General features: G+C 42.0%; 2 protein-coding genes across 2 annotated transcripts; one reads left to right on the top strand and one right to left on the bottom strand.

The window, feature by feature from the left end:
* Positions 1 to 67,091: 67,091 nt before the first annotated feature.
* Positions 67,092 to 215,799, top strand: LOC130483410 (protein eyes shut homolog). Its single transcript, XM_056856172.1, has 14 exons — positions 67,092 to 67,164; positions 67,940 to 68,101; positions 74,086 to 74,136; positions 79,360 to 79,513; positions 114,055 to 114,163; positions 115,606 to 115,826; positions 187,284 to 187,456; positions 188,673 to 188,855; positions 194,298 to 194,464; positions 195,704 to 195,848; positions 197,787 to 197,961; positions 202,621 to 202,793; positions 210,314 to 210,475; positions 214,606 to 215,799. The coding sequence occupies exons 1-14, from the start codon at positions 67,092 to 67,094 to the stop codon at positions 215,796 to 215,798; spliced, it is 3,141 nt and encodes a 1,046-aa protein (XP_056712150.1). The 3' UTR covers position 215,799.
* Positions 215,800 to 230,226: 14,427 nt separating this feature from the next.
* On the bottom strand, positions 230,227 to 284,973 carry PHF3 (PHD finger protein 3). Its single transcript, XM_056856278.1, has 16 exons — positions 284,922 to 284,973; positions 274,912 to 275,180; positions 265,179 to 265,334; positions 259,341 to 261,114; positions 249,743 to 250,058; positions 247,830 to 248,016; positions 247,015 to 247,168; positions 246,751 to 246,907; positions 244,863 to 244,979; positions 243,407 to 243,538; positions 240,671 to 240,806; positions 238,331 to 238,529; positions 235,993 to 236,140; positions 234,524 to 234,613; positions 233,021 to 233,216; positions 230,227 to 232,535 (listed from the first exon to the last, which is right to left on the bottom strand). Exons 2-16 carry the CDS (start codon positions 275,153 to 275,155, stop codon positions 230,347 to 230,349), a joined length of 6,195 nt encoding a protein of 2,064 aa, XP_056712256.1. The 5' UTR covers positions 275,156 to 275,180; positions 284,922 to 284,973; the 3' UTR covers positions 230,227 to 230,346.
* Positions 284,974 to 288,358: the final 3,385 nt, after the last annotated feature.

Below are 288,358 nucleotides of genomic sequence, written 5' to 3'. Positions count from 1 at the left end.
TGGAGGAAGGATGGGATAAAAATGTGGTGGAGAGATGGATGTATCTCATACTCATAGTTATTCATTTTAGATGCTGTAAACTCTGAACTCATTGGATCAGCTGTTGGTTTCTTATAATAAATCTTGCTAACATTTACAAACATGCTTCACTGAAAAAAATTCTTATTGCTTAACATGGCAAGAATTGCATTTGGTTTAGGGGTAAATCTAAAGTGGCAAAAATACTCTCTCGGTGTATATGTACATGTGTGTGTGTGTTTATGAATAAGAAAGGACAAGAAGACCTCTAAGCAATATGTAGGTAGTAACCAGGAAAAGCAGAAGATGAAATGTTACTTTTGGTATAGAACAGAAAACATACTCAGTAAAACGCAATACCATGGACAAATGGTAGGGGAAAGATTCACATTTATTCAGCAGAGTTGTAGTGGAATGCTATGCAGAATTCCTCAACTCTAAACTGACTGGAGTAACTCTGCATAGAATCACACACATCCTATTGTCAAACTATAAATTACTTTTTGAATCCAAAACATGAGCAAAGAAAAGAGCAAACAGAGCAAAAGAGAGCCAGTGTGGTGTAGTTGTTAAGAGCAGTGGACTTGAATCTGGAGAACTGGGTTTGATTCCTCACTCCTCCACATGTGCAGTGGACTCTAATCTGGTGAACCAGGTTGATTTCACCACTCCGCCACATGAAGCCTGCTGAGTGATCTTGGGCTAGTCACAGTTCTTTCCAAACTCTCTCAGCCCTACCTACCTAACAAGTTGTCTGTTGTGGGGAGGGGAAGGGAAGGCGATTGTACACCGCTTTGAGATTCCTTTTTGGCAGAGTTTCTCTCCCTTTGATTTGTGTATAGGGCTTAGAATGCTAAGAGGCAACATGAAGAGTTGCCTCAGAGGTTTAGGCCTAGTTGTAAACCTATGGATATAGATGTAGATGTTACATGGCAAAGATGGCTCTTGGAAAAAAACCTCCAATTTTTGAACTGATTGCCCACAAAATCCGGCAACACCAACAGTTAATATTGCATAAATGTTGGACATAGATTACATAGTAATTAAATTTTTGCCCAAGCATAAATTGTATATTATATTAATGCATGTGTAAGGTTTCTTAAATATTTATCTTAGAAAAATCTATTGTTAGAAAATATTTCAGGTTTTATTTATTACTGTAATTAAAATATTTATACCCCTCCTTTTTCTTAAGCTTGAGGTATATTAGAATTCCAAGATTTAAAACATACAAAACACAACAGGTCTATTAATGCCTCTCCCTAAGATGTCTGCAGCTCAAACCCCTGTAAAATCAATCACAAATAAAACTGCTGTACAGCATCTCCTAAAAACCTCTGATGACAGTGCCCTTCTCATTTCAGGAAGCCTGTTCCACAAAATGGTAGGCAGTGGAGTGAAATAATGGGCCCTAGTAGATACCACATGGGCCATCTTAAGCTAGGATTGTCAGGTCCCTCTTTGCCATTGGCAGGAGGTTTTTGGGGCAGAGCCTGAGGAGGGTGGGGTTTGGGGAGGGGAGGGACTTCAATGCTATAGAGTCCAATTGCCAAAGCAGCCATTTTCTCCAGGAGAACAAATCTCTATTGGCTGGAGATCAGTTGTAATAGCAGGAGATCTCCAGTTGTAATAGCAGGTGAGATGTGTTCCTATTGGTTGTCTTCAAGGGCAGCTCAATGTAAATCATACTGCATTAGTCCAATTACAAGGTTACAAAAGTGTAGAATAGTATGGCCAGGTCAGTTCTAAGATAAGAGAGAGTTGGCGGAAGAAACAAAACTAACAGAAGGAACTCCTGGCCATTGAATCAACCCACTTTTTAAGCAGAAGGGTTGGCTCCATGGGCATCCCCAAGCTCTGAACTTGCTCTGCAAATGCCAGCTCCATGTCATCTAACACAAGTGGATCCAATCCCTCCAAAGCATCACCTTCCCAACCTGCATTACCTCAACCTTCCGATTGTTCTATTTTATTACTCTGAGAATCTAAAGGAAAATCTCTGTTCCCCAGGTTCTGTATAAAATCAAAACTAATGCACAATATTAGTTTTATTTCTTCTCTGTGATACTTTCATATTCCACACTTTTTATAAACAATGTTTAAACATGTTGTTCCACATTAATATGGAACACTAATATTTTTCCTGCTGTCTGCTAAGGAATAAGGTTAAATAAGGGAACACTCTACCGAGTTTTATAAAAAGAACAACATTCATCCTAAAGTTCCAGATGAATCTGTGTATCATTGCGACAAGATTCTGTTTAGCAATTGTGAAAGAAATATTGTATTGGCAAAGTACCAATGGGAGCCAAATATATGCAGATTTTTTTCCTGAAGAAACTATTAAAGAAAAATGGTGGTCGATGTTAATGCCACTGAGATTTGAAGGCTACCATTTGATGCCTTGCCAATTACAAAAGCATGTAAATAAAGTAAAGTTGTTTTGTTATGCATTCATAAATAATTAAGAACTTCACAGCAGGCTTCCAAAATTTCCATGTTATCTTCTGGGAATGGCTCATAATGGAGATGTAGCTGCCATTGTTACTCAACCAGATTGCATTGCTGTAAAGCTCAACACATTAAAGAAAATGGATAAGAAAGCTAAACACACTGAAAGGAGAAATTTGTCTTCTGAGACTTTAATTCAGCGTACTTTTTTCCTGTTTGAACATAAGTATGCTTTTTTTTGCACACACAAAAAATACAAATGTATAAGTTGTCTTCATATGGTGCAAACACAAATCTTTTTTCAAAAGTCTGAAATCTAAATTTTCTAGTTACTGCATATTAAATCTCATTGTGTACAGAGCTCATGTATGCCACATTACACATTGAAATGCAGTTATATTGGCATGGGACTTGAAGGTAATCTCGTTTGACAAAATATTTTCAACATTGCTTTATGTCTAATTGTCCAGGTTGTGATTGAATACCATACTGATTATCTCAGTTTAGAAAGTCCATTTTATGCCAAACTATTTCAAACTACAATTTTTACATGGATTACTTAAACCAGCCTGCTTAGAAAATTACACTTCCTCATTCAGACTGGACAGGGAAGTGTCTTTAAATAATTAGTTTAAAAACCTTTCTCCCTAATCAGAAAAGCTAGATCATCTTGATGTGGTCAGTTGCAGGGGTCCCCAAACTTGTTTAACCTATGGGAACTTCAGAAATTTTAAGAGAGAATGGGTACCACAACAAAATATCTGCCCTGGAGGGTAGGGCTTGTGAGTGCTCCTGCAGGCACAAAGATTCCTCCTGGGCTTTTCTGAAGCACCTCCTACTCCAGGGAAATGGAGAAAAAGCAGAATTGGCTGTTTGCTTTACAAGAGAGATGCTTTGAGAAAGAAGCAAGTGGTTGCCAGAAAACACATTGGTGGGCACTATAGCACCCGTGTACACTATTTTGGGGGCTGCTGGTCACTTGGATTATAAACAATTTTACTTTCTGTGCTTGCCATGCTAATTTGTGTTTCACTTCCAGTAGATAAGGGATAGAACTTTCATACAAACCTTTCACAATGACTTGTTTCAAATGACTCTAAATAAAAAAGTGATATTATACGAGTAATACAGATTTTAGAGAGAGATGCAGGGTTCCTGTTTAGAAACAATTTATCATGCACATGATCAATTAAGATATTTTTTAAAAAATAAAGCACTTTCCAACCTGAAATACCTGTTCAAAGCTTAAAGGCTGAGGATTTGTAGTGATTTGCTTGTGTATTTGTTTTTTGTTTTGTTTTTTGGTAATCAGAGAAGAGCATCCATTCCATTCTCTTGCTCTAGAATGTTTTGATAATTCATCACTTTTTTATTATCAGTGGAGGGTTTATTTGTTCATTATTTATTTTAAGAATGTTTACCCCACCCTCAACCAAAGTGCAAATAAGCATTTTTTAAAAAATAAAAAGGTATAACTGAGAGAGTCTCAAAATGCTAGTTGGAATCCCAGCCTCTGCTGCGGAGCCAGCTGCAGCTCCCCGCCCCAATCACCACATATATATGCAGATTTTTCTGCAGACCAGGCGGTAGTTTTGAGAATTAAAAAGGTAAAGGGTAAAGGTCCCCTGTGCAAGCACCAGGTCATACCTGACCCATGGGGTGATGTCATATCCCGGCGTTTACTAGGCAGACTTTGTTTACGGGGTGGTTTGCCAGTGCCTTCCCCAGTCATCTTCCCTTTACCCCCAGCAAGCTGGGTACTCATTTTACCGACCTCGGAAAGATGGAAGGCTGAGTCAACCTTGAGCAGGCTACCTGAAACCAACTTCCATTGGGATCGAACTCAGGTCGTGAACAGAATTTTGGACTGCAGTACTGTAGCTTACCACTCTGTGCCATATCTAATTTGAGAATTAGATATGTAAATATTTGTGGAATTACACTGCCCATGTGCCCTAGTAGAATCTAATCTAATCTATCAATCATGTTTTACTTCTGTACCTATCACAGATTATCATATTGTCACTGCAATCTGAATCATCTGTTACTGGATTAAGCTTGGAAGTCATTTCCATGTGGCTGTGTACTGTAGTGTTTCAGTACCATCTGCTGAAGGCAAATGACACCATGCCTTCTCACACTAGCTCCTATTAAGAGGAGTTATACTGTGGGGAAGACAGAAGTTTACTTGACCAACATAGTATCCATTTTCAAATATGGAACATCTCAGTAGGCCTGTTGATTCGGTTGATCCCGAACTAGAAATCAGCCGAATCCAGTTTGATTCGTGTCTTCCAAGTTCGGGATGAACCGAAGGCAAAAACAGCTAGAGATTCCCGAAGCCGAACTAAGCAGCTTTGGGGAGACGCTGATTAAACTCTGCGAGTTTGGGGGAATCCCCCACACCTTCCTGCTTTCTTTGACACCAGGGAGTTAAATTATTTCTGCTGGCTAGGTCAGAAGTTCAAATTGTAAATTGCCCTGGAGGGGAGCTTTCTTTGTTTCAGTTTGAAATAAAGAAAGCTCCCCTCCAGGGCAATTTATGATTTGAACTTCTGTGGGCTGGGCTGGGCAGTGGGCACTGGTCTCTGAAGAAGACTTCTGGCTTTCTAATCCTGCTGTGGCCTGGAGTTTGCATAGGCCAGAGTTAGACCTGGCCTGTGGTCTCTTCTCATGATTTAAAAGTTGCAGTGTGTTCAAACTGCGGGGAGATCTGTTTGCCTCGCCTTTCTTCTGCTAGTTGGAAGGCAGTTTCTCAATAGCTAGTTGCAGAGGGTAAGCTGGAGACATATACAAATGCAAAATAGGGAATCTCTTTGTGATTCATATGCAGATTGAGCCAGCTTCAAGCACACAGGAAAATGTCCTTTTAAAATCCAAGCCTCTTGCATGGGATGAAACCAGCTTCTATTCATTCCAATGGGCAGATGGGGGACCCCTTCCAGACCCCATAACTCTAGAACCCTTGACTCAATATTCACCAAACCTGGGGGTTCTTGCAAGGAGGGTCCCTCCAAGCTACCCTGAAAATATGGGACCTCTAGCTCAAAAGATGCCTCCCCAGAGCCGTGGAAAGCCGCAAATGGGTTTAAATGGCTTCCAATGGCCGAATTTTTCAGGAATCCTGAATTTAAACCTGAATTCCTACCTACACCGATATAGGGGAATTCAGGGTTCAGGGTTCCATGAAAAAAAGGCCATTTAACCCCGAATCTGAATTAAAATGATTTTTTTTAATTCAACAGCCCTACATCTCAGAATCAAGCTACACAGCAGCAGTTCCCATAGTCTTCCAGCATTGTATGTATCAGAGGGTTTAACTTTATTACTGGTATATTATTGATGAATGTTGCTGATTCTGTTCAATTCTGGCTGAATCCTGGCTGAAACAGGGAATAAAGGAGGCTAAAGCGACCATGCATTTTGGCCCTATGCCAAAAAGTAGCATCACTACTACATCTTTTAAGGATTCCCCCCTTACTTTCACATTAGTCTAATTTACAGGCACAAGATTGGATCCATTGAGAGAGTTTAGGGATGTTTTTGGTGGAGTAGATTTTTTCTAACCTTCTTCCTCCTCAGGCTGCCTGCTGTTTGTCCTGAAACTCTTCTCTGAGAATCGGGAAAGCCTTATAAGTAAAATATTCTTCAGGGCAGGGAGGGAGGGGGGTGCGGCACCTTTCTCCCCCTCACGTCTGCTAATGCATGGTGTAAGCAGAAGAGGGGGAAAGAGGCATTTCCCCATCATTGCTGCAGCCACTGTTCCCATCCTGAGGCATGTTTTGCTTCTGAAACTACTGGCTCTCAGAGAGGAATTTCAGGACAAAGGGCAGGCTGCTTGAGCTAGAGGAATATCTGCTCCACAGGCACCTTCAGTGAACTCTTCCCCTGATCCAGTCCATGGTACAGGATATTCATTCCACACTCCACCAGAAAGGAAAAAGAAAGGAAGTTAGAGAAAGAAGAAGCAGTTATGGTCTACTCAGAGCTGACACTCAGTTATACCACCTGACCTGAATGGTAAAGATTTAAATGCTTGGGCAAATTATAAATAGAAAGAATTGAGGTTTATAGATAGAAATACTAACAAAGGTTGGACATGGGGGATTTGTGAAACACTGTATATGACATGATGTCCAGCAATCATGTTACAGAAACGTCACAATTTTCTTGACACACATAAAAGGCTTTTGGAAGTTGTGCAACCCAAGCCTACACATGACACAATAAAGGAAGCCACAGCCCTCAATTTGCAAGACCTGAGCAATGCTGTCAAAAATAGGACATTTTGAATGACATTGATTCATAGGGTCGCCATGAGTCAGAAGTGACTTGACGGCACTTAACACACACGCACACAACTTGAGAAAGATCAAGATTAAAGTAGGGCTTTACCATCACTAACAGCCAATAAGGTACCTTCCTGGGACCTCTCCATGCAACAGAGCCCCTGTGATGTTCAGATGATATGGTACATGACACCATATCCATGCAAAATGTCTTAGAAGCCTTTATTGGACTGCTGGTATGTATAAAGCTGCACTGAGCAGGATCCTGTAGGAAAACAGCTGGCAAAATACGTGTAGGCTATAGAAAAAGGTTGTTTGTTTGCTGGTATTGAGATGCTGTGCTTTAAGGGTAGAATGACCTTTGTGAGACCTTGATTGTAAAAGTTAAGAAAACAGTTCTGCTCCATATGCTAGAATAATAAAGCAAGCAGACAGACATATTTATCTTTTAAAAAAAAACGTATGGGGGGGCTTTGCATATAAATATTTTGCAAATTTTTCAAAGTTTAAATTGATTATATGCTTTTCCTTTATCTATAACCCTCAGTACTCCTTGGCAAATCATGCTTATGACACAACTGCAATGTAACTACACAGTGTACCAGTGCCCCCTGCAGCTTCAATATGTTAACTTAATGATTTGTGGATAACAAATGCTCTCTCTCTCTCTCTCTCTCTCTCTCTCTCTCTCTCTTATACACTTACCCAGATATATTTAGCTAAAATACTTTTGAATGTATACGTCTGATTTTCTACCAAATGATGCAAGTTCTAGTAACGGTTGAGAACTCTGTTTAAAAGTCAGAAGCGCAACAATAAAGTGGATTATTGCAAAAAGGGCAAAGTTCTCTTTGAGATAACAAATGTTTTGCAGCATGAGGTTTTGTTGTTGTTTGCTGGCAATATTTTATTTCACCAGCAACTAAGACGATGGTAGATAAATATAGAGAGAGGGGTTTTAGCTCAGTGGCAGAACTTTATATGGAGGACATCCCAGGTTTGATCCCTGGCATTTCCATTCAAAAGTATCTCAGGCAGGAGAACTGGGAAAGACATCAAAGACCTACTGCCTATCAGAGTAGATTGTAGAGGGCTAGGTGGTGGACCAGTGGTCTGACTTACTTACAGGCAGCTTCATAAATTCATATAAATGGCTGGAGAAAAGGGGGAGGGGCTAAAATTCTACATACTGCTAAGCTACTTAACAGTGTGATCCTACATAGAGTTACACCGTTCTAAGCTCATTCAATGGATTTAAGAAGGTGTAACTCAATTCAAGATTGCATTGCAAATCTTGGCAACTTCAGTAGGATTTAAGCCGCCTAAGTAAGGGCAGATCTGTACATTACCACAGTGGTGTGGGATCCATTTCCATGGCATGTTCTCCTGCTCTGTTTCAGTAGCATGTGGGTTGCTGAAAAAGAACAAGATTGATAAGACTTAGTTCCTTTCTACTCAAACATTGTGGTGTCCCAGGATAACTACAGAAATTAAATCCATTATTCTTCCATTGATATGACTCCTGTGCCCCTTCAGGAACATATGAATAATCCCTTAACAAAATGAGAAGATAATGTAGCACACCTTCCTTATCCAAGCACTAAGCATATACATTGGTATACAGGCAAATGAGAGTCTTTTTAAAACTAGATGATCTAATGCTTATGTACTTGGTTATTTGATCGAAATGTGGCACCATTAACAGAAATGGGAAGTGAGGATATTACCATCCTTCAGAGAATACAGTCACTTCTGTGAATTACAGACTGAGGTGAAGATATATGAATAAATTGCCTCCCTGAATAACTGTGCATGTGTTACATTACAATAGTAATGTAAAAGAATATAAAAGAAAAACAAAGACAATGCAATAATGAATACATTGTTATCTATAGGATACAGCAGTCTATAGGAGCATTCTGTGTCTAGCCAAAAGGATGAAAGATCCTTGTAAGAATGGATGCAAGATGATATCATATAGCAATGGTTCATGTATCTTTAACTTCAAAAACTTCCTTGCTTTTATTAATAAAAAATGACAAGCATCCCTGCAGGCAAATATAGCTCACCTTGGGTGGCAGTCCATGGAATGAGGATAGAGGCCAAGTGACATTAAATGCACTTCCAATTGATCAGTTGGCAGATTTCCTAAAACTCAACTATCTGAAGTGAGTTGCTGGAATTAACCAATTTAAAATAATTGTCTCTCTAAATAGATCATTCAGTTTCGATGCATTATTAACACTGAAGTTATTCCATTATCATTTATTCTGCTGTACAAATTTATGCCTGCCTCTCTGAATGTGTTTTTCAATGCAGAAAATGTAAAATGGCTTGAGTTGGAGTGCTGAGAAAGTTGCAGTGATGGCGAAAAGCATTTCCAATCCCCCCTTTATATATTGATATATTTAGAATTGGCCAAAATGTGAAATTAAGTGTTATGCAGCCCAGTTGGGAAAAGGCAAATAGATTGTTATCTGTTGACTGATTTCCTTTCATATGTGATTGGGTCCACTTTATTAGTCTGCTATGAATATGCCAGTTCAATTACTGAATTTCCAATTACTGCAGCAATTTGTGAGTGACAGAGGATATATATACCCTACTATCTATCTTGTTGGAAGTGCTGCTTAATGTCTTGAAACTGAAAAACAGTACCCTCTGATCTAAATGCCTTTCTCTATAATTTTCATGGTTTTTATTCGTTGTGGTTGCCCTTTGATGAAAGAAATGCACCTTGCAACACTGTTCAGAGGCACCTTTATTAGCCTTTCATATTTATTACACCAGAGCAGAAATTTACTCTTAAAGCTTCTATACCCAAATGCAAAACACTGTCAGCAACATGCATATTTCCATATTGCTGACTTGCTTTGTTGTCCTGTTGCAAAACATTGTAGGCACTCTCTAGAAGTGAAGTATATTTTTGTTTCCATCTTTGCTTGTGAAATATTATTGTTAGGGTTGTCAGGCACAGCCAAGCAACCAGTGGGAGACTGGGGGGACAGGGACATGGGGGTGGCCATCGGTGACAGCAAGATGTCACTTCATTTAACATTAAGCCATGGTGAGCTTAAATCTAGCCTATCACTAGAGTCATATTTGTTCCTCCCTCCTTCCCTTATCTTCTCACAGGTAGAATCCCTGTTACCAGCTACCCTCAATTACTCTTGACTTACAATGGAGGCATACTCTTGACTTACTATGGAGGCTAATGGTTTCATTAGAGTTAGTTTTCTTCTCCCAGTGTGTGGTGCTGGTGGAAACAAGCTCCAGTTAATCTGTGCATTTGCATTATAGCACCAAAGGTAATTAGAGTTAATTTCTAATGGACTCTCCTTGTGAGAAGGGCTGGGGGATGAGGGGTGTGCATGAGTTGGGCAGCAGGCTGGATTCACACACATTGAGTGAATTCCTAACCAGAATTATACCCTTGTAATTCTATTGAAGTTAAAGGGCTTACAGGAGTGTCACTTTGTTTGGGGTGGCGGGGGCTGAGTGAGACTTAATACCAGTAAAAAGTGATGCTTGCATGCAGCACGAATGTTCATAGTGTATCTGGTGATATTTGCCCTGATCCTCATCTATGTCTGCCTTCTCTGGTTGTTCATTGTTGGTTGAGATTCATTTTGTGGTAAGGGAGCGATATGTAAATGGGCAGTAGCAAGAGCACACATGGCAGTAGTTAGGAGTTTTTGGATTGTAAAGCATGACTACAGTAGATGGATCTTGAATATTTCTTGTCCTAGACAGACAGGGGCGGGGGAAAGGAATTACAATTAGAGCTATACTTGCCCTGTGGTTGCCACTTCTATATGGCTCATTAGGTGAACAAAGGATTCTGACAGTTATTACTCTCCATGGACATGCAGAGTTATCAGACGCAAATGGCTACAAAAAAGAGGTTTTCCTCCACAATAAGCTGTAATTACGATGGTGTAGAAACTTTCAGTGTGAATCAGAAATTGAAAATGTGGAATGTGCAGCTCAGGCCTATGCACACTTACTAGGAAGCAAGTGCCTCTGAAATCAACAGGGCTTACTTCCTGCTTAATGTACATGGGATTTGCAGTCTAAGTCAGGTTTTTAAAAGGTTTGGAAGTTGCAAAACTTAAAAATGCATAATGATGTGTAACCATTTAGGACCAGTGGCAAAGAAATTCTAATATTGTTCCAGTATTAAATGCAGATGGGGGTGTAACTGTTTAATGTTTAAGAGCTATATCAAAATAGCTGGTACAAGATTATTCCTGCATTTATAAACATTAATGGTGCTGATTAAAACTGATGAAGTTTATGTGAGTACTATCAACGTTATTGCAATACTCCTTTGGGCCCTTGTGTTTTGGGCCACTGTTGTATTTTTAATGTAGGAATAAGATTATATTGAGTTTTAACAGGTTAGAATCTATGAAGAAAACCATGGGATGAAGGATTTCTGGAGGAGACTGAGAAAGCCACAAAAATGTACAAAGGGTATTATGCCCTATCACTCCTCTAACGCTGCCTCTTGAATATTAGCTTGTTACGCAGTGTCGCCATAAAATTATAGCCTTTAATTTTCTAAAAGCTTTGTATTTCTAGTGTGCATGAACAGATCCATTGCCACCAAGACATACTTTATGTCTGCAAAGACCACTGAAATGGCAAATCCAGTGATGTTATCCATTATGAATCCCCATTGATGCTTTGTGAATTTACAAAAACATACATAACATGTAGGACAAATATAATTCTTCCCATTCTGCCACTATTATCTGTATCAGACAAATCAGAGCTTACTTCCAAATTGTAGCTCAAAGTTGGCTTAACACCTGTGTGATATTCTGTGCTTTTTACAATTCAGAAATTATTACACAATTCTGGGGTATTTCAGCATCTTCTCTTTCATGTCTTTTGCTGGTCATTTATTTGTAGCATTGATATGGGGAGGGGACTTTTTAAAATTAAATTCATTTTTAAACGTAGCCACTAATGTAGGATGCCAAGTGGTGGCCTGGCATCCCCTGGAGTTTTGTGCGAGTCAAGGGGCAGAAATGTTAGGCTATACACTGATGTCACATCTGGTCAAAAACTCAGCTGTGATATCAGCATGTCTGCCCCCCCCCCAGAGCCCTGCAAAGATCTCTCATTGAATGCAATTGGAGAAAAACAGCAACCGAGCACACCCCCATTCAAGTCAATGATGAGAACTTTAGTTCCCATGGATGCTTGAGTGTGACATTGGCCATTGAAGTCTGGGGATTTTTTGAAGGGCTCTCCCCCCCCCCCCCCCGTTTTTCAAGGAAGAGGCACCAAATTTTCAGCATTGCTGCAGGTGACCCTCCTTAGAAGAACCCCCAAGTTTGGTGATGTTTGGTTCAGGGGGTCCAATTTTATAGCCCCCCCCCAAACAGGGTGCCCCCATCTTCCATTGGAAACAATTGAAAAAGCCAATGAAAGATGGGGACACCATAAAATTGGACCCCCGAACCAAACTTCACCAAACTTGGAGATTCTTCTAAGAAGAGTCACCTGCAGCTATGCTGCAAATGTGGTGCCTCTACCTTGAAAAACAGTTCCCCCCCCCCCCCCCGAGCCTCAGAAAAAAATCCATAGACTATAACGGACCCGAAATTTTTCAGGAAAACCAAAAAAGCTGAAAACCCATTTACCAGTATGAGTATTTGGCTTTCTTTAGCTTACCTGAAAAATTTCAGGTCCAATAAACCCGAATCTAAAAAATACCAGAAAAAATTCTACACACCCTTAATCTCCATTCAGGCCTCATGCAGGATGTGGAGCACACCAATGAACACACATCAGAGACATAACACTACTTCCTTACCAGACAACTTCCTAATTTGTTTTATTTTCATACTTCAGACTGTTCTGTGTTTCTTAGTTTTGAACAAGAGAATTTCACAAGATTTGTTCCAGATCTTTCACATATGTACTTCGCGGGGGGGGGGGGGCGGCATTTGCCTGTTCAAAGGACTTAAAAGACATCTGCCTTCAATTTTCACCATGGAATTACATGCAGGAATTACACTGACTTGTCAGTGAGTTGTTAAACCTGAAAGTGTGAGGACACTGTAGTATACCAGACTGATCAGTTACATCAGTAGATTGGATATGATTGAACCTGCTGTGTTACAGCTATCTGAACAAAAAAAAAACCCTCTACAGTATGCATTTATTTCCTTCTCAATAGCTGTAGAACTAAGTGCCATATTTTCTTACATAAATTTTATGCTGGTTACACAAGCCAAATTTCCATCAGCTACAAACACAGATTACAAGCATCTGTTTGTGTGATTACAGATTTGATATAAAGGGTTTTTCCTCATTCTGTAAGCCATTCCTAGAGAAGATCTGTGGAATGCCAAAAACTCTGCTTTCCTCTCTGGTACAGCTGTTGCATGTCACTTATTTCAAGATATAAGGAGATGTTAGCATTAGTGGAAACAGTCATCAGCTGTTTTATCATTTTAAATTTTAGGTTTTGAATTATTAGATGCTACTTTGTTTCAAGCTAGACAAGTTGCCCATAAAAATAATAATCAAAGTTTAATTAAAATACTAGTAACATGCATATGTGTAATTATTAAACAATGGGTGTTGTTATCACTTCAAAATGTTCATAATGAATCTGTTTAAATATTCGAACATATTTGATATGTTTAATGCAAACAAGGAAAACTCCCTTCTGTGATACAGATAAAGACTTGCTTTTCAAACTTGTTCATCTCCGGAAAGAATTTTTATGACTCTCACATTCTGATGCCAATACCCCTACCCATCCTCACTCTTAGCCAATGGGTATAAAGAGTTACCCCTCTGTCCCAAATTTTGTAGCCGGTTTGGATTCATCCCAACTTCACAGTTGGCCCCTTCCCTGTTCACTTCATGGATCTGCTCTGCTAAACCTTCTTCCCCTGCTAGGTCAGCTTCAAGCTCTCAAAGCTCCTCCATCATCGCCGAGGAACCCCTACTCTCACTGCTGAAGAACCCATACTCCTTCTTTCCAACATCAGGCTTGTACATCTTGTTTTTCCCCCTTGTAGTCTTTTCTCCAGTTAAGTAGTCTACTAGCAAAAGATTTTTGGGTTGTATATGTATTTTATTACTATATCTCAATTTGCTCTACATTCTTGCTCAACTTAATTTGATTTTCTTTTCTGTTAATAAAAAATATATATTTCCATTTAAGAAGCATAGTCTCCCTCGCTCTTTCAAGTGTTGGCCTAAATCTGGACCTTGGTGTACACAGGGTTAATATCCCAAATATATTTTAACATACCAAACATACACACTTGTTCTGTGCTAACAAGAGGATGCCTTTGCTCATTACAGGACCTTCACCATAGAGTTTTTTTTGCAAATCCTAGAACATCCCATGACATCACTTTCCTGTTTTTGGCCAGAAGTGATGTTACACCCCTCTCCCCCAAATTTGCTGCCATTTTCTCCTTCCATGCTTTCAGATGCTGGCAGGCAACATCAAAGTTTGCCAGAAGGTCTCCTATTATAGCAGCAGTCCTGCCAAGCCTATTCAGGACAGTTTCAGCAGAAAGCTAACAGTGGTGCCTGAGTATTCGACGTAGCATTTTTTAAATTGATGGTTATCTGTGTTGAGTTCTGCAAACTTTAGGCAACCTGTTAGACATTACAAGGCCTTTCCTTGTGGCACAGAAAGGTCAGAAGGACAGTTAAAGGTAAAGGTCCCCTGTGCAAGCACCGGGTCATTCCTGACCCATGGGGTGATGCCACATCACAACGTTTCCAAGGCAGACTTTGTTTGCAGGGTGGTTTGCCAGTGCCTTCCCCAGTCATCTTCCCTTTACCCCCAGCAAGCTGGGTACTCATTTCACCGACCTCGGAAGAATGGAAGACTGAGTCAACCTTGAGCCAGCTACCTGAAACCGACTTCCGTCGGGTTCGAACTCAGGTCGTGAGCAGAGCTTTTGACTGCAGTACTGCAGCTTAACACTCTGTGCCACGGGGCAGTTAGGCAACTGATAATAGAGGATCAAATTAGTATGGGGTTCTTTGCATGTAGCTTCAGCCACTGGGAATGTCTATATCCAGATTTTCAGTGGCCTAGATTCCCTCACTTCCTTCTTTGACATCTTTTTAGGGGATTAGGCTGTAAATAGAACTTAGTAGGAGTGTTGCTTTACCTTGATTGAAGTAGCCTGGGAGGCAATCCCATAGTATGGAGTTCATGTCTTTTGTCCATACGGTTTTGAATACAAATGTATTCAATAAGGCTCAGCCTTGTTACATTTATGCTAGTTATATCGCCGATCTTACAGCATCTCCTCTCCAAATTAAAACTTCATCTGCAATAAGCTATAGGTTGCTTTCAGCCCAGCCTTATGCATGTTTACTCAGAAACAAGGTCCCACCAAGTTCAACATGACTTATTCCAATGTAAGTATGCATAGGATTCTGGTTTACTGTTTAGTCTCTGGTTTCTATTTCAGCATTGCAGAAGTATATAAACAACAGAGGAGCAAAGTAAAGGGAATAGGGAGAATGCTCACTGTTGCTCTCTGTATTTTCTAACCTTGCTAAAATTCAAAGCAAGCTTTGTGTTTTTACTATGAATTCTTGAAGCTTTCAACACCTCATTTACTAAATGACATTTAAACATCTCCCAGATCTTTATTCAAATAAACACTTCGAGTAAACTGTTTTTGAATCAGGACTATTAACTTATTCATAGCAATTGGAATGAATTCTGAATGCAGCTGCAGATGTGTGTTTCCCCCCATTAATGAGCTCATGAAAGCATTGTCTCCATGATTAAGCACTAAAGAAAAGGAAGTGTAGAAAGAATGTTGGATTGTGACACATGCGCAGTTGGGCACAATTCCTCAGAAAGACGTTCACAGCAGCGGACCCTTAGCTGGGAAGTCAGAAGTGAATCAATGCAATTAATCAAGACCAGAATTTTGCTCTCTCAAACTATTCTCTCACTTCTTTTTTTGTTGGTGGTGGAATGGAGAATTTTTTTTATTGATGCAGATAAAGATAAGATGATCAGTTTCATAGTCTAGAGATCCTCCTGAAACTAGACTTGTTCCTGAATTCCCAGGTGTTAGCCATGATCAGGAGTCCCTATTTTCAAATTATGTATCTGGGAAGCTGATTATGCCTTCCTGGAAAGAACAGGCTTCCTTTTAGTCATGAAGATTGACTACTGTGATTCCCTTGACAATATTGGGAGGCTTCAGTTGGTACATCTCACGGGCACTTAGAGGAGTCATGTGATTCTTGCCCATTTACACTGGTTGTCAATTTGCTTCTGGATACTAGTTAAGTTGTTAGTGTTAACCTATAAAATCCTTATTGTCCAAGCTTCCCAGAGAGGAGCCTAGTACACATTATTTCATTCAATAAGTGAGTCCAGTAGCAACATGGGTCAGAGAGTTTCAGGAAATCCCCAATTGTGCAAAGTCCCACCTACAGAGGTAATTTGCCTGGCATCATCTATGATTTCATATTGACAGTAAGAACTTGCCTATGATAGCACTTAATTTTAGCTGAATAGACATTTGAGATGGCTGTTCTTTCTTATTGTATTAGTATATTATGTGGCCCGGGGAGCCACATAATATACTTTAAAAATAAATACTAATACAATAAGAAAGAACAGCCATCTCAAATGTCTATTCAGCTAAAATTAAGTGCTATCATAATATGACTTCTGGAATGTAAGGCAGTCTGAGTGTTTGTCAGAAAAGAAGAGTACAAAGTTATAAAACAAATATGACCATCTTGTATATATCTTTAAATAAGAGTTGTGTAACACATTTCTTTAATCTTCCTAATAAAGGCTCAAGATGTGTGAACCAACCTCTGACTCTTTAGTAAAACCTCCAAAGAGTAACAAAACCTCCCATCACAAAATGGAAGTAATACCCCCTGTCTGTAATGAAAATGTATGATGAAGCTGCTTTTTTTATTATTATTATTGTGCAGCATTATTCAGGGTCTGAATCTCCTGAAGACATCTGGCTTTATACAACAGTTCCATGTGTTTTGCTTCGATAAGGCCAGCTCAGAGCTGTTGTATTTTGTGTGAGCTATCCTGTATGGCATTTGTTATAATATCCTCAATCAACCATATATTATTTTTCATGCATAAAAATGCACACACTATGAATCTGGCAGATACAGTAGAGCTGTATTTACAATTTATTTATTTATTTCATATTTGGTGGAAATCCTGATGCAGCTAGTAAAGAAAAACCTGATGGTCCTCAGGAAATTAACGGAAAAGCTGAAAATTTATTGAACATCAAATAATTTAAAATAAAATTGTAGGTGATCATCACCCACTCTCATCACCACAAAATATAGCATGATAGAACGAAGGAAACTTAAAATATGCAAATATCAATTAATGAATTGCATCTAACTGGTCAGGGAAATAAGGTGGCACGGTATATCCTAATCTTGTCAGATCTCAGAAACTAAGCAGGGTTAGTACTTGGATGGGAAACCACCAAGGCAGATTCCACAGAGGAAGGCAGTGGCAAACCACCTCTGTTTAATCACTTGCCTTGAAAGGCCCTTGCTGGGGTCACCAAAAGTGTGTTGTGACTTGATGGCACTTACATACGTACGTATCAACCAGTCACATGGATGTGACCTTTTAAAGTTGCTTCAGCTGGTACATTGGCAGCTCAAATTAAAACATTGTTCAGTGTTCTGTTTAGCTATTGAAGAGACCTCACAATGGGGAACCCTCTCCAGCATGGTGTAGTGGTTAAAAGCAGGGGTTAGGAGTGGTGGACTCTAATCTGGAGAACCGGGTTTGATTCCCCATTCCTCCACATGAGCAGCGGATGCTAATCTGGGGAACCGGGTTGGTTTCCCCACTCCTACACCTCAAGCCAGCTGGGTGACCTTGGGCTAGTCACAGTTCTATTAAGAGCTCTCTCAGCCCCACCTACCTCACAGGGTGTTTGTCATGGGGAGGGGAAAGGAAGGTGATTGTAAGCTGGTTTGATTCTTTCTTAAGTGGTAGAGAAAGTCAGCACATAAAAACCAACTCTTCTTCTTCCTGAGGTGGTAGAGAGAAAATAACCAAAATCCACACAGAGCGCTCAGAAATGCCTTGCTGCATAGTAACAGCTGCCTCATGGAGCACTTTATGGTTTTCATTGTACTGGTCCCTAATCTGGTTTTCTGACAGGAGACCTTTCACACTCTGCTAGCAATTTAATAGAGAAATGAACTTCTTTGTAGTAATTGAATCAATTCCGATTGCATTCCTTTTGATTACCATAATGGTTTGATAATCTACCTTCTTTAATTTACAGTTGATCAATCTTCCTTCTTTTTATTAGAAGATACAAATCCATAGTTTTGAAGCTTGCCCAAATGATAGAGATATGGAATGGAACACTCTAGTTGCATCTATCAGTGATTTTCAAACTGTACTCCAGGGATGCCTGTGATTCCTTAGAAACCTATTAGGTTGCTCAGTGAGATCAATAATGGAGTACATTTATTTATTTTTACCCCACCTTTTGCCTCGCCTCCATTTTACACTCACAACAGCTGCGTGAGGTACGTTAAACTGAGAGTGCGTGACTGGCCCCAGGTTACTCAGCAAACTTCCATGGCAGAGTGGGGATTTGAACCTAAATCTCCCACGTTCTATTCCAACACTCTAACCACGATACTATACCAGTACTTGGAAAAACTGTATCTCTCACCATTTTCAAACATACACTAAAATGCATGACTAGAGATGACACTGATTATTTCCTAGGTCACATTCTCAGTTCAAGCAGGAAAACAGTAAGATTTCTCTAAATCTGGCCAGAGCATCACATGAAGAGTGAGTACCCCCAACATGCCATAGAACCTTGCCTTATCTGGGTTCCATGCCAGGCTGGCTTGTGTTCCCAGGTAAGCAGAATAATGTGAAAATGGTTCACCTAGTCCTTTCATTTGTGCTTGGAGAAAATGGACAGTTCTTTTTTTTTTTGCTGCTATTCTTATTGATTTATGATGTTAGTCTCCATTTTATATATTTTATAAGTAGAAATTGTTTTCAGTGAAACATGATATATAGGTGAGAAAAGATGGGGTTCAGATGTGTTAAATATTTTGTATCCTGCAGATTTCCGGTATTTGAAGAAACATCAACAGTCATCTTTGGCAGAGTTTCTGGTGTGTCTGATGTACTTCAGTCAGCTTTACCCTCACCCACTCATCCTGCATTATTGTCAGTCTGCCAGGAGAATTTGTGCCATAATGGAGGGTCTTGCCATCAGATTGATCTTCCTGATGGTGCTGCTTCGTTTCAGTGTGACTGCCCTCTACATTTCACTGGGCGTTTCTGTGAAAAAGGTAAAGGTGTTTCACTTTTCCCAACTCTATAAAATTATCTTATTCTTCCTTGTTTGATTCTTCCTTAAGTGGTGGAGAAAGTCGGCATGTAAAAGCCAACTCGTCATTGTCGTTGTCTTCTTCTTTCTCTTCTTCTTCTTGCCTTTTGAATGAAGATATGATGAAGATCATACATACTTATGTGGGGTGCCTTAATACTTGTATCCTGCCTTAATATTTGTATTCTGCAAAAGAGGCTCAAGGAGATTTATGAGGTGTACATGCACCAAACAAATGCCAGGTACAGCTCAAAATACAGTAAGAACTCAATTATAACATAGCCACTAATAACAGATAGGTTGGCTATTCCGTGGGGCATTGGCATTGGCAATAATTCCTGTGACTGGACTGAGGCAGATCTTAGGTGGGGGAACCTAAAAGAAGAACTGCATTATTAGACTAGATAAATGGAGCTTTCCTAAATCTCATTGAGTTCAACAGGATTTGGTTTGCTTTTGCTTTTTCAAGCATATTGAATTGTAACCATCAGAGTTTTCTGTGCACTATTGGTTGCTGAAAGAAAATATAATTTAGTTACCATGCAGTTTGAAGTAAATACAGTATTTTTAAAATAATATGTAAATGTTGTAAGACAAGTCAGTCAATAGCTCTTGTGTGTTGTATTTTCAGTCAAAACTCTTATTTGATTACTTCCCAGAAACTTCATTTCCTTGATATGTTTGGTATTTGGCTGCAAACGACTGTTAGCTTCTAAAGTGCATTCTCCTTTTGTTGACACTGGATTATTTCCATTAGAGTTATTGGGAATTAGAAGTGTGTAACAAAATGAAAGAGTGCCCATATTATAATTAAAGCTCTAATATCTTCCTGATAGACTTTCTATTGTATGAAATAAGTACAGGGCAACCTGAGCCAAAAATGCACTTGCCAGATTGTCAATATATCTGAAAGTAATGGAAACTGAGCCCGTAACACTGACTGAAAGTAGATCATTAAATGCGGTATGTGAATCCTGTAAATGGATCTGGGGTAGAAACGATAAGTCCTAGTTAATGATGCCTCAGATTTCAGAAGTATTCATTTTTTAAAACTCCTTTCCCTATGTTTGCAGTAAATTAAACAGGGCTCTCATTTTAAATAGCCAGTGGTAAAGAACGGAATGCGTGGTACACTTTTATATAGCGTTGTTCTTAAAGAATACACTCGAGTTAGGTAAATGCTGTGCACAATTCAATTGCAAATTCAAAGAGGATTTTATATATATATAAAATCATGTCCCATGATATATATTCTGTCTTGTTTAGGACTGGTCAACAACAAGCCTTCCTTGGGGGCCACTTTGTAAAAGGAGCAACAGGTAGAGCACCAGTTCATCAAACCTCACCCCACCCCAAAAATGTCCTTCTTGCCACATCCATTGCAACAGATTCCTCATTCCATTCCATGTGCTTATTACGTCCCATTTCATGTGCTTATTACTTCAGCAATTCAGCCATGGACAAAACATAAGTCCCAGTGTGGGGTGAGATTGTATGCTTTTAACATATGGCAACAACAAAAGGGAAATACATGCAGTTCTGTCCAGATACTGTGGTAGAGGGATGGGAGAGGTGCATTGGTTGAACTCCTGCCTCTTGTGCAGTTATTAAAATCACAAGAACCTTGAAAGAGCAGGCAACAGTTCTTACAGCTTCTGTGGATTAGTTGCTTGTTCTCATCTATCAGCCATAACTGCCCTGAATATTATGTAGACATTCCTCCATTATGTAGTTGAGAGAATGGTGGAAGAGAAAATAAAGGCCATTCATTTTGTTCTGACTTTGTTTTGAAAGTAGAACTTTATTACATTTTGAATTTGTTTTTTAAAATCGAGTGTAAAATGGATTTCATAGATTTCATTTAATTTCTCTTTTCACCTTCCATGTTTACCATGATTTCAGGCACTTAATACAATGTTTCTGTTTCTTACCTTCCATTAAATGTTATTACTAAAAAATAAATATATACTCAGATGAAAGCTGCTTGTATAGCAGAGGCTGGTGAGTGTAATTTTACAAATTCTCTTACATGCTGTAACAGCTTGTCCAGACCCTTAAGAGAAGAGATTTTTGGTCTAAAGTGATTGTACTGATACATCTATTTGCATACAAACCATTTTTCCTTTTGTGATCCATTTTTGAGAAGCCTTAGGGAATGGCAGATGGTGTGGGGTGGAACTGAGAATGAGACTTGTGTATTTATTGCAAGCAATAAAGAAAGGTCCGAAAACATCAAACCGGTTCTAATACCTTTGTATTTTTATATCCAAGGGAGAAAATATTCTTTCAAAGCCTCACCCATGTGCACATTATCATGATGGCATTTAAATTGTCAGCTTTCCCATCAAGTTACATCTTTGCCAAGGTTGTGGCTCAATGAGCGGAAATACAGCCACCTGCGGCCACTTTCTTTTCATCCAAACAAGTCTGCATTAAGTTTTGTTTTAGTATATATGTGAGAGACAGCCAGCTAGGATTTTTATCTAAACAATTTTGCCTTGAAAACCAAGACAGCATCTACCAATGTCTTAGTTGCTATTAGTAGAAAAGAGCAAGAGTCCAGTAGCACCTTAAAGACTAACAAAAATATTTTCTGGCAGGGTATGAGCTTTCGTGAGCCACAGCTCACTTCTTCAGATACAGCTAGAATGCCACTGTGAATTAGTTTCTATTGTAAGTCAGCTTTCCTAAAATGAACAGAAATCCTCCCGCATGTAATGTTTGAACAGAAATACATAATCAGAGCACTAATAGACTGTCCCTTGGGCTAGTCACAGCTCTATTAGAGCTCTCTCAGCCCCACCTACTTCACAGGGTGTCTGTTGTGGGGAGGGGAAGGGAAGGTGATTGTAAGCCGGCTTGATTCTTCCTTAAGTGGTAGAGAAAGATGGTATATAAAAACCAACTCTTCTTCTTTGAGTGGGCCATACCAGCTATTGCAGTTACATGTCCTACAGTGCAATCCTATGCAGTGTTACTCAGTCTAAGCCCAATAAAATGAAAGGGCTTAAAGTGGAATAACACTCCTTAGGACTGGGCAGTTAATGCTTGGTAGGGGGGGCAGGTTGTCCACCACACTACCTCCAAGCTCCCTCTGCTACTCAGTGGGGCACTGAACACAAAATGGAGGGGAACTGGCACAATGTGATGCTATGACATTGCTAACAGTTGCATACCTGGAACTGATAACACAGTGTTCTTATAACAGTATAGGAATTCCTCAAATTTCTATGGTAAAAAACATAGGGTTGTGTAACAATGGTTTCTGAAGATCCCCTACATAACCCCCCTTTTTGCCTATCAAATAGTTTGTGTTATATGTGTGTGGGGGAGTTATTCTCTCTCTCTCTCTCTCTCTCTCTCTCTCTCTCTCTCTCTCTCTCTCTCTCTCTCTCTCTCTCTCTCTCTCTCTCTCTCTCTCTCTCTCTCTCTCTCTCTCTCTCTCTCTCTCACACACACACACACACACACACACACACACACACACACACACACACACTGGTTTTCAACCCATCAGAGCAACAAGTATCCAAACTGCCCCAAATGGCTGCTCTGCCCCATGTAATTGGATTTCTTAGCCAAGTGTCACTCCACATATCCCCTTGAAGCCTCCTCCTAAGGCCTTCCAGAGCTGCAGTAAAGGGAATGCCATCACTTTCCCTCATGCACAAGTGCACAAAACTACTGGGAAAATATCCAGGTGTCCTCAACCAGGGCCAGAGCCTTTTGGCCTCTGTCCCCAGTCTGATGTAATGCTATGCCTAGTGAGGTTTGGGCCCTGTGGGATCTAAAACAGTTCCATGGGGCCTGTAAAACTGAGCTGTTCCACCAGGCATGTGGTTGAGGCCAGTGACGGTCTTCCATCTGGCTGGCCCTCCTTCTCCCCTTTCCCCTCCTTCTCCATCTCTGCTATTTCCCACAAATAGTACAATTTTTTAGGGCTGCTGTATTATAATGTTATAGATATATCTCCTGCTGTGTCAGTAAGGGCACTGTTCTTATTGTTGTACATTATGTAATTATTTACTGTTTTTAGACTGTTATAAAGTATTGTGAGCTGCTCTGAGCCTGGCTTGGCCAAGAAAGGTCAGCCTAAAAATCAATCAATCAATCAATCAAACAAACAAACAAACAAACAGAGTGCATTGGGGGAATCTGTGGTCAGTCCACCTCCCAGGCAATGTTTTATTAGGCTGACCCAGGGAAGGCCAAAGTGAAAGAGCCATACCACCCCAAAGATACCAAGGGAGAGGAACCTGACAGGATCAAGAGAGGCAGCTGTGTTGAGGGGAAAAAAACCCTTCCTTGTCATAAAACTGAGGCTCTGCTTGGGCATGGCATGGGAAAGGGGAAACTCTGGAGGGTGCTATAGTCGCAGACTCCATTCCACAGCAGAGACTGACAGTTACACTAACTATTAAGAAAGCCAGACCTTAGTGATACATGGAAGGTGTTAAGGGCAGGGAGAAGCTTGGCACTATCAACAGCTGGCTGAAGGCAAGAGCAGTTTCATTTTTCAGCTGCTCTTGCCAGGCAATTCTGTAGGCAGGGTGGGCGCAGAGCACCAGAGGGAAAGCAAACCATGATTAAACTAGGATACCAGGTTTTTATGTAATGTGAAACCATTGTTAAGACTAACTGTGGTTAATAAACAAGCCTCATATCTTGGCTTCAGACCGTGGTTTGAGGTGTTTCTCTATTGGGGGAAGAGCCACTTAAGATGGAGGAAGGCTCCTTGGAAGATGTTTGGATTCACCCCCTTTCACCACCATATTTAGCATGGTGGTTTTAGTTCAAAGGATGTATCAACTATGGTTAATTTATCTAAACTACAATTGCACATAACATCTGACCTGAGCATATTTTCCAGTGAAATTTGTGGGGCTTTCTGTTCAGTAACCATGGCAACAGGGGTCTGTAAAAATACTTTGTGGTGCCCAGTATGCTTAGTGTGTTGCTTTTTGTTAGGAACTTTGACTAGTATAATCTAAGGGTTGGTAAACTGGTTCCTTGAATAGTCAGATATTGCCAGTTGATTGCCTACTACTTGAGCAAATATGGTCAAATATTCTAGGAAGCCAAAAAATTTGTCGTGGAAGTTGCAATATATATTTGTGAGCCAGGCAGTGGCTCCATGGGCCTTGTGCAGTGGCTATAGGTGCTCCAACTGGGCCAGCAGGATGCAAAAATGGCTGGGTGGGAAGTGACAGAATTCCATCAATGGGTGGGTGAGATTCAGCTCTGTACATAGGGAGATGGGCTGGTGAGAAGGGAGGAAATGGGCCTGAATGGAGAAGGTTCAAGGCCTCCAGAAGAGAGGGAGGCTTGGTTGGCACCCAGGAAAGAGGAAGAAAAGCCAACAGATGGGTTGAGGAGCCCCTCAGATAATCTCACAACACTTAACTGGTGGTGAGGCATTAGGCTGGAGGAAGACACACTGGTGTGAAGAAGGAGGGCTGGTAGAGGATCAGGATTCTAAACACAGGGCTGCCCTTGAAATTGCTCTGGCAATTGCAACTGGTCCAGAACGCAGCATCACGGGTCCTTACAGGGACCCCATGAAGAGCACATGTACAACCAGCTCTGCCAGTTGCACTGGCTCTAGATTGAACACCAGATCAAGTTCATGGTTTTGGTATTGACCTTGAAAGCCCTAAACGATCTGGGTCCCTCATATCTATGTGAGTGCCTCTCCCAATACACTCCCCAGAGACATTACACTCCTCTGATAACAACTCTCTGGTGATCCCTGGCCCTAGAAGTATCCGGGTGTCCACAACCAGGGCCAGAGCATTTTTAGCTCTGGCCCCAGCCTGGTGGACCTGTCTGTCTATTGAGACCCATGTGCAGCAGGACTTGGTTCAGTTCCGCAGGGCTTGTAAGACTGAGATGTTCCATCAGACCTATGGTTGAGGACAGTGCTGTGTAGTAGCTGGCCTCCCTCCTTTTCCCCTTCTCCCTCTCCCCTCCCCTCCCTTTCCCTTCCTGCTCCTCTCTCCCTTTCCCCCCTTTCTCTGTCTCCATCCTCTGGCCCAATTAAATCTTGTGTTTGTCTGGTCTCCCCTGTCCACCATCACCATATTGTTGACATTCTCCTTGTGGAATAGGATAAAGTTTAGGGTGCCATTCTGCATTCCACTGTATGTGATTAGGATAGGATATCCTTTTAACTGTATGTTTTTAAATTTATATGATATATCCATTTATTGATTGCCTTATTTATTGTAAGCCTCTCTGAGCCCAGCTTTGCTGGGAAAAGGTGGGGTATAAATCAAATCAAATAAATAATAAAAGAAATAGCAGCAGCATGAGTAAGGGCCAAGCAAGCAAGCAAGCAAGGGGAAAATCCAAAGATCCATCAAAGGGGTCCAGAGCCCTCAGTCTGAGGTCCTGACTGTCCTAAGAATGACAACCTTTTGTTTCTTATAAGTTTTTAATGAGGCCAGGGGTAAGGGTCACTTGCCCCCAGCAGGTAATGAAATTGATGTAATAACATAGCAAAGCTTTTCCTATTGGCCACCTGCTACAACTGCAAACATCTCCAAACAAGATGAGTTGATCCATTGCCTACTTAGCATAACTTCTTTTAATATTGCTGCCCCCTTTTCCTGTTTTCATTATTTTTTTTAAAAAAAGTAAATGTAACTATAGTTTAACCCTAGTGTTCCAGGATAAAAGCCAGAAAAAAGAACTGTTTGGCGAATCATTTGTTTTTATTTAACTCTTATCTGATATTGTCAAAAATTATAATAATCTTTATTCTTTCAAAATGATAATTATTATACTTTTGTAAGTCAGATAAACTCTTTTAGATTTAATGAAGTTAATGCTTTCAAAATGCATGATCATTGTTGGAAAATATTGGAATGGTCAATTGACACACACACCCTCTCAAATTTTGACCAGTAAAATGACAAAACTATTTTACCACAGTTCTTTGCCTTTGTCTGATGATACTGGATATTATGGAGGGATCCATGGATGGAAGAGGCAGGAAAGGTGTGTAGGTGTCGCTAACAATTTAAAAGAAGGAAGGCTCATAGACTTGTCATGGAGGAAGAATAAGTAGTTTCAAACAAGGATGAATAATTATATACTTTGTTCAATAAAATTGTTTTAGCATTTGAAGCAACTGACAGTGTCGGAGCATTTCTTTACGAGCAAGGGAATTGCGTATATACAGAAAGCAAATGTGTCCAATTTTTCAAATAATACCAGGGCTGTTAGTATATTACAAAATATTGAACAAGCATGAGTAGAATTAAGAGAGGAAAAAAGTCACCTTGGGAGTATGTCTTCTGTTCCTATACATTTAATCATCTGTTGATTTATACAAAACTTAATGATGTCCCTTGCTTTTTTGTTTAGAGTTTTGGAAAGTAATAAGGCCAAATGACAGAATGACTTTTTACCGGCTATTGAACTGTCTGATCTCTTTGGAGAATGACTTTAAAAGATATTCTATATTAATGACAAATTAGGGCATAACTATAAAATATATGTCTGGATGTTCACATTTTGGCTATTATTATTTTAGTCTGCTGTTGTAGCAGTTTTAGAATTGGTACTCTGGGAACACTTAAGTATTCCATCCAAACTTATTTAATACTGTGTGACTCAAGAGAGAAACAGCTATTTATGGATAAAAGTTTTCTATACAGTTTTAAGGTTCTTGACTACAGTTTCGTGGCTTTCGTCCTGTGTTTTAAGGTTGCACTTAATGAATTTGCTAGATTTAAAAAACCTGATGTGTGTAGCAGGAGAAAAATAATCACAAGATAGTGGTATATATAGTGGACATAGGTTCCTTGTTACAGGTTTTTGATTCGAACATGAACTTTCACCAGTTTTTCAAAATATGCCTAATTCTGAGTTGGACTGTGGCCCTAACATAATATGATGTAAATGACAAATTTAGTGGTACAAGAGAGGAACCAGCAAGAACTTGTAGACAGCATCTCATTTTCCTCTGTATCCCTTTCCCTCACCATTTCCTCTTTCTCTTCCCTGGCAGCCCTAATCACCGCTCCCTGGTTTTGCATCTTTATCTTCTTCCCATCCACCAGCCATCCTACCTATATCTGATCCACTCCCTTCACCTTTCACTACTTCCCTTCCCTTGCCAGCCTCTCCCCACAAAAAGTCTGGCCTATTTGCTCAGTGGCCATTGCTGGGCCAGGCTCCTTCTGAAGACACCTTAAATTTATTCATGTATCTAAAAGCAGTGCTTTAATAATTATTGTGAAGTAAGTTGCGGGGGGAAAGCTTTCTAAAGTTGAGCTGAGCCCAGGTATGATGGACATTGTCAGGGCTAGGCTCAGTTGCATCGTCATTTTGTGGATCTGTGGGTCCATACTCTATGGCCCAATTCAGATTTAGATATATGCTTCTTGAACCTTTTTCTTTCCTTTCAGAAATACTCTGCAGAAAAATTCTACTCCAACTGCACATTTTTGGTAGAATTCATAAATGGCTCTACAACTTTCTAATTTTAGGACATTAACTATATATTAGTAAAGAATGAGTACAGAGGAGGAGGAAACTGCCTTTGCTGCCCCCTCACACTTCTTTCTCCTGCCTTAACCCATTTTCTCAATCTCCCTTCTCTGTGTTTTCCCTTTTCCCTCACAGCCTGTTTGTTCTGTCTTTCTCCCTCTCATGCTTGCAATCTCCCATTGCAGACTTCACACTCTGTTCCCTACTTGCCCCCATGCCTCTTCTTCGGAACAATCTAAATGGGGCATGAATGCCTCAACAATGTTCCAAGGCTGCCTAGTAACCTCAAAATAATGGCCAAGCTCTCATGACATAGTGTTGCAAGATCTTATTCAACATTTCACTGTGGTCATGATGTCTACAGTTTTTTTCAACCCACATATTTTGCAGATTCTTCTGCAAACCTTGGGGGTTCTCCAGAAATATCTCCCTATCTGTAGCTGGAGCCACCTTGGGAATTAGGTACATGATGCCCCCAAAATTCAGCTAATTGCAGTTTTATTTTATTTTATTTTTTAAAAAAACAGAAACCATTTGGGGAATTAACTCCAAAACTCTATTAATATTTTTATTTTGCTTTTCTTACCCCACCCACTATAAAATGGTGACATTAAAAAAAGTCTGATGAGTTTCTGCAAAGGAAAATTGACCGTGGAAAGTACTGAAGTGAAGTGTGTTGTCAGTGCATTGGTGCAGACAATGGTCTTTCACTGGAGAACATTTACCTACCAACAGGCAATTATGTGCTAGGGGCAGAAAAATAACCCCCAACTACTTTTATAATATTTTAAATTAGAAAACCAACATATTTGGTTCAAGGTTTATAAAGCACTCACAGGCTGCCACAAACATGGATTTTCTAGCAACTTAGAGCTGGGCTTGGGAATCGTGAATACAATTTTTTCTATGTTTCAACAGTAGTCACTGTAGATGAACATTTGGTTTAACCATCCAGAAGATATATTCCATTTTTTAACAGTGACAGTGGTTCACAAATTTAAAAGCCAAGACAAGAACTTTTCTGGGCATATTTTTTGTTTTGTTTTTATGTAGCCAAGAAGAATCAAAATATATCTGGAAATGTTTCTAATACTATAGCTAGTTATCTGATCTAGCCTTCATGTTACCACTGACTGTACACTCATTGGGAACATCTGCCAAACTTGTACTTGCATGTGCTTACACAAATGATCCTGGCATGTTGTCCACAATTGTTGGCCTAGGAACTTGGCATTCATGAGAACTCCTTTGCTGCCAAAGCTTAAATGTAATCCACCACTCATTCCAATTCCTTGCCTGGAAGAACTTCCTTAATTAGGGCTGTTGAAAAAAAAATTCGGTATAGTTCTGATTCAGCCGAATTCAGCCTGTCTGGATTCGGGATATGCCGAAGTCCGAACTCCCCCGCTTTGGGTCCGTGCAATTTGGTGCGAATTCAAAGTTCGGGAAAAAAATTCAGCCGAATAAAGCCATTAAAAACACAACCGCGCCTTTCCACGGCTCCGGGGGGGATTTTTGGGGGTAGAGGTCCCAAACTTTCAGCGGAGCTTCAAAGGACCCTTCTTCCAAGACCCCCCAAGTTTTGTAAAGATTGGGTCAGGGGGGCTGAGATATGGGCCCCGAAAAAGGTCCCCCCACCCTTAATGTGCATCTCTGAGCAGAGCTTGCCACCCACGCTCAAAGCTCCCAGCCCTGACAAACAGCTGAGCTGCAGGGAGCAAGGGCGGGGCAGGTGCGAAGAAGTTTGCAAAGCAACACAACTTCAAAGCAACACAACCATGCAAAGCAACACGTTTGCAACCATGCAAAGCAACACCTGACACCTGGGAGTTTGCAAACCATGGAAAGGGACAGAGGCAGCTAGCTATGCATAATGAGCAGGAGGGGTGGAATTTCCCCTTTTGCATCGGACTCGGGACCAGGCAAATGCATTCTTTAAGTCACCTTTTGAAAACCAGTTTTGAGCAAGCATCAAAACAGACCTAACCGTTCTTATGAATGAGGGAAAACCTGAGGACACACAACTGAAGCCCCCCCTCAAACCAGGGAGAGAGAGTCTCTAGGGGGCACACACACCCCAGGCAGAATGAGTGAAAGCCCCTTTGGCTTCCCCCCCCCCACCCACAGAAACTGCTCCCTCCCCACACACACACAGACTCTGCTTCCCCACATACACACACACACACAGGAGAAAAATTATAGATTAAAGCCCCCAAAGGGGTCTTACTGTGGCTGTCTTCTATTCCATCAGGAGGGGCTGGGAGGACTGGGTAATCCAATATGATTCTATTTAAGCACGGGAGGTTTTGCCTTGGATTTGCTGCTCTGGAGATGCATATAGGATCGGGTGATCCATTCATCCCAGTAGGAAAAAAGGGAAAGCCCATATCTCGGGACCCCCTGACCCAATATTTACAAAACTTGGGGGGTCTCTTAAGAAGGCTTGTCTGAAGCTATGCTGAATGTTTGGGGGCTGCACCCCCCAAAATGCGCCCCCTGCAGCCACGGAAAGAGAAAAGGGGGAGCCCATATTTCTGCCCCCACTGAACCCATCTTTACAAACCTTGGGGGTCTCTTAAGAAGGCTCATCTGAAGCTATGCTGAAAGTTTGGGGGCTGCACCCCCAAAAAAGCACCCCCTGCAGCCACGGAAATGGAAAAGGGGAAAGGGGTGGAGTCCATATCTTGGGACCCCCTGATCCAATTTTACAAAACTTGGGGGGTCTCTTAAGAAGGCTCGTCTGAAGCTCCGCTGAAAGTTTGGGGTCTCTACCCCCAAAAATGCGCCCCCTGCAGCCACGGAAAGGAGCGAATGTGCACATGCACCCCCCCACAGGGATTTCTCTCTCTTTCTCTCCCCGGCCGGGCCGCGCAGCAGCTGATTCCTCTAGTACTCAATCCTGACTGATTGGCCAGAAGAAGACCCAGCTTGGCCACCGATTGGCCAGGGGAGAATGCTGCTTACTGACGGTTATGCAGCTGCGCCCCGAATTTGCCGAATTTATTCGTGAACTCCCAAATTCGCTGAATTCGGCTTCCCCGTTTTCCCACCATTTTTGAGTTTGGTTCGTCCCGAACTAAAAACCGCCGAATCAGGGGAAATTCGGCTGTTTTTCGGTTCAGGCCGAACCGAATCGACAGCCCTATCCTTAATCACTTCGGTGGATTGGACAGCTCCATGTGAACAAAGGAGAAGGCATGTGGAGTGGACCTGTGTCTTCCATGAAGCCTGTGTGCATTAGACTTCAAATAAAGCTTGGGATTAGGTTCTTTGTGTTTTTACAGTCACTTTGCATGATAAGATATACCATAACATGTGATGAAATGCATTTCTTCCATAGTTTGCTTGCTGCAGTTCTGCAAAGGTAGAAGGAAAAATAAATAATTCTGTATCAGGAGCTATAAATAAATGAATGAAAACCATAGAAGTGACACAGTGAATACCATATCTGAAACAGAATACACAGCTGAGAAGGAACTTGAACCAGTTGTACATATTTGAGTTTACATTATTCCATGATGTGTATATATAAATGTTATATTATTGTATTTTTCTTATTAATAGGGTAATCCATGCATATTATCTCATTCATTCCAACAACTTTGCAAAGGATGTCAACATTACTAAACCCATAGTACTTGGGAAGGAAGTGTAAGGCTTGTGACAAAAAATAGCGGACCTTTAATGAGTTTCTTGTTAACTTGATTTGAACCAGAGACATAGCTAGCATGGTTAGGTACTACACTGTACCACGCCAAGTATTTTAAAAACAAATCCATGCATGATTTATTATTGGAAGACCAGTCCAAGGACACTTTGAATTTATCCATGTATCTAAAAGCAATGCTTTAATAATTAATGTGGGGTAAGGTGAAACAAAATACAGAGCTTTCTCTGGTGCCTTAATTTCTTTTCCAACTTTTCTGTTTCAGCCATTAACTGCTTATTTTCTGAATATCTTTGAAAAGTTGATTTTAATGGTAAGGGGCTTCAAGAACTTTTTTAAAAAATTAAATCCCAAAAAATGGACTCTTCCAGCTACATATTTTGTTTTAAAAGTTTAATCAGACTATTTTGACTGCCTGTGGTTGTCACCTTCGCTCTGACTCTGTGCAAGAAACTCTGTGAAATGAATGCTGCTCAGGGATTCACTCTTAAATGTGGGAAATCAAAACAGGAAAGGAATGACTGGCTGGCTGGGTGGGTAGATGGATGGGTGGGTGCGTGGTTGGAGCCACAGCTAAAGCAGAAAAATGGTATGGCAGCATTTTTCTTTCCAGTGCAACTGTGACTCCATTCTTGAATTATGCAATAAACACTCTGCTTCTGTTTGGACCACAGTTCTCTTTGTATATTAACTAGCTTTAGTATTCTTGTTTGTTGTTCTGGTTTCAGAAAGCAGTGGCTCAAAACTATAGAGAGAGGCAGGAGGATGTTGTACTGCCCAATAATGTTGTACTGCCCAGCCAGAGAAAAACATCCATTTCCCTGCAGGCTGAGTCAGAAGTAGGAGTAAATGGTGTCATTCATTCCATATCATACCAGCATTGGTCCACACAAGCTATTTAGACAGTACTTCAACGTTTGCCAAAGTTGCCACTCTTTTTTTTATTATTTTCTAATTGCACTATTATGATGATAAACTTTTTTTTAAAGAAAGAGCAATGACTTTGGCTGGCTGTATAGAAAAAGGATGTCCTTAATCGCCCCTCCTTCAATCCTCAGAAAAAAAGAAATGAAAAGCGGATAGGCTTTGATTTCTGAGTGCTAGAAGCAAGCAGGAAGCCCAAAGAGATTAGGAAGCAGTTAATTACCCTGAAAACAAAGGTACAAAAAGGAAATTGCAGGGAGAGTTGGAAGGGGTTTATGTCTGTGCAGCCATATCATAGCTCTTGGAGGGTGGATTTTTATGGAGTATATAGCAGTCTGTTTTGTGTTGTTTGGAATTCCTGTTTCGATTTTGTTTGGATCTGAATGTGGAAAAGGGATGACCAAGCCACACAAAAATGTGTGGAAGCACCCTATAAATAATTACAAACTGGTGTTGTGATAATTCCAATGGTTATGGGCAGTAATGCCATATTAATCTTTTGTTACTTTACTCAGTTTCATGCAAAGGACTATGAGGCACACAATTGGCTCAGCTCCTGCAGATCTGGTTACACTGACAATTTGTATATTAGGGCTTTGTTTGCAGGCTCCACACACCCAAGTACACTTCCATATGTTTCTCATAATGATGCTTTTCAATTTCCTATTGAAATATTGGAGGTGGCTCATTCTGTGATAAATTTCTAAGGCCCTATATTCCCATCAGGTAGGAATGAGTTGATAATTCTATTTATATTCCTGTAATGTCAGAAATCATTCTACAGAGCCATATTGATTCAAGTTGTAAGTAGGAGATAGACTAGCAATACAGTCTTAAGCAAAATTACACCCTTCTATGTCCCTTGAAATCATAATGCTTTGTGAAATTGGCCATGCTTAAAGAACAAGTCCCATTTACCATAGTGGGACTTATTGGAGGACATGAAAATACTGAATATTTGTCCCACACCTTAAAAGAAGTGTCCAAGATTGGTTTGCTCTTTATCTGCTTTAGCCTCTTTTGATGTACCATCTAGAGTGTATAGAGATCCTAGTTATGGAATATCTGGGGAGAGAATATTCATTTACTGATTTCTTATGTGATGTGTGAATTAGGTAAATGAAGCTGTTCCTAATTAGTTTTCAACAATTTTAATAAGCCTACCAATATTTCTCCTTTTTTATCAAGTGAAAAAATGAGAGGTTCTTGAGTTTTGCTGCCAGAAACATATTGGTAATCATATTCAGCCAGCTTTATTACTTTTAAAGGAGTGGAAACAAACACATTCGTTTAGGAAATCATTCATTTTTAAACTTGCAGTTCTTTCTATCCAATTTTGCCACTGATTTAAATCCAATATTGAGAGTTCAATCACCAACATTTTGACTGGACCTCTTTTCTTTTCTTTTTAATTGTAAAATCAGAATGTTCTCTATTCAGCATGATCTGTGCTTCAGATATATTACAAATAAAAAATAACTGCTTCTGAAATCTATATATCTAATTCTCACATATGGCTCCTATCTGCAGATACCTAAATCCATAGATGGGGACACACCCCAAACAGATATTTCTGCAGACTTGGGGGACCCCTAGGTCTGCAGAAAAATCTGACATTTTTTTAAAAAATGGGGGGTTGAATTAACCCTAAAATAAAACTCCCATCTCTGGCTGGCAACAGCAGCACAGCCTCAGAGCTGAGCAGGGCCTGGAGGCAGTGGAGGCCCCCAGCAGGGGCCTCGGCATGCCCACCAGAGCAGTTTGGGTGAGCCACCAAGAGAGAGAGGTAGGGCTGGGGGAGCCTTGGCATGCCTTTGACAGGGACGGAGGGAGGGAGCCTTGGCCTGCTGCTGAAGGGGAGGGAGAGTGGGTGCAGCTTCAGAGCACTGCTGGGAGGGAGGGAATTTCTGCCCACCTGTCTCCACAATAAAAGCCATGCTGTGGCTGGAGAAAGGGCAAAGAGTGGGGGGATGAGGCATGGCTTCACTCCCAGCAGGCAGGGAAGGAATGGGAATTGCTCCCCCACCCCAAGTTGCAGAAGCAGGAACAGCAGGAGCCAGTGGCTGGGGGGGGGGGAGAAAGAGGGAAGGTAACAAGTGAGTGTGCGAGAGATAGGAAGGACAGGAGAGAAAAAACAGTGTGTGTGTGTGTGTGTGTGAGTGTGTGTGTGTGTGTGTGTGTGTGAGAGAGAGAGAGAGAGAGAGAGAGAGAGATTCCAGAGGGATTGAGAAAAAAAGAAATTGATGACAGTTTTTGTGTGTGTGCATGTGTGCACATTTGTGGGGGGGGAGGAATGGAGAAATTAAGGATAAAGTGTGTGTGTGTGTGTTTGTGTGTGTGTGATACAAGAGGGACACAGAAAGAAAGATAAATTAACAACAGAGTATGTACCTGTGTGTTTTATGGTGTGCACTGGGGGATGAGAGAGTGAGTGTCTGTGTTTCAGGAGGCATTGGGGATGCAGAAAGTAAGAATGGCAGCAGAGGTTAAGGGGACAGATAACAAGAAAAAGGCAGGCAATGAGGGAGGGAGAACCACAGAGACCACAGGGGACAAAACATTGAGAAAAGGGGTAGGGGAGAGGGGAGGAAGCAAAAGTGGAGCAAATGTGATGGCCACCCCCACAATTTCCTTGAAGATTCCTACTTGTTGTCTTCTAATTCAGATTTACCTATAATTTTAAATAAAATCAAGATCGGCAAATACTTTTCGCGCATCTGAAAATCAAAACAAAGAGATCATTCTTGCATTATGCCTTTTATTATTATATTAGTCAAACACCTCACATTATTGAGAAGTTTCCTTAGTAAACACAGATGTGGACTGATGACTTTATTTATCTAGCTGATTTGCCAGTATAGAAGCAAATCAGTAACTTCCAATCAGTACTCTACCATGTCACTTGCCTATAAGAGTCTGCATCTTTAATGTCCTTTCCCATAAGTATAGTTTGATATTAACTTAGCTGCATTCCAGGTCTCTGGAATGCACTTTAGTCTTGGATTCTGTGTAAAGCTCCAAAAAAATATAGCAAATCAATTGGACCTGGCAATTGATAAAATTCTGCTACAAAATCATTTGGACCTAATGATCTACTAGTAAGGTTATATTTGACCTCTGAAATACCTGATTGATATATATTCAGATATCTGTGTGCAGGGCGATTATTTCTGGAATGGTTATGTTTAAAAATTGGAAATGTGTTGAGTGGGAGTAGTCAAAGAGTATATGTTTTCATAAAATTTGGTAAATTCCCATAGTATATCTTCTCTCCCATGATGCATATAATTTCTGTGTCTATTATTTAATTTTAGCTAAGCTAATTGTAAATTGCTTCTTTGCTAATTTCCATACCAATAGTTTATCAGCTCTGTTATCTAATTCAAAATGGCAATGCTTAATCAAAATCTATTTTCACTGTATCTTGGGTACATCAAAATATGCAATTTCTATTTTTATTATATTCACTTCTGTCTGAACATAATTGCATATTTCTCCAACTGCAACTTTTCATAAATTATTCTTTTGTTTTTGTTCTTTCTTTAAAACGTGTCATCTTACAATAGCTTTCTATATAATATCTGTTCTCATCTTAACTGATCTTTACAAATATTCATTTTGAAAAGATAATTTATTCAACTTTCACATAAATATATTACTTTCCCCCCTGAGGTATTCTTAAATTGTTTGAGTCTCTGTTATATACAGTAATAATCACTTATGCACTTACTATATTTATACACTTGATATCATATTAAGTATTGCTTAAGCTTCAGCACTGTGCATCACAACCAGTCTCTACTTTAGACACAAGTTTTAATGGAGGGGACGATTGTCTTTTTTCAATTCATTCTGAACTATAAATGCTTGAGCTTCCTTTTAGTTAAGTAATTTTGAGTTCTGTTTAACATGCCCATTAAGCATATAGGTTCTACAATCATAGGCTACATTGGAAAGGCTCTCTCATATAATAGGGCCATTTAAATTGTACACTCTTCAAGTCATTACTTCTAATGGTTTAAATATGGTTATGACAATCCCACGAGGATATATTATACACTGGCAACATCACTTTTGTGCAAGCAAAAATCTCAGAGCTATATATATAATCATTTATCTGTTACATTTATAGTTTCTTAGTTTCTCTTAGTAATGTGCTGCAAGTTCACTTAGCTTTTATTGCTTGCATTAAATGTTTCTTGCTCTCAGTACAGAATAATGTTAATCTTGCAGTCCAACAAATACTTACTCATTGGGCTGTCCATGTCACTTTTGATTTCTTATCTAGCTTGTGTGTGTGTGTGTGTGTGTGTGTGTGTGTGTGTGTGTGTGTGTGTCCATGGGCAGAAGAAAAAAGAGGGGAATAGAACCCAACCTGGGAAACAGAAGTTGGGTACCCAAGGTTGGGTGGGATGAAATATATATATATACATAAATAATAAAACTATATAATAATTAAAAGTATTTTTAAAACGTTAAAATAGCACAATGGCATTTCTTAAGGTTGATGTCTGTCACCACAAGCCAAACGTGTTTCGGCCTGTATGGCCTTCCTCAGTGGTCTTTTTAAATCATATAAAAACATGCACACACATTACAAATATATATACATGTACAGGCAATATACAACAGACCAGACATGTAATAGGTTGTATATATTACCAATTACACCAACATCTGGTGGTATTGTCTTAGGTTTTTATGCTGGGCTGTATATGTTTCCCTCATAAGTTCCCTCAACCTATTCAAACACTGTTCATGGACATCAGGACCTCTCCTGGAAATATTGTTCTTCAAATGGGGCCAGTCAGATCACTTTTCACAAAATTTCAGATCATTAGGAATAATGAAAGTAGCTATATTTGAAATCCATGAGCCCCCAGGCTTATTACACACTCCATTCCAACCAGTGAAATGCACAGTGAACTCAACTGATGGAGCACAATTGCTCTGGATTGCCCTTTCCTCTACAATGGATCACAAAAGGCCCCTTGATTTACTTAGGTGCTGGGGGCAATGAAAATGTACAGAAATTGTACACACTCACTGTAACCATTTTGGGATAGATTTTGTGAATGTGTCTGGGGACAGTACTGGACCCTCAGCTGCTCCCACTGATAGGGCTGCCAGGTTCCTCTTTGCCACTGGCATGAGGCTTTTGGAGTGGAGCCTGAGGAGGATGGGGTTTGGGGAGGGGAGGGACTTCAATGCCATCGAGTCTAATTGCCAAAGCGGCCATTTTCTCCAGGAGAACTAAGCTCTGTTGGCTGGAGATCAGTTGTAATATCAGGAGATCTCCAGTTAGTACCTGGTTGGCAACCCTACCCACTGGTGAGGATCTCCACAAACTGGGTGAGCGGGCAACAATATGGCAAAAGAAATTCAGTGTAGATAAGCATAAGGGGATGCACCCTGGAACAAAAAAATCCCAATTTAAATTATGTGCTATTTGGGTGTGAAGTTGCTGAAACCGAGAGAGTAAGAGTCCTTGGAATTATAAGCGAGGGTTATGGGACTTACCCAGAGCCCCGTTTTTGCTGTCCTGGGTGGGGAAGGAGGCAGGAGGAACATGGAGGAAGCATAGGGTGGCCGTTTGGAGGAGGCGGGGAGCAGCTCCCTCCTTGCCACCTGGTTCCCGGCTCGGCAGGCTTGCCAGCCAATCAGGTTCCTCCCTCCAAGCTCAAACAAGCCTGTGAGCTGCCTGCAGGGTGGGAGGGGAGGAAGGACAGGAGGATGTCAGAGTGAGAGTTTTCACTCCGGTCCGTCCTCTCAGGATAAAAATAGGCACTACCGCGGCTTGCCCAGCACTTTGCCTTAGAGCTTTGTCCCACCCTTCCCCCCATTTGTTCTTTGTTAAAATAATTGGTTTTTTTACTGTTGTTTATTACTATGTAGGCGGTAAGCATGGGACTGGTTTCAGTTTGGGGGGAAAGCAGCCTGCATGCCCCCTTTCCCCAAGCTTCAGGGATCCCAATAAGAGATTTTGGTGGAGGCTCAGGTTATGTCACACCCAGATCGGGGGCTTTGCTGGGACCCTCCTCTCAAGTGGTGGGGGATCACCCAGTGGCTCATGCCCAGGTAATTATCCCAATACTGCCATCCTGTCTACTCTCAGCAGGCTTGCTGGAGTAGGTTGCTAACATCGGCCGCATTGTGGTTAGCTGATGTTTCTGGATCCTTTTCTCATGCTGCGCCATTGCAGCATTCAATTTAAGCCAATATCTGGCCATTCACATCCAAAAATTGTTGTTGTTGAATAATGTTGTTGTTATTAGTTATAAGAAAATTTTGGGGTGTGGTTGGATGACTCGGCCTCTATTACCAATTTGCCCTAGGGCAGCAATAGGTAGCCTTATGGAAGTGTCAACACAATATGCCTCAGCAGTGTAAAAGGCAAATTATGTGCTAGAGATTATTAGGAAAGGAGTTGAAAATAAGATAACCAATACTATAATGCCCCTGAATAGATCTATGGTGTGACCTCATTTTGAACACTGTGTGCAATTCTAGTCACCAAATCTCAAAAAGAACTGGAAAAAGTACGGAAGAAAGCGACCAAGATGATTAAGGGGTTAGATCACCTTCCCTTTGAGGAAAGTCTGAAGGGTCTGGGACTTTTCAGTTTAGAAAAGGGGGACATGATAGATGCTTATTAAATTATGCACCTGTTAAAGAACATGGACAGAAATAACCTTTTCTTCCTCTCTCAAAATGCTAGAACTCGAGGACATCCAGTGAAGCCAATGAGCAGTACATTCAAGACGGAAATACTTCTTTACTCACTGAGTGCCAGAGGATGTAATAATGGCCACAGGCATTAAAAGGGGATTAGGTAAAGGTCCCCTGTGCAAGCACCGGGTCATTTCTGACCCATGGGGTGACATCCCATCCTGACGTTTTTCTTTGTTTACTGGGTGGTTTGCCAGCACCTTCCCCAGTCATCTTCCCTTTACCCCCAACAAGTAGGTACTCATTTTACCGACCTCAGAAGGATGGAAGGCTGAGTCGACCTTGAGCTGGGCTTTTAGTTAGTCTTTGGGGTCAGCTTAGATAAGAAAGCTTGTTTCAGTGACACAATAAGTATCCTTCTTAAGGGCACTACATTCCTAACTTATGCATGCAGGTGCTTTGCACAAGAACTCTGTGTGGTAAAAGAGCAGCCTTGAAGCTGCAGAGGTAAATGTCGAGAGAAAGGGGAATCAAATCTCCCTTCAGGGTTTATTTATATTAACTGAAGGTCAGTTACAAAGTGCTTATTGTCACTGAGGAAAGCTTGTAACCTATGGGGTGAAGTTGAGAAGCAGTTCACTTTATAATACTGAAACATTTCCACACCCTGTTAAGTGTGGGTTCCGGGTGCTTGCCTGGAGCCCAGTTTGCCACTTCGGGCAGGGGGAGGATGGCGGGGGAAGCCACAGGGAAGCCGCAGAGCCGGCTGGCTCCCATGCAGCGGCAGGGGGAAGAGCAGCAGCTCACCGCTCAGCCTCCCTGGCTTTTCAGGCTCGGCCTGGCCAGGACAGCCGGTGAATCAGCTCAAATTGAGCCTATCCAGAGGAGGCAGGGCTGGGGCTGGGCTGATAAGTCAGACAACGGAGGGAAGGTTTTCCCTCTGGTCCACCCAGGAAGGTTATAAGGAGCCATGCTGCTGCCTCCTCAGTTTGCCTCTGCTTTTGCCTGTCCCTACCTCCCTACGTTTAAGGCTTTAACAGTATTGTTAATCATCACAACTTGGATGGTGTTTAGCATGGGGCTGGAATCAGTTTCCAGGGAAAGCAGCCTGCGCACCCGTTTTCCCCCACTGGAGGATCCCATTAAGGGATTTGGGAGGAGGCTTAGGGTAGGACATGCTTAGCTCATGGGCTGTACAAACAGCCTCCTCCCAAGTGGCAGGGGAATCACCAAGTGGCTCATGTCCAGGAGAAACCCTTGTTCCATCATCCCTATGCTACTCCAGCTTGCTCTCCATCTGTCCAGTCAAATATCTATGAAAAAGCAATTTCTACTTAAAGGTAAAGGTAGTCCCCTGTACAAGCACAGGGTCATTACAGACTATGGACTGACCACATCACAACTTTTACCAGGCAGACTATGTTCACTGGGTGGTTTGCCATTGCCTTCCCCAGTAGTCTACACTATACCACCAGCATTTTACTGACTTTGGAAAGATGGAAGGCTGAGTCAACCTTGAGCCAGCTACTTGAAACCGACTTATGTCGGGATCGAACTGAGGTTGTGAGCAGAGCTTTGACTGCAGTACTGCAGCTTACCACTGTGTGCCACAGGGCTCTACAATTTCTGCTTACCTCATAAATAATTAGTTTTGATGTAGCAGTTTTGCAAATAAGTTACCTTTAGGGAGTTCATAGCCAACCATTTAATCAAAACTTGGGTCCTCCTTTTTATTTGATTGTGGGTAGTTACAGTTTAAAGAATCTACAGGAGAGGGCAAAGTTGGGGATTGGACATTCTTCCGTCCAGAGGGAAGTTGCCTCAGAGACTACTTATTGAAATATATATGAATAGTACAAATCCGATGTGTTTTCAGTATGTGAAATAATAACCCTAGAAGAACAAGTTTAAAGAGTGTAACTGTGTTGAACTGGGACTGATGGGAAGGTGTAAGATGTCCTTTTATTGCCTTTTCCCCTTTATAGAATTTCACCTGGTTTCTTCCCATGCCCTATAATGTCCAGTAACTTCAAAGACCTGGATATTAATGGTCATACTTAATTCATGAACTTTATGTATCCTGAGAGATGAAATTTTATTATTCTGTTTCAAAATAATATTCTAGCTCCTTAACAATTAAGGCAGAATTGCAAATGCTGCAGGAAAGCACTTAGTTTGTCTTCTGCAGTTCTCAGGAGGCAAAGGGTGGTAAGTGATCGTGAGCATCCCAAATTCGGCAGGACAATGACCTACTGTTCCACTGCTCATTATAGCCCTGTTCACATGTCACAGTCACATGTGTAGATCTGTTTGTAAGAAAGCCAACATGCTTTCACTTTCTGAATGAAACCAGTACCTGGATAATGTGGGTTTGCATCACATGTTCAGATGAACATGTATTGACTGTAATATGTGAATTACTCCATACACATACAAAAAACGAATCAAGTAGATGCTGTACACTGACTGTACCTGCATTCACTTCAACTTGTGAACAGAGCTTTAGAGTTAACATTTGCAGTGGAAGGCTTGGACAACAGGGAGCACAGAAGACTAATAAAGATTGTAAAAGTTGTTGTCTATTGTTAGATAAAGGACTTTTGGGGGGCCATCAAATCACATCTGACTTATGGTGACCCCTGGTGGGGCTTTCAAGGCAAGAGACTAATAGAGGTTGTTTGCTATTGTCTGACTCCGCTTCAGGACCCTGGTATTCTTTGGAGGTCTCCCATCCAAACACTAGCAAGGGTCAACCCTGCTTAACTTCTGAGATCTGACAAGATCAAGCTAGCCTGGGTTATCCAGGTCAGGGCAATTAGGAGACATCCTTCTCCCTAATGTTTGCTTTAATCTTGGTTCTGTTTGTTTATTTTGGTTGCAAGAACAGTTATAGGTAAAAGTTCAAGACATAACTAAGCCCCTTTATACAAATTCGGTTGGATCCTACAGAGAATGAGGAGCAGCAGGGGGGAAGCATTTTGGGGCTGCAGTGGGGGGGAGGGGGAATAAGTGAAAATTCTGCACAGGATCCAACCTGTTAAAGGAAGACTCCTTGAAGGATGGTTGGATCTATGATCATATATTTAAGTTCTAGCTACATGACAATGACAAATACGTTGTGTATCCAAGTGAATATATAAGTTATAAGAATGTTCATTAATTAAAACATTTAACAAATATCTTGCGAGTTGAAGCATTAGTAGAGAAAATGTGTTCTTTTCTCAAAAAAGCTAACTATTTTCCATGAGAATAGAGTAAATATGGACAATATTATGAGTTATAGTTTATTTGCTAGAATTGTTTTCCTTCTTAGAATAGGTTGTTCTTTTCTAAGAAAGAAATGTTTTGAAACATAATTAATAGCTATTGGTTGTAATGTAATTTAAAACATTTTTTGAATAAAATTCAAATGGAATCCAACTGTGATTAAGAAGCATGTGGCCATGTGAACTTGCTCCCCAGCATATATATTTTTTAGCCAGCCATATACCTATTTGTATTCTGAGAAGCATTTTCCAGCAGGTTAAACAAAGCTGTGAATTTTCTCACAGGACTCTAGCTAACAGTACATCAGTACATAATCAATCCCTGTGATCAGCATAAAATGGTGGTGCTGATCTATAATATCGTAAAACAGCTGCTAGAATTTTAGATCTGCCTGTTCCTGAGTTTTCCACAAAGTGGTTTAGTATGGTTTCTAAAAAAAATCATTGAAGAGAAATGATCCAATTATGATTATGAGAGATGAACCTGCATACAGTATGTTTTAATGGAATGATTAATATATAGATTTACACTGGCATTATAAGCTGCAAAGTAAGTCAGTACTCTGGTTACACCATTTCTTTGTGAGAGTGCAAATGTTTTAAGGATACCAGTCATGTATAAAGAAAACTAAGTGTACACTGTATGTGGATTCTATGGGCTTTCATTGTCACATGTAAACAGGGCTATAAATAAGGAGAACAATCCAGGAAAATTGCCCATAGTAATGAACAACTTTGTTTTTGTGAAGTGCTGTTGAAGCTGGAGGGTAACAATGGATTATCGCTAGAGACATGTATGCATGTCCTTCCTTCTTTATGGTCTGCACTGAGAACTCAGGGGAAAGGCAGGATAAAAATATAATAGATATCTATCAAATAAGATATATAAATAATGTTGGTGGTGTGGTTTTAATCTGTGTGGTGGATATGCTGCCATTCTAACAGCGCATTCCTGATATCTAAGAGCGAAAGCCCTTAGGAGGTCAGGAAGGCACTGCAATGGCATCTGAGGCCCCCACTCTGGTGTCTGGCCCAAACCCTGGTGGGAAAGCCCGGGGATCGATTGCGGGGTGCTGCTGTGGTAGCATTGGCCTGGAATGCTGACGGGGCCTTCTGCCGGTGTCTGAACACCATCAAAGGCCACGCCAGTGTCCCGGGAGGTGTTCCGGGGGGGGGGGGGGTTATGGCGTCCTGGGAGGCGTTCCCAGGGCATTCTGGCTCCAGGCTGGGGGCGCAGCTGCCTTTAGTTGGCCTCCAAAGCCCTTTTAGCCCAGGAATGCCCCTTTTTATTTTTGGTGAGATATGCCACCTTTTAGGTGGCTTATCTCCCATGCAGCCCTATGAGGGTTGCATGGATTTTTTATGCCGGGAGGAGGCAGGCAGCCGCATTGCCTCCAAAGCCCGGCGCAGGCATCCCTCTCAAGAATGCACTGTAAATCCTACTTTCAAATTCAAAATCTGTGGAAGAACAGGATTGCTGTGTGGTCTGCATATGTTTGGAGGTGCTTTTTTTTGTTACTGCTTAAGAAATCTGTGCCATTAATGCTCTGATTGATATTAAGGTAGTCAGTTACCGCTGAACCTCAGTGTTTCCTAGCAGCTGGAAAATGAAACCATTATCCTAAATGTATTTTTTGTATGTTTGTAATTTGACTTGCATCATTGCTTTTTCACATAGTTCCTGTAGTCTAACTGTTGCAGATCTGAGTTTGTATTGGATTGACCTCAACCATTATCCACAACACCATGTCTCCAGTGTACACCCATAGCCCCAACCATTTATATACAGAAGTGCTGTTTTTTTCATCTGTGAAACATTGAAGGATGTGAAATTAGGTTGGAGAGCCTGCTGCTCTAGGCTCTCACTTCTGCTCTATGGAGCAGCAGGAGCTAAATAAAGAAAAAAGTGGCAACACTCTAACAACTTCACAGATCTCTGTGGTTTTTACCAAAGAAATTCTTAGAGTGTTGCCACAACACAGTGACATCACTTCTGTGTATGTAACTATAAGTGATATTGCAGTGTTGCATGCCATGCCATGCCCCTGATCTGTACCCAAAAGCTCCCAGGGGTTGCCAGCTAGAGTATTCATCCTCCAGGTAGGGCCTGGAGATCTCCCAGAATAACAACTGATCTCCAGATTACAGAGATCAATTCCCCTGGAGAAAATAGATGCTTTGGAAGGTGGACTCTATGACATTATACCTTGCTGAGGTCCCTACTGCCAGCAGCTGACTGGCAACCCTACTTGAAATGACAGCATCTACTCCTATATAATGCTGATGCAGTCAAAGAGTCATAACTAGGGCTGTGCACGTTGGGTTTACCGACCCGAAAATAAACCTGAAAAAAGGCATTTCAGCCTTTTCTGGGTTTATTTGGGGCCGAATATTGAAATAGAGAATAAAGCCTAAGCTGGATAGCCAATTGCCAAATCAGCCGAAAAGGTATTCGGCTGATTTGGCCTTCTGCTTTCCCAAGGCTTTTCTCTATGGGAATTTTTTAGGAGCTCTGGGGGCCAATTTTAGAGCTAGAGTTACCAAATTTTCAGAGTAGTTGAAAGGGACTCTCCTTGCATGAGGTCCAAAGTTTGGGACAGGGGTCCGATTTTATGAGCCCTGAAGGGGTCACCCCCCCCCCCATTTAGAAAAGATTTGTGAAGTTCACAATTTTTTTCTATGGAAAAGGGGGTGACCTCTTCAGGGGCCCATAAAATCGGACCCCCTGTCCCAAACTTCACTTAACTTTCGAGTCCATGCAAGGAATGTTCCTTGTAACTACCCTGAAAATTTGGTGATTCTACTTCTAAAAATACCCCCCCCCCAAGCTCCGGAAAAATTCTCATATATTCTCTGATGCTAATATGGCCACTATAATCTATAGTGAACTTCACAATGCTTTTCTATAGAGAATGGGGCAACCCCTTCAGGGGCCCATAAAATCAGACCCCCTGACCCAAACTTTGGGGTTCATGCAAGGAGAGTTCCTTGCAGCTACACTAAAGATTTGGAAACTCTGCCTCTAAAAATGTCCCCACAGGAGCTTAAAAAAATCCCATAGGCTAAAATGGAGCCAGATTTTGGGGGGAAACCTGAAAAAGCCAGAATACCCATTTACCAGTATGGGTATTTGGCTTATTTTAGGTTTCCTGAAATAAATCTGGTCCATTAAATGTAAACCCAAAATTTACCAATTTTTATTTGTTTGTTACAACTTTGGTTAGCCAATTATTTCCCTGAGACAGATTCCTCCTTCCCACTCAGAAATGTCCTAGGAAGATTGGGAGCACTGGAGGGTAAGGGACTGCTGGGGAAGTTCGTTAAGGATTGCAGTGCACATATTCCAATATTTCTGATAAAATCCTTAGAGTTGGTGGCACAGTTATTTTGCAAACAGAAGCAGAGGAAGTCACTGAGAATAAATACAGTTTGGGGAAATATCTATTGAAAGCGTATAGATTGCTTTTCAAGTTCTCACATGAACATGAGTGCCTAGCAGAATTTCTGCTCTAACAAAATGGAACTTTGATTAGTTTATGGCACCAGGAATAAAATGTAGGGCTATGAAAAATGAGGAAAGAAAAAAAATAGGAAAGCAGCTGAATCACGAGATAACATAGAATATTATGAAAGAGCTGTTTGAAGACAAGCAATTTACTACTGCTGCAGAATATTTTTTTTAAAGGCTGCCCTCCAAGTTCTGTTTTGGAGATCAGCTAAAATAAGAATGTCAGGAAGGGGACAGCAAAATTCTGAGTAATCAAAGAGTGTTAGATTGCCTAATCAAATTGCAACAACAAATATTGCTTTAAGTAGGAATTAATTGCAAAGTCAAAATTTGACAATTTGGGATTCATGCAGGCCAACACTTGTTTTGTTTTGCTTTCACCCTTTAAGTGAGCATGCTATTTTTTTAATGTTTTTTTTTTTGCAAAAGCAGTGACCTACTCAACTACTAATTTTCTAACTCTTTGGGCAATTTGTCATTTAAAGCATACTGGGACCCGTAACCTTTGCATCAGAATTGACAAATAAATTCCAGGGTGAGATTTTTTTGGTTTGTTTTTAATATCCATTGTTTTCAGAATATTGAGAAGAAGGGGAGAGAAAGCTCTTTTAGACTGTTTAATAGATTGCACTTTTCTGTAGGTGCTAATTTGACAATAATGAAGTTGTCTCCAGAAATGGTAAATATGTCCACTGGCTGTGAGACAGTATATCCACTGTTTCTGAGCTTTGCTCATTTGCATGCCTCTATAGAAAATACCACATAAAAAGCAAGTCAAGTAATAAATAATATCTTTGAGCTTTGTTATATAGAAGAAGAAGAGTTGGTTTTTATATGTCGACTTTCTCTACCACTTAAGGCAGAATCAAACCGGCTTACAATCACCTTCCCTTCCCCTCCCCACAATAGACACCCTGTGAGGTGGGTGAGGCTGAGAGAGCATGACTTGCCCAAGGTCACCCATCTGGCTTTGTGTGTAGGAGTGGAGAAACAAATCTAGTTCACCAGATTAGCCTCTGCCGCTCATGTGGAGGAGTGGGGAATCAAACCCGGTTCTCCAGATCAGACTCCACCACTCCAAACCACCGCTCTTAACCACTATACCACGCTGGCTCTACACCACGCTAGTCTGCAACATCAACCAACCAAAAGTCCTGATTCTCTTTTTCAGCAGGAGCCATTTTGGGGGCAGAAGCCATTGTTTTTGCCCCACTATCAAAATATCGATATGCTTTACATTTTTATCTCACTGCCTGGAATGAGATACAAAGTTGTGGTTACTATGATATATTTTTAGGGGCATTAGCTGGGGTTGCCAGCAGAATCTTGATTATAAGATTGTTCCATGCATCCACTGTCCTGTTTTTCACATGTCACATTCAATCTTCAACAATGAGACAGCAATAGTAGTATTAGTAGGAGTTTTGCAGAGGAATGGTGAGATGGTGTAGGATGGTGAAATGTCAGGACCGAGGAGGAGCAGATCTTAAGAAAGCGTTGCCCAAGCACTGTGCACTGCTTAGACTAAACTCTTGAATGGTCTGCATCTTTCGAGTGTAAACCACCTACAAACTTGTTCTGGTGCTGATGGTGATTTAATCTGATTGCCCTGTCATAGTGTAGCTCTTTAATGTCAGTATCAGAATTTGACTTGGCTGCAAAAGATGGGTAGGAGGAGGGAACACAGGTGAAGAAGAAGAAAATTATGGAATCCACAGAACTTGATATTTAACAATGATCCAAGTTAAGAAAGATGTCTTTTTGGGTAGCCTTGTGGAATCAGATTTGCGTTGGGAACTGAATGTGAGTGTTGTGCAATCTTATATGATACACGGCACATCCCAACACGTCCAATTTTAAGAAGCAAATAACAAAGTTGGCATGCAGTAGAGGAAGGTAAAGAAGGACTTTGGCAGTTCTTCTTGAGTGCTAAGTGCATTTTGTTTTGGGGGAAATGAAATTAGGTTGCTGACGTATCTTGAGCTCTATGACTCTTTTCTCACCATACAATAATTTAGAAGAGAACTGAGATACAATGGGGACAAGTAGCCAGCAAACCATATACACAAATAAGCAGCAGATTTTTCCCGTTGTGTTTCTTTGACTCAGCCTCAAACCCATCCACTACTGCTACTTTTTTGTAATAGGCTCTAACAGTGTCACAGTGTGCTAAAGTTGTTCAGGCTTTGTCTAGTAAAGGACACTCAGGGTGCCGGCTAAGAGTCACAGGGGAAAAAAATATATTCTGAGCTACGGCAGAGAAAATCTATCAACATCGGAATAGGGGAAATAGGAGCCTGTCTGTGACAGTATTATATTTTTTCACCCACTGTTATGTCACTCTCTTTGGACTGATTTCTTACAGCGCAAACCTGGGGGGGGGGTTACAATGGCGGCCAGGAGTGGCACAGCCATGCCGCAGCCACAGAGGATTCCCAGCCACAAAAAAAGGGGGGAATGAGAAATAGCATAAAATCCTCCATAGACTTTAGCAGGGCTATGCCACCCAAAAAGGGGGTGTAGCAGTGCTGCAGCAGGTAGGGGTATTCCTGGCTCCAAAGGGGTTTGGAAGTTGACTAACATCAGCTCTGCCCTTTAGAATGCCCCAGGAATATGCCCCACACTAGTGCGGGCTCCTACATCCGGGATTTCCTTGGCAGCGTGGCTGCACTGGAGGCAGAGGCTGGCACAGCTCAATGGCTTCCTGGCACTGGTGTGGATGCCACCCATGATGGCTTAAGTGCCCCTTATCCTGGTTTAAATGGGCACTTACGCCGCCGTGGGGACACACTAGCTCCTATGGAGTTTCAGCCTCCCTCAGGATTGTAGCCTTAATTGCTTAATAAGAAGATTCCCCTTTGTTCTATGTTCCTGCCTCTTTTCTTTTTTTGTTATGAAAATAGCTTTACTTTTGCTTTGCTGCACTGTTTATGAATCCCCCTCTTTTTAACTGTATATTTATACCCTAAAATATGCCACTTCCCTTCATTGCCCTATATGAACCTTCTACATTGTGGTTGGTATTTTTTATGTCTATCTGGCAATATATTTTTAGGCATCTATGTATTCATATTTAGAAAAAAATGCATGAGATTTGTTCCACAAGTTATTCCCCCCTACCCCGCAAATATCTCTATGTTGGTCTTTATTAGTGTCTGGTTATTGATGAACTTAAATTCAGTACTAGTCCCCTCCTCACTTCTTCAGTTTAGATGATACCACCTTTTAGACCAATACGTTAGCATCACTTAATTAGTTTTTACATACAATTGTTTTTTCACTGAGTTTATTTTATTAATTGTTCCTCTTCTACAATATAGGCGGTTTGTCAACACTTTTTTGTCATACTCATATATTTACTTAAGATTTAAGATTCTGCAATTTCTTTTCTAACTGATAATTCCTATCACTTTCTCTGCAGTGTCTGTGGTTTTCCTGCTGAAGGTAACTTACAGGGCAGACCATCCTAAGAACACTTTTCTGGGAGTAAGCCTCACTGAATAAAATAGCTCTTGCCACTGAATAAAGCTCCTTAGCATAGCACCATTATTTTCTTTTTTGTAGTTGTATAATGTTTTCATCTTCATTCCTTTTATTACACTGTTCTTTCTACCATTTTTTGTGTTTACATTATTTTTCATTTTTCCCAGTGGTCCATTGCCTGTAATATCAGTCTGTTATATTTCGCCCCTTAATCTATGAAATTGTTCTGCGGTTTGCTCTGAAATCTTTTCTTTCTTTCATAAACTCCATGGACAGTTAGCTGCAATTTTTACACACCAACCATATGGAACCATTTGTTCACTTTCCCCTTAGATTCATACACACACATGCTGTTGTGTAGAATGTTCATTGCCCCAATACCCCAAATAAGGACATGAGACCATAGCTTGAGTTTAACCAGTTTATTAAAATTAGCTGTTCTATGTCATCATTTATTAAATATGCTAATATTTGATAGGGTGGGCTGCTCTTGGCAGCCTAGCCATGGCTGCCTTTGTTTTGGCAAATCCATCCTGGCTCCAAACTTGGCCAGTGGCTTCAGCTGACCTTGTTTGTCCTCACCTGCACATATTGTGCTAAGAAATGCCAAAACTACCCCCCTTCCCTGCTGCACCATAAATCCATTATCTGGTTTGGAAAGATGTTGCTCAGCACCAAAGGCACTCCTTCCCAAGCACCATCCTGCCATATAGCCAGTGATGGTCTGTTCAGGACATGCCCACCATGTTGCCTGATGGCTCAGGGTGCTTGCTGCTCATCCCTACCTATCATGAGCAACCCGTCCTATACCTGCCAACTGAAGGGGGTTAGCCTAGGTTAACACCCCTTGCCCTACCTGCTGACTACAGTGTCCTGAAGGCCTTGATATAGATCAGCTAAATAGGCATCACATCCTTCATGAGAGTGATGGACGCCATCATCCCTGTACAGGTGAAGCATATCATACCTAGTGGCCTGGTAGAAGATATATGCTCCCCCACCAGCCAGAACGTCCTTGCATACGGCCTTGTTGACTTTATGCCATGCTCTTTTAATTTTGGTGGGTTTAACTGCCCCCCTCCAAACTCTTCTTTGCAACAGTTCCATCCATACCTCTAAAGCCCCTGGACACAATTCCTTAACCTTTACATCAAATAAGGGGGGAACCAACCAAAAAATTGAAATAGGAACCACAAAGGTTGAGCACAAACATCATAAAAATGATACGAATGAAAGCCTTTATTGGCATTGGAGTAAAACATACAAAAAACCCCAACAACCATAAGGAACAATTACAGTAAAACCATAATATACAGGTACATCTAACCCCCATCGGTTTTGCAATAAAATCGATTTAAAAGGCTAAGTGGATTACTTGATTTCATGGCCCTAAGCTGGCCTTCTAGGCGTTCTTGTTCTTTGATTGCAGGCTGTAAGAACCTTGCCACCAGTTCAATTTTTATTGGGTCCTGTATGTTCATAAGACAGGACACCTTGATTTTGGTGGGTAACCATTCCCTGTTCACAAAAAACGGGTGTATGAATTGGGATCGACCCCTAGCATACAGCGAACAGTTAAGTAGGACATGGAGGACTGATTCTATTATGCCCTCCCCGCAGGGACAAACCCTGTCCGAATATGGGACGTTAATAAATCTTCTGTGGAACAGGACTGATGGAAGGACATTAAATCTAGCGAGCATATAAGAGCATATAAGAGCATATATAAGCTCTTCTCAGTTGGGGATCGGTTAACCAATAAGGTAATGTGCCACAGCCTGATTATATGGCCAGGGTTCCCAACATAGATGTTAAAAACAAGGCATACCATTCAGTGGTGACAGGGTGTATAAAAAACAATAAACTCTTACACAGCTAGGGTTGCCAGCTCCAGGTGGAGAAATACCTGGAGGTTTTGGAGGTGGAACCTGAGGGTGGGGTTTGGAGTGGGGAAGGACTTCAATGGGATATACTGCTATAGAGTTCACCTTTCAAAGCGGCCAGGAGATCTCCAGTCACCACCTGTATAGATTGTTTTGTTGCACAACTTGAATTATTTGTTGGAAATCATGTTTTTGAAACTACGTAAACCATTATATTCAGTCTATCAGTGGTACTTTATGTACATTTGTGTTCCAGGTACCACTCCCCTTCTGGTATTGTATACCACCTGGAGATTGGCAACCCTATACACAGTGTAGTTGGTTCTTGAGGCATAAAATTTCAAGAGTTTAATACGAGTGTCTTTCTGACAGCAAGGAGAGGGGAAGGGGAAGAAAGGGACTAAACTATTCTTCTCATGGAATGAGCGAATGACCCCTTCCTCACTGAGACTCTTAGCTGCAGAGCATGATCTAATTAAGTCTGCCGATGAACATGTCCTTGAGGTGGATGGTTATGAGAAAGGGCACTGTGAACCCGTGATAGGCTAAAAAAAATCCTTCAAGATGGATACACTCTTGACAAATCTCTATAGTCTTGGTTTCCCCAGCCTTATCTCTTATTTCTTGTGCTCTTCCTGCTCCACCCCCTATACCACCTGCAGATCTCCCAACATTTCAATTGACTGTGTCCTTTCACCATTGCTGTCCCATTTGCCTGGAACTACCTTCCAAGAATGCCTGTATCATCCCCGCTCAAAATCCATTGGCACAACCCCTTTCCATACAGAAACCAAGCCTAGAAATGTGGAACTGGAATTGATTTGTATTCTTTCTATGCTAATCTGCTCTTCCAGCTGCCGCACCTTTCTTTGTCGTTTGCTTTATATCATGCTTTAGATAGTAATTTCTTTGGGATCAGGACCTGTTGCCTTTTATTCTGTAAAGCATTGTTCACATTGACGAGGTGTAGAAATAAATATAGTAATAACTGTAGTAGTTTCCTGATATGCTTAGAAAGTGAAATTACGTATCTGGTAATATTCACTTATCGAACGCTTGACAACTCTTTCCCTTTGAAGCCAAATACCATTCAAGGTATAACGAGGAAGGTATTAATCACTGTGTCTCAATGAGATTCTAAATGGGATAGAAAAGTTCTGTTTTGATAGTATTGATCATGTTCTCCTTAAGTGCTACATTAGCTGCCACTAATGCACATTTTGTAAGCACTTTAGGGATCTGGGATTGATTGTTTAGTTTTAAAATTGGCTTGTTAGTTTCCAAAAGCCAATAGGGTATTGGAACATAGGATATTTGTCATTTTCCTTATATACCTATTATTGCTTTTTCCACATATTTTTTAAAATTGTGGTGGTAGAACATATTGATTGAGCTTTGAAAGCTGAGTGTGTGATTTACATGCTGTGTTTGGTTAAAATAGGGTTGCCAGCTGGCAGGAGTCTGAGAGGGGAGCAGGGACAAGGGGGGATTCTGTCAGGCTACCACATGTGTCATTTCCAAGGAAAATCTGGAACTGGCAGCATGCCTTTCTTTACCACAGAGCAGAAGTGTCAAAGATATAGCCCATAGGTCAGATCCTGCCCTTTGAACACTGTGATCCGGCCCACCAAGCCAGCCCCCCTCCCCCCCACTGGACTTGGGAGCCGATCTGAATGCAGATTGACACCATATGGCTTGCACGCTGGCAAGCCTGCAAACAGGATCTGAATGTTTCCTTGACAGCCTGACCTGTGAGCCAAGAGCCAAGCGGTGGCAGATGAGGGCAAAGAGGCAGCTCACACAACTTGGAATGCCCATGGGCACTGAGGAAGGGCCATGGCATTGTGCGATGCAAGCAGCTGTGGAGGGGGTGCCAGGAGGCAGAGCCAAGAACCCCTCCCCATTGCGTACGAGCGGAGGAGGGCTGCGGAAAGCGCCTGTGCACGTTGGCCACGCAGGGCGGGGGTGCATCCTTCCTCCTCCACCCACCCCACTTGATGCCACATCTACTTCAGCTCCCCTCCCCGGGCAGGGATTGCAGCCCCTGGCTCCATAGCACCCCTGCAGAGTCGGCCGAATCTGCTCAGATATGTAGCTATGAGCCACTATTGCAGCCTCTTGATCTGCCTCTTGCCTCCCTATTTTGAGTGGCACACATTGCACAGTGGGTGTGGGCATTTGGAATATTTGCAAATTCAGGGTGGATATTCCAGCATTTGGTTCAATTGTTGTATAACTGATATTATTGTGACTGCATGAATGTATTAATTAATCCCCTCAACAACTCTCTTTCACCATATTCTCAGTGCTCCTTCCAATTCTTTCACTCGAAACTTCATCACTTTGCCAGGAGATCCTTTTACAGTGACTTGTGTGAGTCATGGCTGAGTGCAAAACCTGAGTCAGCATCTCCAAGGAGTGAGAGGCACAGCAGGGAGGTTTTCTTCTTTATGCTGAAGTTACCATAGCATGAAGCTGGGACCAAATTGAAAAGTTGGCCAAATTTACGCAGACATGTGCCTAGGGGTACAGGAGTCTTCCCAGCCAGAGAAGTCACAGGACAGGATCCAGTCCTATGAAAGAAAAGATTTACCCCACCAATGTGATCTGATCAGAAGCCTGGCAGCTGAATTCTGATTAAGCTCAAAGCTGACAACTGATTTGGCAGAAAGTCGAGGGGAGACACCATAATGAATGGGTTGGCATCTCCAGGCCATCTCAGAAGGCAGCAGGGTGATGTTTTCTAAAGAACACCGCTCTGCAGTAGATTATTCAGTGACAAGAACGTGTTTGAGAGTTATAATTATTCACTAATGCCTGATGTATACAATTGACACAATATTACACTTAATTCACCCGTTCTTAAAACTTTCTGAACGTGGGTTGGCTTTCTAAATTTACCTATTTTCTGGGGATCAGCAGCCCAACACCAACCACCTATTCCACAGGAAAGTGTGCAGCTTGTTAGTATTTTAAGTAAAAAATAATATATATAATTAATTTACTTTGTGTTTTCTATAAAGTTCTTATCTCTGGTACCTGGCATTACATTTTATTTGTTTGTTTGGTTGGTTTGGTTCACAGGGCCTGGCCCAACCAAGTGACATTTATGTCATCTCTGGCCTTTCTAACAAATGAGTTTGGCACTCCTGCCATAGAGTTTCTGGTTTTCTCCAGAGCTGACGGTTTTCCCTGGAAGTGATGTCGCACTGTTGCTAAATGGTGATCCCCTCCCTCTCACCACCCACATGAGCAGCAGCAGGAAACAGAAGCCAGGACAGTCCCCGCCCCCATAAGGAACCTCGTACAGGGAACACAGACTTAATTATTTGGCAGAAACTGTGCTAATCTCTAAAAACCTTGTTTCCTGGGAGGACAGAAAACCTCCATTCAAAGGGTTACTAAGAATATAAACTCTGGTCCGGAAGAAAAATAAATGTCTTTGTATAACAGAATCATGAAGGTTTTTGATAAATGGGTGCCTTGCACATACATTACCAGCTGCTTTGTACTTAGAGTGTTGACCATCAGTGATTTTTGTTATGCTCATAATTTATGAAGAATCAAGTGACACAGGAGGTTGAAGCATCTAGGTTGGTGTTCTGATGTCACTGTTGGTGTTCTGACAGTACATTGACACCCATGTATTTTAAAAAGAAACTGATACACTCTTTTCGTACACTCCTGAGACTCTTCGTAGGCATATGGGTGCCATACCGTGCAATCCAAACAGAGTTAACTTTTATAAGCCTCTTAAAAAAAAAAAATCCATAGCACATTTTGATGGCGTTCATTAGTTTTTGTTAGCCACCCAGTCCAAGTGAATACGGCAGACTCAAGCACAGTTTAAATTAGTGCTATTTATTATACAGTGAATCAAAGTTCTTCGCCAGTCTCTTTCTCCATATGCCCCACGCCTTTGTACAGGTATCATACAGTTATATACAATACTGACCCAGTCCATCAGCCAATCCACTGATAGCTGCCCAGCTCCCAGGTAAAAACCTGTTCTGTCCAGTTTTACTGCAGAGTCATGATGAGCTGGCATTAGTCATCACTTTGTCATGTGATCTTAGCTGTCAACTAGCTGTCTCCTAGATCACCACAATCTGCTTACTTTCTAGTCTAAAATGCCAACACATTTCTGTATCTTTATCAGTTGGTGTTATAAAATAAAAAGCAGCTTGATAATTTAGTATGGCAGGGTTTTTTTTTCCTAAGTCAAAATAAAACTATGAGTGAAGATTCATGATGCCCACATTCTTTTTAAGTTGCCCAAAAGTAAAGAAAAAAATTGTTTAAGTGATGCCATTTTCTGAATGCGAGCTGACTTAGCTGTGCGGCTGCACTCCAGGGGTGTGCATCTGCAAAACCAGGTTTAAAGAGAAACTTGTTTTCTTATTTTTGTCAGACGATATAATTGGATAGGAGTGTGTATTGGCTGAGCTAGTAGATCAAGTGTTTTTTTTTTCTTCCTGTGTCCAATGAGATCACATTTTAGAGAGCAGAGGGACTTTCTCAAGATTCTGTAACTCACATTGAAAGCAACATAATTCACTAGTTTTAGAAAACATATATTAAGCAAGGAACTTCAATTTAAATGCTCTCTACTGAAATTCTGACAATGTTCTATAGGTATTTAAGTTTCACATTTAAGATAATGCCAATTAAAGATATTCTGTGGAGCACGGTCAATAGTATGTTCAGTCTTTTTCAGGCCAAACATCAGGGCCACATTCATACTTTGTTGGATATTTCACTGTTCTGGTGCTAGAGTGGTCATTTACCTTTGGATTGCTTTGTCTACACAGGAAAATACAGTTGCATATTACTGCTATAGTGCAATGATAGCACAATATGCAGTGATGTGCGGATGCAGCCCAGATCATTCCCTACCTACCATATGAAGATGCCATTGTTTTTATGTGAAAATGTGTTCCATCTCTATATCATCCAACCATTACATAACTTAAGGAAGGATTATGATCTCTCATCTTTCATTCCAAACGCTGACTATTCAGCGCATCTCCATTCTTAGGGTTTGAGCTGCACAAATACAGAAGAATTTTATAATACCGTTTATAATATAGCATGTGCGGGAATGTCTCTAAAATATTTTTCTCACTCTAGTTTTTTTACCCACTCTCAATTTTCAGTTGGTAATGTATGCAAATAGTATTTAAATATAAATTTGTGAGCATTAATTGTGTTTGGTATTCTGAGCCTTCATTAGAGAATACTATCAATTTGAAGTTGCTTAGATCTACTGTAATGCCTAAGAAGATTGTTTCTTTTATTTTGAAATAATCAAAATGGGCAGATTTTGGAGGCATAACAATGAAGCCATTGTGGAGAAAATGCTTCTGATGCACATTGAGCTACCAAGTTATACTCTGCTATGTCACCTGCATATTAAAATTCAAAACATATTGTTTTTCTGCCATTTCAACAGAATATCAGGACAATGAAATTCTATTTGGTTTGGGACTTCTACTTGTAAGGAAAAATTGAAGTCCATTGAACAAAGATGATATTATTTTCTTTTTAAATGTGCCAATGAAGGATTGTTGAAAGCTAGGAAATGGACTGATATCTTCTGTGGATAAATACTTTTTATTTCAGGGTTTGGGCTTGACAGAACCCCCACATTCAGTTTTAAAAGGTTATTCTGTCTCTGGGCAGAAGACAGGCAGGAAGAGGGAAATCAATTGCTTTCAAGTAACACTCAAGTACCAACCATCCAATCTTTGGAAATGCTAATATCCAACCTGGCCAGTGACAATGAAACAGTCAGCTCACACCTTGGTTGGAATCGGACACCTAGAAGGGACATAGAAACTTGGGAGTGTCTTCCTGGAGATTTTTGGGAAAGGATTGTTTGATCTACAAGGGGATGGGAAAACAGAGGAGATAAAATCCTTTGTCATGGAGGGAGTTGGGTCCATTTTCGCAGGTCCATCTTATCTAATTACATCTGGAGGAAGGAGCTCTCACACTTTAGCTTCATTGTGATGGGTGCCATTGCCACATTGAGCAGAAAATGGGCTGCCTCCCTTGACAAAGATTCCAAGGTAATGGGAATCTTTTTAGAAAACTAACTTCTAAGGTAAAGAACCTGCGTTAGAATAAGACCAGCTAGGGCATGTACAGAATGAGGGATAGGGGAATTGCATGTTTACACTTTTACTTTGTATTTTTTGCTCAATCCATTGCTTTGCAAAAAGTATGTGAATGGACTTTTGATTTGTAATAAATACTTTACTATTTTTAATGTTGATAGTTATCTTCCATAACACATAGACCTCCACCATTCGAACATGCTATTTGAGCTGGGCACTGGGGAAGGGAGGTAGTAAAATGTTAAATCTCTATTTCTCTGGGAGTGCAAAAGTGTGATCTGCTGTTCGCATTGGAACCAGTTGCTGGATAGCAGGCAAGGCAGCCACTAGGCAAAGCCTGAGAATAGCAACACAAGAAGGAAAGCTTGAAGCACTACTCCTCTAGGTGGGTAATTCCTAAAGCAGCCAGTTGGTGGCAGTGTAACAAAGAAGAAGTGAGAGAGGGAAACTGCTCCAAGGTTGAGTGAACTGGGAGAGTGGCACCTTGCCAGGCAGGTACTTGGAACAGTCACAGGGCACCTAGATAACTCGGAGGGCTGAACAGAGCAGCATTCATGGGTCAGCAAGGCCATTGTGCTACATCTTCCTTTTTTCATTTTTAAAATAGAAGTTTTGCAGGAGAATATAAACTTCTCCTTATCTGGGCTCTTTGTCTCTGTGGCCCTTATATAGCATCTGGTACTGCAGACTAAGATGTGTGGGCTGGGTGGGTATGGCAGGAATCAAGACACAAAGAGTTATTATACATGAATTCTTTTGTCTTTCCCTATTTAGCTTTGGTTGTTAGTTAAGCTTTCTTTTATGTATTGTTAACAACATAAAAAATTAAGAAAAGCCCTGCTGGATCAGACCAGTGGACCGTCCAGTCCAGCATCTGGTCTCACACAGTGGGCATCCAGTTCCTCTGAAGGGCCAACAACAGGTTATAGAGGATAAAGTCTTCACCTGATGTTGCTTTCTGGCACTGGGATTCAGAGGTTGACTGCCTCTGAACCTGAAGGTTCAGGTCTAGCAGTCACTGATAGACCTGTTCTCCATGAGCTTATCTAATCCCCTTTTAAAGCAGTCTATGCATGTGGCCATCAGTACATGCTTTGGGAGCAAATTCCACATTTTATCACTCTCTGCTTGAAGAAGTATTTCCTTTGTCCATCCTGAATCTACTGCTCTACAACTTCATTGGATTCCCTCAAGTTTAGTATTTTGGGAGAGGGAGAAAAAGTTCTACTTATCAACTGTCTCCCCTCCATGCATAATTTTATAAACCTCTATCATAATCCCCCCTTAGCTGTTGTTTCCAAATGAGGCTGCAGCATAGGGGCATTAGAATGTTGGTTGTTTTATTTTCAGTCCCTTTCCTAATAATCCCTAACAGAGTTTGCCTTTTTCACTGCTGCAGCACACTCTATTGACTTTTGAAATTCCAATTATATAATGTCCATCGGGTCACCATACGACTGCTCTGTTTCACTCCAAATAAATTCCCTTAAATGAATGACATAGAAAGGGATCTTTATTCTGGGTTAATATTAAACATGTTAATATTAAACAGCTAAACACATCTAGAATGCTTGACTTTTTATAGTGGTTAGAGACTGCAGTCAGGGTTAGCAGAAGCTGTAAAATATATGCTTAAGAACTGTGTTATATTCACAGAATTAGATACGTCACCCACATTCCAGAAGACTTACCATTTTACTCAGCCGTATTAGGATATAAGGCCTTTTATGTAGGAATGTTTCCCCACAGTCCCCCCCACCCCCGCCGACTGCTTCAGTGCTTCCTTTTGATTATGCATGCCTCTTCCACCCATCAGAGGTCGCCTTGGTCTCCCCACACGTTTTGCCCGTGTTTTCCAGATGCTGTTTTAGCCAAAATGTGGAAAATGTGGAAAAAACGTGGGGAGAGCGAGGTGACCTCTGATGGGCGGATAATGCATGCATAATCAAAAGGATGCCCTGAAGCAGTCGGCAGGGGTGATCACGGGGAAATGTCCCTGCATAAAAGGCCTAATTTGTATATATGAGGGATGGGACAACATCAGGCTTGTGTCCCTACCAAGCCATGATCGGTGAGTGTTGAGGCATATTGTCAGTTATATAGTTGAAAATATTATATGTAAAGTTAAGTACAGAACTGATTATACTTCAGCACACATACACACAAACTAGGTTTGCCAACTCTGGCTTTGGAAATGCCTGGAGATTTGAAGGCAGTGCATGGAGAGAATGCAATTTGGAGAGGGCTAGAAGCTCCATGGAGATGTGATGCCATGTAGTCCACCCTCCAAAGCTGCCATTTCCTCCAGGGGAACTGAAGTCTGAAGATCAACTGTAACTTTCAGAGAACTCCAGGCCCCACCTTGAGGTTGGTATCCCTAACACACACAAGCATTTACAGTGTTGGACATTAAATGAGATATTTAGGGCTGGACTATAACTCAAAGATTTAGAGTCTTTAAGTATTCTGCCACGGCTGTTTACAAAGTCATTTTATACACAGACATAAAATATAAAATATTTTGTATGCTGAACTTTATTTCCCATTGTTTTCTTCCTAAAACAACATGAAGCCCCTTTAGAAACAGATGGTGCCCATGAACTGAACAGTAGACTGTAATAAGGATTTTAGTACAGGTTGTTTGTTTGATATTTTGAAAAGAGGAGACATTAACAACATTCTAGTAATGTGGTTCTATTAAGGAGGAAAAACAACATTTTTACAAGCTGAGTGTTTGCAATGGCAATGCCAGCTGTCTATACTTGTATTCTAGCAGTCATTATAATACTCATCTTGCTGGCTTGCAAATCAAATTCATTACTTCACAATTAAATCCCATATCTAACATCAAGAAGCAGTGTAAAGATACAGGAAAAACCAAATAGCTATTTCCATATATAGGGACTATAATTAATTTAAATCAGCCTAAACAAGACTATCCTTTTCATTTCTGGATCTGTTAGACGTTGAGGGGCATGAAAGACAGATCTAACCCTTGTTTGTTTTGTCTTCCAAATTAGAAGAGAACCATTTTGTAATAGCCATGTGTGGGATTTTTCCCTCATTGTTAAGTTTTTTTCCACTAAAACCATATCAAGCAAAACGTTGCATATTGTATTGCAGCTTTAAGGGTTTACTATATACTTCTACCCAAAACTGTATCACACACACACACTCACACACACACACCCCTTGTGCTGCTACTTGCCTTGAAAAGAAGAAACATAAGCACCCCATCTTTTCTTTTTACAAAGTCGATAGCAGAATTTAGCTGGCAGTTTCAATACATGAAACAGTGCATAGGTAGAAGGACAAAACCTCCTTCTGAAGGTCTACCTCTCTGGTTTGAGTCCCTGCAGCAGCAGCTTTTCTTAGCACAATGATACCTTTAGATCATTCTGATCCTAGCAAGGGTACATTCCACCATTTGCTATGCAGTAGCATTCTGGAGAAAATTATATCTACAGTTTCTTGCAATTTCAGAAGGCTTCTAAAACAAAACTTTATATGTACATTTGGCTTCCCAAGATAACTACTTTGTATTTTCAAACCTTTTTTGAAACTACTTTGTATTTTCAAGTAGCCTTGAATTTTCAAACTTTTTTGTGATGGAGGTTTTAATTATGTTTTTAGAATTAGTTCATTTTGCACTGCTGTTATTGTTGTTTCCTGATATATATATATCCTTTGGCTTTTCTTATTATTCTATGTGCACAGCACACGGGCAATTGTATATTGTATATTTCATATACTGTTGTGTATTGTGTCTTATGGATTGGTTGTATTGATATATAAAGTTATTGTTTAACAATTCAGTACTATTGAGCAGTTAATATCCAAAAATGACTCACACATATTAGGAAAAATATATAAACTGCTCTTGAAATACGACACAGAAGAAGAACAAGTGAAAACAAACATGATAAAGTGGATGCAAAACTTTGGAGAAATGATTAATATGGATTTATGGGAGAAACTTTGCTCCTCCGAATTGAAATACACTGTTTCCCAAGAAGTAAAAGAAAATTGGTATAAGACCTTCTACAGATGGTACCTGACTCCCAATATGCTTTCTCAAATGACAACTCCAGGGAAAAAAGGCGCATGTTGGAAATGTCAAGAATCAGACGGTTCTTATTTTCATGTTTGGTGGACATGTCCAAAGCTACAACCATACTGGAAAAGAGTTCATCGTGAATTACAACTGATGTTAGATGTGAAGTTTACATTTGATCTAAAATTTTATTTACTCAGTATATTACCGTCAAATTTACCTCAAAAATCGCATGACGTTTTTAAATATGCCACAACAGCTGCCAGAACAACCCTAGCAAGAACATGGAAACAAACCCATACACCCGAAATTGACGATTGGAAAGGAAAACTTTTGGAATATGCAGTAATGGCTAAAATGACTGATGAACTAAATCCTAAATCCGGTGAATCTACTGAGCAATTTCAGGAAAAGTGGGCATCTTTTTATACATATATGAAATGTAATCAATATAATTAATCCATGTTAAAATATTAAAATACCTTGTAGAATACTTTTTACCTTAAATAACTGTCTAACAAGAATAAGAAATTAGAAAATTCAAGAGATATTATGAAGCAATAACCTTAAACCAAAGTTACTTCCTAACTTTACTGTATTCTGAAATCATTATATAATACTGTATTGTTTTTATAATGTTAATAGCTATCCCTTTCCTTTTTTCCTTTTCTGTACCCCTCAAAGATATAAAGAAAAAAAAAACAATTCAGTACTATTTCCTGCATGTAATTAGTTGATGTCTATTTAGTAGATACTGCTTAGCCATAGTTGCTGCTTTTTTGCTAAGTATCTGGAGGTTGGAAACCCTATGGACACCTGAAGACATTTTCTTCATTGACATGGATATTTTTACCCCAGGACTAAGTTTGCATCTTGGTCTATGATAACAGTCATTATTCTAGTGCACCCACCAAAAGTTAGATTTTCACAGAGAAAATGGTGTTTATCAGCCATGACAAATGCTATTAGCAATGCAAGGAGTTATATTCAGAAGGTCTGACACCCTTTTTCTTCTTCTACATAAGGGAAGTTAAGATCTTTTGACCTTGAGTGTTTACCAGCTCATCTATAAGAACCTCCATTTAATATGTCCTGGGTTAGGCATTGGCATGTTCTTGTAATGTTTTTGAAAGCTTTAAAAATCTATTATCTTCTAAGCAAAGACTGAAGAAATTGATTAGCCTTTTCAACTTTCTTCCAGAACATAACAAATTTGACACAAACTTAACGGTCATGTTAAAGCTCAATAGAAATGTGGATCATAATGAATTTTAACGCTGTGCTCACTTCGAAATCTGTTTGAAGCTTTCCCGCTAGTGTTCTGTAAAGCATTGTATATCTTTCTAAAGATACATATTTATATTCTGATCCAAATATAGCAACATTTAAAGAAGGGATAAGAACATATTTTTTTGAGGAAGAGAATGCAGTTTTCAAGTGATAATGAGGAATTCTCAGTGATTAAATAGTTCATCACATAGCATATTGACACTGAATTATAGTATTCTATTTTTATATTAGCTATGCTTACACACATTTGCTTTATACACTTTCAATTTTATTTATTGTACATTGTTTATCACCTAATGTTGTCATTTTTATTAGCAACCAACTAAACTAGTAGATTTCTTAGCTAAACGAGATTTGTCCATTATGGCCAGAAAAGCATGAGTGCAATGCAGTTCAATTAAAACTCAATGTACATTTTCATCTCATTGGTTTCAGTAGGGTGAGCCATCAGTTTTGTACAGTAAAAGACTATCAAAGTGTCATTTGAAAGAACTATTTGGCCTAATGGGGCAAGAGAGAATCCTAGGCATGCCATTGTGGTGGAATAATAGCATTGTTTACCCTGAGCAGAAGTCTTTGTATTCCCAGTGATACTTGTGGAGGATGAGGGAGAGAAAGAAGAGGTAAGAATTATACATGGCTTTCTAGTGATGACTGAAGCAGAATGTTTGCACCATCTTGAGTACAAGGAGGCTAGCATCTTAAAGCTACACATTTTCACTAATTAAAACCAAATTCCAAAAACTGATAATGTGTTATTTATTCAGACATATCTATATCACTACTGATGTGTCTCATCTAGATCCTTTCTGATGTACTGGGAAGCTGTTCTGACAGGGGAGCAACTGTGGACATTAAAAGGGCTATAGTTCAGTGACACATATTTTGTTTGTGGAGGGTTTCAGTTTCAGCCCCTGAACTTTTAATTGAAAGGATTTCAGATAGCAGAGCTAGAAAAGTCATCTCACTTTAGAGATCCTTTGCCAGTGAGAACTGTCGATATTGAACCTGATGAAGTCGGGATCCATAAAAGACAGGCTACCAGGGCATAGGCCAACAATTTGATAAGTTGGCAGCACTAGCTGTCACCTATGTTTGACCTCCTGAAGAAGGATGACAGCTCCTGAAAGATCTCTCTCCCTTGTCTGAATTTATCTGGGCTAAGGTGTAGCAAAGGTTTATTCATTCATTATTTCAAAAAACAACAACACCATTTTAAGCTGCCTTTCTACCTGATCAGAGTCCTCAGTGTGGCACACGTAAAGACATTAAAACATTATAAAATAATTCATTAAAATACATAAACAAAGAACACCAGAAAGGAGGGTCAGTAACCACTGGGAAGTATGCTAAACGAAACAGAAAAGTCATTTCAAGTTTTTCTCCCCATGCCTGCTCTTGCTTCTCCCTCCCATGTGTCTGTTCCCCTCATCCTACCCCCTCTCCTCAAAGTCCTTATCAAGTGTACTAAGGAGAGAATAATGCTGGAATACCATGAGGCTGCTTATTTGGTCACTTTCACAGCAAGTGTTGGTCAGTTTCAATTCTCTGCAGGATAGAACAGAGCTGGGCTGATTTGCCACCCTTCTGTTATATGCATCCTCTTATAGGCATGAAATCCTTTTTTTGTTTGTTTGCGCAAATGAAAGAATCCCACTGTGGGGCTGGTGGGGGCTGGAGATATATTTAAAAAAAAATACACCACAGCCAATTACAAAGCAGTGTTTTCAGGAGGGAAAGATTCATGCATGGTTCAGAAGCTCCATATTTCACTAGGGATGCATAATTGACCACAAGGTATCCCTGGAATTTCTTTTGGGCAAGAAGCCCCCGTGCATAGTGTTTTGAGAATTCGACTGCAAATACTGAGCAGTTAGGGAGCAGCAGAATCAGACCATGCATAAAAGGACTAAAAATCTTACCTGACAGTTTGAAAATAAATGCTAAAGTTGTCCCATGAAGGGAGCTTGGATGATAGGACTAGTGATAGAATTATAAAAGGAAGTTGAAATTCTTACATTTTGAAGTTGAAATTCGTACAACATGTGTTCTGGTCTTCTGAGGAAGTTTTATTTGCATGATGCAACCAGGTGACTTTTTTTGGGGAAAATGCTTGCTTCAAAGAAGTTCTGGTTCTGAGCATAATATGTTTACTCAGTACTCTGCAGACTTTTGAATGGAACTGTCAACCATGTCTCTAAACTTTCTGTTTAATTTATTAAGGTATATGATACAGTTAATCATGTTGCTTGGCGATACATAGCAACTAAGTCTATATGTTTTATATTTTATTATTCCAATATTTATACCTCTATGGAATAACAGTGCTGTATCTCTGAGTCTGCTTTTGGATAATGGCTTTCTCTTTACTTATAGCAGTTATACAGTTTTTGACTACCTCATCCCACCATCACAATGTATGCAGCTAATATGCTAATTTATCTTTATGGCAGCTCTCAAGGGTCATTACCAAAGCATAGTGAAATATACTGAGGGCATTAATAACGACTGTAATAAAACTGGCTTTCAAAAGCATTAAGAACAACATAATGATGCTTGCAAAGCTGCAAATATCTTGGTGAAAAGATGAATGTGCATTAAATGGAGTTTCATTTTGGTAACATTCATTTTTTTTTTATTTAGATGAGTGTATAAAACAAGTTAATTTACCATTTGCAAATAACTAGTTAAAGATTTAATCATGAAAAGTGCGTTTACTTTGAATGTGTTATTACTCCCACACTTGCACCTTAGCAAATTGAATTGGTTTTTGCTGGAAGGTTCTTGGAAATACAGAATGGATAAAATACCGACCCTGCTGTTATGAGAGCTGATTATTAGGATTAAGGGGGGGGGGGAACTGTTTGTAAATTAAATTGAACTTTAAAAAAGTAAATAAATTAAAATAATTAAAAATCTTTTTAAAAAGGCCGGGATGAACTAAGCATCTTTAGGAAAGTGTCTTTAGGTTTGCACAATTAATATGTTCAATCAGCTACATGCATTTTGTCAAAGTCACTGGAGAATGGACTTACTAGACATGAGGACATTTGAGTTATGTGGTCCCAGATACCTGCTAAATTTTAATATTTGTTTAAAAATATTATCTTGCGTTTTAGCCATAGTCACTAACAAAATGGATACATGATTAAAACCATTCCAATCAATAAAACGCCAGTTAAAAATAGTTACCAATATGACCATGGACTCAGCGGTATAAAGATAACCCAGGCTTATTCATGAGCAGAATAAGAAAATAAAAAAGATCGATTATGCAGAGCACCTCCTGTTAACCACACCCTTTTCTATTTCTCTTTATTTTTAATATCTGAATGAATGTTCAGCCCATGCATTTTGCCTTCAGAAATGCTAGTGAAGATAACTATAATTAGCATTTTTATCCAATTGCATCAAATCTCTCTCTGTATAGATGAGTTTAATTTTTTTTAAATCCTCAAATACCTGTTGTTGTTGTTGTTAAAAGAAGGTTTCTATATGCTGACTTTCTCTACCACTTAAGGAAGAATCAATTCGGCTTACAATTACCTTCCCTTCCCCTCCCCACAACATCATACTGCATTGGAACTTTATGCAAAAGCCAATAAAACGTTATATGTGTATACAAATTAAAAATCTGTACCATATAGTCTAATAGTGAAAGTGTTGTCCCATCTGTAGATATCTAAATCTGTGGATTGGGACCATACTGTAAGCAATCAGATACTTCTGCAAATTTGGGGGACAGTTTGCAAAATAATAATAATAATAATCTGAAAATGTTAAAAAATATACATTAGGGGTTGAATTGTCCTGTAAACTAATAGTTTTGTCTGCAGTGTGCAGCTCTTCTACTCCTCCACCCACCATGCAGAGTGTGGGAGGAGCTGCCACTGATGTTAAGATGGCGAAGCGACCAGGCAAGTAGCTGGGTGAGCCACCAAGGCAGCAAAGAGGCTGGGGGAGCTGGGGGATGGGCTGTTGTCACCAATGCACATATAAAGCTACGTTATGGTGAACCAGACTACTGGTCCATCAAGGTCAGTATTGCCTACTCAGACTGGCAGTGGCTCTCCAGGGTCTCAGATAGAGGTCTTTCAAATTACCTACTGCCTGGTCCTTTTAACTGGAAATGTCAGGATTTGAACCTGGGACTTCCTGCATGCCAAGCAGAGGGTCTTCCAAAGCTGCCAGGGGACTGAGCAAGCCACTGCTGCACTGGGCAGGCAAGAGGCCACCACCTCAGCAGTGAAGCAGAAAGGCCAGCTGCTGATGTGGCCAGGAGGCAGGGCAAGCAACCAGCAGAGCCGCTGAGGCAGCAAAGCTGGTGGAGGAGCAGGCAAGCTGCCACCATTGTGGCAGCAAACAAGCCAGATGAGTAGCCAGGTGAGCCACCCAGGTGGTGAAGAGGCCCATCCAAGCAGCCAGCAGAGCTGCTGAGGTGGCAAAGGCAGGAGAGCTGCCCAGGTTGTGGAGACACTAGACAAGCAGTGGGCAGAGCTGCTAAGCTGGCACGAGGACAGGCAAGCAACATTCACTACAAAAGTGAAGAGACTGGGTGGCCAGGTGAGCAGTCAGGTGAGCCATGCAGGCAGCAAAACTGCAGGCTCAGCAAGCCACTAATTCCACAGAGATGCCACCATCACCACAGCAGCCAGGCAAGCCACTAATAAAGAACTGGAGAGTGATTGGGTGGGTAGATGAAAAGAGAGAGTGATGGGGTGGGGAAGGCAGAAAGAGATCTGGGTGGGGGGCAGAATGAGAGAGAGAGAGATGGAGTGAGGGAGATAGAAAGAGAGAAAAACAGAGTGGTTAGGTGTGAAGAGGCAGAAAGAGAGGAGTGACAGTAGACATGGGGAAGAGACAAAAAGTAAGAGGGGGTGGGGGAAGAAAGAGAGAGACAATGAGAAAAGTGGAGGGATAGGGGAGGAATAAAAGGCAGGGGGAATAGGATGGCCAAAGGATCTAAGACTGCCAATCCACCCCCCTCCCACGGACAGGAATATCCTCTATTCAAGGCGGATACGAGTTTGTTTCCTGAGAAAAGGAACTTTCTTTCCCCCTTGCAGAAGAGTCATTAGCTATGGAGCTGCTAGGACCGCCCAAGAAACTGTGTTAACCCTTTCTCACCCGGGTTGTGGAGAAACGTATTTCTTCTGTACTACAAGAGGGCTGGGGGCAGAAGTGGCGACAATGGAGGGGTTAATGGGGGCAGGGCAAGAATGTGCGGCTCACGAATGATGTTATAAATATCTAAATGGCCCTTGGCAAAAAAAAGGTTCCCCACCCCTGCCCTAGTGAATTGGGAAGCTCATTGTTATAGGAGCTCCATGTGGACCTCTGAAAGCATGAACTATGCTAACATGTTGGTGAGATTTTGTGATGAAGCTTCGCTAACTTTTATATATGACTTTCCTTTGTTTTTTGTTTCAGACACAACACTTTTTTTCCCGTCATTCAGTGAGAATTCATATTTAGAACTTCCTTCTGTAACGTCTCTGACTGGAATTAGTTTTGCAACAGGGCAAGAAATGAACACAATGATGATCTACTTGACAGTGAAGACATCAGCTTCAAAGGGCACTCTTCTTTATAGTAAGGATGGATAATTGATTAATTACTTGTATAATGTTCTTCTGGTATAGAAACTGCATACATTTTTGGTTTATAAACCACTCTGAACAAAAATTAATTTAGGATTTTTTAACACAACATTGAAGGATATACTATGGGACAATTCCTGTGATTGGAGTTATACATATGGAGTTCTGTGCAGCTATTTGATCATTCTAGGAATAACAAAATTCCAGAATCTTTATTGTTTATGAGTTTTTCAGCAAGTTATTCATATTTTCCAATTTCTATTCAGTTGTAAGAATGCTTTCTGGTATCAATTTGTGACTGAAAAAGCATACCATGTTGAAGAGTCCTTGGATGCTAATAGCCTCATCCACTGCAGGTTTACTTGGAAATAAGTCTCACTTATTTTAATATTTTTCATTCTTTTTTGTTTGGTTTTTACAAATCACTAACATATTACAGTTCATTTATTTTAATAAAATATGCTGACAACTACTAATAGTTCCAGATGTTTGTGAAATAAAATAGTGATAAAATATCAGATCTCCAGCCACCACCTGGAGGTTGAATAAAAAATAACCAGCACTAATGCTTAACTAAATAATCTGCTTATTTAATCAAATTGTTCACTAGTTATTTCAAGATTGTTCTTACTATGAATGAAGATAGATGCAACATATAATAACATATACTGTATTGTTATTAAATTCTATAAGCATAAACAATTAAACATAACATTGTAACTGGCAAGATACCTTGAACATACAAATCTTAAAGTTTATAACAATATACAAGTACAACGTTTAAATACAAGGGTTATACCACAAAATGCCACAAGTGATCCTAACCATATGAATCCCAGTATCAGAACTACCCCAAGGCTGAAAGACTCGTGCCTAATACAAACAAGGCTGTAAAAACAGAGCTGTAAAACTGAGTAGCTGTAATAAATCAACCGGCAAGTCAAGTAAGAGTTGAAAGAGACTCAACTAGCCTGGTTAGTAAATAGCCGAGGTCAGAAATTAGAAAAGCCGACTGGCTGGTCAAAGGGGGCCGGGAGAAGATTTGATAAGCCAAGAAGTTTTCAGTTGATTCCAGGACAAACTGGGGGGACTGCAGACTGTGAAGAATGAAGCTGGAAAGCCGGGTGGCCAACAGCCAAGAGTTGTGCATCAAATTGGGAGGCACCAACAAGCCGGGAAGACTCAACGAGCCTGCATAATTAACAGCCAAGTCTGGGAGACGCTCATTGAGTCTGCCCCCATGACTCTCAGTTTTGATTGCATACGCTCATAGAGCCTCCCGCCTCCCCCCCAGACACACACGTGAGCTCGCACAGCCTGGCATGGCAGGGCTGAAGACCTCCCGCCTCCCCCAAACGCCTCCCCCTTCATCCCACCCCAGACACACACGTGCTCTCGCACAGTCTGGCATGGCTGGGCTAAAGACCTCCTGCCTCCTCCAAAGGCCTCCTGCTTCCCCCCATCCCACACACACATGAGCGCACACACAGCCCAGCGCAGCCGGGCTCAAGTCCTCCCCCCCCCTGACACACACACACGCACAGACTGGCATGGCCGAGCTAAAGACCTCCCGCCTACCCCCACCCCAGACACACACATGTGCGCACACACCCCATAGCACAGCCAGGCTCAAGACCTCCCACCTCCCCCCCAGACACACACTCGCGCGTGTGCACAGCCCGGCACAGGCTGAAGGCCTCCCGCTTCCCCCCCCCCGACATACCCATGTGCCCGGCTGAAGGCCTCCCACCTTCCCACACACTCTCGTGGCCCAGCATGGCCTGGCTGAAGTCCTCCCGCCTCCAGCGGTGGCAATGGCAGTGGCTTCAGCGGGAGAGTCTGCAGGCCGCAGGAAATTATGTCGCGGGCCATTTCGGCCCATGTGCCGGAGGTTCCCCACCCCTGCTCTAGGAACTTTCTTCCTGGATCCCTTTCTACCATTTTAAAATCTCCAAATCTCTGATCCCTGCTTTGAAAAAAGGGGAGGAGCTTGGCCCACTGCTTTGTCTCCCGATACCTTCAACTGCATTTCTAAGAAGGTGGCTGACTTGGGGCCAGGAAGCACTTGCCATGGCTTCTGCCTTCCTCCTGCTCAAGAAAGGAAAAAAATGGTTTAAAAGGTTCCCTCTAGACCTTAAGGGAAAAGAAGCCTGTTTCTTCACAGAGGCCAACACAGTAATAACGTTAACATGAAAAACAGTAGAGCACTAAAAAAACAAAAACAAATAAGCTAGCATAAAATAGAATACAATTGCAATTGTGTTTAAATAAATATGAAAAACATGCATATCTTCCATATCCTGTACTTTCTATCAAAATGCCCAAGGTGGCACACAAGATTACACAATAAATATACAAAAAAACCCCACCCACCCCTTAATAATCATAGCCCTGACCTGAATGGCCCAGGCTAGCCTGATCGGGTCAGATCGTGGAAGCTAAGCAGGGTCAGCCCTGGTTAGTATTTCAACGAGAGACCACCAAGGAATTCCAGGGTCACTATGCAGAGGAAGTCAGTGGCAAAACAGATCTGTTAGTCTCTTGCCTTGAAAACCCTACAGGGTTTCCATAAGTCAGCTGTGACTTGACGGCACATCACACAACCACAACAATCATAACAGTGTGCCTCCAGTTATCTATTTTATAGTGTTGTGCTATAGACAGTCACTCCACTAACATTCTTGCCCTTCAAGGCTTCCTAGAAGATCACTAATAGGACACAAAACTGGAATTTCTGGTCAGCATTTTCTGGTCAGAAAAAGGAAATGAAATTCTATGGTGTTAATTGGCGTAACTGTCTTACCACGCATTCCCGATAATTGGCGTATGGGAACGGCAGGGAGAAGGCGCAGGCAAGCCATCTCCTAATGCCGTTCCCTGTATGCCGATTAAAAAAAAAAAGCTGGTTTTGCAGCTTTTTTGTTTTTTAATGGGGCCTTTCACCCCGTTGAAAACAGCAAGGCTGTGCCTGCTAAAAAGCAGGTGTGGCAACGCTGTTCCCAGCGCCAGCATAATGGGCCGAACGGGGATAGGAAGCCTCAGGTGCCGGCGGAACTGCCCTCACTGCCAGTATAAGTGCGTCTTGTTGCGTGATTAGATGCACTTACGCTGGCGGCAAGGTCACGCAGTCTCCTAAGAGGACTCGCCCCCTCCTCAGGAATGCACGGTTATATATTCTAGTGGTGGAACTTATCTAGCTGTGGTAGTACAGAATAGTCCCTCACTTGGGAGACTAAAACAGTGAGCTTCCATGGGCAAAAGCAGAAATCATCACTTTGACTGCACTAAAATCACGAAGGAAAAAGCTGAGGCCAGAAAAGGAATTGGGTAGCCCAAAGGCAATGATGCTAAAAGTAGGGAACGGAATGAGAAAGAAGACTGTAAATCATGAAAGATGACGTGAGGAAAAGGTTACAGGAGACAGAAAATTGAGGTTAATAAAAGAAGGAATCCTAAAAAAAACTGTAGATCACTTGAGGTCAGGAAAGGGTATATGCTAAGGAAGGAAACATCTGTGGTAGGGACAGGGTAGCTAAAAATAATGGTCTCTAATTCTAGAGGTTAGATTATTCCAGCAAAATTCCACCAGTTATTATATGGTCATCACAGTGTTGTGACCTTGCAATATTAAGGAGAAAAAAAGGGCCATGAAATAGTGGAAGGGTGCACATATTTATTTGAACTAAGTAGCCAATTTATGGTGAGCAAGCTCCCAGTTTGTATGTCTAATACATTACTCAAGCAAAATCTATCATCTTTTATATGGTGTACAGTAGGTCATTTCCAACCCAAATCAGAATCACATTCTTACTTCAAAGACCATGTGCAATCTATTTGTCTGTCTATCTAATAGTTAATTGATGTGGAGAAGAAAAAAATAGAATGAGGCAGATAAAACAGAAAGTTTGAATGCAGCCACTTCTGGTGCTAGAATAATGCATCTTGTTAGAGTCTACACTTTGAAAAAGACTTCATGAGAACAGGGCTGAAGTTACAAGCACCAGTTAAGATGAAAAAATGGAGTTTTTCATACTTGCCACTGAACAAACCTTTTGATTTCTGGGTCCCATATAAAGAAACCCCTAATAAGGCAGAGGGGAAAGAATATGAGATAGAATATGTCATGAGTTGCATTTGTTGAAATCTTAAATACTCTTCCTTGACGTGACACCAGTCTGCAGGTTTTTGCTGTGGGATGCAGAACCACTGAACCAACATTTGCTTTGTGCTTTCCCTTTGAAAAATAAGAATCTGTTGAAAAGCACATTAGGAAGGTGTAGAGTAGGGTGTACATTTGGCTAAAGCTGAACCAGAAAAAACCCCCTCAAAAAATGCCTTTCGGTATTTTTCAGGGGAGAGGGGTTACTGGTTTTAAAAGTGTAGCAATTAAAGGGAGCCAAAAAAGCAAATCCCGAATAAGGCCAATTTCTTTCAGCATTATTTGGGGCCATTTTGCCGCTACCGCCATTTTTTCTTTCCCTCCATCCCCCTTACTTACCTGCTGGCTGCATTCTGATCACTGCAGCCTAGGGCCCTGGACCTCCACGTGGAGTTCTGAGGCCACCGGCAGCAGAGATCTGAAGGCTGGGACTCTGCGCCACATATTTTTTGGGTTCGGGTTTAATAAATCCAAAACTTTTGGAAAATCTGGGAAACCCGATATTAATATTAAGCTTTTCCAGCATTTTTGAAAATTTTCAGGTCTATTAAACCCTAAAAATACTGGGGAGAAATGGTGCACACTCCTAATGTACAGTAGACATTTGACCACATCCCAGGTGGCAAATTTATTGGTTCCTTTAAGAAACCATCATTCAGAAGATGGCCCATTCTTTGCCATTGTAAATGCTGACATTTAAAATGAAATGTATATACGAGTTTGGTAGCTAGACTTCAAATTCAGTTACTTTTAGTAGCAAAGCTTACATTACTGCTTTGGTTCTCCTTCTTATGGAAATGAGATGCAGATGTGACCTAGCTGGAAAAGAAATTTAGAACAACAATGAGATCTTTACAAATTCGCAAGCTCCATTCCCCAGATTTATACTCAGAAATGCAAAGGGCATGCAAATGCCTATTTATATATTCACGTATATATAATAGCAAGTGCACTGTAAAAATGTTAACAGAAATATTAGGAACAGTGTTACTCAGATCCCAGCTCTCAGATTTATGGCTCACCTCTTCTCTTTTCCTGGTAAATGTTGAGCAATGTGTTAGTGTTTTTTTCTTTTGCTGATTATTCATTCACTTCTAATTCGTTGGAAATACTATGTGTCTATGCCATATCCTTTGGGGAGAGAAGGTGGCATGGTGTAGCCCGATCTTGTCAGATCTCATAAGCTAAGCAGGGTCAGTACTTGGAAGGGAGACCACCGAAGAAGACTCTTCAGAGGAAGGCACTGGCAAACCACCTCTGCTTCTCACTTGTCTTGAAAGCCCCTTGCTGGGGTTGCCATAAGTAGGCTTTGGCTTGATGGCACTTTACATACACACACATGCAATATCCTTTACTCTTCTTATGTCCTATTGAGCAACAAACCAAACTGATCTCTTGTCCTTCCTTAGCTTAGAGTGCCTTTTAAGAATGTTTTCAATAACATGAAGCCTTCCTGCAGTCAATGGACTGTCTTTGCAGGCAGCGGATGCAGAAAAATGTTTACCAACCTTTGGGTCCCAAAGCCTGTGAAAGTGGATCTCAGGCTTTTACAATTTCATTGATTAGTGCTCACTCTGGTTGTTGTTGCTTTTAGTGGGTCTCCATACCAAGTAAATTTAGACTTGTGGGTCACCATACAAAAAGGTTGGGAACCACTGGTGTAGAAGATACTGTCCCACAGCAATACTGTGACAGTCCCGTGGAAACTCTGAAGCCCAGATATACTGGTAAGGGATCATGAGCCAGGAAGATATATGGTAGCTGCAGATCTCTCCCCTTTCCCTCTGTTATGTCTAATTGAACTTAATATTTTACAGATTTTTCCCAGCTCTTGGGAGTTATTCATCATAATGGCAGTAGACCACAAAGTAAGCACTTGGGCCTTTTATGAAGGGACATTTCCCCATGGTCACACTCACTGACTGCTTTGGGGCTTCCTTTTGATTATGCATGCCTTTTATGCCCATCGGAGGTGGAATAGTTAGAAGGAAACTGAAAGGGAAAATCAAGAGAGACAAATCACTAGAGGATGCTTGGAAGCTATTTCAAATCATGCTAACTAATGCATTCTAACTAAGCCCAATAGAATGCATTCTCCAAGTGAGGAAAGGTACTGCCAAGTCTAAAAGGATACTTGTGTGGTTAATGAATGACTCAAGTCAAGGAAGCCATAAAAGGCAAAAAGCCTTCTTTTTAAAAGTGGACAACGAAAAAAGGGGGCAAGAACTCAACCAGAAAAATACAGGGAACCAAAGGGTTGAGCTGGAAACTAAAAATTCTTATAAAGTAATATAATTATTAGTTGTACACAATAAAGTGGATTAAAACACTGGGCCTGGAATACAAGCTATACATAAAATCACCAGTATAAACAGTTACAAAAATAATCAGCACCACTGATGATATACAAAATATAAATGATCAATAGACCATATGTGTTTTGGCTTCTTGGGCCTTCCTCAGTGGTCAAATTATACAAAACATAATTATTAAAAACACATCCAGAAATGCCCTTTACAAGGTATTATATTAGAAATTGTCAGCTCCCATTTATTGACAAAAATGTTTTGCTGGTAAACCCCTTCCCTCCACCCCAAAAAATACCAAAAAGCTTATTTTGGGTTGTTGTTGTTTTTTTAAAAAAAATTGGCATATTGATATACATGCCCCTACATTGGATGGCAACTTTTGACTTATAGCCAACCTGGCCTCATGTGTTATTCAAATTGGACTGGGGCAAATCAATCCCTGGCTTACCAGTCAGGAATGCCTCTTTTTGATGTATATTTGGCTTGGCAATATCTGAATGCAAGTCCCTGCTCAGCTGTACAAGAGAAACTGTTGATGATGAAAAGGACAGTTCTATTCTTTCTTAACATCCAGTCCACCTAAACTGATGCCCTGTGCCATTACTCTGAGTGTATTCCCTCCTGGTTCAGCAACAGTCAATTATATTAAGTCAGAGAATAAAATTCACAGTGCAACAATATAATAATATCAAATTAAGTTGTACTAGGTACTGTAGAGAAGAAAGTCAGTGGAGTACATGCTGTTGTTTTTTATGAAAGGCCATGATTTTTTATAAATTTTAGTTTTGCTTTAAGGAGCCGACACATATTTGAAAGTATTTAGCACTTGCTACAATATACCTTGTATATGTAGACTTTCATTCATAAGTTTACTCCAACATACAGTTTCCATGAGGCTTACCTTGGGAATTAGTGAGTACAAGTGGGGGCCCGCAAAACTTGTAGGGGCGGGAAAACCCATCTCCTCCTCATGGGGGGAATCTCATCTCCCCCATCACAGTTCCAGATCTTCTCATCCCCCCTCTTCTCCCGCCTCCCCCCACCAGCCCTGCTCACTCGCCACCACATCCAGACCCAAATTAGCTCCTGGCATCTGCTGCAACCCCAGAGTGGGGTTTTGGGGGAGGGGAGGCCTCCTTCACATGCTCACCTGCTCACCTGCTTGCCTGCCTGGAGCAGCTTTGGTTGAGCCAGCATGGGGGGAGGGGTGGCCTTCCTTGCTTGCTCATCTGCAGCGGCTTTGGGCAAGATGGCAAGAGTGGAGGATGGCCTCCCTCCTTCGCTCACTCACCTGCTTACCTGCCTGGAGCTGGGCTCTGTGTGTTCATGTGGGGAGGCTTCACCCACTGGTGTGGATCGCTGTGGCAGCCACCGCTGCACTTAAACAGGTAAGACTTTGTTGGTGTATGTGCAGACAATGCTGGGTTTTTTTTTTAAATCTAGGGGTATTTAAACCCCCTGGACTTTTTTTTTTTTATTTTCAGATTTTTTTGCAGGCCTGGGGGTCCCCCAAGTCCGCAGAAACACCTGTTGGGGTGACTGTGCCCTCTATCTGTGGATTTAAGTATCCAAAGGCAGGGGACACACTTCAGAATTAGACATATAGATATTACAGACTTTGCTCTCAGTAAAAGAGCTGGAGTAGGAGGGCAATCACAGCAAGTTCCATAAAAATTTCTTTAGAAATTCTAGTTTTTAATATCAAATGCCCAGACATTGATTATGAAGGAATATTTTTAAGACTAGATGAACAATGTATTCTCCAACTCCCTAAAATTTGTAGTGTTTGGTAAGTGTATGATGACTTCGTAAAAAAATTTGGCTTGTAAAGGTGTTGTCCCCCAGATGTTTCTCAGCAAAGTGCAACTTGAAGTAAAGGTCTGAACTTGCTACATAAACAGGCTAACTAGTCCTCATTTATGTTTTGTAAGCCTGTGTCTAAAACCTTAACTTTTACTTCAGAGCAGTTGATGGTTACCTGAACCTTTTTACAATAAGTACTAACTTGTCTTGATTTGTTCAACACTCATGGGCCATTTATGCATGGCTGTTTCTGCGCGGAAGGTACCACCAGGGTCATCTAGTCCAACCCCCTGCACAATGCAGGAATATCTGAACTACCTCCCCCCACCCACCCAGTGACCCATACTATATGCCCAGAAGATGGCCAAGGTGCCCTCCCTCTCATGATCTGCCTAAGGTCATAGAATCAGCATTACTGACAGATAGCCATCTAGCCTCTGCTTAAAAACCTCCAGGGAAGGAGAGCTTACCACCTCCCGAGGAAGCCTGCTCCACTGACGAACTACTCTAACTGTTAGAAAATCCTTCCTAATGTCTAGACAGAAGCTCTTTTGATTTAATTTCAACCCGTTGGTTCTGGTCCAACCTTCTAGAGCAACAGAAAACAACTCGGCACCCTCCTCTATATGACACCCCTTCAAGTACTTGAAGATGATTATCATATCCCCTCTCAGTCTTCTCTTCAGGCTAAACATACCCAGCTCCTTCCTTTCCTCATAAGACTTTGTCTCCAGACCCCTCACCATCTTTGTTGCCCTCCTCTGGACCCGTTCCAGCTTGTCAACATCTTTCTTAAATTGCGGTGCCTAAAACTAAACACAATACTCTAGGTGAGGTCTAACCAGAGCAGAGTAAAGTGATACGTTTCTGTGCATTTTTCCCACCTTTTCTGGATTTGTGTTTATCCAGCATCCAAAAAAACTGGGCAAAACGCAGAGAAAAGTGTGATGGTAGGAAAATGCATGCATAATCAAGGCAAAGCCCCCAAGTATTTGGTGAGGTGACCGCGAGGAAACAGCCATACATAATAACTAGAGTAGTTTAACGGGAATGAACCAGTTGGCCAGGCTATTTTCACCATCACTGTCTTCATTCTTCTCAAAGTACAAGCTCAGCAGGCAAAGAACACATTGCGCAGAGGTGACTGATTGGATTAGCACTTTAATTTTTCAGCTGTTGGTGTAAAATTTAACAAATATATATATATATATATATATATATATATATATATATAAAAACTTTAAAAACACATGTCACTTTTGAAAAGAAAGTTATTGACTGTGGGGCAGATTTCTCTCAACCATAAACTTAACTCTTCTACTCTACTCAGTGGCTCCAAATGTTGCTGAGAAGAGTTTATTAATATGGGCCTTGCTGCCAAGTATAGAGGGCTATTTAATGTGTGTGTGTGTGTGTGTGTGTGTGTGTGTGTGTGTGTGTGTGTGTGTGTGTGTGTGAGAGAGAGAGAGAGAGAGAGAGAGAGAGAGAGAGAGAGAGAGAGAGATATGAAGAGAGAGAATAGGAGATACATAATTCATAGAAAATTACTATGTAGCCTAAAGGAACAAGAAGCTAATTTGAAAAAGAATGCTTAGCACATGGACTCTAATAGATTATTAGTTATTTCCTGAAATGCAAGGACAAAAGTATCTTTCTTTGGTCATTTCTTAATTACTCTTCCTCCTGCCTTTCAATAGACATTTAATGGAAGAACAGAAATTGCTAATCTCTGATCCATATACAGGGACACTGTTTTTGTATGTGGAATATGATAATTTCATTGTTGTTGTTTTTGTGGGGTATGTGTGTTATATTTAAATATGCTGCCAAATGATTTCTGAGTCAAGTGTGGCACTTTTTATCAAATGGTCCCCAAGTTGAGCTTGGGTATACATACACAGTACTCCCTACCTTTTTATTGGTCTGTATCAGAACTACGTAGAAATTAAACCTTTTTTAAAAAAGGCCTCTGAAATAAAGGTCAAAGAGAATTGCATATGAAATTGTGAAGGAATGTTCAATTGTCCAATACTAACCTCTCAGCAGTTAGGCAACCCCAATCCCTGTCCCATGGTGCTAAGCAAATTTATATATGCTTGTGGGTCTGGAAGCACTAGGATTCTTCCAACCATGCAAGGTATCCTGACCTATTCACAATGAAGTTGCCACTGATCCCTTAAGGTTAAGCAATGATAGTAACAGAAACACCTAGCCAAGGCCAACTGGCAGTCTTCCATAGCCCAGAATTCAACAATTCCATTTCTTATTGTAGATCCATGTCAGGTGACTGTCAGGATTTGGAACTGTTATCCCTAATTTCTTTATAGGCTCCACTAACACAACCTGTGATTTGCCGGCAGCATTATTCCCAGTGTTGATTTGTAACCGCTTGATCTTATTACTTGAATAAAATTCTTATGGCACATCTTTGAAGGCTGGCTTCGTTCTTCAGCTCCAAATGTTGGTCTACTTAACAGACAAGGTGACAGCATGTCCTTGTGTTTAGTGCCCAAAGTACACAGCTGGCTTGCTACCAACAAGAATAGAGTCTTTTTGCATAACTTTAGATTTTTAGAGATTCTGAAGTGCCATTGGAATGTCTGCAGGCCTTCTTCAGGGACAAAAGAAATTCACAGGAAGCATGAACTGTATCCTCAGTACTTCTCATATAGCTACAGAGGTGTCAGTTCTGTGGCAATCATGCTGAGACAAACACTAACCTTGGTGGATAAGGCTTTATGTGCGAAAACCATTTGTCTGTTTGTGTACTTATTTATAACCATTGTGTCTAAAAGCATACAAACCATGTGTTGACCATCCTGCAAACCTCTGTGGTGGGTAATACCGTTTGTACACTGGGGGTAATCTGAGCTTTTTAAAAATTAATTTTATGCTGTTTGGCTTTTTTTATCAACTAATCTTACAGATATTTATACTTCTCTTTGTAAATGTGTAACAACTATTTTATTATCTTTAAAGTGAGTGATGAGGATGCTGGAGATCACTTTCTTCACCTATACCTTGTGGATGGAAGACCTACAGCACAATTTGGCTGTGGTCCTTCGCAAGACATCCTGATGGTGACTGCCAATTCCTCCATTAGCAAAAATGCCCTTGCACCTGTCACAATAAGGTATGAATTCCCCATGCTTCTCTGCAGAGAGACTTGTATATGCTTGCTAAAAATGTAGAGATAGAAAAGTGAAATATAATTCTATCTGAAAAGATGTTCCAACTGGAAGGGGTGGGGTGACCTTACTCTGTCTTGTCAGGATTAAGTTTCAGCTTGTTCATCCTCATCCTGCCAATTACTAACCCCAAGCACCATTTCAGAACATCAACAGCATCCTTGGAATTAGGTGGGAAAGAAAGCTAAAGCTGGGTTTCATCCATAACCCAGCCCAAACCTCCTGATGACCTCTCCCAGTGGCTTCATGTAGATATTAAATAGCATAGGGAAATTGAACCCTGCAGAACCCCACAGGTCAATGACCACGGGCCAGAGCAGGAATCCCCCAGTACCAACCCTGCCAGATAGGACTCAAACCACTGTAACATGATGCCCCCTAGTCCCGGTGCCAAGAGGCAGCTCAGTAGGATATTATGGTCGATGCTATCAAAAGTTGCTGAGAGATCCAGCAGAACTAGCCAGGATCACATTCCCCCAGTCTAGTTCTCAGTAGAAGCCGTCAGCTGAAGTGACCAATGCAGTCTCTGCTCCAAACCCTGACCAGATGCCAGACTGAAATGGGTCCAGACAATCAGTCTCTTCCAAGAGCCCCTGTTGCTGAGAAATAACCATCTGCTCAAGCACCTTGCCAAAGAGTGGACGTTTGGAGACTGGCCAGAAGTTTTCCAGCATTGTAGGGTTTAGGGAAGGTGTTTCCCCCCCAAAAAAACATCATCATAATATAATATAATTCCTTATCTTATACACATTTTTAATTTATTTTATTGATGCTCGTTTACACTGTACACAAAAAAAGAAAAAGGGGTTACCTCTGCTTCGGCACTTCAGGCAGGTGATGTTTTCCTGCAGGGAAAGTTTAATGATCAGTACATGTCAGCAAAGGGGCAGGAGAGAAAATCCTTACATATCTTCAAAGACCTTTTGCGAAATGTTGATCAACTAATCATCTGCACCTTATTAGCTGAAGCAGCAGTGTCTTTGATTCAAAAGGCTGAAATATTAAATGGTTTACTGGTTTGAAAAGCTAATGATAGGCTAACTATACATTTAGGGAACTGTACTTGAAGAGAGTGGTTTTAGTTGGCAAGCGTCACGATGAGAAGCTAATTCCCCAGTTTCCTACTCGTATATTTACATCAAGTACACAAATTTGTGGATCCTCTCCACAACATACTGGAAACAAATGTCTTATTTGGGGTGCTACTATTTTTTGAGAGAAACTCTGTATGTGCAATTCTGTATTCTGACCGGGATTTATACTCATCTGACTTTATAAACTGATTATCCTTTTTGTGATTTCCTTCTACTTGATGAAAAGGGAAGCAGTATATCGTTTGTGTGTGTGTAAAGTGCCTTCAAGTAGCAGCCGACTTACGGCGACCCCTTTTGGGGTTTTCATGGCAAGAGACTAACAGAGGTGGTTTGCCAGTGCCTTCCTCTGCACAGCAACCCTGGTCTTCCTTGGTGGTCTCCCATCCAAATACTAACCAGGGCTGACCCTGCTTTGCTTCTGAGATCTGACGAGATCAGGCTAGCCTGGGCCATCCAGGTCAGGGCAGTATATCCTTTACCAAGCAACAAATAAATATGTAATCCTTTTTGCAGCCATCCTTAATTCCACGGCCAAAGGAACAAGCAAACAATGACATTACCTTTGTGAGCTTTCTCGTCACCGGGTACCATAAGCTGTAAAATATGCATGCATGAGATAACTGTTGATTTTGCTTCCTCAACTAGCACTCGAATATACATACTTCTCTTTTCTGCATGTTTTGTCTGTACAGCAAACTGTCAAGCTGGGGCCAATCAATGATAAAACGTGAGGTATTGTTCCTGATCCCAGCCAATCTAAAATGGGTGGGCAAGAAAAATATTTCTTACATTGTTTGTTCTAATCACCATTTGTCTCTCACCTCCATTTTATTAATTAAAATCAAGTAGGCCTAAAAAAAGACATTTCTCTTCAACGAGAAATACCCAGGCCAAAACACACAAGAGTTCTTCATTCGGTCTTCTCATTTATATTTCATTTTGTCTTCGTTTCTTAGTTTAAAAACATTACTTAATATTCCTGGACACAACTCTTTCCTGGTACTTTGCTTTTTTAGCCTCCTGCATGAATTACACATAACAATAATCCTCACCTCTTGTAAAATGATCGACATCAAAGATAAAGCAATTTCTGGAACCATTCAAGCTCATTAAGCACATTCTTGAAGAGCAGATGTCTATGTTACCATACCCTTCATGCTATGGAAAAGCTTGGACTTCTTAACCTTGTATAGGTGAGCCTCGCTACCCTTTTAATGAACTCTTAGCTAGTTTTTTTTCCCCCCCAGAAAAAATCGACTGTTATTTTGGTCCTATTCTACACTGTCCATTGCTTTACTCTTTTTCTTCACTGAGTTTACTTAGTTGACTCTTCAGCATTGTTATGTTAGAGGTAGAACCAGAGACAGCTACAACAAAATCAAAAGGGTGGTATATATATATTCATATATTCTCCTTTCTTCTCCCTCTCTATACAGAGAAACTATAGCCAGAGAGAGATAGAATTAATGTATATATCACTGAAATTTTGGTGTGCTGTAGTAGTAGCTCACAATCCTTTGCCTGAAGCAGGCTGCCTCCTCCTCCTCCTCGTTATAAATGAGTAGGACAAAATTAATTAGATTTGTGAGAAATAGCTATATGAGAAATGGCAAAGGTAATATAAATTAAGCATCTTTAAAGATTACTCTTTAAACCCTGTTTATTTGATTGATAATTTAACTGCTGCTGCCAAAATCTGCATTACACTCACTGCAAACAATCAAGGTAAATATTTTTGTTAATATTTCAGTTTTTGTTAATATCTAATTTCATTATAACCAATTTCAGTAATAAGAAGCATTGACTGGACTAATTCTATTTTTAATCACATTTATATTAACACAGATAAACAACAAAAAAGAAACCAGAGCATTGTATGCAATAATTAAAATGTGTATTTAATTAACCTGAATAGACAAAAAATGCTAGATTTAAATGGAGAGAACAAATTATTTTAATGTGAGATTTTTTATATTTAAAACTTATATAATGTAACCGAGTTTTTGACGGGTAAGTGATCCAGTTTCTTTTGTGTTGCGTTCCCATGTATTCTAAGATGCACCTGAGACATTTTGACTTCAAAGAGAAGCTAAGTTCATCTTGCTAACAGTGTTCCTGCCATGCATGTTAAAGACATCTTAAGGACAATGACAATCCAAAAACAGTGTTTATCTTTCTGAAATAATTATTCCAAGATGAGGATTACGCAAAATCTTGATGGCTCATATTCCTTTTGACTAATGTATCTAAAAGCATATATAAATTGCCCAGTGTGATCATAACAATGATTTTTCAGGGAAGAGGCCAAGCAATGTCTCTGTCACTGTAAATGAAACATATTAATTAGATAATTTGTTGTTAGTTTAAAAAATACAAATACATGCTCTTCAAGGCTTCACGCACTGGCCTGGTTTCTTCCCTCCCCCCTTCGCTCCTTCCCCCGTGGTAGGATTGCCAATCTCCAGGTACTAGCTGGAGATCTCCTGCTATTACAACTGATCTTCAGCTGATAGAGATCCATTCACCTGGAGAAAATAGCCACTTTGGCAATTGGACTCTATGGCATTGAAGTCCCTTCCACCCCAAACCCCTGCCCTCCTCAGGCTCCACCCCAAAAAACCTCCTGCCGGTGACGAGGAGGGACCTGACAACCCTACCCTGCAGCTTGCATAGGAGACTTTCTCTTTGCATAAATCCACTTCCTTGAAGGCCTTTGCAGATTCCTCCATTTTGAACAAACACATAATCTCTTATTCTGATCTCATCTGGCTGCGTCTGCAGGGGTTGACCTGGACAGCTGACCTAGCTTTCAGCCAGGTCTACTCAAAAGTAATCCCCAATGGGGTGCCAAGCCTCCCCTCCCCTTCACTGGACTGTGATCCAGTTGAGGGCACGATTGTTGTCCTTTGAGTTTCTGGGGATCAGGCAGCCACCTGCTGTGCCCTTTTTGCAGGGCCTCGCCACCTGCCAAGATATTCTCCAGACGTTCAAGGGTCCATCGAGGTGGGGAGGGGGTGGCTGACTTGCATGTAGGATCCACAGGCCTGGGTTCTTGGGGTGGGGGTGGAATCTTATTTTTAAGCGCAACTCAGCTGCTTCAATTGCACAGCATGTCAAGAAACTTGTTGCAACCTCGATGCAGAACTGAGCTCAATCAGGCACTGAAGTCCACTGGTATGTCAGTTGGCTTATTCTCAAGTAGGTGCATCTAGGGCTGCAGACTTCCATCCCTCCAGTCTTCAGCCTAGGATGTGGGCCTCTTTCCAAGCCGGTTTGTGGGTTAAGAAGATGGCAGTGAGGAAGAGATGACTGAGGAAGGATCTATAATGACCAGATGCGCAGAGGGTGAACACTTGCGTGGGCTTTTATTATTTCATCGTTCCATCGCTAATCTTGCACTGGCTATTAAAAAAAACACATACACACCAGTCATGGGTCACCATTTTCCCCCTGCCACCACAGCCTTTGGAATAAGACTTGCAGCTGGACTTGCCCTTGCTAGGTTGCTTGCCCAGCTGCTTGAGGGCACTAGAGGCCACACGGCTTCCCAATTCCTTATCCAACCCAAAGTGACTTCTGAAGGCTGGAAAAATCATGCACAATTCCAACAAAGCCCTAAAGTAGTCCGGTGGTGATCTCAAAGCTAACTATCCATGCATAAATTACCTCAGGCTGAAAGCTGAAGGACAACAGCCCTTTGGCTCATTCCTCTTGTCACACCCAAGTCTTAAGTACCTGTAAGCTGAGAAAAACAAATTCAGTGGGGCTAGCAGGATATTCCTCAGTTTTTCCACTGCCATTGTAAAATTACAACTGGATATTAGAGTAAAGCATCTTCTTAAGGGCCTATTTAGAACCAAACAGCAACGTATCAGAGAGTCTGGATCATTAAATTGGATTTGAAATGCATATTCCTTGGGGTTCTGTTCTTTCACTGCTGCTCCTCAATATTTATATTAAGCTACTGCAGGAGATTATCTTTATCTTTGACATCAGGTGCCATCAATGTGCTGATTATTCCCAGCTATAACTATCATTCACAAAGCCTCAAGAAGCAGCTGTTTCAATCTTGGGTCAATGCCTGAATGTTGTATTCAGGTGAATGAAGCTGAAGAAGCTGAAGATTAATCTGTACAAAATAGAGGTTATGTTAGTTGTGCAAGTTGAATATCTGTGTGGGGTTGACTCATCTCTAAAAGAGGTTCTTTGGCTGATCAACTGAAGAGATTGGTATAGTTCCTGGGGAGGGGCTGTGGCTCAGTGGTAGAGCATCTGCTTGGTGTGCAGAAGGTCCCAGGTTCAATCCCCGACATCTCCAGTTAAAGGGACTAGTCAGGTAGGTGATGTGGAATACCTCTGCCTGAGACCCTGGAGAGCCGCGGCTGGTCTGAGTAGACAATACTGATTTTGATGGACCAAGGGTCTGATTCAGTATAAGGCAGCTTCATGGGTCCAGTCTTGTCACCTTGATGATGGAAAAATAGGTTGAAGCTGTTTCCAGGAGTACTTTCTTACATCTTTTTCTTATCTATAGGGTATCCTCCCTTTTAGACAGCTCACATGACCACACCGGTTCATATTTCTGTAACCTCTAAACTAGCTTTCTGTAATATGCTCTATGTGGGGCTGCCGTTGAAAACTACTTGGAAGCTCTAATTAGTACAGAATGCACTAACTTGTCATTTGACTGGAACTAGCCATTATATTCACATTATGCTAATATTAAAATAGGTGCATTGGCTTCCAGGAATGAATTGTGTCTGCCAGCATGTTTAGGGTCGCCAACCTCCAGGTACTATCTGGAGATCTCCTGCTATTACAACTGATCTCCAGCCAATAGAGATCAGTTCACCTGAAGAAAATGGCACCTTTGGCAAATGGACTCTATGGCATTGAATTCCCTTCCCAAACTGCGCCCTCCTCAGGCTCCACTCCAAAAACCTCCCACCAGTGTCGAAGAGGGACCTGGCAACTGGTGGGACCTAAGCATGTGGCACTGGTGATTTTTGGATATAACTCATTGGTAGGGAAAGCCAGGCTGTGGAACCAGTAAGCAGCCCAATACACTATTGACAAGAACTAAAGAGCATTGGAACCAAACTCAGGAATATATGAGGACATGAGCCTGGAAATAAGTCCAAAGGTAAAAACGAAGGAACTGGGAAGACAGGAATACCAGTGAGAAAAGGGAAGACAGGAATACCAGTGAGAAAAGAACAGAGGGGAAAAGACCGTTTACTCAGGTATAGGCCAAAGATGACCTAGAAGTATTTATGGCCAAGCCAAGTTGCAAAGAACAAATAGGGCTCTCAGAAAAGGATAGAGGAATGCTTAAGTCTAAATGAACATTGCTTTATTCTTCTTGAGTGACTCATCATATTGGGCATTAGTATGCAGGTCCAAAGTCTCCTAAGTCAAACCATTGGAAATCCCAGCACTCAAAGACACACCTTCTTCTTTTGTTCAATGCAAATAATTTGTAGAAACCCCATGTCAAAGTATCACTGCTAGGAAGTCTTACTTGTATTATTGTCAGAACAAAATGAATGTTCATGTCTTGTATACTGGAGGATTCTACTGAGAGAAAATAGCAAAGTAGGCTCATCCTTAATCCACTGTCACTTTCCATATTAAACTCTTATTTTGAAGATTTGCCTTGCCCAATATACTGTAAAGATGATTGAGTAACTAGCTGATGATGGAAGAAGCATTGTAAGTATTTCAGCACTCATATGTCACTTTTACCTTTCCTTTTTTAAAGTAATGGAACTAATTAAGAATATTTATAGACCTTGTCATATAAATATATATATTTAAACAACAAGAGAAAATGAGAAATGACCATTATACATCCTTATACGTAATCAATATTACATCATTAATCTTAAATACTTATAAAGAGAGGTAATTATGCCTAGGAAGATCTTACCAATTTTTCAGGAAGCCACGGCTTTCCCGAAGCATTTATTTTAAAGGAGCGTTTAGCTCTGCCAGCAATTGAGAACAAATATCATTTGAAGGCATAATGGATGTAAACTGTACTGTAAGAATTATTTGCATAGTAAACAGCCACCAATAAATTATTTTTTGGAAGAAAGCTTGTACGATCATACATCAACAGGAAACCGGGTGCAGAACTGATGCTCTTGTTTTGTTTTTTAAATCTATATTAACGTGAATCTCTTTAAGATATTCTGCCTCAGCTTCTTATGAAGGAATCAGGATTACTCAGCCCTTTCATGTTAAAAAGACAAGAGGATATAAATCATCTGAAGAAAAGTTCTAAATGTTTTCTTTTCCTCTCAGTGTGAATATATAGCAACTTGATAATTCTGGATAGGTAGGGTTGCCAAATCCGGTTTCAGAAATACCTGGAGATTTCAGGGTGGAACCTGGGAGAGTGGGGTTTAGAGAGGGGAGGGACCTCGGTAGGTTGTAATGCCATGCAGTCCACCTTCCAAAGCAGCCATTTTCTCCAGGAGAAGTGGAGAATGTTTTAAATAAATAAGAGATTTATGTAGTCTGGAGATCAGTTGTAATTCCTGGAGATCTCCAGCCCCCACCTGGAAGTTAGCAATTTTATAGGTAGGGGTGGCCAAGTTGCAGCCATTAGATCTCACCTGTTGCCAAAGCAATTTTATTTGGCTTCTAATAATCAAGCTAAACCAAGTAGTTTTCTCATTTGTAATAACTCCATAGCACCCAGAACCAAAAACAGAGCAGAACTTTATTAGAACATAAGCAATAATAACTATACCTCAGGACCTTTTATCTTTGCTATTGGAACCTTATCAGCAGTACCAGCATGGTCACTTCCCCCTTATATTTATTTACTTACTTACTGGCTGCCCAATCCTAAGGTGGGGGTAGTTGTGCGGCTGCCTGGGATGGAGCAGCAACAGCACAGCTGAGCCACCTCCTAAGCATTTGGCTGCATGGCAGCAAGCTCCAGTATGACAGCGTTAAAAAAATTAAAACATTGGGAGCTAGATGCCAGCACTGCCACACTGGGGTGGAAAGAGTGGCGCCGGAGACCCAGTGGTCAGGGTGGTGTGCAGCCACTAGGTAGGGGAAGGAGGGGTGAAACTAGGGAAAGGAGAACAGAGGCTGGCCCTGCCCCCACCCATCCCAGAAACATGAAGGGTGTGAGATGTCTAGGGATACAAAGACCTGTGAGTGTTGGGGTACTGTTGTTCCAGCGTGGAGTAGTGGTTAAGAGAGGTGGTTTGGAGCGGTGCACTCTGATCTGGAGAACTGGGTTTGGTTCCCCACTCCTCCACATGAGCGGTGAAGGCTAATCTGGTGAACTGGATTTGTTTCCCCACTCCTACACACGAAGCCAGCTGGGTGACCTTGGGCTAGTCACCGCTCTTAGAGCTCTCTCAGCCCCACCTACCTGACAGGGTGTCTGTTGTGGGGAGGGGAAGGGAAGGTGATTATAAGCCAGTTTGAGTCTTCCTTAAGTGGTAGAGAAAGTTGGCATATAAAAACCAACTCTTCTTCTTCCTCCTCCAACGGCTTCGCTCCATGACCATTGGAAGCAGTGCACTGCTGCAGGGGTTTGGAAACAGTTGCTCATCCATCTCATCCTCCCCTTCTGTCATCACCCAAGAGCATCGCACCCCCTTGTTGACGGAGACAGGAGGCAAAGGCAGCATGTGAGCTCCAGAACTCTTGCTGCTGCCTGGCACTGATAAGCACAAGAGCTGACTGGCCCGTGAGGGCTTCCAACCCTGGCAGAGGGAAAGGGGGGCAAAAAGGTGGTTTAGGGGTGCATCGCCCAGCTTACCTGTAGTGGCATGGGCGCCCCATCAGGTAATGTTTGTGCATCTGTCGAAAATAAAATGGTACTTGAGTGGGAGAGCTCAGCCACAGTGTGTGGGGACTTTGCTCTCCTGGGTGGGTTTGTGTGTGTGTGTGTGTGTTTGTGCAAAGTACCAACACTGTTCTGCAAAGTGCTCTCCCTGTGCTATTGATACCACCATGACTGCTGTGTCTCTTACTTCAAGTCCTCATGGTAGGGAGCTGATGGACAGCATCCCTAGCCATGTGTACCTTTCCTGCCAGAAGGTGTATGCGGGAAGACCGGTGCATAGGAGGGGGTTGCTGCCCTGCAATTGAGTGCTAACATATGGGCTTAGCCCTTGCCCCAGCCCATTGATCAGCCACTTGGGCAGCTTCCTAAGCGGTCATGGGCCCTAAGCGGTCATGGGCAGCTTCCTAAGCGGTCATGGCTACACCGAGGAGGGTGGAAATTGCGGAAATACCTATACTGGTGCTGAATGGGCTGTGCCACAATTTCAGCAGGCGTAAATTTACGCCAGAAAAAGTTGGCATTCCCATGCTGAAAGCTCTGAGGAATCCAACTACCTTTCCCCCCCCCATCCCTGGGAATGCCCCCTTTCCCACCAGCATGGGTCCCTGTGCCAGAGTTGCACTGCTGCGGAAGTCGCAGTGCCATGGGGGTTTCACCACCGCCCCTGCCTCGTCCTTCTGCGCTGCTCCACAGAGCCAGCGTATTTGCCCCACTGCCAGCGTCCATGCCAGTTTAGATGGCACAAGTGACACACCGGCGCAAGCCTACAGCCGTCTCTTGAAGCACTCCAGCCCCCCCTTCAAGATTACATGATTACTTACTTACTTATATTTATACCCTACTTTTCTCCCCAGTGGGGATTCAAAGCAATTTAGAACATCAGTCTCCCCACCTCTGTTCTATCCTACCTGTGAAGTAGGTTAGGCACAAGACCACGACGGGCCCAAGGTCACCCAGGAAGCTTCATGGCAGAGTGGGGATTTGAACCTGGATTTTGCAGGTTCTTGTGCAATATTCTCACCACTACACCTCTCTGGCTTTCTGGTGCCTGATGATGTATACTCTATTAGTTCTTTTCAGCTGTTTTCTAGTCATCTCAGCATGATTATCCTTGATATGTTGGGTTGAGCAAAATGGTAGTGCAACAGGAAGCAGCAGCAACGAGAGTATCTAAACTTTACTGTCTAGACTATGTTATGATGACGTGGCCTTGCTTTGTGATTAAAGCAAACACAGAGTTTATTTATTTATTTGAAATATTGATAGCCTGATAGATAAGAAACATGTGAACAAGTCTGGCCTTTTTCTTTTAAATGAAGGAACATACAAACATGGTAGTCTTGAACCAAGTTTGATTCCCCACTTCTCCACAGGAATGGCAGAGGCTAATCTGGTGAACTGGATTTGTTTCCCCACTCCTACACACTAAGCCAGCTGGGTGACCTTGGGCCAGTCACACTCTCTCAGCCTCACCCACCTCACAGGGTGTCTGCTGTGGGGAGGGGAAAGGAAGGTGATTATAAACCGGTTTGAGTCTCCCTTAAGTGGTAGAGAAAGTCGGCGTATAAAAACCAACTCTTCTTCTTCTTGACTTGAAGTGTGAAGTATTAAAATCCTGACACGGGTTTATCTCCTCATCCTCTATTTGAGAAAATTAAGGCTGAGTTTAAATGGCTGAAATGCTAATCTTTTTTTTTTCCTGTTCCACTTCAGTGGAGGCGCTGAAACGATTCGGCCTCACTTTCTCTAGAGAGAGGAACTTTTCAAGAGACTAACAGAAGTGATAACAGAAAATGACAGTGGTATTGGACAGAGACTGAATGTTGTTCATGAAATGGAGACACAGACCAATGGCTTGGAGAAAAAGTTAGTCAATAGTACTCTGAAGGGCAAGAGCTTATTATAGGGGAGATAAGTGCACCAAAAATAAACAAGTTGTGTTGAATAAACTAGAACGTACAGTTCTGGATAGTCATTTATTAACCACAGTGATACCTATCAATCTTTCCTGGCACAGCTGCTTTGTGAAGAATATTTGGAGTGCCATCCTTATCACAGTTACATCCATCAAGCCTATTGACTTCAGTGAACCGGGGACCAAACTACAGATTACAATTTTTAGTATGTTGTGTCTGGGTTCCTCCCAACCTTGCTTTGACTCAGGCAGTCGCATATCAGCGATGAGGGAAATTTGTCTCCTAAGTGCATAATGCTCTGATTTGGATCAGGACCACGACACAAGGGTAAAAGGATCTTCAGCCTCCTCCCTTTATTTGCCCTGTTGGGAGGCTGCAAGTGTATTGATAGGTTGGGCAAAAAAAAAAAAAAAGGGAGAAGCTGAAGCCCCTTCTCCTCCTACACCATGCTTCTGACCTTAGTTGGGGCCAGCTGTACTTGGGGAACAAGTTCCCTTGCAGCTGACATGCGACTATCTGAGACAAAGTCAGATCAGGGGGACCCAGACATGATGCATTAAAAATTGTAGCATGACCCTTAGAAAGGTGCAAATCTGTTTAGGATGGCATTGCTAGACTGGAAAGAAATAGTGAGCAAAAGTGTGCTTTCATTATGCTGAGCTGAAAAAGAGAAATGACAACCTCCCTCTGTATCCTTTGATGCCACTTGCTTTCTGCTTTCATCTTGTTTGGTATTTGTAAACCCTGGAAGTGCTGCCCAAACCTTAGGAGAAGGCAGGCTCCTGGAGGAGGAGGAAGAGTTACCACAAAGGAAATGTTAAAAGGCATTCAGAATGCAAAGAATTGTCATTTTGGATCTTTTGTTGTAAATGTAAAGATTGTTGTGATTTTTCCCCCCAATTCATTTTCCCTACCCTGTTTTGGTAGCCCCTTGCCTTTTCTTCCAGTGCGAGACCTTGTCAGTAACTGATAATTCCCATGCATGCATCACAAGAAGATTGAGCCAGCTGATTATTTTAATCAGCAGGCTGCTTCAGCTGGCTCTGATTCTCTCCTTTATCAAATACTTCTGTCTGTGAATCTGCAAACTATTTAGTATTTTATTGAAAGTTGTTAAACTGGCTTCCTTTGAAGGTTAATACAGGCCACTGTGCCAGTAGCTGCACATTTAGCCTGTTTAAAGCAAACAGTAAAGAAAGCCAGACCCAGTAATGGCTTGAAATTGGACTGACGTGTATAGCCACTCGCAACCCCCCTCCCAAAAAAAAACAAAAAACCAGTAATCCCTGTGGCAGAACACTGTGAATCCTTAACTGACTAAACAGACTTTTTTCTTAATCACATGCATAAAAATTATTCAATACAGAATTTACTTCACTATTGGACTCCAAATTTAACAGAAGTGATGCAGAAGCTTCTTGGGAAATGTACAAGTATATCTTTGTTGCAGTTTTCAGGTTATATATACCTGGGGGGGGGGGAGATTGCTGGGACTTTCTGCATCCGTTCCATCCTGAATGTCAACTTCTCCTCATTATCTTTGCTCTTTAGCTAAGTCACGTACTTGTGTGGCATTGTGCCAAGCTATAAACTCTGCCTTTAGGACTAGTTTCTCTGATTTTTCACCTTTATCTGTCAATTGTCTTTTTGCTCTCCACAGAGTCATGCTGGTCCGTAGCCTTTACTCTCAGGGATTGCTAGCACTATTGGTCCCAGAGTGAGGGTAGGGCAGCCTCAGGAAAATACCAACTTTGATTCCTGCTTCATCTATGTTTAATGATAACATGATGGCACACAGCATGACCGGAAGATATGAGAGTCAGAGCAGTGATATGACATTGGTTCTTGTAGGTTATCCGGGCTGTGTAACCGTGGTCTTGGAATTTTCTTTCCTGACGTTTCGCCAGCAACTGTGGCAGGCATCTTCAGAGTAGTAACACTGAAGGACAGTGCCTGCCACAGTTGCTGGCGAAACGTCAGGAAAGAAAATTCCAAGACCACGGTTACACAGCCCGGATAACCTACAAGAACCAATGAACTCTGACCGTGAAAGCCTTCGACAATATAGTGATATGACAGTACACCACTTAAGCCAAATGAAAAACACAACTCAAATGAAAGGGTTGCTCTGTTTGAGTGAGCCGTGTGTTGTGGGAACTGTATACTCATACAAGATGGTGGCTCCATGAAAAGAAAAAATATTGCAAGATGTGAATTTTCTTTTCAATAAAGAAAGGCCATGATTTTGCATGAATTATAATTCATGAATTATCATTCTACGTATATGAGAAAACCTCTCATGTGAACAAGGGTTTTTTTGTTTTTTTGTTTTTTGGACCTCATCTGTGGAAGCATTGCCAGCATCCAAAGAGCCATGCAACTAGTTCAGTATGCTCAAAGGGCTATGCCACATCTCTTTTGATATAGAAGGGATTTTTCAAAGCAGTATGTGATATGGCATGAAGGCCTGTTTTTCAAAGGAAGGGGGAAATTACAAAAAAAACCCTCACTAGGCTGTTGACAGGGCAATCCTAAACAGAGTTACGTCCTTCTAAGTCCATTGAATTCAATGGGCTTAGAATGGTGGTGAAGTCAATGGGCTGAGAAGGGTGGAACTCTACTTAGAATTGCACTGTGGGTATGTCTGAGGAAGCTTTTTGTTTCCCAGCCACAATATTGGTTGAAGTTTAGTTTTATTTTGTACTATCTTCTTTTTATTTGATGAAATGAACTCAAAAAACCAATAAAGGCAGACAGAGATATAACAAGTTACCCCTTTCCTCTCTCCTTCCCCCTCCTTAGAGTGTAGTAGAAAGAATCCTCAGTCATCTGAAGGGTGAGTTGTGAATGCAGAAGACCAAAGGGCCAGAACACCTTTAGAGCTACATTAAGTAGCAAATGGAGCTGCACAGAATGGCTCAGTTTAAATTCAAGCTGAGTTGTGCAAAGCCAGTGCACCTCATCTCACCTTACGCACGTTCTTCAGCTACAATTTTGAACTAAGGTTTTATCATCGGGAGGTTTCACAGTGCTCTGCCACTGCATTCAGCCTCTTATTAATTTGCCTTAGTAGGCATGGGCAAACGTTGAGAAACGCATTCTGAAGCGCCTTCAGGTAACTAGGTAATATAACCTGCATGTTACCTGGTCAGAGTGTAGATGTATATTTGGTAATGCTCAAAGACAGCTATGATGGTGGATGCTAGGAAAGAGATAAGGACAATCCCCCGGGGGAAAAAAATCTGGGACATCTTATAACCGTTTTGCTGTGAAATCTGTGCTCCCTGTACTATGCAGATTGGCCAGCCAGTCTGTGCTTGTTTGTGTTTTGTTCTGCCTTCAGCCTATGAAGAAGGAGCCAGGAACTTTGTTAGGTACATGTCTCAGGTTTACAGCTGCTGGTCTTCAGTTTACAAACACCACATCTCTGCTACTTTCTTTGTGTACTTTCCGAACAAGAATACGGACATTTTAACACCAAAGACCTTCAGTTATTTTTTATCTATATGACTGAATAGTTCCCATTTGCCAAAATTGTATATAAAACACATAAGAGAACCAACTAGGGAACAGAAAAACTCACTAAAAGGAAGTGGGAACAGAGAGGAAAGGTTACATTAGGCTACAAAGAGAAATAATAGGATTTTGGAATGAAGTTACTCTTGAGCTGTGAAATGTAGAAGGAATTTGGCAAAACCATTACTGTCCAGAATAATCTTCAGATCAGTGTTCAATGTGGAAAAGAAAGCCAATTATGGAGGGATATGTGGTTTGGGTCCTAGCTGGGACTACAGGTGATAGGGAGAAAAGATAAAGGGTATCCATTGTCTAGGTGGGACCAGGGAAGAATGGACGGTTAGATGCGTGTGTTGGACTTGAGACCAGATGCCCTTGTGTCCAACAGTTTTAGGTACCATCTCTCACCAAGATATTCTGATAGCTCCATCTCCTTCCTTCCTTTCCCCACTGTAAACCATCCACAGCACTATCACAATGAGTTAAGGTAGCAGTTGTATGTATATTTACTAGTCTGTAAATCCCATTTGATAATATTGAGTTTTACTTCTGGTATTGAGGTCCTGAAATAGCCAGGCTTCTCTATTATGCACTGTGCTTTCACATATTAAGATGGGCATACATTGACACAGTCTGTTTTGTGGTGACAAATCACTACAGTCTGTGCGGATATATTTAAGATCTTTTGTTTCCCGACAACAGTTGTGATTATACAGCTATAGCTTTGTAAAAAGAACTGCACCACTTAGTCTGCTTCACACCTATTTAATTTTATACAAAAAGTGGGATTTGAGATATAAATTGTTCACTTTAAAGGTAAATAAGATCAAGCCAAGTACAATTTAGCTTTGCTGTGAAAAACAAATCCAGCTAATTCACAGTAGCAAGCAGGGAGTTGATGATTCCAAATTATTAAATAGAAGCAGAAAACTTAAATTGACTCTGATTAAACTTCTGCTTCTAGTCCAACCATGGCTGCAAATCAGAAAGATGTAGTTTAATCTGAGATGAATTTTTGTCACTGAGAAATATTTATTCAGATAAATTGAAACTTTACTCTGAGTACTGCATTGTACTTAAGGTATCTACATGATTAATGTCCTCTGTGCATCCTTGGGAAATGAAATATAACATCTCAACCATGTCCCTTTAGTGAAATATTCTTCAATAAATCCAGCTTTCAACATCCAGGGTACAACAGTCATAATGTTACAGAGCAAAGTGAAATTAATTGCATAAAAAGCCACTGAAATATTAAAACCAATAGCTAGGGATTTTAGTTTGGTGTGGGTCCAGTTTATGACTTACTTGGTAAATGCATACCAATAAGCAAACATCTTGATGTTGGTTTTACTTTCTTCACAGTGTTTAATGAATTACAGGCCTTTTATGCACGGGTTCCCGTCACGGTCACCCCGACTACTTCAGGGCTTCGTTTTGATTACGCATGTATTTTCCGACCTTCAGAAGTCACCTTGCTCTCCCCTTGCCTTTTACCCATATTTTCAGAATGCTATTTTACCCCAAATTTACTTACTTTAATGATACTGTTCATATGGCCAATTTGACCCTGAACAATGTCACACTGAGATAAAAAATTAAGTACCCTAAGTTTAAAGTCTGTCTCTATCCCAAATCGAAAGCCAGTCCTGTGCATACTTGTCAGTTCAGGTTTTTCTACCCGTGCCCATTCTCCCTCCCATGTGCCTGTCCCCCTCATCCAACCCCTCCCCTAGAAGCCATTTGTAAATGCACTAGCGAGAGATACCATGAGGCTGCTTAGTCAGTTTCACAGTGAGTGTGGGTCAGTTTCAGATCAAACAGTTGAGAGAATGACCTAGGCCAGGGGTCGGCAAACCCATTAGTCAAAAGAGCCAAATATCAACAGTACAATGATTGAGATTTCTTTTGAGAGCCAAATTTCTTAAACTTAAACTATATAGGTAGGTACACTGTTTATTAACTTAATAAACTTTAATTAAAGTTTTAAGTCTTAATTAAACTATAGGTACACTGAATAAAACTTGATATCATACTTAATAGTGATCTTATTTATTGATAAAAATTAAATTGTAAGTCCCTGCCATTTCCCCCTCCCCGTCCGGAGTCCTCGTCTGGAGGCCTGGTCTACCGCCATAAAAGCCTATTGGTAGACCTAGCCTCCGGCTGAGTCCCATTGGGAGGCCAGGTCTACCCATTGGCTTTCTTGGCAGTAGACCTGGCCTCCGGAGGCCCTTAGACGCCAGTTGGTAGACCTGGACTCTGAAGGGGGACTTTTTTCCCTTCTTCGGAATCCAGGTCTACCGCCAAGAAAGCCAGTGGGTAGACATGGCCTCCCAATGGGACTCAGCCGGAGGCCAGGTCTACCAAAGGAAGCCCGCCCCGCCCAACAGCGGATAGGCGGGGGGGCCAGGAACCACTGAGCTGCCCGCCCAGCAATCGCGCTGCTAGAGGGGAGGGGAGGCTTTAGCCTCCCAACCATTGAGGGCAAGGGGGACCCGGCCATTCTTCATGCCGGGGGGGGGGAGAGACAGCACGCCCGCTCACCCGCTCTCTCTCTCTTTCTCAGGCGCGCTGGCTCCGCAGCCCGGCTGCCGGCGCGAGTGGGCGCAAGAGCAGGGGCTCCGAACCAAGTTCGGAGAGCCACACTCAATGGGCCAAAGAGCCGCATGCAGCTCTGGAGCCGCAGTTTTGAGACCCCTGACCTAGGCAGCTGCTTTTGATCAGTTTCACAGTGAGTGTGTGTCAGGGTTCTCAGCAGGATAGAATAGATTGATTTGCCACCCTCCCCATGAGGCTGCTTATTTAGTCAGTTTCACAGCGAGTGTGGGTCAGCGTTCTTTTTGTTTGTTGGTTTGCCAATGCAAGACTACCGAAACAAATTGGTTGGGGGGGGGGGTTGTCCAGACCATTCTCTGCTTTGGCTGTAAAATGGCCACTCAGTTCACATCAAATGAAAGAATCCAGATGTGGGGCTGGTGATATATTTTTTTTAAAAACCACGACAGCCAATTTCAAAGCAGCATTTTCACGGGGGAGGGATTCGAGTGTGTTTCAGAAGCTCCACATTTTCACTGGGGATGCATAAGTGATCACAATTTCTTTGGGAGGAAAAGCACTGTGCATAGTGTTTTGAGAATTCTACTGCAAATATATGCAGTTAGAGAGTAGAAGATCCAGAAGAACAGGCCATACAGAAAAAGCCCCAGTCTTAAGATGCTAACTACTGAATTTTCAGTATGGAATTCTATTTAGTTCTAAATTAGATGAAACAAGTGGTAACCCGCAAGGACTTGCAGGAAGCATCTCATTTCCCCCTCCCCCACTATTTCCTCTTTCCCTTTCCTGAAAACTCCCATAGCATCTCTCCTTTTCCTGCTTCCTGCTTTCTGTCTAGGGTTGCCAACCACCAGACAGGGCCGGGAGATCTCCTGGAATCACAGAAGGTCTCCAAACTACAGAGATCCGTTCCCCCTTAGCATTTCAAGCTCCAGGTTGAGAAACTCCTGGAGATTTGGGGGTGGAGCCTTAGGAGGTGACGTTTGGGGTGGGGAGCAACCCTAGCAGGGTTTAATGCCATAGAGACCCCACCTTGATGTTGGCAAACAGAGATCCATGGAGCAAATGGCTACTTTGGAGGGTCGAGGCTATGGCATCATACCACACTAAGTTCCCTCCCCTCCTCCAACCCCACTCTCCCAAGGCTCCACCCTCCAAATCTGCAGGCATTTCCTAACCTGGAGTTGGCACCCCTATCTCCTTTTCATCCAACAGCCAACCTGCCTTTATCTGCCCCTCAGACTTAACCTTTCCCTCACCCCCCCTCCATGGTAGTCAGGGCCACTTAAAAGGTAGGGAACATGCAAGGACTTGGGAGGTGGCACCATATCCCCCTCCCTACACTGGCTAGGCTGGAAGTACTTGACTGGTCCAAAATCATCCAGAGAGCTTCCACAACAAGATGGAATTCAAACATAGGTCTCCCAGACCCTACTCTGAAGCTCTTAACTGCTGCACCACACTGGCATTCATAGGGTGGCTTCCATTGAACAGTAGCAAGCAGCCAGGCCTAGTTGAGACATACAAGTGGTGTGGCATCATGTCACCCAGTGGTTGCTTCCAAGCCTAGGGATCTCCCAGAATTACAACCATAAAATCTTCACCATAAAATCTTCAGGAATTGCACAACCTGGAGCTCCCAACCCTAGCCAGGCCTTGCCTCAATGAGTAGGGTGGCCAACCTCCAGGTACTAGCTGGAGATCTCCTGCTATTACAACTGATCTCCAGCCGATAGAGATCAGTTCACCTGGACAAAATGGCCGCTTTGGCCATTGGACTCTATGGCATTGAAGTCTCTCCCCTCCCCAAACCCTGTCCTCCTCAGGTTTCACCCCCAAAACCTCCCACCGGTGACGAAGAGGGAGCTGGCATCCCTTTCAATGAGTCCTCCCTCAAAGGCAAATTAAGGCCTGGAAAGGAGCCTGCTCCCCTGCCTTTTTACTCCCAGAAACCCAGCCTGGAATACTGTGGTTGCCTAGCAACAGGCACTCAGGGAGTCCATTGCTCAAAGGTATGAGTGCTTCTTTTATCATTTTTGGGTTTTTAAACCCCCAATGTATTTTTTTAAAAAAGATTTCACAGGTTTCTGCAATCCTGAAGCCCTTTTCAGGTTTGAGGAAAGATATGTCTTGTCGGTTCACAACTGCAGTCATTGGATTCAAGTTGTCTCAGTTTTGGCTGCCTTCACTATTAATATATAAATGAAACACTGATGCCTTTTTCTTTCCTTTAGTACTAAAATCTGGGTTTCAGTAGATATAAAAGGTGTAATGTTCAGGCCATGGCAAATTAAATGGTGTATATGCCTGAATATTTTTTTAAATGTCTGCATTAGATACCTAAAATAACTGATCTAGTAAAGAAATTTATCAAGTGGGAAATGCTGAATGTCTCATGGAATGGTCCTTCAGCCTCCCAGTGAGTGTAGTGGTACATATCCACAACCGTCACATGTATTCCCTATCCTTCTAATTAAAAAATCATTTGTCCTCAAACCCAATGCAGAACATCTGGTGTTCAGGGGAGCTCAAGCCAACTGACTCAAATGCTAGATGGCAATTATTTCATTAGTGTAAGTGGAGTATAATGATGAGCACTAATTTAGCTACATGGGTCTACACAGGCATTAACAATTAATGCTTACAAAGTTACAACACTGAGTTTATCACTATTCTCTGCCCCCTCCTCCACCTTGCATCTGCTCATTTTTTCTCATGGCCAACTGAGTCAATAAATAACACTTTAGTCCCACTTGATCCACAACAGTCCTTTAGAAGTGGGAGAGCTTGTGAAAGGTGGAGCGAAGAACAGCATCTATATACTAATAGTAAAGTTGGCCCACTCTGAAGATACTTAAATCCAATGACTGAAGCTGTGAATGAGCAAGAAAAATCTTTCTACAAACCCATAAAGGGCCTCAGGTTTGCAGAAAAATGTGAAATCTTAAAACACACACATATCTTAAAATCTTAAAACACATATATCAGGGGGTTTAAAAACCTGAAAATGATAAAAGGAGTGCCTGTAGCTTTAAATAACAGACTCCCTGAGTGCTTGTTGCTAGGCAACCACAGCATTCCAGGCTTGGGTCTCTAAGTAAAAGGCAAGAGAAGGGGGGAGGGCCCTTTTCAGGCCTATTTTTGCCTTTGAGAGAGGACTCATTGGGGCCTAGCTAGGGTTGCTCCAGGTTGGGAAATACCTGAAAAGTTTGTGGTAGAGTCTGAGGAGGACAGTGTTTGGGGAGGGGAGAGGCCTCAACCAAATATAATGCCACAGAGTTCACCCTCTGAAGCAGTTATTTTTTTACAGTGAGACAGATCTTTGTTGTCTGAAATTCAGTTTAATTCTGGGAGATATTGGCAGGTTAGCAACCCTAGGCCTGGAAACAACCTCTGGGTGTCTTGACACCATCCAACTTGCATGACTCAATTAGGCCTGGCAAATTGCTACTGTTTAACAGCAGCCACCATATGAAAGCCAGTGTTGTGCAGCAGTTAGAGCTTCAGAGTAGGGTCTGGAAGACTCAGGTTTGAGTCCTCATCTTTCCATGGAAGCTCAATAGGTTCCCCTTTTCCACTCGTTATGCCGCTATTAAAGGGCCAGGACATTTCCCCCCAAGGTTGTTGGCAAATCTAAAGGATTACCAGCAATTTTATATAGCATCCATCAAATTATACATTGCCTTTAGCTATGTTGGCATATTAAGCCCTGAATGCTCTGCTTTCCATTGTGATTGGAATGTGTGAATAATGAAAACAACAAACATTGCAGAAAAGAAGATTCAAAGAAATAATATAATGATCTATTCCTCAGGCCAATTTTGAATGGTTATTAGCTAATTAACTGCATTTCAGACAAAAGAGCAAAAGAATGTCATGGGAAAATGGGAGCAGAATAACTTAACAGATGTAGGTGAGGTAATATGTTAAATGAGTAATACAGGTGTACTACAGGAGGAAATATGCCCTGAAATGAAATCACTGGCTTTTAACTTGTGAATGTCACTGCCATAGGGTGTAACATGATAAATACTCCTTTTAAAAATTCTAATGAACATTCATAACTGTCTAGCTGGTTAATTCAAATAGAATTTGAATTGAATTTGCACTTCTATATTGTCTGGAGTGAAGCATTTTTGTATGAATGCCTTAGTGCCCTTATGGAAGCTGTAGGAGCTTGACATTCTTCATGCACCTTTGCATATGTCAGCCTTGCTGAATATTTATATTTTAAAAAAATTCAATTTCTTATACACCACCTTTCCACCATAACTTTAACCCTGAAAGCACAAATTTGTGAACAATGTAGTTTTACATTGTAGTTAAAACAGGTAGTTTTAACATTAACCCAGGAAACCTGCATCAAACCAGAATACATAAAGCTTATTATAAGAGTTGATAGTAACTACCCCCCCTCGATTGGCAGCTGCTCCAGACCTCTGCCCACCATGGCTGGTGCCCTAGATGGGGAGTGGCTTCAGGGACATGGTTGCCAACCTCCTCAAGCCCCAGGTCAAGTGGCAGCATGGGGCTGAACCATGATGCCTGAGCCCTTTAGCTTTAATTGTGCCTTACCCTTGATCAGGCAGATGAAAGCTGCCTTCATGAACACATGAAGCTGCCTTATACTGAATCTTACCCTTGGTCCATCAAAGTCAGTATTGTTTATTCAGACCAACAGTGGCTTTCCAGGGTCTCAGGTAGAGGTCTTTCATATCACCTACTTGCCTAGTCCCTTTAACTGGAGATGCCAGGGATTGAACCTGGGACCTTCTGCATGCCAAGCAAATGCTCTACAAACTGAGCCACAGCCCCTCCCCTAAAAACTAAAGCAGCCCAGGAGGGGTCTGGCTGTGTTACCCTAATTAGATTGTCTCCCCTTTTGTTTAGGGAATTAGCTGGGGAGACTATATTTTGTAAGAGGCAGGGGTAACCAGGATCTTTTCCCTTTGTTTACAGAGATCTGGAGGGGGAAGAGATTTGTTTTAAGATTAAATCATTTTTATTGTAAAAGTAACTTCAAACACGCACATAGCAAAACATGAAACCCACTACATTCAAGAAATAGGAAATAATAGACAATAGGAGGTGGACATGAGGATATGAGGTTCCAGGGGGAAGTATATTTACCAATCAGAGGGGCAATGTCTGAGAGATGGCAGCTGCATGGAGAGAGGAACGACCAGCATTTCTTTTGTTATTTCTGGTCAGGATGGTAAGTTCTTAGGCTGTTCCAGAGTAATGTCCACTGGACCACTGGAGGCATATAATGCCAAAAAGTACTGTTCCCATGCCGCTGGAGGAATACAGAAAGTGATTAATTTACCAGTAAACTTGGAGGAAGAAATTAATGTCCAAAATTGTTTGGAATTACTGTTCCTTGAGGCATTTATTAAAATGCTCCATCTATTATAAATTACCTCACATATTTTCCTAAGGATCATAACTTTATATTTTTCTTTTGACTGGAGAATATCCGAAAGTAATAAGGAATTACAGCATTTCCTAAATCTTTGATGTTTAATTTGTATAAGTTTTTTAAAAGTTCTGCATTCCTTATAGAACCATGGGATGTAGAATTTCCAGGTTCTTGATGATTTACAGGTAAAGGCTGGCATTAATAATTCAAATAATTTAACCAGAGTTACAGAAGCGTTTTCCATATTCTGCCTTTTTTCCAACTCGTTGACAAAAATCTGGGCTTCAGAAGTTTCAAAAAGAGCAGCAACTCTAGCTTCCACGTGGGTACACCAATGGGGTGGCTTCAGTAAATTTCCCTCTTGATAAAGAAGGAACTTGAGGGCCATTGGTTAGACCCCAAAGTCTCCTTCAATTGCAAGTGAAAGAGGTAGATGGTCACTTCCATGATAAGTTTCAACTTGCAATTTCTTATTGCATGGAATTAAATTAGGAGAGACTAAAAAATAATCTATCAGGCTCACACCTCTGTTCGAAAAGAAAGTATACTCTCCTGTTTCATTGATGCCTGCCCAGCCATTTAAAACTATCATGTGTTTGCAGTTCCTTCTGAACCACGTTATTGCATACCAGCCAGGATTAACAATTCTTTATTCTTCACTAGTTGGCTGGGGAAAGTGAACCATAGGGGTCCAGTCTCTGAAGTCAACATATGTGGATGATGAGCTGAGTAGGGTTGCCAGCCTCCAGGTACTAGCTGGAGATCTCCTGCTATTACATATGATCTCCTGCTATTACATCTGATCTCCAGCCGGTAGAGATCAGTTCACCTGGAGAAAATGGCCTCTTTAGCAATTGGACTCTATGGCATTGAAGTCCCTCCCCTCCCGAAACCCCACCTCCCACAGGCTCCACCCCACAAATCTCCCGCTGGTTGCAAAGAGGGACCTGGCAACCCTAGAGCTGAGGGAGTTCCAACCTCTTGCATCTCTGCTGTTCAACTGTATGGGGTGCTGTGGCTTCTAAAAGTGCCACAAAATACTTAGCCCAGAATGGTCAAATCATTTCACTAGTGTAAGTACAACTAGAGGAAGAGATGGAAAAACCCCATGTCCTACAAAACCTCTCAAATCCACTCCTGAGGTAGGAAGATTTCCCTCAGGCCACTCTTTCGGCTTGGGAATTCCTTGCTGCTGTTCTTCATTAGCTGATTATGAGATCACAAAGAAGATTCACACACATTAACATTTCCTTAGTCACAGTAATAACTTGTTGGAGTATGGGGATTGAACTTCTGCATCCTGATCCAAGGAAACAGCCAACCAGTGTGGTATATTAGATATTTATTTATTTAAAACATTTGTACGCTCCCTTTCCACCTAACTTAGAATCCCCTAGGCAGCAAAAAGTCAAAACATTAAAACATCATTTAAAATACAGAAAAATACATAAAATATTTAAAACAATTAATTAAAACATATAAAACACAGAAACACAGACACACAAAAACAGGGAAGAGGGCCAGAGAGAATTGTGAATGAATGCTAAACAAAACAAAAAATTATTCTCCCACTGTCAGAAGACAGATGGTGGGAGACATATAAGTCTCCCTGGGAAGGGAGTTACAGAGTTTTAGCACCATAACTAAGAAGGCCCTTTCTTATGTTGCCACCCATCTAGCATCAGATGGTGGGGACTCTGAAGATTACTGAAGTGGTCAGGTAGGTTCATATGGGAGTAGGCAAGATATACTGGCCTCGAGCTGTATACAGTTTTAAAGGTCAATACTAACATCTTGGATTCAGCCAAAAAACAAATTGGGAGCCAGAATAGATGGAACAAGACTGGAGTGATACAGTCCATACTGCCCATTCCAGTTAGTATTCTAGCTTCAGCATTCTGTGCCAAATATAGCTTCCAGACACTCTTTAAGGGCAGCCCTATGTAGCGCACATTGCAGCAGTCTAATCTAGATGTTACCAGGGATGCACCATAGTGGCAAGATCTTTTTTGCCCATGGTGTCAAAGCTAGCTTACCAGCCAAAGCTGGTAAAAGGTACCCTTGGGCCACTGTTGCCATCAATTTATCCAACAGAAAGTCCTGTCCAGGAGCACACCAAACTATAAACCTGCTCCTTTAGGGGGAGTGCAACCCCATCCAGAACAGAAGACATCTCAGTTCCTGTCATGACTAATTTTCAGCTTGTTAGCCCTCATCCATCCCAAAACTGCCTTCAGTCATCATGGTTTCCACAGCCTCCCTGGTATCTGCTGGAAGTGTGAGATATGACTGTCATTTCCATATTTGTGGCTGCTCAGCCCAATCTCCAGACAACGTCTTTCAGCAGCTTCATGTAAATGCATGGGGGACAAGATGAAATCTCATGAGACCCCACAGGCAGCAGGCCACAGGGCCAGGTAGGAGTCCTCCAGCACCACACTCTGAAACCTAACTTTGATTTAGGACCAAAACCATTGAAAAAATGGTTCATACCAGTCCTACCCTTGTAAGGTTGTCCAGAAGGATACCATGATCAATGGCTTTGAAAGCCTTCAAGAGGTCCAGAAGAATCGACAAGGTTGAACTCCCCCTGTCTACCTCATGCTGTAAGTCATCCAACAGGGCAACCAAGGCCATTTCAGTCCCATAAGCAGACCTGAAGCTATATTGGAATGCATCAATTAACTTCGTTCAGGAATCCTTGAAGTTGCTTGTGTGTGTGTTAAGTGCCATCAAGTTGCTTCCGACTCATGGCGACCCTATGAATGAAAGTCCTCCAAAATGTCCTATCTTTGACAGCCTTGCTCAGATCTTGCAAATTGAGGGCTGTGGCTTCCTTTATTGAGTCAGTCCATCTCTTGTTGGGTCTTCCTCTTTTCCTGCTGCCCTCAACTTTTCCTAGCATGACAGTCTTTTCCAGTGACTCTTGTCGTCTCATGATGTGGCCAAAATACGATAGCTTATCCAGTTTTTATTTAGTCACCTTTCTCAAGAGTGGTTAGTCACCTTAGATTGCTTGGTGTCTGTAACAAATGTCTAGTAAAGGTTCTGTGAATTTGAATGGTCAGTCATCCTGCTCAAGAGTGATACATTTGAGACTGGGCAATAGTTATTCAATTCTCCAGGGCAAGAGTCAACACCCCTGTCCACTACCAAGCAGGGGCTACAACAACCTCTCTCAAAGAGACGTTTACTGTCTCCCAACACCCCCTGCCCATCAGATTTAAGCAGCCAGGAGGGGAAAGAATCATACAAGCAGGTGGTAGGCCTCAGACCTCCAAGAGTTCTGTCCACACCCTCAGGCTAAATAAACTGAAAGGTACATCATACAACTGAACAAATCAGCACCCTGGGACCATCCAATCCTATCATTACTAAAGTAGAATCCAAGTTAGAACAGATGTGAGAGATTTTATCTACAAAATGTTGAACGAAATATATGGAAAATAAAATGCTGTCAGAAAGCATTTAAAACCATATATCACCCCCCCCCATTAAAAATCTGCTGAATTTGTGAAAATATTATGCCCCTGTTGAGACTGCTACATTCAGTGAGTTTGCATTTTTATTAGGAGGGAGAAAAACCAAAATGGAATTACTCATGGCCGTAGAGATTTTAGAGGAAAAGCTAAGAGGTTGTTACATCTGAAATACATTCCATAGATCCATATATTTCTGATCAGGACGTGTGCACTCAATAGTAAAATCACTGTTCTTGAAAAATCTCGTATATTACTTGACAGCTGGTTAGACATACCCTTGACAACTGCTCTGGTTAATCAAGGGTGTAAATGAAGCTACCGCTTCAGTGTTCCATGGCAGTCATTTCAAATCCTCTTCTTACTACATAAATATCAGCCCTTTACAGGTAAAAGCATCTTGACTTTGTGCCCCCAAGTGATATGTTAAGCAGATATAGATTGTTTGTCACGCCAGAGTGGAAAATTAGTGTGTAGGTCTATATTTAAAAGCTTGAGCTTGCTGATATAAATTGCCAAGATACTTGCAATCGGTGTGTGATTATTTGTCAGAAGGCCGGATGCCTTCGTTTTCCTATGGTTTAGCTGATTATCAATGTGAAATCCCTGTTGATAGGCACAGTATCCCACTGTATTCGTTCTGTCTATACAAGGTCAGAGCTTCCAACTGCTATGTGTGTGCTTGACTTTTTATGCTAGCTGATTTGACATTTTAATTTTGTTGGATCTGCATGGCAATCCCCAGGAAATATGGCTGTGGCGATAACACTGTATAAAAATGTAATTGATGTAAACAAAATTTTCCTAAGTATGTTTGCACGAGCTTGAATGCACTGGTTTTTACATGATTACATTAGGTAATTATAATGCATGAGTGCAGTTAGGAAAATCATATGTCTCAGGACCTATCCTCATCCATATTGTCAAAAGTGTAATCAGTTTAAAATACTTTGCCACGTTTCCCTTGATATAAGCAGGAAGCTGAAGCAATCATGCTGTCAATTAGGGCTTAAGTTAGATTTTTCAATGACTAGAGAGATTTGGCAAGGGTGGTGGGGAGATGTAAAGAATGCATTTTGCATTTCTTCCCCCCCCCCCCCCACATTTGCCATGTATCTTTACTGCCACCTTGTGATTTGAGCAGGCAGAAATGCACTTTCCATTTCTTGCACAGAGCTGTTCTTTCCAGTTTTGGGAGTGTGAGCTAAAACATTTCCTTGGCCATTGTTTTATTTGAGTTGAAAAATGCCTTGATATTGGTTGGCTTAAGAAGATTTCTTTTAATAGCAGCTGTAAGCCTAAAATAATCTTATATATGTTAATAAACATCTACTGTTCGTGACAACTGAAAATGGGTGAGGGAGGGGCAGTTGTACTACATAAATATTAAAAGTAGTAATTATTTGTTAGGAGCTCAGTGTTAAAAGGCTATGTGTTTAATCAGAATGTGTGCAGAAATGAAATTAATCAGAAAGTGAATTTTGGTTTATCTTTCATCTGTTTGAGAAGTTCATGTATTTTCTGAAGGCATAAAGCTGCCAGGATATAATTCTTGTTGGTCTAACCCCACAGCTGTACTCACAGCATGTCTCTCAATGTGACCTGACAGATAATACGAAGCCATTGGATCTTGAAGCCATTGAATTGAGTTCAAGTCCCATTTCTGCTGGAAAATCTCTGGGTAATCATAGGTATCACCATCTTTCAGTCTTAATTCCTCAACTGTAAAATGAATATACCTACAAGCTACCTCAGTGTTACTGAAGGAGTAGACACCAATGAAGGCTAACAAATGATAAAAACCTATATAAATTATAAGCAACTGCTATACTACAGGATGAAGATACATTAATGTTTTGAACTGTGCTCACAATCCCTCTAAGACAATTGGAATGCAAAACCACTGGATCATTCCATCACCAGTTATATTATCGCAGAAAATGGATGCTGTGGAAAATCTGTTACCACTGATGTTATTGCAAACACCTGCACTTGTAACCATACTGCATTATGGAGCTTGTAGTCTTGAAACTAAAAAAAAAGGCATTATTACATGAATGCATGTAGTTCAAGATCACACTGCATTGCAGTGTTTCTAGCATTCATTTATTAAGTTTGTTGCTGTGTATTGAATTAGTTTATATTGCCTGCCTGTAGAAACTGCTTGAAGTAATATGAAAAAGCAGCCTGTAAACGTTTTAAATAGACAACTTTTTTTCCTGGCTTGCGTGTGTTAAGTGCCATCAAGATGCTTCCGACTTATGAATTAATGATCCTATGAATTAATGACCACCGAAATGTCCTATCACTAGCAGCCTTACTGAGGGCCTTGGTTTCCTTTATTGAGTGAATCCATCTCATGTTAGGTCTTCCTCTTTTCCTGCTGCCTTCAGTGTTTCCTAGCATTATTATGTTTTCCAGTGACCAAAATACGATAGCCTCAGTTTAGTGATTTTAGCTTCTAGGGACAGTTCAGGCTTAATTTGATTTAGAATCCACTTATTTGACTTTTTGGCAATCCATGGTATCTGTAAAACTCTCCTCTGACACCACCTTTCAAATGAGTCAACTTTCTTCCTGTCAGCTTCATTGTATAATTTTCACACTCATACATAGTAATGGGGAATACTATGGCATGCATTATTTTGATCTTGGTCACCAGTGACACAGCCTTACACTTAGGAATATCTTCGAGTTCCTTATGGTTTTCCTTCCCAGTTTCAATCTCCTTCTGATTTCTTGGTCTCAGTCTCCCTTTTGGTTGATGATGGAGCCAAGGAATAGGTTCAAGGTTCAGTTTATTGCATATGGCCAAAGGCTGTTACAAGAGTTAAACATTTTAAAAAATATAAATCATTGATAAAAGTTACATTTTAGTAACAAATTAAAACTTGATGAACTTATCAGAAGTTATCAGAACCGGAACTTATTAGAAAACTGAACAAAGAACATTATTAAAAGTTTGACATTCAAGGTAATCTGGAATTTAAATAACATAAAATAACCACTCAGAACATTGCCAGATGAAAGAGAGGCAATGAGGCCTCTTACCTCAGAAACTGAGACTGCAGGCCATTGTGGCATATCAGAGAAGCTGAATGAAAAAGTAAATTGGACAAATGTGCTAGCTTTAGGTTGGGAGACTCCAGACCTGACTGAAGTGGAAATGCCAGTGTTTTACTGTTAGCTGGGCATCTAGCAGTGGAGATGTTTTACCCATGGCTAAAGAAACCAGGTTACAAAACTTTGTCTCATTTCTTTCACAAACTACAAGGCCTCATTCTTCCCACAGAGATCTAGCGTGAGCCATCATCTTCTTTTGTTTCAACAGCTCTTTATAGGCTGACTGTGATTATTTTGTCAGACTTTGCATTATAGCCCCTGATTGCTTGTGCTACATCTCGCCTCACTATTAGAGAGCAAATTCATTTCTTTTGTGTTTCTCATTTTCCAGGTGAAACACTTCGTGATTTTGTGACTAAAAATGTCCTAACCCAGTCCACTTTGGTTCAGTTACTCCCAGGATTGCCAGGTTTATATGTTCCATTTCTCATTTTACGATTTTGAGTTTACTTTGATTCATACTTCTCATGTTCCATGTTCCTATTATATTAGTTGTACAGCTTTAGACTTTCCTTTTGCTTCCATCCATGTCAACAACTGAACCTCCTTTCAGCTCTAATCCAGTTATATCATTAAGAGTAGTATTCCTTGTGCTTGTCCTCGGCTCTTCTTCAGTAGGCGATTGAGTGCCATCCGACCTGGAGTCCTGTCTTCCAGCACTATAACATCTTCCATTTTGCATAGTTTCATCATAGGGTTTTCGAGGTTAGAGAAGATCAGAAGTGGTTTACCATTGCTGTCTTCTGTGCAGTACTAACCATGGTGAGCTGGCTTAAAAAGGTAAAGGTCCCCTGTGCAAGCACCGGGTCATTCTTGACCCATGGGGTGATGTCACATCCCGACATTTTCTAGGCCAGTGGTCGGCAAACCGCGGCTCGTGAGCCGCATGCGGCTCTTTGGCCCGTTGAGTGCGGCTCTCCAAACTTGGTTCAAAGCCCCTGCTCTCATGCCTGCTCGCGCTGGCAGCCGGGCTGCGGAGCCGGCACGCCTGAGAGAGCGAGCGAGCGAGTGCGAGAGAGCAGGCGAGGGGGCGTGCTGTCTCTCCCACCCACCCCTGTTGTGGAGAATGGCCGGGTCCCCCTTTCCCTTGCCCTCAATGGTTGGGAGGCTAAAGCCTCCACTCTAGCTGTGTGATTGCTGGGCGGGCGGCTCGGCAGTTCCTGGCCCGCCCCGCCCGCCTATCAGCTGTTGGGCGGGGCGGGCTTCCTTTGGCAGTGCGTCCCCGGCAGTGGCGCTGGGCCACGGTGCCCCATCTTCTGTGGCGCCGACACTGTTCCCCCGTCGTCTTCTGGGCCTGCAGGTCCCTGTAGGGAAGAGGCACACTTTGGAGCCAGCAGGGGAGGTAAGTGGAGGGTGGCGGGAAAGCCCCGGGGCGTGGGGTGGGGCCCCCGACCCAGGACACACGTCATGGTACAACTCGGGGTCGTCTGCTGAAGCTGGAGGGTGGGAGATTCAAAACTGATAAAAGGAAGTATTTCTTCACACAACATGTGGTTAAATGGTGGGACTCCCTGCCCCAGGAAGTGGTGATGGCTGCCACCTTGAAGGGCTTTAAGAGGGGAGTGGACCTGTTCATGGAGGAGAGGGCTATCCATGGCTACTAATCAAAATGGATACTAGTCATGATGCATGCCTATTCTCTCCAGGATCAGAGGATAGGCCTATTATATCAGGTGCTATGGAACGCAGGCAGGACAATGATGCTTCAGTGGTCTTATTTGTGGGCTTCCAGGAGGCACCTGGTTGGCCACTGTGTGAACAGACTGCTGGACTTGAAGGGCCTTGGTCTGATCCAGAACGACCTTTCTTACGTTCTCATGGGTTTACTGCGTCTGTGACTCTAGAGAAAAGTTTGCTCACATTGTCAACATTAAGTGTTTGTCAGTCATTGTCATGATTTAATTTTATGGATACCTTACTTACTTTTTTCCCTCCTCAGAGGCCATGTCTACCCACTGGCTTTCTTGGCGGTAGACTTGGACTCCGAGGAGGGGAAAAAGTCCCCCTTCAGAGGCCAGGTCTACCAATTGGCTTCTATGGCCTCTGGAGGCCAGGTCTACTGCCAAGAAAGCCAATGGGTAGACCTGGCCTCCCAATGGGACTCAGCCGGAGGCCAGGTCTACCAATAGGCTTTTATGGCGGTAGACCAGGCCCCCAGACGAGGACTCCGGATGGGGAGGGGGAAATGGCAGGGACTTACAATTTAATTTTTATCAATAAATAAGATCACTATTAAGTATGATATCAAGTTTTATTCAGTGTACCTATAGTTTAATTAAGACTTAAAACTTTAATTAAAGTTTATTAAGTTAATAAACAGTGTACCTACCTATATAGTTTAAGTTTAAGAAATTTGGCTCTCAAAAGAAATCTCAATCGTTGTACTGTTGATATTTGGCTCTTTTGACTAATGAGTTTGCCGACCCCTGTTCTAGGCAGACTTTGTTTACAGGTGGTTTGTCAGTGCCTTCCCCAGTCATCTTCCCTTTACCCCCAGCAAGCTGGGTACTCATTTTACCGACCTCGGAAGTATGGAAGACTGAGTCAACCTTGAGCTGGCTACCTGAAACCAACTTCCGTCGGGATCGAACTCAGGTCGTGAGCAGAGCTTTGGACTGCAATACTGCAGCTTACCACTCTGTGCCACGGGGCTCCTAAACTGGCTTAGAATGGAACAGAAGTGAACTGGAGGAATAAATATTCACAATTTTAAATGTGTCTTCCCTGTTTGAAAAAGTGATGCCACGGGATGAAATGATGCACACAAAAAAAGAAGTTAAAAATTAATCATGTTAGGATACCAAGCGTTTTGCTCTGACAGCAGGGGGGGGGAACCTGAAACACTTCCTTGGAGAACATTTACAAGATCAATGAAATTTTGTGAATTCAGAACAATATTGTGATTTGACAGGATTACATATTCCAACTCCTGCACTATAATTTTAATTTATTATTTTCCATGAGTTATATGAAATAGATTATGTAATTGACACATAAATCCCATCTTCCTTAGAAATTTGTGATTGTCTCTGGAAGAAAATATATGCTCGCTTTTAAATGGGACTGAAATTTGTCGCAGAAATATCTGCCAGATGCACAAAAATGCCTTCAGCATCAAAACAAACCGATAGCACAAAATATGCAACTGTTAAGTTTTGCCTTGGGTAACTACAGAAGTAAATGATTAGTCACTGCAATGATTGCAGTTTTTAGCATAAGGCCATGTCAATTTCATATGGTGTAAGGTTAATTATGAAAAAATACTACTTAAAAATGCCTTCTGGCTGTACCAGAAAATCAATCATTTTTCTTTCAGATGTGATCTGCTAAATGTTTGGTTTCAAAACAATTGGCGTGTGACTGTATTTGCTAATTTCAGTAATCCTGCCCAATTTTTAGGTTATAAATAAAATATTTCCATAGAAATTTCTGATGTCATAGGTATAAATAATTATACAATTATGCAATATATGGTTTCTCCTGTATTGAAGTGGGGAACCCTATACAGAAGTGCAATGGGCCATTTTTTATGTTGATTTTCTGTAATGACTGGGGCTGTTGTGCTTTAAAGCCTTTTAGCAGCTTGATCCTAAAACCGGCTGTAACAGCCCACTAATATCACTATAAAACAACAACAACAACCTAGTATAATGTGCTCTGATACAGTGATCTGTTCCAGGTGGGGAGGGACTGTGACTCAGTGGTAGAGCATTTTGCTTGGCATGCAGAAGGTCCCAGGTTTAATCCCCAGCATCTCCAGTTAAAGGGACTAGGCAAGTAGGTGATGTGAAAGACCCCTGCCTGAGACGCTGGAGAGCAGCTGCCGGTCTTAGTAGACAATACTGACATTGATGGACCAAGGGTCTGATTCAGTATAAGGCAGCTTTATATGTTCATATGTTCAGGTGCACAAAGTTCATCAAGCTTATGGTTTGCCATGTTTCAATGAAGGTATAAATGGAGACCCCTATTTGCAAGAAATTCATATGTGCCCCTGGATATTAATGGGTCTCTTGACCATGTGCAACAGGTCTACAGCCATAAATGTTAAATGAAAATTCCAAATGAAGCATGGTAAAAAAAAGAGTGCTTTTACTGAATCAAGCACTTATTTTAATTAAGCTGTTTCCCACTGTGGGCTCAAATTTGACAACACTGAAATAAGAATTAGAACACACTTTTTCCCTGACAAAATGATAATTTAAAAATGATTGTGTAAAAGGTATCCTTTAGGGATGGTCTTTTATTGTTGATAATGTACATAGTATTCCCCAAACCCGATTTTATCACATTTTAAAGCCCCAAAGAACTCTCAATAGCTTATTGAACATTCCTTGTATTTATTTTACAAAGTCTCTTAACATTGTATTCTTCTTATCTCTGAAGCTCAGTACCAGAGTATACATTAATAGCATCCTTCATGAGTTGTGATAACTATATCACAATGTAATCTTGATGCTCAGAGGTGCAGCCCTTCATTTTGCATTCCGTTTCTATTTCCCCTGTCGAACAGAAAAAGGGAAGTTTCTACCTAGAGAGTTTGCTATCATTCAACATTGATATTACTTCTGAACAATCACCTACACTAGGGAAAGCATATGTCAACACAGTACTTTCAATTTATCTGTATCCACTTACACATGTAAAGATCTCTCTCTTGCCCTCCGTCTCTCGTTTGGTATACATTTCAACTTCTCAAATAAAGATCGTTAGACAAATAATTAAAAGGGAAGGGTTTTAAGGAGTCTGTTTCTGAAAGTACATGTGTCTAGAATGTTTTCTTCAAAGATTTTGGTACAGTTTGGTGTCCCAGTCCTAAGCCCATGCTTGCCTGTGCAAGTGTGTGGAGCTACAAGGGAGCTCATGACCCATAGGAATAATGTAGTTGATGTGAGTGTATGAACCAGCACCTTCCTTTGGGTGCCACCTTTCATGAGCTGGTGATCACTGTATGTATTGGTCCTAAAGGAGGCAGAACGTAACCATAGTATATGCAATGTCATGACTTAAAAATAAATCTATTTTATTTCTGAAATACATAAGTTGACCATATCATGAAAATGAGTTTTCAGTCTGGGCTTGACACCACAGGATCCCTACAGCTCTAGTAAAGTGCACTGATTTCCCTAGCCCATTAATGGGGCTGGAGCGGAAGCATCAGTTCACACAAACTTCCTCTACTCTGATCAGTAAGCCTGCTGATGGCCCTCCATGATCAACTGTGGACTGCTGAATATAGATGAGCCAGACTTGCTCAGGTGTTTAATGCCACAAGCCTGCAACAGTTCTCTCATGACTTGGGACATGAAGGTGGTTCCCAAATCAGTTACCATCTCCTCCGGAAAACCTAGCCTTGCCTAGTTGGACAGTAACGCATTGGTCACAGTCTTTGCCTCGATGTCCCTCAGTGGTACTGCCTCAGGGTACTTGGATCATGCTGATGGCCCTCCATGATCAAGTGTGCACTGCTGAATATAGATGAGCCAGACTTGCCTTCCAAAATAAAACTCTCACAACCATAACGTTTTCCAACAGCAATAACCCCTACTTCTGTTTCTTTCCAGCTATAGGTTGCCTTTCGGCAGTGCTGATGGTTGCTGCATGATTGAAATTACCACAAATGAAAATTCACCAGTGCGTCAGGAAGTCTTTCTGATGCATCAACTGACTGAGGTAAACCTATCAAACAGAATCCAAAGGCTAACTGGGACATGTTTATTTTAATTTATCTCATAAAATATTGGTGATTTTAATTAATTCCATATTAGTTGCCTCAAACTTAAATATGTTTCATGAGATATGTTTTTATGAACGTCTGTAGTGGATTCTGCTACTCTCCCCACTGAAATTAATGATAATGCTCCTGTGCAACTTCCATTCATTTCAGTCAGATTTGCATAGGAGAAATTCCTAGTGGTTTGTCTGGGGAAACTGTTTTCAGCAATAGCTTTTTGCCAAGTGTAATGTGTGGTTTGGCCCATGCACCCCCTGTGTTCCTCCCATGAAGTTATAAATCTGTGAGGATCCGTCCTGTGGGCCCGGCCTCTTCACCCCCGCGGCCTGGCCTGTTTGACTCGGGCGCTTCCCTGGCCTCAGGTTGGGTCGGATGAGAACTTTTTTCCCTTTCTCTCTGTCTCCTTCACACCCACGGCCAGTCCCTGCTCCACTGAGCCCGAAGCTCCACAGCGGACTGCCCCCTCTTCCTCCTCGGCTTCCGCGTTCCTCCCCAGGTCATCTAGGCCAGGCCCCTCCCAGCTCCGCCCCTTCCTGAACCTCCGCACCTGCCATGTTGAGGCTCCACCAATCGTCCCCTGCCCGCATCTCCGATCCACCTTTGCTCTCAGTGGGGCCACAGCTCTGGCTCCGCTGTTCGGTGGCTCCTGCCCCGCCTCTCTCGCTCGCGTCCGCCTGTCTCCCCGTCCCTTCCACGCCCGGCTCTTTCTCTACCGGGGAAGGCTGCCGCGGGGCAGGGGGCCCAGGCGCGGCTCGCGGATGCAGCACCTCTGGGGACCTCCCGCTGCGGGGCCACTGCGCTGGGTCACCTGGCTCTATCCCTCCCCGCCAGGCCGTTTGTCCCTCCGAGGGCTTCGCGGGCGGCGGAACAGCTGGCTCCACCCCCCCCGACCATAGCCGGCTGGTCTTCCCGCCCGGTAAGTGCGCCGCCGGGTGGTCCTGCTGCTGGGGCTTGCCCGGGCGCGGGACAAAATCCAAGACAATACACCTGTGGCTAGGGATGCCAGCCTCCAGGTGGGACCTGGAATTATAGCTCATCTCCAGTCTACAGAGATCAGTTTCCCTGGAGAAAATGGATGCTTTGGAGGCTGGACTTTATGGCATTGTACCCCACTGAAGTTCCTGTACTCCCCAGGATACATCTCCAAATCTCCATGAGTTTCCTAACCTGGATCTGGCAACCGTACCCCTCCATCCCACACCGGTGGTCAGTGGAGACCTGGCAACCCTGGAGTGGGAAGGGATGTGCTAAAGTCAGGACCATGTGTTAGACAAAATGACAGGGCAGAACCACTTAAGTAGTTTCTTCATTCCTTTCTTTCAATTTGTCTCTTTAATGCAACTTGCAAACAGTTGCAATGATTGTTAATGGCTTTTTGCAGGTTGCCTTTGGAGCCATATTCCTTGGAAATGTCCCTGATCCCATTAAGATTCATCCAAGTGCTGGGCAGATTTATGGCTTCAGAGGCTGCATTCGGGAGTTCCAAGTGAACAACAAAGAATTGTTTGTCATAGATGAGGCCATGGGAGGAAAGAACATTGAGAACTGCAATGTCCCTGTCTGTGACTATCATCCATGCCGCAATGGAGGCACTTGCACAAGGTAGGCACCAGGATTTTATTGTTGTTATTGTTGTTAATTCTTCATTTTTATATTCCATCATTGTGTGTGAATACATAATGAAATTACTATAGATTTTTATCGCTCTTTGATTTGTTACAGCCTTTGATTGAAGCTACTCTTCCATTTTAGAACAAATAACTACTCATATAAGAGATTATATTCAGAGTTTTGCAATCTAAGGTCTTTGAAGCATTAAATACAAGGAACTGTCTCTGGTTTCACCATTCCCAGTGGAGCTGAAATCAGGAGGTTTAGTAAGATGCTTCTGCCTTTGCTGAACAGAAACTGTTGTTTCATAAATACAGTGATAAAGTCACTTCATATGAGATTAGGGTTAATCCCACTCCAGAGATGCCATCTGTGTACATCTTGCTGAGTACAGCAACCACAACAATATTAGTCAATGAATCTGAATGCAATCTATTTTGTCCCAGGCCAAGTAGGATTTGTAAAAGTTACCAATAAATAGGCATTTAAAATAGAAGCGACTTGACTCACCAAGTCGCAGGTTGTGGTCCTTCTCAGGCTTACTCTGAGGGAAGGGAGGTCACCGTGAGGAGGAGGGAGACATTGCCGCTCTCGCCATTGCACGAGAGATTCGGCTTGCTTCCTGTGGCTTCCCAGCCTACTGCTGGGCCGGTGCCAGGGAGTGATGTCAGGGCAATGGCTCTGGCTACCTCACCCCTCCCCACACCTACTTAAGGGCATTAGGGCTGTCAATTCGGTCCGTCCCAAACCGAAAACATCCGAATTTCCCCCGATTCAGCGGTTTTCAGTTCGGATGGAACCGAATTCAAAAAAAGGTGGGAAAACAATGAGCCGAATTTGGCAAGTTCGGGGCAATCACCAAATAAATTCGGCAAATTTGGGGGCTCTGAATCAGCAGCATAACCATCAGTTAGTAAGCAACTAGCAGCATTCTCCTGCGGCCAGTGGTGGCCAAGCCGGGTCTTCTTCTGGCCAATCAGTCGTGGTTGAATGCATGAGCCCAGCTGCTGTGTGGCCCAGGGAGAGAGAGAGAGAATGTCTGTGTGTGAGAGATATCCCTGTGGGGGGGTGCGTGTGTACATTCGTTCCTTTCCGTGGCTCTGGGGGGGCATTTTTGGAGGTAGAGGTCCCAAACTTTCAGTGTAGCTTGAGGGGACCCTTCTTGCAAGAACTTCAAAGTTTTGTGAAGATTGGGTCAGGGAGTCCCGAATTATGGGGCCCGGAAGGGGTCATCCCCACAATTGGAATACAGCCTTTAAAAGCACATTCGCGTTGGGCCATACCATTACCCGGGCCCGGTGGTCTGGTTGCCTCAGCAGTTGGGCCGTACCATTACCCCAGCCCGGGGGTCTGACTAAAAGGCAATTAATCCCGAGTTATGGGGTCCCTCCCATCCACCCATTAGAATGAATGGGAGCAGACAATCCTTAATGTGCATCTAGAGAGCGGCAAATCCAAGGCAAAACCTCCCATGCATAAATGGCCAGAGAGCTGTGTGTGTGAGTCTGCTAGAATCGTACTGGATTACTCCCGAGTCCTTACTCCCAGTCCCTGCTCCTGATGGAAGAGAAGAAGACATCCACAGTAAGACCCATTTGGGGGCTTTTCTCTATAATTCTCTATAATTTTTTCCTGTGTGTGTGTATGTGTGGGGGGAGATTTTGTGTGTGTGTGTGTGAGGGGGGAAGCCAAAGGGGGGTGGGTTTACCTGTTCTGCTGGGGGGTGGGCTTGATTGCCTCAGTGTGGGACTGTGCTTTCTACTGTTTTCACCGGTTGCCAACTTCGTGTGGAGTTAACTGTGGGTCAGTGAGTCTCTCTCTGGCTGGTTCCTATAGTTTCCAATGGGCTGTGCAGCCGCTCCTGTTGTTTCGAATGGGCTAGCCTGTCATTCGTTTTCGTACATCCCCTGTAATGTATTTCAGTGGAGTCAATGCAAGTCAACCGACATTCCCCTCTCCCATTATCTTCAATGGGCTGGGCAGCCTCTCCCATTGCTTCCAATGGGCTGACTTGTCATTCGTTTTAGTACATCCCTTTTAATGGCTTTATTCCAATGGGCAGATGGGGGGGACCCCTTCTGGGCCCCATAACTCGGGGCCCCCTGACCCAATCTTCACAAAAATTGGGGGTTCTTGCAAGAAGGGTCCCCTCAAGCTACACTGAAAGTGTGGGACCTCTACCTCCAAAAATGCCCCCCCGGAGCTGTGGAAAGCCACGAATGTGTTTGTAATGGCTTTATTGCAATGGGCAGATTGGGGGGACCCCTTCCGGGCCCCATATCTCGAGACCCCTGACCCAATTGTCACAAAAATTGGGGGTTCTTGCAAGAAGGGTCCCCTCAAGCTACACTGAAAGTTTGGGACCTCTACCTCCAAAAATGCCCCCCTAAGGGCCGTGGAAAGGCGCGAATGTGTTTTTAATGGCTTTATTTGGCCGAATTTTTTCCCAAACTCCGAACTTAGTGCTGAATTCCACGGATCTGAATCGGGGGAGTTCAGACTTCAGCATTTCCCAAATCAAAACCGGCTGAATTTTGCCGAATCTGAATTTTACCGAATTTTTTTTTCAACATCCCCAAAGGGCATGCCACCAGCTTGCAGGCCTGTTTGACTGCCAGGTGGCGACGAGTCTGACCCACCCTTCCCTTTATGTTATGTTTTTTTTTATTCTCTTTCATCACAGCTGTGGGTGGTTTTTGGCATGGGGACTGATCCAGCTGGGAAGAGATGCCTTTCCTTCCCATTTTGGGGATCCCCATAAGGGGTCTTGGGATGGAGTACATCATCGTTGCCCAGCTCAGGGGCTTGTTTGGGATTCTCCACTCCCAGGTGATGTTGGCTTCACACAGAGATTTGTGTCCTGGTGGGGCCACCAAAGCGCCACTCCGGTGCTGTCCCAACATGGGTTTGGGTCATTTATCGATGCTTTCGATACATCGGATGACAGAGTGGTCATTCAATCTCTGGATTTGCCCCCATGCTCTGCCAATGCTCCATCTGTTGTAATCAATAAAGCTGTGGCCATTTGTTTCCCAAAGTAACAATTTGTCTGTGTGTTTATTTGGTTTGCCCTTCCCCAAGGAGCCATTTGCCCATGGGACCAAAATGGTTGAGGGGTTCTAAAGATTTTAGCCAGTAGACACCATTAAGCAAGTTGGGTTATTGGTTTGTTACCATGAAAAACCATTAAGAGCCTGGTTTAACATCATTTTCTGCAACGTGGTAATAATTAAATAGCAATTTTGATTATACTTACCAAACCAAAATAGTTCAGGCAGCCTATTTCTGAAATATTGATATATCGATATATCATTGTAATGATAGGTTTATCTGAATTCCCAGATTTCATTTTTTAAAACATGTAAGACTCGATTCCCTTCCCTTGTGAAAATATCTCTTTTTCCTTGTGTCTTCACAAGGGAGAGGTGATACCATCCAAATGTGGAATACACTAAGGGAAGGGGCTAGACACTATTTTTTTACACGAAAGCTGGAAATTCAGAGAACCTGATAAACATATATTACAATGGTACAGCAATATATTGATATTTTAGTGCCATTAAGCAACGCAGCCATGATATCAATATGTTGATATCAGCATGCACAAAAAATAAAGAGGGGAGTTGCTGTGATGCCACCAATGACAACAACATCCTCCCTTGAAAATCCTGAATATTTAAAGCACATGCGGGGGGAGGGGATTGACTCCACAACTATGAAAATGAAGTGGAATGGCAAATATACAGAAGAACCATGCCCAAACCAATTCCAGCGCTTGTGGATCGACTGCAAACAAAATCAGGAGTAAGTTGAGTGTGCAGAAAAGCCTTTTTTGGGCTTTGCTGCAGGCTGAGGGCATTGACTTCTGAACCTCTTCACACCAATATAGTGGTTCTGAAAGACCGAAAATTGAAGTTTCAGCCAGCTTTCCAAGCACAGAACAGCACAAATATTCTATTCAAGAGTTCACATGCTCAAGAACTCTGCTCCTGTCAGTGTAGATTACCAATGAGGATAAATTTTACTATGAGGTAGAAGAAAAAGAAGAGTTAGTTCTTATACCTTGCATTTCTCTACTGAAAGGAATCTCAAAGCAGCTTACAATCACCTTCCCCCACCCCCACAACAGGCACCTTGGGAGGTACGTGGGGCTGAGAGAGTTCTGAGAGAACTGTGACTAGTCCAAGGTCACCCAGCAGGCTTCATCTGGAGGAATGTGTAATCAAACCTGATTCTTCAGATTAGAGTCCACCACTCTTAACCATTACACCACTCCGGTAGATTAAAGAAATGAGATCATACAGTGATTCACCAATTTACTTCTTCTTAGCCAGTTTGTCCCACACCAAGAACCATTTTTGACTTGAATAAACTTAAGGGCCACATTCATTATTTTCACTGGAACTCTTGCAGGGTTGAGCGCATAGCAGATGTGGTAAATATAGTGGTAAATATAGTGCCTGAGCTTTTTGTTTGTTGTTTCTGTCTCATAAGTATAGTTTTCAAGCATATCACTCAGTGGATAAGGAAGGAATACAGCAACAAAAGTGCAATCCTAATCATACTTTCCTGAGATCAAGTCCTATTAAACAGACCTGAGTAGAATTCCGAGTAGACCTTCTTAGGATTCTTCTCAAAGAGTATGTTCATATGGCACTTTGAATAACTTGTAATATGCTTATCATGAGAACTGGGCCCTCAAGTGAAGCAGCCTTCTGATTATTTTACCAGGAGCATATGTAGAAAACCAATGATACTTCAGCATTCCTGAAAGTGGGTGGGTTAAACTGCTTTCATCACCCATTTAATGAAGATCTTTCAGTGGTTGTGTTGAAGCTTTTAGATGGCCACTTATCCCTAGATTCAGAATTCACCATGAGGGTGACAAGCCAATTCATAACCTGACCCAATGCTGGTGGCACACTTGGCAGTGATATATCTGTATAATATATTTTCCACATTGCTTTATCTTCATGCTATGAATAGCAGCACATTTGAAACTTCTGCCTCTTAAAGGCATAAAAGCCCTTGTAGAATTAAAGTTGTCAACTTTAACTGGTATAATGGCACTATTTACTGTTGCTGAAGGCTACCACCCATTAATGCCAAAGGTATATCTTCCATTCATTGTGACTCTTACACCCTATATGAGTTATATCTCAATGCGCCAAGTTTATATGGCTGTGCATATTGGACTGTAGTTCAATTTGCAAATTACATATTTGGAAGTAACCTTCATTTAATTCATTGGGCACTTAAAGTATACACTCATAGGATTGGTCTATAACTTATAACTTATTTGAGCAGTCAGCAGCTTCACTTGTATCCATCTTGTGCTGCTTCCCCATGGTTAACGATGTTAAATTTTAATGTCATGGGGGGAGGAGGAATCTCCTAGAAAAAAGCATGGAAATGTTGGAGAAATTTGAAATAAATGTTGGGGAAATTTGAAATAAATGTTGGGGAAATTTGAAATAAATGTGATACTTACTTTCATATCAAACCTCATAACAACATAGAATGCATCATTTATAATTCAGTGTATAAACTGTACTATTTGACATGTTTATGGAATTTAAAGTACACATTCCTTAGTTTTCTACAGGCAAAATTGCAAAGATGATAAGAAGAGCCCTGCTGGATCAGATCAGTGATCCATCTAGTCCAGCATGCTATCTAAGACAGTGGCCTCTGAAGGGCCAACAGCAGGGTGTAGAAACTGAGGGCTTCCACTGATGTGGCCTCCTGGCACTGGTATTCAGAGGTTTACTGCCACTGAATATGGAGGTTCCATTTAGTCACCATGGCTAGTAGCCACTAGTACATGAGTGAGAATTGCAAACTGCTGGACCCCAAGCTACCTGTGTCTTAGTTTTTGCCATCTGAGAGGTAGGAAAAACTACAAGTTAAATTAGAAAACAAATTTTGTGGTAAAGAAAAGAAAGTATATTATTTGAACAACAATTTGTACAGTCACAAACTATCTCATGGGATTGTTGAGTGAATAAAATTGTTTCAGCTATCAGGAAGAGTTGGAAACAAATGTACTGAATGAATGATTGCTTTTCTGGGGATCCAAAAAAAGATAAGAGAGCCATCAGGACCCAAGAGAATGCTATTCTCCTGAATATTGATTGATTGTCGGGATGGGTGCAAATAGGGTAAGTAATGGTCTGGTCGGAGCACTGATTAAATCACTTTAGGGTGACACAATGGGATTAGTTAGCCCCATTGTCCAACCAGGCCTACCTTAGGCCCAGGGGAACAGTTCAGTGGCCAACCGCCTTCCTGCCCACGCTTGACACACAAGATGGATCCCAAAACCCTCTGAGAGTAGGGTTGCCAACTGCCAGGTAGTTACTATATAAACAACAACACGAGGCTCTTGAAGAAACAAATTTACTTAACTAGATAATCTCACAGTATATAAAGCAAATAATAAGCTATATACATATTGTTAGAAAATAAACATAAAATGCCCCTTAGGGTTATAACATCACCCAAGTCCGGATAGTGCGTCTTGCAGCGGGTTAAGTCACACTTCACTTCCTTGTGGGTTGCTGCACCCTTAGCGTCCTTGTGGGTTTCTTCACCCTTCTGGCAAATCCAATTATAATCCAAATGAAAGTGGCAAGCAATCCAAATAATAGGTTCCCTTGTTTATTAGAGGTAGGCAGCCGCCGTCCAGTTCAAGGGAAACAAAATGGCGAACGGAACAAAAAATATATATACAGTAAATTTATAATATTTGATAATTACAATACAATATTAACATCATGCCAAAAATAGTAAACTTACCACATTAGAAAGGAACATGACCCCTATGGGTTCTCTATGCCTCTGGGAGGTTAATTAATGGTCAAGACAGTTCCTAATTTATTGCCAGCATGAGCAGGTACCAGGTGTAATGAATTGTCTAGTGTTAAAGTTACAGGTAGCATGAAAGATCCAGCTCATTATTTAGTCCTAATGGCGCCAAAGTTTTGAATAAAAAGATCAGTTTTGTTTCCTGTCTGTGAAGTATTTTTGTAATGTCCTGAATTTTATGGGGTTGCGGTTTGAATTTCCATAAGGCAAAGAATCTTATATCATCGGCTGAATGGCCCTTTTCGAGAAAGTGCCCAGTGAGGGGAGCCTCCAGGACCTTCACGCGGACGCGTGCCCTGTGCTCCCTTATTCTTAATTTTAATTGTCTCGTTGGGGACCCTATGTAAATTAGAGAGCACGGGCAGGTAATTCCGTACACAATATTTTCAGATGAGCAGTTACTAAAAAAATCCAGCTGGTATTTAAAATTAAAAAGTGTAGAACTAATTTCCTTAACTGGAAGACTTAGGGCGCAGACCGAGCATGTTCCGCATTTGTAATGTCCCCGGGGTTTATTGCTAAGTTTTTTACTGGGCACTTTCTCGAAAAGGGCCATTCAGCCGATGATATAAGATTCTTTGTCTTATGGAAATTCAAACCGCAACCCCATAAAATTTAGGACATTACAAAAATACTTCACAGACAGGAAACGAAACTGATCTTTTTATTCAAAACTTTGGCGCCATTAGGACTAAATAATGAGCTGGATCTTTCATGCTACCTGTAACTTTAAGACTAGACAATTCATTACACCTGGTACCTGCTCATGCTGGCAATAAATTAGGAACTGTCTTGACCATTAATTAACCTCCCAGAGGCATAGAGAACCCATAGGGGTCATGTTCCTTTCTAATGTGGTAAGTTTACTATTTTTGGCATGATGTTAATATTGTATTGTAATTATCAAATATTATAAATTTACTGTATATATATTTTTTGTTCCATTCGCCATTTTATTTCCCTTGAACTGGACGGCAGCTGCCTACCTCTAATAAACAAGGGAACCTATTATTTGGATTGCTTGCCACTTTCATTTGGATTATAATTGGATTTGCCAGAAGGGTGAAGAAACCCACAAGGACGCTAAGGGTGCAGCAACCCACAAGGAAGTGAAGGGTGACTTAACCCGCTGCAAGACGCACTATCCGGACTTGGGTGATGTTATAGCCCTAAGGGGCATTTTATGTTTATTTTCTAACAATATGTATATAGCTTATTATTTGCTTTATATACTGTGAGATTATCTAGTTAAGTAAATTTGTTTCTTCAAGAGCCTCATGCTGTTGTTTATATAGTAACCATACTTATTCAGCATAGGTAATTAGTCTTATTAGAACTGCCAGGTAGTAGCAGGAGATCTCCTGCTAATTCAACTGTTCTCCATCTGATAGAGATCAGATCACCTGGAGAAAAATGGCCGCTTTGGCAATTGGACCCTATGGCATTGAAGTCCCTCCCCTCCCCAAACTCCGCCTTCCTCAGGCTCCACCCCAAAAATTTCCCACCGGTGGCGAAGAGGGACCTGGCAACCCTATCTCATCAGTTTTGTGGAGAGCCGTTTCTTTCTCTTATGCCAGTCTTTGGCCCCTGTGCCTTTGTGGCACCCCTTAGCAGGAGAAGGGAGTCCGTGTCCACTCCGATCCAGAAGGAGTGAACCCCATAGGCCCCCAGCACCACCAGGTCAGCCTGCATGATGCTAGCAAACTGGGGTTTTGCTGTGTGTGTGTGTGTAAAGTTCCGTCAAGTCGCAGCCGACTTATGGCTACCCCTTTTGGGGGGTTTTCATGGCAAGAGACTACAGAGGTGGTTTGCCAGTGCTTTCCTCTGCACAGCAACCCTGGTATTCCTTGGTGGTCTCCCATCCAAATACTAACCAGAGCTGACCCTGCTTGACTTCTGCGATCTGACGAGATCAGGCTAGCCTGGGCCATCCAGGTCAACCAGGGGTTTTGCTACAACAGAGTAATAGAGCTACGCTTCTGAAACTTTCACAATCTCCCAAGCTGTTTTTAAAGGAAATTTAATAGAGTGATTTTTGGCTCTGAGATGCCATTCATCCCTTCTGTTTATTCTGAGAGTTCTTTGGACCCTGAGAGTGTAGAGATTTTTTTTAATGAATAAAGAAGGATATCAAATGATGCAATGTAACAAACAACACTTTCCACCTGTTGTAGAAATAGAACCCCTGTTTCTTTCTTGGTAGTTCTGGGTTTGATCAGTAAACTCACCAATAATAACAAAAAAAGCTTTGTAAAATAAGCAAAAAGAGTTAAAAACACAAGGTCTACAGCTTTATGCAATAAGGAAATAACAAATGTTGTCTAGTTAACTACTTACTTAAAGATGTTACATAGTAAAGCTGGTTCTTAATGCATGCAGTCTGATAAGCAAAGCATGGTTCAAAGCGACATAGTAACACACAGCAAAGATAGTTGAAGAAGGAATGACTTAACTTCTGGATACTGAAACTTATGGGAAAAGCAGGCCATGAACAGGTGACACTTAGCTCCTAATCACAGGGGTTCTTGGCTGGAACCTTCTAGGTGTCTTGGACTGGTTCAAACCAGAATTGGATTCACAAGGGAAGATGAGCAAATTTCCCCCCTTCCCATAACATTTCTCCCCTTCCCATCACATTAGATGTTTCTCATGAACTAATTAACAGTGGTGTAAGAACGAAACTTGAATCCGTCCTCTGCTGATAATGGACACCTGGGGTTGTGAGAAGGCTAAGTCTGAGAAAGGAATGTTACAGGCTGCTTTAGCCAAGGAGAACAAAATGATTTTAAGATGGTTTCTCTGCCTTGACGCCTGTCTTAAACTTTGTAAGGGGGGGGGTTGGAAGTAATTAAACTGTGTAATTAAACATCAGTGCTTGTGGAAACAGCACATAAAAATTACTATACAGGCCATAGTTGTCAGAAGCACAGTGGTAGTGGTTGATGAGCATAATTACTTCAGGCTGCTTAAGGGGGTCATCAAAGTGTAAACATACATGAGCTTAGTTTTCATAGTGCTGAGTATAAACAGATAGTTAATTATGCCCATACATCCATGTGTTTCCAGTGTCTTAAGCTATTCTCACATCAATTATTCTTACTGTTGTTGTTTAACATCTTGTGGAACAGCAGATGGTTCCATTAATGTTAATCAATTAATTAAGACTGGAAAATCAAACTCAACAATAAATTTCAATACAGAGTAACGTATCTTCTGATTTCAGACCTTAAGAATGACATAGTTATCAAAATCCTCAAGAAGACGGGTTTCCCAAGGATGATCTAGTGACATTTCAAGTACAGCCTTCCTACAAAACTATTGTTTAGCTAAGAAAGAAAGCAATAAAATATCCATCCATTAGAGTCCAATTCAATTCTGTTTGCTGGTAGCCTACTCAGGGTTTCAAATGCTGTTATAGTGAGAGCCTTTCTAGAGGATCAGTTTATAGCACAACAAATGAATGTTGCCCATTTATTGTAGAGAAGCCTCTGTTTTGTCACAGAGTTAGAAGATTATTTTCTTCTTCTCTTTCTAACGCTAATAACGAGAGATATTTCCTTAAATAATGGAAAGAAAATATTTCTTTAGTGGCTTGTGAGGCCGATTCGCTATAAAACATTGTAGTTGCTTGGGTGAGGCTGGAGAGAAACAATTTGGAAGATGAAGCAACCTGCAAAAAAGTAGGTGTACATGGGAGGGAGTGTCACAGGCTTTGACATATTGGAGCACATGAACATGGTATTAATATTGCACATATGCTGAATTATTCATTATAAAACCCAGGTACACACATACAAACAGCAAAAGATATATAGCAGAAGTTTAATTTCCTTTTAAAAGAAGGGAAAATAGTCTTTGCCATAGAGGCTTCTGCTCATAATACACTGTCAAAGGTTACAATGACATTGCAGATTTACCATAAGAATATTCTGCTTATTTCCAAAGACCTTTCTCAGCAGTGTTGATAATGAGAAACCGTTTCTTAAAATAATGAGAAACGGTTTGCAACTTCTTGTATAACCACTGAAATGCAGAGCTGAGTGCTTAATTCTAATTTCACAATGACTTCAAGTATACATATGCTGACTATGCTACAATGATGTAATGTAAACAATATATTGTATTTTATGATTTAAACATGTAAACTTGATGCCAGAAATTAATGAATGGGTTCAATCTAAGCGTATTTTTCTGAGGATGAGAATGATACTAAATTGAATATATAGTGATAATAAAGCTCAAAACTGATTGTTTATAGTTTAGCAAAATAGCCTGGTAAGGAAGGAAGTCCTTATTTGGTAATGCAAAAAGAAGCCACTGACAATGTGCAGTAAAAATGTTGACTGCTTGAGAATTAGTTTCTCAATTAGTTGAGAATCAAAGGTGCCTGAAACAGTATAAATACAGGCACAGAAAGGCTAGAACTTGAGACCTCTCTCAGAGGGTCTCAGAAGAGTCTGTTGGTATGTATGGCTTTACAAATATATTTTTCTAGATATTGTGAATTAGATACTTAGAACTAAATCAGACTTATTTGACTGTTATATTTTAAGTGTTGGATTTTAAAACTGAATAGTATGTAGAACTTGTTTGCTTTACTGTATACATTGTTACTGAATATTAAGACTTTGTAATACTTGTATGTATGTATGTATGTGTGTATGTATATATATATATATATATATATATATATATATATATATATATATAGATATATATAGATATATATAGATATAGATATATATATACACACACACACATACAATTACATTAGAGTACATCAATAAAAAGACTTACTTTTTAAGTGAGTAAAGTAGTTGAGTCCTGCTTAGTAGGTGACTCTGAATAAGATAACATACCACTTCTCTGGAAGGGGTCATTTCTAAGAGTATAGTCACTTCAAAGGCACTGACCCGCTTCAGGAGATCTGAGCATCAGTGTGGTATAATAGCTCAGGTGCTACACATGGATTAAGAGGTTCATGTTCAAATCTTCAATTGGCCATGAAACCTATTTGGTGACCCTGGGCCAGTCACTGTCTCTATCCTAACCTACCTTACGGGGTTGTTATGAGAACTATGTATGCCACCCTGGACTTTTTCATGGGAGGAGTGATAAAAATGTGATAGAAAGATATAATAGGACGGAAAATATATGCTCTTTGCATCTGAGGAAATTGATTTTGTTTTAGAGACTGTCTTCTAGTTGGACAGTTGCTTGCCTTCTCTGCCATGCGGAGGTATTCAGGAATAAAAGATATTTTTAAAAGGCCATTAGGCTCCACTACGCTCTTCTTCCAAAGAAACCGACTGTGTAGTAGTTACTCTTGGAACTTCTTTCTGCACAGAGAAATGGGGAGTGGGAAACCATAAGTGGGAAAATATGTTTTTCCGGCACTCAAATTGCAATTAGTGGTCAGCATCTTATCCTTCAGTTTATAATATACAGCTGCTGCTGTGGTGGAGCCCTGGAGGGTGGCAGTGGCAGTGTTCATGGGGAGTCTCTTTGGTGCTGTCAAGTCACTTCGACTTATGGCGACCATATAAATTAATGACCTGCAAAACGTTATTGATAACAACCTTGCTCAGGGTCTTGCAAACTGCAGTCCATGGCTTCCTTGTCTGAATCATTCCATCTCATGTTGGATTTTCCTCTTTTCTTGCTGCCTTCAACTTTTCCTAGCATTATTGTCTTTTCCAGTGACTCTTTCACCTTTCACCAATTTTCACTCCAGTTTCATCTAACTCTAATCCAGCTTTCTTTATTATATGTTCTGCATACAGAGTGAACAGATAGGAAGATAAAATACATCCTTGTCTGACACTTTTGGCATTTGGAAATCATTGTTTCTCCACATCCTGCCCTAACTATAGTCTCTTACAGGTTGCACATCAAAATAATCAGATGTTATGACACACCTATTTCTTTTAAAACCAATCATAGCTTTTCATGATCCACAGTCGAAAGCTTTTCTTTAACCTAGGAAACACAAGCTGATTTTCTTCTGAAATTCTCTCATTTTCTCCAGTAACCAACATAAATTTGCAGTATGATTTCAAGTCTCTCTTCCTTTTCTGAATCCTGCTTCAACATTTGGCATTTATTGTTCCATATATAATAATAGTCTTTGTTGTAAAATTTTGAGCATCACTTTACTCATGTGAGAAATTAATGCAATGGTCCAATAGTTTATGTAGTCTTTGATGTCTTCTTTTCTCAGAATTGGAGTGTAAATTGAACTTTTCCAGTCTGTCCCACTGTAATGAATGAGAGGCAGCAGGCAAGAGATGCTGTGACTGTTACGGGGAAGGAAAGGGACCCTGGCATCTCTGCATCTCTTTGGCTGGGAAGAAGGGAGGAAAGCACTCGTCACTGGATAGAGAGCATCCCCCCCAACTGAGAGGGAAACACACTGACCCTTTGATATATTAACACCTCTAGATTGAAAGGTCCAGATCTGGTGGGCTTGAGCCCCAAGACATGGCACCCCGATTGGCTGAAGTCCTTGGAACATATGTGGGGTAAGGTCTGAAAAGGGGAAGTATTTCTTTGTTTGGGAGTGCATTTTGAGTAGGTTGGGATTGGGTTTTGGCATTCATCAGGTGAGCTGTCTCACCTGTGTGTTTGCCAAGAAGGATGACAGAGGGGAATGATGACCTGTTTTGGCTCGTTGGCCTTCTGTAGTGATCCACCCCAGTGGAGTTGGCCTCAGGCCAACTCATGAGAGAGGGGGGGCGCTAAATTTTAACTGAGGTGATGGCAGCAACAGTGGCTAGTCATGCCCCACAAGGTGACAGAGATCACGACACCCATTTTACATGTGAGTGGGGCAGTAAAAGTAAAGGTAGTCCCCTGTGCAAGCACTGGGTCATTCCTGACCCATGGGGTGATGTCACATCCTGACATTTACTAGGCAGACTTTGTTTACGGGGTGGTTTGCCAGTGCTTTCCCCAGTCATCTTCCCTTTACCCCCAGCAAGACCTGCATTTAAATGTTTGGGTAGTACCCTAAAAATGAATCTGGAGTTTTTAAACTATGAATCTCTAACACTGATCTACCCACAGAAATCTATTTATAAGCATCTCTGTTTCATTTGGTTTTCAGTCCTCATTGAAATTTCACAGTGTAATACACAAAGACTTCAAATTAAGTAGGCAAAGTACCCAAATAGTGTATATTGTTATGCCTGAGAGATTGCTTTCATGAAAATGTGGATCACTTTTGGAGCAGAACATATTTTCATGGGGGATAAATAGCTGGAATATTCTCTAAAGGCAAAGCATTATCCATTATTATTTGCCCAATTATCAACACTCATATTGTTTTCCATGTTTTTCCCACATTTGAAAGTTCACTTTGGGAGTCAAACTCTTTTAGAATTCTCATTCTACAACTGAGAGGATGACTAGTACCGCAAGCCTTTAAGCTCTTCAGGCTGCAAATCGGATATTTGGAAAAGCATAATTCTTCCCAATGTGTATGTCAATGGGGCCTTGGTGTAGTCAAAGAGCCGTTTACACTGTTTTTCTAACAGATTTTATTACCAACACTCTTGCCAGTTGGCACATGTGAGTGATTAATTTGGAATGTGAAAATCCTTTGAACTTCTGGGAGCTTCTTAACACAAATGAGATTTCTGCTTTAGTGAATCATGGGAAAGTCATCCGACTTTCATGTGATCACAGGACCAACTGGGGGGGAAACAAATTGTAATATTTCACATTTTGGTCCAAGGAGTAGATTATGAAATCATCTGAGAAGTGTAAAAGAATTTAAAGTACTAATAGACATTCACACTTTCTTTGCAGTGCATCTATGCAGAAGGTCAGGCAAGTTAGGGGAAGAAAGTCCCTTTTCAATCTATCTGTTGTTGCTTGGTACAGGAGACTTTTCAAGTTTACATTCTATCTTTCTGCCAGGCTCCTTAGAGGAGAAAGTTAAGATTGTACTAGTGTAGAAACTGATATAGAAAGGAGGACTTTGATTTTGTCTAGTGCCTCCAACCCAAATTGCAACTAAAAGAACTTTGCTTGTGTTTCTCTGAAATCTTCTGTTATGAATGAGAAGCTGTTTGCCTTAAGAAAATACAGACACCTGTGTGAACCCTGCCATAAATGCCTACAGTTACACTCAGGCAGGAAAGTAGTGACACATATGGAGATTTCTGTGTGAGAACAGAGGAAGCTTGAATTGTACGGCTAGCTCGTGGGGGGGGGGGACAAGATAGATAGGATTTAATATCTCCAGTTTGAAACCCAAAATACTTTGGGATTAGATCATGCGGTCTGGTGGGAAATGGGAAGCCAGCCTTACAGAATAAAGATTAGGCCCTCTGAGCTCCTCTCATCTAGGAGGCAAAGAGCTAAAACAGTCTGCTTTTTTAGAGAAAGCACTCCAACTTTCCACACAGGGATTTAGCTGTAAGAGTGATTATAGCCCTCTGTTTATCAAGTACAACTTCTGGGATGTGAGGGTGATCTGGCTGTGACATCTGTCACCCCATTGATTGCCAGGGTTGATTCGGCTGATTTGGCTGGCTAGGCGAGTGTCCCCTCCCTCCCTCACCACTCCATGTGCATCCCTCCTGAAGCTGCGCGCTTAGTGGAAGAGGACGACCATCCCAGATAGAAGAAGTGTACCGTTCTTCGGTCAAGGATACAACTTCTGCACATACTTGGGTATAGGGGGTTTGATTTGGCCTCAGGACATTCGGACTGGGTCTCAGACTCACATGCTCACCCTTCATCATTAGATAGGTTGAGGTTAGGCTTGCCAGGCCCCGTAGCTCCACCGGAGGGACCTTTGTGGGGTTGCGGCCAAGGTGCGCGATGCACGTGCGCCTGTTGCAGCACACTCGCGCATCCTGTGTGACGTGCCTGCGTCACTTCCGGGTTTTTCCTGGAAGCGACGCGGACACTCTAGCGATCTCGGCTGAAACTCTATGGTTTAGCCAAGGTTTCCAGAGCGTCCAGGTCGCTTCTGGGTAAACTCGAAAGTGGCCCGCGCGCATGCACACTGTACCCCCCAGCCCTCAGCTGGTTGGCAAGCAGCCCGGTGGATTGGCGGGATTTTACCCGCCACCACTGGGCACTTGGCAACCCTAGAAGTAAATGTACAGTATTTCTCTGTTCCATCATTAACTTCTGTATGCAGTGGGGGGAATGTGAGAGGAAGTGCACGCGCATAAGACCTGCTCTACATTTTACCACGAGTACAATCTGTACCAAGATGCTTCCTCATGGCTTTATTGCATACCACTCTGGTAATATTAGAATATCCAGATTCCAAGGAAAGAGCTGACAACATAGGCGCTTCCTGTCCTATCAAAGTATTCTCAGGAATCTATACCAGTCATCAAGACTATGTAGCTGTGGGGGACAGGGCTCGCAAGCACTCGTTTCTACCCAGTGCAGGAGTGAGAAAGTTGTTCAGTTGACTGAGTCTCCAGTCACGCTAGACTCCCCCTTTTCTCCACCCTGTTCTTGCTGCATCTCTGGGTCACTGCCACCATCAAACCTGTTTTTAGAGGTTCACTCTGCTTGAGAGTTTGAGCTTAAGCCCCTTCTGCAGCTTGCCGCTGAAAGGTTTATAGTTCCGTGTTTATATCTTCCTCTCTTTTTACACTTGCTACTGAGGGGACCAATACACTTAGTTAATTATGATTTAACCACTGCCCATTCCCTTTCTGATCCTGGTGCATGTAGACTGAACACAGGCTTAATGTAGGTCACAGAGACCAGACTAAACTCATTGAAAATGAAAAGTAGCTTAATAAGAACATAAAATGTCCATAGTGCATCTGCAAACAATAGATTGAGCAAGAATGAAAAGAAGTGTGAGTAAAATGCAAATGTTCTAATTCCCAACTTTTACATATGCCTACAGATAGTACTATGAGAGGGGCTGTACAATTCCTGGAGTTTCAAGCAATTAGAAATTGTCCATTAACCTTGGTTTCAATGTCTAGAATTCATCTGCTAGTGATTTCAGGATCATGTGCTCATAGTTACTTCTTGGAGTCATGATGGATTCCTGTTCTATGGTTTGTAAAATAGCTAAGAGAGCATTCTCGACATATGTAGGGGTTTTATTATCTGTCTTAGACCACTTTTTCCTCTCTGCAGGAATGTCCTATTTGCATTTTGGCCTCTTGAAGTTCTATATCTTAGGTGTGACTGGATGCCCATTGTCCTACTCTGTCCAGGGCCATCTTCATTTATGTGGCACTAAATGGCTCTGCCCTAGATAAGTAATTCCTACTCACTTGCCTATTTTCTCCTTTACTCCTGCTGACCAGCAAAGAGCTCCTTATAGCCTCTGTGCCTTCACAGAGTACAACCGCCAGAATCATCCTTTGGGGCTGCAAACTTTGGCACTAAGCCTGGGATGGAACACATTTCACCACAGTAGTCCCACACCTTCATTTATTTTTCACTCTGCAGATGGCTTCTAGTTGTGATGCTAGAAGGTTGGGATGTTTACTTTTAAGTGGAACACTCCTGAGCTCCTTGGAGACCTGTGCTTTTAAAAAGTTAACAAGCCCAGTACAGTTTCATGCATTCACTGAATATGCAGGGAGAGTAGGGTTGCCAGATCCCTCATCGCCACTGGTGGGAGGTTTTTTGGGGGGAGCCTAGGGATGGTGGGATTTGGGGAGGGGAAGGATTCAGTGTCACAGAGTCCAATTGCCAAAGCAGCCATTTTCTCCGGGAAACTGGTCTCTATTGGCTGGAGATCAGTTGTAATAGCAGGAGATCTCCAGCTAGTACCTGGAGGTTGGCAACCCTAAGGGAGGGAGACCATGTGAAAGCATGCCGACCCCTGCCAGCCTCTGTACTATCACCTGGTTATTAGCAGGGTACAACTGTGCAGAAGAAGGGGCTGACTTTCCCTCCTTGTGATCAGCAACATTGGGAAAGCAGTGTTGCCGATAATGGGAAGGGGTGTACACACAGCCGCAGTGATGACCAAGTGATTGCAAGGAGGTCAGTGCGCTCATGCCTGCCTTCCCTCCTGTTCAGTCAGTGAATGTGTGGGCCTGTCATCTGCCCCAGGCAACAATAATAAACAAATAATAAATAAAGCATGAAGCATAATTATCTTTATGTAAGCTACAAAAGTAGTTTTATATTAGCTGTCATCTGCATATTGGTAGCAACTCAGCCCAAACCTCCAGATGACCTCTCCCAGTGGCTTTACATGGATGTTGAAAAGCATGGGAGGCAAGAAGGAACCTTGGGGTACCTTGTAAGCCAGAGGTCAAGGGGCATTGCAGCAGTCCCCCGGCATCACACTCTGAAAACTAACTCTGAGGTAGGACTGGAACCACCCCAGAACAGTCCGAGTCCTGAAAGGCAATCTGGAAGGATACCTTGATTGATGGTATCAGAAGCCACTGAAAGGTCCAGAAGAATTAACAGGGTCACACACACCCTTTCCCTCTCCTAGTGCATGTCATCCACCAGGGCAACCAAGGCCTTTTCAGTCCCGTGTGTGTGTGTAAAGTGCCTTCAAGTCGCAGCCGACTTATGGCGACCCCTTTTTGGGGTTTTCATGGCAAGAGACTAACAGAGGTGGTTTGCCAGTGCCTTCCTCTGCACAGCAACCCTGGTATTCCTTGGTGGTCTCCCATCCAAATACTAACCAGGGCTGACCCTGCTTAGCTTCTGAGATCTGACGAGATCAGGCTAGCCTGGGCCATCCAGGTAACCAGACCTAAAACCAGATCAGAATGGATTCAAACAATCCACTTCATCCAGTAATCCCTGAAGTTGGCCAGCCACCACTCATTGAATTGCCTTACTCAAGAGTGGTACATATGAGACTGGATGGTAGTTATTCAACTTTCCTGGGTCCACCTCCTCTCTCAGGGCAGCATTTACTGTCCGCCAGACCCAACCCCCAGCCCACCCAGTAGATTTAAGCAGCCAGGAGGGGCAAGCGTTGTACAAGCAGGTGGTAGGTCTCAAACTTCTAAGAACCCTATCCACATCCTCAGACTGCACAAGGGGCTGTACAATTCCTGGAGTTTCAAGCAATTAGAAATTGCACAAGTTGAAAGGTATCCCACACAACCAAACAATTCGCTACCTGGGACCATCTGATCCCTTTCCTGCTAATGTAGAATCCAAGTTGGAATGGATGCGAGAGATTGTATCTGCAAAGTGCTTAGCAAAGTGATCACCGTGGGATGCAGAGCATTCCACCTACTCCTGTTAGCCAGAACTCAATGGGCCCCTGTCTACCCGGAAGAGTTCTGAAGTTCCCATGTAAGAAATGAAATTAATCCTCTTAAGAATCTCAGCCAGTTCTTCAATGCGGGAATATAAAAAGCAAAGACAAAATTATATGGGGAAAACTTTAAAATAAAGTTTGTGCAAGGTCTTAAAATTCACAATTTAATGTTAGTGTGAGAACAGAAGATGGGTACAATATTCCAAATACAAATATGATGTTAGCTGTGCATAAAATTGTCAACCATGGTATCATTACATCTTTGCATTTTCAGTTGTCTAAATAGAATAGCCGATATGAATCAGTATAGGTGTATGGCTCCTGATGTACCTACTGTACTTACTATTTCAGCACCAATCAGAACAGAATTATATTATTCCCCAAAACACCCTTTGGACCATTACTGAAAATTATGGTGTCATCAAGCCAACATTTCAGAGTTAATGTTAGGCTCACTATCACTATATCTAAAAATAAATTGGCTGGGGCCTGTGTGGATGCAGAAGCAGGAAAACCAAGCCATCAACAAACAAGACAGCAGCCCCCATAAACTCTAGGTACTCCCTAGGTGTGCTGTAAAATATGATTTTGTAAATTTTTGTAAAAGAATTTTTTTTTGAACCTTAGAAATTGTTCTTAGAACAGAATCTTGAGAGCAGCTGAGTGTCAGTTAAAGTAGGCAGGAAGATAAATTATCCTGCTCCAATGAAAGAATTCGAAATTGTTGCCCCATTCTGCAATTCCTCATGAGTCTCCATCTTGTAATGGAGAATCAAACCCAGGGAACCAAACCCGGTTCTCCAGATTAGAGTACACTGCTCTTAACCACAACACCACTACACACAGAAACGAGAGAGAATGGGCAATAACCATAACAGAGCAAGGACAATAACTGTACCTACAGACTTGTCTCTAGGAGAGATAAGGAAATGTTAACTCTCTTGCTAGTGCACCATCTTCTTAGGAGGTTTCTTTTTCAAAAACACAGGCTATAGGGTAAAGTGAAGTGCATAGCACACAGCCAGATCGCCCTCACAGATCGCCATGATCTCAAGAAAGCCACTGGAGCCTCAGTTAGTTTGCTGAACTTCTTTTCGACCTCAGACAGTGCTAAATTGTAAATTTCAACGTATCTGCCCTGCAAATAGGCCATTGGAATAAAATGGGGAAAGCAGGAAATTCATGCTGGTGCACACAATGTCCACAAAGCCACTCTACTCCATTTGTTAAATTTTAATATTAATTCAGTCTTCTAGCGATGCTATTATAGCCTTTTTCACATATTTAATTCATAGGTCATCAAGTTTTAATGATGTCAGTCTTTAATTGCTTAGCTGTTGCATCCTTTAAGCGTAATAAATAATATTGAAATCTAATTTTAGAAATAGTGTTTTGTGAAATGGAAAAATTCGAAGCGATAAATGTTTGTTTGATTTCTTTTATGAGCTTCGGGCGTCAGCATATAGCTCTAGAGCACAATAGCTTATGCCAGTTCAAGACTCAAAAACTAAATCATTAAGTCTTCTTTCAGCTCCAACAAATCTTCTCAGGGTTCTGCTGCACTTTACTTCATATCAAGGACAAGTGGATTCAATGTGTACAATAACTTGACTTGTATATAAACTACTACACAGCCAAAAGACAAAGCAGAATTGAGAGGGGGCTGAATAGCGGTTTTACCTGCAAGCCATTGTTTCCTTTCCTTTAAAAAAAAAAGTTGTCAAATATTTCTGTTTATGATTTAGGTCAAAATAATGCTAGAAAATGCTCAGCACTGATACAAGGGGATAGTTATCCTTGAACATTTATTTGATCTGCTTCATATGCACCGCTTTGAAAGGAAAGTACAAATGAGTTTAACGTTCTCAGGGCATGAACTCATCTTGCTAAGTGCAACAGGAACAGATAAAACGGGCAAGCCATGGATGAATGGGTGGGCTGAGTAGTCTAGTAATGTTGTATTATAATGGGCTTATATTTCACTTAACCTAAAGAAAAGTAGTATGATGCATTGTGAGAGGACAAGAATCGCTGGAAAAGACAATAATGGCAGGCATTAGAGAAGTTGAAGGCAGCAGAAAAGAAGGAAGACCCAACATGAGATGGATTGACTCAATCAAGGAAACCACAGCCTCCAATTATCAAGACCTGATCAAGGCTGTTAACAACATGACATTTTGGAGGTCATTGATTCATAGGGTTACCATACGTTGGAAGTGATTTGGTGGCACGTAACACACACACATATGATATGTAACTCACTTTGCTACTGGATCTCTGTATGTAACAGAAGGAAGTATGTGTGCCGACTGAAATAAAATATTTGCTAATGTTCTTGAAACAAACACTAGTTTATGGACAGCACCACTGAAGCATTGTTTTTTAGGTGGCTCAGAATAGTATTAACTATGCCACAAGACCATCTTGTTTCTTGATCCCAGCAAAACTGTGAGATATACACATGCACTAAACTTTCATTATAATACTTTCTTCCCAAGATTTAATTTTGCCTTGTTTGGTAATCATATCCTGATATCTTATAAAATCCATTGACATCTTCTCCGCAGTACTGTAATAGGCCTCAGTTGGAGACTTTAAAAGAGCAGGTGTTGGGTCCTTTCATTATAATTCTTAAATTCTATTATTCTATGACTAATTCCAGTTCTCCCATTTCCTATAATTATTGCTTAACAGAAACATTCCACAAGTTGATGAGGGTAAGAAGTGTAAAAAGAGAGAGAAGCAGGATACAGGCTCCTCATTTGCTAGACTTTGTTTCTTCCTTTTCCTCACTTTGCTAATGCATTAGGAAAGTATGCTAGACTAGGATAGTTCTGGATGTCTATATCTCTCTCCACACCCTCCATTTGCCAGACATGGATGTTGTAAGAAGCTCTTGAGGGGGGGAACCATAAACACAAGTGCTAAGTTGTTCTGGCATGTGGTCTGTTATTGAGAAATCCAGAAGCACAGCAACAATCTCATTTCTCCCCACTTATCTGAATCATTGGCCATTTCTACACTAATAATTTGTAATGTTTAATGAATAATGACTAATAATTTGCAATGTTTATCTTTTTGTGTCTGCACTATTTTGCCTCCATTTGGGATCGGACACAGTTTCCAAATGTTTTGTCTTCATGCTTTGTGCAACCACTTATATGACAATGTATTCCTTTTCTCCATTTCCAAGTAGTCTTCCCCTGTGAAGCGGACATGCTAGAGACGCTGTTCATGTCTCCGCCCACTGAGCAGCCCACCTCCTTCTCCTCTTCTCCCAGCAGCCATTTCCCAGCGTCAATTTTTTAAAATATGCATTGGGACTAACAAAGCAACACAGGATCATTTAAATAACCCTCCACATTGACTTGCATGGAGGGGCTCTCAGCTCATGCTGGAGAAGGAGTGTAGCCGGCAGGAGGCAGCCACCAAAGCCCCAGAGGGCCGTCTGAGCCCTGGCTGGGCTTGTAGTGTTGAGCAGGCAGGCAGGCACCCTCCGAGGTGGAGGCATTCACAAGAGGGCGGGTGGACGTTCTGCTGCGGAAGAAAAGCTGTTTGTGAAAGTTAAAAATGGTGTGCATCATGAATCATCCCACGCAACCCAGGAAAACAAATTGAGGGAAGTGCAAACAGATTGAAACGTTCTCAAAGAGGAGACATGGGATTAAAAAAGGAACGTGTTTCCAAGCCTCACAAAATGACCACGAGGATACTCTAGAGTGAGTTATTGGTGTGGGAAAAGCCATTATGTGAAGCTGACCAAAGTAAAAATATCTATATGCCATCACCATGCTATTTCCAAAAGAATTTGATCCCAACTCAGACTTTAATCTTGTATTTTCAAAGATCATTATAAATTAAAAGCCCTTCCATATTTCTCTGCAGTCCCACAGTGGAGTTATGTGTCTGTTTGAAGTATCACGGGGTTGTAGCTTTTTGGGCTCTTGGCTGGAAAGTTGGTGCTCTGAATCCTGTCATCAGGAACAGTCTTGCGGTATGTGTGGGGAGGGGAAGGAGCACCTTCATACTCAGTTCTCTTCTGACTGCTGTATTATCAAGTGTGGTTGAAAAATCAGTTTTTCACTTCTGCCTTGGGAATTCTAGTGTCTCTTGTGGTTTTGATTTTTAAAAACAGGCTGTTTCCCTGCTGTCAGATGCCTGTGTGAGTATAGTGCGCTGGTTGCCTTCTGCTGCAAGGGTAAAGAAATATTTTACCAAATTCTGGCATGATGGCTGCTTGGAATGTTATGAAAAGAGAGTTGATCTGGTAGCTTCAACTGGTAGAGGTTTTTTACATCCATCTCCTTTTTCTTCTACTTGAAGCTATGTTTTTACTACTGCATTAGTTTATCACTGGTCCAAAAGGGAAACCTGTCAGTTTATGCCACTTACAAGAGCAGAACATCCTTTGAACATGTTACTGCTTTCAGTGTAGGACAGAAAAGCAGTATATAAATATTATTGATTAATTCTAACAAAATTAAAGATGGTGCTTGTATGAAAGCCATTCTGTCTTAAACCCAAGATCTTCCACATGACCTAAAAAATGCTATTCCTTTAGAGTGGAAATTGTCAATTATTTATAAGGCATGTCAAACCATATGAGACGTAGGGAGTTCCATGTATGGAGCAGCCAGTGTTCTTGTTGGGGATACAATGCGAGTTCCATTTCTGTCAAGTTAAAGAGTTAATTTTTTTGTGTCAACAGTTAAGTTAGTCTCAAGAAGATGATGTAATAACAAATGGCAGTATTCTATTGGTTGGCAAATCGCCATTGCAAACGAGCCTTAAGTCACGTAGCAGCAATAGATAAGTAAAGAATTTTGTTTAAGACAAAAGTCTTTGTCTCTGTTTTATTGTGTGCTGTGATCTGACTCTTCTGTAACCACAATCACGATTCATCGACTCTGATTTATAACAGATCTCTTAAACTGCTCGGACACTTTACCCTAATTTGGATTGGGTTCATGACACAAAAGGAAAAGGGGGTTAAGTCTTCCCCACCCCATGTCATTTTCTTAACTATGCATGGTTGTAATTTGCATTGTTGGACAAACATACTGGTCCTGATATTAGGGTTACCAGATCCCCGTTCGCCACCAGCAGGAGCTTTTTGAGATGGAGCCTGAGGAGGGCGAAGTTTGGGGAGAGAAGGGACTTCAATGCCATAGAGTCCAATTGCCAAAGCGGCCATTTTCACCAGGTGAACTGATCTCTATCGGCTGGAGATCAGTTGTAATAGCGGGAGATCTCCAACTAGTACCTGGAGGTTGGCAACCCTACCTGATATGGATCTATTTGGTCCCCTTGCTCTTGTCCATGGCACCTATTTAGAGGGAGCTCAGAATGTTTCCGGTTTTTCCCTTCCCAAAGAATATGTATCTCACCACTTTAAAAGAAAGGAAGAAAGGCAGACGTATTCTTTGTGAAACCTTCTAAGGAATTGTAATAATCATGCCTACTAGCACTACTGTGATTTTTCTTCCTGTTCTATTACTTACTATTGCACACTGAACCTTTTAAGTATTTTTTCCTTGGCATAAAAAGCAGTTATTTAAGTAATCTTATATATTTGTTGCTTCTGTCTTCATCAGAGATTATAAATAAAGTTAAAGATGCATTTTTGAAGAGGTGACCCCATGTTTTATTCTGTGTACATTTTTAAATATGTCATGCTACAGTGTGTCCTGATGATTTTTTTCTTTTTCTCCTGTGCTACAGAAAAGAGGGGAGGGAAGGTGGCATGGTACAGCCCAATCTCATCATATCTCGGAAGCTAAGCAGGGTCAGTACTTGAAAGGGAAGCCAGCAAGGTAGACTCTGCAGAGGAAGCCAATAGCAAATGACCTTTGCTTCTCACTTGCTTCTAAAGCCCCTTGCTGGGGTCACCATAAGTCATCTGTGACTTTGCGGCACTTTACACACAGAGCAAAAGGAGAGCTCAACTTTGCAAAGTATTAGGGCTACCTTATTCCCAGAAGGCACCCTAAAGAATATTGACTGCTAGATTATCATGTAGTTCGTTGCATTAGAAAAAAATCACTTCACAAAGGGGGCATTTCCAGCTATAGAAAAGATAGGATGGTGTATGAGTAAGAAGCAGTAGTGCGGTGATAGCTGCTTCACAGGACACATTCAGCCTCATGGGAATATTCAAGAGCACAGGTGACAAAATGGAACCTTGAAACAAGTCTCATCCCAATGACACTGTTCCTCAGGTGGAAATTCTCAATTTCCTATCAGACAAAAAAGACTAAAATATCTGAATATCTGCTCCTTTGATAACAACTCCATATCCCAACTAATGAATAAGGATAGCGTATACTGAAGGCAGCTGCTGGACAAACACTTGTCAGGGATGCTCTAGGATAGATGGTCTGTATGGCCCCATCCAACTCTATGATTCTGTGTAGGCCACTGATATGACTGCTCCCTGTACAACTTTAAATGAAGATCATCCACCAGATATATTCAAAGCTATCTCATTTCTGAATTTAAGCTTGATATGTTCAGGACAGATGTGTCACCCAGGAGCCCCTGGAGTTGCATCACTACCAAACATTCGATCAGCTTCTCCCCAAACAGCAAGCTAACAAGGAATATATTTATCTATTTACAAAATGTATACCCTGCTATTCTGCTCTCATCATGGGCACCAACGCAGCTAACAGATTCAAACCATAGATAATAAAAACTCATCTGAACAAAAAAAAATTCATTTTCTCAGAGGCCTGGGGGGGATCAATGAGGCATTAATGATTTGAACCAAAGGCTCTAATACATTTCCCCAGCATGACTGTAAAAGCCAAGATGGGCACAGATCAAGAGTGCAAGTGTTGACTCTCACATCTCCAAGGGCTCTGTCAGCCTCCGCTGTTTATTTTCCATTTCCAACGGTTGTTCTTTGTGCTGCATCAGTGACCCTTGTTGAACACCAAGGGGATCTGGAAGGGCAGAATGTCTCTGAAGTCCTTCTCAGTATGCAGAAGCTTTTTTTCCCCCAACCATTTTAAAATTTAAAAGATGATTGACCTTATACAAGGAAACACCAGATGAATGTGCTATTTATTGCCATGTAATGGCCTATAACAGAGATGGCAGACTTCTGCATTCTTAGCAGTTACTACAGTTTCCAGTCTAGCAGCCAGAATAATCTGCATCAAGTTTTATAATAAAATTGGCATCACCTCGTTCCACTGATATGGACAAATGTGATTCATTGGCATGAAGTCACTGGGGTGGGGACTGATAAATATGCTTCCTGACATTTGTTTCTTCAGGAGACAAATTGGCAGTAGACTTTTGCCTTCCCGGAATCGGCAGGAGAGAATATATGTGTGTGTGTAAATAAAGTGAGAGATAAGCAACATTTATGTGACAACATTTAGATTAAATATCCATAGAAATTACGTTTATAGCATTATTTAAAATAATACCAACCTTGGCAGAGTCACCAATGTCCATGTAATGATGCTTTTAAAGCAAATATGTTCATGACCTTCCATTGGTCATCTTTGGCCGAGATGAATAAGATTATATATTTAAAAGCATACAGCGTTACTGATAGTTTGCATCAATGAAGCCGATGTCACATTCATGCTCCAGACCTGAGTATACTGGACATCTTCTGGTTAAAAATGTGATTCCCTCTATCTCATTATAAATTCAAATGTGTGTGTGTGTGTGTGTGTGTGTGTGTGTGTGTAAAGTGCCATCAAGTCGCAGCCGACTTATGGCAACTCCTTATGGTGTTTTCAAGGCAAGAAACTAACAGAGGTGCTTTGCCAGTGCCTTCCTCTGTATAGCAACCCTGGACTTCCTTGGTGGTCTCCCATCCAAATACTAACCAGGGCTGACCCTGCTTAGCTTCTGAGATCTGACGAGATCAGGCTAGCCTGGGCCATCCAGGTCAGGGTATAAATTCAAATAGACTGTGATATATGAAAGATTACATGCAATCCACACCACACTGATTTGAGTCACAGAATCATTTAGGAGATAACAAATGTTCTTCAGGTCAGACTTTGATTGTTTACGAAAAGCAGAATAATTGTGAGTTATCTTCAGACAACCTGCAGGGAGACATATGCTGGAGAATAAAATGAATTCATAAAATTGGTCCTAGAGATTGAAAACTCACCACGGGGCTTATTGACTGAAAACCAGTTCACATTTTGCTCCATTACTTCCTTTCAGAGAGGATGCAGGTCCAGATAAAACAGAAAGCAGGAAGCAAAAGAAGCCAAGGGCTAGAATAGTAATAAAGACGTAGAACGCCACAGTTTACTGCTTGAGTCAGTCCAAACGATTGGATCAATTACTTTGTGATAGGGACACGCAGATGGTGTCACTATCTTGTTGCTACCAAAAGGTATCCCTGTGGATGCTGGTTCCCATGTAAGAATCAAAAGCAACTTGATCTGCATTTCAGAAAGCTGAAAACTTTGGGGGAAAACCTCATCCATTCTACAACACTCAAAGAGAGAAAAGTGATTGGGAATGTAGCCATTAAAAGAAAATACCTTTAAATAATTTAGCAGTCCTACTTTGAGTTAGCCACAAAATATGATATGAGATTTTGGAAGATATTAAAACTGATTCAGTAAGATTGCATTTATGATGTCCACACCTAGTTACTCATGCATAATTGCCAAGGGAATTAACAGGATTGTGCCCTAATGGCATCGTCCACTTTAGTTTATTGTAAATGAGCTGTATTGTGTTATGGTACGATATTACTACTGTTTATCACTTCCTATATTAGCAAAGTGAGTAGCTAGCATACAGGCACGTTGGTTATGAAAGTGAGTGAGGTAACAGGCTGAAGTGAATTTCTTGGATATTCAGCTCCCTAATGTCTGAGGAGCCCCATGGCGCAGAGTGGTAAGCTGCAGTACTGCAGTCCAAGCTCTGCTCATGACCTGTGTTCGATCCCAATGGAAATTGGTTTCAGGTAGCCAGCTCAAGGTTGACTCAGCCTTCCATCCTTCCGAGGTCGGTCAAATGAGTACCCAGCTTGCTGGGGGTAAAGGGAAGATGGCTGGGGAAGGCACTGGCAAACCACCCCATAAACAAAGTCTGCCTAGTAAATGTCGGGATGTGACATCACCCATGGGTCAGGAATGACCTGGTGTTTGCACAGGGGACCTTTACCTTTTTTAATGTCTGGGTTCTAGTGTCTGGATTCCTTTGCATCAGTCAGATAGCGGGGGGGGGGAGGAGGAGGAGGAGGAGGAGGAGGAGGAAGAAGAAGAAGAAGTAGTAGTAGTAGTAGTAGTAGTAGTAGTTTTCCAAACATGTCGGGCCTCAGTTTGGATTGGGAACACCGGGGGTGGGGAGAATGGGGTTCAGCCTTCTACCCATGATGTTTTCCTGACCCAGAGTGGCCACAAGGTTGTTGTTTGTTCCACTGGAGTACACAAGCAGCTCCACCAATGGGCAAATAATTCCCATTAATAATTCCCTCCATGCTGTATCAGGTGGGGAGAGTGGTGCAGGGGGGGGGGAAGCTGAAGCCCTTCCACCATGTACCATAGTCAGTTCAAACCAGGGCCCTGCACACTTGGGAAATGAGTTTCACTTCACCTGACATCTGACTGTCTGAGTCAAAGTCAGGCCAGGGGAACCTGGACACTACCTGTTACAAATCATAATATGTAGTTTGATCCTAAGATGTACAACAAACAGTGACTCTTAGAAAGGACTTCAGGACCCTCAAATTAAGGAAATGTACTACCAAGTCTAAAAGGATGTCTTTGTAGTTAATGACTCAAGTCAAGGAAGCCATAAATGGCAAAAGGGCTTCTTTTAAAAAGCAGAATGTTTCCCTGATCGAGTTGAACAGAAGGGTTTTGGCAAAACAAATGTATGTTGACATTAAGACAATCAAAAAGAGAATCTGAGGAGTGAATGGCCAAAAACATTAAGACAAACAATAAGCATTTCTTCAAATATATCAGAAGCAGGAAACCAGCTAGGGCAGTGATGGCGAACCTTTTAGAGACCGACTGCCCAAACTGCAACCAAAACCCCACTTATTTATCGCCGAGTGCCAATGCGGCAATGTAACCTGAATACCACCCCCAGAGGAGGCCCAGAGGGAGAGGCTAGGGTTGCCAAGTTCGTCTTCGCCATGAGTGGGAGGTTTTTGGGGTGGCGCCTGAGGAGGGCGGGGTTTGGGGAAGGACTTCAGTGCCATAGAGTCCAATTGCCAAAGTGGCAATTTTTTCCAGGGGAACTGATCTCTATTGGTTGGAGATCACCTGTAATAGCAGATCTCCAGCTAGTACCTGGAGATTGGCAACTAGTTCCTTAGTGTTTTCTCTCTACATATCAAGACAAATGGAAAGGTGTTTGGAGGATAGCTTGTGGGCACTTCAAAGGTGGAATAGGACTGCACGCCCCTCCACCCGCACAGACCCAGAGGGTGCTGGAGAAGCCGCTGGAGGGAAAGAAGGAAGGAAGGAAGGAAAGAAGGGAAGGGAGGGGGAAAGGGAAGGAAGGGAGGGAGAGAAAGAAAGAAAAAGAGAGAGAAAGGGAGAAAGAAATGGAGCAAGGGAGAGAAAGAAAAGGACAGAGGGAGACAGAAAAAGAAAGAGGCCATTTATACATGGGAGGTTTTGCCTTGGATTTGCCACTCGGTGGGGCGCGGCGGCAGGCTTGTGAGAGGCGAGCAGGGTGAGGCAGAGGGCGCCTCCTTCGCACCCACCGACCAGCCATGCCCCTCCGCCCGCACAGGCCCAGAGGGCGCCGGAGAAGCCGCCGGCCATGCCGAGTGTGAGCGCTCAGCTTCTGTTCCCCGCTCTCCCACCCGCCTGGCTGGCCGCGCACGCTCCAGCGGCGGCAATGGCGGCAGCTTCTGTGGGAGAGTCCGGGGGCCACTGCCAATGATGTCGGAGGTTCCCCACCCCTAAGCTACAGCCTCCCCCATCCGGGTGTGAGGGTTCCCAACCTTCCTGTGCAAACTCCATAAAAGCACTTGCTCAGACTGTCATGCAGAAACAAGGAACTTTATTGGAAGCTTCAGGTAGTACAGGCCTTACACTGGTAAAGTTGCAAGTGAATACAGTTTCACAAAGACAGAATTATAACCCCTACAGGAAAGCAGATGTCAAACGTATGTTATGGGAATCTACAAGATAATTGTGCATGGTACAAGAACATCAAAGACCTCAGGGAACTCGTTAGGCTATCTACCCACCAAGGCCACAGCTGGCGGGAGGGAGTCAGAGAGAGCAAGGGAGGTGGACGTGGGAAGAGACATTCCAACCTGGGCCTGTCAGACCCAGCGCCTGAACCAAGGAAAGTCAAAAGGCCTGGACTACTTTTACGAGTCCAGGAGGGGGGGAAGAAACCACAACAGGCAAAGGCATACAGACCCTCACACCGGGGTGGGGCAGAGCCGGAAAGGCCAGCTGCTTGGAGGAACCGTGCGTGCCGGCAGAAAGGGCTACGCGTGCCGGAAGTGGCACCCGTGCCATAGGTTCGCCAACACGGAGCTAGGGAAGCAGTTGGGTTTTTGGAGGACGAAGGAATACAAAGATTGCTTTAGGGCTGTTGAAATTTTTTTTGATAAAATTCAGATTCAGCAAAATTTGGCCCATTTTAATTCCGGAAATGCTGAAGTCCGAACTCCCCCCAATTCGGATCCATGGAATTCGGTGCCCAGCTCCGAGTTCGGGGGAAAATTCGGCCGAATAAAGCCATTAAAAACACTTTTGCGCCTTTCCGTGGCTCCAGGGGGGCATTTTTGGGGGTAGAGGTCCGAAACTTTCAGGGTAGCTTAAGGAGACCATTCTTGCAAGAACCCCCAGGTTTTGTTAAGATTGGATCAGAGGGTCCCGAGATATGGGGCCCGGAAGGGGTCACCCCTCCAAAAAAATCGCCCACGGGCATAAAGCCATTTAAAGCACATTGGCGGCATTCCGTGGCTCCGGGGGGGCATTTTTGGAGGTAGAGGTCCCAAACTTTCAGGGTAGCTTGAGGGGACACTTCTTGCAAGAACCCCCAAGTTTTGTTAAGATTGTATTAGAGGGTCTTGAGATATGGAGCCCGGAAGGGGTCACCCCCCAAAATCGCTCACAGGAATAAAGCCACTTAAAGCACATTGGCGGCATTCTGTAACTCTGGGGGGGCAGTTTGGAGGTAGAGGTCCCAAACATTCAGGGTAGCTTGAGGGGACCCTTCTTGCAAGAACCCACAAGTTTTGTGAAGATTGGATCAGAGGGCCTTGAGATATGGGGCCCGGAAGGGGTCATCCCCCCCAAATCGCCCACAGGAATAAAGCCATTAAAAACACATTCGTGCCTTTCTGTGGCTCCGGGGGGGCATTTTGGGGGTAGAGGTCCCAAACTTTCAGGGTAGCTTGAGGGGACCCTTCTTGCAAGAACCCCCACGTTTTGTGAAGATTGGATCAGAGGGTCCTGCGATATGGATCAGAGGGTCTTGAGATATGGGGCCCAGAAGGGGTCCCCCCACCCATCTGCCCAGCCGGGGTCTGGCGGCCTTGGCAGTTGGGTCGTACCATTACCCCAGCCCGGGGAAATAAAGCCATTAAAAGGGATGTACTGAAAGGAATGACAGCCCATTGGAAACAATGGGAGAGGCTGCCCAGCCCATTGAAGATAATGGGAGAGGGGAATGTCGGTTGACTTGCATTGACTCCACTGAAATACATTACAGGGGATGTACTAAAATGAATGACAGGCTAGCCCATTCGAAACAACAGAAGCGGCTGCACAGCCCACTGGAAACAATAGGAACCAGCCAGAGAGAGACTCACTGACCCACAGTTAACTCCACACGAAGTTGGCAACCGGTGAAAACAGTAGAAAGCACAGTCCCACACAGAGGCAATCAAACCCACCCCACTTTGGCTCCCCCCACACACACAGTAGAAGCCAGTCTGTGGCTTCTAAGAGCCAATGTAACTACGCCAAAAGTGCATCCAACAACACTCAAAGCATAAGTAAACAGTGTAACTAGCATGGGATGCACTAAAAGGAATGACAAGTCAGCCCATTGGAAACAATGGGAGAGGCTGCCCAGCCCATTGAAGATAATGGGAGAGGGGAATGTCAGTTGACTTACATTGACTCCATTGAAAATACATTACAGGGGATGCCCTAAAACAAATGACAGGCTAGCCCATTAGAAACAACAGGAGCGGCTGCACAGCCCATTGGAAACAATAGCAGCCAGCCAGAAAGAGACTCACTGACCCACAGTTAACTCCAGACGAAGTTGGCAACCGATGAAAACAGGAGAAAGCACAGTCCCACACAGAGGCAATCAAACCCACCCCACTTTGGCTCCCCCCCCACACACACACAGTAGAAGCCAGTCCGTGGCTTCTAAGAGCCAATGTAACTACACCAAAAGTGCATCCAACAACGCTCAAAGCGTAAGTAAACAGCGTAACTAGCCTGGGATGCACTAAAACAAATGCCAGGCTAGCCCATTAGAAACAACAGAAGCGGCTGCACAGCCCATTGGAAACAATAGCAGCCAGCCGAGAGAGACTCACTGACCCACAGTTAACTCCAGATAAAGTTGGCAACCGATGAAAACAGCAGAAAGCACAGTCCCACACAGAGGCAATCAAACCCACCCCACTTTGGCTTCCCCCCTCACACCCACCCACCCAGAATCTGCTTCCCCTCCCCCCACACAGGAAAAAAGTTATAGATAAAAGCCCCAAAATGGGTCAAACCGTGGATGTCTTCTGTTCCAGCAGAAGCAGGGTAGCAGCAGCTGTTCAGGATCTCTCACAACTCTCTGGCCATTTATGCATGGGAGGTTTTGCCTTGGATTTGCCGCTCTGTAGAGATGCACATTCAGGATCGCCTGATCCCATTCATCCCAATGGGCAGTTGGGGGGGCATATATCGGGACCCTCAGATCCAATCTTCACAAAACTTGAGGATTCTTGCAAGAAGGGTCCCCTCAAGCTACCCTGAACGTTTGGGACCTCTACCCCGAAAAATGCCCCCCTGGACCACGGAATGCTGCCAATGTGCTTTAAGTGGCTTTATTCCTGTGGGCGATTTTTTTGGAGGGGCAACCCCTTCCGGCCCCATATCTCGGGGGGCCCTGATGCAATCTTTACAAAACTTTGGGGTTCTTGCAAGAAGGGTCCCCTCAAACTACCCTAAAGGTTTGGGACGTCTACCTCCAAAAATGCCCCCCAGAGCTGCCGAATGCCACCAATGTGCTTTAAGTGGCTTTATTCCTGTGGGCGATTTGGGGGGGACCCCTGCCGGGCCCCATATCTTGGGAACCTCTGATCCAATCTTAACAACAATTGGGGGTTATTGCAAGAAGGGTCCCCTCAAGCTACCCTGAAAGTTTGGGACGTCTACCTCCAAAAATGCCCCCCCAGAGCCGCGGAATGCCGCCAATGTGCTTTAAGTGGCTTTATTCCTGTGGGCGATTTGGGGGGGGGCGACCCCTTCCGGGCCCCATATCTTGAGACCCTCTGATCCAATCTTAACAAACCTTGGGGGTTCTTGCAAGAAGGGTCCCCTCAAGCTACCCTGAAAGTTTGGGACGTCTACCTCCAAAAATGCCCCCCCCCCGGAGCCGCGGAAAGCCACGAATGTGAATATGCACACCTTCCACGGGGATCTCTCTCTCACACAAACAGACACTCTCTCTTTCTCTCCCTGGGCCACGCAGCAGCTGGGCTCACGCACTCAATCGCGACTGATTGGCCAAAAGAAGACCCAGCTTGGCCACCGATTGGCTGCGGGAGAATGTTGCTAGTTACTTACTAACTGACGATTATGCTGCTGATTCGGAGCCTCCGAATTTGCCGATTTTATCCGGTGATTGCCCCGAACTCGCGGAATTTGGCTCTTCGTTTTCCCACCTTTTTTGAATTTGGTTCCATCTGAACTGAAAACCCCCGAATCGGGGAAAATTCGGCTGTTTTTTCAGTTCTGACGAACCGAATCGACAGCCCTAGATTGCTTCAGGAAGATGAAGAGATGGCAGAGAAACTAAAAGAATTTTTCCCATCTGCTTTCACTGTGGAAAATGGGGGCCACATATCCAAGCTGGAGCTGCTGTTTTTGAGAAGGGTAGCTAAAGAACTGAGTCAAATTGAAGTGACAACAGATGAAGTTCTAGGATTGCTAGGCAAACTGAAAACTAGTAAGTCTGCAGGTCTAGATAGCATACACACAAAGGTTCTTAAGGAACTCAAAAATGAAATTGTTGATCTAATAACCATCAATAAAATCAGCCTCTGTGCTGGATGACTGGAAAATAGCAAATGTCACCCCAGTTGTTTAAAAAGGGTCCAGAGGGGATCCAGGGAATTACAGGCCAGCTAGTCTGACATCTGTTCTGGGTAAATTAGTACAAACTGTTAATAAAGAGAGAATTAAGCACATCAAGGAACAAAAATCTGCTGAGGGAAAATCAGTGTGGTTTCTGCAAAGGGAAATCCTGCCTCATCAACCTTTTTGAGTTCTTTGAGTAGGTTAGCAAGCATGTGGATAAGGGCAATCTGGTACACATCATATACTTGGACTTCTAAAAGACATTTGTCAGGGTATCTCAGCAAAGACTTCTGAATAAGCTTAGCAATCACAGGATAAGAGGAGAGGTCCTCTTAGAGACTAAAAGTTGGTCCAATTGCAAGAAACAGAGGGTCGAAATAAATTGAAACTCCTCGCAATTGAAGGAAATGAGCAGTAGGCATCCTACAAGGATCAGTATTTGGACTAGTGCTATTTAATTTGTTCATAAATTATTTGGAATTGGGAGTGAGCAGTATAGTAGCCAAGATTGCTGATGATACCAAATTACTCAGGATGATGAAAACTAAGGTAGATTGTGAAGAGCTATGTGAGGATTTTTCTAAATTGGGTGAATGGGCAACAACATAGCAAATGATCAGGATTGGTAATTTTAAGGTGGTGCATACTGGAACAAAAAAATATCCTGTCGAAGGCTTTAACGGTCAGAGTTCATTGGTTCTTGTGGGTTATCCGGGCTGTGTAACCATGGTCTTGGTATTTGCTTTCCTGACGTTTCGCCAGCAGCTGTGGCAGGCATCTTCAGAGGAGTTCCTCTGAAGATGCCTGCCACAGTTGCTGGCAAAACGTCAGGAAAGAAAATACCAAGACTACGGTTACACAGCCCGGATAACCCACAAGAACCAAAAAATATCCTATTTATTAAATTTATGCTAATAGGGTCTGAATTGGCTGAGAATGACATTAAAGGAAATCTGAGGGTTTTAGTGGAAAGCCCAATGAAAATATTGACCCATTATGTACCAGCAGTGAAAAAAAGGCAAACCTCATGTTAGTAATTACTAGGAAAGGGGTTTGTGGGGGAAATCCAATATTGTAATGCTCCTGAATAAAGCTGTGATGTGGCCTCATTTGAAATGCTTTGTCCAGTTCTAGTTACCATGTTTTAAAAAGTATATTGCAGAGCTGGGAAAAGTGCAAAGGAGAGCAACCAAGATGATTGGGAGGTTGGAGCATCTTTCCAATGGAAGAATCCAGCCTTTTTGGTCACAAAAAAGGGGCAGACATGATCGAGGTTTAAAAAATAATGCCTGGGGTGCAGAAAGTGGATAGAGGAAGCTTGTTTCCTCTACTATAAATCTAGAACTCAGGAGTACCCACCAAAGTGGTTGAAAAATAGGTTCAGGGCAGACAAAAAGAAATACTTCTTTATTCAATGAGTAATCACACTGTGAAATTCACTGCCAGTGGAGGTAGTGATGGCCATGAGTAAAGAAAGCTTTAAAAGAGGGATAGACAGATTCATGGAGGAGTGGTCCAGCAATAGCTATTAACCATGGTGACTGAAGGAAGCCTCCATCTAAAGAGGCAGCAAAATTCCAGTGTTAGGAGGCAGCAGGGGGTTGACCTCCATGCCTGTTTGTTGGGCCCTCCAGGACAACTCGTTGGCCACTGTGAGAAACAGCATGCTGGACTAGATGGACCAGTGATCTGATCCAAGAGGCTTTGCTTATGTTCTTATATTCACTTACCACTGGATCACCAAAATTATTCAGGGCCAAGGGATTCACATACATGCTACACCCCTGCTACAACGGAATGTCGGCAGAAAAGGCCGACGTTTGCCAGTGGCCACGCAATGACTCCATGCAGAGAATGACAGTAAGTCCATTTATGCTGTTTCCCCACGGTCACCCCCACTGATTGCTCCAGTGCTTCGTTTTGATTATGCATGCCTTTCCTGACCGTCAGATGTCACTCTCCCTGCACTTTTCTGTGTGTTTTGCCCGCATTTTCCGGATTCTTGCTAAAACAGCATCCAGGAAACATGGGCAAATGTGGGGAGAGCGAGGCAACCTCTAAAGGTTGGGAAAGGCATGCATAATCAAAAGGAAGCTCCGAAGCAGTCAGCGGGGTGACTGCAAGGGAAACAGCCCTGCATAAATGGCCTAAACCTTCTAGAACATGCAACCTGAGTATCATTACATGGATCGCTTTGGTCTTTCATCATGGGTGACTTTAGATGATGGGATTGTCATGTGGTGGCCTCTTGTACTCTTACCATGGAACACATAATCATATGGCAAGTTAGTAGGGTTTCCAGGTCCCTCTTTGCAACTGGTGGGAGGTTTTTGGGGCGAAGCCTGAGGAGGGCGGGGTTTGAGGGGAGGGACTTCAATGCCATAGTATCCAATTGCCAAAGTGGCCATTTTCTCCAGGTGAACTGATCTCTATCGGCTGGAGATCAGTTGTAATAGCAGGAGATCTCCAGCCAGTACCTGGAAGTTGGCAACCCTATGTGTTAGCCATTTGTAGTGTTGCGGGAGTAGTATCTGAGAAAGCAATTGCAGTATCTGAGAAAACAAAGAACACTATAACAAGAAACTGTAGAAAGCAGACTGCCCAAATGTGTAATAAAAATATGTATATTTAATGAAATCATCCACAAGTCACAATATGTTTTGAAGCCTTCATCCTTTTGAGGAGGCAACTCTAAAGAGAAAGTCAGCAAGAAAGTTTACAGGACTCTAATAAAAGTTGATTACAGCAGTACAGAGAAAAATGGGTTGTTTCTTGTAAGGAAGAAGCAGCGGGATTTGGCATTCACTTGGATGCTGGTCCTGAAGAATTCAGAATAAAGAAATGTGATTTCAAGGCTGAATGCCCCTCAGCCAGAGAAAATGACAGAGGCTCAATAATGACAGAAGAGGAGGATTTAATTTGAGCCAGGTTTTAGCCAGAAGCTGTACCTATCAAGGCTCCTCTCTGTGAAAGGATGATAAAAAAGAGAGTGCTTCTGTGCTCGTACGAAATGCTTTTCTGACATACTGCATGACCACAGCACCTCTGAAAAGAGCTCCCTGGTTAAAGCGTGAGATAGCAAGGCAGACAAGAGTCCATGCACCTAATGTTGTTCCTTAGAAGTAGGTACATTAACTGTAGATTGGAGTTTTCAAAACAACAGTGGTTGAATCTGAAAGTGGCATTATACACTGAATTTCCCCCCCCCACCCCCACCGCTACAGAATAGCACTCCTCTCCATCTGGATTTTTTAAACTTTATTTTTACAATGATTTCCTTTTTTCATCAATGCTTGAAGGTCAGATAATGGGCCAGCATAGTCTGAATTCCAGTTCAAATAAGGGACGCAATAGATTCAAGTTGACATTTGCTCAATGAGAGGAAGAAGGGGAAAGTGGACTCACTCAAGAACAGATGGAAATACTTCCAAGTGCTGAAAAGCACAGGCGTGTTACTCAATGAGAACGACTCAAGGTCAGAGTGATTCACAGTGTGCACTTTCTTGAGCTTCAAGGGCATGCCTTTGGAGCTCCATTATGGGGCTGCTCAAGTGGTATACAAATTAGTGCTGGCAGCCTACATTGCCAGGGGAAAGATGTGTCTCAGTGGTAGAGCACACGCTTTATATATAGAAGGTCCCAGGTACAAACTCTTCTGCCTCTAGCTATATCTATATTTCTAGCTATATCAGACGCTGGAAATTCTCTGCATGAAACCCCAGAAAGCTGCTGTCAATTGGATTAGACAGTAGTGAGCTAGATGGACCAGACCAATGGTCTGGTTTGGTATAAGGCATTTTCACGTGTTCATGGGCTTTAAACGCTAGGAGTATTTGCAAAGGGGTTCTTGATAGCTGCTGCCCAGTTTTAGCTCCCCCCTCTTCCAGCAATCTATCTGGAATCATCATTCATGTTTTATCACTTCAAGGACAGAGTTGCCAAGTAACATAATGTTGGAATTCCCAGCATTAAAGCCAGAGATCGGTTTGCCTTGGCCCAGTGGGATTCAACGAAGGCACGAGGCATCGTTGGGCACTTTCTCTGGGGAGCAGCCAGTAGGGACGCATGGTTTCCCAGTTTATATTCTAGCTGTGCCTCCACTGGGCAGGCTTTTGCTGTTGGCCGCTGAGGAGAGTTGTTGCCGTGCCTTGTGTGGTTTTCAAGCCTGTCGGAGCGATGAGTAGGGTTGTGAAGCGTTGTGCATCTGAAGGGCATGTCTGGGTGCAGTTTGGGATTTGTGTGTGTGTGTTGACGTTGCAGTGGTTTAGCTGAGAGGGCTTTTGCTGTGCTTGGGTGAGTGTGGGGCCCCTTTTAGAAGCATTTCTCTCCCCCACACTTATTTTCTTCAGCATTCTTTTCTTTATTGATTAGGCCTGGGAGAGCTCCCTTTTGTTTGGGTTTGATATCATTTACAAGTCCTGTCTTTAGAATTTGAGTGATGATGATGGTGGTACATTTTATTTGTATCCTGCCCTCCCCCAGCCAACCGGGCTCAGAGGATCTAGCATCATATAATTTCAATTCTGTCAAAATATAAATACAATGCAATACAATTTAAAATTTAATAAATACAATCCCACCCCTAAATCAGAATTCCCATTTTTTTCAGGATCCAAATACCGGTATCGTATTTTGATCCGTGATAGGGGGGGAACAACCTCCCCGTGCCCAATGGCGCGCGCTGGCCTAGGGCCAATAGCACTGACCGGTTTTGGCCAATGGGGCGAGCGGGGCTAGGAGCCTTTGCCCAGGACTCAAGCTCCTAGGATTTCCCCCTGCTTACCTTCTAACACATACATAACATCGGCTTTATTCGGGATTCTGATATTATTCATCTCCATTATAGCCTATGGGGTATCTATCTGGGCCTGAGGCTGTTTTTGAAGACAGATGCACCAAAATTGCTCGACAGCTGCTGGTGCCTGTCTACAGAAGAACCCTCAAGTTTCAAGAAGATTGGATCAAGGGATCCAATTCCATGGCCCCCCGAACAAGGTTCCTCCATCCATCCTCCATTGTTTCCAATGGTGGGGGGAGTCTTGCTTTCTCCAGGGCAAAAGCAAAGAGGCATGCCTGCAGCAATCATTGGTCAATGCCTCCCATGCAAGAACCAATAACAAGCTCAACAGAACCCATGCAGAACCCATGAAACCCACCACACCCACAAGCCAGTGTGGCAAGTCCAACAGAACCAATGTCAAATCTGGGAAGCCTAGCAGAATCCAGGGCCAATGTGGCAGTGCAAGCCCAACAGAACCAATGTCAAACCAGGAAAAAGAAACAAGTGCTTGCTGTTTTCAGTAGCAGCCACATAACTGCTATATAGTGTCATTTGGTGAAAGAGTTGTATAGCTAGTGATGGTTTCCGTAGGAACAGGTTCACAAGTTACTGTTACTGTTTTTCGTGCATGTTTAATAGATCATAGCTCTGTACAAATGGAACAGTGAATACGTGTACAATCTGTATACAGCACACAGATGGTTTTTCTTTGTACGCATCTTGGGTAATTTTTATATTCAGTATGTGTGTGTGTGTGTGTGAACATGTGAATTAACCCCCACATTTGTGAACATGTGAATTAACCCCCACATTTTTTCAGGTACTGTTGAACATGTTTTCACTACGCAGGGCTTTTGTGAGTTGTCTGTTTGCATGAACAATGCAAGGTCAGACAAGGGGGTTCTCGGTAAACAGCAGACTGGCATCTGTAAGCAAGGACTTTTGGTTTCAGAATACATCCTGCTCTGGGAATTTGACCTGTGGAGACCTCTCAGCTAATGGTACATTGCCACAGCATCTTTCTTCAATGCAAAAAAAGAAAAAGTATCTGGCGTGACTTGGAAATAGTTCCTCCATCACAGAAACTTCATCCAATTAACAGCACAATCTTGAACCCACTTATACCCTTCTAAGTCCACTGAAATCTTATAAAGATGTAATTTGTTTAGGATTGTATTGTATGCCATTCAAGATTGTAAAATAGCTTTAACCCAAACATTCTGAACTGATTTCAAGACAGATTCGTATCTTAATTCTATCCCCCCCACACATTATGCTCAGTTAATTCAACGTAGAGAGCTGGTTGGCTTTCTGCATAAAACAGGCACATGCACCACATTGCCTTTGTGTTTACTGGCATTAATATTCCTGTGTTTCATTTTGCAGAGGAGAGTGGAATTGCAGGATACTGTTTTAAATAAGTGATAGCAGCTGCAGCAAAAATGAAATGGCATTTTAACCTATTTGATGTGGCTCTGATATCCAATTCGAACAGCGGAGGCATTTCAGGATTTTATCTAGACACCTCAGGGGTTTGTGAATACCCAGAAACAAAAGGCGCATTCATTTATTTCTCATCTATAGAGATCAGATTTTCCAGGCATACCAGGGGTATTATCCACGATCTAATTAAGCACTAATGCATATGTACATGGTTCATTATTAAGAACTTGATGATTATTTGGTGAACTGAGAACTGCTAAGACTGCTGTAACATGAGCTTCATTTAGTGAGCAGATTTATCTTACCTATTTATCTGTGCTCATACGCCATTACATGGCTATAAGGTTGAAAAGACTGAATGCTCCTTTTGTTCAGACTTAATTTGCACAATGTCGTCGCAACTCATTCTCCATTATTTAAGGATATTTTTTTCTGTCCATTTCCTTTTGTTTTCCTTGAACCTGCTTTATTATAATGAAGAACAGATGTTAATAAAATGGAAAACTGCAATTTTAATGGTGTAAAAAAGAAAGACTGCAGATCCTACAGGGCTGATAGAGCCCTTCAACTTGACCTGATGACAGCAAAGGTGGTGGAAAGCGCTGTCAAGTTGCAATGATTTACGATGACCCCACAGGATTTCTTCGTTGGTCTCTCCTCCAAGTACTAACCAGAGCTTAGCTTCCAAGATTTGATGGGAGTAGGTTAGCCTGGGCCTTCCTGGTCAGGGTAGCAACAGCAGCAGGAAATGTTTTGCAAAAATACTGTCACTCTGCTGCATGTGTTCAGCAATGCATCGCTGCATGCGTTATCCAATACGGATCCCTCTGCAGCTGCTTGTGTAGTTAGTAGCCACAAGCACAGTAGAAGATGTGCAATTTTCGGTTTTACTCAGTATTGGGCTTCTGTGGCTACAACATCAGTGAAAGATAGGTAGGGTTTCCAACCTCCAGGTAGTAGCTGGAGCTCTCCTGCTATTACAACTGATCTCCAGCCGATAGAGATCAGTTCACCTGGAAAAAATGGCCCCTTTGCCAATTGGAATTCTATGGCACTGAAGTCCCTCCTCTCCCCAAACCCCGCCCTCCTCAGGCTCCACCCCAAAAACCTTCCGCTGGTGGCGAAGAGGGACCTGGCAACCCTAAAGATAGGGTTAAGGAAGAGTTACTGTCAGGCTTACAAGGTTGGGATGCACCACTTCGATCTCATGAGAACTTTTTTGAGAGCAGGTAAAAATGGCAATTATTGATACTTAATTCTGAATAAAAACCCTCAGGATAACACCCTCCCTACACCTATTTACATGGAAAGAAGGCTCATGGAACTGAATGGGGTTTAGTTCTCGTAAATATGGTTGAGGGTTGATATCATATGGTAATTTGATTATCATGTTGTTTTCATTCTGCTTTTTACTCATCTCCTATTTTCCATAGCATTTAAAGCTGCAGCTGGATCATGATTATTTAAACATTACCCCCAGGAACAGTACTAAATATGATGTGCAGTGGAAGCAGGGAATCTGCAAAAATTGCCCCCCTCCACATCTGGAAGTATTTTCCCACTGGCTGAAAAAGAAATTAGGATCCAACCTCAGCATTTTTAAAACTTCATTTCATTTAAAAATAAGTGTGTGTGTGTATGTATAATATATAATCTTTAAGCAAAGATTGCCTAAAAATGCCTTTTCAGTTTCTTTTGTTTCAGTTTCTTTGCTTGAAATTTCTTTCAAAATTGTTTAGATTATATTTAATGATTTTCCCTTTCCTTTCTCAAAACAGATGGACTGCAGACATTTTGTAAAAAGCTAGCATTTTAAATGCACTGTAGAGCTACAGGGAACTGAGTGGGTTTTCCACATTCTTCTCCTGGCCACAACACTGCCCATCCCTCACAATTTTAGTCAGCAGAACAGACAGGGCAAGGCTTAGCTTTCTACTGCTGTAGCTTACTGAGTTACACTGTGTGATTACTGCCCCCAAACCAGCTCTTCTTGGTTGACTCCCATGGTAGAAAGTGCCATCAAGTGCAGCTGACTTAAGGTGACCCCACAGGATTTTCAAGGCAAGAGATGACCAAAGGTAGTTTGCCATTTCCTGCCTTTGTGTACCAACCCTGGAATCACTAGCATGGATGTAACAACCCTGTACAGTGATAAGATGTACATGAAAAAGTCACCAACTGGGTGGAAGGCTCAGTTTGTCCTGTGATTACGGTTGCCTACCTCCAGGTAATAGCAGGATATCTCCCGCTATTACAGCTGATCTCCAGCCGATAGAGATCAGTTCACCTGGAGAAAATGGCCGCTTTGGCAATTGGACTCTATGGCATTAATGTCCCTCCCCTCCGCAAACCCTGCCCTCCTCAGGCTCTATCCCAAAAACCTCCCGCAGGTGGCGAAGAGGGATCTGGCAACCCTTCCTGTGATTCAGATATGCTTACTTATGTCTGGTATTATGTTTCCTCTATACCTGAGGAATTCCCGTACTTCAGGTCCCTTACCTATTCAGATAGTGCCATAATAGTGTTGGTGTTCGGAAGAAGTATCAGACACCACAGCAGCGAGTGAATACAGCAGAGTCAGCACGTAGTATAAAAGTGCTATTTTATTGTACAGTGACAAAATGCTCCGCAAAGCATCTACTTCTCACAACCCACAACCCAATACATATATGATACACTTATATACATATCTGGCATAGTCTCCCAGCCAATCAACTGTTGGCTGCCTTGTCTCCAGGACTATCTAGCTCAGTCCAGTACAAGCCAGTTTTTCTGCTCAGTCATTGAGCTGTCATGTGACACCACCAATCACCTGGCTGTCACTTAGATCTTTTACATCTGCTTTCCATGTGCAGTCTTACATGTCAACAAATAGTGCCATAATAGTTCAGGCATCAAGCTATTCCCTTACAAAGGGCATCTTTGCCCACATTTGTGCAATAATGGAAGATGAAGCAATCATTCCTTTTCTGGGCCCTTTACCTGTCCACTCTTTGCATGGACTCCATTTCATATCAAGTGAGTGCCACATCTCAAAAGGGCCTGCTTAGCAGTCCAACCAGCTTGACTCTATTAAGAATCTGAGCATTGTGGCTTTCCGGCAACTTTAACCTGAGATCTACTTATTTATTAGCGATAAGGAATGCTGATTGTGTGGTACCATCTGGTGAGAGCTTGCAGTTAAAGAAGAGAGAACCAAAAACATATATACCATATGACAAGTTCTAACTGGAGGTGCGATTCCTGCTACCGCGCAGAGGGGAAGGCAGTCAATTTTTATCAGTGGTTGATTCCTCCTGAGGACACAATAGCTGTGGTGCGCTTTGGCAATGAAGTGCTTGACTTCAGGCTCTGCAGATGGCGGTTTCTTTCATTCTGTTGATCGCTGCTTATTTGTGTGTTATGGGTTCGTGGTTTTATAATTTCTGTTTCGGAGGCTCTGTTATTTGAGGGTAAGACTTTGCCTAATGCAGTGAACATCAGATTAGGAACAGCTCACTTCCTCCCGTTCAGTTTTCATTAATACAGTCATGCACATTACTCTTGACATTCTCGAAGGTAAGGCGCTGATTCTCTTCTGGTCTACCCAGTTTGGCTGCACACTTGGCTAGTTTGGACTGTGATTTGACTAGCTCATTTCTGAAATGGTTTCCTCCGATGGCCGGCACATGAATTGGAATGATGTTCAATGTGCCCTTATGCCTTTCCTAAGCAGTTTCAGATTTCCTGTCCTTTCAGAGAACAATTATGCCCGCCTTTTTTTTCCTTTGTGGCTGCCTCCCCATTCACTTTGCTAAATATATTTGCTTCATATGCATATTTATATAATAAGCGACATCCGGAGCAGACATCAGAAATTTAATAGAATTATCTATGTGCAGTGTGCCAAAACGTCATGGAGAAATAATTTGTTCCAAATTCACCTTTTGAATTTGAATGGATCATATCAAGAAAGGATTATTTCCATAACACACATGGAAGAGAGAGAGAGAGAGAGAGAGAGAGAGAGAGAGAGAGAGAGAGAGAGAGAGAGAGAGAGAGAGAGAGAGAGAGAGATCCTCATTGTTTTCTGTGAGAGAAAGGCCCAAGAAAAATGAATCTATCTATCTATCTATCTATCCTGTAATGTTTGACCTGGATGGCCCAGGCTAGCCTGATCTCGTCAGAACTCAGAAGCTAAGCAGGGTCAGCCCTGGTTAGTATTTGGATGGGAGACCACCAAGGAATACCAGGGTTGCTGTGCAGAGGAAGGCACCGGCAAACCACCTCTCTGTTAGTCTCTTGCCATGAAAACCTCAAAAGGGGTTGCCATAAGTCGGCTGCGACTTGACGGCACTTTACACACACACAGTGTTGACCATGAACAATTTTGGTCACTTCATATATTACAACAAAACAGGGACATGTTAATGATTTACTCCCCAGTCCAAAGAAAGTACAGCCCTACTGAAATCAATGGGATGGTAGCCACATGGATTTTAGTGGAACTTGATGACTTAGTTTCTCTGGATTAGGGTATTAGTGTGTATTTGTTTCTATTCAGTAATGTGTAAAATGCCTACATTTCCTTCTTCTATTTACATGTGCACTGCAAAAATATGCAGTATAGCATAGGGAATGCCCCCTGTTCCTGAGCACAATTGTTTGTGATGACCACACAACTCTTTATTGTATGGTTACTGGAAAGTGCAGTTTACACAATCTGATGTTCCAATGATTTAGAAAACTGCTTAGGAACATCACCTGTTACTAGGGTTGCCAACCTCCAGATGGTGGCTGGAGATCTCCTGCTATTACAACTGATCTCTAGGTGACAGAGATCAGTTCCTCAGGAGAAAATGGCTGCTCTAGAGGGTGGACTCTATGGCATTTTACCCTGCTGAGGTCCCTTCCCTCCCCAATCCTCCCTCCCTAGGCTCCAACCCCCGCCCCCAATGTCCAGATATTTCCCAGCTCAGACCTGGCAACCCTACCCACAAAGCTCTCTTGAAGAAGTAGTGCCTGGTGGTGCTTTTTCAAATGGTTCCTGGGCCCAGTCTTCAAAAGATAACCCAGGTCTTTCCGTCAATAGATCATAGCCCAACACAGCTGGTACTGTGCAAAACGGGGATCCTCCATCCTCTGGAAGTGCTTCCAGACCATGGAAGAATAGGGGCACCCACACTGACTACCAGCTGCAGACACTCCTGTGAAGGACTTAGAGCAGCCACACTGTGTTTGGAGGGGGCAGGAGAACTAGAAAGAATACAAAAGCTCCCTCCTGCTTCACTGCAATACACCAGATAAAAAAAAAAACCAGAAAAAATTGAAATAACATTTTAAATAATATTTGGTTGCAAAGTAAAAGCAGTTCTTGACACAGAACAAGGAAAAGGACTTCCCAGGCTGGCCCTGGCATGCCGCAGAATTAATCAAATGCACAAAGAGACCAGAGAAGCCCCAGCACACTCCCCCCCACACACACACAAATCTCACCCTAGTAATAGGGTTGCCAACCTCCAGGTAGTAGCTGGAGCTCTCCTGCTATTACAACTGATCTCCAGGCCATAGAGATCAGTTCACCTAGAGAAAATGGCCGCTTTGCCAATTGGACTCTATGGCATTGAAGTCCCTCCCTTCCCCAAACCCCTCCCTCCTCAGGCTCTGCCCCAAAAACCTCCCACCAGTGGTGAAGAGGATGTGGCAACCCTACCTGGTATGGAGTCAAGCTGCAGTCAGGCCTTCTTTTTAGCATCTTTGTCCATGCTCAGAAAGCTATGGGCTATGAGCCAATTGTCATCATTGAGCAGACAACTCTAGTGCTCCTCCTAACATGTGATCCCATTCCCTGGACAGCTGCCTCCCTCTCCCCTCCCTCCCATTGCCCAGGAAACCTGTGGAATGAGGGAAAAACAGGCCTGTGATCTTTAAAATGCTGGCCTTGGATATTCCCAGATATACTCAACTATTTCCAAAAAACATGTGGGACCTAGAAACCAGTATCCCAGGAATCCTGAATATCAATCCAGATACCCAATCATACCCAAAAAGTATTTTTCAGGTACGTATGCAGACTGGAAATATGCAAACGCACATTCCTACCGGAGAACTTTTTTTGTGAACTCTTTATTTGCAACATTTGCAGCAATCACTACTTCCTCTAGCTCTCACTGACTGCATGTGACAGTTTCCATCATATCTAGGTATTCTGAGTCTTGCTAATTTAATATAGGACTGACCCCACTCACAGTCTGAAAGCAAAGTCCTTAAGTTCCCAACCTGATTTAGCTTCCAAATTCAGCTATGCATCTACCGTGAATCTACAGGGAAGAAACCATCTTAAATTTAAGAAGGATCTTGTTAAGGCATGGCATTGCATTAATAATAAACTATGTGATAATAAGACTGGCTTGAGGATTTTTATTGGTGTTTAAGAGGTAATGAGAATTTTTGTCCCCCTGAGTAGTTTTATACCAGTTGGGAAATTTTAGTAAAACCCACCTCGTGTTCTTATGGTTCATTACTTCAGTGGTACAATTCCATTGCTTGTCTAACATTTGGATCTTCTGTTTCACACACGCACACACACACACACACACACACACACACACAAGATTGCTTTGGATATAGTCATGTACAAAAAGCCCAAGGAAATCTATGGAAATGAATATTATACCTTCATCTCTAATGCCCTTGACTCTCTATCTGGCTTAATAAGAGCAGTTCAGCTCTTCATTAGCCTTGTCCTTAATCCATTAGTTCCATTTGTGCTCAAAATTAGGGCATGCGAATGAAATGAAGAGATTATTCGGCCGCATGCCAGCTTTTGTGCTGGTCCTGCTTTTGTGGGGGAAAAAAACAGATTTCTTTATTCTCTTTTATAGCAGCACAACATTTAACAGAGAGAAATCTGGAGGGTTTTTCCTTTTTTTAAAAAAGATTCCAACATCAAAAGCACAACTTGGCCTTTAGTATCAATGGCATGTTAAGTAGAATACGTATGAATCACTGCACATTTACATTTCATGGTTTTTCAAAATGCTGCTGGGATTTCCAATGAATATTGCAGTCTGTCTCCAGAGACCATATACAGGTGGCTGTTTTGGATCGGAGGACATTCAGTTCACATCCATGCCCTTCTAGTCTACATGGGAGACCTCTGCAAGTCATACAGCTTGATCCTTATTCATCCACAGTGCGGGCCATGTCAAATGCTAGAGCTACATGGGAAGGGTGGTTCATAAGGCTGCAGTTGTGCTACCGTGGCATAAGATACTTTTTAAAAAGCTTCTCATATCTTTAACCTCCTGCACTTCCATAACTAGATACTAAGAGAACTTCAGATAGCTAACCACTGTCCAGAGATCTAGACTTGTTATTTACCTCCTTTCTTTGATTTGGTTTGGTTGTTGGGGTTTCTTGTTTACCTGAAGCATAGTTTGCTTTGTTGGCTTGAATAACCTGGAGCTATTGTTATGTATGAGCATGCGTGTGGCATGCTATTTTCTAAATTGCATCACCTAAGTTTGGGGATTCATGGGTGATCCTGACTTGCATTGTGCGTTGGCATCTGTGGCATGCTCTGCTTGTGTGTTGGTCAAAGACTAATATTGGGTGGCCCTGTGTATCAGAAATGCTTCCAAAAAAGGTGGTCTCCCTTGCAACCATGCCTGTGCTCTTACATCCGTTGTTGCTCTAGAGTAGGAGCAGCGACAAAAGACCCTTTTTAATAGCTTTTTACCTGGGGGAACATTGGGGGACAGCATCTGGAATTGATTGCACTGCCATAAGACTGCCATTGAGATGGTATCAGTGGTACCATTAGGATGATATCAGGATCAGCATCAGTGGCAGATAGGGTTGCCAACCTCCGGGTAGTAGCTGGAGATCTCCCACTATTACAGCTGATCTCCAGCCGATAGAGACCAATTCATCTGGAGAAAATGGCTGCATTGGCAATTGGACTCTATGACATTGAAGTCCCTCCCCTCCCCAAACCCTCCCCTCCTCAGGCTCTGCCTCAAAATTCTCCAGGTATTCCCTAACCCAGAGCAGGTAACAGTAGTGGTAGAGCATCTGTTTTGCATACTGAAGGTCCCAGGTTCAAGCCCAGTTAAAAGAGCTAAGGTAGCAAGTGATAGGAAAGACCTTTTCTGCCTGAGATCATGAAGAGCTGCTTCCAGAAAGAGCAAATAATACTGGCCTAGATGACCCAGCTGTCTGAGTCAGTAAGTCTTGTCAATATGGCTTGTGTTTTCATGAATTTGCTCTCATGTCTGCTCACTTGTAAGGAAACTGTGCCATCTCTCCCCCCCCCCCCCGCCGCCCCTTTTTTTTCTTTTCCTTTTTTGGTCACTGCATTTGTTCATTATTGATCCTGGCTGCTGTCAGGAATTAGGATAAGCGAGTGTGTGCTTGATTTTTCTGTAGCTTTGTTCAAACTAGAAGAGAAGTGGGACATACTGTAGCAATTCAAGCTTAGTGAAGGACTTACGTTAGAAATATTTCCCTAGACTAATTTGCTGGGCATCACATTTTTAAGACATATTTTTTTCCAAGTAAAAGAATCCAGTTTTATTTCACTAAGCCATCCTTCTCTGACAGCCTCAAAGATCTGCAATACAAAAACTCCATCTGTGCTTGATGGCTTTTACTTATGCATGGTTTCTGCTGCCACCTAGTGCACATTGCTTTAAATAACAATCATTATAGGAATCTGATGGGAAAATGGGCCAACAGATAAGGTAAGTAGGAAGGAAGGCAGCGTGGTATAGCTCAATCTCGTCAGATCTCAGAAGCTAAGCAGGGTCAGTACTTGGAAGGGAGACCTCCAAGGAAGACTCTGCAGAAGAAGGCAATGACAAACCACCTCTGCTCAATCACTTGCCTTGAAAACGCCACCAGGGCACTTTACACACCCAGATAAGGTGACTGGATTTACATTTTTGAAAAAAACTTGCTCTGCAAGAACATGCAGGGCCCTAATCATAATTCTCCATTCTTTATTTATTTTTATTTGCTTCACTTGCACCCTGCCTTTCTCCTCAATGTGGACCCAAAGTGGCTTACACCCTCCTCCATTTTATCATCACGACAACCCTGTGAGTTAGATTAAGTAACTGCCCCAAGGTCACCCAGCAAGCTTCCATGGCACAATGGGGATTGGAACCTGGGTCTCCCAGTTCCTAGTCCAGTGCTCTAACCACTACACCATGCTGCTAACAGCATGATAATCTTGCTTTTTTAGATGTATTCCAAACACTTCTGTGTGTAATGGGCTGTCAAGTTGCAGCCGATATACAGCGACCCCTGGTGGTGTTTTCAAAGCAAGTGATTAGGCAGAGTTGGTTTGCCATTGCCTTCCTTCAGAGTCTTCCTTGGAGGTCTCCCTTCCAAGTGCCAACTCTGCTTAGCTTCCAAGATTGATGAGATCAAGCTATACTATACCAGTCCACATCCCATTCCAAACATCGACTGGATCAAAAGAATAAATATTTATATAAAATGTATAATAAAATAACATAAGATTCAAATTGCTAAGAGCTATAGTGAATGATATATGTAAATGAGATGTTGTACTGTTCCTAAGAGAAAGTTAATTATGCCTATGCTTGCCTCTCTCTCCCTCTTTCTCTCTCTGTTGTGCTCCTAAGTGGAGTGTTGTTGCTTAAAACATTCTGTGGCTGCAACTTTATTGTATGCTTAATTCCTGCCCATTTATGTGTTCCTGTACTGAATAATCTACATGTGAGCATTATACAGTAAAATCACCACCAAGATGCCGCTGAGCAGCACAAAGCAGCATTTATTTCAGCACATCTGAACTCCCACATACAAAGGCATAAAATGATTCCCTAAAATGAAAAGAACTCCATGGTAACAAGTTATCTGAGATTCCCCTGAACAGGAAATGTTGGGACCTTGATGAGACTTCTGGCTATGGGTTGGTCCCACATTGGTTTTGTACATGCAGGTCCCATGATCACCAGCGTAGCCCTTTTGGGTAGTCAAAGGTGACCCAATCCTTTCTTACAGCAGAAAAGCTAGTTGGATCCAATACTTTAATTAATTCTTTTAAAAATGCATACTGGAGAAGGGATCTCAGATGCAAGAGAACTATTGCTTTTCATTCAAGGATAGCTTTAATTACAAATCAAAACCAAAAGGCCTGCTACATCAGAAAGACAATGAAGTCTGAACTCTTAAAGGGATTTACTTCTGAGTAAACATAGATAGAATTTACCTGTTCTTAAACATCTGTTGTCTTCAGTACACTGTTACTTCTTTTTCTATCATCTTTATCCTTCTAGTTCATCTTTGTTCTTTAGAAGTCATTGACAACATAGCTGTCATTTAGCCAACTGACAGTGCTATCCAGAGCAAAGTTGCATCCTTCTAAATCCATTGTAGGTGCAACTGTACTTAGGATAGCACTATTAAACTTTGACTGGCCAATATTTCATCTTTTCCTTGGAGATGCTTGACCCATAACAGCAAATTGTACCTTCTTGTACCTTCCCACATAAATTAAGAACTACATGAATTGGGATCCATGGTATGAAGAGCAAGAGAGCACAGCTTCCCACTCCTCCTCACATGAACACATAAAACTGCCTTATAGGGCTGTTAAATTTTTAAAAATTTGGTATAATTTGGATTCGGTTTAAATGGCCTTTTTGGGGGGAAATCCCTAATTCCCCTATACCAGCATAGGTAGGAATTCGGGTTTAAATTCAGGATTCCTGAATAATTCGGCCATTTAAAGCCATTTAAACACATTTGCGGTTTTCTGTGGCTCTGGGGGGCATTTTTGCAGGTAGAGGTCCCACATTTTCAGGGTAGCTTGAAGGGACTCTCCTTGCACGAACCCCCAGGTTTTGTGAAGATTGGGTCAGGGGGTCCAAAGTTATGGGGTCTGGAAGGGGTCACCCCCATCGTCCCCCTTGGAAATACATTGGCAAAGTGGCTGTGTGACTCTTTAATCTGATCTAATGTATCTCACTGCCCTAAATTTGCAAGATCTGAGCAAGGCTGTTAAATTAGGACACTTTGGAGGACATTGATTCATAGGGTCGCCATGAGTCGGAAACGACTTGACGGCACTTAACACACACACACAATGTATCTCAATGGGGAAGCCAGGCTTTAAACAGTGGGTGGGAAAGTTCGCCCGGTGCCTCCACAGAGATACTATGTGATACACTTTGTCTCTATGGAGGTGCAGGGTGAACTTTCCCACCATTTAAAGCCCAGCTTCACCATTGAGATACATTGCTAAGGTCACATTAAAGAGTCTGAATTCAGCCACTTTTCCAATGCATTGCAATGGAGGAGGATGGGGCGACCTTTTCCAGACCCCATAACTCCGGACCACCTGACCCAATCTTTACCAAACCTAGGGGTTCTTGCAAGGAGAGTCCCTTCTAGCTACCCTGAAAATTTGGGACCTCTACCTGCAAAAATGCTCTTGCAGGAGCCGCGGAAAGCCTGATATTCGGGAATGGCAAATTCGGCTTTGCCAACCTCCCGGATTTTGCTGATTCGGACCCGAACCAGAAAATTACCGTATTGGCATTTATTCGGTATTTTTTTGGTTCGGTTTTTACCAAATCAACAGCCCTACTGCCTTATACTGAATCAGACCTTTGCTCCATCAAAGTCAGTATTGTCTACTCAGACCGGCAGCGGCTCTCCAGGGTCTCAGGTAGAGGTATTCCGCATCACCTACTTGCCTAGCCCCCTTAACTGGCAATGCCGGGGATTGAACCTGAACCTTCTGCATGCCAAGCAGATGCTCTACCACTGAACCACAGCCCCTCCTCCTTCCACAAATACCAGGTTTACTGATACAAGAGGCAGGAGGTCAGTTTCACACCCTTCCTAATTCTCATGGTAGCTAGTCCATGTAGCTTCTGTGACCCTGGGGATCATCTTTCCCATAGTCAGAAGGGACAGGTGGGGGAAGAGGGATGTGGGAAAAATCAGCACCCACCAATGCTTTCTACTGACAGTCACGGGATCCAATCCATGGTGTGGGGGGAAATGCTGTGCCAGCTACACAAGCCTAGCATCGCTTGAATGCTGATCTGAATGTTGGTCGTTGTCTTTTGATCAGTCAGCAGTTTCGATTTCTCTGGAGAAAGTGTTTCAATTAGATCTACATGAACGCTGAATTCCAGATTCCAGTTTACCACATAATATATGCACTGAATTTCAGTTTGCAATACAATCTAAGATTACCAGCTTGATTGAAGAGGGGAATTACTGCGGATAAAGTAAGGTGGTTGCACAAGGAGGTGTTCTTCCTTGTGCACTAATAATGAAAAGATTGTATATGAGTTTTAAAATCAATAAATATGGGGAAGCAATTCTAATGTATGTATTCTACTCCTGGGTTGTAAAGCTGGGGTAATTTTTCATGTTACAAATTAAGACACTGCCTGCTGATAAGGAATGAAGAATAACAGGAAACCATAACTAACCTTGCTAGTTTTTTTTAATTGTCTTCAAAACAAAAACTTTTCTAACTATGGATGCTTCTGAATTTTCCCCTAATAGGAATTCTCCCTCGAATATGCCATTCTCAGCCTTGTAACAGAGCGGAGCTACATGTGAATTCTTTTTGCCTGTTGTACACAGGCATGGCCCAGATTTTGGAGAAGGGAATATGCCATTGGATATTGTGTTACCAATATAGAATTAGTATGGATAGCAATGCACAGCAGAACAAAACATAAATCTAGGGGTACCTGAAAAACTAACAATACTTAGGTAAATAAGAGTTTTTGTGAGTCAAAGGTCCTTTCCTCAGATATTTGGATTTTTAGTTTATTTTGCAAGGACAGACTAACACAGCTACCCCTTTGCAACCAACACATGGCAGAATAACCATAAAAAATGTATCACAGTGTGAATCATGTGCATAACTATACAGTTTCCCAGAAATTTACAGCATACCATCAGAACGATGCAAAATGGAACACTTGTCACAGTGCAGCTATGTAACAAAGGTGGGACAGAACAAGCAGCCCTAAATACCTGAGTCCCAGATGGACCCCACCAAACACAGTATACTTAGAGGCATTTTTAGCCCTACTCTCCTTGTAAAAATTTAAATGTGAATGTCGCTAAAAGATGTTGGAAATGCATATCACACCGGTGTATTTGTCATGGATGTGACACTGGCTTTCTGTTGAATATATATTTGGTGGCAACCTGAAGCTGTTTGAGGTGTAATGTAAGAAAAGTTCTGAAATATGAGATCTATACCATACTATAGGGGTTTTATTACAGATGTCAGAACAAAAGCTTACTTGGTACTTTTTTAATGAACAAGTCCTGCAAGAGAAATAAGCCCAATCAGAAAAGAAAGATAGTAAAGCAAAGTCTCTGTTCCTTGATGGCTTGTGTATTGAAGAAGCTATACTTTAGAAATAAATAACAAACTGATACATTATTACATTTCGGGTCACTGTGTAAAAGTAAGAGAGGGCTCAGAATGTAACAGTGTTAGTATTGTGTCGTGGCAGAGAACTACTAGAAAAATATTTTTTAAAAAGAAAAGAAATTGGGCAATTTACCACATAATAGTACCATAATGTTAAGATCATGTGGATTATTGTATTGTTCATAATTTCTACATTACATTACACCAATGTTTTAAAGATATAATGCTTTAAAGAGACTAATACAATTTGATTTCAATAGAGACTTTGAGTCTCTGTAAAAACAACAACACGGTAGTACATTCCCGCAAATGTGCAGTGGCTTATTGCGACGGAGCCCATTAAGATAACTTTAAATGGAAGGAGCTGAAATATACCAGCTAAACTCTGTGCAGTGTTTTGATTTAGTATATTAGTGTGAGACCATTATTTTATCCTTATGGCCAGAGTGTTTACATTAGAGGCACTTGCCAGGACCATAAACATTACAAATTGTCATATAACAATTCTGAAGCCTGATAGATGAAGCCACTTGACTAGGCTCCCTAGAACTTTCACATTTGCTTCATCTATTGGTAGCGAGCCTTGAAGTAGCTCATTGCACCCCATAACAAATGGCACATATCAGATATTTGTAATGTGCTGTGCAGGCTTGAGTTCCTATAATGGATCTACGAATAGTACTTACAATGTAATTCAAAGTCTGTAGACCTTGCTGTACCACTGTGGATAATCTGAGATATCTTGGATATATTGGGCGAAAACGCATGGTCGCTTTATCCTCCTTTAATCCCTGTTTCAGCCAGAATTCAGCCAGGATTGAACACATGCGTTTCGCCTAATGTGCGTTCGATCCTATTGCCTTCTTTAAGAAGAGGATTTTCAAGATTCTTTAAATGGTATCCTACTGACTTGAACCCTCTGTTCCATGAATGGCTCTCCTGCGGCTGGGGTAATGAGGACAAGGCCTAAGCATTAGGGTTGCCAGCTTTGGGTTGGGAAATACCTCCAGATTTTGGGGGTGGAACCTGAGGAGGATGGAGTCTGGAAAGAGGAGGGACTTCAATGCCATAGAGTCCTGTTGCCAAAGTGGCCATTTTCTCCAGGGGAACTGATCTCTGTCGCCTGGAGATCAGTTGTAATAGCAGGAGATCTCCAGCTACCACCTGGAGGTTGGCAACCCTACCAAGTATGCAGTTCCCAATTTCAAAATTAGCACTCTGATGGGATACTGGTTTTTCCTTCCTCAGTTTTTATCATGTTTCGTGACAATGATTTGTCTACCAGCCACTGCCCAAATGGTTAGATCACTTGTGAATTATCCAATCTGCATGTAAACTACTATGGAAAGTAGTTCCTATGCACGTAGGGTAACATTTAAAGGGCCTCTTTCTTTGATGAGATCAGAGGAAAATAGTGATCCAATTTTTTATCTATGCTACTTCTAAACCCAAAGAGAACATTACTATTTACTGTTTCTATGAAGAGTGAACTCATTTTGTCACAACCACACACACCTTGAGCTTTGAGTTCTTCAATTAAGGCCCAAGGTGTGCCTTCTTGCCTGACATAGGTTTCATGTGATGGGGGCTTCTGTTGAGCTATCCTTCTTTTAAAAGGATTTTTCATTATTGAAAATAACATTTCTGGTCTCTTCTTCCACAGCTGTCCCAGGATATCTATTCACCATCACATTATTTCTAAACATCTAGTCAAACATCCTCATACTATCATTTACCCAGTATTGTTGCAGCTAACAGGATGAAGCAACAGTAGAGCAGCCCGGGGGCTGGACCATGGAGGCATGCAGCCAAAGAGCCTAGAGGGACTAAAATAATGCAACTGCCTGGCAACCTTTCTTTCCAGCCTAGTGCAGCCTCTCATTCTTCTGGTGAAGGGTCCAGGAATTACCCGTCTCCGACACTGCTGTTGTGCAATGCCAGGTCCATTAATAATAAGACTGCCACCCTGCGTGATTATTTTGTCTTGCAGGGTGCGGACCTGTCTTGCGTGACCGAGACCTGGATGGGAGAAGGCGAGGTTGTCGCCTTGAAAGAACTAACTCCACCAGATTACTCGGTCCTTCACCAGTCCCGGAAGATGGGCCAGGGGGGAGGGGTGGCTTTGGTCGTCCAGGAGGCTTTCTCCTTTAGGACCCTTCCTTTCCCAGAGATTCCTGGCACTGAATCTTTTTTCCAGCAAAAAACCCAAAATGTATATTTATATGGTTCATGTAGACCATGGATTGGCCGTTAGGTTCAATAATTTGTTTGTGGAGGGAGGGAATTAAGTTGGGAGTGCACATATTGTGATCCACCAAGTACATGGAAGCACACCAGCCCTGTATGGGACTATAATGGGGTGGGATTCAACCATTTTTTCTGCTGAAAAGGAAGAATGGGTCCCTTTTGACTAACAAAAAAGACTAAGGTCATGACACCTGCATATACAAAAGCAATGTGGGATGAGGGCTGCAATAAGGAATGGAACTAGGTGAGATTGAGGGGGAAAGCTGGCTGGATCCAACTCATGTCCTCAGCAACCTGTTGGTGCTGCCTAACTGGAGCTATAAAAAGGTTACAAGACACAGTGCACGGTGTCATCAGACTTTATGGATCACAAGTTTTATAGTTCTCAGTTAAGTAGAAACTGCCTTTTAAAAGTTAATTGAAGTAATTTAAACACAACATTTCATTTCTATTATTTTTAATGTGGATTTCTTGAATGTCAGTAGTCAAGTTGTTTGCTGCAAGAAACTTTGAATGGTGTTAGTCTTGGAGAAAGAAACAGTGTTAACAATTGTGTGACCTTTCTAACCTAGGTGGGATTTTCTACAGCCCTGCATTTGCAAATCCCAACATAACGATTTCTGTTGTCAAACCCTGGGGGTGTCAGTATCATGTCCAAATCCAAGGAACTAAAAAGTGAATTTCCTCTGTGAAGAATAAAATGAGGGCAGGCACATAGTGAAATTTTAATATTCTTAATTGAATTCCAAAAGATGTTGCCTTTACTGAAAGAATAACAAACTAATATATTTCTTAAATGTTATCAACCTGAAATGAGTCTAATATAACCTACAGTGAACGTTAAGATAGCATAATCATTTAGATTCAGCATGCTTCTACTGGTTGACTTGTTTGACTTTCAGTTTGCTTATTTGGAAATATAATGGTAGACATTTATCTTGGGAAAATGATGCATTTCACAGTCTTAAAAGCAGCCGCTATTTCCACCTCCATTTTTAAACTCTGAATGTGGGACTTTGATGTTGCTATTGACACTTAAAAAGAAAACAGGAAACCTTCTTCAGATGTTTATCAATTTAATTTAATTGCTATGGTTAAACTGTGACAATCATTGTCACAGGCAGCAACAATATCGCTAAATGTAGCTAAACACAAGTACTTGCTTTTAAGATGGATCCCACTGCAGAAAGCAACACAAATAGAATTTGTTTTTACAGTATGTGTTTGGGATTCTGTGTGTGCTAAATCCAGGGATTGGTGAGAAAATTTACTGGAGAATGTTCTGAGAAGGAAGAGGAGTGACCAAGCTGTGTGGCAGGAAGGAAGGACTGTTGGCTGGCAGTAGGGATGTGGTGACAGCCAGGCTGCAGAGAGCTACCAAGTTAGGGTTGCCAGGTCCCTCATCACCACTGGTGGGAAGTTTTGGGGGTGGAGCCTGAGGAGGGCAGGGTTTGGGGAGGGGAGGGACTTCACTGCCATACAGTCCAATTGCCAAAGTGGCCATTTTCTCCAGGTGTACTGATCTCTATCAGCAAGAGATCAGTTGTAATAGCAGGAGATCTCCAGCTAGTACCTGGAGGGTCAGCAAACTAGAAACAGCACTTCACAAGCTAGACACAATGATTATAAAGTAGTGGTATTTAATAACATATCCACCACTGATAGTATATAGGCAAAAACATGTGTTGTTAATTATTGCCTTAAAAGTAACACCAAAGAGAGGACTATGCCTTGTTACAAACAAATAACAGTATTATAGGTAAGTCCATGAAAGGGGGTGCCAACCTCCCTTTCTTCCACAGATATGCTTCTTGAGAGTAGCAATTCAGTAGTGCAGTTGTTCTCAACAGAAGCCCGGTGATCTTTCTGTTTCAGCGATTAATGCCTTCTTCAGGGACCAACGCTGGCTGTTATTAACATTCTCTGCGTTGGTGGATATGTTATTAAATACCACTACTTTATAATAATTGTGTCTAGCTTGTGAAGTGCTGTTTCTAGTTTGCTGAGTATCCTACAGCACGCTAACCTTTGTTTACCACAGTACCTGGAGGGTGGCAACCCTACACCAGGGGCCTTCCCACAGATTCATCTGGATCTCCCTCATACCATTCAAAAAGGTAAAAAAAGGTAAAGATCCCCTGTGCAAGCACCGAGTCATTCCTGACCCATGGGGTGACGTCACATCCCATCGTTCCTAGGCAGACTTTGTTTATGGGGTGGTTTGCCAGTGCCTTCCCCAGCCATCTTCCCTTTACCCCCAGCAAGCTGGGTACTCATTTTACTGACCTCGGAAGGATGGAAGGCTGAGTCAACCTTGAGCCGGCTACCTGAAACCGACTTCCGTTGGGATCGAACTCAGGTCATGAGCAGAGCTTGGACTGCAGTACTGCAGCTTACCCCTCTGTGCCATTCAAACCTATCTCTAAATACCATATGAAAGCAAATCACAGTTACTGGGACACCAGAAATTTTGTCCCTTTAGTCTCCTTTCTCCTCAGCAGCCCTGTCAGTTAGCACATGAGTAAATTCAACAGTGCCTAGGAGTACACCAAACATTCAGGAAAATAGGGCAGGCCCCTTAATGAGAATATATGACTTATGCAGTCCAGAGGCTTTTAAGAGACCCATCAATCTAGTTAAGGAGCAGTGATCCAAGTGCATGTGAATCAGTACTGGGACTAGCTAAGGGAAGCACAAACAGGAGGAGGTCAAGAAGAATCTCTTGCAGATAATCAGGAGTACAGAACAGACTTGAAAGGAGGTGAAGGAGAAAAGCACTGGAGTGATTTTGTGACCACACATCTCTCATCCCATATGGAGAGTCTGGAGAAGGCCTTTCCCTACAAATTAGCATTGCCAGTGGGGTACCCATGTTAGTCTATAGTAGCAAAACAGAATGGAAGTCCAATGGCACCTTAAAGACTAATAACATTTATTCCAGTATGAGCTTAATTTGCTAATTTATAGTAAGCATGCAATCCTAATTTTTTTATTACTTGGAAGGAAGCATGAGCCAGCATGGCGTAGTGGTTAAGAGCAGCAGACTCTAATCTGGAGAACTGGGTTTGATTCCCCACACCTCCTCATAAAGCCTGCTGGGTGACCTTGGGCTAGTCATAACTTTCTCAGAACTCTCTCAGCCCCACCTACCTCACAAGGTGTCTGTCGTGGGAAGGGGAAGGAAAGGTGAGTGTAAGCCACTTTGAGACTCCTTAAAGCTAGAGAAAAGTAGGGTATAAAAAACAACTCTTTTTCTAATATCAACTTCACATTCAGGTATTTAGTTTCAGGATTTTGAGCAATTTCATCCAAGTTTCCCATTTCTGATCACATTCAACTATGTTAATTCCCTGCCTTGAGTGAAGTCCCCAACAATAAGACAAGCCAATATTTCAGTCTTCTATTAGAGCTGACATGCACTGCATTGCCAAGATACCTGTGGGATTGAATAGGAAAGGCCATAGATTGGTAGGTATTTGCCAGTATTGGGCATGGGAAGAATAAACCAAGACTTGGATGTCCCACAGTGCAAAAATCTGACTAACTCCTACCTCTTGTTCCACACAATGGAAGTGTATTGGCGCTGTCTCCTATTGTATGAACATCCTCTACATAGCAGCAGTACAACAGGAGAGATTTGGCATCTGGGGTGTTATACCTGCTTCTTGAAGCAGTTTAGGACTAGTCCAGGCAGACAAAGAATAAAAAGGTGTGGATCAGTTAAAACTATTCGCCCTCAGGTACACCAGTTTATCAATTTCTATTAGATACATTTCAGAGTGCCAGTATGAAAGCTCTTAATGGTATGGAGACAAAGAATGTGTACAACAGACATGAGGTATACTTCAGGATCAAGTTATATATATTTCGTTTGAGTAGGGTTGCCAACTTCCAGGTGGGGCCTGGCGGTTTTCTGCCTTTTCTGCCTCTCCAGTCTACAGAGACCAGTTCCCCTGGAGAAAATGGCTGCTTTGGAGGGTGGACTCTATGGCATTGTACCATGCTGAGGTCCCTCTCCTCCCCAAACCTTGCCTTCTCCAGGCTCCATCCCCAAAATCTCCAGGTATTTCCCAACCCAGAGCTGGCAACCCAGAGTTGGCAGGTCACGTTAGAAGTATATTGAACTAGGTGGCTCAAAAGTTTGAAGTTCCTCGTGTAAGCACTTCTTGCTCTGCAGCATAGCTTTGTGCAGGCCCATTGCAAGCATTCATGGGGAACTGAGTTTTTCCATGAGTCTTTGGTGAGGAAGTGGCCATTATTGACTATGAAAAGTAAGTACTTTTAAAATTCTCTTGGGGGGAGGCATTTTTTGAGGTAAAGTCACCAAATTGGCAGAGTACCATGCTTTTCTATGGAGGAGGGGGTGACCCCTTCAGGACCCCAAAACTTTGGAACCCCTGACCCAATCTTCTCCAAACTTTGGAGTTCATGCAAGGAGAGCCCTTGAAGCTACCCTGAAAATTTAGGAACTCTTAACTCCAAAAATGCCCCCCACCCGAGCTCATTAAAAAAATCCCCATAGGAAAAAGTCTGGGGAAAGCCAAAGCTGAAAAAAGCCGAATACCTATTCGGCTGATTTGGTGATCGGCTATCTGGCCTCAGCCTTATTCCAAGTTTTAATATTCGGGTTAAACCCAAATTAAACCCAAAACAAGCCGAAAAAGCCTTTTTTGGGTTTATTTTCAGTTTGGGTTTATTGATATGCACAGCCCTATCAGTTCGGGTTTATGGATATGCCTGGCCCATGATAAAAGTTTCACTTTCTGGACTTGGCAAAGAAAATCAAGTGTATGGACTGCTTTTTTCTCCCACCCTTCACACACATATAAACACACATATACAAACCCTGAGGAAAGTTTGTTCTCTGTGACTAAGTGTATGCTTTTAATTAATTGATTCTCACTGGCATCTGCTTAAAATGATCAAGCTAACTTTGGGGGAAAGTTATTAGTTCGAACCTTTCAGCCTATTGGTTTTTTGTCAGGGCTGTTTTGCTTACCAGCTTGCAGGCCCCCTAAAGGTATGCCTTCTGCAGATTAAAGGATCTTCTATTGGAGATTTGATTTGACAAACACCTCTTGCCCCTGCATGATGGTAGTAGCAAGGCAGCGTTTTAACTAGTTGAGTTTTCTATCTGATAAACACCAGCAGCACATACAGAGAATGAAAGCCCTCCGAATATTAAGATGAAAACCGACTCTTTGGTCCCTTCAGTCTGGCAGCTGCCATTTCAGATATTATTGACTCCTTTCAGTGGGGTTGCAGGACTATTGCAAAATCAGAACTTTGCTCATTAGATGTACTTCTCTTACCAAGAACTGGGTTGCAGCATGAGAACTGAAACACAGCCGGTCTTAAAACAGAGCTGGCTTTGATGTAATACTACACACAACATCTTTTATTAAACTAGACTTGATTCCCCCCCCCCCATACAGAATAAAATAAAAACAAGGCAAAAATATGTTGTTGTGGTTGTTTTCCAAAACAATTACATCTCTTCCTTCATTGGATCCTTTCACACTTCGGTTTGCATTTTTTGGGTCTGACAAATTAGAAAAAGATTAAACCGAAGAGATCAGTTTGAAGTCCTGCATTGACTTTTTCTGCTGGGGAAAAGGAAAAGGTAATTGCGCTGATCCATCACGCTGTACATGATTTCTTCAAACAATTCAAAGACAAGATACACACACTTCCGCAAGGCCTGAGGATTAGCCTGCCCTGCTCAGTGTGGGGCTTTGTGGTTGCCTGGGTGGTGGGCGGTTTAGCATGCTTGTCCCCAGCCCCTGTTGTTTCACATACTCGCTTTCCACACAAGCTTACTTATTTCTGTGCACACAACAGCTTCTTTGGAATGCTGCCAGCGTAAGCAGAAGGAGAAATGGCAGACCCGGAAAAGTCTCTGTAATGATAAAGCTGCAGGCACCTGATCAGTATGCGGTGCGTGGTATTAATTACTTCCACTTACAAGCCTATCGGAACATATTCTTTATGCTTCAGGTTGGGGGGGGGGAAACAAATGAATAAGGGCTGGTAAACAACTCTCCCCCTCCTCCTTTCTACCTTTAGATATGTATGCGAGCAAACACTGCTTCTACAGGCAAACTAATGCACAAAAAAACCATGTGGTGATATTGTAATAAAAATATACTGTCCTATTCCAAGTTAAAGTTGGCCAGAAAAACACAAACGGCAGTTCTCCAGTGGAGGCAGGAGTAGGGTTACAAACAGGGTTGCCAACCTCCAGGTACTGCAATTCAAGAAACCCAGTACCAAGGCTCCAAAAATGCATGCATATTTAAAGAAATAGAACAGTACACATACAACTACAATATGATACAATGAAAAGGACAAACATGTATAACATCTACAAAAAATAGCAACGTCCAGAAAATAGAAAAATGAGGGGAAGCAAGCCTCTGCAAACCCCTCTAACTACAAAACCTGGCGGCTGGAAGACCTATAAGTTCACAGTGGATTTCGCACGACGATGTGGCTATTTTTTGTAGATGTTTTACATGTTTGTCCTTTTCATTGTATCATATTGTAGTTGTATGTGTACTGTTCTGTTTCTTTACATATATATGCATTTTTGGAGCCTTGGTACTGGCTTTTTGAATTGCAGTCTATTTGCAGTACCGTGCTTATTTCTATTGAACCTCCAGGTACTAGCTGGAGATCTCCTGCTATTACAACTAATATCCAGCCGATAGATAAAATGGCCGCTTTGGCAATGGGACTCTATGGCACTGAAGTCCCTCCCCTCCCCAAACCCCACCATCCTCAGGCACCGCCCCAAAAATCTCCAGCTATTTCCAACCTGGAGCTGGCAACCCTAGTTAAAAATCAAGGAGTCCAAAGTGGACATTTTCTCCAGGTGAACTGATCTGTCGCCTGGAGATCAGTTGTAACAGCAGGGGATCTCCAGCCACCACCTGGATGTTTTCAAAAATCACAGATGTAGGCTAATGATTCACTTATATCAATGTTTATAAATATAATTTCCTCAGATTACACTATTGCTTCATAGTGCCTTTTCAATCAACAAAATTAAATGTACAGTTTTATATATAGAACAAGGCAAAATTCATAAAAAATCAAATTCAACAGAAATTAGCAATTGACTTGTGGTGTCTTTCTTTCATGAATTATGCATATATTGTCCATAAATGTCCTTGAGTCCAATTGGGTAGAACAGGATTCCGGTATCTTTGCCTGTTTCAATATTTCTTCAGCTACCCTGAAGGACATATATTTATGACGTCTGGATCCTCTCTCAGAACGTCCCTTGTATCCTCAGCATTTGTTTGTAATATCAGAATGCTGGTCTGTTGATAAATTATTTAAATAGAACTATAAATTAACATTCTAAGCATTGTAATATTAATTATTTTACACATATATAATATAATTACAATTATACTTACAATCATAAATGAATTTTCATACACAGTGACTTGTGTGGTGTCAACCCGACAAGAATCCTTTCTTGTTTCCAGTCAATTAATTCCATACAGGCAGTATACTTAAATGCTTACTGCATTACTCATTAGGATCGATCCCAGGTGCAGGGGACTCTGACTTATAGCTTTGCAACCACCTTCCCAGAGAAGCCTTTTCTTACAGGCCCGGCTAATGGTGGGAGACTTGCATGGTGACCGCCTTCACTGAGATGGCAGTATCTTTTGGCTCCAGCAAATGATTTGCATCACAGCCACAAGAATCTCAGTTGTGATCCAGCCTGTCCTTCTCTTCGCTCCTAGGTCAGGTTGGTGGGGATGAACTGGACAAGGTGCTGTGCAATGAGTACCTCAGAGAGTAGGTGGAACCAGCCCCTTCCCATCCCCAGGCTGGACCAGTAGGCATGGAGCAGTGAGATACTACACAGCAGGCACTTCAGAGCGATGGGTAGGGTTGCCAGGTCCCTCTTTGCAACCAGTGGGAGGTTTTGGGGAGGCTTTTGGGGAGGAGCCTGAGGAGGTAAACAGATACTGTTACTAGTTAATTGGAACAGTCAATTGCTCTGAAGGGTTTTTTTCTTGATTTAAATTTAGATTATGTCTCTATGCTTAGTATTGTATATTGTATGATTTACTCAATGATTCTTAAATACTTTTGTGTATTTGTTTATGTGTATAACTTTCTTTGCAAGGATCTTGGTATCAGTTATTTAGGGCCTGTTTATTTGGGGTAGGTTGGATACAACCAGCTTTTCTGTTGGTGAAAAATGGGGAAGGGGCCCAATTGACCTCCTATAAAGGCTATTCTGGGAATCACAAAACCTGCATGTACAAAAGCCAATGTTGGACAGGGGCTGTAGTAAGAAATGGATGCGACTGCATGGAAAAGATGGCTAGTGCCTACAAATTGCCTTATAAGAGAAACACCTTTAAAAATCCCCTTTTAAAAAAGAAAGTTGTCTTGGGGTGTGCCCTGATGTTTGTCAGGCAATCAAGGGATAGGTTCAGATCTTTATTGAATTAACAATTTGCAAGGAACATCTTCTTTTCCTACATGTGTCAAGTCATCTCCTGAACAAAGAGGCATTTGACTTTGTCCCTGAAAACTGGTGGTGCTCTGGTATCTATTCCCGTTTTCTTAGTACCAAAAATAATAGGTTATACTGGATCTCAAACAGCTGAACAAGTTTCTAATGAAGAAAGATCTCAAGAAGGAAACACTGAGGTTGATTATGGCATCTTTTGAACCTCAGGATTATCTGACTTCAACTGGCCTATAGAAGCCTGCTTGCATATTCCCATTCTGCCTTCTCATACAAAATATCTAAAATACAACCATCAGCCTAGTCTACTTCATAGGGTTGCTGTGAGAAATAAAAGGGGAAATTATCATCATGGGTCCTTGGGTGTAGGTGAGGATAAAAATAAACAATATTACCTGTGAAAAATTTCATAGAGACAGCCATGCTGAGTTTGCTGCAGCCATAATAACAGAGTGTTATGGTACCTTAGTTTTTTGGTACTACAAGATCCCGTTAATTTGACTTCATCAGAAAAACATTTCATTGACCACAGGTCATATTTTTAATAGTATATATTGCAGCATACATTTTTGTAGGCCAGAACCTACTTTGTCAGATGCATTAAACGTTGAAATCACTTGACAGACTTATACACAAATATCAGAAGGGTGGCAGGTGGGGCCAGGATGACTACAAACAGAGGCTAGAAAGCCCATTATAGAGCATAGATGAAAACAAGACTCCCAGCTGGATGAAATGGAAACTTTACTACTTGGAAGTAAATAGCAGACGTCTGCTATTGGCATATGATAGCATATATCACATTGCAGGATGTTCAGATATGGTTAATATTATTGGGTTCTGTGATAGTGTTGTGTGATGCTTGATATGAGGACAAAATGGCAGCAGTGGTGTGTTGTTGTTGTTGTTTTGTAGGGGATACCCTCTGGCTTTGAATTTATATTGGGTTGCCCAATGTTGCATTTGAGTGGAAAGGATGCCTTTGAGTGGGAAGAATCAACTACCAAGAAAACCTGTAAATCCATGATGTATGCTAGAGGAATATTAGCAATAAACTGTAGATGACAGCCAGTCGCTGTCTGTTATTTTCCCACTACAAAAGGTGATTCTTTGGTACCTGTCTAACCTTGTCAGTCTTTCCCATCGCCAAATGAATGCTTTACTTTTAGGAATGTTTGATGTAAATCCTGCAAGTATCTGTCCGAAGGACCAGTGGAAAGATGATTGTATTTCGGGACTTGGCTGCAGAAAATGGGTTGTGATCAGTTTTGCAGAATAGCTGTCTTTAGTCTTGGCTACCAAAGGTCATTTAATCCAACCTGAGTGGAGACACGCTAACTAGATTTCAAACTGTTTTTAAAGTTCTCTGCTAATGTAGTCAAGAAGATGTACTATTTTTTGCTTGATGAACTTGTCTTTGTGGGCCACCTAGTAAAATGTGAAGTTTTGTAGATCCTGGAAAATGAATCTCATCAAGGAAGGTCACATTCTGAAAATATTTTCACCCTATGTGATATGTTTGGCAGGGAGAAGGAAATCATATTACTGTTTTTGCTAAGTCAGAAAACCTCCAAATGCATCATTTAGCTAAATCTAATTCCAATCAGATCTAACACTGCAATCCTAAGAACACTGTCCTAAGGGTAAGCTCCATTTAGTTGACTTGAGCCGGATTCTGAGCAGACCTCTTTAGGATGGCACTGTAAGGGTGTCACATAACTGGTAGGAGGGTGGGATATTGATTTTTTAAATAGAAAAATGTTTGAGCCCATCCCATTTGGTAAAATGGAGAACAAGTGATCTTGTGTATCAACTGTAAAGGTCAGACTGTAAGGAGGTAGGTTTCCCCCTCCCACTTTTAGCCTGTGAAACATTTCCTCTGGTGTATCATCCAGTTATGTTAATTTTCAGTGCCTCCAAACTCACAAAATCATACTTATTGCACATTTGAAAAATGTCAACACAGTTTTATAGCATTAGATTTCACACTTTTTAGGGATTTTTATAGCTTTCATAATTGATAGCTATCATTCTGTGCTGAAGCACCAATGAAAGTAAAAGGTCAAACTACAAGATTGAAAAGCACATATAAAGAGAAAGATTATGTACAAAAGGTGGGGAGGGACATAGAATGGTTGCTTTCTGTTACCCTCTGTAGTAACATGACCTAAAACTACTTAGTACTCACCCTTTAAGGTCAAACAGCAATATAATTTTTCTTTATTGACATTAGGATCATCTTTCACATTTTTGACTTGTAACTTACAACATTCCGTCATATTCATTTCAAATTGTTCCTCCTCTTGGTCAAAGGTTAGCATAATCTAGCTCTGCCATGGCTCTTATCTCATTCACACCAAGTTCCTGTTCATCTCTCTCATGCTCACATTCTTCTACTTAAATTGGATATCATCTTCCTTTTCTGGTATTTCTCCTGCATCTTCTTGTATACAGAACTTTCTCCTGCTTCATGTTTGCTGTGTTTCTTCGCTTCCTCCCGCCTTTCTTTCTTCCTTTAAATAAGTTTGGAAAGCTTTTGTGATGAATCCAGCACAGGGGTGGATTAGCCATTAATTTACAAGGAAAGTTCCTGGCCAGGAGAAAACAGAGCCAAGTCCCACTACTTTGGGAACCATTTGGCTTGGACTCCACTGAAAGCCATGGGTGTACATTGTTAGTGCCACTGACTGGGTCTGTGCTGGGTGGCCCTGCAGTGCTGGCTTCCAGCACCACACATGGCTCTCAGCGTGGCTTGCTCCTGGGCTATTTTTATTTTCCAGTTTATGCCTTACTATACCTTACTACCCCAGAATGGTGATGGTTAGAAGTGGTGGACTTTGATCTGGAGAACCGGGTTTGATTCCCCACTCCTCCACATGAGCGGTGGAGGCTAATCTGGTGGACCAGGTTAGTTTCTCCACTCCTTCACAAGAAGCCTGCTGGGTGGCCTTGGCCCAGTCACAGTTCTCTCAACCCCACCTACTTCACAAGTTGTCTATTGTGGGGAGACCAAGGGAAGGAGATTGTAAGCCGGTTTGATTCTCCTTAAAAGGTAGAGAAAATTGGCATTAAAAAAACCAACTTTTCCTCTTCTTCTTATCCAGTGTTTCTGTTCTACTAGTGGTGAAATGTTCCTCTGACCCAAGGAATGTTCAACTGGTATGCAGAACCTTGCACCAACAGGATACTCCTCTTCAACTGGCAGGATGCTCTTTAATGGGGCAGCGATTTTATATCAAATTTCAGTAACTGTGGTGGCTTTGAGAAACAAGAGTTGGTTTGAAGACTGCAATCACTTTCTTGAGCTTAATGTGACTTCTGAGTATTCTTATGAGTTTGCTTGAGGGATTATGCACAATATAGCAAGTATTAAGTGTTGTGTGGAGCTATAGTTTCAGTGCCACTTCCAGCAGACTGTGTCATGATTCAGTGACAATAAAGGAACCATAGTAGCTAATGTGTGGACTGAACTGCATATTGGGGTGGACCCTATCCTGCCACACCACTGAGCAAAGTATGAAGCCTTCCTCAAGGCTAAGGAGACTTCCTCCAACTTAAGCAGATCTTCCATTGGAGAAAGAGCCATTAAAGTTGGAGGAAGGCTTTTTGGAGGTTGTTTGGATCCTCCCCATTATCTTAGTCTTCTTCTCAACACCTTCGGCTCATCTGCCAGATGAGAACAACAAGACTTCCCTTTAAAAGTGTAATAAACATTACTGAAAGAATGTACTTGAAATATTTATAGCATTCAAAAACTGCTATGAAGAGGCCATGTACCATTACTTCAAAGTAAAGGACATTATACAACTGAAGTCTTCGGGAGAAAATAACTAACAGCTCCCCCCTCCCACCCCATAGGGTTTCAAGGTAAAAGGCAACCAAGAGTTAACCTCATAAGCAGAAATAAGAAGAAATTGTCATTTCCCTAAGTTTTCCAATTGCATATTCTAACCCAAAAATATATTTGCAGTCCAATCCTAAGCATTTTCCCCTCAGAAGTCATTACTATAGTTCAAAGGGACTTACTTCCCTGTAAGTATGCATAAAAGTGGAGCTTTGGAATAAGCCACCAGGAAGTATTCCCTTCACAAGCTGAATGGGAGCTGTTCAATAACACTGCCTGCTCCGTTCAGTGGGGCTGGTGAAAAAACGCTTTCCAGTAGTATGTGTCCTTAATGACGAGCTTTTGAGAGACTGTCTCCTGTGTGAGCGGAAGAGCGACACACCACTGGCATCAAAATGATTGAACATGCAGGGTTCTCAGAGCTACACAAGCCAAAACAAATCTATCCCATTGACATTCTTCCCCATCTCTCTTGTGCTGCAGCTCTGTATCGAGAATAGGCTATTCATAGGAATTTATTATTGCAGCTGATAGCAATTTCCCCCTTTTAAAGGTGTCTGGAGGCATAATTCATAAGGAGTCATTCTTGCCGGCTTTCTAGCTGAGATTCTGCCTGCCTTGGAACTGCGTGAGGTCTGCTTTGAAATACACTAATGAACTGTTAGGCGTAATGAGTGTCAGGAGAGTTACCTATTTTATTCTGTTAACAAACACAACATTCTCGGCTCTGGGATTTTCTCCTTGCATGCATTTTAGTTCCCTGTCTAAGTAGTGAACTTAACTCTTTTGAAAGGCCATTTGCTTCTATCATCTAAGCTTACTAAATATTATTTCATTATCTAAACAAATATCATGGCCAGAATCCAGAGTCCAACACACAGCTATGTTTACAGGTCCCATTGAAACCAATGGGGTTCAAATGCACCTAATTCTGGTGGTCAGTGGCTGACATACTCTGTTGCCTGATTCGCACATGTAAAAGAAGGAAGTATGTCAAGGCTGATCCTGCCTTAGTGCAGTAACATAACCAAGCTTTACCTGGGTTTGGTTTAAGGTACTCCCCAGTAACACACACCATAAAGTGGAAATGGGTTTATTGAAGAAATTCAAGAAAAGATTTTTAAAATATTACATATAGTTCAGTGGCAGTCAAGATGCACAGGAAAAAAAACTCCAAAAACTACTTACTTAATTCTTACAGCAGAGATGTTGGTTCTTACAATTGGTACTTATGGTGTTCCAGAACATCTTCAGACAGCACTGTTGGAGTAGATGGAAGAAAGCAAGAAATATTAAGGGAAAAGAGGGTATCCCTTTCCATAATAGGCTATAACTTATAGAAAAAGGTGGCCATAACCCCCTGACCTTCTCCAACCAATCACAGGTCTGTCTCCGTGGAATATTCTGGACAGGAGCAGGCTCCCCTCTCCCTTACCAGATTCAAGCTGAACTGTATGAGCTAATAGGGGCCTGTATGGCCCCTTCCAACTCTATGATTCTAATAGTCCTGGGAGATGGCCTTAACTAGTAGCTGTCAATGAGGGTGTGGTCAACACCTGCAGACAAGTCAGAGTACAGTGAAATGAATGTTTAGCTGGAATTTTCCTCTAAGATGACCTCATTCTTGACAAAGTGTCAGAGCTGGACTAGAAGGCTAGACTAGATTGACTGTAGTGTGGTCAATCTAGCTGGATCCCAAGTGCAAGCAGATGCAAGTTCAATGCACCAGTGGTCTTTGGCAAAAATATAAATATATAAAAGTATATAAACATCTTGCATATTTCTGAGCATTACTTTCTACAGTACATCAATATCAAAATAGTTTGTCCTCTTTTTCATCCTATGGACAAGCAAGAGTCTAAAATAGACTCATCCTCCTGCTTCAGTCCCTTCACACAGGCTTCATCATTCACTTTAGTGCTGGAGGAAGTTTTTCAGGTGGCACTATTCCTTTACTGACATCAGCATGAAAATCTACATGTATGGGAATACTGTATGCATGGCAATGGAAGCACCTGTGTTTGGGGGTTGAGAGCTTACTTTTTTTAAAAAAATTATACCATAATAATGGTTCGCCTGGCTAATAGATGAGTCAGGTCTGGAGGAAACATACCGCACCTTCCATATGAAGACCTACATATACAAGTAGTACCACATAAATATAAAAATCTTGCTCATTCACAAACTCTCCTACAAGTGAACACAGTAATATCTGGTTCTGGCTTCCGATGTGATTCATCCAAACCTCTCTGGAGAGCAGTCATTCACAGCTAGATTTTTCTGTGTAGAGAAGACAATCCAAAATGTAACTCAATATCCAAAGAGGAGCCATGGTGACTTGGAAAGAATATGATTTCCAGCTGTATCCTAGCACTCCTATATATCCCTATTGTTTCATCAAAATTTATTTCATAAAGGGCAATAGATAACCATGTTTCTTTAAAAATGGAAAGACTCCTTTTTCTCATTTATATTTTTGAAGACTTGAAAACAGTTTAATCGTTCTAAGCATCTGACTAAAACAATAGCACAGCCCACTTGCTTCTGCCTCAAAAAACAAGAGCCAGAAGCCTTCAAGGAATAACACACTGAGAAAAAGTAGCAATATTTAAAAAAAGACCTTAGAAACCCATTAATGTAAGTGAATATGAAGTAACTGTTTGTGCTTAGTATAAGGTGGACAAGCTTAAAAATACAAAGGAACTGACAGATTTGACAGACAGACTGTATATTACTGGATATAAGGCAAGGATGAATCAGATTCTCCCCACAGACAGCTTTCTCACCTGTATTCTTGACAGCTTTTTGTTTTGATCTAACAGTGATACAGAGAACTGGTTCTGTGAATGCCCTGCACTCTACTCTGGGAAATTATGTCAGTTTTCAAACTGTGAGAAGAACCCATGTGGGAGCGGAGCCACATGTTTTCCAAAATCCAACCAAGACACCGTGTGCCTTTGTCCCTATGGAAGAACTGGGATTCTCTGTCATGATGGTAAGAGAGAGGCCAAATTTAGTAAATACTTTTCCACAACAGACTGGTTCAGATGTATGAAGCTGATCAAATAAATTGCTGATGTTGAAGGAATACAAAGCCTTTCTTCTGTCATGCAAATTAATTTCACTGCCTCCTTCTCTGAGCGAGTTACTCGTTCTTGAGTAAGTGTTCTTATAACTTAGCAAAAAGAAGTAAGTTGGACCACAATAATGTACAGTTTACTAAAGAAGATCCATGATCGATGAACTCTTTAATCCACTTCACAACTGGTCAAATTAAATAGAATTCATGTGTTGAACCAGAATCCTCCCTGACTCCTCCTGAGGGCCAATTAACATGATACAAAGTCCATACAGACACCATGAAACTTCAAGATTCAAGTCCAGTAGTACCTTAAAGACCAACAAATTTTCCAGGGTATAAGCTTTGAAAGTCAAAACTCCCTTCATTAGATACCGGGGAGCTTTGACTATTGAAAGCTTATACCCTGGAATTTTTTTCTGGTTTTTAAGGTGCTACTGGACTTGAATCTTGCATAGCAATATGGCTACCCACCTGAAACTATCTTCATGGCAACTTTTTATAGTATGTGTGCTAGGAGTTCTGTGCCTCCTTGGTGCAAATATTCTAAAGCTCTTTCTCCTTGTATTCTATAGTCATGATGAGAAAAAAGTTGCTGCTGTGTTTATAAATGAAGCTATGTTCCTAAGGATGCACAGCACATGCATTAGGGTATTAAAATAAGTCTGTTTTTCCCTTACTTCTTTAGTCACAGTATATCATCTGTTTGTTTTTACAGGTATGTTTTAATGGCATAAGGTATTGGTTTACAGCCTTCAGCCACAAGGGATAGTCAATCTACAAACACAATTAATAAATAAATTAAATGTCCTACCATGTTGGGAAGAGATTTTAAATTACTGGTTTAAATCCTCCCTTGCTTTCCCTTATCTATAAGTTAGGTCTTTATTTAAAGCATAAGTGAATAGCTTTTCAAAAGGGCTGTCAAAGCGTACCGAACACAGTTCTGCCCACCTGGTTAGTGAAGAGGCTGAGATTGTGAAATATGACAGAGTATTAATCACACCAAGAATTAAAAAAAGCAAGGAATTGCCAGATTTGTTCTCATAGGTCGGGGAAGGGAAAATTTAGTCTTTGAAATGATATAGAATTTGAAATGATATAGAATTTCTTCTTTTTCCCCCTCAAACAGCTATTAATATTACTTCTCCTAGCTTCAGTGGTACAGATGCCTTTGGCTATACTTCATTCCTAGCTTATTCAGCGATTCCAAATATCAGCCTCTACTACAAATTCCATCTGAAATTTCGGTTGACAAATGACAACTCATCACTTCAAGATAACCTGATATTTTTCACTGGGCAGAAGGGCCAAGGTAAGTTAATGAGGTGTCATACAGGAAAAACCAGGAAAATAAGGGCTTTAAAAATGATATGGTTTGCTGTGTGTTTATGGGCAAGTGAAAACCATAAACAAAAATACACATTTATCTTTAGAGCTTTCTTATGGTTGCCAGGCCTTCTGCGAGCAACCCTTGTTGCTTGCCTTGAAAACCCCATAAGGGGTCGCCATAAGTCACCTGAGACTTGACAGATCTTTACCCACACATTTTTAAAATTAGTGATTCATGAGGTTATGAATTTTTACAGTTTTTACATGATTTACCTTGTGCTCTTATGACAGTGTTGGATGATCATTGATCACAATCAATCAGTAAAAACCAGGATGGCTGTTGTGGGTGGGAAAATGACAGTTATTTTCTCTGAAAAAACACCAAAAAAAGAGGGAAATCCTGATGGGACTCAACCAAAATGCCGATTACAAACCAAAGAGGTTGAACTGAAAAATGCTAAAATTACAAATATATAAATTTTAATAAGGTGCACGTATAGATTAAAAGCATAAAACTCCTAATAAAGACAAAAACTAACACATTCGATATATACAAACATGAACAACTGTGATGTACACTCTTTCATTGACCAATATGAGCTCCAAAAAGGACCAGACGCATTTCGGCCTGGAAAGGCCTTCCTCAGTGGTCAGTATAAAATTATAACTTATCACACATCCTAGTAATACAATCATATCATAATGGGCAGTAAGAAATATCTAAAAGCCCTTCTAGTACAGTGAAGCTCCCTGTAAATTTCTTAACTTCTTATATATTACATCAAGCAGATTTTGACCTTATACACTGCTTGATGTATCCACATCCTTAAGAGCCCAGCATACAATAGAAGATGAGACCGTGAAGCCAGGTTTTAACATATAAGAAGTTAAGAAATTTACAGAGAGCTTCACTGTACTAGAAGGGCTTTTAGATATTTCTTACTGCCCATTATGATATGATTGTATTATTAGTATGTGTGATAAGTTATAATTTTATACTGCCCACTGAGGAAGTTATTTTCTCTGACCATGTCCCCCATGACAGCCATTTCCTTCCCCCACCTCCAGGGGACGTTTTAAAAAACTGGCCATTTCATATCATTATATTGATATTCTATTATAACAATTTATGTCACCGATTATAGCAATAAATGTCACAGGGGGAAAGGAGTATCTCTGCAATGGAAGGGGCTAGAAGCTTTTAAAAAATGAAAGTTGGGAATTCTCAGAACCTGTTACCCTTTGCTTATAATGGTATATCAATATAACAATATGTAATTGCTATTTTTTTAAAAAACTTGAAAAAATCACAGTAGACCAAGGAAGGGGGAAGGTCTGCTGCTGAGGGGCTTGGGGACTGCAGAGAAACCTGCCATGTGGAAGCCCCATTGTCACTGCACTGTATTGGCAGCCAAACAGGCAATGGAGAAACCACCTTTGTATGTTACAGGGATGACCCCTGGAAAATAGAGTCAAAGACCAAACCTAACTCAGTTTATGATTTTGCCGCCAGCAGCAACACTACTACTATTGCTGCCGCCGCCACCACTACTGTATTTATATCACATCTGCCACCATGAAAATCAAGGCAGTATATATGGGGACCTCCTTAGTGTCAGCAAAGCTGCTACCTCAGGTGCCTTCAAACCATGCACCAACACTCTTTTAGTACTATCTAACTCTTTCATTCTAATTGTGTACTAAGTACTAATTGTTTACTAAGTGCACTAAGTAAAGCATGTAAAGCTGTCGCCATCTAGGTTACAGGATTCATGTGTAGAGCTGGCCTAACAAAGATATAAGGAGAGGCTGGTTGTGGAACGGTGACTATTAGAAATGGGATGCCCTGGTTTACTGTGGGAAAAGGGTGATCACAGTAGATGAGTGCTTGAAATGATGTGCAGCTCTACCACCCATTTCCAGCCATGGAAGTTTTCTAAAGCCATCACATTTTCTCAGCATATGGCTAGATGGTGTTCAAATATGAAGATAAATATTTGTTTTTGACCTATTTTTCCTGGTAAGGTGACAAGTCTGAAGGACAATGGCTTTTTTCCCTTTTGGGCAAAAAGAAAAGGCAGGAGTGTTGACTTTAAACTTTCTTCTATTCATTATTATTTCATTATTATTAATATGGAAAAATGAACTGCGTTTTTTTTTAAGCTGACAAAACCCAGCAAGACTATCCTTTCCATGTGCTACAATGAGCCACCATTTTGTGGATCTTTGCTTTAATTAATATTAACAATACATCTAAGTCTCCATATAGCAAAAACTGTGGATACTTCAGTCTGGAGATTGGAGCCATGAACAAACAGGACAGATCTTTCTACAAAAGATTGCCAAAGTGTGCCAAAGTGGCCATTTTCTCCAGGTGAACTGATCTCTATCAGCTGGAGATTAGTTGTAATAGTAGGAGATCTCCAGTACCGGGAGGTTGGCAACCCTAGATCCAGGGGTAAGTGAGGTGCCCCTGTAAGTCCTTGCAGGTTCCCCACCACACAACTAGGCCTGGCAGCTGGTGCTACTGGGCCGTAGTTTTCCTACATAGAGGCTGTCAGGAGGAGAGAAGGAGGAAAAGCTAAAGATAGAGGTGTAGATAAAAGTAAGTTGGCTGGTGGGTGGGAAAAGAGAAGGAAGCAAGAACCGCCAAGAGGCTGTGGGAGCTTTCAGGGAAGGGAAAGAGGAAATAATGGGGGTGGGGAAAAATACAACCCTCTCCCTACACAAGTCATTGCTGGCCCCTCACTTCTATTATCTATTTTAGAATTGTGAAGCTTGGATTCTGCCAAGAATTTCCACAGGCATGGGGGGTTCAACAATTCCCCGCTCTTACAGCAGCCCCAAACACCTCTGAAATGCTGCTCCTGCAGCACAGGGGAATCAGAGGTTTCATGTGGGAAGAGGGAATTGGTGAAAACCACCCCCACCCCCTTGCACCCAGACAAATTCTATGTGGGATTGAAGCCATTCTGTTCCCTGTTTCCTGAGCAGGAGCACAACGTTAGTTGGGTTTTGAATGGAACTGGAGGGCTGTCAGCAGCCCTTGCAGCAGTCCCCTTTCCCGGTCTGTTTCATGCAGGCAGGATATTATACTGTTGCCTTTGAATGGGGATTATACAGAACACTGAGCTAAGAGTTGGAACATTTCCACACAACAGACTCTGTGGTCAGCCGCCAGAGGGCATGAGAACACTAGCTGGATGGAACATTAGAAAAATGTGGAAGACGTTTCCTTTGTACCATAAGACAAGAATAGTGCGATCCTAAATAAAGTTATGCCTTTGTAAGCCTATGGACTTCAGCTGATTTACGATAGCTTATTAAATGGGTGTTGTTGTTTTTTAAAAAAACCCAGTTTCTATTATTTCTTTTTATGAGGAGTTGAAAGAGAGAGAGAAACATTGTGAGACAGAAGTACATTACATTTAAATTGACCAAATAAATAGAACATTTTTTTTCTTTTTTTAATCTGATATTTCCTCCACACTTATTTAATATTTTCTGCATCTCATCTACTTATGACATTAATCAACCAAGAATGTTTCTGTATGTTGTTTGGTTGAAATGGGTCCAGTTCTCAGGTAATTCACACTTTGGAGATTCGCAGCCCGTTCCTGAGCCTCCCAGCAGCCGGGGATGGTGTCGGAGAGGTGTTGCTGTGGCGCCTCCAAAATGGTTCCCCAGCTGCCAGGAGGCTTAAAAAAGCCTTTTTAAAAATTTAACCCAGAAAATGGGGCTTTCCCCTCATAGGAAACAGTGAGGCTGCGCCAGGAAAAACCTGGCTCAGCAAAGCTGTTCCTGGAGGGGGCGTTCCCAGACTGGAGGAGCTGTGGAAGCTGACTAAAATAATCTCCACCACTGGGAACACCCCCCCACCAGCGCTGCATGTCTCCGCTGGGATTTACGTCCTGGAAGGACTGCACCGCTGGGGGAGTGACATGCAGCTCCGCGGCACTCAGGCGCCAATGGATTAAGAGGCACTTACGCTTATCACGGATTAAGAGGCACTTACGCTAGCGTGAGGTCACGCCTCCTCCTAAGCCCAATCAGCCCTGAAACTCAGGAATGGGCAGTCAGGCTTCCAGGAACCCTTCTTGACATCAATTTTACCTTAAATCAGGTATTAATATCAAATCACGGAGTGGTTCAAGGTCTTGAAATATGCCTTGTATAGGAATATTTGCTTGCTCATGACAGTGACTCTCATGGAAAATGAGGAAGCAAGGAAGATGAGAATGTGGGAAAGCCCTCATATCTGATGGGTGCCTTCATGGAAATGGACCCTACTGTGATTGGTTGGGTCTGATTTCAATACCTGAAAGACTGCTCTAAGGATTATATTATTTGACCCACTTAAAACCATGAGCCCTTTCACACATTATACAATTATTACACGGAAAGCATTTGGGTTAAAAATTAATTAGAAAGCTCTGTGCAGGTTACAAGATGTGATGAGCTGATGCATATTCCCCATATGGATGAGACCTTCTTCCAGTTCCATCTGAGTTCATTCCATCTTTAATCCAGAAGTTTCAATCTGATGATTTTGGATTGAATTTCATGGATCTTTGAGGAGCAGAACTGAAGGAGTAACAACAACAACAAACACTTTATTACGGCCTTGCCAGAAAAATACATATGGTTAGTTCAACGGGCAAATATGCTCATATACATACTATATGCTGTTACAACATAATCCTTCTTTCTGGGAACTCAGTCCAAATTGTCTGAATACATAATTACATAACCGATGGACACCCTTTTGAGGTTAATCCTTATGCTCTTTAGGAATACTCTCAGATAGATGGATTTTAATCGCTACTGCACAGAACCTGGCAGTGGAGGATGTAGCCTGCTTGTTTTCCCCCAATAACAACATCTGCAATAAATCTGCTTGCGGAACTGAAGGAGTAAAATGATCATGGGATTGCCCTGAGGTCCACAGAGACCATGGACAAAGGCAGGGTCCATTTTCAAGTCTTGTAGTACACACTTCCACAACCCCAAGTGTTGCAGTTCCTTGGGAAAATGCATCATGTGTTATGACAAAATAACCAGTTAGCCTTTTGCATGCCAAAAAGATATGTTTAATTTCAGTGCACAAAGGGCTAATTTTGAAGGGGGGTTATTTTTTGTTACCTTTGTGTGAAATGCAGGTGCATAGGTGCCCTCTGTTTCTGTGGCAGAAACACAAAAATAACAGGAACTTCTTCAAAATTAACTGATTTTGTGCCAGAAAACAAAACAAAAAAACAATTTCGGCACACAAAAGGGTTTCTCTCAATTTCCACCCCTCTTTTACAACACCTTGCTCCTTCTGATATGCTGAAAGAGAAAAGAGAAAAATGCAAGCGGAGTCTGCATTAAAAATGAGAGTCTATCTTTCGTAGATTGCCACTTTAATCTGGTATCATTGCTTTAGGTCTCAACGGTGATGATTTCCTGGTGTTAGGCCTGCACCATGGCAGTGTGGTATACAGCTACAACTTGGGATCTGGAACAGCCACTATTATTAGTGAGCCGATAAATACGACGCTTCATGTTCACATGGTCAGCCTTGGCAAATCTCTTCAGACTGGATGGCTTAAGGTAACAAGTATTTTTTTTTCTGGTGGGTAACCGTGTCGGTCTGTAGTAGCAGAACAAAATGCGAGTCCAGTAGTATAGAGGCCAACATTTTTTTTCAGGGTATAAGCTTTCATGACTCAGAGTTTAATTCATCAGATATGAAGTATTTATTGAAATTTATTGAAACAATCTTTACAGCAAGTACAGTTGCTGATTTGTTTCGGAGTTCAATCCAAAGTGCTGGTGCTCACCTTTACAACCTTAAACTGTGTAGGTTCCCAGTGCCCATGGATGTCTCAGTCATACATTTTGATCTTGCCCTTCCTCCAGAGAGATCAGGGTGGGCTTTTCCCTTTTATTCTCAACACTATCTTGTGAGCTACATTTGGCTGAAAGAATGTGGCAGTATGAGCATTTGTCTTATTTACATGTTTATATTTTTATCTGCTGCTGAATTGAATTGTTTCTTTTAAAATTCTACTGCTGCTGTTATCATTGTTTGACTGTTTTAATGCTGTTATTAACACTAGTTTTATTGTTTTAACTAATTGTTTTTAATGTAAATTTGTTCTTGTTTATATGCCTTGGAGATCTTTATGTTACTAAGAAAATAATTTAATTTTTTAAAAAGCCATTTATCATGTAAACTAGTAATTTGAAATATACTCGAGTCCCATTTATTTACAAACTCTGTGATTCCACATGGTGATGTCAACATCCACACTTTCTGAGCAGCAGTTCCCTTTCAAAAGCAGCTACTTCCCCCTTCCCCTTGTTTATAATCCAAACTTGAAACTTTAAGTATGATAGACTCCCCCATAGCTCAAGAACTGGATGTTCTTTGCTACATGGGCAGAAATTAGGGTTGCCAGGTCCCTCTTCACCATCGGCGGGAGGTTTTTGGGGCGGAGCTTGAGGTATGTGGGGTCTGGGGAGGGGAGGGACTTCAATGCCATAGAGTCCAATTGCCAAAGCGGCCATTTTCTCCATGTGATCGCTATTGGCTGGAGATCCGTTATAATAGCAGGAGATCTCCAGCCACCACCAGGAGGTTGGGCCTTTGAATCATGACCTTAAAATTAAGAACCTTTCATAAATTTGGAAATTGATTAAAAACTGCAGCATAAAACATGTTTTTGTAAGAATTTTGTCCCCGTTATTAATTTATAGTTGTGGATCTCTGCTGGGAAGCATGTAGGAACATATTCTTAAGAGATACTGGTTTCATTTGCTATAAATAACATTTCTCTTTTTTTAAAGGTGGATGATGATCAAAATAAAACTGTTATATCCCCAGGAAGATTAGTTGGGCTCAATGTCTTCAGTCAGTTTTATGTAGGAGGTTATGTTGAATACATTCCAGAACTCTTGCCAAATGGATCCAAATTTAAGAATGGCTTTCAAGGTAACTATTATTTGCATCATCTTGTTTTTGCCTAGAAAACCATGTTTTAAACAATTTAAAAATAAAATAAAATACACATTTTCATAGCATTTACAGATGTTCCAAGACACACTGTCATTTTAGCTTCCAATCAGGTTGGAAGAACGAGAGACTTGTATGCCATTTTTGAACTGGTAGGCGTTTGTAAGTATCAGCATTCCGCTAGAAAACTTCATTGTGAGATTGAGCCAATTTGGACACACTTCGAGCTTGAAGGGTCTACTTTTTGTGTTTGCCAGTTGGAACCAATTCTAAAATGGTTTCCGCTGAGAGGGGCACAATTTGTAGTTACCTGCTGCACACATGAATATATTGGTAGACTGGGCTTGAACTACATGTAACCCAAGGAGCACTGAGGACTCCTTGTGGCATTTGGAGATCCACCATGGCCCATTTCTGGTCACTTCCACATAGAGGTAATTTCCCATTTCCCTCTTATTGCCTCTGCAAATGCCTTTGCATTCACCGTGGCAGTGAAGTTTCAAGTGGATTTGTTTCCTCATGCATTCCCACCCACCACCCCTCAAATGGCAGCTTCCTGCCATTTTTGTCAATTGGTAGTTTGTATAGACTTGATGGTGACCTTGATGGCCACCATTAGGATGCTGCTGATCCTGATCAGGCGCACAGCATGGCACTCTCCCCCCCCTCCGATTTCAAATACTGATACTCCCCCTGTGCACTAGAAAAGATGTGGGAAGCAAGTGAGCCATGGTATGGGCCTGATAAGGGATGGGGCCTCATGGCAGCCGTGTCCTTGTGACAGCCATGAGGACACCATCACATCTAGTTTGGCCTTGAGAAAGCTGGTCCAGAGTGTTCTCTAGCACACTGAGTCATTATCTTGTTCACTTTTGTGCTGACTGCTGTTTCTGTATTTGGATGGTGTGCAGGTAACCATTCAGCCAACTACTGGCTCCAACATCACTATATTTGCCATGACAATGCTATTAGGATTTGTTTGAAACTGACTGAGTATTTCTATAGATGTTTTCATGTAGCTGCTTTTGCCTAGCAATCAAGTACCATGTGAGCAGAATGTCCTTTATTTCTGACAGATGTTTGCAGATTAATTACATAAGACCAGCAAAGTACATACTGAGTAAAAGCAACAAAACAATGCACAGTAAAAAACAACAACTACCCCCACTCCAAAATAATGCACTGTATCACATGGGCATGATTTGTGACTCTCTAAGCTGAATGCAACCTACTAGCAATATACACCAGCATGCTGGAAGCCTCTTGTAAAAGATGTAGATGGACAAATGCAATATCAGGTTCATGAAAAGTGCAGGAAAAAATGGCAATTAAAAAATTCCACATTCATCATTTACACATTCTCATGACAGATACACCTTTTCCAGATTCATCCAGCATGAAACTGCAGTTTCTTATATTTTGAGCTATGATTTAAAAAAAATACCCAAGGAAAAACTTCATATGTATTGCATTTCCTATGAAAAGTGTGTGTGCATAAATGGCAGTTTCATTTATCACTTTTAAAATAAAGACATCATTTATTTCCTTGATGAGATATGATACCGAGTGGCCGTTTTTGGTGGTCTCTTTCATTTAAGGACCCTAATCTGAAGCTTGAACCTATAAGTGCCAAAACAGGCATGATGGGACCCTGCTTGGATTAGCAAAACCAAGCAGGAGTTGGATTTAATCCTCTCTTTCTGTCCCATATGGCCTGATCCAACTTGCTGCTGCTCATTCAAGTACTTAGCATTTACAGACCAATAGAAATTAATTATCTCCATCCTTTCTGTTTGGCCCTTCTTCATGATGGCATTGAGATAGATTTCTCTGTTGTCCCACTATGGTATACTTGATGAAAAGCAAGAATATTCATTCATACTTCTTAGCTGTTCTATTCTCTTTCTTTCTCTAAAGGTTGCATTTTTGACATTCAAGTTTGCACTGGAAGGGATTCACAATGCAAAGCACTGGGTATGCCAGAGGGCCATCCGAATTCCGGCCGCAATGTAGGCCAGTGTGACCAATCTCCGTGCCAACTGATAAACTGCAGGCATGGAGGGACATGTGTGGAAAGTGGCTCCACTGTTTAGTAAGTGTATAGGTGTTCCAATCAACTATTCTATGAGAACATATCACATTCTTGCTGACTTACGCTGTGATTTTCAAGTTCATTGGGCTGTGTACTAAACATGACTGAATGATCCAAAATTGCATAATCCCATTCCATGCAGATGCATGCACTAGCTGATCACACTGCTCCTACTGAACCCGATTCCACACCTGTAGTATCTGGATCAGGTTATGGATGAAACTGCTACTTCATTGGTAAAGATCAGGTGTTTCATGCATGTGTATACCTTCTTTAATCACTAGCACATCCATTTAAAAGAATCTCTGACCACTGCCAGTGAAAGTAGACACTGCAAGGCTAGCCAGACCAATAATCCTAGTCCTGCCTCACATGTTATGAAGTCTGTATGATGGTCTTGTGGACTGTCCCCAAACATAGTCTGGGAATTGATTCTTGGGCCCATGCAGACTCAATAGCATTTGGGGCGGCAATGTATGTAGTATAAGTACCCCCGCCACTGCCAGTGCTGTTTTTCTGACCCGAAGCAGCCCCAGAGAACTGCTGTTTAACCCACTTCTACATGCAAGTCTCCATGACAGGACAACTTGGGGAAAATAGTGCTGGGGGAAAGCTGAAGAACCTGTCCCCACCTTCCACAGTCCTGATATGAGTCCATATGCTCCTGGGAAATTAAATCCCAGCCCGGAGCCCTCAGTACATGTCTAGGCATCAATCCTCATGAATTTCTCAACATGTAAATTGATTCTGATACTGTAGAGTGTGTTTAAATGCATTTGTGTGATTGACCCCATCTTTCTCCTAACCAAGCACCTGAAGAACTCAGCCACATAGTCATAGCTACCTCTGATTCCCAACCCAAATTTCTAGTTCCCATTTAATCAAAGTTCCCCTTCTAGCATGATCAGTGCTGCCGTTATCACCACGATCTCCAGCCTTGCCTTTGCCTGTGGGTTGAGTCAAAAGCCAAGAATAAGCTCAGTGAAGCTATCAAGCATGATGTTGCCTCCTTTGTCTACATCTCAGGGGTATCATGTTGCTCTCTCACAGACGTGCATGCACACACTCATAGGATGCCTTTGTGTCAGATGTGGGTGAGAAAGGGGTCTTCCGTTCTAGCCATTTATAACATAATCTGAGGTAGTCAAGGTCTACAATCTGCAGGTACATTTTGGTTAGAGATTGATAGTTTTGTTGTTGTTAAGTTATCATCTGTTAACATATCAACTGTAGTTTTAATGGCCCCGACCAGCTCACTCCCCAAGCAGCAGGTTGCCTTTTCAAAGAGAACAAGTGTTTCTTTTATGTGCTTTTCCTGTTGCCGCTTCACAGTAGTTGTGTTGCTTCTTGAATCCTCCTCATGCTCAGAGAAAGCAGCTTGTCAAAGCTGTGAACAGACAGGTCGTCTTTGATTCCTGTCAGCAAATGCTTCCTGTCAGTGCAAGCTTTTGCAGTTCTTGGGAACCCAAGAACCTTTTCTTTTTTGTTCTATTAAAAGCTCTGTTCCTCTGAAGGACTGTATCCTCTGGGATCTGGGTTTGTGTTTTAAAATATTGTTTTGGCTCCTGGAAGTAATTTCCTCCTAAGGGTTTTGCACTTGCAATGTTGAGAAATTGTTTTGCTGTGACAGCACCTCCATTCTGAAATGATGTGCAGTGCATTTAAATTTGAGAGCCTGTTGCTATGGGGACAGGGCTACTGATTTAAGTAGGTGAACCAGCATACATTTCCTGTGGAATTTAATTTCAAAGATAAACTTCACATTCTACTTTCTGGCTGGGTAAACCCCTATATTTAACGCAGGGAAAACGTAAGCATTTGTAATGGAAATTAAAGGGCATGTAAAGCTCCCAATAATTTGTTTGTAACACTAGCCACTCTTTGTATATATAAAAAAGAAATGCTTCCATGTTAGACAAGATCTATTTGGTCAGGTATAAAGGAACATGCAAGAAAAATATTACACAAACAAGCATCTGATATTTAGTGATTTAAAAAAAACTGATGAGAAATCAGCGCACACATAGTTCGCCCACTTTGGAAATGGTGATAACTTGAGTGTATGTCTAAGGTAAACATGAATCAGTATCTAAAGTACTTTCTTCTAGACCAAGTTATACAGATCTTCTGTTCATGCTAGATTGAACTGAAATCTATCATTATGAGCTTACTGCTTGTATAAGACAAGACACCGGGAGAAGCAATACATGTGTAAAACAAGTATCTTTACAGGGATCAACCTTACTGCATATTTAAAGCAGTCTGTGAATGTGTGTGAAAGGGAAATCTTTAAATCTATCAGGAAGTAATGCAGTACATATCTAGCATAACTGCCCAGAGACACAATCATGATGCTCCTCCTACCATCAAAGATTTATTAAAGGGAAGTCGGTCGTCTAAAAAGACTGGGTTTGGGGCTGGCTTTGACAGCTCCACCTAACAGCTTGGTTGGCAGTGTGGGAGACCTTCTGTTCTGCAACTTGGATTGGAATTGTGAGATGAACACAAGTGCAGTACTACACACACAGCCTACTGTTGCTTTCTTGGTTCTCTAGTTTAGGATCAAATTCTATGTAGTCACAGTTACACTATAAATATATATCAGTTCATTCTCACAGCTTCTTGCAAAGAATCCTGGGAAACATACCATAGTTTGGTAGGAGTGCTGAGCTCTCCCTATGTACTGTCACAGAATCATAGCTCTCAGGAGTCTCTGGAAAGGGAGAATAACTATTAAACCATATTAAATCCATAGTTTAGATATGACAACAGTGTTATGGGTTTAATGTCGTAAAAATGGGGCATTCAAGGAAGAGAAAGCCTTCATATACAAGTCCTAGAAACTATAGCCATTCCTTCCAATGGTCATGGCTGCCACAAAGTATTTTGACAACAGATGTGGAAAACCTAAGTATCGTTCTCCTCTGTGGTAATATAAATTTGAATTAAGAATTTGCAGACCTTTAGTCATGGTACCTAAAAATCGCTGTCTAAGATGGCTATCTTGCTCTAACCTCATGCTTGGACCAGCCCCAACAATGCAGTTAGTTTTCTGCACTAAAAATAGATTTTGAAGACAAATGTTTTTCTGTTCTCAGTTGGTTCTATACATCAGAGTAATATGTCGCTAAAGGCAGAAAAGTAAAATGTTCTTGTGCTAAACTATGATGGATAGTGACATCAAGGTCCTGTCTTCATTTCATTCTATGTTGAAAAGAATTTGATCTAAAATTGAATGGCCTGTCCTGGTAAGATAATTAAATAATAATGCATTGTGCTGTGAAATATCTGGATAGTAACAGGTAGTTTATGTATGCCAGAGATATACCACAATCACAGGCTTCTGGTTATCTACTGTTATTAATGGAATTTGTGTGTGAGTGAGTGTGTGTGTGTGTGTGTGTGTGTGTGTGTGTGTGTGTGTGTGTGTGTAAAGTGCCATCAAGTCGCAGCCGACTTATGGCGACTCCTTTTGGGGGTTTTCATGGCGAGAGACTAACAGAGGTAGTTTGCCAGTGCCTTCCTCTGCACGGCAACCCTGGTATTCCTTGGTGGTCTCCCATCCAAATACTAACCAGGGCGGACCCTGCTACTGGGATCTAAGCTCAACTGGAGTGCAATACAATTTCAGTGCAAATGTGGTTCTTTGATCTTTAGTGATCTTCAGCTGGGGGTCGTGACCTTGAACATGGTACAATTATACACCCCAGAGATGTCCTCTTTGGACAGAGAGTAAGAGAATAAGTAGAATTAGAATGGAGAGCAGAGAATAAGGAGAATGAGAAAGAGGCAGAGTGGGTGATTCGGAACTGGGCAATGCCCTGTATGCATGGCTGCCACCAAAAATGACTGGCATGTATCCTTCCTTGTGATGAGATGCCAAGTATTTGTAGACGGTGGGCAGGGCCAGAGTGGGCATTTGCTCAGCAAGGCTTCTGATTGGCTTGTTTTGGCAACAGCTGCCAACACAGCATAAAGATTTCCACTGCATACCTGATGGCAAGCTGTGCATATGCAAGAAAATGCTTTCAAACAATATGTTTGTTTAAAAATAACCTCACTCCCTGATGTTTGTGTTTGGTCCCATATCCTGTGGTAACCATTTTGTGGTTGGCTCTACCTCCTTAGGCCCCTTTGGAAGTATAGTAGGCATAAAGATAGTTTGTTCAATGGGCTTCGGTAGACTGCTGTTGTGCACTTGCCTTGTCTGCTCATCTCTTTGGGGCAGGCCTCGTTTTTAAAGGGAAATGCCTGTTCCGCACACATATGCTCATAATGTGTACTTGGCTCCCTAATACTCCTTAATGGTTCACAAAAGTTCTTGGATAAATGATTAAGGACTGTGGTCTATACTACAGTGTATAGTCTGTAATGGCTCTTGCTCAAAGTAAGATCCTACTGTGATTTTTGTATTGTTTCATGTGTCATAATAATGTTTACACTTCGCGTCAGTTCTGTTTTCAGATTTCTAGTTGGTTCCAGATTTCTAAAATCCCACTCTTATTGCATTGTTTATTGAATGCCCCATGCTGTTGATTGGATTAACTCATTATGTATAATCTGCCTTGAATCTCAAAGGGAAAGGTGGACTGTAAATAATGCTAGTGTTTTTTTAAATGTCGCAACACACTATTGTTTTCTCTTTTGTGCACATCCTAGCTGTCTGTGCCATGCTGGATGGAAAGGGGCACTTTGCACAGAGACAATTTCTGTGTGTGATCCTGAGCACAGCTCACCACATAGATGTAGGCAAGGTGCTACCTGCATACCGCTGCCTGATGGATACAGCTGTCACTGTCCACTAGGAACTACCGGTGTCTACTGTGAACAAGGTATGGCAAAGGCCGCTCCCCCAGTCCCTCATTATCCATGCATTTTCCTTTTGCCCATTTGTTCTTTGTTTGTATGTTTCTGTTCAGGGTTAGTAGGATTTTTCATATTAAAAATGCATGCAAGAATAGGCTTACTGCCTGAGCACTGAGCACTGAGAAGGGAGAGATGCAGCAACGGAGTCTACAAACAGAGCAGGGTAGTTTTTATATCGTAGCTGAGAGGGGCTTGAATGAGGATGAATCTGTCTCATAAAATGATCCTCTCCACACTTCATTGTGACAGCCTCAGCTTTTACTTTGAACTTTCTTTGGGAAGAAGTGAATCTCAGGCTCACATTCATCCGTGCTCAATTCTCTCTCCCAGCATTTTTACTCCTGCTAGAAAGTACAGATGACCCTACTATTAAACACCTGGGATCATTTTCAATCTTCGAAAAGCTCAGTGTGTTTAATCAGTGGATGAATGGTGGGTCTTGGAATAACCTTGTATTACTAGCTATCCTAGGAGAATGGGTGGAGAGCAGCAGAGTTCTGGGTGAGTCCAAGATTTAAGCCCTTTCATGAAAATTTCAGCAGGTTACATCTAGCCAAGACCACAGTGATCCATTAAGCAAAAATACAACCTACATCAGTTAAGGCTACTTTCTGTTAATGGTCATAAAACACAGTTTGGATAAGGTAAAGGTCCCCTGTGCAAGCACCGGGTCATTCCTGACCCATGGGGTGACATCCCATCCTGATGTTTCCAAGGCAGACTTTGTTTGCGGGCTGGTTTGCCAGTGCCTTTTCCAGTCATCTTCCCTTTACCCCCAGCAAGCTGGGTACTCATTTCACCGACCTCGGAAGGATGGAAGGCTGAGTCAGCCTTGAGCCGGCTACCTGAAACCAACTTCCGTCGGGATCAAACTCAGGTTGTGAGCAGAGCTTTTGACTGCAGTACTGCAGTTTACCACTCTGCGCCACGGGGCTCCTTACAGTTTGGATAGTAGAACAAAAACTCAACAATGTCAGAAGTGAGTATTTTCTGCAACTGTAACATCTTCCAGATCCAAGAAATGATTGAGATTACAATTAACAACATTAGTTACTTCAGAATGGACCACTCTGAGATTTAGAATGGCCACAGAAAATATCACAGCTGTGTTAAGTAACTATTGTTTATGGTTAGTCAAATGTTTATTTATTATTTCAATTTAATGCCTCGCTCTCCTCGGTCAAGATTGGGCTCAGAGTGGCTGACAAGGGAATAATATCTCATTTTAGTCAATAAAACCAATAAAACAACATTAAAAATAGCCCTGTAAAATTAAAAAGGCTCCTTTAAGTGTAAAATAAATTACAACTAGGCTAGCAGATGGAACTAAATACTGCAGCAGTGACTACAGAGATCAGTTTCCCTGGGGAAAATGGCTGCTTTAAAGGTCAGACTCTATGGTATTATACCCTTCTGAGGTCCTTCCCCTCCCCAAACCATGTCCTCCCCAGGCTCCACCCCCCCCACACACACACATACAAATCTCCAGGAATTCCCCAACCCAAAGTTGCAATCCCTAATTTGCAGTCCCTTTTTGCTTTTAAAAGCAGACCCCTGCCAACCACTTTATATATGATGCGGACAGAGTAGTGTAGATCTGCCCCTTTTTATCCTCAATTTGGATTTGAGAGACAGAGCCTCCCTCAAGTCATCTAGTGAATTCATGCCTGTAATGAGATTTTTTTGGTGAGATGTTGGAGAAGAGTTTTAAGAATATTAGGGAAGGGGTGGTTGCTCAGTGGCAGAGCATCTTCTTGGCATGCAGAAGGTGTCAGGTCCAATCCCCAGCATCTCCCTTTATAGGGACTAGGCAAGTAGGTGATGTGAAAGACCCCTACCTGAGACCCTGGAGAGCCGCTGCCAGTCTGAGTAGACAATACTGACTTTGATGGACCAAGGGTCTGATAAGGCAGCTTCATGTGTTCATATTGTGGACTGCTAAAAAGACAAATCAGTGGGTTCTAGATCAAATCAAGCCTGAACTTTTCCTAGAAGCTAACATTACTAAACTGAGGCTATCATACTTTGGTCATATTATGAGTAGACAAGCATCACTGGAAAAGAGAATAATGCTATGAAAAGTTGAAGGCAGTAAGAAAAGAGGAAGACTCAACATGAGATGGATTGACTCTATAAAGGAAGCCAAGGCCCTCAGTTTGCAAGAGCTGAGTTAATGACAGGACTTTTGGAGGTCAGTGGTTCATAGGGTCGCCATGAGTCGGAAGCGACTTGACAGCACTTAACACACACACACTCAGAGTGAGATTTGAACTTACTGGCTGGCAGTTGATGCCTCACAATTAACTTACTGACTGGTAGTTCATGCCTCCCAATGGAAACTAATGGTTGCAGTAAAAAATACCCTTACTGACACAATGGCTGTGTATTTCTTTCTCATGAGGCCTTTTACAGCTGGGGTATCTTCAAAGTAGGGAGTGCTCCACATTATCAAACAACCGAATCAGCATCGAACCTCATTAATTAGTGGCCCTCGGCCCCTCATGTGATGTACTGCAAATACAAATGACTCTCATCTGACCCATACAAGAACAGACAAGGCCTGGAAAAACTTGTTCTTAGGGCTCTTTTCTTAATAAATCCCTGCCAGTGAATAAAACCCAGAAAGGCATCAGTAGCACTAAAGTGGAGGCTTTGTGATGAAAAGGCCTACTGTGTCTCCCTTAAAACCCATGACCTTCATTCCCCCTTCTACTGGCAAGCATAAGGAGTTGTCATGAGGTTTTTGAAAGTGCCATTTTCCTTTATTAGCGAATGGCCAACTGCAAACAATTGGGCGCTAAGCAAAACTAAACATCTCATCTCTGGATTGATAGTGGTTACAGACACAGAAAGAGAGAGCAATGTGCGGCCCAGGAGAGTAGAAAATAGCAGGGAGAGAAGTCATGGAGAGTAATAAGTATCAAGGAAGGAAAAAGAGCAAGAGAGAGAGAGACCAAAGGCGAAAGAGAGAAAGAAAGGGGAAAAGGCTGAGGAAGCGACTTGAGGGCACTTAACACACACAAACCTTGCTATTTAGCATTACAAATGGTCATGTATAGCCTTTATTGTCAATAAAAATTGCAAGAGCGGAGGTTGCAGAGGGCTCGGGTAGAGAGTGCTGGTCATTTCGAGAATGTTTGCCACCTATAACCAGGCCAACTGTGCAATAATAGAAAGTGGTCTGCAGATGGCAGCATACGATAATAATTTCATAAGATTAGCAGCTTTGCTTTAATGGTCTGTCCTTAAACATGGGAACAAATCTGGGAGGATGGAAACATCAATGTGGTCATGTATGTGTCTGTTCTCTGGAAAGCAGTGGATGAGGCTGTTTTGGAGGACACAGGTTAACGGAACTGAATTAGGCCCCCTCCCTTACCTTGCTATTTTATGTTGTTTAAAGTATTTTTCTCCTGGCTTGGCTCTCTTCTGGTATCAGAGCTGAGCTGAACAAAAGGGCTTTTTAAACATCGCGGAGCACTGAAGGGCCATCCAGGGATAGGGCAGATGTTTCTCCAAACCGGTGGGGAACCCCCAAATTCGCAGAAAAATCTGAATCGTAACCCTCAAATTAGGGGGAGTTGTGTGCGTAAAAAAAGAAAACCCTTAAAAGGGAAGAAACAATGTCTGTGCATGCAAGTGCTATGCACATACAGTTGCAGGTTCATATTCCTTTGATCTCTTGACCTCATGTAGGGCATGTGTTTTGCAAGCAGAAGGAAGCTCCTATTGTCCCCAGTGAAAAGGACATGAGCAGACATTGAGGGAGAACCCTTGACATTCAAATGCAACAACCCAACATGGTTCCTGATGTTGTGTGACCTCCCCCCTCAGATGAAAGGGCCATGAGCAGCCTATGGGAGAAGCTGCAGGGGTTGTGAGGGAGAGGGAAGGAGGGACAGGAGAGAAAATGGCAGCTAAAGGAGGTACTTCCCACGCCCTTTTTTAAAAAGTGTAGGGATCAGCTAAAGGGAGACGAGGGGAGAAAAGTGTTCAGTCAGGAGATGTGAGGAGGATGCAGAGCAAGAGGGGAGGAAACAGTGGAAGATTTTCCACCCCCAACAAGTCCTCAAGGGTTGCCCCATTGTCCCTATTGTTGGGGTGGGAGAGCAGCTGCACACATATCCCCAACGACCATTTTCAGCACCGAGAATGCCGAGAAAGTGGGAATAGCCTGGGACTGTCCCGGAAACCATGATCTCAGACTTGAGGATGACGGAAAGGTCCAAAACAGGTTGTTTTCAGCTTGTCCAAGGACAGATTTAAAGTTGGGACTGTTCTGCCCTTTGAAGCCACCCTTGGATGACCTAAAAACAATCTGCCACATTCTGTTGCATGTCTCCACTCATATCTTATACTAGGCAACGTAAATACTCGATTAAAGAACTGTTACTAAATAGATCCTTACACTGTTTTGATGCTGGGCCAAACTATATAGGTATGTGACTCTATTAATATAATAATAATGAGGAGGCGGTGGCGACAGCAACTTTTATTTATACCCCACCCTCTCCTGGGCGGGCTCAGGTAGATCACTTTTTTAATAACAGATTTCTTTTAAGCCATGTGATGTGCCAGACATTTAAAGAATCTAGGACTTCAGAGTGTTGTAGTGAGCTAATACTTCTACAAATGAGGTGGAAGATGCCCTGGGCACTGATTTGTAAGCATTTTGAAGCATAATTATTACAGTGTCTCACGGGACTTTATACAATTGAATGCTATCCTCTCACAAATTTGGATCACAGTGAACAAAAGTCTTCCTGCAGTTGCTATAGCAATGCTATTTGCTAAGGACTGACTATGCTTTTATTTTTTCTTCAAGGGGAATGAGCAGACTTTGAGAGATCATAATCAGCACTGCACATGGCGAGTACACAAAAGGATACCCAGGAGCATGCACAGCTGCTTGGTGGGGGCAGGGAGGTTCATGTACAATGCGGTGTAGTGGTAAAGAGCGGTAGTTTGGAGCAGAGGACTCTGATCTGGAGAACCGGGTTTGATTTCCCCACTCCTCCACATGAGTGGCGGAGGCCAATCTGGTGAACTGGATTGGTTTCCCCACTCCTACACATGAAGCCAGCTGGGTGACCTTGGGCTAGTCATAGCTCTCTTAGAGCTCTCTCAGCCCCACCTACCTCACAGGGTGTCTGTTGTGGGGAGGGGAAGGGAAGGTGATTGTAAGCTGGTTTGATTCTACCTACAGTGGTAAAGTCGGCATATAAAAACCAACTCTTCTTCTAAGTAGCATTAAGTATAGGACTCTGGCTAAATTTACATCAGGTTTTGCATACAATCTATTAGAACCTTTTCCTGGTTTTCTCACTAGTGATCATTGCTGTTGATTCTTTTCTGTGCCATTGCAGCAATTTAAAAGGTTAACAGGCAGCACAATAGTCTGATTCCTCAACTGTTGTACATGCAGCAACCTTATACTGAAGCACACTGTAGGTCAGTTGTCCACGGATGCATAATAAAGAGAGCTGACACACAGAGCTGGGATAATCAAAGGGCCAACTTAATTTTATTGCTCAAGAGGGATCTGTAGCGCACACAATCCAAAAAGCACCCCCAGAATTAACTGCAGTGCGGGCAATTGTCGGGATGCAGAAGAGTCAGGCCTCCTCTTTTTGTGCATCCACATTCTTAGGGCAAGACCACCCTGGCTCTGAGCCATCTTGTGTGGTACGGTTCATGCTCCTCCTTGCCAAGCCTTCTTTAGTGCTCAAGGGAGGTGTGCCACGTCCAGTCCCCCAAGCCGCGAGGTCTATAGGTCAAGGATAGTGGCACCCCTCAAGGAGTTCCTGTCTCAGGTCACTGCCAGGTCCCGAGGCCCCAGGCCTGGTCTGAGGGTTACTCCTTCATCTTCCAAACTGATGCCTCAGGGTGCTCACTGGAGTTGTACCATGAATCATGAAGCCTTTTCCCACACTGCTTTCGCCACAGGAGGCGGATCAGCTTAATGCTTGGTCCGCCCCCCAGCCCCACTTGCCTTTAACAGCCGCCAGGAGGCCACGCTGCAGATCCCCCAAGATGTCATAGCCGACATCTCAGGCCTGTACAGAAAAGCAATGGAAAGCAATGCTTGATTTCTGGGTGTGCAATGTGTGTACCACCCATGGCAACCACCCCATGCTGTATCTCACCATTCACTTTTCCAAGTGCCCTGGGTTCAATGCGCCCTTCCAGACCCGCCGCTGGAGCATATCCGACCATACCAACAGTACACCTGGCACCAGTGCCCTCAGGTGTTCAAAGTCCGCCAGGCCTTGCCAAACAATGGACTTCCCTGCATGCTTTCCCATATCATTCTCACCCAAGTGAATGATGATTACATGGGGTGGGTGAGATGCCTTCAGGTGGTGGTGGTGGGTTGGCAACAACTGTTCCCACAGCATGCCCCTTCTGCCCAGCCCTGTAATCAGCATCGTGTCACTTACACCCAGCTGCAAGCCGAAGCCTCTGCTGGCTGCCCTGCAGCTAGCCCAAAAGACAATGCTGTGGCCACAGATGAGAACCAACCTCCTCCTGTGATGCCCACCTGTAAAGACAAAATGTCAGTGTGTTGCCGCAGGGGATCCCCGCCCCGCCCCTATTTCCTGCAGCTGTGCCACCGATACCATGGGCCTGACATAAGACCTAAAGGCTGCGGAACACCACCTGCCAACTGAATTGACCATGTCGTCACCATGCCCTAAGGTGGCTGCTATGGAGGCTGCCCCAATGCAAAAGGAGTGCCAAAAAGTTGACCCCCCCCCCACAGACTAGCTAATACTTTCTTCACCACCGCCCAGAACTGGTACCTGGTAAGTGGTCCGCCATTGGAATGTTGTTCATTATGGAAGCAGAATGTTCCATACTGTGCCATTTCTGTCTGTATGGTTTACCAGTGGAGTATCATTTATGTGTTGAAATTTTTGTGTTTTTCAAGGCTCATGTTATATTGTTCAAATGCTGGTGTTGATTAGTCTTTGCTGTACAGCATATATTTTCAATGTTTAAAGACTGATTTTGTTGGAAGCACCAATAAATATATCTTTAATTTTATCAACCACTTACATTTTTATTCCTGTGAGTGGTTGTGTAGGTAGGGGCCTCAGGGCACTGCTTTGCCCAGGGGCCTATCATGCTGTTAAAATGGCCCGGCATGTGCCACCTGCTCATGGTGATGCATTTGCAGGTAAACGCGGCTACATGCAGAACTCAACTTCTGATGGACATCCTCAAATGTCTCCTTTCAAGTGGCTGCAGTTGCAAGCTGAATACTGCATCTGGTGACAGATCCTCACAACTGGCTCATCCTGGGCTTGTTTTGCAAGTTTGTAGAAGATATATATTTGTGGGGGTAAATTGATAAGCATATCGTTATAGCTGGGTTTGAGAAAGTAATACACGTGTCCAAGAAGTATCCCTAGTGTTAGAGCAATGCCTTGCCCCCATTGATTGGAAAAACAAGATTACCTTCCTGTTTTATTTTGTTTCCTAGCCCTAACCATCAGTGATGCATCTTTCAGTAGCAACCACTCTTCTTGGATAGCATTTGAGTCCTTCAACATTCGGCATAAGGTTCACATCCAGTTGCAATTCCAGCCCCTTCTGCCAGATGGCATCCTCTTTTACACTGCCCAGCACTTGAATCCACGATCAGGTAAGGGAGCACAGACTAAATCTACATTTTGCCATTCTATTATGTGACAAAGGAAAATCATGAAACAATTTTATCTGCTGTAACAGCTCATGGTTCATAGAAACATAGAATAGAATCATAGAGTTGGAAGGGGCCATACATGCCATCTAGTCCAACCCCCTGCTCAAAGCAGGATCAGCCTAGAGCATCCCTGATAAATGTTCGTCCAGCTGCTGCCTGAAGACTGCCAGTGAGGGGGGGCTCACCACCTTCCTCTGATTCCACTGTTGAACAACTCTTACTGTAAAAGTTTTTTCCTAATATCCAGCCAGTACTTTTCCACAAGCAATTTAAACCCATTATTGTGAGTCCTGTTCTCTGCTGCCAACAGAAATTGCTCCCTGCCCTCCTCTAAGTGAAAGCAATCAGGTTTCTTCTTATTCTTGCCCAGTTCTCCTCCAGATTACAGCCCCATCCCCTGTGGCTTTTATCCATGCAAGTCTCATGATCCCCAGCACAGAATTTTTTGGTGGTTAGGGGCTGTATCACAAGTCAATTTCATCCATGTTTGAAAGGGGGGGCAACTTAAAAGTTTCCACAGTTTAAAATATCTTTGAAAAATATCTACAGCTGTCTTGAAAACCCAGTATAGAATCAGCCCTAAAATGAAAAAAAAAAGGCACTCTAAGAACATAACAAGAGCCTGCAGGATCAGGCCAGTGGCCCATCTAGGCCAGCATCTTGTCTCATACAGTGGCCAACCAGTTCCTCTGGAGGTCTAACAACAGGACCAAGGCCTTCCCCGATGTTTACTCCTGACGCTGATAATCAGATGTTTACTGTCTCTGAATACTGAAGTTCCCTTTAGTCACCAGGGCTAGTAGCCACCAAAACCCCAAGTGCTTTATAACTGCTAGACATAATGAGTAATGAGGATCAGTGTCTATTTCAGCTTTGTGAGTGGGAAAACTATTACGCATAGAGCCCCTTCTCTATTTTAAACTGGCTGGTAAACCACACACAAAAACATATATGCATGCAATCAGTGGTACAAGCACATCCACAGAGAGCTCATGCAGCTGCATATATAGCATATGTGCTTTCTTTTCTTATATGCTTCTCTGTCATGCACATCTGTACTAGCTTGGGATTCCAGGCCACCTCCTGGCACCCCCACAAGGATTTTGGGGATAGGAACAGGCATACTGGTGTCATGCTTAGAGATGGGAAGGCCTGGGAAAAAAGCAGAACTGGGGGAAGTTGTCCCCCCCCCCCAAAAAAAAAAAACGCTTTTGGAAAAAAAGGGGAAAAACGGTAAAAAAAAACTGTTGTTGTTTTTTCAATTTTTCTGGGTTTTTTTCAGGCCTTCCCATTTCTAGCCATGCTAGAGTGCAATGTTCCTTCTGGTGAAAAATCAGAAATGATGTCATGATGTCAGGGGTGACGCTCTAGGATTCACCAAAACTCTATGGTTAAACCAGAGTTTTTGGCAAATCCTAGAGCATCCCCCGAAATCACTTCTAGGTTTTGTCAGACATGATGTCACATGCTGGCTCAATGCTGGTGCCCCCACAGCTCAGGTGGGATTTATTCACAATAGCTTTAGAACATACCTCTACTGAAAACAGAATAGACTTGCCTAGTTTCCTATGCTGCTTTCAATGTATTTTGGAGCCCACTTTTCTTCCTCGTCCCAAAGCCAAGCTCTGTATGCTTCCCCAAACCTGACCAATACAACCTGCAAAGATAAGCTTGATACCAGATCAGAAGCAGAGTAAGGGCCAGACTACATATTGGTTTAGACCCAGCCGAGTGCTTCCAAAAGTGGATTTCCCACCCATGGAGCATAACTTTTTCACCTCTCCCCTCCTGCTGCAATCTGCTCCTGGGGAGAAGCAGTATTGGAAAGGGGTCATTTTGGATGCCAGCAGAATAGGGGAAGGCAAGAAATTTGTGTTTGACGAGTGGAAATCCTTCTGCCCACAGAAACATTCTGCTGGATCCAAGCCATTATGTGGGAGATCTGTGATCAGGTACTCAGACATTTACTTCCATGTTAAAAATCAGCAGGCACCATTTTTCAGGTAGAACTCTCAAGTTTTTTTGAGTTAGGATGGGGAGGAAAAGTCAGGCAGTGTAAGGATCAGATTGATATTAATGGACATCATGAGCACGGGGACTAATGAAATAAGAGGAGAAACATGAAACTCCCTCCCATATCCCACTTGAGATCATCTAAACCCAGTCATGGCCTCAAGCAAATGTTTGCACTTGACTGTCTCACTGCAGGAAGCAGAAGGATAATAGCACAGCTTTCATCTGCTCTTGCATGCTCCCCTCTTCACCCAAACAGTGAAATGTTCCAGGGTTGGCTGTCTGGGGTGGAAAGCACTGAAGTCTTATGGCATTTACTTTATTTACAAATGTAGGCAAAGAGGCACTCCTATAGGGCAGCAAATCCCCATGTCCTCCCTAGACCCTCCTGCACCCTCAAGGGGCTTCAGCCAATTCACAGCACTGCCTGTCTGCTTCTCTGTCTCTTCAATCATCTACACTGCTTAACACACAGGCATGCATCTGCTCCCCTGCCCTTAAGCTTGAGGGGGTCACCTCTTCCCAGCTCTCATAAGTGCCTGGACACAGCCATTTCCAAAAAATTAATACCCATTGTGGAGGTATATCTAAAGTAACTAAGAAACATTATTGTCGAGTTCTGGTTTTCTTTAGGCATGCCATTTTAGGCCAGACCTGTAGGATACATTGATCAACAGTCATCAGAATCAATGCTGACAACAGCACAATTGCAATTTTGGGCACAGTGACTTAGAAGTAAACTCCACTGAAGTAAGTGGGACTTGTTTCAGTATGTGCAAAGTTGTTAGTTAACAGGCTGATGGACAAACATAACCCAATTCTCTTAAACCCCAATGGGAACAACTTAATACAGGTTGAGTATCCCTTATGTGAACTGCTTGGGACCAGAAGTGGTCTGTGTTTTGGATATTTCCGTATATTGGAATATTTTGGAATTTTTGCGTATACATAATGAGATATCTTGGGGATGGGACCCAAATTCATTTATGTTATATGTATACTTTATACACATAGCCTGAATGTAATTTTAAACTATTTTTAATAATGTTATGTGCACTGAACCATCAGAAAGCAAAGGTGTAACTATCTCTCCAGAATACCTGTATCAGCTGTCAAACAAGAGCAACAACAAACAAACAATGGCATGCTTTCAATCTCCACTTACGACGCTGTGTATACAGTATTTTGTTTTTTTAGGTGAGAGGAAAATTTGAAGCAAGCAGCACGCATCTGCCTGCATGCTGGCTCGAAGGGTCCGGTTTTCGGATCAGTCTGGATATGGGATGTCTGGATAAGGGATACTCCACCTGTACAACTTTCTCGGTGCCATCAACATTTATTTCAGTCACCGTTTCCTCCTTCAAAGTTATAAGCTTTCAGGAGTGCAGTACTCTAACTGATTTGCAACATCTATGTTATCTATTTGAACTACATTGCCCTGAAGGATTGAGGAAGACAAACAAAAATGAATCTTGCTTGTTTTATGTGCGTCTTCCAATGAGTCTGTCAACCCAGACAGATTTAGACTGATGAAAAGTATTTTCAGTGGCTGCCAAAAGGAATGAAAGGGTTTTCTGTTGCTTCGTTTGCAAAACACCTTACACAAAGCTTTTCCTTTAGCCTAGTTATGTAACCCTTAACAATTTAAGCCTTAACGTTTTTCCTGTTAGTTATGTAATCATTAACAAGCACCACCAGCACCTAGTGGTTGACTGGCACTGTGGGGGTCGACCACATCTCTGGAACATATATAGTTATACTGAATTCACTGCTACCATTAAACAAACCCATGTGCCAAACAAACCCACAAGGCAAAACCTAATAGGGTGACACAACAATGTCAATAAACCTTCCTGATTGTGTTGCCTGTTATCGGAAAGCAAAATGGGATTACACCACCTAGCAAGTCCCAGCGAATGGCTTGTTTGTAGCATCGGTGGGTCCCAACTTGTTATAACACATACCAGCTCTAAACAATGTCTAGCCCACTGTCAATGTTTAGTCAGTGAATATTTCATCTGCTCGTGAAATGGTAACACATCTTTTTTCCTCCACAGGTGATTTCCTAAGTATCTCCTTAGTAAATGGATATGTACAACTGCGCTACAACCTTGGCGACAGAACAATAATCTTACAGACTTTTCAAGACATACACTTCACAGGTAGTGCCTGGCATTTAATTAAAGCAGGAAGAGTTGGTAACGAAGGCTATCTGGACTTCAATGGCATCAATATAACCCAGAAAGCTAGCAATGGAATGACTGCACTTGACACGCACACAGATTTCTACATAGGGGGAGTGCCCTCTTTAAATCTGGTTAATTCATTGGCAATCGAGAATGAGCCCATTGGTTTTACTGGCTGCATTCGAGAGGTTCTTGTCAATAACCGAGAACTGAAACTGACCAAAAGGGGGGCAAAAGGTGGTTCTAATGTAGGGGACTGTGATGGAACTCCTTGTGGATACAAAGTCTGTAAACATAATGGAAAATGCAAAGTTGAAAACTCTGGTTTTTCTTGCTCGTGCCCAAAGAACTGGATTGGGAAGACCTGTGAGCAATCTATTTACTGTTCACATCGAAAGTGTCTGCATGGAGCTATTTGTATACCAAATCATAGTTTACTCTCCTACAGTTGTGCATGTAGACTTGGCTGGTCAGGCCGACACTGTGAAAAACAGATCTCATTTTTTATTGCAAAATTTATGGGTAATTCATACATCAAGTATATTGACCCAAATTATAAAAGAAGAGACCTCAGATTTACTAGAGTATCTTTCAATTTTACCACCAATGAGATGGAAGGTTTAGTTTTATGGCTAGGTAAGGCTGAAAATGAAGATAATGATTTCCTTGCAGTTGGTCTTGCAAATGGCACTCTAAAAGTTGTAGTTAATCTTGGAGAAAGAATATCTGTCCCTCTCACTCATCACAGAAAAAACCTCTGTTGCAATAAATGGTACTATGTCACCATAGCACAAAACAAGACTCTCATTAAGGTGTACCTTGATGAGGAACTCATTGTGTTTGAAGATCTAGATCCCAAAAGAAAATACGTGGCTCTAAATTATGGTGGCACTTGTTATTTTGGTGGATTTGGGCTTGATAGTACAGAAAACACTGTCACATCAGGGCTTTTTAAACAGGGACTGGTTGGTAAAATTAAAGACGTTGTACTCTTTCAGGATTCTAAAAAGGTTGCATTAATTATGGGAGAAGGCTATAATGTTTATAGTGGAGATAAGGGTTAACCAAAGGTTTTAAGATGAACAAAACTTCCTTTGCAGGTAAATGATGTAGCTTTACATTCTGTCCATGTTCCACATAAGGTGATAGAAGTTTGAAGTTATAGCACTGATTAGGCCATATTCCTATGTGAAATTCAGCCCTCCCACTTCCCGTTTCTTGGTCTTTTAGGGTTGGCAACTGCATGGCATATATGCTCCTGGTCTCTATACCAGGTATTCCTGTATCCCCTCACCTCCTTCCTTTGCCGCTTTGTTTCAACCAATAATGCACAGACCCTTCTGGTCCTAGACCCTATGCATTAATTTTGCCCCAACTGAATTTGTTATAGACTCAATGGCATGGTCTCCATCACCCATTGTTTCATCATCAGGACCCTGCTTTATTTATTTTGCAATTTCTAGCCTGCCCTCTTTGGCCAAAGCCAGGCTCAGGGCGGGTAACATCAGCTTTTGGGATCACTGCTTATTTTCTCCCACTATTAGCCATACTTTCTCTACCCCTCACTGCTCTTCTTAAATCCTGTGAAGGTTCTTCATAGCCTCTTTCCAATTAGTCCCTTATTACCCTAGTTCCTTTTCACCTTTTCCCCAAATCTTATTCGCAGCCTATCCTCTCAGTCATGGCCTACTATGCCTTCTTTTAGCCGCATTGCCTGTGGGCCTCCTGTCTCTACGTCCCGGAACCTCCCTATCCCCATGAATCCTTTCATCAATAAGGATTTAATTCCAACAGATATTCCAACTTTCCCTTCCCTCATAGAAGCTGGACTATGAAATATTTAGTTCCTTAACTGAACATTCTGAGCTGTCAGATCAGTTCAGCGAAACAGTGTCAAAGGCTCCCTGCTACCAACTGAAATCCAGTATGGACTGGAGACTGGCTTTCAAGAGTGGCAAATCATCTTTGCTTATCCTTGCTTCAATTTAATCAAAATATTGATTTTCAAAAACTATCTACTAATAGCTGAGAAAAAGGAATTATTTTTGTTAGATATTATTTTAGATCGGAACCTTGACTAATTACTGTGAAGGTTCCTTTTGCTCTGAGGTAGAAGGGCTTCTTGGAAGCATTGAGGAGTCCAAGAGCTGTGATTTCCCGGGTGGGTGTCAAGTCTGTACTGTCTTCTACCACATACTTCAAGACTCTTCAACTGAAGGCCGTGTCTGCCGAAGAAAAGGTGTTGATGCAGTAATGTTTCACGAAGGTGGAGATGGTGGACCAGGTAGCAGCCCAACAAATCTCTTCCACCGAAGCCTGTTTGTTGAATGCTGCTATGGTGGCTGCACTGTGGACCAAATGAGCAGTAATACTCTCCCCAGAGCCTTGATCTTGCTGGATTTGTAGGCCTGGAGGATGCACTGCTTGATAGAGTAACTAATGGCAGCTCTAGACATCTTTCTTCCCAAATTAGGAGAGATCGAAATGAACAAGTAATCAGATCTTCTAATGTCTGCTGTGTGTCTGATATAGATCTTGAGGGCTCTTCTTAGATCCAAGGTATGCCACCCTTTCTCCTTGGGACTCTTAGGATTGGGACAAAAGGATGGTAAATGAAGCTCTTGCTGACGGTGGAAAATGGTGCTCACTTTTGGAATAAAAGTAGGATCTGGGAGCAACACTACTTTGTTTTTATGGAAGACAAAAAAAAAACTTTTCTCACGGATAAGGCCCCTAACTCCAAGACTCTCTGAGCCGAGGTCACCGCAACTAAGAACAAGGTCTTCATTTTAAGAAACTTCAGTAGGACCTCTCAGTGGTTCAAACAGGGCCTTTACTAGAGCCATGAGGATCACATGAAGCCTCCAGGTAGGGTCAAGATTGTGACATCCCTTTCAGAAAGGTTTTAACATGAGGATGCCTAGTGAGGGAATGTCCATCCTAAATGGGTATAACTGCAGATATGACCGTTACCTGTCTGTGCAGAGTGGAAGCTGACAGGCTCTGTTGGACCCCATCTTATAAGAAGTCCAGGAGACAAGGTAGACTAGGAGACATGGGATCTACTCCTTTTCTTCTACATCACCAGACGAATGTCTTCCATGAATACTTGTAATTGCTTCAGGTGGAAGGACATCTGGCCTCAAAAATTGTGTTGACAATATCTGAACCGAACCTCAGGCTCACCAGCCCTCTTCTCTTAATATCCATGTGGTTAGTCTGAACCAGCCTGGATCAGGATGTTGAATCAGACCTTGAGGAAGTAAGTCCTGGGACACCAGGAGACACCAAGGGTCCTGCACCAACCTTTTCTTCAAGAATGGAAACCAGGGTCGGTGCGGCCAATCTGGTGCAATCAAGGTTACTTGCACTCTCTTGAATTGAATTTTTCTCAGAACTTTGGGCAGGATTTGGCGTGGCGGGCATGCATCTACCATGGTGACAGGAGCGCATCTACCTTCTCTGCTAGTGTATGGTAGAATCTGCTAAAGAAGTGGGGAAGCTAGTGGTTCTGTCCCGATGCAAACAGGTCCACAGAGGGGTTCCCAAGCCTGTGCACCACCATCTGGAATACACACTTGTTCAGCATCCACTCTTCTTCGTCCAGTGTTTGTCAGCTTAACCCATAGGCTTGAGTGTTCAAGATCCCTGGATAGGTTTTGCTCGGAGGGATTTCAGATGCTTCTCGTGCCATGAGAGAATGTACCACTTCCCAGTGAAGCACAGAGGACTTGGCCCCACCCTGCTTGTTCAGGTGGACTTTGACCGTAACATTGTCGGTCCTGACTATGATGTGATGATCTAGAGGGCCAGAAGAAACTCCACTAAGGCCAGGAAGATTGCTCGAAGTTCCAGAAGACTGTGAAGATTCTTCTCCTGAGGGGACCAGGACCCCATGTGGTGCGATCTCTGAGTGTGGGGCCCCCAACCTCCCAGACTTGCATCCATAAAGATCTGTAGTGGTTCTTTGTGGAGGTACACTTGATCCTTTACTAGGTTTGGCTTTTTGGACCACCAGCGTAAGCTTAGTCTCACCCTGGGGGTCAGACAAATAGGCTTGTCCTCTGTCTGGAGGAAGTTTCTTGAATTTGATGCAGTAACCCTGTTGAACGATTTGTTGAACCCAACTGTCCAGATAGGACTTGGACCTCTGTAGGAAGAAGAGTTGGAGTCTCCCCTCCATTTCTGGTGGCCTGGCATCACTGCTTACCGACTGCGAGGGCAGAGGCCTCATGAGCTTGCCTGGTCAGAAATTCTGCCTTCCTATCCAGCTGGTCCCTAATGGACCCTACTCCATCCTCTGACAGGAAGTCAGATGATTGTAAAGCGGCAATTGGAGCATCAGCCACAGACAGTTGAAGCATGTCCATGGCATGTGGGGAAAGTTCGTATAATTTCCTAGTACTAGCTGTAAACTGGCTATTAGCAGTAGGTTCTTCATATTCTGTCTTAAGTAGGCTCTCAAAATACTCAGGAAAAGGAACCTTATTTTGAGAATTAAACCTAGAAAAAAACTCCCTGGTCCCTTTGAGTCTGGTTTTACCCTTGACCTCCTCAGCAGGGCCTTACTCCTCTGCCAAATTTAAAGCAAAAAGAGCCTTAGAAAGGAGCATTTGATAGTCCTCAGCCAAAGAGCCGTGGCTGTTGCTCTCCTTCTACAGGGGCTTCCTCATCAGAGACAAACTCCCCTTCCTCTGTCTACATCAGGCTCAATGGATGCAATGTCAGCCCTGTCTCAGAAAGACTGATTGTAAATAGACTTCAGAGTAGCCTTTGTGGGCTAACTCTTCTCAGCCCCCACCCCATAAATATCTCTTCTGATGTGGTCCTGAATAGGCTCAGAGTTTAGAGAACTCCCCAGAGATACGGTTGGGATTGGGGGAGGGGGGGCGAAATGGAGTTTGCCAGGTCTGAAATTGTTCCTGAAAGGCCCTGGAGATAGACATAATCTCAGAATAGGTGACAGCCCTTCCACCTGCGCCTTCAGCTAAAGGGGGGATACATTACTGGATGAAGCTTCTCTGATGAAAGAGGTTTGTGCAGCTGCCTCTGCAGCAAAAAATAATGCTTCCGACGTTGCCCAGAGCCACAGCAGCTGCTGCAGAGGACTCATTCCCCGGCCAAGGCTTTTTCACATTTTTTTCTTGTGAACATCAGATTTGGATTGCTTCAACACAATGGCCTCGAGCTGGGCTTCTCTCTCTGAGAAACCATATCAGAAGCTGTCAGAGGAGGCAGATGGCTCTCTGGTAGTAGAACGAAGCGCCGAGTCATGGTCACCATTGGAGAGAAAACCATCCTCTTCACTCCACTAGGTGGCGGTGGCAATTTTAGATGTTAATGTGGCATCAGCCATTTTGAGAGTCGGAGAACAGTAGACAGAATCAAGAAAGATATTAAGGATGTTAAAGGAGGGAGATCCACAGGAAATGTGGGGATAGAATATGGGACAAGTATGTAGGACAAGAGATTAGAAGAAAGGTAGAATCTATAGGCTTCTCTCAGCTAACTCGATATGCAGCAGAGCAATGCTGTGAAGGTGCTCTCCCAAGCGAGGCAAGAGGAAAACTGGAACTATTGAAATATTCCTGCTAAGGAGACAGGAAGTAGAAAGTTGGGAATCACCCAAAGCTTCCAAGGTGCCCTTTACTCAGATCAAGAAATTATATTTTATATATCCATATTTACTTTTGTTATAGTTTTGTATCCTAGAACCAATGAGTTGAATTATCTAATGAACCCAGTCTTTACTAAATACTCTGCATCCTTAACTTTTCTATATACATTTTTCGTTTTAGAATTAGAACGTGATCAAAAAATAAATGCCAAATGTAGATAGTAACAGTAAAGATTCATAATTATGTTAGAAAAGCACATTTTCAGAGGGAAAAATGTGGTATAACCTCTCCTACTTAGGTAATTCCATCATTCACAATTTGGAAGGAAGTATTTGCTTGATAAACTGCATTAAGAAAAAAATAAAAACACTAAAAAGAAATCTCTCTTGAGATAAAGAGGGAAAATATTTTGAATGTAAGATTTAGGGCAGGGAGTGGGGGGACATGATGAAAGAAGCACTGACAGGTCTCTAGAACTATTTCCATCTCTTGTTGTGTAGCATCTTTACACTGTGCCATGGATGCAGAGGCAAGACATATGTTAAAGACAGAGAAACAATGACTGACAACAGTATACCACCTCTCCCCCTCCTGGATTTCTGTAATGGCTGCAATGGGTATCCTAGGTATTCACTCATTCAGATCTCCCAACTATTGGCATCATGAGTTGTGGTGGTAGGAAGCTACATACAGAAAGTTGCAGTTACATAGCTATCAATGACAGAGATGGTGGAGGAACACAGTGAAGTCAGATAAGAACGAAATTGAGAACACACACAGAAAGATGATAAAGTGGATTGTATCTTCATGCTGTAGGTATTTTTTAAAGAAATGCTTTCCTATGTTTAAAAAAATCCCTGCATGTAGTCAACAGGCACTATCAAGACAGAGATTCTTGGTTAGCCTGTTCCTTGCTGTCATAGTTTCCTCTTTGCAAGGATTCATTATCATGTAAGGGAGCATTCAACAATGTGGTCCCCTTCTGCCTTGAGAAGTGGTTCAGTCCATCCTACCATTTCAGGGCTCTCACTTCATTCTGCTGCATAGGTAAGATCAGGCCTCAGATTTTAACACAGAAGGGTTATTTGTCTATCATTGACACCCAACCTTCCCCTATTTTAAGATCAAGTACTAACTTTCCACTGTACCTGTGATCTAAGAAAAAACTCAGAAAATCAAGAAAAATTATAAATGAGGCTTTATGCTGAAATTTTTTGGTGTTATGTGTAACAAACATTTTATAAGTGATTGTCAGTTTTTTCCCATCATATTGAGTGTTGACATCTTTATCCTAAACACATCTATCTGGGAAGTTGAAGTGAGTTCAAACTGTCTTCCAAATAGGTATAGTTGGAATTTCAGCTTCTGACGTGCTGGTCTCCTAAGCTGCAAACCCATAAATGTAGACCTGGCTATTCATTTTGATGGAACACTACGCTGAAATAAATGGAAAATATGTGCTTCTAAACATGTACCTGAATAAGGAGGAATGAAAACAGTACTTATGTAAATTGCAAATACAAGTATTTACCAAAACAATTGTCTGCCTTCATTTGCTTCTTCTTCTTATTGTTTACATAATGTTTATTTCAAATTATATTGGGTTACATAGCCAGAAAACAGCTTTGCTTGGCCATAATTATTGCTTCCCTGAATGGTTCCTGTATTGTCACATATTGAGGAATATGCACACAGGCCCAAATCCAGAACAATGTCAATGACAATGTTAATTCAGTGCTGTTAAACAATGAGTTCATACCGGAGCCTTGTTTACTCACCGAAAAGGTTCCTTCCGCTCTGAGGTAGAAGGCCATCTTGCAGCTTAGGTTATTCTCACCTGTTGCTCGGGGAGGCAGGAGTTAATTTTCTATTTGCCTGTCTCCAGGGTGGGAATAGCCCAAGATCCCATTTGACTATAACCAAGCTTCTTGAGACAGGAGGTATAAACAGGTAACACAGAAAAAACAACAGATACCAGCAATAATAAGATTTTGAACTGAGATAAGTAACTCTGGAACATGGAGAACAGTGTTACTAACATATGTGGACTTATTAATTCCCAGATAAGCATGCCACCCTGGATCTGTTTGGGTGGGCAAGATGGCCTTCTACCTCAGAGCGGAAGGAACCTTCTCGGTGAGTAAACAAGGCTCTGTTCCCACTCTGAGGGAAGGCCATCTTGCAGGTACTCTTCTACCAAAAACCGTGTCAGCAAGGGTGTTAATTTTATAATGCTGTACGAAGGTGGAGATCGAGGACCAGGTGGCCGCTTTACAGATTTCGTCCAAAGAAGCATTGTTATTGTGAGCCGCTGTGGTGGCTGTGCTTCTTACTGAATGGGCAGTAATGCCCTCTGGTACCGGTAATTTAGATGCATTGTAGGCTTCTACAATGCATTGTTTAACCGCCTGACTTATAGAAGGGCGAGACATTTTGCGACCCCTGTTTGGTGTTGACATGGATATGAATAAGGACTCGGACTTTCTAAATAGTGCCGTTCGGTTAATGTATGTCCCTGTGGCTCTACGTACATCTAAAGAGTGCCACTCTCTTTGTTTTGTGGAAATAGGATTGGCAGAAAAGGCCAGTAGATGGAGCTCTTGCTGTCTGTGGAAAAGCGTATTCACTTTGGGAACAAAATTGGGGTCTGGGCGAAGCACCACCTTGACCCTGTGGAAGACACAGAGATCGTTACGAACGGATAAGGCTCTCAATTCCAATATCCTCCTGGCCGAAGTTAAGGCCGTGAGGAAGATAACCTTCATAGATAGAAATCGAAGGGGAATATCCTTCAGGGGTTCAAATGGGTGTCTTGTTAAGGCGGTAAGCACCACATTAAGGCGCCAGGTAGGGAATCTATGGACTACTGGTGGATTCGACTGAGTGACTCCCTTAAGGAATGCTTTAATTTGAGGGTGACCTGATATGGGAATGCCTTCCATGAGAGGAACAACTGTGGCTATGGCCACCACCTGCTTGCGGAGTGTGGCTGGACGAAGTTGTTGATTTGCACCGTCCTGCAAGAGGTCGAGTAACTGAGAAAGGTGGATAGCTACAGGATCTACGTTTGTCCTTCTACACCATCGAACAAACGCTTTCCAAGTGTAGTCATAAATTTGTCTGGTGGACGGCTTTCTGGCTTCTAATATGGTAGCGATGACTTGTTCATTCAGACCTATGTCTGCTAAACGTCACCTCTCAAAACCCATGCGGTTAGCTTGTACCACCCAGGGCTGGGGTGTACAATTGGGCCCTGTTGAAGAAGGCTGGATGGGCATGGGTGTCTCCAAGGTTCCTGGATTGACATTGACGTCAGTGCCGCCTACCAAGGTCTCCTTGGCCAGTCCGGTGCTATCAGGAGTACCGCCGCCTTCTGTTCCCGGATCTTCCTGAGGACCCTCGGCAGAATGGGTAGAGGAGGGAAGGTGTAAAGCGTCCCCGAGGGCCAGGGTGCCAGCAAGGCATCTGTTTGTTCCTCCTGAACCTGATAGTACCAGGAATAGAAGCGAGGAAGTTGACTGTTCTGGAACGAGGTGAACATGTCCACTAGAAGAGGGCCAAACCTGTGTTGGAGCATTTGGAAAACTTGTAGGCATAGGGACCACTCCCCTTCGTTGATGGTGCGACGGCTCAACCAATCTGCTTCGACATTCAGTGTGCCCTGGATATGCTCGGCTTTGATGGTCAGAAGGTTCCTTTCTGCCCAGGTGAGTATCTTGCTGGCTTCCTGATGCAGTGTTGATGATCTGGACCCACCTTGTTTGTTTAGGTGGGCCTTTGTCACTACATTGTCCGTCCTGATGAGTACAAAGGTGTTGGAGACGATGTGTTGGAAGTGTTTGAGCGCTAGGTAGACTGCCCTGAGCTCCAGGAGATTGATATGTTGTTTTCTTTCCTCTGGAGACCAGGACCCTTGAACAATGTGCCCGTCTGTTTTGGCTCCCCAGCCTTCCAAGGAGGCGTCGGTGAATACCTGAATGGGATGTGGTAGGATAAACAATAAACCTTTTTGGAGGTTGGAGTGTTTGAGTCCACCAACGAAGGCTCTTTTGGACTAGGTCTGAGATAGTTACTGCTCTGTCTTTTTTGTGAGCTATGAGGTTTTGAAAAGGTCGTAGTAGCCACTGCAGTGGTCTGGAGTGAAAACGAGCCCTTGGCACAGCAGAGATACAGGACACCATGTGTCCCTGCAAACGAGCCAGAGTCATTAGCCGGGTCTGGCGGGCCTTGGCAATAGCTCTTGCCATGGTGGAAATTTTTTGTACCTTGTCTTCTGGGAGGATGATTAGATTGGAAGTGGTATCCACAATCATCCCTAGGTGACGAATACGCTGTAATGGGCTGAATTGACTTTTTTCTTGATTTATGATGTACCCATGTTCCTCCAGAACTTGCATCACCCTGTGTGTGTGAACTGATGACTGCTCTCTGGACTGCGCGCAGATCAGTAGGTCGTCCAGATAGGGGTGCAACTGTATCCCTTCCTTTCTGAGCTCCGCCACCAGGGTCACTAGCACCTTTGAGAACACCCTGGGGGCGGGTCCCAGACCAAAGGGCAGGGCTCTGAACTGAAAATGAAGACCCTTGTAGGCAAATCTGAGATATTTTCGATGTGCAGGGTGGATCAAAACATGTAGGTACGCCTCTTGTAAGTCTATGGAGGTCATGTATGCACCGTGTTGTAGTGCTTCTATGATGGAGGACAGGGTCTCCATTCTGAATCGCCTGGTCTGCACAAACCTGTTGAGGTACTTCAGATCCAGGATTGCTCTCCAGTCCCCGTTCTTTTTGGGGACTGTGAAAAATATTGAGTAATTGCCAGTCCGTTGTTCCGCTGCTGGAACACTCTCTATAGCCCTGATCTGTAGCAGATGGGAGATGGCATTCATGGTCCTGGTGTGTTTGACCATGGATCGGGGTGCTGGCAATGGGACAAAACGGTCCTTTGGAATTGTTTTCAGTTCTATTTGGTATCCCTGTTCTATAACTTGAAGCACCCAGGCATCTGGCTGCATCAGCCTCCATTGTGGAAGGAATAGCTGAGGAATAGAGGAATCTTCCTCCCACAGGCACAGTGATGGCGTCACTGTTTTCCCGATTTTTGGAACTTTTCCCCTTTGTCCCGGAATTGTTGGTTCTGGTTTTGGAAAGGGCATTGGAATCTTCCAGGCCTTCGAAAGGATTGTTGGTTGCCTGACCAGGGAGTGCACCTTTGATCCTGCCTAAATCTAGGCAGGGCATGGGTAGATCGAAAAGGCTGTTGAAAAGGTCTGTACTCTTTTCTGTGAGGTTTTGGCATAATACGCTTTTTGTCCCTAGTTTCTATCAACATATTATCCAACCTTTCCCCAAAAAGTTTTCCTCCCTGCAAAGGGTAGGCAAGTAGAGGGTTCTTTGCTTTGATATCAAAAGGCCATGCCCTCAGCCAAAGAGCCCTACAAATAGCTGAGTTGGATGCAACTGATCTAGCTGCAAAGGAAAGGGCGTCCAGAGATGCATCTGCTAGGAACGCAGAAGCCTTGAGAACTCTGTCCACACCATCCGACACCCTCGGGTCTGCCCCTACAAGAAGTTGGGATAATTTCTTAGCCCAAGCGTGGGATGCCCGGGCAATGATCGCTACTGTGGTATTTGCTTGCAATGTTAAGGCGGCAGCCTCGTGCACTTTTCTGGACAAAAACTTCATCTTGCGATCTAAGGAGTCCTTAATGCAACCCATGCCCTCCTCTGCAGGGAGCTCTGGGGACTGCAGAGCTGCCACTGGGGCATCTACCACTGGCAGCTTAAGGAGTTCCATGGCTGCAGATGACATGTGGTACAGCTTCTTAGTGACAGCAGGGAACTGTCTGTTAACGGTGGGTTTGTCCACCGTTTTTAATCACCTGCCTAAAATACTCTGGCAGGGGAACGGTTTTGGTTTGCTGGTTAACCCTGGGAAAATAGGATTTATTTCCTATTGGCCAGACTTGAGGTTTAGATTCATCCACTGTTTCGGCTTCATCATTTAACTCTAGGGCAGAGAGCCTTAGACAAGAGGGGCTGATAATCCTCCATGGAAAATAAACGTGGAATATTTCCCTCAACCAAAGGGATTTCAGTATTGGAATCACACTCTCCCTCTTCTCTGACACTGCCTTCAGAAGAATACACTGAGGTCTGGTCCTGCATAACGTTAAGGGGAGGCTGATTGTAATGGCATTTCATTTCTGCTTTGGTTAGACATGGCCCCTCTGTGTGACTGCAGCATGGTTCCCTTCCCCTGCAAACATCCAGGGAATCTTGAGAGGTGGAAGGGGAGTTGAAAGAGTGGGGCTGTTTTTGGGCAGCGAGAGCCTGGGCAATCATGGCCGCCACTTGCTCTAGCATTGCTGTTTGCCCTCCTACAGAGTCTGCCGGTCGCCCTCCCACCGGCACCCCCGGGGAAAGGGAAACCTTACCCGTGGAAGTCTTCACACAGGGACAAGAGCTACCGGTCTGCGGTTCTCCCTCCATAACCACGGAGGTGGGGAGACCGCTGAAGGCTGCAGCCGAGGCACTAGAAGCAGTCTTCAGGAGCTGTGGCTTTTTCGCGCCTTTTTTGTGGCACCCGCCATTTTGCCTCTTCTTGAAGGCTTTCTTGTGAGGGGCCCGTTCCTCGGGCTGAAAGGCGGGCGCATCTTGCCGCTCCGAGAGAACGCCGAGGCGGCAAATGGAGGGCGCTTGGGAAGCCATGAGAGCTAACGATCGCAGGGAGCGATCGTGGTCAGCGTCCGATAGAAAATTGTCCTCCTCACGGCCACTTAAAGCGGCCAATTCTAATGCAGACGAGGCTCGCATTGTAATGCAAACAGAAGACAGAAAGTAAAAGAGAAGGACAGAGGGGAATCTTTTTCTTTTACTTTTAATTAGGACACACAGAAGAAAGGGTAGAGTAATAAGATAGGAACAATAAATCTCCCTAGCTACCCTAAGACACAGAAGAGCGGAGCTCTGCTGATTGTGTGCGCTCCCCAGCGAGGCAGGAGAAAAAGTGGGATCTTGGGCTATTTCCGCCCTGGAGACAGGCAAATAGAAAATTAACTCCTGCCTCCCCGAGCAACAAGCGAGAATAACCCAAGCTGCAAGATGGCCTTCCCTCAGAGTGGGAACCTTGTTCTCTTGGCTGGCTCATCAATCCATGTATCAGAGATGCTTGTTTACTCATATTACTTAGTGTTATCACAGCTGCGCTTGAAATGACTGGGAATATCACATAATGTGGAACTTCTAAGAGGAGTGGTCCCTATTCCAGCCGTAAGAAAAAGTGGGAAAGCTTTGCCTTCTCAATGGGGAGTTCAATGAAAGACTCCCCTGTTCCTCAGTTGGTCTTTTTGCTTGCTAAAACACCCTCTTCCTTAAATTAAGAGTATTCATTCCATGCCATTTTCCTTTCCCAGAAGAGTGGATCTGACCTCATGTGGTGCCTCACTGCTGATGCCAAGAGACTTCAAACAGTCCAAATGTCTTGCCATATTGAACTGCTTCCTGTAGGTTGCCCAGAAAGCTAAGGCCACCACAGCAAACCGTTAAAAGCTTGAACTACCTCACACCAACTCCTCAGTAAATGCCAACTTCAAGAGCTACTTCTGCTATGAGGAACTTTAGTGACAATGAGAAAGATAGTTAAAGAGAGAAAGGGAGGGTTTTTTTTGGGGGGGGGGTTGCTAAGCAGCCCTGAAGAAAAAGCACTTAGGAGCAATGGACTTCCAGATCTCTCTCTAGTAGTTAGGAAATACAACCAAACAAAGCAAAAAAAGGGACAATGCATTTCATGGCTGGTCCACTAGCTAGAATGGTGAGAGCATAAGAACTTTTTTCCCTTCAAATTTCATGACTCAGGCCTGTGAATAAACACTCCCAAATGTGGAGTAGCACAGAGACAGGAAGTCAAGTCTGTTGTCTTTTTGCCTCATGCCCACCAATGCTAATCCAAGAGTTACTCAAATATATAATTCAAAATATCTGATGGAATATTTTGGAACAGGATGCCGCCTTTCAGGTCTGCTTTCCCCAGTTGCTTCACAACCACAGTATGTATCCCCTTTAAGACTTTCCCCTAGGATACAAAAGGATTAGAGGTGACTGCTGTTCTTTCTTCTTTATCTGTTCTCATTTGTAATAATGCAACTTGGATAAATCTATGTAATATGGAGCTTGGTTCTTTTTCTCAGCCTGTCCCAGGTAATCAGATGCCCACCTTGCAGTTGCAAGGATTCTGGGCTATTCAAAGTTAACAAAATTATCAAACCGATCTCGACAACCATCACCCCCCCCCCAACTATCCCGCTACACCACCCAATACTTTTCCATGAATTACTACACACTAATTATAAGCATACGAGTATCTCCTTTAAGCAGTGTTTGATGCTGTGCAGAGTACTAAGCTTGCTCTGTAGTTTCTGTAAGGAAAAAAGCAACCATGAGCTGAGAGGGACTACCAATCAGATGGTGTTCCCATGGGCTGGGGAAGTAAACTAGAGTAGTGGCTGAAGCCAACTGAAGGAATGAGTATATTACCCTGTGCAGAAAGCTACCACATGCATTTGTAGCAAGAGGTTCAACTACTTCAAGCATCCTCTGAAATATACATCCAAACTAATGAGGACCTTGTACTCTGTTAACACACATGATCTACCAAAAACGGTTTTTCTTTTGTGAATATCTTATCTTTGAATTAAAATTACCATCAACCATTGCATGGTATAGCATTTTTTTAATTTGATTGTAGAAAACCATGTGCAATGTTTGCAAGTAGGCTGATATACTTCATTAGGATTCTGAAATAGCCTAACATATTTGTTTTAATCATATTGGAAGTTTCTTCTGATACCAAAGTGCAAAAAAAAATCTATATTCATAGGTAAGGCGATTTACGCAAGAAGATTCTTTATATGCACAATGCTCTTAATTTTACTAAATACTTCAAAACAGGATGTTGAACAGAATAGTGCAATGGTATCTAACAAAAACAGCAATGTACTATAACTTGCCACAGAAATCACAAGAAATTTACGTATCTATTTATTAAAAACCCTAGGGTTATTAAAAATTACCAGGAATTGTAAAGCCAAGCCACATTTATACATCTCTTTGTTATAGCAGTTTAGCCTATTGCTTCACATCTATTAAAATCAAACAAACAACAGCTGTGAAAGGCTTTATCATTTGTAGAATTAAAATATTCCCTTAAAATATTTACATTTTACAATATAAAGGATAGTAAAACACAATGTCATGTACAAGCTTAGGTATTCAAGTTTTTGAAGCACGAGAAATGGTTGAAAAATTAATTTAATACAAATCATAGCATAAAGGCTAAAGTTGTAAAAAAAATCTTATTAAAATAAGTGCGCCTTAAAGCAATAAAACTTGGACCACACAGCTGTCTAATTTCTGCTCACAAACTGTTTCAGATGCTTGGCAAATATGCAATGATCAATCCTGCTTTTGATTCATTTTTTTCTTTGCTCAATCCTTTAGCCAAATGTTATGCTGAAATATGAATTCTGAGATTCTGTCGCAATGCTCTGTTTGGCAGTGCAACTTTAAAAGAATTTTATAGTATAAAATTCACCATTATAGTAACTCAAGCATCTTAAAACAGGGGAGAGCACAAATCATTCCAAAGGTGGCAAACACATCTTGACGAAAGCCAAATTTGACCGATAATCTTTATATCTTTTATTGCATATTAAAATAAAATCATTAAAATCCTGTCTATACATGCAATGTAACATTTTGAACTGTTCAACTTCCAATCAAAAAATTAGTAGAATGTAAAAGAAAGGGAGTAAGGGGTACTCAGACTGGTACTAACACAAGCAGAAGCAAAACAGTAACAATGAGTATCAAAAAGAAAGAAAAAATGATGGCACAATTATACCCAGACATATTTTACAGAGTTTGAGGACGTATTGAACACAGATTCTTTTGTTTATTTAAAACTTTAGAAGACAGCCTGTGAACGTTGTGGCTTTTACCTTTTGCTTTTACTTCGGTCACTGTGGTCCCTGTCTTTGTGATGCCTATCTCGGTTCTTTTCGCTTTCTCGCTCTCTATGCCTCTCCCTACTTTTCTCTCTCTCTTTCTCCTTCTCGTGAGCCCACTCTTCACTTTTAGGAGCATCCTTCTTTTCAGGATTTCTACTTTCTCTCGAGGATTTGCCTTCAGAGTCCTTATCACTGTGTGAAAGTCGTGACCTCTCTTTGTCCCGATGCCCCTCCTCCCTGCTTTTTCTGTCTCTTTCTTTATCCTGGGTTTTATCTCTAGGTATGTTCCTGTCAGAATCTGGCTCCCAGCCGTGCCTCCCCTTTTTCTGGTGGTGAGAATCGCTGTAAAATCTTTGCCTATGCTGGTCGTTTTTCCTCCTACTGAAGGTTCTCTCCAAATGCGGACCTTGTCTGCCCCAAGGGTCACTATGACGCCTCTCTGGTCTCCTGTTGTCTCTGCCCTGATAAAAGTGCTCTGGCCCTGAGAATCTTGACTGTTTGTGAGCCAGTGGTGGAACTGGTGGAACTGGTCCAACAAAGCGTGGGGGCTGACCTGTTAGATGCATCACAGGGGACCAAGGGAGCAGAGGGGTCTGAGCAAAGCCAAAGCCTGGAGGAGGAAGGAGTGGAGGGGGCAGATGGGGAGGAAACCCAAACACAGGATTGTTTTGCGGAGGAAAGCTGGGAGAAACAGCCGCTTGAAACTGAAAAGTGTGTGGAATAGTTTTCGTGTGCTGAAAATTGGGCTGCTGAGTCCTTATTGGTGAGAAGTTTCCACTTGTAACAGGACTACCTATTTTGCTACTGAACTCAGCATGGCAGGAATTTTCAGTTTCAAACTGAGATAATGATGATGATGATGATGCTGAAGATGACGATGATGGTGGTGGTGGAGGTGGCAATAGGCCTCTTCTAACTGACTGTACTGTCTCAATGTTTTGCATCAGTGCTTTTTCAGGGGACTGATTTGTATCTTCCAGCTGGGAGGAACAGACACCATCTGCTTGAGTTACAGCTGAAGTTGTTGTCATCTTGCATGCTTGATTACTGCTCTCATCTAAGTCTAGGTCATTTCCTGAAGACTGTTTATTATTCACTTTTGTCTCTTCCATTTCTGAAGTGTCCAGTTGTTGGTTATTTTGTATGTCTTCATTTCTAACACCGTCGCCTTCACCTTCTGAAGCATTGTTCTGTTGGCTTCGTCCTGCTGCTTGTCTTGGATCCCTTTTAAGATTAATGAACAGTGGAGATTTTGCACTATTAACACCCACAGTATCAACAGATGCCATAGCATCATTACTGCTCCCAACTGCTTTTCCCAAGCTGGGTGAGACAGGACAATTGGTGGTCCTTTTATTTTCCTGAGAAACATTATCTTCATCTCCCAACATAACATTGCTTTCAGCAGCCTCTTTGGTTTCTTTGTTCTGTGACAGAATAGCTAAGTTTGCTAAAAATGCTTCTGTAGAAACATCTGGTGGTTTCCCCTTAAGACTTAGGCTAGTCAGATTTCCTGAAGAGCATGAGACATCTGCAACCGGTGTATCAGCTGCTGATATATTATCTGTGGATTCTTGTGAAATGCCCTGGTTATCTTTAGTTTCTTCAACTCCAGCAGTTACTACAGAAATGTCCATTTTTTCTTCTCTTATATTTGCCTGTTTTTCAGGCAGGTTTTCATTAGCAGTATGGTCTGCTGTTGACTGAATATGTTCAGGCATCGGCCCTGTTGTACCCAGAAGACTTTGAAGAATATCATCTACAGGCAATGGTTTACTTACTAACTCCAGAGTCGATGGCTGATTTTCCCATCCAACCAAAACTCCAGGAAGGAACCGCAGGGGTTTTGTCGGCTCATGTTTTATGGTCTCCACAGAAGGTTCATTGGTGGTTACTTCTTCTGAATTAGACTGCTGAGACTTAAGCCTTTGCTTGTGCAACACAGCTGTGAAGGAGTTAAAAAAGTCATTTTCCTCCTCCTTTTCCACTGCTTCTGAATGAAGCACTTCGGGTTTGCTTAGTTTGTTTTTCTTTTCTGGTGGCAAACTCATGGAGCCGCCTTCAAGACTTTCTTCAGCATGACTTGTGCTAGCATTACCAGCTGCATTTATCTGTCTTTTTAACTTCTGGCGAATGATCAGCCCCAGCAACAAATTGGGTCGGTGGACTTCGATTCCTGCATTTAAACAATTAGAATAGCAAGTCAATGAGATGTATGTGTATCACAGGAGACAACAGTTTCAATCAAAAAGCTACCTGTGCCTCTGCAAACTCATAAAGCTCAACAGGTCCATGTATGTATCAGGAGAGACACTAGTCAGATTTCCCTCTATGTCTAGCAAGGATTCCTATCCTGCAAAATAATTATTTCTTGTTACAGCAAGAATGAATTTGATTAGCGAGCTGAAGGAAGCAGAAATGCAAGACTATTGTAAGGCTACCTATGCAAAAATGCTTCTCGCTCAGGATGGCTTTCCACATTGGATTTAAGACATATGCTGACGGTCCCAGAATAATCATAACAAAAAATAGACTCTCTCATTTTGGAGGTGATCCAAACACATATCAACAGATTAATCTTAAAAAGAAAAAGAAAAAAGATCTCCATCAAGCACATTTCTTGGGCCCTGTATAGACTGTCAGGTTAGTTTCGTTACCTACCAGGACCATCAAATGGCACCAGCTGATGTGGAATTTTATCAGAGGCACCTAAAGGGATAATATATAAATCCTTGATTTGCTTCATGTTATTAGCTGCTACACCGTAACGCTTTCGGCTGCTGAAGTACGCAAACAGCAAGGTGTATGGAATCTGATCCTCTTCAGTCACAGGGGTGAATCGAACCACACAGACTTCCTATTGTGGAAAAAAAAGTAGGGCGGTTTATTTAATTTTTATTTAATTTTTAACAGCAGAATTCAACACTTCAGAATTCAGGAAAACTCCCATTAGACCATTACTAGCCATCCGTTGGCTATCCCACCATTTAGAGTTGCCCGTCTGGCATTGGCTAAAGCCCAGGCCTTTTCCATCACCGCTCTGACTCTGAGGAATTGTGACCCTAAGCAGGCAGTCTCCACTTTAGTTGGGGAAATTCGCTGGAGACAGAGAGTGAGAGGGGGTAACTGGGAATCGATAACCTATGTATACCAAGATAGTCCTGGGTGAAAACTCTCAAACGAGCAGGCAGTTGTCTACTCTTTAATAAAACCATATTTTAATTGTACAACAGTAAAAGAAGAAATATACTTTAAGCAATGAACATACACTCACAAGGCATATAAGAACTGACTAAGAGAAAAGGGAAAAAGCTGGATAGAGCAGCCATCTTTTGGTTTAAAGGGCAGGCATCTTTTTAAGGGGAGGGAAGGGGAGCGATTTGGGCTTTGCTATTTTATTTGTCTTTTTTACTGAAAATGTTTTTAATTATTGTTGTAAGCTGTCTTGAACCAAAAAGAAAGGTGGGATATAAGTAGTTTTTTTAAAACAAATACTAGCCCAGTGAAAGCCAGAATAATCTCCTTTCTGAAATTCTAGGAAAAGGACTAAAAAAAAAACAACCTTAGCATACATATACACACTCAGAGGTAAAATAATAAAGACTAGCTAGCCTTTTAAAATCCTAAGATCAGCTTTGTACTGCTGAAATACTTGCCTTTGACACCAGGAACACATTACATGGCACAACCCATTAACTCCTTGAAAGTGGATACTTGAGAAGGGCGCCCTTCACTGATGCACTGACAAACTACTACTAAGCAGAAGGGTTACGTGACGTCCACAACATTAGACACTACGTCAGTGGCAGAGAATTTCTGTCAAAAAGTGGTGGTAGAAAGTGCTGTGAATTGCAGCCAACTTATGGCAATCCCATAGAGTTTTCAAGGCAAAAGACAAACAGAAGTGGGTTTGCCATTGCCTGCCTCCATGTAGTAACCCTGGCATTACTTGGTGGTCTCCCATCCAAGTACTAACCAGGGCTGACCCTACTGAGATCTTACAAGATCAGGCTAGCTTGGGCCATTCAGGCTATTATATCCAGGCCCTTATAGAGTAGCAGCAATATAACACTGTTTTCTTCTTTTTCTTATACGTACATTAAATCAGCAACACAGCAATGGACATTGCATTTGTAAAACATAAGCTTGCATGTATCTTTTTACCTTTGTCCCTGAAGCTTTTATTTTCTCAACATACTCCCAAACAGTCTGAGGTGATATCCTGCCACCTACTTGGATACTATCAGGTAAATCCTACAGCAGGCGGGGAAAAGATTGTAATTGCATTTCTATTTTTGAAAACAACACTTACTATTGAAATACTCAGTTACACACATTAACAAGTATAAGATACTTTAGTATACAGAGGTATGGTGACAAACAATATTCTTCTTAATGATGAAATAAGATTATCAGTATGGGCGCTTTCACACATCCCGAATAATACACTTTCAATGCACTTTAACGACTGTTTACCATTTTAGCAGTAAAATCCAGCTGCAAAGTGGATTGAAAGTGCATTATTCAGGATGTGTGAAGGCACCCAATGACTTTTGGATATCACGTTTAATGTCAAGTTCTCCTTGTTGAATGTGTGGCAATTTACAAAATGATACCAGTAAATGAAAACCAGCAAAAAAGTGTAGAGAATGTTTAGACCAGGGTTTTAATCACTGCATGCCGACAGACTCCCCTAGGCTTTGAAAAAGTTATTCAATTTGTCAGAGTATTTCTCTCTTTCTAAAGTGGGAATAGCCGTGATTTATGTGCTGAAATTAAGATGAAAAATTACACGGAAGCAGCAACTATTCAAGGATAAATGATACAGAGATCTTGTGGACAAAAACTAAATACCAAGTCTGTTTCCAAAAGTCAAGTGCAATGGGTTCAGACCTTGCTGCCTTTCCTTTTGTATGTTTCAGCAAGAACAATCCCAATGTTTTATGCCTTAGCCTGGTGAAAAGTATGAAGAGCACGCAAAATGTCTGGCATGCTGAAGATGGCACCATTTAGCCAATTAAAACCCATCAACTGGGAACTATCACACGCACAGAACATTATTGCCATTCACACAGTCAGGCAACCATCTACGCAAACTTGAACTTGAGACTTTTTTTGGGAAGGGTGTATTAGGGTACATTTGTTCCATATCTTAAGACAGGCAGAGAGAATAAAGTAGCTAATAAAAATACAAAGAATACTGATTTCTCTCCATGCAGGCATACCACCACACGCAGATCCCTGCAAAGCTCAATAAAACTTACACAGCTTACCAAATGGAGGAGGAGGGCTAGGTGAGCATATGGGGGGGCACACAGAGATCACACCTGCTCTCCACACATACGGAGGGGAAAGGGTGTGCGGGCACAGCACCCATATGTAGAACGGTTACAGCAACAGATGTAAACCATGCCTTTCAGTTTGTATCATCTAGTACTTGGGGAGTGTAGCAAGATCACACATGCAGGCTGGAGGAATTTTTTAAATAAATTGCCATGAGCCAAACCTTCCAAGGAAAAGCCACTGAGAAATTCCAGAATTCATTGCCAGGTTAACAGTTCCATAATGTGGGGGGTGGGGTGGGAAATCACCTTAACATTACACACAGACACACAAGTGCACAAACATATTACCTCTGTTAAATTTTCAAAAGAACCAGAGATTGGATAAGCTTTGATAACAAACTTTGCAACAGACGGCATGTTGATAAAACCTTTCCAAATAAAGTTCAGACGAGCTAGGAAGAGTGTTTCACTTTCAACAGTGCCTGGTGTTTCCGACCTGAAAAACAAGGAGTGGGGAATGAAAGGGTTGGATCCGAGTGGAAATGCAACGAAAAGGACTGCAGTGACCACTTTGCCAGGTTAAACTTATTATATCCTCACTTGCATTTCCATTTGCGCAAGGTCTTGTGCACCCAATTTCTTGGCACTATAATGTCCAGTTCAACTATCATTAGGCCCAGGCCAGTCCAATTTCATCAGATCTTGAAAGCTAAGCAGTGTCAGGAAGTCCAGGGTTGCTATGCAGAGGAAGGCAATGGAAAACCACCTCTAAACATCTCTTGCCATGAAAACACTATCGGGTCACCATAAGTTGGCTGTGACTTGATGGCAAAAAAATGACTAGGGGGGAAAGTGCTGGGTGTTGTACAAGATCCTGTGCAAGCAGAAACATGCTAAGTTGATTTATATTCCCACTTGCTCACTGCTGGATGCAAGCCAAAGGCTACGAACTGCCCGGCATATGACAATGGGGGAGGGGTACAGAGAGACCCACAGGACAGAGGCTGGACAGCCACAATAATAATAATTAAAAAATGGATGCAAGATCAGCAGCAGCTTCACATGAACACAAGAAGCTGCCTTATACTGAATCAGACCCTTGGTACATCAATGTCAGTATTGTCTACTCAGACTGGCAGCAGCTCTCCAGGGTGTCAGGCAGAGATCTTTCACATCACCTACTACCTGGTCCTTACTGGAGATGCCGGGGATTGAACCTGGGACCTTTTGCATGCCAAGCAGATGCTCTACCCCTGAGCCATGGCCCCTTCCCAAAGCTTCCAGATGTTTGCTTGGTGTTCACTGCCAACATGGCTTTTATTGGTTGAAAGAGTCATTAAGAAGGACAGTAAAGAAGAAAAGGCAAAAATAACCAAGTATTTAAGTGTCCCTAAGATACTGGCAGGAAAAATATAAGTCATGATGGAGATCTTAGTTTTTGAATATGCATAGTAGACCAACAAGTGGTTTAAAGTACACAGAAGGGGGGCTTTTGAGGATGTCAGGGGCACTGCCAAGAAGGCTTAAGCTGTCGTGCATTTATAGATGCAACTAAAATGTATGGCATTATTTGGGTATACATTATTCCAGTCTGATCAAGAAAAACAGAATGATTCTTCCTTAATAAAGAGACCAATCAGAATAACTTGCTACTTGGGAAGTGAATTTTGATTAGCTGAAAATGAAACTATGAGAGCAATTGCAACATTTAGATATTTAGTTCTAAAATGGAGGTGTTGTAAATTTCATTTGGCTTTGAGCCTGCATATTTTTATAACCTGTGTATGTCGATTTCATGTATTTGATTTATTTTAAAGCATCTAGGTTGGAGTCTAAAGAGCGGGCTTTAGGGATGCCCAAGCACTTTCCCATGCAGCGCAGAAAACTGCTCTTCAATGTACTCCCCCCACCCCCCACAGGCTGAAAAAATGGGCTACACTATTGTTTCAATCCTGATCACTGGCCTCTATCCAAGCACAGATTCGGAAAATGTAAAGGCACTGAAGTTTTGTTAAGATGAATTCTGAGGATTCCCCCTGCACACACTGCAGCCCCAATACTTTGCCAGCTATACTGTCCCTGAGGGTCCACTGATTCCCCCCCCCCCCAAAAAAAAACACAACGGAATTTGAGGGTGGGCTCAGCAGGCTGCAACAAGAGGGAGGAAATCAGCAGAAATCAGCACTCCCTCTTAAATGTTTTTTTAATTCTTTGGAACTGCAGGGCTAGTTACAGGCTGCTGTCTGCAAATTCGCAGGTGCACGTGCATAACATTTCTACAGCCTTAATCATATCTTTAAACAGTCACCACTTATTTGCTTACATGCAACATAGGAAGCACCAGACATCAGAAAAAATGCAGATTCTGCTAGGGTAAAGGCATGCCTGCCGCACTAAGAAATGAACTTCATTTTAAGTTCAGGCATTCATTATAGCCATGTTGTCAAGCCACAATCAAGAAACAGAAGTGCAAGAATCCTTTTGAGAATCAAAACTGCCAAAGCGTCACACCCTATTTTCCTTGTCTGCGGAACGTGGCCTCATGGAGCAGGCAACAGATTTTCTTATTTCAAACTATGTAGCTGAATAACCATTTTCATTTATTTGTGCACTGAAAGCTCATAACGTTAACTATGCATAGGAGTCAAAATTGTTTTTAATAGTAGCAATTAGAAAAATAGATTACCTAGGGGTTGAAGCAGAGGCAATTGCTGGATTTGGTAATTCTTCGTCTTCCTCTAATAATTCTGAAGCTAAAATGTTTGTTGTTGAGGAAAGGGCATCTGCAATGTTTTCTGCCTCATTATCTGAAGGTTTACGGGCAACTCCAACAGACACTTTCACTTTTTTCACGGAAAGGTCATCACTAGGTGGTGCCATTCGACCTTGAAAAGGCAAGTTGGAAAGCTTAGAATCATAGAGTTGGAAGGGACCACCAGGGTCATCTAGTCCAACCCCTGCACAATGCAGGAAATTCACAACTACTTCCCCCGCCCACATCCCCAGTGACCAGAAGATGGCGAAGATGCACTTCCTCTCATCATCTGCCTAGGGTCACAGAATCAGCATTGCTCACAGATGGCCATCTAACCTCTTCTTAAAAACCTCCAGGGAAGGAGAGCTTACCACCTCCCGAGGAAGCCTGTTCCACTGAGGAACCGCTCTAACTGTTAGAAAATTCTTCCTAATATCTAGATGGAAACTCTTTTGATTTAATTTCAACCCGTTGGTTCTGGTCCGACCTTCTTGGGCAACAGAAAACAACTCAGCACCACCCTCTATATGACAGCCCCTCAAGTACTTGAAGGTGGTTATCATATCCCCTCTTAGTCTTCTCCTCTTCAGGCTAAACATACCCAATTCCTTCAACCTTTCCTCATAGGACTTGGTCTCCAGACCCCTCACCATCTTTGTTGCCCTTCTCTGGACCCATTCCAGCTTTTCTACATCTTTCTTAAATTGTGGTGCCCAAAACTGAACACAGTACTCTTCACCGTTTCAAACTCACAACTTACAAGGATTGTAAAAATACCGTTAGAACTCATTAACAATTCTCACTAAAATGCTTTAAGTTCCTGTTGCCTGAAATTAAACACCAAGGCCTTCTACGTTTTTTAAAATCTTAAGTGAAACAGTTCAACCATTTCCAAGAACAACCAATGGTGTCCCGGGGCGACAACCCCCTGATGCTCCATCCCAGGCCTGCCACCACAAACCCCACTTACCAGGGCAGCAGACGCTCCAGACCCTGACCAGCTCCCATCTGTTAAGGCCACTGCATGGATGGGGATGCCGGGGGAAAGCGGCAACACGGCCGCTGACGCCGCAGCCTCTCTCTGGCCCATAGCAGAGGTAGGCAAGCAGGCTGCCTGTGCAGGGCAGGAATGCCATCAGCCCATTGCAGCTGGCAAAACAGGCCCTACAGCCGAGTCTGCGCATTCTGAGGCGTTCCACGCCACCCTGCCCCTCGCCGCAAGACAGCTGTGCAGCAGGCAGAGCAGGGGCAGGCCTGATACCCAGCAGGGAAGGGGCCTGCCAAAGGGGAAGGAAGGCACCAGGGGGATCTACAGGCAGCAGACCCTTATATAGACTCTCCTGGGTGGAGTCAGGGGAGGAGCAAAGGGAGGCCAGGGGAGGGGCTAGGACAGCCTCAAGGTATAAAGGCCAGCAAAAGCAGAGGCCGAGGAGGATGATTCCTAGTGGCAATTCTAATGCAATTCTGATTCCCCCTCTGACTGGTCTGAGGCCAAGAAAGCTCCACTTGGCCACCCCTGTGGGAAAAGGGGGGGTCTGTGGGCAAAAGCTGTTGGGTCCACACCTCACAGATGGATGCCCAATAAGAACAAGTGTGCTTCAGGCAAGTGCAAAGAAAATTATGTAAGTCTCATTGAAGAATCCAGTCAGGGATAGTAGCTGGTTGTAACAGCTGGCTATGATTCATGGAGGGGATATGAAATGGTACAGTATAGCTTGATCTCGTCAGATCTCAGAAGCTAAGAAGGGCAGGTACTTGGATGGGAGACGGCCAAGGAAGACTTTGCAGAGGAAGGCAATGGCATATCACCTCTTCCTAATCACTTGCCCGGAAAACCCTATGGGTTGGCTGCCTTTCTCACACACACACACATGATTTATGGTCATCATTGCCTGCCCCCCCCCATCCTGTGGCATGCAAAGAGGGACAAGGAAGGAGCAGAGTCTTGTTTGACTTTGTGTTGTCCTTTGAAGGCAAACCAGTGCCCCTGAAGTACAGCATAGTCTGTGATCGACCCTCCTCTCCACTCCCACCCCCATACCAAATCTGTAACTGGCGAGAGAAAACAGGCCCTCCTCTCCATTTCTGAAGAACAGCATGAAGCCACTCTGAATCCCATACTCTGATCCCACAGAGTAATTCCCATTCCTTTCCTCTTTCTAAAACTAAGATCAATGTGATTTTTATCAGCAGCTCCATGCCATATAATTTCCAAAGAACCAGACAAGTGAAGTAACACACCCTGACATTTAGCATGATAGTCAATATTACCTATGCAAATTTTACAGTTGAGATCAAAGAGATGATGTTTGTGCTGACTTGTTGTATCAGGAGTGGCAGATTCATCAACTTCTTTATCTTTTTCAGTTTCCTCCGTCTTTTCCACAACCTTAACTGGAACAGATTCCTACACATGGCAAGACAACCATTTATTAACAGGGTGTTGTTATATATCTGTGTGTTTATAGACCCTCCCCTGTATTTCACAGATGTCTAACAGAAACATACCGTATATACTCGGGTATAAGCCGACCCGAGTATAAGCCGAGGTGCCTAATTTCACCCCCAAATTTCACCGGCCCGGGTGAGGTGGGAGGTGTTAGAGGTGGTGGGGGGGGGAAGAAACCGCCGCCACCCAGCAGAAGGCGGGGTGGGGTGGGGTGGGGTGTGAAAGAGCCTTGGCTACTTACCGTGAAGGCTTCTTCTGCTCAGAGGGACGAAGGGCATCTTCATGATGGGTGTTTCCTTTTCCTCTTAGCTCGGGAGGCAGGATCTAATATTTAAATTTTTCCTGGCTTCTGAGGGTAAACGCCCCCTTATGGCCAGTTACAAATTTTCCAAGCCTTAGAGGTTAGTAGAAAAAGCTAAGACACATGTGGTATTAAATTGTAACCTGTATTTTCATGAACTGTAATGTTAAGTACACAAAACTTGAACTTCAACTAATTGAAATGCTATAACCCAACTATTAACTGACGTCTGGGAGGGCAAGATGCCCTTCGTCCCTCTGAGCAGAAGAAGCCTTCATGGTAAGTAGCCAAGGCTCTTTCTCGGCTCAGAGGGACAAAGGGCATCTTCATGATGGGACATACAAGAGCTGTCCCCGCCCTGGGAGGGTTAGACGTCCTGTAATATGCTTTGCAATACTCGTCTACCAAATGCTGTATCTGCAGAAGAGTAAAGGTTTAACTTGTAGTGTCTTACAAAGGTAGACACAGAGGACCAAGTGGTCGCCTTACAAATTTCCTCAATGGGAGCCTGTCTGTCGAAGGCCGTTGAGGTGGCCGCGCTTCGAACCGAGTGGGCGGTTATGCCTCCTGTAACGGGTAATTTGCTTTCCATACATGCGGTCTTTATACATGAGGCAATAGTGCGACTGATAAATGCCTTTGACATGGGTTTACCCTTTCTTGGTTGTGAAATGTTGATGAACAGTGATTCTGCTGATCTGATGTCCTCTGTTCTAGATATATGTGTAGTGCTCTTCGGAGATCTAACAAGTGCCATGTCTTTTCCGTAGGTGTTTTTGGATTGGGACAGAATGATGGGAGTACTATGTCCTGTTCTCTATGGAACTTTGTGTTGCACTTTGGAACGAATGAGTGGTCGTGCCTAAGAACCACCTTGTCCTTGTGAAATGTGATTAATCCTGGTCTAACCGATAGAGCTCCTATCTCCGATACTCTACATGCCGAAGTTACGCTTGGCAGAGGAAGCAGCAGGAGCTGCTGGACTCTTTGCGCCGCCCGCCACGGCGGGCTTTTTTCCGTTTCGGTTTGGCGTGGCTGTGGAGCAGGCTGCCTCTACGAGGCGTTTCGCGCGCTTGTTGCCGGCCGAGGCGGCCCGTTTGCGCTTTCCTCCGCTGCCTGTGCCAATTTTCTTTTTTGGTTTTGCCCTCAAGTCAATCTGTTGACTTGTAGAGGGGTGGATGGCCTCGGATGGTTGAGGCGTAGCCGTTAGTAGGCTAGGGTCCCGATCAGCTAAGGTAATAAAATTATCTCCCTGCCGATCCGCCATTTTGTTTTGGCGGGAAGGGGCCCTGTTACTTAAAACTATTCCTAATCTCACCTTAAAGGACAGAGAAAAAACTAGAAGGAATAGTATTAGGATAGAAATAGAGAATAAGATAGATAAGCAGATAAGAATAAAGATTAAAGATAAGGCTTTTCTAATCCCATGCAGCTAAGAGCTATGAAAGGCTGCTCTCCCGATCAAGGAAGGAAATAGAACTGGCCATAAGGGGGCGTTTACCCTCAGAAGCCAGGAAAAATTTAAATATTAGATCCTGCCTCCCGAGCTAAGAGGAAAAGGAAACACCCATCATGAAGATGCCCTTTGTCCCTCTGAGCCGAGAAGAAACCACAGCCACCACGTAGAAGGCGCGATAGCGCAAAAGGCGCGATCGGGTGGGGTGGGAAGAAACCGCCGCCGCACAGAAGGCACGATCGGGTGGGGTGGGGTAGGGGGGAGAAGGCAGGACAGCCTACCCATCAGCTGGCCGGCGGGAGTTCGCTGGGAGAGGGCCCGGCAGGCGAATTACCGTATTGACCCGAGTATAAGCCGAGGTGAGTTTTTTAAGCCAAAAATCAAGGCTAAAAAACTCGGCTTATACTCGAGTATATACGGTATGCGTGTTTCTAACGTCTAACAAAAACATATGCCAAGTAACTCATAACTTAATGTAAAAGCTACTCTGTATTAGAAGTACTTCAAAAGCTAAAGGGGGGGAATAAGAAAACCAGGGTTTTGCTGCAATCCACACATTCTTCTGCACGTGTGAATTGGCCCCCTGATGAGGATCTGTTGCCTGCATGGAAAATATGTCTGGTTCAGATCTGTTCCAAAACCTTTACAAGTTAACCAAAATTAAGGTGAGGTGTAACTTTCATTATTTTAATTTCTTCATTTATGCTCCACCTTACTCACTGAGACTCAAGGCAGATTGCACAATTAAAAACAATGCTGTATTGTACGTGAATAAGAACACAAAGTACTTTGTCACTTTACCTGAAGTTCCATGACTGCTTCTTGCTCTTTTACTGGAGTTTCACTCTCAATCTCTATTTCACCTTTATGAGTAATTTTTGTTATTGGTCGCCTTTCAACTTCCCTCTGCTCTTTTTCAATCATTTCAATTGTCTATAAAATATCAAAGAATGGATTGGTTATATAGTATGAACAATAATTACAATGACACCAGAAGACAATGAAATACAGGCAGAGGTCTTTTACATCACCTACTTGCCTAGTCCCTTTAACTGGAGATGCCAGAGATTGAACCTGGGACTTTCTGCATGCAAAGAAGAGGCTCTACCACTGAGCCACAGCCCCTCAGACACTCAGCTGTCTAGGATAAATTAATGGTGTGGGTGCTGTTGGGGTGAGGGAGCAATCTGCCTTTAGCATCTGAGACAGGTTAGTCTGACCTCCACTCTTCTAGATCCTGAGTTGAAGAAGGAAAGCAGCCTGCACTCACTGTGTAAACAAACCACATAGATATCTATGGCACCCATTCTTGCCATGGAGCTTCAGCCTATTGGCCTACCCATAAATTATGTGCATAACTGAAATATTATTTGCCCTCTGCTGCCTGCTATCAACTAAGCACCATAAACGCTTTACATTATTTCTCCTGGTTTAAGCTGAAAACGCAGACATCAGGACTTGGATCCGATGATGCTGTTCCCACTGAACCTCTCCTCAGCTTCTGAGGTGGCCTTCCTCCCCTACAGCACTCTCCCTCCTCTGTTGCCAACACTCCTGTGTAAGGGCTCCTTGAAAAAACATCCATTTTGTGCATGTGTTAAGTGCTAGAGGCAGAGGGAGTAAGCACCATGGGATGGAAGGTTTCCTCAGCTGCTGGGGAGAAGCTCAACAGGAACAACGTCATCGGATCCAAGCCTAGGACTGTATAAGGATATAAAATCTGCACTCATTCACATGCCCTTTTAAAGCAGCAACTCAGCGAGCTTGTGAGCAATGAGAAATTTGCAAGTGCTGGACCTTTGCCTTAAAATCGAACAAAAATCACCACAATTACACCCGGAATGATCACAGATATTCAATCGTTGAATGCATTTATAAAAGGTAGCACAATTTGTATTTCTCACTACAATCTGCTGCCATATTAGGGACCAAAAGTTACTTTTGGACTTTGGAGCCAATCAAACGTTTAAATGTTCAGAACTCCAGAATTCAGGTATAGTAAGTCATATCAAAATATCATCCTCACCAGAAAAAACTCAGCAACAATTCTAATCCCTTTGCAATTTGGGACAAATTTTCAATGCTGGAATTGTCAGAAGGTAGAGTGGTTAAAATATGAATAGAATGACAACTGTTTATCTTGGTGGAATTTCCACCTTATTCTGTATTGTTGCTGTGGTTTTTTTTTTTTTTTTTTTGCTAATGCAATAAAGATTGAATGATTGACAACCGTTAAATATTTCTACATGGGTCATACGTGTTGGTTTTCTCTTTTCCTCCATGCAGCTAGTTCTTTGGAAGCCAATTCTTCTGGGCTCATTCTTATGAGATGGTCTGGAGTAACATCACCTTTCAGTACTCTTTTAAATAGTATCTGGAAAAACAACAGGGATAGCTTTGAAAACATTTACTTCCAATACAAATTCAAGTACAACAAAATGAACACTTAGGCATTTCAGTGCTACCTGTATATCATTTTTATAAATCACTCTCTCTACGAAAATTCCAAAACACAGCATCAGAAATGCTAAAACACACCATTGCACAAATAACATTTAAATCACAATTACACATACACAGTCAACCTTTTACATGAAACTTGTTAAAAATACATTCAAGAAAAATCACAAGGCTGTGTGGTGTAGTGGTTAAGAGAAGTGGTTTGGAGCAGTGGACTCTAATCTGGAGAACTGGGCTTGATTCCCCACTCCTACACATGAAACCAGCCGGGTAACCTTGGGCTAGTCACAGCTCTCTTAGAGCTCTCTCAGCCCCACCTACCTCACAGGGTATCTGTTGTGGGAGGGGAAGGTGATTATAAGCCATTTTGATTCTTCCTTAAGTGGTAGAGAAAATCGGCATATAAAAACCAACTCTTCTTCATTTAGGGGCTAACACAGAATTTTAAAAATACACCAATCATAGAACCCTTCATAACCCTGTAGTAAAGTATCTGGAGAGGATCTATCTTGAAACAGGATGATTACCAGATTCCTGCTATTTGTTAACATTACTAACATTATTCAAAGTTGCCTCTTAATCACAACAAAGTTTTCTGACTTTAAAAAAAGGAAAATCTGTTTGTACAAATCAGAAGTCACACACGCCGACATGCCAAACCATTACGGTTCAGTTCATGGTTTGTATTACAGGAATAACATGATCCCTCTTTCACGTGCTGCAATTTCCAGTCTCCCTGGCAAACCACAGTTTGTCATTATGTTCCAATGATGTCAACCGTGATTTATACAAACCATAGTTTCTGTGTGCACTAGAACTGCAAACTGCAATCAAAGCATGAAAGGAGAAGAGCAAGTGAGCAGTCCAAGGTTGTATGTGTGTACTGAAACAGAACACGAATAGGACAATGTCTAAAATGGCTCTATATGTTCACTAACATAACTAGACATGAAGGGTAGAAATTCCCCCTTCCCAGTAGTTATTTGTACATAATGGTTATTTGTACATAACAATGTAATGCTTTCTAGAGAATAAGAGCAAAAAATGCCTTTTGGAGAAAAATAAATGAATCAGGGATTTTAGGATTCAAGTCAGAGGAAAATTCTCATGGCATAACACTTCCCAGAACATGGGGAAACCCGGACTGCATAGTACACCATTTTGTTTATTTATGGAGGACAGGCACATCAATGGCTATTAGTCATGACGACTAAATGGGACCTCTACATTCAGAAGCAGTAGCCTTCTGGATACCAGTGCTGGTGAGCAATACCAGAGGAAAGCTTTGGCCTTTGTGCCCTGCTTGGGGGTCTTCTGGTGCCATTTGGGTAGTCAATGTATGAAACAGGATGATGGGCTAGCAGGACCATTGGTTCAATCCACCATAGTTGCTCTTATGTTCTCTCATTACTGACAGCTAACAAATTTTAAAGCAAACAATTAGATTGATCCGATCCACACCTTTTCATTAAAGGCAATATAGAACGTATCAATCACTAACTTCAAACATTTAATTGTAAAGGGAATTCCAAAGGGAAGCAGTGCAAACACTGACACATTACCAATCTTCGGGGAAAGAGGCAAGGAAGGGGGACTATGAACATGACATGTCAGCTCCCACAAGGGAAAAAAGTACTGCGTACAAGAATTCAGAACATACAATTCACACAGACAATACAACGTACATTGTTTTTTGGATCTTTCAGATTGAATATCAAGCTTCTATACTTATTCTTGTACTTGGAATCAGTATCCCGAAAAAAAGAAAACAGCTCTTTTTCAATCCTGCTTGCAACTTTTGCAGCTCTTTCTTCGGGAATCTTCAGAGTCGAGTCAGCAAGTCTAAAAAGATTTTTTAAAAAGAGTCAGCAAATCTAATATATATATATATACATTTTCCCCAGGAAACTGAGAAAAAATGTAACAACATATTAGCATGCCATCCATACCTTTTCTCTAGGATTTCCCTGAGTGACTGCCTGACACTCTGTCTTATCTGATCAGTAGAAGGCTTAGATGCAGGTGTAGTAGGTGGGTGTATGATACCAGCAGTTCCTCCTTTCTCTGTTCTCTTTTTCTTTCCTTCTGGTCTATCCTGAAACCCTGAAGTAAGGGATGATTATAATGAAAATAAGGTTATTCAATGGATTTACTAACTTGAATCTGAAATTCACAATCGTGAACAGAAGAGGGTATAAGAGATATCTTCTGAGGGAATATGCAGTAGGGCAGTGATTTTGGATTAAGTGAAAGGTTTCTTATCAAAAGAAACAAAGTATTTCTATTTACCATTTTATTAAAACAAATTATTAAGGTCTTTTTTACCTGAGTAGAACCTGCAGCAATGTGGCCCAGTGTGGCATAAAATGACAGGTAGAACAAGGAAACATGAGTTCAGTCCCCTTACTACCATGAATTCACTGGGTGATCTTAGGCCAGTCACATACCCCAAGCCTAAACCACGTCACAATAAGATAAAATAATGTATGCTACCCTGTGGTCTGAGCTGGAAGGTAGAAATAAAAATGTAAAAGATAGACAGATGATCATGATGCCAGCTGTTCTAGACCATTGTAAACACCCTTAATGATTATTTATTTGCAGCACGGAAAAAATAACATTTTGAGGAATTCAAATCCTCTTATTTTCTGCAGGGCTTAGCTGCTCACCCATTACACTGGTGTTTAAAATGAGCATATTCACTACATTTCCAGTATAATTTTGTTTTAATAAAAGGCCAATTTCTAAATTTCGTTACTATTACCTGATTTTGTTGAACTTTCACTTGAACAAGAAACACTAAGAGTATCTTTGCTATTTTTTTCCTGTTTATCTTCAGAAGACTGATGAGGAACAGTAGGCATTTGCCCCGTTTTCTTACTAGGAATTTGAGCCCCCTTTTTCATGTCAGAATCCTTGCTTTCTGATACTGGCCTTCCATCACCAGATTCCTGAGAAGGGGGGGAGAGGATGACAAACCATAAACAGAAGAATGGATTACAGTTCTTTGACATAGAACATTAAAACAAAAATATATTTTACATCTTAAGTAAGTCAACAAATATAATTACATTTGAGTGATATATTTCAAAGATGGGCTGTTATTCACATCATTATTACACATGTGAAGCCCTTGTAGCTAGCAAAAGCATCTTTCTGCTAACAAGGAAGAAAAGTGTGTATTATAGGGTTGTTGTTTTTTTAAAAAAATGTTTTTTGTCGTCAAGTTACATCTGACTTACGGCAACCGCTGGTGAGGTTTTCAAGGCAAGAGACGTTCAGAGGTGGTTTGCCATTGCCTGCCTCCGCCTCATGAGCCTGGTATTCCTTGGTGGTCTCCCAAGGTCCACCATGGGGTATTAATTAATGAGATCTTAACCCTGTGTATACCGGGGTTGAGATACAAACCAACACTCTAAAGAAATGTGTGCATTGTGGAGGGGAGTTTTCTTCTTTTGCATTAAAGGTAAACATATCAAGAAGTGTTCCTTTAGTGAGACTGAGAGCTTAGACAGGCAAGTATTGATGGCTGAGTATTTTAAATGATGGAGTAGGAGGAGAAATCTTCCTGTCCAGCCCACAAGATAAAGAGAAAATACCTGGGGCTGGCCCATTGCTCATTGTCTTATTTGGGTTGTTCATTAAGTTCAAATTATCAGGGAGGGGACTCATTAGGTCCTTGGGGGGGGGGGAGCCCTTTGACTGACTCCCACCAGAGATGGCTTTTGCATGAATAATACAGGAGCTGTCTTCACATTCCTTGTATATCCTCAGTGTAATTTGCTGTCATTTTGATATCAGTTTGGTCTAGACTCCATTTTTCATTGCTAGGCCCATGCTAAGATGTGCTTGTGTACAGGATCGAAATGGGGGGCCCATGTGGAGTCCCAGGGCATCAGGGTTATCTGATAAGCAACAGTCACAAGTAACTGATGGGGTAAGATTTCAATCATATGAACTGACCTTACTAGCTGGGTAGATCCGATAGGGACTTCTGCCCAAGGTGTAGTGAGGCTAGTGGCTACAACAGTAACTAAGAACAGAATATATTCCTACTCAACTAAGAAAACTCACAGCTCACAGTGATTTCCCCCCCTCCATTTTTGGATTTTCATTATAACCGGGTGATTTTTTGTAAATTGTGGACTACCTACACTGAAAAAAAATTATCAGCAGAACTTCAGGAAAGGGAAGCTATATTCCTTCCCAACATTGGGTTCACTGACACTAAGTGAGGAACCTTCAAATAGAGAAAGTCCCAAGATTCCTCAACTAGAGTAACAGAAACACCAGATCCAATCCACTGTATTGACTGATGGTGCTGGTGTCCAAGAAAGCTACTCCTTAATTTTTCTAAGCAATTTCCCCTCCCCATCTAGAAGGAATCACATTGTAGCTCCGCTCCCTCTTCTACCTTCATTAAGAACAGTCTTAGCTGGCTGCCTCAGAACATACTAGCAGTGCAATCCTAAGCAAAGTTACACCCTGCTAAATCAACTGAAATCAATGGGTTTAGAAGGGTGCAACTCTGTTCAGAATTGCGCTGTAATGGACAAGAATCAGTTGAAAAAAATTAAATACTCACCAAAATGTTACACTAATACATTTAGAAAACATTTTAAAGACAAAATATCAATATTACCGCTGCTTATAAATGTTGCAGATTTAATTTCTTACCCGTTTAAAAATTTTGACTTTGTGCTTCACATTGTCTTCCCCCAGCTTTGTTTTATTTGGTGGGCATGTGGATGTTTGCTTCGATATCCCAGGCTTCTCATATTCCATTGTTCTACTTTCTCTAGTTGGTTCTTGTTTTACTTGGGTGTCCAGCACATTTTGATCTAGAACATCTGGTTTTTTGTCTTCTTCAGCACAACATTTCACACATACATATTCTTTGTCTTCTTCTCCCATTTGTTGGGCCTGAGCAAGACTCAATCCAACACAATCGCCATGAAACCAATCATCACATCTACCACAGCCCACCATGAACCTGTAACCAAGAGGGGGGGAAAAACGACTAATTAACACACAAAGATAAAACAGTCAATGTATTCAATAGTATCTCTCATAGAACATAAACAGGAATCTTGTTAGCACCTTTAACACATTGATCCCGCATAAGCGATTCTTGCCAAATTCATTTTTGCTGCAAAAGATTAACACAGCTTCTCCTCTAGAATTATTCTCACTGATCATGTTCTTTCAACTTAATGTACTTAACACTGAATCTTATGTCTGTTGCTCCAGCCTTACAACATGGTATCAGATGCCGAAGTTAAATTAAGATGAGTTGTCACTGCAGTAGCTGAAAACGAACACAGTCTGGGTACCAAAAGAATACACTCAGCTCTTGCACGGGTATGCCTCTGAGAAACATTGAACCCAAGGGCAAATGTAAAGAGAATTCAAGTTGACTACACGCATTATAAAAATGTGTTTCACACAGTGTTTAGTTACATTCTGAAAACCTTGTAACTCAACAGATCAATAATTTATTATCCAATGGCTAAAAGCTTCTATAAATCACCTAAATTTGATCAAATGAAGACAGTGGAATGCTTCTCAATCCTACTCAAACTAGCTCTGTCCAGAAAATGTAATAAATACTGGCTTTTTCACAGGATTGTAAGAGGGAGATGGGGGATACCATTCTGCTTATGCACATATTTCCCTCTTATTTGGATTTTTTCCTTCAGAAAGATCTAATAAACAAAATGGAGACCAAAACAGCTGATCAAGTCTAAGGGCTGGCTTCTGAAAACATATTCCTATTGTTAAAGCAGCCCTGACCTGGATGGCCCAGGCTAGCCTGATCCCGTCAGATCTCAGAAGCTAAGCAGTTTCAGCCCTGGTATTTGGATGGGAGACCACCAAGGAATACCAGGGTTGCTGTGCAGAGGAAGGCGCTGGCAAACCACCTCTGTTAGTCTCTTGCCATGAAAACCCCAAAAGGGGTCGCCATAAGTCGGCTGTGACTTGAAGGCATTTTACACACACACACACACACATTGTTAAAGCACTCTATTGGGTCTAACACCAATGAGACAGAAAATCCTGCTGTCTGCTTAACACCACAACAATTCTTCCTCACCAGTTCGTCACTTTTTGACAGGGTTGTTTTTTGGGTTTTTTTTTTTTTTTTGTAAGTACGTTTTAAAGGTCCTTGAAGTTCTGTAAACTCTAATGTTGTTGCTTGCTAGTAGATGAGGATACAAAACCCTTTTAGCCAACAGTTTACCAATGGAGTTACTTTAGAAGTCTGCCATCACATTCTATACGCTTAGCCATGGTTTTGCTTATTCAAACAACTGATGTTAACCAATGTAATCAGGTAAGGAACAGTTCCTTTTCTTTTTGCTTAGTACAAAATCCTCCATATCTGTTCTACTCCTTACCTTGCCTGTCAAACTCACATCCCTCTAATCATACCCCATATGTCTGTCTCCTGTTGTAGCCTATTAAGTGATTTATAAGCCCTGTTTTCGTGGTCCATTTGGACATGGAATACTTGGCTGGCCAGCACACCATATACAGCCTGGGAATGGAAACTTTGGCATGCTTTCCCCAAAACCACAATGCCAGTCAAAATTATGCATTTCGCTGACAATGATACCACAAAAGCCTGTTTAAGCCCCATTAAGTGAAACCGCTGCAAACTCAATTCAAAATTACTTCACAAGGCTAGCTTAATTATCCGGGCTTCCTTCAAATAGTGACACGTGACCACACAACTTCAAATTATGAGTTATGTCCATTAACATCAATGGTCCATTAATGGCTTCTGTACATTCAAGAGCAAGGCACCATCTCCTGGCAGCTCGCTCACGCATATGGAATTTTTAGATAGTGGTTTCAGATGCCCTACTGACTTTTATTCTAACTACTGCAAGCTCAACTGGAAAAGTGGGGTATTTGTCTTTGTGCATTTTACTTAGAGATCTGACATAAGTCAGAAATGTGATGCCTGGAAGCAGCAACACATATAAAATGGGGAAGCATCTCTCTTATAAAAGAATTTGTAGATTTAAAGCCAAGGCCAAATACTGGCAGAAACATTATAATCATGACCTTGCAGATGTAGCATGGTGTATGAACAAAAAGGGATCTATGTATGCCTAAAGGAATCCCTTTCACAGAAAACTATGGGAAGCCCCAGTCTGTACTGAGCTTGGTTAAGAATATAGAATGCTGTATGGGCTAACATTTTACCCATGCTGCTTTCATGGAAGTTGGGCTATTCAGCAGAAATTAAGTGTGCATGTTTGAGAGGAGGGGTCTATAGCAATAAGCATTTAAGCATAACTAGTGATGAAGTTTTTGAGGTCCTGAATATTACAAAAGTAATTGCCATGATTTCCATTATGTGATGGTAGAGGCGATTCTGATTCAAAGTGACTTTGAATCCTTTGAAAAGTCAGCCTCCGGTTTCTTCTCAATCAACTGCTGTTTTAATAGAATCTTCACTGTGGCAACTAACGTATGAAACCATATCAAGGAGGTCTCCCTGTAAAGCCTTCCACTGATAAGGGGGAAACTGTTTAATAAGTTCTTTGAGACACAGGATATAAAAGAACAGTCCTAGATTTAGACTTAGCAGCTGAAGTGAATTAGTTTTCACATATTCAGACAGAAATGAGACATTTTGTCTAAGTCTTTATGTAAAAATGTCATATGACCAGCGCTAATATACAAGCTACTTTTACTAGCTAAACTTAGTTGAATGTACTCCTATCAGGTATATGTTCTTCTGGTATATAAAAAAAGGAAGTTCACTTTTCTGTATCTACTCACTGACTTTTTTTCCTTCAGTACAGACTAATGTGAGAAATTAAGAACTGCTGGGGGCCAAAAAATACCAGAACAAAACCAGAAAACCCCCTATTTTCCCTGTAGCAATATGTGCCCTAATTTGCTGTTTTGAAATCCATGTGAGAATTAAGCTCGTTTTTCCTTGAGTAATGTAGTGCACCTAATGACACTGGAGCAGAGCTATTCATAAGGAATGTCACTCATCAAAGGAAGAAACATTGTGAGTTTTTAGTCCGGGGGGGGGGGGAGGAATCATTTGGAAAGAACTGAAAACTGGAAAGGACCAAACGATTCCTTTCTCATAGCTTTTATGGGTTTGTGTGAGTGTAGCAGCATTCCACATTCTGGTCCACTACCACTAACAGATCAGGCTGCAGACTGCTTCATAGTATGATGTCCAAGCTCATTAACCATGTTGTAAGGCTGGATTAGAAGATGCAGCACTGCAAAAGAAAAACAAAATAAAAATTGTTTTAATGTACTAATCATGAGGACTTAGCTAATTAAGTCAACAAGATACCCTAAATATACCACTGTCTAGACTACCTTTTTTCCAATAGGCACCTAAGTGGAAAGTGGACAAGCTAAAACACTTTACCTAACAGGAGATAACTCCTGATTGATAAGTTTTTGTTCTTTTCTAAAAAAAAAACACCATGCAAAATAATTTTATTGAGAAATACACACTACTTTAAAATAGTTCTTACAAATGTAATAAAACCAGCTACATAGGGCAGTATTTGTCCATTTATCATATATACACTACATGACTGCAATATATCCAGGGATTTAAACTTAAAATATGTACATATGCAAAAGGTAGTCTTCATTTGTCTTCCCATTCTTCTACGCAAAGGCCCCTTTGACTTGAAATAATGTGCAGGAACATTTGTATCAGCTGGTGACAACTGGATGCTATTATCTTAGCCTATTCTATAGAAGCAGCTAACACAGCTCAGGTATGGACTCTATAAAACACACGACATTTTAATTGGCCAGAATGTTTCAATGTACTTTGGAAACTAGCTACATTCAGAAAAAATACATACCATTAATGGTTTAACACACGCGCACACACACACACACAAAGTAGCCCAGTTTCAGTCACTAATGAAAGTAAAGTACATCTATCAGTTCTGGAAGCAAATGTAGCTAACAGTCCAAAGAGGATCTGTACCAATTGATCACTGTGTACACAGAGGAAATTGGGAGCCTTTTGGTTAGGTAAACTTTGAAAGAGAGGTAGATCAAAGACCTGTTCTACATCAGAGCCCTAGTCAGACATAATTGCAAGATGTGTTCGTATTAACAAACTAATCCTCACATTTGAACTACTCTGTGGAGGGAAATAATTGTTCAGGGGGAAATTCAATGTAAAATGAAACTCAGTGTGAGGATTTGTGAGAAAATTACTGCTGCACATACTACTGCACAGAACCCCCAATATTTTTGTTTAGATTTTACTGCCGTTTTAAAATAGAGAGCCCTTTGGTATTTATTAGAATGGGCAAGGAAATCCATTTAGGTAAAGGGTCTGGGTAGTAGTCAAGCACATTTTGGAAATGCTAACTGAATGTGTAGAAGAGGGTTTCCCTCCCCCCCTCCACACAGTTCTCTCTAGTGACACAACTTGCAAAAAAAAAAATTGATTATAGAAAGAAAATGGCATTCCTGTCAGCTTGTTAATACCTCTGTAGTGTTAACATGTGTAGCTAGAAAGTTCCTGGCTAAATATAATAACAAGTCTGTAGTAATGCAGTTCTTTTGGTTGTTGTACTTGTGAAACATATAGGATACAACTGGCAGCAATTTTTTTATTCACACTATGAAGGCAAACATTTGCATAACGGTGTGCAGCCTTAGCCTTGCAAAGGCATCCAGTTTATGGTTTACCCAAGCCACCTCTGGTATATCCCAACCAGTAGATCGCTTTCTGCTGCATCTGCTGTTGAGTTTTATAAGGCACTGGTTATAATGGTAATTCAGAAATCTGATAGCCTGACACTGTCCAACATTTACATCAGTACTTGTATAGCAGCAATTTGTGCCCATCCGTGTTTATTAAGTTACCAAATGATTCCTCAATCTATTTCAATTTTCTGAAAAGACATTTGAATGTATCTGAGTAACTTTAAGCAGTCTCTGTATGCTTCAATTCACATATAGTTTTAATTGTTTGAACTGAAAATGAAAGGAAACCTAATTCAATTGGGTGGAAGGAACGAAGGTGCTCAGTTTTCAGGAAAAAAATTACATAGTCACCTTGCACTTGCATAAATACCAATAAATGCATTTATAGCAATATACTAAAAATATTCTTCTACAATTAACCCTTTTAAAATACTGACGTGGTTTTAAGTGAAGGGCCATGATGGACTGGAAGTCTGTGATTCATTAAAAAATTTTTTTTTAAGTACACACTAATGAATCAGAATAGTTCATAATAAGAATTACAATGGATAATCAAAATAATTAACAGCTGTAAATATATTTCAAAGATATGTATTTGTATATGGTGATTTCTCTTCAATCATACATTTGTGGCAGCTGGAAGATCTCCAGCCTACATATAATATTTTTAAAATTATAATTGCCTCTTCTTTAAGAAAAGTATGTTTTAGAATAAAATCACAAAAACCAGCCATTGTTGATGAATGCATCCTTACTGAGCATATACACCCACACACAATGCAGCAACACCAAAACTTTGGAACTCCCTTCCTATGGAGATTAGTTTGCCTCCCACTATCAGTTGTCTTTCACCAACAGATGATTTTTTTTGTTTCATCTGGCATACTTTCAGTAATGGTTACTGGCTCACTTTCTCGTGTTTATAACTGAATTTTATAATTTTAACTGTTTAACTGTTTTAATGTTTTCAGTTCATCACCTTGTGAATCGGAGGAAAGGTGGCATAAAAATGTTCTTAAAAATAAGAAATGTAATAAAGAATAAAAATAAAAACACCAGTCGCACTAAGATTGCAGATGCTCACAAGAGGTACTGGGGCTGGCAGGCCTATAGTGTTGGTGACCCCCCCCCCCTCCACTTATTTTTTAAATACCAGATTACTTTTGCTATTTCAGCTCCCAAAAAATGCACTTAGTAAACCCTTATTAGTTAGGGAGGCCAATTTATAAATCAAATTTGTAAAGGCAGAGATCATTTTTACATTACAGAATATTTTCATCCTAAGAGCATCAAGAGCACACTATATCATTAAAAGCTATGGGCATTATACTATTCCTTCTTTATAACTAGAAAAAAATGCTTTTATCTTAATTATTATTATTTATTTAATTCATTTATACCCCACCTTTCTTCCCAATGGGTACCCAAGGCGACTTACATCATTCTCCTCTCTTCTATTCTATCCTCACAACAACCCTGTGACATAGGTTAGGCTGAGGCATTTGACTTCTATCCCGGGCATGTAAGGATATTTCACAAAATGGGGACCCATAATGAACAGCTGGAAGGTGGGGGGGAACAATTCAAAACACCACTGCCACCAGGATTTTCTCTCAGGGACTTGAAGTTGGTGGATCCTTCCCCCTATCCTCGCTTTTGGTTTAACAGACTCATCTGCTCTCAGCATTCCATTCTTTCTGCAAGTTCAGTTCTCATCAAGAAACTTTTGGAAGGTTTCTCCCCCGCCCCCCTTCCAACTAACTCACCGAAAATATGACTTTGTGAGGTCCTCCCAGTATGAACAGACCCCTATACTGCCTATGGCTGGCCACTATTAGGAAGCTTTTGTGATGGCATGAGGGCCAGCCATTTCAATATTAGATACAGTGAACTTTTAAAATGAGGCCCACACACTTAGGTATTTGATACTATACAAGTGGGTGGGATACAACTTCATTTAAAACTGCATTTGTTGACAATTAAAGAAAAAGTGAAGCAGGTGGTCCAGTGCTCAAAGCAAAAGATTCATGATGGAGATGGCAGCTGAACCACCCCACAGCCGAACCATCTTTCCACAATTCAATGCCTGCTCTCCCTTTTTCCCTCTCAGGGCTTCAGCTGAGCTCACCTGTTCACACAGGCAACATGATGAGGTGGAAATGATGTAGTAAAACAGACCACACCCCATTTTATAATGGATGGTAATATTACTGATAATATTACTGATGGTAATATTACTGATGGATGGTAATATTACTAATATTACTAAGGTCTGCCACTTTTTTGTTGTTGTTGTCAAGTCATATCTGACTTATGGTGACCCCTGGCGATGTTTTCCAGGTAAGAGATGTTTGGAGGTGGTCTGCCATTGCCTGACTCTGTGTCACAGCCCTGGTATTCCTTGGAGGTCGCCCATCCAAATACTAGCCAGGGTCAGGGCTGAGAGTGTGACTGGCCCGTAGTTTAAGCCTTAAAAGACCAATCCAGATGTAGATCTCCTGATCTAGTTATGGTTAGTTTTGGAATGTTACAGCTGTACCAACCATCACAGAGGGATAGATCTTCCCACTCTACTGATCAAAATGTGAAGCCTTTCCTCTAGCCTAAGGAACTTTCCTCCATCTTAACTGGCTCTTCCTCCAATGGAAGAGCCACTTAAGTTGGAGGAAGGCTCCTTGGAAGATGGTTGGATACACCATAGTATTAACAGGAGATGAATAAATATGTTAACAAGTAGTAGGCCACTGGTAATAAAGAAGCTGTAATTTTTAGTAACAAACACATCTATTAAAAAGTCCATCAACATTATAGAATTGAAAATAAAACATGAAAAATGAGGGGACTTTACAAAAATGAAGGGAATATTTAAAAGGAAGCTAAAGGAGAAATACAAGAGTCAAATCCCTAGAGGATGTTTAGAAGCTATCTAAAACCACACTGACTGAAGCCCAGACAGTATGCATTCCCCAGGTTAGGAAGAATAGGGCCAAGTCAAAAGCCTGCATGGTTAATGTCCCAAGTCAAGGAAGCCATAAAAAGCAAACAGACTTCTTTTAAAAAGTGCAAGGTCTGCCCCAATGAACTACACAGATAGGAGGACAATTCTTTAGATACATGCAGAGCAGGAAACCAGCCAGAGAAGCCGTTGGGCCTCTAGATGAGCAAGCAATAAAAGAATTGGTATCAGAAGATGGCAGAGGAGCTAAATGAATTTTTTGTGTCTGTGTTCACTGCAGGAATCATGGGGCATGTGCCCAGGCCAGAACTCTGAAGAACGGAGTCAAATTTAAGGCAGAATCAAACTGGCTTACAATCACCTTCCCTTCCCCACAACAGACACCCTGTGAGGTAGGTGAGGTGAGAGAGCTCTAACAGAGCTGTAACTTGCCCAAGGTCACCCAGCTGGCTTCATGTGTAGGAGTGGGGAAACAAATCCAGTTCACAAGGTTAGCCTCCGCCACTCACGTGGAGGAGCAGGGAATCTAACCCGGTTCTCCAGATCAGACTCCACTGCTCCAAACCACTGGTCTTAACCACTACACCATGCTGGCTCTCATACTTCTTCACATATACTTCTTTACATAGAGAGTGATTACAATGTGGAACTTGGTGCCACAGGATGTAGTGATGGCCACAGACACCTTTAAAACAAGTTTGGACAGATTCATGGAGGATCGGTCTATCAGAGGCTACTGGCCCTTGCGATTAAAGGGAACCTCCTCTTTCAGAGGCAGTAAACCTGTGATTATCAGTGTCAGGAGTGAACATCAGGGGAAGGCCTCAGCCACTATGCCCTGTTGCTGAACCTCCAGAGGAACAGGTTGGCCATTGTGTGAGGCAGGATGCTGGACTAGATGGACCACTGGTCTGATCCAGAAGGGCTCTTCTTATCTATTAGATTGTGATATTTTAAAATATTAAAGTTTAAGTAAATTTCCACCTAGAGATTTGTTTTTTAATGCCAGTTTGTTAAGCACCATATCACAGGGAAAGTTATAGACCTCCAGAAATGAAAGCTATGATCACTACCTAAAAAAAACTTTTATACACATGTAAGACAACCACTCTCACAGCTGGACCTCTCTCCAGCTCATGCCACTGATGGTCCCACAGCTGCCAGCTATAACTGACCAATGCCTTGCTATACCTGTTGGGAGAACTCCAGCAAGAAAAAACTCAGCAAAAGCTCAACAAAAACTTGTTCTTCCGCATACATGGCTGGCTTTTACGCCATAATCTGAAACACCCTTACTAAAAGGAAGTAAATATCGCAGAACTCAGCAGGATTTCAAACAAACATGGTTGGAATTGAGCTATTATGTTTAACTGCAGCCCACACCAGGTTCCTTTACTCAAATTACTTTCTCCAGAAAGTAGGGTTACGGGATATTTTGATGTCCACAATTTTTGTTGATTATCAAAGCTTGTCTAGAAATGCCTTTGTGTTCAATCTGAAAAAGGCAGTCTAGCACCTAGACACTAGAACATGAGTAGTAAATACGTCATTACAGAAATGGTTTAACGAAAAACATGTATATCTACACACACACACCTGTTGCCATGTGGCTTTTTGCAAAACCCACACTGCTTACTAGGAACCCAGAGAGATTTGCTTTCACTGGGAGATAGGTGGTCTGAGCTCTCTCGTTTTATAGTAGAAATATTATCTGGAATGAATAAAGGTGGCTCATCAACTGAAAGGCTTCTGCTGCTTCTTCTCTGCCGAGGCTGAAGACTCTTTTCTAACTTTCTGAGTTTAAATTTTTCTTTTTCATCCTCTTTAGAATGATCCATAAGCATTCCCATGGAATCTTTCTTCACTCCTCCTCCTCCTTCTTCTTCTTTAACACAATTATTTGTTTTCAGGAATGGATGTTTTTGTAGCTGTTTCTGGTTGTGTAGCAACTGTCCTTGCTTGGGATGCACAGATCCAGTCATTAAAGATGGGGCTTCTTTTGAACCAGCTTGACGGCCGACGGACTTGTTGTCAATGGCTCTTTCGGTAGATATTTTTTGTACTTGTGCTGTGGTTTGGGCCCGTGGAACATTTTTCCCAGGGGGCTGTTTCTTTAGAGCCATTCCAGAGTCACAGCTCTGGGCTTTCAGATCCTTATTTTCATGTTTTTTCTTAACTTTCGCTGGCTTATGAAAATGCTGCAGATTCCCTTGTTTTTCCGCATTACGTTTCAGACTTCCTGAAGATTGACTAGGATGCACCTCTTGGTTTATGGAAGCTAACTTTTGTTGGACAACTGTAGCTTTATTTTGTTTACACTTGGCATGCTTGGGCTTCACATTTTTTATACATTTTGATGAAGTGCTAGTAGGCTTATCTTCCTGCAGCCCAGGGGTCTCATGCTCTCCCACCTGTTCTCTTTCATTCTGCTGCTGTACCATTTGGACTGGAATGACTTGAACAACACCTTCTAACATACTAGTTACTGATTGGACAGAAACAGCATTACTACTTTTGGAATCGGTCTGATCAAGTTCCAAGCTATCTACAGGATCATTTTTCATCTTATCTTTTTTAGAGCCATCTGAAGGCTCTTGTTTGTCTTCTCCTGGCAAACTGATTTGATGAGCAACCTCCCCACTAGCTTGCAAGTCTGAGCTACCATCAGGTTTCCGATCCACAAAGCTGGTCTGAACTGAAAGGGTTTCCTCAGTCTCACTTGCATTCTCACAACCAGTTGTAATATGTGGCGTTTCGGCCATTCCAGTTTTGTTGCTTTCACTTTCCGTTATAGATTTGTTCAGCTCTTCCTCAGGTTTATGATTTGTCTTTTCCTTTGGGGTAACTTCAGAACTGATTTCCTTAACCACAGTTTCATTCCCTTCCTTTTCAGTTGGATTATTTTGTACCTGAATAGTCTCTGAATGGGAAGATGCTGCCATCCCTGGTCCAACACTACCGCATTCACTTTTGGCAACAACTTTAGTTGGAGAACTGGCTCCTGGGAAGTATGAAGAATTCTCTTGTTCATGAGATGCTTCAGCTATTTTTGCTTGATTGGGAATTTTATGTTCACTATCCGTTTTCACTTCTTCTGACTTTGCACAACATGTAGCCCAATCTGAATTGATTGATGCTGATGATACTTCTGTTGCCTCCTCTTCCTGGCAGGGTTCCTCACTAGTGCGCCCAACCTCTTTTGGATGCTCTGGTGCACTGCTATCTTCTGGCCTGGTCAGCCCTTTGTCCTGCTGTTTCAACCCTGCCTTTTGGGCAGCTCCAGGCTTTATAGCCGGCTTCTTGGGGTTAGCAGCTGGCAAAGCACTGGAGCGCTTGGCTAGTGTGCTCTGTCGCAGACTTCGTACAGGTTCTAGTGAAAGGAAAATGAAATATTTACTATTAATTCATCCTCAGAAAAACAGACCACACTAAAATGAATTTACTCTAATAATTGAAGTTTGGAAACAAAAATATGACAGTATATTCATCACAAATTCCAACCATGATGACACTTGTATTCAAACCATGAACTGAGCTTTGCATGCCAAATAAAATTTTCTCAGCTTTCCCAATTCCACTGTAAGCCCTCAACATTGCAGTTCTGGGGACCCCTAAGAATAGAGCTGTATGCAATGTGGGATCAGATTTGGAAGGTGGGAACTGGCAAAAATCTATCCAGCCGCAACAGCAGGAGTGCCTTCTGCCAATGGAAAATGAGCATTGGGTGTAACCCCATATCTCAGCAAGTTCCAAACATCGAAACAAGAATACAAGGCTTTTAACGATTTCAACACTGAAGCAAAATGCTACTTCAGACTCTCACTTTATAATCTTAATCTCATGGTACTGAAGAAATAACTTAGTTTCCCTGTTTTTTTAAAGGTCCCCTACCATTGATTAAATGACAAATGTTTTCCAAAACTTCATAGCTCATAATATAAATCTGTTTTTAGGGAAGTGACAATAGTACTATGCAGTCTTTCCTTAAATATTAGCAATTTCATGTTGAACAAAAAAAATTACCTATAATTCCCCCAACATAACTGCTGCTCTTTGAAATATTGACAAAAGCTGGTGTTCTGTCATTGCCTTATGTGCATATGAGTCTCACTGACATCAATGATTATGCATGGGTAACTAAGCACAGAACTGCATCCAAATGCAACAACAACAAAATCAAAGATTCCATACACCAGTATTTTTGTAAACTGTTGAGTCAGGACCCAAAAGTAGACTGCAACTTGTTCCCAGGTGGTTGCAAGGCCAGGAGAAAGAAACATGGTTAGCCACAATAAAAGATTTTGGGGGATCAATAGCAACTTTGGGGCTGCCTCTACATTGTTTATCTCAGTCATTTTATTCTACATCTTGCTGTTCAGTAATGCTATATATTTATAAATTCTAAACATAAAAATAAAACATAAACTTAATATTGTCGAAGGCTTTCACGGTCAGAGTTCATTGGTTCTTGTAGGTTATCCGGGCTGTGTAACCGTGGTCTTGGAATTTTCTTTCCTGACGTTTCGCCAGCAACTGTGGCAGGCATCTTCAGAGTAGTAACACTGAAGGACAGTGTCTCTCAGTTTCAAGTGTGTAGGAAGATATAGTCAGAAAGGGGTTGGGTTTGAGCTGAGTCATTGTCCGGCAAAAGTAATGTGCTAGTCATTGTCCTGCAAGTATCAAGATAATGTGCTAATGACGGTGTGGTATGTTAACATGGAACCATTGTATCCTGAATCTGCAATCTGACAAAATCTGCAATCTGACAAAATAGTTGGTAGAATTGTCCAGTCTTTCAGTGTCTTGGAATAAGACCCTGTGTCCTGTTTGGGTCAGTCCATGTTCAGCCACTGCTGATTTCTCAGGTTGGCCAAGTCTGCAGTATCTTTTATGTTCTTTTATCCTTGTTTGTATGCTGCGTTTTGTGGTCCCGATGTAAACTTGTCCACAACTGCAAGGTATACGATATACTCCTGCAGAGGTGAGGGGGTCAGATTTCACAGAGAAGCCATTGAAATTCATAAACATCAGCACAACTTTAACAGAAAAGAAGAGAGTTTAAGAATGAATAAGGCTTGGCTTCCTGTCCTAAAAAACCTCCAGACTAACAAAAACTTTAGTCAACAATAGCCATGCAGATTAGCTTTGGACTTCACACATTAACAGATCACTTCAGGATACAATGGTTCCATATTAACATACCACACCGTCATTAGCACATTATCTTGATACTTGCAGGACAATGACTAGCACATTACTTTTGCCGGACAATGACTCAGCTCAAACCCAACCCCTTTCTGACTATATCTTCCTACACACTTGACACTGAGAGACACTGTCCTTCAGTGTTACTACTCTGAAGATGCCTGCCACAGTTGCTGGGGAAACATCAGGAAAGAAAATTCCAAGACCACGGTTACACAGCCCGGATAACCTACAAGAACCAAAAACATAAACTTGTTCAGTATTAACTGATGAGAGAGCCCAGCAGTGTAGTGTTATTTTGGAACTGAAAAGTAGCTGAAATGTGTAGAAGTGGTCCTAGCTTAAGAATCACTGCTTTACAAAAATTAAACATTTCTCAACACCTCTTTAAATCATGTTCAGATGAACAATTTAAAACAAGATTTCCATGGCATTCATACTTACTTACTTTAATGATATTGTTCATATGGCCAATTCGGCCCTGAACAATGTCACACTGAGATCAAAATAAAAAGGAAGAAAAAAGGAACTATCTAAATAGCCCATAAGGAAATTAGTGTTTTTAATCTTAATTGAGTGGGAAAGAAATTTGGCGACTGCCAAGGTAATATTAAAATCCACCTCTGCTAAAAGAACCCTCAGATTATCCAGTTTAGAGACAGATTCCCGAATAAAAGGCTATATCCATTGTCTCTAGCCTCACTGAGCAAGTCACAGCTAAACAAGGAATGCTGAAGAGTGTCTATTTGGTCAGAACCACACTGACATACCCTCTCACAGTATAGTACCCTATTTAAATGACCTATTAACTCCCCAAGGAATTCATAACAATCAAGGAAAATAATACTGGAAATATAAATATATTTAGACATTTGGTTTTGCTAGGTTACTGAATTTGGATTTGGATTTCCAAAAGGGCTTTTGACAAACTCCCCCTAAGCAAACTTCATAGTCATGACTCATGGGATAAGAGAAGTCATTTTCTGGACTGAGAGCTGGCTGAAAAATAGGAAGCAGAGAGTAGGAATCAATGACCAGTTCTCCCAATGGAGAGATGTGAGCAGTGGGGTCCCTCAGGATTTGTGTTGGGACCAGTGCTTTTCAACCTGTTCATCAATGACCTGGGTGAACAGTGAGATGGCCAAGTTTGTGGATGATACCAAATTATTTAGGGTGGTTAAAACAAAATCGGACTGTGAAGAGCTCCAAAAGGATATCTCAAAACTGGAAGAATGAGAATTAAAATGGCAAATGAGATTCAATGTGAGCAAGTGTAAAGTGATGTATATTGGAGCAAAAAAATCCAACTTCACATATACACTGATGGGATCTTTGCTTGCAGCGACAGACCAAGAAAGGGAACTTGGGGTGGTAGTGGATAGCTCAATGAAGATGTTTCCATGCTGGCCAAAATTAGACAAGCAATAGAGAATAAAACTGCTTCTTTCATACTGCCCTTGTACGAATCTATGGTGAGACCACACTTGGACTACTGTGTACAGTTCTGGTCACCACATCTAAAAAAGAATATTGCAGAGCTTGAGAAGGTGCAGAAAAGAGAACCAAAATAATCAGGTGGCTAGAGCAACTGATCTATGAGGAGCACTTAAAACACTCAAGGGTCTTGAGCTTAGAAGGTGATTAAGGGAAGATATGACAGAGGTCTATAAAATTATGGATGGTATGGAGTAGACAGGGAGAAGCTTTTCTCCCTCTCTCATAATTCCAGAACATGGCGTCATCTGCTGAAGCTGGAGGATGAGAGATTCAAAATAGAAAAAAGGAAGTATTTCTTCACACAACACATAGTTAAATTGTGGAACTCTTTGCCCAGGATGTGGTGATGGCTGCCAACTTGGAAGGCTGTAAGAGGGGAGTGGACATGTTCATGGAGGACAGGGCTATCCATGGCTACTAGTCAAAATGAATACTAGTCATGATTCATACCAATTCAATCTAGTTATCAGAGGAGCATGCCTATTATATTAGGCACTGTGAAACACAGACAGGATGCTGCTGCAGTCGTCTTGTTTGTGGGCTTCCTAGAGGCACCTGTTTGGTGCTGTGCGAACAGACTGCTGGACTTGATGGGCCTTGGTCTTATCCAGCATGGCTTTTCTTATGCTCTTATGAATATCAAGCAATGATTTAGACACACACAAGCAGTCCATGTTAAGTAAACTGTACGAAATGACTGGCTACTAATGTGAACATCATCATAATAATTACCTTGTGTCATTAAACGTGGAGATTTTCTAGGTGATTTGACTGAAGTTCCATCCATTTGGTCCCTCAAATTCTTGTTAGGTGAAAAATCATCTTCATCATTAGTACTGCGGGCAGTTTCTTTAACTCCTTCATCCATAATATCATCAAGTCCAACAACTAAAACAAAAACAAAGAAGTCCTAAACCTTAGAACTACCTATTACAGCTATAAAGACACAAAAACAGCTGGAAGACTTAAAGACTAGCTAAAAGAAAATGAGGGATAATGTGGAAAAATGGGATTAAAAGCATGATTAGGAAGCATGATGTACACATTTCCCACGGGGTAGGTAAAACAAGCTGTCACCCAGAGCAGTATATTTCTTATACATGGTGCTTGTCAAATAGCCACTTTTAATGGACTCACATTTTATTGATTTGCCACAGGAAGTTCTCAGTCCTTAAAAGATCAGCTGTCCCCTCACTGTCCCTTCCCACCTAAGAGAAAGAGAATTTAACAATGGAAAGAGCTGATCCAAAAGTGACAATCTCCTTTATCTATATAATTTTAGTAGACTAGTTTCAGATTTTGTATGCAGAACAGGTTAGTCAGTCTGCATATTCAGTTTGGTAACTATTAGATTATTCACCAGCTACACTTCCATATTCTGACAAGCACAGTCTAAGGCTGCAAATATACGTACACTTACCTGGGAGCATGGGTTGGATCCAGACTAAAATTTTCACTTGTCACAAGGCAGAACAGAACATCCTGCCTTCCACCCCCACTGCTGCCCACTGATCTCCCCAAAATGCTGCTCCTGGGGCCCCTCAAAAACAGCGGGAGAGGCAAACTGGAGACTTCCAGCAGGAAAGGGCATTAGTGGAAGACCCCACCACACTAACCACACTCAGCTCAGCAGCCATGTACTGTGACACAACAAGAGCTTTGTAAACTCCCTGCTTTTGCAGATCCAAGAAGGCAGTAAAAATGGAAGGTTCAACAAACCCTGATGAGCTACCATATATAGCTAATAAGCTGCATTCAGTGGTGAGTTAAAAAGGCTTGCACCCAGCCAACCTCCAATGGATGGTGCTGGCAGAGGCAGGTTTTTCCATTGTCTCCCTCCCTCCAAAACATGCACAGTACCTTTCAATACCCAGAAAGATTCTTTCGTGAGTCACTACATGGGGGAAACAAGCACAGGAGTCAAGGAGCTACAGTGAATAAGGGGTGAAATTTCCCCTTTTACTTCTTCCATGAGAGAAGCTGTGTTTTTGTGAGAAAGGGATGTGATTTGGACATCTCCCTCCTAACTACAGCCCTTCTGGCCTGTATGGCTACTGGACTGCATAGGTCCCAGAAATAATTTTCTGCATGTTGAAAGCAACAGCTGGGATGAGAGCATTTTTTTAATGCAGGCAAGGCAACACAGTACCCATTGTCTTCAATTTCTCCACAGGGAACAAAAACTTAAAATGCTGTCATAAAAATTAGGCTATAAGATTACAAAAATAATGATTCTTGTTTGTTTAAAGTACAGTCATTACTTTGAAGAACACAGCCAGTATAGTCCCACAAATTCAAGTAGCCCTTTTAATTTGTCCTCTTTATTCTGTGTATCTTTTTCATCCTGCACTATTATTTCTAGGAAATCTGCTTCAAAATCCATAAAACAGAAGTCAGATAATGTAAAATAAACAAATAGCACCCCACAAAAAATTAAATGTGTAACTGACACTGCAGTTACACAAGGATGACAATGCTAATCACTGCTGTGGCTCAATGGTAGAGCCTCTGCTTGCATGCAGAAGGTCCCAGGTTCACTCCCCAGCACCTCCAGTTAATGGGACTAGGCATGTAGGTGATGTGAAAGACCTCTACCTGAGACCCTGGAGAGCCCTGGAGAGTCTGACTAGACAGTACTGATTTTGATGGACCAAGGGTCTGATTCAGTATAAGGCAGCTTCATGTGTGCTCATTACAAAAATTTTAATCCTAATTCATCCCCATTGCTTCTTCCCATACAAAACACAATTCTTTAAAAGCACTCACAAGATCAGTTCATTTAAACATCTTCCTCCTTATAGTAGAACTTCACAACCTCGTTTATGATTGTTAACAATCAGTATTTTCATAGCATAGAATCTTCTGCTTGTACAACTTCTCTCCTTGACTCAGCAGTGCCTCTTTATACTCAGCAGTACCTCTTTATACTCTATAATAAAGTCTTTCAGGTAACACTTCTACACTAGCCTTCAGAGGAAATTTACAGAGTCAATTCCTTTTACACATTTGTGTGTGGCAGAAACATTTATGCAGCTTTCTGATAAGGCACATTTCTGGGTTGACAAATTTCTTCTGGGCAAGCAACTACCAAAATCCACTGTTGAAACTTCAGTGGCACAGATGTTTATGTAGCAGATACAAAGGGGGGATAGTTGGTAATTTTCTGCATTGGATGAATAAAGGTTAACATCTGAATCTGAACTGCTATTTTAAATTATTTTCCTTGGAAGCCACTTTGAGTCCTTTTCAGAATAATAAATCAGAACAAAAGAGTTAACAGTTTTATGTTGTAACTGTAAATTGTGCAATTCTCCCTTTTCTTTTCAATGCTGTCATTAGTTTGACAAATACGGTTGTAACACTTCTAGCTTTTATAACTTGCCAATTTCCTGATACCTGCCCTTGGCCTTCCAGAACAAAAACCCAGGAACCAGACCATGCAATAAACCAATATGCCAACTCTTTCCCTGTATGCACTGAAAACACTTTTCCCGGACCTAATAACACAAGTTATAACACCCTAATTTCAAGATACTGTGCACTACAGCTAATTGTACTGATAAGCAAGATCTTGATAACTTCAAGCCCCTTGAATTGCAAATAACTACTGAATACCCTGTCTTGTAACAGCCTCCAGAACAGATGACCAATAAAATGGTAAAACAGATTGAGGAGTAATGAGCGTAAATGCAGCATTATTCATACCAGAGGACTATCTGCCTAAATAAGAAAGTAGAGAGTAGACCCAATACACAAGCTGGGACATACATTCCCCAAAAGATATATGAAATAACTCACAATAAAACAGACAAAGGCAATACAGCAGTTAATACTGAATTCTTGGATTCAGAAAACAATAAGCAGAGATCATCTTGCAGAATGGATTTTTTCATCCTCTTTACTGCAGCTCTCCTTTACCCTGCCCAAAAGACAGCTCCTGAGGGCTAAGAGATCCTCAGGAACAGCATATGATGTGCATGGTAGATACACTCTAAAGTGAGACAAGCAGAAGTCTCCTTTGAATTACATAAGTGGGCTGGAACAAATATAAAACAAATGGCTGAAAATGGACTGCATAAAAATTAGTTGATCACTGTCCAAGTCTAGCTCCCGAAAGAATCCTTTCATCTCCAGCAGCCCGCTGGGACAGACAGAGCCCCCAGGAAGGGACTCTGAGAGGGCAATGATAGCAGCAGCCAAGAGCAGGCCTCACCGCTTCTCTCCCAGGGCCCTGGAGCAGCTGGCGCCATCCGTTAATGTTAATGCCCATTGCCCAAGCAGCAGCGACGATGCCAGGGAAGAACGGGCCTTCAAGGAGACCACCAAGCCAGCCAGCAATTGCAGCCGCAACAGAACCGTGGAGGAGACAGGCCAGGCAGGAGCATGGGGGGGCAGAAGAAGGAAGGCCTATCACAAGCCAGCCAGTGAGCAGCAAGAGAAAGACAGACAGGGGAGGTACTGGAAGCTGGAGGAAGTGATGCTCCAGCCCCTGGCACAGATAATGGCCCACATTGCAGGGGCAAGACCAGGAAGGTAGGGAAGAGGAATAAAAAGAGGCTCCACAACCAGGCTGATGAGGAGAGGGCCTTCAACCCTCACCCCATTTTCCTATTCCAGTGATGGCGAACGTTTTAGAGACCGAGTGCCCAAACTGCAACCCCAAACCCGCTTATTTACCGCAAAGTGCCAACACGGCAATTTAACCTGAATACTGAGGTTATCCCCTCTTAAAGGAATCTAGGCTAGATGCCATCACCACATCATGTGGCAAGGAGTTCCACAGGTTAATTACATGCTGGGTAGGTGGGTATCCCTCTTTTAGTAGGGGATTTCACTGAAAGGTGGGAGGCGCCGCAAAGCCCGAGCTGTGGCCCGAGCGCTCTGCTCCCCTCCAGCTATGCCACGCTGTGAGCTATGCTCCCCTCCAACCTAGCTCCTCTCCAACCCCACCACGGGAATCACCTTCGCCTCAGACTCAACAGGCTGCCATCCACGCCGCACCCTCACGCCACATGTGAGCCGCCCTGCCGCATGTGACGGGAGGGAGGAAGCGCTCCCATTGGGCTGCTGGGCAGAGGGGTGCGTGATGTGAGAAATGTCCTCAGGCACATGTGGAGAGGGGGAGGCAGCCCGGCCCCGCATCCCACTGGCTTTCTAGTAACGAACTCAGGCGAACTCTGTGCTGGGGTGATGGCGCGCGTGCCCACAGAGAGGGCTCTGAGTGCCCCCTCTGGCACACGTGCCATAGGTTCGCCACCACTGTCCTATTCTGAGGCCTAGTTGTGGAGATAGAGAGGTACAAGGGCGTAAGGCTGGGGGGGGGGGCACCAGCAAAGAAGGAGCCTCACAATCATGATGAAAGACAAATTGTCTAAATAAAATAAATACATTATGCCTTGGAACTATTATGGAACCACCAGGAGAGGCGATTTAGTTTAATCTACCACATCCAAGTTTTTATGCAAATAGTAAGCATTGTAAAAATGCTTGAAAACAGTGGTGGGGGAGAAGTTTTAAGGTACAGTTAACATGGTCAGGTCACTTCAGAAAACCTGGAACTTATTCATAGGCAGAATAAACAAAAGCTAGTATCACAGACCAGAAAAAGAAACAACGGCAAAAGAGTGTTGGTTTCATACAACAGAGTCAAGAAGTTATAAAGTTCTTCCTTTCAGATCTTGATCACAGGAAGAAAAAGAAAAAAATTAACAGACAGGCAGGTACAAACTAATTAAAAAGCAAGCCAAGAAGAAATGTGAGCAAATTACTAAAACTAATGAATTGTAAATACATGAGAAACAGTTAACTAGTCAACTGTGTAATTGATATAACAAAGAATGAAAGGTAAACCAGGAAGTTGCAAAGAAGCTGGAAGAATTATTTGTGCCAGACTTTGCTGTGTGAAACACTGTTTTCAGAAACAGAAGTTAGAGTGAACTTCTACAGCTAAATAGCTATAACTAATTAAATAGTAACTTTGCCAGTACTAGATGGCATTCATCCAGAATTCTTAAACAACTCAAAATGTGATGCTGTGATCTTCACTAAAATATATTAACTTGTTGTCTTAAGTTGGCTTCCTCCTAGTGCTCCATTAACAGTTTTAAAAAAGAAATTGAGAGAATTCAATTACAAACTGGTCATCCTAGCTTCTATCCTAGGTACAATTGTACAAGATTATTTAATGCTAGAAATCATTCCAGGTACAACAGGCTGGCTACTTTAGAAGATAGAGTGTTGGACTAGATTGACCTTTGGTCTGGTCCAGCAAGATAACTATTATGTTCTTGCCTTAGTTTTGACAGTTTTAATTTTAAGATGATAAAAAACACATAGGTTTTTTTTCCGGAAAGGGGTGCAATTTGTCACTCAGAGCAACTGGCTCTTTCTATACAGTTCTAAAACTAAATCTAAAACAGTACATTTTATTTCAAAAATTAATTTTGCTACACAATAGTTCTATTTGAGACCAGTAAGATTTCCTGAGCCTCTCACCAGTCTCATGGCCATCATGACTGTTTGAAAATGCACACAAAATAACCAGAACATGTTAAAAAATTAAGAAGCTTCTTTTACTTAATGTAGCCATCTTTTTCTGAACTCCACAAAGCTTGAAGTGAAGGTTCAGAATCAGAAACAACAAATCTTTCCAACACTATCTCTAGTCAGACAGATCATGGTTTGACCATTACAAGAACCACCCGTGGAAGTCCTTGAGCTCACATACTCCTCCTATCTCATAAAGTTCAGATATTTCAGTTCCTGAAAAAACAGTTTATCATGATCATATGAAAGGACAAACTGAGGCTTATTTGCTTATCTACAAATCACAATTCCAAACAAAAAGTTTAATCCTAATTTGTAGGCAATGCCAAAAAGAAAAAAAATGTTTGTCATTTCATCCACTTTCATGTTTTTGATGTTACAATAAAAACTGTAGGGTTTTTTTTAAAACCAGGTGTTTTTCAGTATAAAGCAGCATGTGAGGAGAGAGAATGCAAGCCAGAAGACTTCTGAAATTTATGATCGTAACAAGGAAACCATGGTTTGTTCATTATATCTGAACCGAGCCCTTAATTCTAACTGGAAAAATAAATTTGAGTCAATTTACTATGATGGAGTAGGATTTAAATAATAATAACAATAAGTTCAAAATAGCTACATTTCATTTATAGATGCCAACAAATGCAGCCCAATCCTTTCCTCAGAAACCAATTACATGAGTCTCAATCTTAGATAAGTATGTTAAGAACTACATTTTTAGTATGTATGATAATGGTGGATTGTTGAAGAGTTCGACACTCTTACAAAGTCTGACTGACTATCCAACTGTATTGCTATTCCTAAATTACATTAAAGAGATATTTCTTTTTGAGTTTTCTGTCCAAACTCATGAGTTTCTTCCACATTATAACAATACTTACTGGCCCAAATCCAAAAAGCTACCTGAACACTTGGCTATGCCTAATGAGATTTTTTACTTTTTTCAAATACCCTATCACTAATTGCTTTCAAGACTTCCCTCAGTAAGTGGTCACTGTTGGCAATGTAAGGAGATAGATGGAACTTTCTACCATACATGGTGGACATGCAAGAAGATAAAATAGTTTTGGATTGTTGTACATTCTGACTTTCAAAAAAATTTAAAGGTAAAATTTCCATTGGACTCCAAAACCATGCTGCTGAGAATATTACCAGCTGCTATTATGAAGTCTTTGGAGGAACTGGAAAGATATATGATCACAGCGGCAAGAATTGTTATAGCATTAAAGTGTAAGTTAAAAGAATGCCCAGACTGCAGAGATAAATTAGCAGAATATGCAGTGATGGCAAAGTTGACAAATCTAGTAAATAAAAGATCCAGCGAAAACTTTTTTTTTTTAAAAAGGGAACTGTATTATTTACATGCCATGTAAGGTTTGCATAAACAGTAAGAAAACTTGTTAGTTTTAAGATTTCATACTGCAAAAGTTAGTTATAAGGTTTAAATCTTATATGCATTATATTGGAGACGAAAAGGTTTAGATAGAATAACATATGAGTCAACATGATTGGATTGTAATGATAAAAAGGCAATTAATAAATAGTATTTTAGACTTTTATATTATATATAGAACTTATAATGAAATTATATGTATTAAGTGCACCATGGCACTTGATATACTGTATTGAACAGCAAGATGTTGTTATGTTATGTATTGTATGTTCAGTTTGTATTATACTGGTTTTGTTTAAAAACAAAACAAAAACAAAATTTAAAAAAGGGCCTGATTGAAAGTTGTGAAAGGGCAGCATATAAGTTCAATAAATAAATAAAAAAACAATAAATAAATGGCTGCCCCCCCAAAAAAATGGCCATTGTTAACAGCCTGAAGAAATTAGAATCCATTTATATAGATATTACTTTTTAGTAATAGTTGTAAGACATTTTCACAGTACTCGGTTTCTTAAAATGTTTTTGCTTTTAAGTCTCCAATACTCTTTTATATTAGCAGTATACTAAGTGTTGTAGTGCCAATGTTCCACTGATAGTCTAAGTCTCAACAATAGTTGCTGCAGAAATTTGAGACTGGAAAGTTACTCCATAAGTATATATGAAGTATTTCAATTCAACAATACCCAAATCATGAAAAAAATATTGTTAGATTTTTATTTATTGAAATAAATTAGTCCAACCCACACTTTAGAACAGCAGAATGTACCATACTTTAAACACCACTAGGCAATATGTATTCTGTCACATGTTATACTGGCAGGAGTTTACATTCTTCAATTGTAATCTGTTCTACTTAACTATTTTAGGCACTATCACAAAGTCCTATTCTGTCTGCAGAAATAACAAAAGGGGAGTTCAGGGCTGAATCATCAACATAGGAAGGACAGAAGTTAGGGGCATATGGTAGAAACATGGGAAGGGACAAAGCCCCTGCATGTTTTTTTGGGAACATAATTAAACTACTTCCAGAAGAGGCACTACTTAAAATTTCTAAGGACCACTAAACCAAAGTTTTTTTCCAAACGGGAATATAGGGTCCTTAGTAAGGAGGCTGATTGCTTCTCATATATCCAGGTAACATGAAAATGGAGGACTTTTTGTTTTCTATAATGGGCACAAACTTTCTGCCTTAAGGGAAGGGGATGGAATTGTCTCCCCTCCTTTTCAAACCCTGGGAGCTCGAAGGACTGCTGCTCCCTACAGTCACCTATCATCCAGATCACCTCATAGCCAGAAAATGTGATGACTGGTTGCTGGGAACCAACAGCTTAACCCCAGGAAATCTAACTGCTTGAACAGCACCAAGAAGGTACAGTCCTAATGCAGTGATCATAATACTTCTTGTATAAAACTGAAGTGGTTTTCTGTCTCTTCTACAACGGCAAAGGAGTTTAGCATACACAGAGAGCAGGATGCCACTCCATATCCATAGAAAACAACTGCCAAGGGCACTTTCCAACTGAACATCAGAAGTTCAGCTTTTGTGTGCCGCTGGTCTTTTTCTATTTCTACAAGCAGCTCTCTGAATGTTTTTCCAAGCCTATTCTTCCCCAAATTAAACAGGCCTCTACCTCAAAATTATTAACCAATAAGGAAGTGGGCTTTTTGGGGGGGGGGGGCTATCTCTGCTACAAAGTCCCTTCCAGTCAAGAGCTGAGATTGCTCATAAGTTGGGTCAGGTCGTGTACAGACAACAAAAATGTTACTTTTATTGTAGCTAAGCAAGAGACATAGCAGGACAGGATACAGCAGGACAGAAACCTCGAGAGGGCACACACAGATGGCTGCATACAGTTCGAAAATGGGCTGTCCACCAGGGGGTGTGAACCACTTAAGGGAGGAGAAGGCCTGAGAGACCATGGACTTTTTTTGTTCAAGAAAAGAGTCTCATACTGCTAAAATTTGAGAACCAAGTATATAGACTATAGAATTATATAAAGAAACTGAAGAATGTTCCAATTTTACATTAAAATTATTTAACACAGCAGATACCTGGAACAGGAGAACCATTTTCCGGCACTATAACTCAAAAGCAAACAAGAGAAAATTCTTGCACTGTGACACAATCCACTAGACCAAAACTATCTTGAGAGATGCATACTCAGTCTCTTCTAAACTCCTCTATGAAGGAGTTTTTCAAAGCTTTCTTTATAAAATTTGAAGGAACATTTTGAAACTGAGGCAGCCTAAAGCTGCTGGTTATATTTACTCATGAGAGGCATAACACTATACACAAACCAAATCACTATATTGGTAAGATAAATACTAACAAACTGAAAAAATCACTCTAATCATGCCTGCGCACATACCATATATCATGGATATTTCAGAAGTGAAGGACAGCTAGTGGTTTAACTTTATGCTCAAAGCCATGAAACAGCACAAAAAAAGAGAATCATATTTTCAGGGGACAGCACTAGATACTGCTGCTCTATTTAAAAGTGTAGTCTTAAAAATATTAAGAGTTACCTGTTGAACAAGGCATCTGGAAATTGGGATCAGTGCTATCCAAAACAGGCAAACAGAACTGAGCACTTGCAGATCCTAGCATAGGGTCCTTATCACTGAGCATGTTCTTCAGCGAATCCTCTAAGACATTTTGACTTGTACTAAAATCCTCACAGACTTCATTCTCCAGGGTGGATCCTAGAAATAGGGCATCATCTAAGTGTTCAGTAGGAATTAAATGGTTAAATGTATCAACTATATCCATGAAGACTCCTGTGTGTCTTTAATCCCTATAGAAAGACAAGAAAAATACCATAAGAAAAATAAACTATGAATTATAAATTAGCTAAAAAATTTACAAATTTGATTTGGCTTACTACTAATTGGTAACCAATTTGGCCTTTAATTTGTGTTGCAATAACAGAAATCCTGGTTATTTAGTTTCAGGTTTTGTGCACTTTATGTAAGAGCCCGTCTACTTTTTTGGCAGCAAACACAGTCTTTGAACCTCAGTCACTGCTTTTCCCTCTCAAAGCTATGAGGCAGTATTTACAAGGGATAACTAGCAGATATACGAGTGTGCTTAGCCCTTTCCTCTAGTCAACGTGACAAAAGCAGAAGAAAGGAGAGAAGGATACATCATGCCCACTGCTTCTCCCCTGCAAGCCCCCCACCCAGCACACACACCTTTTTTTCTCTGAGACGTGTGTCTGCTGTGTCAAAAGGGGAACGGCAACAGGGGACAGACTGCAGGGGGGAGATTAAAGCACCCCTCCATCACTACCTACCATTTGATACCCATCCCCTCACACCACTTTGCCAAATATAAAAGCAAGGGTTGCTAGACCCATGTTTTTGCTGCCAAAAGCACTGCTTCTACACCTACATAACATGGAAAAACTAAAGGCACTGAAATTTGGGTGTCCCATTACATCGTGCCAAAGAGATGGCTAATCATTTTCAATTCCCTCTGAAGTTGACTAAGTTGTATGTTCTTTTGAAAAGCTGTGACCATGCAAGGTGAAGCACTCTCTCAGGTCACAATAAAAAATTGCTCCTAAAACAAAAGAATCATCTTTTAAGATCTGATAATTATTTCTAGGTTACTTTATTAAATTTGTCTTAATTCTATTATAAATACACCCAATTAATGAGTAAATATGCACTGGACCCTATCAACATAATTCTCTACAAGAAAACTGGAACTAGTCTCATTTCAAAGTCACTGCCCGTACCCCAATCATTCTTCTCAGCAAAGTTTGAAGCCTTCCTCCAATTTAAGTGGCTCTCGCACTCCCAGAAGAGCCACTTAAAGGTGGAGTAAAGTGCACTCAGCTGAAAGAAGGCTTCAAACATTTCTGAGCCAAATGATAGGATAGACACTAGTATTTTTACCTAAAGACATCATAAAATATTGGTATGTGGGATTAAGAACGCCAGGCAACAGCAAATGTTCAGGAAGGTTGAATTTTAGCATAGCTGCATGTTGGGGATATAAAAAAATACTAACTGCTAATCGAAATATACAAACACTAGTTATGATCTATTATAATCTTAGGTTTCAACACTCAGTCCTTTAATTGTTGATCAAGCTTTCAGACTCTCCTCAATGGGATCTACATGAAACTGGGCCACCTAGAATGCTAAAAGCAGCAGTTGGCTCCATAACAAATTTCCAGCAAGGTTTTTTTTAAAAAATGGTGTTTACCAAAAGCAGTCTGGTTTCTAGTCCGGTAATATTCAGTTCCATCAACTGAAAGTCCCCTGTCAATTTGATAGGCAATAATCATAAAAAGTGACAGCACAGCCAAAGAACTAGGCTAAGTCAAATCATCAGTAAAGTTACACTGAACTTTGAGAGCCTGTTATATTTAAGCTCTACTAGGAAGAAAAAAAAAACTTCAAATAGATATTCTGTTGCCACAACATCTACTACTGCTCATATCAATAAGAACAAGAGGTTGGTGTTTCCGCTCCAAAGACATTTAAAAGTTATGTTCTCCTTAATTCAAAAACAGATGTGGCCAATATCCAATATTTTATTTGGACAATTTAGCGGCCTGAATCCACAAAGCATAATCTGTAATTACCAGTGGTCTGCAGCAGTGCAACATGTAAAATCTCTGAACTCATACTTAATGAGCATTTCTCTAATTGGCAGCTTTGTGCTTATCTCATATCAACTCTGGTCTCTGTAAAAGCTGGGGCATTTTCAAATTGGAAGCATTCTGTGTAATTAGTTAATGTTTGCAAATGAGAATCTCCGGCAAAAGAACTCTGATACTTCCCACCTTCAACACACACAGATACAAACTTAACTACCAGAACCAACTATTAACAGATTGCTAGCTACATAAACATAAGAACGGCCCTGCTGGATAAGACCAAGGCCCATCAAGTCCAGTAGTCTGCTCACACAGTGGCCAACCAGGTGCCTCTAGGAAGCCACAAACAAGACAACTGCAGCAGCACCATCCTGCCCGTGTTCCACCACACCCAAAACAATAGGCATGCTCCTCTGATACTAGAGAGAACAGGTATGCAGCATGACCAGCATCCATTCCAACTAATAGCTATGAATACCTCTTTCCTCCATGAACATGTCCACTCCCCTCTTAAAGCTAATTGTAGAGGACACAGTCATCTCTAATTTAAAAATCTTAAGAACTTTCTTGGGTTTAAAGGACTGCCAACTCCTGTGGCTGCTGTCAACAGAAGGAAAATGGAAAATGATAGACAAGCATTCAAACAGCCTCTGCAGAGATCAAACCAGTAGAGTGTAGAAACATACAGAAGCCTGTCTTCAATGCACACCCTGCTAGCTATTCCTAGCAGTGGTGCAGAACCTGGGTGCTCCAGCTGATCTGAAAAAAGCTTTCTCTTGCCCATCTTAGGAAATCACAACATGGTAAGCTCTTGCTACTTTTTAAAAATATCATGTATCAGTCTCCAACTGGCTTTTTCCATACCCTTCTTACTAGCTGAAAACTTTACATCAGGGGTGTCCAATCTTTTGGCTTCCCTGGGCCATAATGGAAGAAGTTTTGGCTTCTCTGGGCCTCATTAGAAGAAAAACTACGCAATCAAGTTACCAAAAAAAAAAAAAAATCGCAAAAAAATCTCATCATGTTTTAAGTAAGTTTACGATTTTGTGTTGGGCCGCATTCATAGCCATCCTGGGCCGCATGAGGCCTGGGGGCCGCAGGTTGGACAAGCCTGCTTTACGTGTACAGTTCCTGAAACAGATCAAGTCTCCATCCTGAATTTATAATCCAAGGCTCAACAAATCCCAGGTGCCAAATTATCATAGTTTGTGTGTCAGCATGGTGGTTACGGTGTTGGACTAGGAGCTGGGAGACCCAGGTTCAAATCTCTACTCTGCCACAAAGTTCGCTGGAAGCCCTTGGGCTAGGTCACTCTCCCACAGGCTAACCTACCTCACAAGGTTGTTGCAAGGGTAAAATCGAGGCAAGAACTATGTACACTACCCTGAGCACCTTGCAAGAAGAGTGGGATAAAAAATGTGCTAAATTTAAAAAAAAAAACAGAAATTTATCATGGCACCTAGTATTTTCAAAAATGATTTTACTGTAGCTTCTCTTGACAACCCTTCAATGAAAGTACAAAGCTGTTATTTTGCATCTGAATATATTCTGCTGCTAGGGTTGCCGACCTCCAGGTACTAGCTGGAGATCTCCTGCTATTACAACTTATTTCCAGCCGATAGAGATCAGTTCACCTGGAGAAAATGGCTGCTTTGGCAATTGGACTCTATGACATTGAAGTCCCTCCCCTACCCAAGCCCTGCCCTCTTCAGGCTCCACCCTAAAAACCTCCCACCAGTGGAGAAGAGGGACCTGGCAACCCTATCTGCTGCAAGCGATTTTTTAAAAAACGTACGTGAAGTTCTTGTCACTGCTTGCTTATAAACCTTTACTTTAGATCCTTCAATTGTGGTGGATGAATTCATTTCTTAACCAGCTGCTTCCTCTTCTGACTCAAATATTCAATTAAATGGAGCTTTTTGAAAGAATAATGAAATTATACGAAATTTCAGAGAAGAGGTTAGGGTCAGCAATTAGCATTTTGTTGTGGCAACAACAATTGGGATTACTCCTCCTTTAGTTCTCTACAACACTTTTGTGGTAGCATTAATAACATTACAGGAAATGTTGAAAAAAGCTTAGGATTGAGTTTTGTTGTAGAAACAATTAGAAAATGTAGTAACTAATATACAACACGATGACGGCTAAAAATGAAGGCTAGCATTCCAAATAAAATTAGTCAACTTGTTTTAATCTTTCCCCTCTTGAGAATTACTTTTTCTTCTCTTTCAGCTGCCAATCTTATTTACCAATAAATTTAAACAATAAATACATCAGCAAGGGAAGGGATGGGGATTAAATAAATAGGATAGGTAAATAATAAAAAGGAAGGGAGGGAGGGAGGCCAGTAAGAGGGAAAGAATCACTGTCCTCAACCACAATAGAGAATCATGCTTTCTATTTGATCACATTTTTGAACCTCATATCTTATATATTTAAATATGTGAAGCAGGAATTCTAAGCACTGGATATAGAAACTCAAATCTCATTCTATATAATTAAATCAGACTGTGGATTTCAAAGAAGAATCTGAATATCAATGTATCTGATAAGTAAATTTCCTGGCCTCTCTGTGGATGACAAAAGACAAAAAACCAGGACCACCTATAAACATGGCAGGGGTCTCAATGTACTTTGGGAGACCTACCAGACAACAGAGAAAAATAAGACTTTTAAAATTTACCAAAGGAAAAGGCAAAAGCAATCTTTTAAATGGACTAATGAGGACTAAATATACTTCAGAAAGGACAGCATGTTGAGAGCAGCCAAATATCAGTTAAAAGAAACAGTTTTGAAGAACTGAAAATCAGTCTGTTCAAGCGCTAGAAAGTGTGTACAACGTCTGAGGAGAGGAGAAGTGTTTCCAAATTCTTCTTTCCTTCCATAAAGTCTCACAGTCCCCCCCCCCCAGCTTATTACACAAGTTTCAGTCCCACCAGTTTATCAATATGAAGGTGTGTGTGCATATACACACACACTCTCTCTACACAAAAGTATGTTGGGCAGATTTCACACATCAGATATTTACTGCTAAAGTAGCCCTCCGTTAAAGCTTTCAAGACTTCTCCCAGTAACTGTAAACTGCACAGTCCTGGATCTCTATTGACAAGATTTGCTTATGATGTAAATATAAATAAATGAGTTTTGTCACAATTTATTCACTTAAGTATCTCAAAACCAAAAATTGTAAGTAAGTTAACTGACTTTAAATACAAAATCAGTTTTTGCCCAGTTATACTTTAGAAACTTATCCCAACCCCATTTTCTTTATTTCCACATCTTAAGCAGCTGAAATTTCAGCAGCCCAACCAAACTACATTCATATAGTGCACTTATGCCTTGATCCTTGACATGCTTACTTTGAAGTAAGTGCTCACACAATAATTTAAACTACTTATTTAGGGTCATATCCATGCTTCACATTCAGAATCTTTTGTTCTATATACTACGTGCTGGATCCCACAATCTGTCAGTGGAAGGTGCTGATGGTCGCAGATCTTTCCTACATTCCTCCAGTGGTCTTTTACAACTCTGGGAAAGTTTATTGCCAGGGTCAAAGGACTTGTGTGGACTCACAGCCATGCGGGTTGGGATGCTGCAGTTAGGGAGGGAGAAGGGAATGAAATTTGCCCTCCTTTTCTGTTCCATCAATACAGCTCCACTCACAGAAGGACCCAATCCAGTGGCTCTTAACAATTTGGTTGACCTACCAAACAAAAGTGACTTTTTAGCAGACACGTTAAAGTTGTGACCAGCTAGGAATAAGTGGCTTGCCAACCTTGTATTGCCTGAGGCTGCAAATAGAACAGGATCACCAAGTTTCCAGTGGGCTGCAATACATGGCTGATATACAGGAACTGCAATTCTGACAGGCCTAACTTAATGAAGCATCACACTCTTTAACATAAAACTATCTGTGCCTGTAGTCAAAATGACAGCCAACCAGGCAATATAATAATTGCCTCCACTACATTAGGCAACACACACAATTTACATTTTAATTATGCCAAACTATTGTGTCCAAATTCACACCACTTCAAAGCCATCGCCAAATAACTTTGATAAAACAGAACCCACATGGCAAGACTGTGCAATATATCCACAAGATTGACCAGTCCCAAGATTTTTTCACTAGCCTGCCTACCTACACATGTCGGCATCAAGACATCTGGGCATTAAAAATCTGAATTTTTCGAAGTTTCCCTGAATGACCATCTGGAGGCTATTTGCACAATAGGCCCCGTGCCTACCTCCCCCCCGCCCCGCCACATATGGATCTCTATCTGCTGCAAGCTTCTACACAGGAAAAAATGCTTCTGTCTTCCATACAGAAATTAGTGGCTAGATCAAACCAGCCAAGTCTGCAGCCAGCATATCCCTGTCATCAGTCATCTACCAAGCTCACCCAAGCCTCAGAGAAAACTTGTATGTGACCTATGTATTTCTTCTAGACTGTTTTCCTCTTAAAATGGATGCAAAAGCAGGCAGGCTTCCCTGCTTCTCTTAAGGACTGTAGTACTCCAGCCTATCAATGGTTTGTAAAGGGCACCTACATACTCAGAGGCAGTAAACCTCTGAATCCAAGTGCTAGGAGGCAACATTGGGGGAAGGCCCTGGCCTCTGTGCCCTGTTCGTTGGCCTTCTAGGGCAACTGGCTGGCCACTGTGTGAAACAGTATACTGGACTAGACAGATCACCAGTCCAATCCAGCAGGGCTCCTCTTATGTTTTTTTTTTTTAATTAACCTTTCCATTTCTATCCCATCCTAACACTACCAAAAACAGCAGAGTAAAACGTCCAAATTCTAAAAGCAGAACACACAAAAAACTATTTAAGCCATGGACTGCTTCTTGACCTATCGCCTCCTCCTGGGACTGGACACTGAGCCTGTGGAGCCCTTAGACAGGCTCCGGCACAGCTGCTCTCTGCCTTTCTTGTCCCCGAAGCTGGCAATACCTATTATGAAATACTTTGTCTTTTAGAACAGTTTTGGCTGCCCTGACAATGATTCCTAATATCTATGTATCCAATGCCAATGGTTCCTAATATCTATGTATCCAACTCTGTTGAATCTGTAGGCACTTTTGGAATTTTGAGAATACGGAGTGGGTGCCATCAGCCAGTGTAGATAAACTTGGACTGGAGTAAAATGGTCCCTATGACTATATATGTAATTATTGTACGACCACTAAGGCATACTTTTAAAATATACAATGTTATGTATTCATGCATGTAGTTTGGATCTGATAAGAAAATAAATATTGGACATGTTTTATTTCTTCCCAAAATTGTTTTCTTCTGTGGCTTAAAAATTTCTAGACATTTTACATCTCTAACAACAGAGAGTCAAGACCAGACCTTTTATTAAAGAGTATCTTCCATTAAACTCAATGGAACATCTGCATTAACAAATTTGGAGGAATGGGCTTATTTAGTTATTAAAATGTTTATTTTTCACCCTTCTCCCAAAATGCCCAAGAGGCATCATTGACATTAAAAACTCATCAGCATTAAAACAATCTACATCCAGCCCATAGCATAAACTCAAAATAACCTTTATAAGTATTAACAGAGACACTGCTCATAACTAAACTCCTTTCTGAAATAAAATGATCTTACATCTCCTTGTGAAAATGAGAAGAAACAGATCCACAAATCTTCCTTAAGCAGGCTGTTCCATATGGTGGGACCCAAAACTGAGAGCATAAACTGAGGGAAATGAATATTCTTGGAGGGCAGCACACAGGATGTGATGGGGAAAGTATTGGCACAAAGTTCATACAAAGAAAGCCAGTCCTTCTGATATCTGGATCCCAGCTCATGAGGGGTTCTGAAGGTAAGAACCAGCACCATAAATTGATCCTAGAATTGAATATGAAGCAAGTGAAGTAGCTTTAACAGTGGTGTGATGTGTTCATACTGGCTAGTTCTGTTAACAAATAGAGCCATTAAACCATTAAGGACAGCCCCATAGTGAATTGCAATAGTCCAACCCTGAAGCTACAGCAATGTGGATCAGCATAGAACAGCCGAGCCCAGAAGAGGAGACAGTTTATAAGCAAGATGAAACTGAAGGAATGTACTCTTACTAACAATATCCATTTGTTTCTCCAACAACAAAGCTAGGCCCAAGAGCACTCCCAAACTCTTTACATGGTCTGCAAAACAGAATGCCTCGCTGTCCAAAAAACTGATCACACCCTTCTACTGAATCAGTCTTGCTTACATGCATCACCTCTGTCTTGCCTGAATTAAGACACAGCTAGCTCTGTCTCAGTAGCTATTGTGTGTGTGTGTGTTAAGTGCCGTCAAGTAGCTTCCGACTCATGGCAATCCTATGAATGAAAGTCCTCCAAAATGTCCTATTTTTGACAGCCTTGCTCAGATCTTACAAATTGAAGGCTGTGGCTTCCTTTTCCTCAGTAGCTATTACAAACTCTATATGCAACAGCTCTAATTATAAGCAGAGCTGATCGTTTGTACCCTCTGTCCACGTGGTGCAAGTTACACTGCCACAACAATGCATAAATCAGGTAAAGGGGAGAGGTGTGGTATTAATAGCTGAGGCCAATGGCTACAACCAACTAGTTCTCCACATTAACAGAGCCATCACACAGCACGTTTTTGACAACCTTAACATTTGTAAACTGAAAGCAAGTTCTTACCTAACATCAAAGAAGTGCCCCGCGGACCTCATGATCGAGCACAAAATCATGCATGAAACTTCTCTGAAAAGCTGCTGCCATGCTATAAAAGTACATCCCACACAACATTTTAAACAGGTGAGCTATGGTTAGAAACTGTAAAAGCCCAGCACCTGTTGGGAAGGTTCTACATATGTACGGTCCATTATGAGTTGCAAGCGGAAGTAAGAAAAATGCTCAGATCAAACCACTAGAAGTATCAGTAAAGACATCAAGACCTGTAGTTGAAGCTTATCTGCAGAGACAGAGAAGCTTATCTGCAGTCAGAGGGGGGGGGGGGAGAGACATTGACAAGCAGGGCTGGATGCTGTAGCAACTTCAAACAATCAGCAAAGAACATATCGTGGCTCATTAGAAATGGGGTGGGAGGGAAGACATGAACTTGATTAACATAATAAAGATCACAGAGTGCTACTGTGTGAACACTGTGTACACTTGCAGAAGTGCAGAAGGCATCCGAGCAATGCAAAGTAAAGGCATGTGTGCGCAACCAAGATCACTGAATGCTAATGAGTTTTCCCAGAAAACCTACTATATACATAGCCAGTTTGGTTCCACAGGCACAGCAAGGTTATTTGCTAATTCAATGCACATGGATAAAATAAAGACGGTAATTATTTCAGATCAATTAACAGGACACAAGTGCAGATCAGGTAACAGGCGCCAGACTAATGGTGGTTGAATGAAGCAGCAACCGTGACACTTTGTGGTATAAGTCCCACCACCCTCTACAGGACTTGCTTTCCAGCCAATGAGCTTATTAAGTAGGGATTACACTGTCCAGTGTAAAGATAGGAGAAAATGATTAGTGGACGTCGAGTGGCAACACAGGAGGCAAAAGAAACAAAAACGAGAGGCATCCGGAAGGGACCCGAGATGAGAAGCATGGATTGAAAAAGGAGGGATTATGGTAGTTGTTGCCCAGGGCGTCCAACTGAGCATTAGCAGGGGCCAGGAGGTGTGACAGGGCGGCCAAGGGCCTCCAGGAGGGGGCACAAGAGGCGAGGGGTGGGGCTACGTGCAGAGGCCAAGAAAGGGGAGGACGAGGAGCGGGGCAGGTAGGATGAGCCACGAGACGGACGTTCGGGCTGAGGCGCCTACGGGGGCCGAGAGGGCAAAGGGAGGCGGAGGCGGTTGCGATCCATCAGCGCTAACGATAAACAACCCGAAGCCTTCCCACCTAGGCCTCGGTACCTCCCAGCCTAAACAAGGCCGCGTTTACCTGCCGTGGCCGCGCGCTCCCTCCTTTGGCCGGGCCTTCGGGTCTTCCCCTCCCCCTTTTTTTTCTGCCTGTTATCGCGACCTCCGTTCGCTCCGCAGCCCCAGGCCGGAGGGGGGGGGGAGGGCGGCCGTGCGGAAGTAGAAAGGCGGGGGGAGAAGGCTTGGCGGTGGGCGGGGCCAGAGCGGGTGGCTGTTGCTGCTTGGCTGGCTGAGGGGAAACACGTCCGGGTTCCTTCCGTTTTCCTCCCCCCCCCCTCCCCCACCAGCAGGTTGTCCCTCCCAGCCTTCTGACCTGGCGCGCGCTGCTAGCGAGGTTCGCGCGCGCGCGGCCGGCCGCCCACTTGGCGCGCGTGCTTGAGAGCCCCAGTATAGGGGGCGGAAGGAAGGGAGGACGGACCGATCGGCAGCAGAGCGAGCCTCACGTGACCCAGCTGTTGACGCGCAGCGGCCTCGCGCGCGTGCGCAATCCTTTCCAAACCCCGTAAAAATCCGTTTGGCCTTGTGATGAGACGGACTGCATCGATTTAAATTTCAGTTTAAAAGTCCTTCCTGGAGAAGAAGCGCTTGTTTAAGGAAGACTTAGGAGGGAAAAAAACAAATATTTCGTTTTGTATGCTTAACGACATATTTTAAATAATTCCCAGTGGGTCGCCGTGTTAGTCTGTCTGCAGTAGTAGAAAAGGGCCAGAGTCCAGTAGCACCTTCAAGACTCACAAGAATATTTTCTGGCAGGGTATGAGCTTTGGTGAGCCACAGCTCACTTCTTCAGATATAGCTAGAATGTGAATCCATCGGTCTTTACATTCTAGCTGTATCTGAAGAAGTGAGCTGTGGCTCACCAAAGCTCATACGCTGCCAGAAAATATTCTTGTGAGTCTTTAAGGTGCTACTGGACTCTTGCCCTTTTCCACTACATATTTTAAAGTCTGTTTTTGTTGTCATCTTTCCCTTCGTCCTCTAAACCCGAATAAAATTCTAGGGGGAAAATGAAACAATCGTATGAAATGCTGAAGGGAGGGGGTTATCCAAAACCTCACCCTTGGATCTAGAATTTCTGACCCCTTAATACCAGGAGTCTGTGGGGGCAGTTGTTATTACTAACGGCGTAATTCAAAACATGTTTACATGAAAGGGAAATTCCTCTGAGTCCTAGTTAACGCAAACTGCAGATGCGAGGCCTTAAATCTATTATTGGAATACGCTGTGTGGCTGGATATGTCTCCATGGGTGGAGGTGGGGGGGGGACCCTGTTTATGCAAATCTACAATCTCGAAGAAGAGAAAACCTTTCTTCGTGATTTCTCTCTGTATGCAAGGAGTGGTTTTCCAATAGAGATGGGAGGCTGGAATTCTGGAATTACAATCCGTCACTAGACTAGAGAGCCACTTTCCCCTGGAGAAAATGGCAGCTTTGAAGGTGGCATCACAGCCCTAAGGAGCGCCTTTCCCTCCCCAAATTCTCCCATCCCCAAATCTTCCAAGAATTTCCCAGTATTGAGTTGGCAAATTTAGGGAGATTGTATTTAATATGGCGAATTGGTCAATTGTGGTCTCTCCGCGGAACCGGACTGGAGGAGAAATGTGGTAGCAAAAACAGCAGTCTTGTGGTGGAGTAACAAGTTTTTATTGTAGCATAAACTTTGGTTGACTAGCACCCACTACGTGCATCTGATGAAGTGAGCTGTGGTTTACCAGCATTTATGCTACAACAAAAAACTTTTAAGTTCCCACAGTACTCCTGTTTTCCCCCTCCTTTCCTAGTAGAGCTGTGTGAGTCCACTGCAGAAAAAACATTTAGAAGCCTTGTGGCACTTTATAGATTAACCAATCTAACCTCCCTAATCAAGGGATAGTAAGTAAGCCCATTGGTAGGATTGGAATGCTCTCATGATCTTAGACTAGTGAGGTGACCCAGTAAATAATATTCAGTAATCCAGTGGGGAAGGTTAGTGAGCTTCATGGCTGCATAGGGATTTGAATTCACATCTCCCAAATCCTAATCTAACACTTTACTCACAGAACTAAGACTTCACAGTGGGTAGCCGTGTTAGTCTGTTTGCAGTAGTCAAAAAGGGCAAGAGTCCAGTAGCACCTTAAAGACTAACAAAAATATTTTCTGGTAGGGTATGAGCTTTCGTGAGCCACAGCTCACGAAAGCTCATACCCTACCAGAAAATATTTGTGTTAGTCTTTAAGGTGCTACTGGACTCTTGCCCTTTTTGACTAGAACTAAGACTTGAATGCTAGAGCAGTCCAAGGATCCATCTAGCCTAGGCATCCCCAACGTGATGTCTGCTGACACCTTTTTTTGCACCCGCCAAATGTTTTAAGGAAGTGGGTGGGGCCAGGTAGGGTTTTTGCCCAATGAACCTTCTGATTGGCTGTGCAAATTTTTTTAATGTTACTTTGGCAGTAGCTGCCACCACAAGGATCTGCACTGTGTTACTGAAGTTAAACTGTGGCGATCATTTTGTTGCTGCGCCTTTTTATGGCAGCCATTTTGTTGCTGCGCCCACCATGCCATGTCAAAATTCCAAATGTGCCCATGGGGTCAAAAAGGTTGGAGGCCCCTGATCTAGTCTAACATCATGTTTCCTACATTGGCCAACCAGGTGCACCCAGGAAGCCCTCATGCAAGGCAAGAAAGCAGTAACCCTTCCCAGACCCCAGCTGAATGCCTCTGAACACTGAGATTGCATTTAGCCATCATGGCTAATACCTGATGAGAAAAAGACCCACAATAACTCATGGGGAAGGGAAGCTCTTCCTCCCCTCTAGTTTTATCTGACCCTTCCTCCAAGGAGCTCAGGCACACATTGGTCTGTGCTCCTCCATCACAAAATCCCTCTGAGGTAGCTTAGGCTCTCCTTGCCCACCTGCCCAATCGTCAATTTCCTCAACCTGCCCAGTAACCTCATTTCCTTGCCTCTTCTCAAACTGCCGGGTCAGACCATTTCCTTCCCTTACCAATTTATTCATTGTTCTTTTCTTTCCTGGGGATCCCATTTTTTAAAAACGTTTTTGTGTGGCATTCTGGGTTGCCAAACAGCCTAAGACATGAGGGGGGGATGTGGTGTCTGCACATGTGCAGGCAGCACTTCTTAATGGGGGAGTTTAACCACTATTTTTGTTTTAACTTTTCATATTTCTGGGCACTCTCAGAAAAGCATACTATGTCTCTGGGTAGGGACATTTTGCAGATTTTTTGGTCCAGACAGGAGGGTCACCCATTGCTATTAGTTTATCCTCTGTGAATTGTATAATCTCTTCTTAAAGACATCTGTACTTGCGACCACTGCCAGATTTTGAGGCATCAGATTCCATGCATTAGTTATGTTTTATGTGAAGAAGTACTTACTTTTGTCTGTTCTGAATCATCAGTAGATCAATTTCACTGGGCGCTTTCAAGTTTTAGTATCATGGTAGAGGGTTACGAATT

This window comes from Euleptes europaea, chromosome 10, assembly GCF_029931775.1.
Source record: "Euleptes europaea isolate rEulEur1 chromosome 10, rEulEur1.hap1, whole genome shotgun sequence".
In the NCBI taxonomy this organism is placed as follows: domain Eukaryota; kingdom Metazoa; phylum Chordata; class Lepidosauria; order Squamata; family Sphaerodactylidae; genus Euleptes; species Euleptes europaea.
This window is presented reverse-complemented; position numbering and strand designations above follow the sequence as displayed.

Bases quoted from the DNA above. Each gene is read 5' to 3' on its own strand.
- LOC130483410 (XM_056856172.1), top strand. From the start codon at position 67,092: ATGCAGGCAGCAAAACTGCAGGCTCAGCAAGCCACTAATTCCACAGAG. The intron at 188,856-194,297 runs GTAAGTTAATGA...TCATTGCTTTAG, and splicing joins CACTGGGCAGAAGGGCCAAG to GTCTCAACGGTGATGATTTC. The intron at 202,794-210,313 runs GTATGGCAAAGG...TTTGTTTCCTAG, and splicing joins CGGTGTCTACTGTGAACAAG to CCCTAACCATCAGTGATGCA.
- PHF3 (XM_056856278.1), bottom strand. From the start codon at position 275,155: ATGGATATAGTTGATACATTTAACCATTTAATTCCTACTGAACACTTA. The intron at 248,017-249,742 runs GTAAGAAATTAA...CCCCCTTCTCAG, and splicing joins AAGTCAAAATTTTTAAACGG to GAATCTGGTGATGGAAGGCC. The intron at 240,807-243,406 runs GTAAAGTGACAA...TGCCATGTGTAG, and splicing joins AAGCAGTCATGGAACTTCAG to GAATCTGTTCCAGTTAAGGT.